At 38.9% G+C, this 281466-nt stretch overlaps 3 protein-coding genes and 1 long non-coding RNA gene across 5 annotated transcripts; 2 read left to right on the top strand and 2 right to left on the bottom strand.

Annotated features, from left to right (window-relative positions):
* Window positions 1–479: 479 nt before the first annotated feature.
* mylipa (myosin regulatory light chain interacting protein a) lies at window positions 480–20107 on the bottom strand. Its single transcript, XM_056741791.1, has 7 exons — window positions 19883–20107; window positions 18285–18475; window positions 7871–8056; window positions 6307–6504; window positions 6029–6193; window positions 4253–4664; window positions 480–1759 (listed from the first exon to the last, which is right to left on the bottom strand). Exons 1-7 carry the CDS (start codon window positions 19967–19969, stop codon window positions 1577–1579), a joined length of 1422 nt encoding a protein of 473 aa, XP_056597769.1. The 5' UTR covers window positions 19970–20107; the 3' UTR covers window positions 480–1576.
* A 47991-nt stretch (window positions 20108–68098) lies between these two features.
* Window positions 68099–96084, top strand: dtnbp1b (dystrobrevin binding protein 1b). 2 transcript variants are annotated; one of them, XM_056741559.1, is made up of 4 exons: window positions 68099–68396; window positions 88519–88677; window positions 92430–92573; window positions 95293–96084. In XM_056741559.1, exons 1-4 carry the CDS (start codon window positions 68354–68356, stop codon window positions 95574–95576), a joined length of 630 nt encoding a protein of 209 aa, XP_056597537.1. In that variant the 5' UTR covers window positions 68099–68353; the 3' UTR covers window positions 95577–96084. The 2 variants fall into 2 exon arrangements, with proteins under 2 accessions (XP_056597537.1, XP_056597538.1); XM_056741560.1 differs by having other exon boundaries at window positions 92439–92573.
* Window positions 96085–98712: 2628 nt separating this feature from the next.
* On the bottom strand, window positions 98713–198817 carry jarid2b (jumonji, AT rich interactive domain 2b). The gene is made up of 18 exons (XM_056741216.1): window positions 198271–198817; window positions 151632–151764; window positions 146294–146417; window positions 128783–128952; window positions 120470–120637; window positions 115797–115987; window positions 109410–110625; window positions 107738–108249; window positions 105734–105826; window positions 104998–105116; window positions 104823–104893; window positions 104584–104698; window positions 103433–103538; window positions 103146–103328; window positions 102876–103006; window positions 102528–102711; window positions 101052–101159; window positions 98713–100730 (listed from the first exon to the last, which is right to left on the bottom strand). Exons 1-18 carry the CDS (start codon window positions 198313–198315, stop codon window positions 100539–100541), a joined length of 3861 nt encoding a protein of 1286 aa, XP_056597194.1. The 5' UTR covers window positions 198316–198817; the 3' UTR covers window positions 98713–100538.
* LOC130415476 (uncharacterized) lies at window positions 196864–204431 on the top strand. The gene is made up of 3 exons (XR_008905932.1): window positions 196864–197061; window positions 203118–203273; window positions 203891–204431. It is a non-coding gene; the product is annotated as an uncharacterized LOC130415476 (long non-coding RNA).
* Window positions 204432–281466: the final 77035 nt, after the last annotated feature.

Here is a 281466-nt window from a genome sequence, read left to right on the forward strand (position 1 = left end):
AACTTCTAATTTTATTTTGTTTAGCTTCATTGTTACATTGGGCTTACACAAAGAACAGCAACATAATGGAGTACCTAGTATTGAGAAAATTGCAATATCATCATGTTTTCAGCCTTCTATTTCTCATAATTACATCTCTTTAAATCTATCTATACGACAATGTGGAAAGCACTTTAGAAATACATTTGAATGGAATATTTAACTATTTGAAGAATAAAGACAATAAAAGGCAGTACTACAGCATGTACCTTGTAGTTTTCCTTTTCAAACACAAGCAGGTGTAAACAGGGCTGTTACGGTCTTGCAGTGCCAGTGGTCACATACCAACCTGTGTTTTTTTACTTTCATGAGGTTCATAACCTAAACCATCCATTACCAGTAATGTGAATCCATTCTTCCTACTTATACAAGCAGTAGAAAAAAAATGTAATGACAAAAACATGATCGCACATAGCTAAAAACAAACACAGGACACAAGGTAAGATAAAAAAACAGCTTTATTAATACCTCGCATTCAAAGAAATATAAAACGTTATTTCTCTATTTACAGAGCATAGTTTTTGCTTCAAACAAACAGAAACAAATCCTACAAATTGAAAAAATATCCCCTACTGTGACCATTTCATTTTGTGTCAGCAGTAACGAAAATATTCCTCTTCATCTCTCCATAATAATCTGTGCAAAGAAAGGATGCATATCAAACACACAGTGTCGCTGCTACATTAAGGCAAACCCCTACAGGAACAATACACTTGGGAAACTCCTTAGTAAAGTGACAGTGGCAATAACATATATAACTTTAATTTTCCTATAGATAACATTCCCATCTCTCCCACACAACAAAAAAAACTCTTAAAAAATAAAGTTCAAAATCTCCTAAAATGGTTAGGATTGCACTGACAGGCAATTCAATACCCTTCAAAAGCAAATCGATAATAGTGAAATTGTAAAAGCTTTAGAAGCACAAACCTTCGGTCAACACAATCCAATAATTTAGATTCATTGAATATTTATGGAACGTCCGCTCAGGATTTGGAGTGCTGGTTATAGATGCTGTGAATCTACATGTGAATAGATCAGAAGTTTGACAAAGTCCTCTCTATTCAAAGTGCTGCAAGATTTTGTGCCCCTCACAATAAATACCTCTTCATTGGCATGGACACAATGAAGACCTCAACACAACTTAAAACTTAAATTCACTGCAAAGGGAACATACTGAAAGTGGATATTGCATGTTAAAAGCACAACATAAAATTCAGTTAAATTAGGAAAAATGTATAGCTCCTCATCACAGGGCAGATTTGTGTGAGGTATGAGACGAACATAAATGTCTGTGCTCACTGTTTGCTACGGAGATCAAAAATCGATAACAATAATAAAACTTTTCAAAAGTAGAAACAATCGTTTATCAGATCAACTGATAGAATTAATTTAAGAGACAAATATCCATGATAAATGAACATCAAATAGGGTCTCAATGGTTTTAAAAACGACATTTGTCAGGAGTGACCCAACCAATACGTGGAGACTGCAAGTCAAATGTAATAAAAGTCTTGTGGAAGACCGGTAGGCTAGCTTAGTTTTGGTAGATCTTCTCACTGGTGGAGTAGTCATCAGTAGTGCAGGTGTGGGTGGACATTCCTCGGTGGATGGGTTCAGGGCTGTTGCCACCTGCGATGGTCAGGTTGAGCAGACTGGTACATGTGGGCAAGTACACATGCTGGATGTGTTCTACCTCTGAGCGACACACTGGACATGACTGCAAACACAAAATCATTTCAAAGAAGTTAATTGCTGTAATGTATGCATTTCACCTCACTATGTTCAGTTTATTACAGTAAAATGTAGTAAAATTCCTAGATATCATATTTTGGCATCACTAGGTACAATAAGGTTGTACTTGTAAACATTAGTAAATGCTCTAGGTGACATTACAATGAGCAGCATAGGCTTTCAGCGTTTATTATTCTGTTTATGTAACAGACACAACATTTGTTTTAAAATATATTTTAGTACTCAACTCAACTTTATTTATAAATGTTTTTAGAATTTTCATAGTTACGAAGCAGCTGTACATGAAACAATGACAAAAAGCAAAACGTTAAAGTTACACAATTAAAATAGAGCAGTAAAAATGCTCAAATTAGCATGAACTAAGAGTAATAAATGATATTTTTAGTTCATTTTAGCTAATGCATTCACTAAATGTTATTAAATACAACCTTATAGTAATGTGTTACCGCTATAGTCAAAACTACAGAATACTATAGTAATTATACTTTTCTGTAGGATATTTACTATACCACTACGTGGTCCACTGCAGTTATTACCTATAAAGCCCTACATGGTCTAGCGCCGCAGTATTTGAATGAACTTCTATTGTATTACAGACCTCCACGTACATTACGCTCTAAGGGGTCCTGTCAGTTGGTAATACCTAGAATTTCAAAATCAAGTGCAGGTGGTAGATCCTTTTCTTATCTAGCGCCTAAACTTTGGAATATTCTTCCCTGCACGGTCCGGGAGGCAGACACACTCTGTCAGTTTAAATCTAGACTAAAGACTCATCTTTTTAATCTTGCATACACTACACCTCCATAATATTAATCCTCAGAGGATATAGGCTGCATTATTTAGATCAACCGGAACCAGGAACACATCCAACAACAAATGATGTACTTGTTGCATCAAAGAGTGCAGAACAGTACTCTACTCTCAGCCAGTCTTGTCTCTTTGTTCCAAGGTTACCGCAGGATGCAGTTCATGCCCAGACCTGATGGCAGAGCTGAGAATGGGAAGCGGTGACCTGACAAGTGCTAAGAGGATAGAGCTGGATAAAGGACGCGAAAACTTTGTTTTTCCTACAACATTTCAAATGCTATTAGATTGTTAATGATAATCTTTAATTTTTATATTTTTATTAAGCCTTGTTGTGCAAGCACTGATGAGCTTGTGCAGAGGCAGCAGCTTTTTCCAGAGGGGAACTGGAATCCCCTGGTTGGGCCTGGGTTCCCCTGAGGTTTTTTTTCTCGATGGGAGTTTTGGGTTCCTCACCACCGTTTGCATTTTGTTTTGCACTATCTGCCTGGCCGGGGGGGCTGCTTTAGAATTCATACTTGTATTCAATGTGTCTCATGTACAGCTGCTTTGTAACAATGAAAATTGTAAAAAGCGCTATATAAATAAAGTTGAGTTGAGTTGAGAGTTGAGTTGACTAAAGTTAATTATAATAAATTGTATACATCAGTACTTTTTTATTTAATCGACTTAATATAATTAATACTATAGTATACTGAAGTATATATTGGGCTGGGCAAAAAAAAATCTATTAATGGTTTTTAAAAATGCGGTCGATTCAATATCGATTCTTATCATTTATTCATTGCTTAATTAACATGTTGGTGTGTTGTCGATTTTAACATTACCTTCACATAAAAGGCAGCAGTTCATATGATTGCGGCCTCTCTTAAGAGCTAATTTTGTGAAATTTTGAGGTTTGTGGCTCTTGATTTGTAATGATATTTACTGATATTTTTTTCGAAATATCTATAATTTGTATTGAATCTATAATCATCGACTCGAATCGAGAGCTTGTGAATCCGAATCGAATCGGAACATCAATATCGCAACCCAGCCCTAGTAGATATACTTTCCTGTAGTATAACATTGACTATACTATTAAACATCACACTACAATTCACAAGCCAAGTTAACTATAATCAATACGTCAGTATTTTCTCCATTCCATCTATTTACTACAGTAAACAATACAGTATGCTATAGCATTCTGTGGTAATATACTACATGGTACACTACAATTTACTGAAGTTATCTATTATAAATAGATAGAATATTAAAATTATACTCTTCACTATAGTTAATGCTACAGAATACTACAACTACTGGAGTGTTTATACTTTTCTGTATTATACTATAATACGACATGGTATACTGACATTTACTGAACTTAACTATAATAAATAGTAGGCTATAGTATCTTCTATACTTTCAGTCTTTACAATATTTAATTCTATAGAATTTTATAGTATAATACAGTATACTTTAATAGACTACACAAATAGTATACTATAGTATTTTTATGGTTTATCAATATGCTATAGATAAAACTACAGTATACCACAGTATAATATAGTAACTTTACTTCAGTACAATTGTCTACATTATACTAAAATTCTCTATAATAACAGACGTCGCAGACCCCTAATCTAAAGGGACATGCACGTTATCTCACCTGCAGCTGTGCAGCACAGTTCTGACAGCAGACCATGTGTCCGCAGGGGCAGAAGGCAGCGTCGATCTCCTCCTCGCAGCACAGCATGCACAGCAGCGCCTCCCGCAGTTTCTGAAGCTTCTCCTGCAGCAAACGACTCTGCTGACAGCCCCCGCAGTCCAGCGTCTCCTCCTGGTCACGAGAAGGCGAACGGGACGACGGGGTACGCTCCCCCGGCCTCGACATCATGTCCACGATACCTGCGTTGTACAGCGCACGCCTGGCATAGTCGTACACTTCCTTGGAGGTGCGCCGGATGTCGAACACGTACTTCTTGCCCATGTTGATGTTCTCATTGAGGAAAAGCGAAGCCAGGTGACCCTTGAAATCTCGGCTGTACTGCATCATGACGGCGTTTGTCACGGTGTCACATCTGTTTGACAAAAAGACAAACGTTTTTGCCTGTTAGTATGATGGGTTTAGCGCAATAGCTGCTCTGTGACAGCGACAAAAGCAGCGATTATCCAGCAGCATCCTTTATTAGAGATAATGGGTTACTGGAAAGGTGCCGTAGTCGTGGCAACCAATGATGGTGACGCTTGTTAGATATCAAGAACAGAGCACTCAGAGTCCTCAAATGACTTGCCAATTAAAGTTTATATCTGGGGTAGTAGAAAGATAAAACGGCACCAGCCATCACGAACTGATATGAGTTTTAAGGTGAAATGTAAAAGAGCCAAGCATGCGGTTTTATTACAGGACTTATGAAACACTGCTGCTCCGTTTCAGCTCAGTTTATGGGAACATATGTCACTACTGTACACTGACTATCTCTGGTATCTATTTGTTCTATTAGTGTCTCTCAGGTTGGACACAGACTGTGCGTAAACAAATGTCACAATGCCACACAATGTTAATAGACCAAGATATCATATCTACTTGCTTACTGTGGCCATAAAAATTTGTGGTGGTAATATTATCACTTCGTCTAATGAAACAGAAAGTAAAACATTGTCAGTCAAATTCTTCTTAAATTATTTAGCTTATTTGACCAATATATTTTTGATTTCTGGTATCAAATATGGCATGTTTTCCTCTGCGTTCTCACATCTAGCAGAGTAAGCTGAAGTTGCTCTCCAACTCCTATGAAAACTATTATCAGAGAAAGTCTAAAACAAAAGATAATCCTGTCCTTTTGTGAGAACCAAACAAACAAGGACAAAACCTCTGCTTTTGTGGCTCAATTCAACTGAACAATTCAAACTGCTGAACCGGGTCATTTCCACGAAAAAAAGGCACAACAGCAAAAGAACATTAACAATAATCAGGACAAGAGGAGTTTACTTTCTCTGTGATGAGGTCTACAGATTGTTTTTGAGAAGGTCAGACAATGACAAGTGCCTGTCACATAAGCTAAAGCAGGCTAGGTAATTGGGCTCCGTTCCGAAACCGACCGAACTGTAGCATCTCCAGTACACTGGCAGCTGCCTGCCCAGACATCATCCTATGGATGAGAGTCAGAGGGGCTGTTGGACACGGGCGCCGCTTATTTGCACACGATGAAAGTGTTCAACACTGTTCAGTATTGAATTGAACCGAAACTTTCTCTTTGTCTGTCATGTTGGATTTGTATTACGCTCATCAGAGTGCATTATGGCTAGTCTTGTATTGAGTTCATAAGGAATGAGTGACAAAGAGTGACGAAGCTTGTAACTGAGGCGGAACAAACAGCACTATAAGAGACATTTGAGAAATGAAATGCATCACTGTGAATACATGCAAAATAATTAATCTCACCTGTAGAAGGCGTGAGTCTCTGTGATGGACCGGTACAGCCCACTGGCTGCCCGATTACTGATCAGCTTGAACAGAAGGACCACGCTATCACTGGTTTCCTTGGTAACAGTTAAGTACACACTCTTTCCTGATTGCGTGGCAATTTGTATTATGGGATAAGATATCCTGCAATGAGGGAAAAAAGCAAACATTATGTAATGGTAGCAATATCCCCATTCATTGACTATCTTTTAAAATAGGACGTATTTGGTGAAACATTTAACTTTCAATGTTCTGACCTGTTAACCATGGTGAAGTCTTCTTGACAAATGGCGATGCCCTCTGGTCCCACTCCGATAGCCAACCTCTGTCCTTCCGCGTCCCGCGCCCAGTGCCACTCCACCCCGTAATGCTCCAACAAGGACACCAGCTGCAGGCCCTGGTATTCAACAGAGCCCTGACTCAAACCCTCCAGAGCCTTGTGCTTGGATATAATACTGCCAAAAAACATAACAGAGATAGGTTGAGTCTTAGAGGAAAATGAACGCTGGATGCATTGGAAGGCTGTTCCTCTTCACTGACTTCTTTATAATTATACTACTATTTATTATGACAACAATAAACCTATCCTATCCTATCTTTTTATATTTCTATTCATTATATTTTTCCAGTGGAGAATTTTCTCTCACATAAACAATTCTGAATTTTGTCTTAATTATTTAATTGAGACAGTCCAGTTGTGTTTTTTTGTGGATTCTGTTATGTTTGGTACCTTTTGTGAGTTTATGTTTGTTAATATAATTTCAAAAATATAAGTAAAATATACCAAAAATAAGTAACAAAATTAATTCAATTTTTTATAATAATAATTATAGTGATGTTAATGATTGTTATTATTATTAGTGTTGTTTTAGTAATAATAATAATAATAATAATGACAATACAAAATAATTTATTATTATTATCATGATGATGACAATTATTATTGTTATTAATAATAATATTAATTTAGAAATAAATGTATTTATAATAATTGTGATGCTTTCAAATAAAACTGCTATGATTAGATGATAGAGAATAAAAAGCAATAAATAAGCAAATTTTGAGGAATACTAATGGGAAACAAATCAAGAAAAGGAAAAAAATACATGCTTCACAATTTAGGTTACATGGATAAAAAAAAACAAATAAAAAAAAAGACTACACTAATAGCTAGGTAAATATTGCCCACAACTAACAAACACATTATGTAAGATTGTGAACAGTATGTCTTGAATCATTGAAGTATAATGCTCTATGATTGTGTTTTGATTACCTCACCCATTATCTAACCTCAACAAGCTGAACAGATGTACAAAAGCAGCATTGTAGATAGCCAAACACCATTATGTATACTTTAAACATCTAATCCAGAGGTGTGTGATGTAAACAGAGCGAGTAAAGATTCCTGTACAAACAAGCTTCATGAGTAAGACATAATGCTAAATCTGCAAAGTCGGTTTTATTGTTCAATGACATTCTTAAATGTACTTTGAGACTCCCCGGGTGAACATCAAATGGCTACTTGGAAAAAATGTAAGTGTTTTAAAGTCAGTAGCTCTCCATTGAAAGGAAAACGCAGGTATCAAGAGTGAGACAATATGCATTTTGCCACCCCATGCCCCAGACCTCCCTAAATTACATGCCCATATCCCTACCCATTTATCTTCTTATCAAACAATAGATAAACAGATAAACCATTTTAAACCAGACTACCTCCCTTTCCTTTATGAATATATAATATGAAATCACAAGATCTTCAATTTACTGCAAAAACATTAGTCAAAGACGAGGCACAAAGAGATAAATAAGATGTTGATTTACCTGTTGATGGATGCTTGGTTGGGATCGATGCCACACAGTTCAGTGTACCAGTACTTGGCTGTGTTCTGGTTATAGTCACCGAACTCTGCCTGCGCGAGGAGGGCGCTGAGCTCTTCAGCTTGTTCCGAGCACATCCGCAGATGTCCGCGATGCAGATCCTCTTTCACGTGCATAAAAAACAGGTGTCTGGAAAGCAGAGAAAGCGAGAAGGTTAGTTATGGATGAAAGCAGGTGGCTGTTGGAAAGTGAGGGTTCGGTATATGAGCATGTCGACAGGTGGTTCAACACAAAATGTAAGGGCACAAAGACTGAAGCAGGTGATGGAGAACTTGAATTTCACAGACGCTCAAAAACGTCTTTCATGCATTTACACATGCGACCAACAACTGTTACCAACCACGGAAAACGGGTCACGAAAGCGAGACTTAAATAAAAGGGAAGAATACAAAATATCTACCCAACGATCAATTGAAAACAACAATGGCTAAAGGAAAAGCAGAAATGATGGTTTCCAATTCAATCATGGTCACTTTCACTTAAAAAAACAACACAGAAGAATGTCAAACACGCTTGGTAGGTAGACATTTGCGCCTGTCCCTGTGACTAATGTCTCTTATCTGTGTATGAAAGACCTCATGTGGCCTTTAACAAGCAGGCGTGTTGCAGAACAATAAGCCTGCCGGCTTCTACACCACATATCAGTATTTGCCAGCTAGACAGCATTGTTGATATGTGAACTCAAGTCAGTTGATCTCAACCTTTTGCCAAGTTTTGCAATTAGAAAGTTGTATATTTGCAAGTACAAAGAAATGTTGATATATTGTTTAGTCTTCGTTTCATCATTTGAAATCATCTTCAGGCCCCCTGGTTCAAAACTACTAAATTGAAGGATTACTTGCTAGCCTATAGGGACTTCAATAAAAAAATTGTAAGATTGATTTGATATAAACCATCCTTTTCCTAGCAGAGCTGGTAGTCACAAAGCTAATTTATTTTACATATAGTCATTGATTCAAGAAGGAAATGTTTTTCGCTTTTTATTCTTTTTCTAATGCGTTCAACCGAACACACAGCCTTGCAAGTATCCTGCTTTCGACCGGTACGCGTACACACGGGTATTGACGCATGCACATTGCAATATCTTTCCGGGCCTACAGGGTTCAGGTTTTCTTGTACTACCTTGAATCAATGCTCCCGGTAAACTGTTGTCACTTGTTGGTCAAACTAATTACTGAAACAAATGGAAGTATATACTTTGTACGTGAGGTAACAAAATTCCGGCACTGTCCCTCGAGTTTGATGTGGACTGACAATTTAAAGGTATATCAAAGTTGTCATCGTTTTGCATTTAGTTCAATTAGGGATTAGGGATAGTTTCCCCAAAAATGGTCATGAATTACACACTCTAGTTGTTCCAAACCTCTGTAAAATTTCTTTGTTTGGTTGAACACAGAGGAAAAAATTTGGACGAAATGCTTGTCACCAATCAGTTCTTGGACCCCATTGACTACAATAGTAGAAAAAAAAAATGACCATCAAAGTCAAAAGTGCCCCAAAACTGTCCTACATTCTTCAAAATACCTTTTGTCATTTCTCCAAGTTTGGTTATAAGCATTTTTCCAAATATCTTTCCCTGTGTTTATCAGAACAAAATACAGATTTGAAACTCAAGGGTGAGGAAATGTTAAAAGTGATATTTCATCCAAAAAAATTACAATTCCATTTAAAGTTAGCTTTTAGTTTTCATGTCAATTTAGTTACATATTACATTAATTTATTTTTATTTGTCATTGCGTGCCTTTGAGACGGGGTCAGAATCAGACACATAATCGAGACTGAGCTTGTTAAACTATAAACCCTTAGGTTGTTCAACCACAGATCACACAACATCAACTTTTACATGTCCTCCGTATTGAGGTTTTGAGAGCAAACAGAAATGATGTTTACCCCCGGAATGCTTCTGTTCCCCCAGCCAACAGAGGATCATGAGAACACCACACACTAGCTGGGAGACATTCCCGCTCAGCGACCGCACACATGCCATGAATGTCAATAAATAAACAAACAGCAGCGTATCAGTTCGCACAGTGCTCCCCAAGACCGATAAACATTTACTTTGGCTGCTTTATCCCCCAGCGCACTCCTTTAATCCAGAGGGGAAAAAGAGAAGGAGGTGGATTCACGGACTAGACAAATAAACAAGACCTGCAGTCTGACAAAGGGAGTCTCGCCCGGCCTGACTAGGCACTTCCTGGGATGACATCATATTCATGTGATGAATTACCTGGCAGGCAAAACAAAGGCAGCTGATGGGAGTGGGGAGGCAGAGTAGGGTTACTGGCGGTCAAACACTCCAGGACTGGTGCGGCACCAGTTCAGTCAAGCTTGTTCGGCGACTAATCTTAGAAACACGCAGCTGTGATGATGTAGCCAACTGGCATCAACAAGCCGTGACACACAATGCGCTCTTTCACTGCGATTGCACCAGTATTAAAAAAGAATATTACTTTTTCATTATGGCTCATTTGTCTTACCATGTTGCTCCGTGTATGTGCAACCAGAACTCATGAGAAAGGTTTCAAAGGGTGGTCATTGCATGTAAATAAAAAAATATATATGACTTTTACAAAATAGATCCACCCCAATCCTATTTGGATTGACATAAAACATAGAATGAGGTTCATACGAATTAGCCATCTTGTAAAATCGTTATGTGTATATACATGTGCTGCTAGGAAAAGAAATCCACACCCATATTTCTCTATGAAATCATTGCATTGAGGTGTGACAAAACTCCTTGAATAAAAAAAGTACTTCACAACAAAACAACAAAATAAACAACAAACAAAATAGAACTGAAAGAGTGAAACTATCCTAATTCAATGCTAGGCTAATAAAGTAGCAAATTAAAATAACCGACTGCACAAATATTCACCTCTTTGCTCGGACAACACCAAAAATTCTTTCACAAGTGAATCAGAATAAAAGATTTCAGAATAAAATCCCTACTTGAACTTTCAAACAAAAAGAAAGACAATTTAACACTTAAATATTCAACACTTAATAATGCAACAAAAGTTCAACTGGAATTGTCTGTACCGTAAACTGACAAGTAGGTCAGTTGAGTTTTGTGAAGTAGGCGTTTGTGTGGTTGTGGTTTGGGCTACACATGCAAGCCTTTCTGCAGAATTTTCTCGGATGTTTGGCTGCTAAATGAATCTCATGACAGGACAATCTTCTAAATTACTAAAGAGTTCACAAAGTTTATGGCCCGTCTGACTTTTGTTCATGGGGGCCAAGCAAAGTTTCACATCATAAACAGCTGCTAGGTTTATCAGATATTTAAGGACTGAAAGATGAAAAACAACTAAATTAAGTCTGAGAAGTTTATTTACACGTATAAAACTGTCAAGATTACTTTAAACCAATTAGAAGATAATTGCCGTGAGATTTCCTTCTCTCTTTGCACTTTACACTAAAGGACTTGCATGCTATTTTTGTTCGAGCTAATTGTTTCCATACTAATTGATTCATCTTAGTTACAGGCAGAGTCATTGTGCCGGACCCCCAAACATCTGGCCCCGACAAAGAATAAAACATCCCACTGAAATGAAATGTGAGGCTTCTGCCTGGAGATTATAACAAAGAGGCCAATGCGCACAGGACTTTCATTCTTGTCAGGCGCCATTTAAAACAATGTGGTTTCAGAGTTAGTCAAATAACATTGCTCTGAGGCGTGCGGCGAGGGTTACTCCAAGTCAACAAACTCTAGTAAACCCTGCCACCAGCTCCGTGCACAACAGGTAAACGCTTCTTGCTAAACCAGAATGACATTATTTGACTAAACTCACTCCCTAAACATTTTTATTGACATATTTAAATTTGTTGAGCAAACGTCTCTACTAAGGTACGTGTTATGCTTCATATTTGCATATTTTGGTGTGGTACACAAACCAAGATGATGTGGGTAGCCCCCCCCCCCCCGGAAACAAATGTAAAATTGTATACACAGTCAAGCCAGCCTCATTACTCAGTTCATGAGAAGCGTAGGTTACTATAGTTCACTTGCTCAGGTGGTTAAACCTGTTTTGATGTTATTAGCGTGCACGTCAACCAGTAAACACGGTACAACAGATTTAACTCAATGTTAAATGCCTAGTTCACTTAAATTCTGTCATAATTTACTCAATCTCAGGTTGTTTCAAACCTGAATTTATTTATTTGTTCTGTTAAACACAATAACAGATATTTGTAAGAATGTTAGCAATGCTTAGTTCTTTGATCCACTAAGTTGGTAGGAAAAAAATATTGTATCTTTTTTTATTTCTGTTAAACACAGTGAGATATTTTGAAGAATTATGGAAAACAAACAGTTCTGGGCCCTTTTTACCATTTAATTTGACCTACAATGGCAGTAAATGATGTCACAGAATTGAATAATTAATAAAAGGTATGAAATGACACGAGGCCGAGTAAATGATGACAGAATTTTCATTTTCGGCTAAACGATCACTATAAGTAAGCTGTTAAATAGAGAGAAAAGTTGGTTGCAGAGCTATGCATTTAAATGCCTTTAAATCATTTACATTTACTTTTGCATGAAATTTGCAAATGATCTTAAAAATAGAGAGACGACATCTCATTTATATTCATACTTATGTAGACATATTTATTCTTGATCTTTTATTTTAGGTTGTTGTAAAGTCTTATGATTATATAATCATATTGTTTTGTTGCAATTCTGATGTATATTATTAATTATATTATTCAATATTTTAAGATTTCATACTTTTTACTTTAATTGTATTGTATTCTGTGGGCAGGGAATTTCACTACATATCATACTGTGTATGACCAATAAAACTAGTAATAAACCTTATTATCCTGACCCATGAATATTTTATTTGAGACCTTATGTTCACCCAAGATTCAATTGACAAATGCATGCAAGTCATGTTAGAATTACAACTGTGTTTGTGTAACCAATGATGCAACTGGTTGGCAGAGGCTTTTGTTTGGTTTAAAAGCCATTAATGTTATGCAGTCACACACAATGTTTGTCTTCACACAGCAGACAAGTAAAATGTTTTACATTTTCTATGGATTATATTGGAAGGCGAGTAAAGAGAAAACTAGATATTGCACCAAATAAAGAGATCGAGACTTGGCAACATAGATTCAAACTTGCGTTAGTACCAAAGCTTAAAGGGATAGTTCACCCAAAAATAACTATTTGTTCATAACTAGTTGTGCATGAATCTTCAATAGCACACCAAATTCCAATTTGGATTTGAAGTCAATGGAGGCCAATGTTGTTTTGTTCTTCATTCACATTCACAAAAGGTTCTTCGATGCCATAGAAGAACCTTTTGGTTCCATAAAGAACCTTTAACATCTGATGAACCTTTCTGTCTTACAGTAAGAAAGAGATGGTTCTTTAAAGAACCGATTGGTCCTTTGTGGAACAAAGGTGAGTAAAGGATTTTCATTTTTAGTTGAACTATCCCTTTAATGTTTCGAAGCAAGTGCACAAACTGCAAAGCCAAAAAAAGTTGTTTGTGTATTACAATAGTACATGTAAATATCCTCCTGTGGTAAGGTGATCAGCAGCTTAAGGGGACTACTGGTGACCTCGTTGTTGGGATTTGAAGTGGGGTGAGAGTGACGAGAGGTTTGTCTCTATTCACGCCGACCATGAATAACACCCAAGCGCCAATTCTAGCTGACAACACCCAGGGCTCTGAATGTGAAGATAACAAGAGCTGAGATCACGGTGGAGTACTTTGCATATTTGGAGGCAGAAAGAAAACCAGCGGTTGCTTATGTAAGAGTTGTGTGGATATTTTCACAACATTTGAATAAGAACCAAGAAGCCAGGTTGAAAGTAAAAGTGCACGATTTAATCTTTCAATTATTATTTGTGGCTCTTCCCAAGGACCAGAGTCGAATCTGCGGAGAGATTAATGTTTAAAAGAGCCCTACTCTTTTATTTAAAGTGTGCTGTGCTAATGGCGCTGGGCTCTATGGATCAAGGGGATCATTGAGTGCTGATGAGAATGTTAAACACTTAAACCCTGGAAAACAATACAGCGGTCTTAATGGCATGTTGTTCATGCCAGAATTGTGTAAGGACTAACAAGAGCATAATCTAGAACTTGCAGCAATTTATAGGGCGGACTACCAACAGACTATTTTAGCTTCCTCAAAATAACAAGCGTACACAATGAAAGCCAATAGTTTTACACCATACACACGTATTCAATTCAGCCGATATGACAGCATGAAAGGAACAGTTTAGCTTTTATAATTTATAAAAAAATAGTTATAAATAATGACAGAAATTTAATGTTTGGGTGAACTATGCCTTTAAAAGGAATCTTACACAATACTATCTGTCAAAATCCTGACCTTCCTAGCTAGCAAAAGCCCTTAAAAGGAAAGATTGCTCCCATCACATTAATCTTGGGATCAGAAAGATAGCATGCTACACTGCCAAGAGTTTTAAAAGTGTCGGATAAGACTTGGCTTAATGCAAGTGTAAACGTGTCTGATTTTGTATGCTATTAATAGAGCAGTGCAGATTAAAAAACAAAAAAAATGTCCTGGTCCCCAAGCTAACACATGGTAAGAGCAGGCTTATGAGTGTTTGTGATCTGAAGAAGGGGGGTGGGGTTGCTGTGATCCTCAAAAGAGCTAGAAATGCTCTAAGAAAGATTAGGGCCTCAAGGCTGGTGGTTATCTTTAAACTTTGCCTCGTTTAAGGATGTTCCAGCCTGTAATTAAAACAGAGACATGAATGTCCAGGCATTGGAATTAGGCTCTGTTTGCCATGTAAATATTGCTTCTTACTGGCAATAAACCATGAGCGCTCTGCTTGGAGAAAAAATGAACATCTATTTTTGAAGGATGCATTAATGAACTTGAGAAGCTGTCATAACAACTGACGATAGAAGCTAGGTTTCATTCAGTGTGCTCTGGGTCTTATATAAGCAGCGCTCCGGTATTTAGAGGACTGTACAGAGTTTAGGGCATCTTACAAAATGAAAGGGACATGGACAGAAATTATGCAGAGAGTGTGAAAGGGTGACGAGAGTAGCAGCCGTGGAAAGGAGCTGAATACAGTAGGGGTCACTGCTTAGCCCCCTCTCGTTTATGAATTTGGAAGGAACATTTGATTTATTTTTATAATGGGCTAAGAGAGAGTACTGTATATTCATTATATTCAACCCAAAATATTTAAACTAAAAGGATCTATGTTATAACCACAATAACATTGTGTAAAAACCATAGCTTTGAGACCACTTTATATGTTTCAAATATATTATATCATTAAAACTGACCCACTTACTTTAATGTTCTCAGACTTTATGGCTCGGTTTCAAAGACACAGATTATTTTAAGGCACGACTATGCCTTGGGTAAATTAGGATATGTATGTCGCTTTTAAAAAAATATATTTGTATGCTTTTTGAGACAAAACAATGGCACAGATATATTTTAAGATATTTCTGGGCAAGTTAAGACAGGTCACACTTTCATTTTAGTCTAGGACTAGCCTTAAGCCGCGTCTGTAAAACCGGGCATATGTGTAAGAAATAACACAATATGCACAGAATATATAAAAAATCCCTAAACCGTGCCACTGCCACCATTATTTCTAATAAGTGATAGCCTAGGCCAAATAAGCCCCTCTCAAGCTTAGAACAGTCTGTTCCTGAGAGGCGTGTGTGCACACTCATGAGCTCTCTTTTAGTCATAAATCAACGCTTTGGTCCTTTGGAGCAGTACGTGGACACTTGTTCCCCCAAGGCTACAAAATACTTTTTTCACATAAAACATCAAACTGAGTACAAGTTCCAGGCGCAAAATGAAGAAAGAACGACAGGCTTGATATGCATGCACCACTCCACTTAAAACATTTTCGTTGGAGAATCCAAGAAATTTCAGGATGCATTTCTATGAGCTTGTGGTGAACACGTGCCAGAACTCACTAGCGGTCCATGCAATGCGCAGTGGCAAACAGTGTCGAAGTAGGGGAAAGGTCATCTCACAAAGAAGGTTAGAGAACATGACCCTTGTGGCTGTAGGCTGGCACTCATCACGCATGCATGTGCGTGCACACACACAAGAATCCACAACAGTGCCAAAGATTGAACAAAGGTCTGTTTTCATTCGACGGCAGACTGCAATGATCTCAGAAATGCTAGGCAGACGATCTGCCACTCGTATCATTTCTGCATTTACTCAAACATCACACTTGAATTGTTCACAATGAGAAAGAGAAAGTATGTGAGTTTAATTTATGTAAAATCATTTCTGATTCCAGGACATTAAGTATGCAGTATTTGGAGTACACTCTGCAGTATGCACTATGCCGTTCTGATCTTTGTCATTGTGCCCCATGCTGCCGAAGTAAGAAGTCGGTCGGATTGATCAAAGTTTTGTTTCTCAGCACCAACACAAGAGCGAAATTCCATCCCTCACTATATCAGATTTTACTATCACGTCAGCTCTCACACTGTAATCTGTTTTTATGCCCTTTTGGTTCTCCATTTAGGGTGCCTGGCATTATATTACATGTGGCGGCTCTAGGGGTGTGATGTCCCTCCACCCTGCATCAAGAAGTCTTGTGGAAGTGAAGTAAAGCACAACACGTGCAACATTCAATTATCAACCCGGGATTTTCCCCAACATCCCTCAATAGCCCCCTCCATCTCCCAGTGACCCCACTAATCTCCCTCAGATCACCGGAAGACCAAGCAAACCGCCCACTGTACCAAATACAGCCTCACAAATCTTCACAAAAGCACACTGTCCAGTAACTGAGAAACGGAAGCGAACGTACTCGCACATGCCACCCTGCAGAAGGGGCAGGCGACTGTGGGAATGCCCGCAGGAGCTGGCAAACCAACGCATTTCACTCTAATGAAAAGAACCCAGCCGAGCTTGGAGTGAATTAAATGTCCGGGCTCCAAAAGGGAGCTGATGATTAAATAACAGCAACAGATACTGGTGGGGGGAAAGGGTTCGATGTGGGGTCAAAAGCAGTTGCAGGTATAACCACTTTGCTGGATAGCAAATAATTATGCTAATGCAGGAGGAACAGGCATGTGACATCAAAGTAATAGAGAAAGTCAGAAAAAGAAGCTTGTTAACACCTGTGCCAGCCTGTTTTTACAGAAAACACATTTCCTGGTATCAGCGTTCTGACAGAAAACTGGTGTAATTTCCTCAACACACTGAAACTTATTGTTCAAATGATCTCCAGGAGGAATCTTTTGAGACATCAGCATCAGAAAGAAACCTATGATGTGCTTAAAAAAAATTGACACACCTTATTTCCTTGAAATTCCCGTTTAGAAAGGAAAGCAAAACTTTTCTTGTTCAGCCATTATTAAAAGGGAATGTTACTGGTTAAAGACAGGTAAAACTCTATCGTCTGCATTTGTGGCATACCGACTACAGACATAATTAACTTCACTGTAATCCAGTTACAATGACTTATTTACACCTGAAGTATAATGGAAACGTGTGCTATCCGAGCTGTAAATCTGAATTCAAATTCTTACTACAGTTACAGATGAATGAACAAGCAAAGTTAGCCAGTAATTCTATCTCCCAAGGTTCATGTTAACCCATATGATGTTTCAGTCCGTATCGATAGCTTGTTTGTTACAAAAATCAAATGGCCCAAAATTAATTTGTGGTCATTAACATTCAAGGACTTGGCACCAATAATCACTTACTGTGATACTGAATAAAAGAGCAATAGGGGTGTTGACTGCCAGCTGGAGATCCCATTACATGCTGCCGTTCGCAGCACAACGACCTACAGTAACCCTCAGGGAGCGAGGTTACTATAGGACAAACCACTGTACTGGGGTAAAAAAAAACTTTACAGGCTACCGTGCACAGTATTGTGGTTTCTTTCTCTCTCGCTCTCGCTCTCTCTCCACCAAGACACATGACTTCAGTTGATGTTTATCTAAAATAAATTATAAAACCTGTATTGCAAAATAAATATTTAATCTAAAACATGCCCCAGATTTCTCCTTTTATATCTTATCACAGTCGCGTTCCCAAAAACGGGCCATGGCTTAAAGCCGGGGATGTAAGATTTCTCTTAGCCGTTGTTGAAGTTCAAATCACCAAAACAGGCACACCCCTTACCCCATCTTTCGCATTTGTCAGTGCTCAATGTTTTTTCCTTTATCTAATCTCACATAAAATATTCAAACACGCACATACTCTCTCTTCCGGCCTCTTTTTGTCGAACATCACATTTTTATTGTACCTAAACGGAAGTGTGTGTTTTTTGGCTACCCGTTAACAAATCTCTCATTGTTTCCTCAAACAACGATTATTTGTTTCTCCGTAGTGCGCATGTAACCCACATGTGTTTGTTTGTTCGTACCTCGTCTGCTCCTGCAGAATAAGATGAGGCTCCACGAAAAACTTCACCCGCAGCCTTAGTCTGCAGGGCGTGATGTTGTCCATCTGCTGCGAGATTCTGTTCCTCAGGTTCAGCCACAGGTTTTCTCCTTTGCTGCCCGAAAACTGCAGCCCGAAGTAATCCACTTCTATTATTCCCAACTTCCGACATACCTGTCACCATTGAGAAATAATGGTTCACTTATAACATCATGCAACATGGCAAGGTTACCAAGTACACGTTCATAAATCCTATTATTTATTGGGATGTATTAATATTGGTCTCGTTTTAAGGATATTTTTTCCAGAGAAAGAAGAAAAATTCACCAAAAATTGAAAATGGAAGGTATTAAGACCCCTTTTAAGAGAGTGTCTTGACAGTGTTCAGTCTACTTCAGTTCAGTTTATTTCACCTATTTTACAGGTATAATGTAAAAAACTGTAATTGATTTACTAGCACTCCAAACACATTTCTTTCATGAAGTCTGAATGAAATGCAAACTGTATATAATATAGAGCATACTATATAACTACATAAATAGTGATCAATATGCAAACGAAACTAGCAAACAAGTGATTACTTTCCTTTTCTTATAACAAAACCATGTTCTAAGGTCAAGACCTGACAATGCATCTAAAGTCATAACTTTTAGTGTGACTATGACTTTTTTTATATTCCAACAGTTTTATTTAAGGGAATATGCATGAGTGTACGCCATCCTCAATAGTCTCACAGTCATTACGTAACCTAAGGCAGTGAGCCACAAAAAATCCCTCGTAAAAGGGCATATATTTGTGCATGCAAGTACTCTGTGAAACTAACGGAAATAGTCTGCGGATAAAAAAGATAAACCGTTTCATCTGATTACATTATGGTTCGTTTGCAATGACTACGCAAACATATTTTTTTTATTATTTTATAAATCCCAATTTAGATTTCAGTTAAACATTTTCAAAAACCCCTGACTTCGGTTATTTAGGTGTGATGAAGGTGTTATACACCTCCATGCATGCATGAGTCAACCAAATGAGCTGAAGAGCAAATGAACTTTAGTAACCTCGATCGAGCTCGCACGCCGTCAGTCAGATTTCACATGCAAAGAGCCCGCTATTGTTTTGACTACCCAAAATATCATCCTTTTCTCTTACGTAACCTGCAAGTTTAAACTACAACACTTTGTGCGTCTTACCCATCATAGCACGTTATTTACTTGGTTTTAAAAACAACACTTTCATGTGGCCAGAAATGTTTTAATTTAAGTCTGACTGACTCACCAAACATCGTCAAGCAAAACCAGCCGTGCATGCAACAACTCTCAAAAAAGGATGTGAAATATCAACGCAGTTCTTCACCTAAACAATCTCACGCCATCAAACATATAAATAGACGATGACAGCATAGATCTCCATTGCGCCTCGTACAAACTCATTCATTCAGCCTCCACACTACAGGTTTTTATCTTCTCAGCTTATGTTTACAAACAGAATTGCGCGAGCATTAACCGAACACTATGTACATTTATAAACAAAAATAAGAACAGACACATCTCATTCACGCTGAGACTTTAAAAACGATGTTACCTTATTCAGACAGTCCTCTCCGTTTGCCTTCGCGTCCACTTCTATCTCCATAACCACCGAATCCGGTCGAGTTACATGGCAAAGCATTTTTGGTCTTTGTTATGCCTGTCCTTTCTGAAAAAAACTAAAAACAGCTCGCACTGTTGTCTTTCTAGACACCCTACATCAGCCCTCAATCACTTTCCTCGAGCCTTCTTTTAATCTCTGTCGCTCGGCGCTTCGCTGCTCTATATTAAACGATCCAAATTTACACCCCGCCCACTTTCCGCACCAACCAATCATTGGCCATTATAAGAGGCTACAGCGTACGCTCTGACAGCAACAGAAGTCTTGACATTTTCACTTAGCAGTGAATACCCCAGTCGACACTAGCGTCCCCTAGCGATGCTTTATGATAAATAGGAACATTGATGTTTCGGTTTAGAGCTTAATTTTACCTTAATATATAAGTATCTGATTGCTTGATTACGTTAAACCACATTTGTATCTAATTTAATTCACTTCTTTTGTTATTTATCAGTTATTTTTTTCATAGTGCCTTAAAATTTCTTTATTTACCTTCTTTTACTCCATGAGTGTTTTTTTATGTTATATTATTTGTAACACAAACACTGTACTGTGAACAATAAGTGCTTATGATTTTAGGACATATTAATACTTTTTACTTTATACATGAGTCACCCCTGGCCAATATTTCTTAAGTGAGAATACGGCCGTGCGCCAAAGCCTGTCATCTTGCCCAGCGCTAGAGGACGACTAGAGTAAGTGCCAGTATGATCCGTTCGGAGATTATACTACGCATGTATGAATGTTTGCATGTCCCCATTGACAAGTGTGTTGACACTGACCGTAAGACGTCGCCTAAAAAGCCTCTCATAATGAATATTGAATGAATAAATAAAAGTCACTGGAAGAAAAATGTGAAAAACAGACGTTGCTATTTTTAGCAATAGCATTTACATACACCTTCCAATCTGGTTCTGGATGCCATGACGGACCTGACACAGCCCACAGCGATGTGAGTTGATTTTATGGTCCTCAGAATGACCTTTGAAGCGTGAGATGGCCCAGAGACAGGTGCCCGGTGGTCCTGCACCTGTTTCCAGACTCACAGTTCCAGTGAAACATCAACAGGAAAGTGCTTGAGGCTGCTTGAAGAGGAAAGAAACAAATGTGAGTTGCCAACATGGATCTTTCTGCTCACCGTAGCCTGCCCACACACTGTCAGTTTAGAATTTACTATCCACAAGCATTCACAGCTAAAGATGACAACAGTCTGACTAAAGCTGGCTGCACAAACAACAAAGAGAGTGTAAGCGTACACGTGGCTGTAGAAGTCAAAATGCAGCTAGACTGGACTATTTTTTACGAAATAAGTGCATTTTAAACACATCAGTGCAATAAAAACATGTGTTAAAACAACACATTTTGTATTCAGTCAAAGGGGTACTTCACCCCAAAATGTAAATTCTGTCATCATTCACTCACCCCCGAGTTGTTACAAATTTCCTGCTAAGTTTGTTGTTCTGCTTAACACGGAGAAATATATTTGGAAGAATGTTGGAAACCAAACCGATCTGGGGCCCAATTGACTAAAAAACACAAATGAAGTAAATAGTGCCCCAGAGGTGTTTTTTTACAAACATTCTACCAAAGTTTTATTTTGTGTTCAACAGAATAGAAATTATTGAAGGTTTGGAACAACTTGAGGGTGAGTAAATGATTTCTGAGTGAACTATATCTTTAAGGACAAAATCAAATAGCAAATAACGTTTTAAATAGCATATCACAAACAATGTGATAAAGGTCTAATGTGTAATTTTTTTGGAGGATCTATTGACAGAAGTTAGCTTTTTCTATCTACATAAATCCCTTGCAATTTGCCGTGTTGTTTCTACAGTAGCCCTAAATGGACAAACTGCTCTATTATGTCATTGATTGATAAGAATGTTTTCTAATTTGAACCACACTTTTAAATGCCTGTATTTAGGCCATTCTGTGTGTATATAAAAAGTTACAAATATCCAACAACAGTTTATGTGTTGTCCCTTCTCTGGGGTTGAGCTATAGGAGCATCATATTATTTTTGCAACCAAATAAATCACTCGGTGTTAGATCTCTTTTAAGAAGGACATTTAATCAATAACAAATTATAATGTGAGAAAACATAAAATCTAAACATTTTTTTTTGAAAAGTGCACAAAAAATGAAAATAATGAAGTGTAGGTGAACAGCTGAAGTAAGACACACACGCAGCTACAGATTCTACCGGCTTGAGTATCTGATGTATCTGCTTTGAGTTGAGGTGTGACAGTAAGTGATTTCTACACATTGCTTCAAAAGCCCCAAAGGCCCTGTGAGATATTGCAGCCCCCATGCACACAGACAGAGGTGCAATCTGATTCTTATCACTCAGCGTTATTTTGACAGCCGGATGAGGCTCACCCTGACACAGCATCATATTTATGTGAAGGAAACACACTTGTATAAAAAAAGCCTGGGATCTGTCCCCACATTTATAAATTAGGAACCATTACTACCCCCTTACATCAACTTGAAGCGCAGAGGAACTCAGATGGTTTGCAAATTTTCCTCTGGCTCCACTCTTTTACTTGATGAAAACTAATACATCCACTCCGTGTGAATGGAATTTCAATGACAAACTCTCCTCTTTGTCATGAAAAAATGTTGTTTCTCATTTAACAAAGTACTATGTAATGCATTACAACACAGGTCAGAATAATCACAAAATTACGCCTTTTATGTTTATCTGGCTAGCAGATTATTTGAATTGATGTATTCCTGGCATCTCCTGTCTCTGTGTTTGAACTAGAACATATCGCCTGCCGTAAGCATTTTTTTAAATAACACATTTCTATCATATAGTAAAATGTTGCAGGAAATGACAGCAATCTCTTAATCAGCCTTAAAGTCTATAATCCTCAAATAGAAGTCCTACTATGGCTTGTTTGCAACCTATCATTCACTTTTGCTTATATGTATAGTGGGGTTTAGAGGTCTAGAGTGAGATTTATAGCGGCCACTAGCGGTCAGATTGAGAATTTATAATCTCTCAGTCCAAACACGACGGTGGCCATCACAGTACAAAATGATTTCGTCAGCTGAGACACCGTGTCTTCTTGTGTTGATTTAGGGCATTGATCATGCAGGCATTAGAAAGACTGTAGAAAGAGCAATGTTTTATTTATTACATGAAATAAAGGGTCTGTGTATAAAAAAAAGATTACAAGAAGATTATCCACCTTATTTTAAATGGTTGGAACCCCTTTTATTCGCTGTGCGGAAGGTCCCACAAGCCGGGGGGCTATCTATGTAAAATTTGTTACAGGCTCAGGACAAGCAAAGCCAGCTGTATAACGGGAACCAATTTACGAAAGTTTACACCGAGAGAAAAAGTGCTTGTAATACTCGCAACTTCGAGTTCCAAATTACTTGCAAAATGGCAAGGATCATATGAGGTCACATGGCAAGTTGGAGTTCTCGATTATGAGGTTGTACGGACAGATAGGAGGGGAGCATGTCAAATTTACCACCTCAAACTCCTTAAAAAATAGAACGAGGTGGAGTCAGTGATGCTGGCGACGGTAGTGAATGGAGAGAAGGATATAGGGCCTGAAGCGAATACCAAGACACAATCACTCGTTCTGACACTGGGGGGAGATCAGCTCTCACGCTCCCAGCTCACTGACGTAGCCAGGTTACAAGCGGAATTTGTGGACGTGTTGTCCCCCCTACCTGGCCGAATGAATCTAATTCAGCACCATATCGAGACTGAGCCAGGCGTAGTAGTGCTCAGTAGGTCAAATCGTTTACTTGAACAAAAGAAAAATTTGACGAAATGTTGAAGATGGGGGTAATAGAAGAATTCAACAGCAAAATTAAATAAATAGTGCTGTCGTTTAAATCCGAAGAAGTGTGCGATTGGGCGGGTAGAGGTCAGGTATCTGGGCTTCCACTTGGGTCACGGACATCCCCAAATTAATAAGACTGCAACGGTTGCAACCTGTCCGAGACCTAAGACCAAAAAGGAAGTGAGACAGTTCCTAGGGCTGGCAAGATATTATAGAAGGGGGCCTGCAGACCGGATGGGTCCCCAGCCTGAGTCGGGTGGTGGGGGTATTTGGCAAGGGGGTTGTGGTTCAGCGAGGTCTACAGCGGGAGAAAGAGCTGGGAGATGAGCGGTGAGTAAATGGGGCAAGAGCAAATGACAAACACCTATGTCTCATTTCAGTAAGTGGCGTTGGGGAGCAAAAAGCCTGCGGGGAAGCTGAGCAGCTAGATGATAGAGAGAGACAGGTCTACTACTGGTTCCACAAGAACACTGGACTGTTCGAGAAAGAGACTGAAAGATTCTTTCCTAAGACTGTGGAATATATGTTTGATTCTTTTGTTGTTAGCGCGAGTGGCGCAACACCTTGTGAGACGCAAGTAATACAAATCTAATAAAAGAGCCAGTGGTGGTGATGCCGACCTCGTCCTCTTCCTTCCTTGTCTTGAACTTGTAACATATTGTTTTTTCTTTTTTTTGGGTTTTGTTTGTGTGTCCTTTCCCAGGCTCATATTGTCATCCGACTATCGTACCCTTTACACTACATTGACGCTTACAGCACATGGACTAATCCTTTTGCATGATTTGTTGTGGCATTGATTTTGGTTTGAAGTATGTGTTTTGGCTTTCTGTTTGAAGTGTATTATGAGTTTGGGGGCTTTTATATGATTTACTTTGTTTTTTTAATTGTTCTGTGCATAGGCCTGTGGACTTAACTGATCATCCCAACTCACCCCAGGCAATCCCCATCAACATTCTAGAGCAAAGATGGACCCTTGTTTTAATTCTAATGCTAACTTTTGTTTAGTTTGGTCTTTCTTCCTGTAAAGCTGCTTTGCAACAAAGAACAATGGGAAAAGCGATTTATAAATGAAACCAAATTGAACAATGACCTCATCCTTTGTGAGACAACACTAATACAACTAAACATAGAGTTTGAGGTATCTGACACATAATTTCCAGAAGAGATGTCTCTTTATTATCATTAAGAACGCTGTCATCCCGTGGTGCCCATCCTACTTTATAGCCAGCTTTTACCTTTTTGACTTTAGGCAAATTTACATTTACATTTAGTCATACAGCAGATGCTTTTGTCCAAAGGGACTCAGAGAGCAACACGCGATATGTCATACAGGAGCAATAATACAATATGTGCTAATGCAAAGTTTCAACAAAAGCTAGAACATTACCAGTTGAGAGAAAAAGAAAGAATGTGTTAGTGTTAGGAAGAATGTTCCACCAGGAAGAAGTTGTGAAGGAGAAATTATGGACCTGACTGCAAAAAGACAACCCAAGCCAAACAGAAACTGTAGGACACCAATAGAGTCTGAAGAATGTATATTGGAGGAAGAATGCTCAGATGTCATAGAGCCTACACTATCTGCTCTAAGATCATGAGTCCCTCTTCATGTTTGTGTCTATATTTCAGCTCTAAATGGAATGGGAGGAGTACACAGAGGACACTCCAGACTCAAGGGACTCTTGCTCTCCCACCAACTCTTTGTCTGTTGTTGGAAGCACTGTGAGCTTGGAATCCCCCAGTGACATACATACTGTCAGAGATAAAGAATGGCTCTGCTGCCCCTTTGCTGAGACACACAAACAGGAAGTGGGACAGGAAATGGCTTTTCTCATGTCCCCTCTGGTCTGTTGTGATGTGACCGATGGAGGAGACCATGGATTTGCCCACTAGTGAGGTGTATAAAGTGCTGAAAGTGCAACTGTGGAATATGGAAAAGTGCCAGCTGTCAGAGGGAAGTACCCTGCTGGCAGAGGACGTATGGCTGTCTGGTGTGAGGGTATCGACAAATATTGTAAGATAAGAGACATGTATCGTTAGTTCAGTATTGTAAATTTATATATGAAGAGTTTGGTTCCAAAATGAGATAACACTTTTTTTCATTTAAAATAAAACATTTATTATTGTGCATTCCAATTAATATCAGTCAAACTGCAGTTGGTTTGTTTTGATTTAAGCAATGATAGCAAAAAATACAGCTAACTGACACAATAAGAACATGATAACATAATAAAACCATGATTTTTGAAATTCACATTTTAAAACAAAACTCTTCAAATTTTGATTGCATTTGCGACGTGTAAGGTAGTACGGTTTATTATGTTTTGTTACTCATAAGTTACTCCAAACAAGAATTTAGTTTTTTTCATGTTCACTGTACGTTTGCTATTACTTTACAAAGTAATCTGACTAATGATCAGTAGGGGGGCGTACTGTATATCTATTCTTAATGTATTTTTACTCTAAACTTCCTATACGTAGGTTGAAAATTGCGCAACACATACAATTTGAGATTAAAATATTCACACGTTAATTTCCACCACATATCAGGATTTAAAGGGATAGTTCACACCAAAATTAAAATTCTTTCATCATTTACTCACCCTCAGATTTTTCCAAACCTGTATACATTTCTTTGTTCGGATAAACACAAAGGAATCTTTTTTTAAGAATGTCAGTAATCAAACAGATCTCATTCACCATTGATTCCAATAGCATTTACGTTCCCTAGTATGGCAGTAAATGGGGGATGAGATCTGTTTGGTTACTGACATTCTTTCAAATATCCTCCTGTTTCATTTCAACGGAAATGATAGAGTATTTTTTTATCAATCAGAATCCGGTGTTTCTTTGTCATAGTGCAGGAGACCTAAAATGAGTCATGAATTAAGACATTAATTTTAAACTGAGCTTTTTTTATACTGTTAAAGAGGGAATCGTATTCAAGCAAACATCTTGTAAGTGTCAGAACAGAAAACACCCTTTTCTCGGAAATTACATCTGTTATTGACACCAGGTCCAGCGAACGGCAGGTCCTGGAATGCACAGAAGAATATCAACAACTATTTTTCTAGCCCCGCCCACTGGTTCCCCTTAACAATACTGAAGTTAAACAAGTTGCAAGGAACCAGATAAAGAGAGCAAGCAATAAACATGCCATTAAAGATCGCTGCAAAACCTTCCTTCGGATTCCGACAAAAGTAATGTATGGTTGAAGTTTATTTTTAAAGAGGTTCCAGCTCACGTTGGTAAAACAAAACGTTTGTTCGCTTCATTTCACCGTGGATTCCTGTGTTAACAAGGCACAGATCAAAGCTGGATTTGCGCAGAAACAAAAATGAAAAAGCACTGCTGTGCCGTCAATATTGAATCCGATAGAAATGGCGCAGCAATCTTATATAAGTAAAACATATTTGTACTATGTGTCACGATTACTTTGTTAGAGATCGCTTGATATGCCCTGATAGCCCCATTCGCATGGGATTAGTATAACTGGGGACCTCTAATCATTTGTAATAACTGCAGAGGTTGTCTGTGATCTTAATCCCGTGCAAATCGGCTATGTCTGTAATTTGTAAAGTAAAAATTACCCCACGAATTACCTACCATATTTTGACGAACACTGAGGTCTTGTGATTATATTATTCCCGTGCAAATCAGCATCTCTGTGATTCGGTGGGCTCATATATCATGTTCATGGTTTTAACCATCATTTGTGAATAATTGAGTCTGTTTTGAAGTGCTTTGATATTATTTCGGGTGCTGGGTCACATCCATACCTGCCAACACTGTTGTTTTGGCCGGGAGTCTGCCACTGTTTATTTATCATGGACACTCTCCTTTTGAGACCCGCTCTTGCAGTGATCTTTTTGGGAGAAATGCAGCCAAATGAAACAATTTGATGAGAAATCCTATTCATACCCCGAAGTAGGCCTATACGATGACGTGTTGTGTTTTTTATGTAAGCTGCAGTGAAGTTGATGTCACGCTGTAGCCTACCATACAGCTGGGTAAACACTATGAGGTGATTAAATATTAAATATATATTGTTCTTATCTGCTGGTGTTACACGTCACTTCAGACTGTAACAGAGTCCAATGCGGGCACAATTTCCATTTCAGTTGTCGAAGCAAGATCTCGCCTGCTTTAATTTTTTGGAGCGTTATTTGTGCAGAGAAATTCAAGCAAACACATGAGTTGAAAACTTTGACAATGAATCATGTGCTTACTTCCCAGTAAGCAATCATGCGCTTAAACAATAAACTTTTACAAAGGTGATAAATGAACCTTGCAAGTGACCCTACAAATGAAGAATGCTCAGATTAACTTTCGGTTTGTTTATCTTTAACAACTTTCAGTGATTACTGAATTTGTCCAAAAAGATTAGAGATATAAGCAATCTGTCTCACTACTGTTCACTGGTAATTGGACAGCGCTGTTTGTACTTCACACTCCAGCATGATGCCTTAGTTCGGTTTCACCACGGTACATTGATATGCCAATGTATCATCTCAAGGTGAGGTGGGTGCTTCATCTGTCTTTCTAAATGTCTTTGATCCTCCTCCTAGGTTTCTCACGATTGCTTTCCCCCTCCTCTGTCTCTTTCTCTCTCTGTGATGGGTAATAGCACAGAAAATCAGGTTTAAAATCCTTCACAGCAGTTTATCAGTCATACTTTAAAGATGGACTTGAACATCAGAGGAAGCACATTGACCTAAATAATCAGGCAAGCAGAACAACATATCAAATCTCAGTACATCTCACATTTCACATGTACAGTATATTGAACCAGTGACATAATATTATGATAATGTCATCATATTTTCTGCTTTACAAATGTATTTCAAAACTTTTACTTTATATTAAAGTGTTTCATGACAACTGAAAATGTGTCTAAAGAAACGCTCCATAAGCATGTGTATGATGTAACCACCGTCACAGTTTTCTAAGCTTTTTAGTCCCCTGAAATGCCACTGAACAGATAAAACCAACCTGAAATCACAGGAAGTCGTAACTCATTTATTCGGTGGCTAATTCGTATGAACCCATATAATCTGAATTGTAACGTACAATTACTAGAAAGAACCAATACTGAAGCCCCGCCTCTAACCCTAACGTCATTGGTGCGAAAGCAAATCGTACTCAAACGGTGTGTGAAGTGAGACAGGTGAGACACTAGTCAGTTCCTAGCATGGAGATGCAGTTCAGTTTTATTTTCTAACCAGTGGGGAAACTGACAGAATTTAAAGGTGAACAATTATGTAAATGAGCTGCAGTGATGCAAACAGCCATTAATCAATCACTCCATTAACCAAGACACTCACAGGCTCGGGAGAGAAAGAAGAAACAAAGCAGTTATTATTGAATCCATGTTATACGATGCATATTTTGTAAGACACGGAATTGACACTGCACTCTTATTTTGTTTTGTGTCGTTGTGTTCTCATGAAAATATAATACCACCCTTTGGACATACTACCACAGTATTATGTGACATATCGTAAAGTTGTGTCTAAAAACAAAAGTATATTTATTCAATAATCCCCACTACATCACCATATTACTCTTTTGTAAATAATATTGACCAGTGTTTTAAAATTAAATGATCTTTAAAATGATTGGCATTCATTGAATTACTTCTATTGTGTAATGCCTTATGTTGGATATCAACTGATCGCAACGGCAAAATTATTTTTTTCTGGCAAATATAAAATCAACCAGACATTTGTTATTTCCTTTTTGTTGTGGTGATACAGTAAGTGTAATTGTTTGCTAGGAAGGTGTTTTCCTATTTTCCTATTTAGGCATGCTGAGATAATTATTTTATCTACTTTATATGGATTTCCCTCCAATATGCAAACACAGTTATGCTATCAGAACATTGTTCTGTTTGTATGAGCTCCTAAACCAGCTCAACACATCCATATTGGCTTATCAAGCAATGATTGTAAGGGAGGGACAGTGTGTTTGACTGGCCAATGGCAGAATGTAAAATTCAGAAGAGAATCAGATCAAAAAAATCATGTAATGACAAAATACACATAAAACGGTTTCTTTCTCCTACTCCAATTCTCAACTGAAAGCTTGAAATAATGACTTATATTTTGAGCTGTGAGGTTACATTTCATAAGAAATGTCAGGTTGACATCATTTGACTTATCAAAAAGGAAACCCGGTATTTCCATTCGTTATTCTTTATCAAAATTTAGTTATTCACATATATTCTGTTACAACATTTTTACATTATGTGATGTTTCATGTTTCAAAGCTCATTCACTCAAAACTGCTCAGAATGCAGATGAAACCTTATCATTCCAGGGAGACAATAAAAATAACTTGCAATTTTGTGTTAATTTGAGATGGCGATAGAGAGGCAAAAGTTACGGAGTGCAGTTTAATAAATGGTTTCAAATTTTCTAAATCAAAATAAATTAACGTAAACAAACCACTTTTGGAGATCTTTGAGAAGTAGCTAAGTAATGTATCTGAGAAACAATGATCAGCCTTGTGGCAGAATAAAGCAGAATTTAAGCATGACTTGGGGACTTTAAGGCGTGGTTGATTCCAGCCGCTGAAGCATCAGGAAGTCTCTTAATTAGCCTGTTTATCAGCTGATTTGCATGAGAGAGACTAAAGCTGTTTGACATAAGAGCCAGCCGTTAAACTGCATCACAAAAGAAGGCACACAGCACACACTGTGCTGTCTTGACATACAGACAGAAAAGCAGGTAACAACTCAGATGGTCTACAATTATTTCATAAAATAAATAATACACCGTTTTCGTTTGTATAGATCATATATAGCCCAAGTTTCAGAAGACAGACAAACCATCACAGAGAGGAAAAAGTGAAAAAAAACCTATGAGACCTTCTGAAAAGAAAACGCAAAATGTGGTAGACACTAGACAGTAATAGAAGTATAGAAGTAGAAGTAATAAAGTATTATTAAGTGACAGTATTGAGGTAAGTGTGTTGTTTTCTCTGAGGCTAACAAATACTAATCATTATCTCATTAACCTAGTAACCTCTAAAAGCAGGAGACATAAACACACATACTGCATTCTCAACAGCAACTAGGTTTCAATACATTAGTGACGCTAATGTCAAAATGTGACATGCAAATGCAATCCCTGAGAAGTGAATGCAACATTAATAATGCTTATCCCAAAAACGTGAAATCACATGAGGTGAATTTTATTATTTGATAGGGTGACATGAGAAACTACAATGGAAACAGATTTACCAAATACATATGTCAGAGCGCTATCAAGGGACTAGAACGTTATGAAGTATCTGGGATGTGCAAGTTTTGCATATGCAGAAAATGGCTCTGGTTTGTGATGCTAGTATAGTGCAGATTGCACACTTCACATTTAAGGCTGTAAACAAACTAAAATAAGGTGTTAAAGACAGAAGTGAAATGGCTTGTTAAAAGGATTTATGGATGAAGGCTTTTGAAATCCTTTTGGCCGTGGGAAATATGATGAGCTTGTTTGATCTGTTAACTTTTAATGGAACAATAATTGGATGCATGTGTTTACAGTTGATGGCTCGCGCTAACCGAGTCGAGTCCAAATGGCTTTCTGTTGTGAAGGTGTGCATGCTATTTATCCTGGCCACATTAGTGAACTCAGTTTGATGAAATATGCAAAACTTTTAATTTTTCTTGGGACAACTCCCGTAGGGTTGGTACAAAAGTCATTCAATTGAATCTCAGGGAAAAGTGTTACATAGCCAGAGATTATAGGAAAGTCAATGTCTAAACTCTTATAGAAAAGTGGCGGTGGTTCTACAATAGTTGTAGTGTTTGCTGAATGATTATAGTTATGTACTGTTGTAATAAAATTCTTGTAGAAAATTTATGCACATATACAATCAACACATTTACACTATGAAATCCCCCCAAACATAAAAAATCCCCCCAAATGGTTGTATCTGTCTCCTGTAATTTTTTTTACCGTATTTTAAAAATAGACTGTTCAAAGATACACAGAAAACTGTGGGGCCAGAAATATAGGGTACTGTAAAAATAACACAGCAGTTTTACCAGTAACTTACTGTACTTTGATTACTGATAGTATTTTCCTATAAGTACTTTTTACTGTTTGAGTTAAACTTTACTTTAATAACAATAAAAAAGACTAGAAGAGACTGGTCTCATTACTGGGATTACACTGCAAAAAAGGAAATTCTTTCTGAGCATCTTTGTTTTGTTTTCTAGTAAAAATATTTCAATCTTAAAAAAATATAGTGGATTTATTATTTATATATTATTCTTGAACCTTGTTTATTTATTTATTAATAGGAATTATTTGTTTGAATTCTTGTTTTGTAATAGTTTTCCCCATTTATTAAAGTTCAGTGTTTTTTGCATCGCTGCCTGCGCTTGGGTTCTTTCCCTGAAATTCATGACATAATGAACGAGCCCTCACAGAACCCAGCAGGCAGCAAAATGGACAGTACACCGACCACCAGATGGCCTTGTACCTCAAAGCCGTACTGTGGGAGCAAATGGCCTCCCAGTCACATGCTGGAGGTGGCCTGTTCCTGGTCCAGCGCCATCATCCTCTGCGGGACTATGCTCAGGAAGTTGAGGCCATGAAGGCTTCCGTTCCCGAGGTACTGGTCCGTGCCTACCTAGTGGCCAGGATGGATGACCCTCAACCTTTTCCGGAGCGGAAGGAGATGGTCTGTCAGCCGTTCCCACAGTTGGTGGAGCTGCTGCAGCTTCGAGAGGAGGCAGTCAAAGGCTACTCTCCCAGCTGCAATCAGGTCTCCTCTCGTAACGGTCTGGTGTCTGTCCCGGAGGACTTCGTTGTGGATACCCTCACCTTAGGGGACTCAATACCTTCTGCCTCTGGCTCCACTGGTCCGGTTCCTTCTGCCGGTCCCCGTGGCAAGCGAGGGAGGAGGGCGTCATGGGGGACGTCTTCGGACTCCTCCGGAGCGGAGCTAGTCAGGCCCCCCATCATCCCTTCACAGTCAGCAACTAGCCCTGTGGTCCGGCTGAAGAAAAAGAGGCAACGGAGGGGTCGCGGAATCCACCCCAGCCGGCAGTCCAGCCACAGGCATCCAGCCCGGTGCAGCCGGCGTCCCAGCCGGTGATTCAGCCGGTGATTAAGCCGGCGTCACAACCGGTGATTAAGCTGCCATCAAGTCACAGGCATCCAGTCCAGTGCAGCCGGCATCCAGTCCGGTGCAGCAGGCATCCATTCCTGTGCAGCTGGCATCCAGTCCAGTGCAGCCGGCATCCAGTCCGGTGCAGCAGGCATCCAGTCTGGTTCAGCAGCGGGCAATCCAGCCGGTGATTCAGCCGGCAGGCCACCAGGTGATTCAGCCGGTGATTCAAGCGGCTCTGGGCCAGCCGGCAGCCAAGCCTGCCCCTTCCCTTGTTTAGTCTCCCTGGACTCCGCGCCTCCCCGGACTAAGACTTGTTTTGTTATAGTTTTTAAAGCACATTTCTGGGTGTTGTATTTTATTATTAAAGTTTAGTGTATCGCTGCCTGTGCTTTCTTTCACAGTACCATGTCAATTTTTTTATACATTTTTATCTTTGAAGAAACAAAGCAAACTTTATTTAGATAATGTGTGTCATGATATTATTTATCTTACCATTTTCTTCACCTTGGCCTTTTTTTTGACCTTGTGGTGAAGAAGCAGGATCATTTCTGTCAAATAAAAACAGCTAAAGTCAAAGACAGAACCCAGGATTTAGAATTGTCCTGTTACAAGCACAAAGCTGCTCATAAATAAGAAATTCCCTCCGCTGTGTCTAACAGACAATAAACAGCTACAACACAGGCACACAAACATAAATAATCAACAATTTCAATCATGCAAAACTGTTTCATCCCTCTGAATTTACATATGTTACATTACAATCAAAGCTCATAAATAACACAGGCCTGATTCTCCTCTCCAGAAGGTCAGAGATGACTCATGCTTCAGCTGATATCTAGAAGGCAGATTGATTAAAGACTTGTTCATTGTTATGGGGGCGAATGCACCCATGCTCATCATTTGATTACAGCTAATAAGATTAAATTAAATTTTAATTTCAGATCAGCATCAGATGCTAAACTTGTGAGAGCGAAACAAATGTCTGTTGCCATTTTCTTTCTACAGCCATTTAATTTGTTTAAAGCATTTAACAATGTTACATAGTCACTTAACAGTAAATACTTAAACATGCTACACAATATGGTAATAAGTATATGAACAAAGACATCAGTTTCACTCACCACATTTAGCGCTAGGACGGGTCCATTTATCAGTTTCAAACGATCTCCAAATCCAGCATTATTTCCACAGTTTATTTATCATTCATCACCCAAATGCAGTGAACAAACAAACACCTGAACTTCGCGAACACATGCTCGCTCTCTCCTCCACTCAAGTGAAAGTGACATCTGCGCATGCTCCTTCTCCTGCCCTGGGCGTGCTGCCTGAATTTCCAGGAGAATTGTTGTGAGAATCTGGATTTCGTCCTGTCCTCCACAAATACTGCATCTGTGTTTATTCCAATATTCATCATATGTATTCATTCCTTTATCTTATTATTCACTTCTATTCATATAAGATGTGCCTTACTTTCTTGTTGTTTAACCTCGTTGAAAGTTGTATCGGATCTTATGCTGTCTTATGTTGATATAAGCATCTGTTGTTCTCCATCTCAAGGCTCCTAATGAACCCTAGGGACAATTGTTTTATTATTGTAATATTAAATATGTAATCATATCTGATTGTTCAGGAGGAAAGACTAAACAGAAAGTCTGGTGATTTTCCACTGTTTTGGTGGTTTTATATGACCCCTCCTGATGCAAGCTTATAAGTATTAGTCCTTAACAATAAACTTTGGACTCTGATTGAACAAGCACTTCTGTCTGTGTCAAACTTTGTCTCCAGGCCTGAAACTCTGTGTGTTCAGTCGACTAGACTCTTTAACTGTAGAATATTGTTTAGACAAGGGGACATAAGAAGTTTACATTCTTTCAATTGTCCAATGTGGGACTCAGAAAAGTTGTTACAGAACAGTTTTATATGTTCGAAATAAACTTTCCGAAACCCATACGATCGCTGGGGGAGTGTGCAGAAATACTACATAATACGCCCAACTCGTTTTTTGACAAGTTGATCATGTTAAGCATGAGAAGACAGCACGTTTAACATTGTAAAGAAGTCAGAATGCATGAAACATCGTGGCACAGCCGCTTTAAGGTCTATGTTTTATCCCTGTCTGGGATGCATTGTAGAGAGCCACCATCACCACATACCTAGACATTTTGGGGATTTTTGTCTTCATGGAAAATATGTCCTTTTTGATTTGGCCAAATATGCACTTTTTAAGAAAGCATACTGTGCAGAATACTGTAACAATGCAATGCTCTCAATCTATGCCACCATTTGGAGTGTGATGAACGAACCAAAATACAATATCAGCCACGTATTTTAAAGTTTATGTTATGTCATTTTAAATGATATGTTGTCCAACAACAGGTTTATGTGCATACACTTTAAAAAAACTTCTAATTAAAAGGCAGTTATTATCACTTTACTGCTTGGCTGACTCTCAAAAGATTCATACGATGATTCATCTGTCGAATCCCCTCTTTTCGGTCAGCCTACTCTGATCAGATTGGTTGGATGGTCTTTTGCTGTGATTGGTCTACCGCATGCAGTGTCGCAAATAGAAACGTAGGCGGGCATTTCACGGATTGACCCATATCCGACCCGGGATAGAAATTTGAACGACAGAAGACTCGTTCACATGATTCAGAGTCGACTTCTTATTTTCTTTGTTATTTGTTCACTTTCGGCTTTACAACTTGGCAGACTGCTTACATTCACACACAGCAACATTATACACTGCATGAAACGTAATTTTAAGTACTTTGTAATAGTTAATCTTTAACATCTCTTTCAAGACTCATCTAATTGTACTTCTGATAATTGAGATATATTTGTAAAAAAGGATAAAAAAAAAAACAAATCTGAATTGCAGGATGACAACTAGAAGCTATTCACTGAATGTGCAATTTAATGAGGTAATGTGACAACAATATTGCATATAAAATGATTATTTTTGTTGGCTATTGTATGGTTTCAAACAAAACAAATATAAAAAATAAAAGCCATAATGAATATTATACAATATGTGGTGAGCAGAACACCAATTGGGCAATTTTAGCGTTATGTGTCATGAAAGTCAGAGGGGAGAACCCTGTCATGATTCCGCTATCATGTCATGTTTATTCTTATTAGTGCAGCGGAGTCATGACTAAGTCTAGGGTTTTGTGTGAGAAGGACATGGCATGGCTTAGAGTTTGGCTGTCATGCGCCTTCTCGTGTCTCGTCTATGGCCCCGCCCCTCTCGTCTCCTCGTTAGCTTCCCTTGAGTGTTTCATTACCCACACCTGCCTATTGTTAATTATCCTTTGTTCGTCTCCCTATTTAATGCCCTTGTATTCTCTGTCCTGTGCTCGTTTGTTCTTATACATACTTGTAACTTTGCTTGTCTGAACTGCTGTACCCAGGATTTATTCCATACGCTGTGTCCCAGCGTTTCTGCTCCAGCACTCTGTTCCTGAGTGTTTTTGTTACAGTTTGTTACCCTATGTGAGTTTTTCGTTCCTGTTTTGGCTGTCTTTGTTAATCCCCTGTATTTTACCCCATTGTGGGTTTTTGTTTTGTGTTTTATAAAGATATTTTGTTACCCCGTACCGCTGCCTGCATTTGGGTTCTTCTCTATCACCACACGCTTCGTGACAGAACAAACGAGCCATTACTGAACCCAACAAGCAGCCATGAACACTGGCCGTTGTGGTGTTGCCCGTCGCCTCTGCAGCCTTCGCCAGGGGAGGGAGACGGTGCATGAGTTTGGGGAGAGGTTCCTCGACATCGCCGGGCAAGGTGTCTTCGGGGAGGAGGAGCTGGCGGTGCGGTTCAACACCGGTCTCAGAGACCCACTCTCCCGATCAGAGATGAGAGCGATGAGGCCGTTGGACTTCGAAGCCGTGTGGCTAGCCGCCGCGGCTCGTGCGGAGTCCACGAACACATCCCCGTCCGACTCCTCCTGCACGGAGCTAGCCGTGCCTCCCACCGCCTCTCTTCTGTCGACCGCAGTCCCTGTGGGCCGCTCCCGGAAGAGGAAGCCCAAGAGGGGAGATCGTTTCAGTACTGCCCAGCATCCGGTGTTCCCGAGGCTGGCTTTCAAGCCGGCACCAAGCGCTGCCCAGCCACCGGAGAGCGCTGCCCAGCCGCCATTCCAGCCGGTCCCGTCCGGCACTCCCGGGCCTCTCCAGCCGGTCCCGTCCGGCACACTCCCGGGCCTCTCCAGCCGGTCCCGTCCGGCACTCCCGGGCCTCTCCAGCCGGTCCCGTCCGGCACTCCCGGGCCTCTCCAGCCGGTCCCGTCCGGCACTCCCGGGCCTCTCCAGCCGGTCCCGTCCGGCACTCCCGGGCCTCTCCAGCCGGTCCCGTCCGGCACTCCCGGGCCTCTCCAGCCTGTCCCGTCCGGCACTCCCGGGCCTCTCCAGCCGGTCCCGTCCGGCACTCCCGGGCCTCTCCAGCCGGTCCCGTCCGGCACTCCCGGGCCTCTCCAGCCGGTCCCGTCCGGCACTCCCGGGCCTCTCCAGCCGGTCCCGTCCGGCACTCCCGGGCCTCTCCAGCCGGTCCCGTCCGGCACTCCCGGGCCTCTCCAGCCGGTCCCGTCCGGCACTCCCGGGCCTCTCCAGCCGGTCCCGTCCGGCACTCCCGGGCCTCTCCAGCCGGTCCCGTCCGGCACTCCCGGGCCTCTCCAGCCGGTCCCGTCCGGCACTCCCGGGCCTCTCCAGCCGGTCCCGTCCGGCACTCCCGGGCCTCTCCAGCCGGTCCCGTCCGGCACTCCCGGGCCTCTCCAGCCAGAGAGCGCTGCCCAGCCGGCAATCCAGTCAGTGTTCCTGCCGGTCTTCCAGCCGGTGTCAACCCCCGCCCAGCCAGCCTTACACCCGGAAGTCAAGCCTGCCCCTGTTCCCCACTGGACTTCCCCAGTCAATCCCCCTGGGGCTTCACGCTCCAGAGCGCCACCCCGGACCGTGACTCCCCCTAAGACTGTCCCACCCTACCCATACCCTGTTGGACTGCCCCCTGGGAACTCTTGTTTTGCCCCACCACCCCTCCCATGTCTGTTATTTTTATTATGCCATCCTAACCCTAGTGTCATATTTGCCTGTCTGCCCTTAATCATGTTTACAATGTTCTGTTGGTTTTTGTCTGTTACCCAGTCTGTCTTGTCTTGTTAGTTACCCCTTGGTGAACACCTGGAGGTGTTCATTTGAGGGGGGGCTTATGTCATGATTCCGCTATCATGTCATGTTTATTCTTATTCTTGCAGCGGAGTCATGACTAAGTCTAGGGTTTTGTGTGAGAAGGACATGGCATGGCTTAGAGTTTGGCTGTCATGCGCCTTCTCGTGTCTCGTCTATGGCCCTGCCCCTCTCGTCTCCTCGTTAGCTTCCCTTGAGTGTTTCATTACCCACAACTGCCTATTGTTAATTATCCTTTGTTCGTCTCCCTATTTAATGCCCTTGTATTCTCTGTCCTGTGCTCGTTTGTTCTTATACATACTTGTAACTTTGCTTGTCTGAACTGCTGTACCCAGGATTTATTCCATACGCTGTGTCCCAGCGTTTCTGCTCCAGCACTCTGTTCCTGAGTGTTTTTGTTACAGTTTGTTACCCTATGTGAGTTTTTCGTTCCTGTTTTGGCTGTCTTTGTTAATCCCCTGTATTTTACCCCATTGTGGGTTTTTGTTTTGTGTTTTATAAAGATATTTTGTTACCCCGTACCGCTGCCTGCATTTGGGTTCTTCTCTATCACCACACGCTTCGTGACAAACCCAATTGCAGGCAGAGACGTGACAGATATGGGGTTATGGATATTTAATATATAAAAAGACACAACAAAAGGACAAAACAAAACCCACAAAGGAGGGAAAACAGGACTGGAAAAACTATTAACTAATACAAGGACACAGACTGACTAAACTAAGAAAACAAACACTTAGGCTAATACAAACACTAAACTACACTTAATAGACATGGGGGTAACAGGAACTGAGCAAGACAAGGCATCCACATTCAGAAACAACAGTCACAACTTTTACAGATCTTATAGGGAACAATGTACAGACAGCATACAATGAACCAGCACAGGACAATGAACACGAGGATTATTTAAAGGGGGACAAACACAGGATAATTAACAAGAGGCAGGTGTGGGTAATGAAACACTGATGGGAAGGTAACAAGGAAACGAGATGGCGGGAAACATGGAAGAGACACGAGAAAGAGCATGCCAAGCCAAAATATAAACAAAGACATGGCTTTCTCACACAAAACCCTAAGGCTATGCCATGACTCCGCTCCAAGAACAAGAATAAACATGACATGATAGCGGAATCATGACAGTTATGGACATGACATAAAAATGCTCAGAGAATGAATTTGTTACGATTATATTGATCCATCTGTTTATATTATACTGAACGCTTGTTGATAGTCTAAACATAAGAAATGTCCGTTTATGAAAAACATTTCTATTTAAAAAAAGGGAAATAAGCATGCATTATGGATGTGACAAAAAAAGGACGCTGTTTTTGGGAGACTATAAACTTTGTAGGATTTCTGTAAAATAAAATGCACAATCCTGAAGCAATAATACCCAGTGAATGAAGGGATGCCTCTTTATAGAACATTTTCATGTGTCCATTTATGAGGAATATATAGTGTTATGGATGTGACAATCCTGAAGATGACACTTACCTGCCAATGGAACATTCCATTCCATGCCATTTTCTACCGCTTATCCGAACTACCTCGGGTCACGGGGAGCCTGTGCCTATCTCAGGAGTCATTGGGCATCAAGGCAGGATACACCCTGGATGGAGTCCTATGGAACATCATGCACTAAAATTAAAACAAATGCAGATCTCAGATGGGTATTTGAACCACCAAATGTTAAATTCTGTGCTGTTACCATAGTAAAAACCGCTGGTGATAAGGTTGGTGGTAAGGTTGATATTTTCACGGAATTGCCCAATTACATTTCAAAGCTCTTATGAGAGTTGTGGGAGTTTCTAACAACGCATGTATCATAATCTGATTTGTCAATAAAATAAATGCAATATTGAGCCACAAAGATGGTAAACATTTCTATATATCAACTGTGACAAAATATATACTTTATGACCATGACTTAATAATGCAACAAATATCTATAATTTTGAGAAATTTAATTGAATGTCTTGCATGTGGAACCAGTATGAATACTGTTAAAATCTGACAGCTGGTGCATAATGGTATGTTTTTAAAGGGATCGTTCAGCTCAAAATCAAAAGTCTGTGATCATTTACGGAAATAACCTTCTTGTCATTTCAAACCTTGTAGACTTTCTTTCCTCTGTAAAAGACAAAATATTATATGTATATAATGTTTGAAGAACAAAAAGTGTTGGTCCCCATTCACTTCTATTGTATGGGCACAAAAGCAATGCAAGTCAATGGGGACCAATGGTTTTCTGGTGTTTCTGCAGAATGAAGAAAGTGATACAAGTTTAAAATCGTGTGAGGGTGTTATTTTACACTTAACTTGTACATTTGCTGCCTATTTCTATAAATTACATTTTACCGCATTTCAAAAATACAGTTTATGGAAATTCCTTCAGTTCCTTAAATTTTTTTAAATTAATGAAAACGGTGCTTATTTATTTTCTGAAGTTTCTATCTTTCTGAGCACAATAAATCACAACCTGTTTTCCTCAATGTTTATATTGAAGCATTTTTGTTCCTATTCGGGTGATGTTTCCAACATGTTTTGACTTGTGTGAGTTTGCCTAAATGTGCCAAGTGCTTCCTGCAGTGGATCTTCCTGTTTTCTGTGTATGAACACAGCAAAACCGAAAGCAAGTTTGTGTGTGCTTGCAGGTGCAGTCACTTGTCTATGTATGAAGGTTCATGTGCTCATGGGACTCTGCACAGATCTGGTCCTGTCAACATATGTTTTGATCTGTTCCAACACGGTTGTGTTTGTTCTTCTGCACTACACACGCACACACACACACACACACACACACACGCACACACACACACACACACATGTTTCTCTGTGTCTAATTTGACCTCATTGTCTTATTGCCACCTTGAAACCTTCGGGACATCGTTCGTCTCTTAAAGATCCCAAAGCCATAAAGAAGCGTGACTTGTCAAGATCGTGTAGTTAACTGGAGCTCTTGACTTAATATTTTCAACCTTTTCCTCAAATAACCAATTCTCAGGGTATTTCCAAAGGTTGGCCGGTGAAACACAGACAGGGGGTTTATGTAGCTGACATCATAAATAATTAAAATGGCAAGTGGCTAAAACACCTGTCCTCTTCTTATTATGTAAGAGTGACCAATGACATGTCACAGCTTGTGATTTTGACATTTAGCAGAATGTCCAGAAGCCAGATTTATTTTTAAGGCCATTACATAATCATTGTCCTATAATAAACACTCAAGGTGAGGAAGGATGTGCCGTTCTTTCCAAAATTTAGGTAAGCTATTGATGAGCAAAAGACTAATGCACTTCTGTGCATTATTATGATCTAATTGTCTTGTATGTTTGTACATATTCAGTATGTCTGTATACACTAATGTTCAAAAGAGTCACTAACTCTCTCTCTTGCTACGTTTTTCGCATTTTCTTTTACACATAATAATATTAGTAAACACATCAACAACATCACTTAAACAATGGAACAATATTCCATTCCATTCCGTTTTCTACCACTTATCCGAACTACCTCGGGTCACGGGGAGCCTGTGCCTATCTCAGGAGTCACCGGGCATCAAGGCAGGATACACCCTGGATGGAGTGCCAACCCATCGCAGGGCACTCACACACTCACTCATTCACTCACGCACTACGGACAATTTATGGAACAATATAAACATTTCAAATAATTTTGTGACCCAAAAAGTATTTGAAATGTTTATCAACCTTGAGGTCTTACCCTGGGATTCTTTTTAAACTTGTTCTTCATTACTTTGTGTTGCATTTCAAAACCTTTCTCATTTTGTAAAGAAAATGAATAAATGATGTTGGGACAAATGTATTTTTTTCACAAAATAAACATTTAAGCATATGCCTTAAGATGAAATAAGATAAAGATAAGGGACATTTCATATTTTTTGCGAGAGAATTTGTTATTTAGCATTTATAATGTAACCCAGTTATGACATTATACTGTACTGTATATAGATGTATACATTTTATTGGAACTCTGCCATGATCCTCTTTTGGATGCTTGATGGTGAATTATCTGAGATCCATCAACATTAATCCCTCTTGTCTTTGTTCTCAACTGCTTTTGCACTCAGCAGAAAACTTTGCTGCACATTCAGGGTTTTCACACTGTCCATGTGCAGTTGGGTCTTTGTGCTAAGACACACAACACAACACTGCAAAAGTGATGATGTGGCTTAATAAAGTGCTGAGTATGGCCACTAAATATAGCACACAAATCATAAAAACTAACTTTTGTCTGGGACATATGAGTACTGTAGCCTTATAATATATGAAACATCTATTACAACAGCATCTCTTAAAGAGCGAGTCAAACATGGACAAAAACAGTCTATTACTTCAAAATTATAATGTTTTGTATGTTCAAATTTTGAAAACAAGAAACATTATACTATAAAAATGCAACTGATGACATCTTTAAAATATGGCTTTTACAAAAGCCACTGAAAAAAAAACATTTACAGTATTACATGCATTAAATAGCTGTGGATAAAAGCGTTTCTGACAACTACTGTTTTTCAGTGTGCCATCTGAGTTTAACAGTCTTTTTTTCCAAAATAAATCAATAAAAACACTGCCAACAAAGTATATCTCTTTCTAGCTAAGGTTAAAAATTACATTTCCAGAGGCAGACGGTTCATGAGCAACCTAATTACATTTCTGAATCATAATGCTTTATGAACTGTTTGCGGTTTCGGAGACTGGCTGCTACATTAGTTTAATTATTTTCACAATTGCCGTTCAATTTTCAAACAGACAACCGGACTACTCATCAGAGAAAAACAACTTCATCAAACCGAGCGTTGGAAGGTGATAGCAGTCATTTCAATGCTGATGTTGGACAGTGCCCGTGATTTCCAAATAAACTGGATGGCAAAAACGGACGTGACCTTAAATCAGCATAAACTGTTGCATTCTACATTCGCGATGGCAAATATTTTACAACAGATGAAATCAACTTTTAATAGCAATTAATCATGTTTGTAGGTTAGTATTCTGTAGTGTAAACACAACTTATGTGCACTGTAAAATGTTTAAATTTTTTAAATAAATATATACTTAACCTATTTAAAGAATGACCCAGCTGTTTATGAGATCTGTAGTTGGATATCTGCATGTATTTACAGAAACAAATAATAATGTTTCCGTTGATCTCATAGATCACCAAGCTAAAGAATACGAATTCTTTAAATAGAAATCAGTTTTGCACGTTAAATCAGGTGCACACTCTTAAAAAATAAAGGTGCTACAAAGGTTCTTTCACAGCGATGCCATGAAAGAACCATTTTTGGTTCCACAAAGAACCATTTAGTCAAAGGTTCTTTATAGAGGACGTTTTTTGGTTCCACAAAGAACCATTTAGTCAAAGGTTCTTTATAGAGGATGTTTTTTGGCCACAAAGAACCTTTTATGAGACAGATGTTAAAGGTTCTTTGTGGAACCAAAAGGTTCTTCTATGACATCGAATAACCTTTTGAAGCACCTTTTTTTAAGAGTGTAGAAATGAAAGCATATGCTCAACTTCTGCAAGGGAGACTTTAATGCTATGTTACTCATTACCTAGCCTTCACCATCTAACACTTAGAGTATATAAGATCTGTATTTACCCAACATGTGCCTTTGCAGATACTGACTCCAAAATTAAATGCGCATAGTGTTTGGAAGATATTACACGGATTAAGGATTACATGTTGAACCTTTGAAACATACTCTCATCCCCTCCATTCCAACCCTCAGTAAGGATCTCATGACTCAAACTGGAATTAATAATTAATACAATTTTGAACAATATTATGTAAACAATGTAAGAAAAGCCTTGGTGATTTTCTTCTCAGTGAGAATTTATAAGAATCAGATGACCTACTTACACAATGTTGTGAATCAGTAAAGTGAAGTAGTTGAATATTAGTTACTGGTTGTTCTTTGTGTTTTTCCTTTGAGCTACTGAATAGTGTAAACAATCAGGGTTGAGTGTTTGATTTCACATAACTTATTGATAGAAGTGAACTCTTTCCATTCATTCACATTTAATGATGTTCAGTGTTAGTTGATCCTGAATGCATTTCTTCCTTTTCAACTTATTATACTTACGCTTATGAGCTGAAATAAATGCTTGTATGTTGTTCTGTTTATTTTCATCATTAGACAGATCAAAAAAGTTATTTAGTAAACCAAGCAATTCATTTACTAATATTGTCTTGTGCATTCATTCACATGATTCACATGATGCAAGATTTTCGCCTCTTCATTTACAAGCAGTTTCAGAAAAAACAAAACTGCTCGGACAGTTGCCATGCAATAATCCAACTGGCTCTTGTTTGTGTGGGGATTCAAAACCAACACCTGAGTCATGGAAAGTTTAATGAACTGGTCTTACTCACCAGTTAACACAAATCGGTGTTTGGTAAATAGTAAACCTGACATTAAACACAGATGTGTTACAAAAAGTGTAATCAGAAGTGAAATATCTGTTACCCCCAACAGGTGGCAGAGTGAGTGCCAAGGTGTCTCAAAAACCTTCTTTTGGCTATACTCTTGGTTAAAAAAATAAAATTAAACCAGATAGCCATCCAAACACCATCTGGTACTAATGGTACTGCAACAGTGTTTATGTGTATAGCATCATTTGAGTAAGTAAGCATTTGCCAAGAAAATACATTTCAAACATCTGCTTTATTGCTCTGCACAACGTATAGCAACGTATTGTAAAAACAAGGACAATTTTTCTCTCCACCAATGACAAAGTTTTTTTTTTTTCATAATTTTCAGTGGTGCTCCTAAAATGCCAGAGTGGCAGTGCCACGCTGGTACTGTCCAAAAACATTACTTCATATCTAATTCAGCTAGGCACGGTGCCTGCTCTCCCCAACTGTGCCTGAGGGAACCATACATGTGTTTGATCTCTATTTAATGAACTGGAATTCTCCCTCGCTCTCTTATGTCAACGTTATAAAAGTCATAAAATTATATATTCCACATATTGGATATAATTGTACTATAAGGAATAATAAAAAAATGTATACAGTGACCGGGCTTGATGATGCACACAGGCAGTTGTGGGAGGGACTTTGGTAGGGTCTCTGTTTGTGGGGTTCCGACAGACTGCGGAGGTATAGATGTCTCCACTTCTGTCTCACCGCTCCAGCAGGTGTCTACCAGACTTGGATATCTGTGTGACAACTCTGCAGTTTAAGATTTATTTTTAGTCTCACCAGTAGCAACAAGTATCTTCATTATTGCTTCATACTGCTTAAATTGTATGTTGATTTCTTCTGTGGAATACAAAAGGAGAAGAGTTGCAAAAAAAAGCATTGCTCCTTTATCATATGAAATTTAAGCAGATTGAGATCATTTTTTACATTGAAAAGGTGTCAAAATATGTACGATGACTAATCACTTTTAGTGTGATAAGCATAATACTAAAGATTCTTACTTTGATAAAAATATGTTTTGTTAAGATATGCAGACCAAACAATAAACAACTCTCAATCATATTAATATTTGTGCTTGAAACATGTTTTTGTTTCTAGGTCAGTGAAACAAATGTCCATTCAAGCTGAACAAAATCCTAATGTTTGCCAGCCTGGCTGAGCAGGGTCACATATTCTTAATCTTAATTTCACAGACTTTGTATCTACCTAAAACAAATCTATTCAAATTCCCATAATTTCTCATTCATCACAATTATAATGCCAATAGCTGGCAGACAGCTAAATTATGTTCCCTTAACATGAGAGTGTACATTCAAATATTGCATGAGGAAATATGCTGGTCATTATTTTTAAGACAAAAACAGATTCAGAGCTCAGGGAACAGACTGCTGAGAAATGATTTGAGCAGATGGTGTAATTTACACTTTAATTAACTGTCTTTAAAAATCCTGTCTGTGGCATTGAGCTATAATTGAATTTGCTCTCACAGTGCATTGACCTGTAATTGTATCATGCATATGAAAAGTTATTTAAGCACAAAATCATTTTAAGGTTGCCCATTCAAAAAGGCAAATTTATACATTTTTCTTTAAAATAATTCTCTTTATTATCTTTGAAAGAAAAAGGTACAAACCAGCAGGAGACTTTTGTCACAATTTGGCTTTTTTATGTCTGAACTGTGCAAATTGTGGTTTTATATTATAATTGTTACAGAATCAAACTAATTGTTGTTATTATTAAATAGCCTGCAGGTGCAGTATACAGCCTACAAGAGTATTAGGTATTTGAATGTAGTGGCCCCTTTTAGGAACATCTTTGCAAATTCACAATTTGAACAAGTAACTAGGGATTTGGAGAAATCTCACTGTACGATAACATCTCAGTACAACGTCTATGGTACGGTATTTATTGCAATATTTAGTGTGACAAATGATGACTTGGAAGCACCCTCTTCTCATTATCATCTAATCATAACTGTTGCTTAGAGGTATGAGTTAGATGGGTCAAATGGCCTAAAAATCCCTTTTATAAAATAGAATAATTGCACCAGATGGACGCAAAAGGTAACATATAATAATTTTCTATGTTAGGCCGGAAAGACCAATCGTTTCATGCAGGCATGTGACAATGATATTATTGAGACAAATTTGCTATTGCGATAACACAATATCGATAATATTGCTACATCCCTACAAGTTACCCGTAAAAACTTTTATTCTTTGTAAACATGTTTGTTTATAAAAATCAGTGCAGGGACACATGAGTCTATGCTGCCCTCATCTGGTAAACAATGTGAGAACAATTATATTTTCAAAAAATATTTTCATGCATTAAGACTTCAAAAAATAGATGGATAGGCAAAGTAAGGTGATTGTACCCACACTGAATTTGGCTACAATAGATTCTCATTATGTTCAAATATAATTTGCCTTTTGCAATGCCATTATAATAAAGTGATGGGATTTATACGAGTCAGACTTTATGAAATTGCATTAAATAAATTCCAATACTCCCATTATTCTCTTTATTCTGAATTTCCATGACCAATTTCTGACCATCTCAGCAGACTACAGATCCATTAGGAAAAAGTTGCATCTGGATTTCAACAGGACCTTTGGAGAGAGCTCAAATGTGTCAAACCTCTGAATGTTTTGCTCTGTTAAGAATAATGATGTTTTTTATAGATCGTATGAACTTCATTACAGACCTTCATTGTGTCTTTTAATTCATCAATATAAATTGGTGACTTTTATTAGTTTAACGCTCAGAAGTTCCAGTTTGTGTGTATTACACACTAGCATTCAGTGAGGTGCACTTCTGTTCAGAGTCACCTCACAGACATGTTTCTTATGATCTTACCCAGCACAGGTAATTGATTTAATGTTGCATTGATTTAACATTTAATCAGTTATCTTTGCTATCTGGGAACCTTCTGATCTGAAACTCTGGATGTATATAATATGGTTGATATTAGTGAGAAAAATATGAAAAAAAAATACTTTCAAAGCGTATTGTATTGTAATGTTAGAAAAGGATCGCTTAAAACAATTGTAATGACATATATCAGCTAATAAAAGCCAAGTGTAGAGTGTTCATTTCAATTTTTATCTAGCATCTTGCAATCAGTCCACTTTACTCATTTGACCTCTAGATGTCGCAGAAGGCATAAAAATGTCATGATATTCTCTGCAGGCGTCTTAAACATCAGACTGAGTGAAACTGTACCGCATACCTCGTTGTTCACACTCGATTGTCTTTCATTTTTGGTCTTGTCATGTGCTGCTGACAGTCATAAAGTCTCCCAAACAGATCCAGCTGTGTGTGAGTACATAATGATGTCTTCTTATTCTAAACAACGTTTCTCAGTGTTATCTAATCAGGCCCATAATAAAAAACACTACAAGTGAGGGCTTTGTTGGTAATGCCACATTCAATTCTGAGCGTCAGATCTAATAATACAGTTGAAGAGATTAAAAGTGAACGAACTGTTTTTATTTACTTATTTACTCTGGCCATGATACTTAATAGTTAGAGCATTGCATTAGAAACGCAAAGGTTGTGCATTTAATCGAGGTAACACATGTATCCCTTAAATGCACAGTAAGCAGCTTTGGATAAAAGCATCAGCCAAATCAAATGTGTAGTGCATTTAATTAAGTGAGTGTTTTTGTAGAAATATTGCATTCAGATGTGTTCTGGATGTGTTTCTATGTAGTGGGTGGAATCTGCAAAGAGATCAAAACCAGACATGATAACAAGAAACCTTCATTTATTTTCCACTATGGATGGATCTCTCTATATATATCTCTCTGTGAAATAAGAAACCGAAACAGTAAATATTATTACAGGACAAACGCCTTTGGTGTGCTTGTGTGCCTTTGAGAAAAGAACTTTATCTGCAGTTGTGGCAAATTTATATCCCATCTCTGAAAGATTTGACTGCATGAGAAAACAAGAAAAAAAATAATGCGGCGGGGTACTGTGGGGAAACCATCACTTATTGTAATGTATTGTTCATAAAAATGTTTTAGACATGGACATCCCATGTATTTTGTACTTTTATTCAGTATGTATATTATACTACCTTGATGCATCTCTTAAATGGTAAATGAAGGGTGTATATCAAAGTTATGTCATCACTAAGGTGATAACATCACTAAAATGAAATTTAGTTTTACAGGTCCAAACATTGGTGTAACATTTGTGTGGGCAATATAAATTGTCTATTACAGGTCAGAAGTGTCCATGTTCGGTGGGCATTGTGTTCTTGTTTATGAAGTATGTGTTTGCAGGGGCAGAGATAATCTGCATCTAATCCTCTAACTGAGTCATTTCAGCTTTAGACCTTCAATAAGGGGATGGGAGTTGTAGTTTTGACCTCCACTGCCGACAGAAATGTATCTGACAGGACTCAAAGATCCCGTTCGGAGGGATGACACAATTGATTAAAATTGTGAATTTCGGGCGTTTTAAACATTTTTAGAAACTTTTGAGTTAACATAAATACACAGGTTGAACAAAATATATAGGCTAACGCTAGTCTCATGTAGTTTCATACTGAAGGTCTAGGAACTTTCGCCGCAATCTTTGGCCGAGGCCGCCCATGAGGCCATGTGACCAACCATGTTTCATTTTGTGCCTTGTCATGTTTAGAGGCGTGGAAATGTCTCCACAGTAACAGAACGGTATTCACGAACGTGTCAAAAGTTAACAGCCACATCAATGATTCTAAGTTTAAGCGGTGATCCTTGCATACTTTTAGGATTTAAGCGTTTAGTCGATCGTTATTAATTCTTATTGCAACTATTGTAAACACTACAGATTACTTCTTCGATCAGAACGCTTCGTGTTGTTTCCAGGTGGGCCATTAAAGAACACGGCATGCACGTCACTCGGAAATTATTTAAAATTCAACCAATCGGATGATGACTTTGAATGTGCTGAAGTGATTCCAGAAAAGTGTGTCTTCTCAGATGTTTAGCCAACGGTGCTTGGGCCTGATGTCTGAGACTATGCTAACACTAGGGGATTTTTTATATTTGAATGTAAATATTGTACATATTGTACCTTTTTAATTTGATTAAAACAGCGGGAACCAATGACAATGAAACAAATAAGAGCTTTATTGAGATTTATACGCATCTGATAGCTGAATAAATAAGCTTGATGTATGGTTTGTTAGAATAGGAAAATACTTCGTCGAGATACAGCTATTTGAAAATCTGAAATCAGTGGGTGCAAAAAATTAAAATAAGAAAAATGCCTTTAAAGTTGTTCATCATAGGCACTGTAGCAGGCTGTTGCTCAGTAGAAAGAGGTTGTTTTAACTTTCTTTATTGGATTACTGCTGTAATGACGTTGAGGAGCGTAGATGAACCAAAAAGCTGAAATTAGTTTCATTTTTGTTCGCAGTTTGTCCTGCATCCACAAGTTTCGATATGTTTACGGTTGGAAATTTACATCATATCTTCATGTAACATAATCTTTACTTAATATCCTAATGATTTTTGGCATAAAAGAGAGATAGATAATTTTGACCTATACAATGTATTTTTGGCTTTTATTACTAAAAACGTTCCTGTGTTACTAATACTGTAACTGGTTTCGTGGTCCAGGGTCACAAATGTTAATTATTTTTGGTAAGCTACTCCTTAAAGCATGACTTTATCTTTTTTCAGCATCATCTTTGTTGTTCTTCTTTACAACTCTTGTTGCCATGGTGATTCATCAAGGAGCTTGATGCCAGTCATCGTTCATTGATATTACAGTTAAGGTTCCATTCTGTGTGATGCAGGTGAGCCGCTTCTGATGTATGATAGCTGCGTTGTGATCTCTGCTCTGGCAATCCAGTTACAGGCTGCGATTTGATCATGTCCGAACATCAAAGGTGTTCTGAGATCTTGGAGCTGTCAGGCTGAAAATCAAGTCTGTTGATGTGGATCTATATCTGCTTCATCATCACTGCATGCATCTTCACTCTACTGTCAAATAAATTACGCTTTGTTGTTTATGACTGTGCACGTGCACATAACAACTGTGATGTTTAACTATACACATTTGCTTCTGGGTAACTGTCATCCGAGCATTCACACGAGAGTTGAATTTGGACTTCATGGTGACCTGTTACCTAACCAAAATCTCCTCACTGTAAAGATTAAACTGTCGGCACGGGCAGAATGGGGTTTAACAGAGACTAAGATAAACCATAGACCTTGCAGAAGTTCTAGACATGTTATGAATATTTAATTTCAAAGTATGAGGCTGCAGCTGTATTTGAAGTAGCAATTAGGGCGTTGGCACACTGCAGCGTTTGATCACCCTTATGTCCGCCGTTGGCTTAATGAGACAATCTTCATGGTGAATGAAAGTTCTTTCGGGTAGACAGCTTTGCTTTCTGTGTAACTCCAGTTTATATGTACAAATTAAAAGATCTAAAATGTGCAAAGTTGGTGCTTATTTCAATTCTTGTGGCTTAAATGTGTTTCATAAGTGTTCATTACCAGCACAATGAATTGTGGGTAACCAGAGTGAATGTTAAACATTCATGAAGCCTGTAGCCTACTGAGACTGACTGCAATTTAAATTTTGTAACTGCATTTCACATGTTGGGTAATTTGCTCAGTTTCATAACACCTGAACAAATGTTTCATGAAACAAGCTCTTTTATTTCCCCTGTTTGTGGGTTTTATTGCCCCCTCATTGACCTGTTCTCCTACATATTATTAATATTCTCATGTTGCTTCTGTCAGGCAAACAGTGTTTGTTCCTGCAGAGCAATATTGAAAATTGCAGGCTGTCGCGCCACAGAGCCATTAGCGTTTATAATTTCCACCAAATAAATGAGATGAATCTAATAAAAGACACCGTGTGCTGGTATGTTAGCAGAATGTTTATTGCTTTGCTTTATTCCTGTAATGTAGTGTATTTCCTTACTGAAGAGATTATTTACATTTGCTCATTTGGCAGACGTGTTTTTCCAAAGTGACTGACATTGCATTATCCTATTCATTTGTTTCTAAGTTTATGCAATACCCTGGGATCGAACCCACGACCTTGGCGTTGTTGGTGCCATGCTCTACCCACAGAGCTACAGGAAAGCTATCCAATACAGCTAATAGCAGCTGACAGTGTGTCTTATGTTGTCGTCTGTGTTGTTACACAAAGATATTAATTGCCTTGCCCTGCCAAGCTTGACTATCTGACATCAAGAGCACCTCTACCGTGGCCAACCTGGAAGTCCTCTGCTCCCAAGTCAAAGTACTACAATTCATACAAGCCTCTGACGTGAGGCCTTGCCGCAAATATTCTAACTCCAAGCATGACGGCCAGCAGTTGTATCCATCATTCTCCTGTAAGGTGATGCTGCACATTGTGATTATTGTAGTACTATTTTCCATATTGATCAACATTCAATAAATTCAGAGCAAGAACACTCCGGATGCTGTTAGCAGTAATATTAATAAATACCGATCGAGATCTGTCTGGATTCTGTTTCAATAGAATATAATAGATTCCAAACAAAAAAAGGCCCCAGAAGAGAAGAAAATAACTAAAGGGAATGTGAAGACGCTTAGGACAAAAGGGAAGCTTACAAACCTTTACTAGGAAATAAGAAACTTTTACATGTGTTTTGAATGAAACACCATCCAGCACATAACAGATTTAATGCACGCTGCCGCGGATGGAATTAAAAAACAAAATGTCTTCAATAGAAGAATCTTATTTAGTCCACCGCAACCTCTAGAGGACAACAACGCGCTGCTCCAACAATTAAACGGTTAAGAGGATGTAAGACGAAGCCAGTGGAATTTAATGAATGAAAGTTTTCTACGACCTAAGTCTTTGCACGTATCCGAGAAGATTATAGAGGCAGTTTGCCGGATGTGACAGGATGTATGACGTTGTTGCTATTAGACACTATTATTCTATCAGAGAGATAAAATCCAGTCTGAATCACTTCCTCTGGCGGTCAGTAAGAACGAAATAGAACCGGCATTTTGGGAGCCTGAAACCGCTATTTCTTTTAACCGGGTCCCAGAGTGGATCAATATGAAAATGCAACCATTTTCAGCTCTGGATGGCGTAATCTCTAGTTGGGGATGGGCGTATGACGTTCATCTGGGCCTGGTGGAATCATTCCCTATCCGGATGGGCATCCCGAGGCGGAGGCAGAAAGAGAATAATTAGTGTAGCTGCTGTTCATTAACTATGCATTAAGTGAAAGCTTGGCTGAAGAGATGTGTCTTTAGTCTAGATTTAAATTGGGAGACTGTGTCTGACCCTCGAATTGTCGGGAAGGCTATTCCAGAGTTTAGGTGCTACGTATGAGAAAGCTCTACCCCCTCTGGATGATTTAGTTATTCTAGGTGTTATCAAAAGTCCTGAGTTTTGAGATCTTAGAGAGCGTGATGGGTTGCAATGTGATAGAAGCTCTGGTAAGTATGTAGGGCCTAAACCGTTTAAGGCTTTATAACTAATAAAAAGAACTTTAAAATCAATACGATATCTAATGGGTAGCCAGTGAAGCAATGATAAATCTTAGGTTATATGATCGTATTTTCTTGACCTGGTTAGAACTCTAGGAGCAGCATTCTGAACTAACTGTAGTTTGTTTATTGATGATACAGGACAACCACTAAGTAGAGCCATTACAGTAGTCAACCGTGTACAGTGTACGCAGATATTTCTTGAGACGACAATCTGAAAAGGAAAAAAAATATAGGGCTTTGTGTGGATGTGGCCTTAGAAACATACTCTTGCCTTGTATATAAACATAAAGACTTATTTTTATAAACAACACTTAAAAGGTTTCTGCTTACTGTTATTATCTTCACAATGACCACTCTAAATCTCCCTAAAAGTAATTTGGAAACTGTGAACTGTGAAAGATTGAAGTCCAATCCAATTACATTGAGTTCAGAATGATGCATATCTGAGTCTAGAGACACAGAGAGCAAGAGTTGTGTTACAGACCATTCACAGATCATTTAAAGTAGGGTAATTCTCCTCAATGTTGTCCCTTATATTTGAGGTCCTTTAAAATGTTATAAATTAATTGATAATTGAATGCATAATTAGCCCTATGAGCACATTTTAAGCAACATTTTACAGGTGATAGTCAATTTGATGAATTCAAATTAATGTTGATGTGGGTAATTGTTTCCATGTTAAAATACTTTTGACTATCCCAGCTTCATATGCAAATGTCAGCAAGTCATATATCCAAAATAGATTAATTCCCTAAAATGTTTATTTTAAGTCTGTGTAAAATAAGTGTTGTGTTAAACATGGTGGTTTAATATAAAATAACATAAAATAACAGTTTTGTTTAGGGATGTAATGATTCACCGTGAGCTGGTTGAAGATCAATGATAATATCTGACTTTTCAAGTCGGTTGAGATAAAATGAATCGTAATACATGTTTTGAACAGCAGGGGCCGCTGTGTTTACTGCAAACTTGGAAAATGTGGATATGCTGATATTTTTAAATGTACTGTGGATATAATATAGATTGTATGTAGATGTATATTATAAATGAAGATTTAGATATAATAAGAAAAGAACAAACAAAGTCTTATTTTGTTTATATTAAAGAGAGTAATCATTAATAATTTTTCATTTGATTTGGAATTTATTTTAAAATTGCATCTCAATCTTGTGTAATATGAAATATATTTATATTTTACAAAGAAATGTGCAGCATTTGAGAAATAATACAATGGCAGTGTTCATTTTTAATTTGTATCATCTCATTTTGTGGTGAATCTCATCCCGAGCTGACATAATCGTTACATCCCTAGTTTTGTTACATACAATTACATGTTTTCTTTGCAGTCTTTTTCTGTAATTTAACATTTTATCGCATTTCAAAAATCGATTGTAAAAAATCTGGTATGCCATTAGAATACTGTAAAATAGCAGGGTTTTTTTATGCAAAATTACATGGTTTAGGTATTTGTCTTGTACATTTTCAGTTTTATTTTTTATTTTTATTTTTATTTTTTCAGTATTTCAAAAATCTAGCAGTTTTTTTAGCAGTGAAAAATGTATGTTAGCATTAATAACTGGCAAAATTACAGGCTCAACTAATAGTGTGAGATCTGTTTGTCTGATGATATCACAGGTGCTGTGAACATAGCGTATCAATAAAGTATAGATCCCAGAACATTCTTCAGTACGGTTAAAATATCCTGTCACTCTCATGGTAATATGCAAGATTTGAAAAAGAAGGGACACAATTCTGGCTTCTATAACTCTGACACAGGCTTTTTGGATGAGATAAGTCCCCCTGAATTTTTCCGATCTCATTTCCATCTGAAAGATTGAACTACTGTGATACATGTAGGTGGCATATTGCATCTCTGAAAATAAGAAACCTGTCTCTTCAAGACTGAAGAATGAACAGATGGCTTGCAAGACATACTGCAACAATGATGTGTGTGTATGTATGCATGTGTCCTGTTTCATGTAACAGAGCACCTGCTGAGGCCTGTTTGACACAGGTATGAACTAACTCCACCACCTGCTTTTGCGGACACGTAGATGTTTTCTGTATGTATTCTAGACAACGGTTATTTAACAGATGGGTCACAAAAAACATTGACCGCTCCTGCAAGAGTGACAGAGCACTTGCCAAAATGATTCAGAACTTACATATGCACCACCTCCTACACATCTATCATTCTGTACGTACTTAAAAATGAAATTGTTAAAATCTTACAAACAGCCGTTAAATAGTTCCCTTTCTGTCGGTCTCTCGACGTTGTGTCGAGAACGACAGATGGGGTTCGCCCTTGAGAACCAATCAACTCTGACTACTATAGAAAAGGCCAATGAAATTTGGCGAATGCAATTTGCATGCCGGGCTCCGCCCCCGGAAATCCGGTATAAAAGGAGGCCGGCGTGCAGCATTCACTTACCTTTTGTTCTTCAGAGCCATCGCTCATGAGTACAACTCAGGATTCAATCCTCTACAACTACACGCTGGTGCTACGACGTGTTACAGCGGATCGTCCCTTTCTGCAGCGACCTTCCCCTGGGCGTCTCGGCGGTTCCGGAGGTGTTAGAGATTTTTTCTAAAAGTCCTTTTCAGGACTGACTGAGCATTCTCCAGCGCGGCATGTCCCGCTGTTCTCTTGGGTGCGGCACCCTCATCGAGGAGGGGGATGGACACGATCGCTGCATTAGGTGTCTGGGCGTCCAGCACACTGAAGCAGCGTTCGTTGACACATCTGCCTGCACTGCGGGCAGATTGTCATTCAGAAGTTGCGGTCACGGGTGGCTGTCTTCCTACGGGAACCAGCCACCATTTCGTCTGCTACCCGGGCTGTGACATCTGTGGCTACGGCCCCGATGACCACCCACGTTAGCAGCGTTAGTGATACGGGGAACTCTGCGAACGTAAACCCGCCAGCCAAGTGCTCACGGGCCGATCGCACCCCGATTCGCTCTTCTGAACGTTCCCCAACCGGCGGTGGCATACCGTCCGGATCCTCACGCACACACTCGGAAACGATGTGTGACGTAGATGAGATGTCGCTCGCAGCATCGGAGGGAGACTGGCATCCGACTCTGCCGAATCCAAACTCCACCCCCAGCGGTCGAGTTCAGGAGGAAGCAGAAGTGATGTCATCCGTGCTAACCCGGGGATACGTGGTTCCCGAGGTCGGTGCGCGGTGCAAACCGCGCCCACCCCGGGTGCCATGTTTTTCCCGGAGGTGCATGAGGAGCTGTGTAAAACTTGGAACGCTCCTCTCACGGACCGTTCCAGTGAAACCAGCTCCGGCTCCCTTACTTCCCTCGATGGTGAGGCAGCCAAGGACTGCGTCGAGATCCCCCGGGTGGAACGTCCGCCTGCGGTGCACCTGTGCCGCGGACGGCTACCACCTGGGGGGGGATCGACCACTCCTACCGTCCAAAGCACGTAAGACTTCGGCATCACTGGTGTCGAAAGCTTGCGATGTTGCGGGCCAGGCTGCCTCCTCTCTCTATGCCTTGGCCATCCTGCAGGTCCGCCAGGCCAGGGCGTTGAGAGGGCTCCACGAGGGTAAGGCCGACCCGGGTATAATGCAGGATCTCCGTGCCACCGCTGACAGCGCTCTACGGGCGACTAAGGCGGCGGCACGGGCCCTGGGTCGGACGATGTCCACGGTAGTGGTCCAGGAGAGACACCCCCGGCTATACCTTGTGCAGAAGAGTGACAGCAAGGAAGTCCGCTTTCTTGATGCACTCATCTCGCAGGGTGGGTTGTTGGTAACACCGTCGGGGACTGCGCTCAGCAGTTTTTTGACGGCGAAGCAGACAGTGGCAATTAACCACACTTTTTTCACGCCGCGACTCGGCCGCCTACAGGCCTCCGAGATCTCACGTGACGTCTGCTTCCCTGCAACCCAGGACCCTTTCGACATCGGCTCCGGTTCCTGTGCCCCCACAGGCGGCACCCCGGAAGCAGAGGTCGAGGGGGAAACCTCCACCCCGTCAGCAACCTCCTCGCGAGAAGGGACACTGACGGGAAGACCCCAGGGAGAACAACATCGGGCCCGAACCTTCACAGCCACGGCTCTGATCGGTCGGTACGGGACGACTCCTGCCTCGTCACCAAAGCCGGGCCCTTGTTAGGGCTTGGCGCCCACTTACTCACTGAGTTTTCTGTTCTCCCCGGGTTTACTTGCAGCCGATCGCACACTCCACTGGACTGTGCTCGGCGAACCGACCTCACACCCTGGCGAGGCGTGAGGTCGTACACATATACGACAGCCGTCACCACTCTCAAACCGACAGTGCGTGCCGTTGTCCCGCCAGGCAGGTAAGCAGGCGGAGCAAAAACCTTCCCTCCGGGGACTCCCCGCGACATGGTTAGCTCCGCCAGCCGACGAACCACCCCCCGTGGGAATGATGAAGCAGACCGTCCCCTTGGTCACCCTGTCACAGTCCCTGGGAGCTCGAGAGCTGCCCACACTGTCTCGCTGGCTAATGAGGGCGGTCCGTCTTGGTTACTCGATCCAGTTCGCCAGAGACTCACCCAAGTTTCGGGGCATCATCTCTCCCTCTGTCAGAGGCAGGGACGCCTCCGTACTTCGGGTAGAGGTCACCACCCTTCTGGCAAAACAGGCATCGAGTTCGTCCCTCAAAACCAAGATGTTCAGTGGGTCACCACCCGCACTTCATCGTTCCCAAGAAAGACGGCGGGTTGCCCCCAAAGGCTGCGTACCCTGAACAGAGCACCTTCACAAGCTGCCATTCAGGGTGCTCACACAGAGGCGCGTCCTGACATCTATGAGGTGTCAGGATTGGTTCGTGGCAATCGACCTGAAGGACGCTTACTTTCATGTCTCGATCCTCCTCGACACCGGCCGTTCCCACGGTTCGCGTGCGAGAGGCGGGCATATCAGTACAGAGTCCTCCCTTTCGGTCTGTCCCTGACCGCCCTTTCTCCCTGAGAGGAGGAAGGCGAGCGGGTACTAAACTATCTCAGCGACTGGCCTATCTTGGCACACTCGCGAGATCTGTTATGTACACAAAGGGACCTGGTGCTCCGGCACCTAGGTCGATTGGGACTCCAGGTCAACCAAGAGAGGGGCAAGCTCTCCCCAGTGCAGAGCATCCTCTTTCTCGGTATGGAACTCAGCTCTGTCACCATGTCGGCACACCTGTCCGCAGTTGTGCCCAACCAGTGTTGAACTGTCTGAAATGAACATTTTAGGCAGACAGCGGTCCCCCTGAAACAATTCAGAGGCTCCTGGGACACATGGCGTCCTCGCGGGCTAATACCCCTCGAGTTGATGCACATGACACCGCTCCAACACTGGTTTCAGAGTCGAGTTCCGAGGAGAGCGTGGCACACCGGCAGCAGGCGCATGGTGATGCCGCCCTGCTGCCGACGCACCATAACCCCTAGTCTTTATGACTTTTTCGACGGACTCAGGTCCCTCTGAGCAGGTTATGAGGCAGGTCGTGGTGACGACTGAAGTCTCCCTGCAGGGGTGCGGTGTAGTGTGCAACGGGCACGCAGGTGGGGTGTTGGACGAACCCCCGCCTGCGCTGGCATATCAATTGCCAAGAGTTGTGGGCTATGCTACTTGCACTGAGCAGGCTACGGCCTCTCGTGCGAGACATGCACGTGCTGTTCCGAGGACAGCACTATAGCTGTAGCGAATACAGATCGTCAGGGTGGCGTTCGCACACAGCAGCTAAACACAACTTGCTCGACGCCTCCTCCGGTGGAGTCAACAGGTGACTCGTTCCCTGCAGGCCACACACCCCGGGCAAACTGAACTAGACAGCCGACGTGCTTTCTCGCCAGTTTATGCCTCGTGGAGAGTGGCGACTCCACCCCCGTGCAGTCCAGCTCATTTGGAGGCTGTTCGGGTAGGCCCAGGTAAAACCTGTTCACCTCCCGTAACACCACCATTTGCCCGCTTGATAGTCCCTGCCCTCGGCACGGATATCCTTGCGCACAGCTGGCCGCGGGATGGGCGGAAGCACACCTTCCCCCCCCAGGAGCCTTCTTGTACAGACTCTGTGCAAGGTCAGGGAGCAGGAGCACCAAGTGTTATTGGTTACACCACACCGGTCTAACCGCACTTGGCCTCAGAGCCGATGCTCTGGACAGCGACTCCCCCTGAACCATTCCCCTGACAGAGGACCTGCTCTCTCAGGGGAAGGACACGTTCTGGCATCCCAGATCAGACCTCTGGAACACCCATGTCTGGTCTCTAGACGGGACGAGAAGATCCTAAGATGGCTACTCCCCCTATACGGCTGAGACCATCACCCAGGCTAGGGCCCCATCTACTAGGCGGTTACACGCCTCTAGACGGTGCCTCTTCTCGTCCTGGTGTCTTTCTCAACGAGAAAGACCCACTGAGGTGCTTGATCAGGATTGTGTTCCCCTCCTCACGAGACTGGAGACTAACATCTCCCTTCCACACTGAAAGTGTATGTAGTCGCTATTGCCACTCATCACGACTCAGTCGGTGGAAAGTTTCTAGGGCAACACGACCTGGTCACCAGGTTCCTAAGCAGCGAGAGGGCGGAATCCGCCTCATCTCCGCTCCATACCCTCTTGGGACCCTAAGTGGTCCTGGGGAGCTTCAGGGCCCCCCAAAGAGCCCCTCGGAGGTTCCGATCTTCCTCATAGAGTAAGACGGCCCTCCTGACGGCGCTCACTTCTTTCAAGAGGGTAGGGGACCACCGAGCATCCTCCGTGTCCCTGGATTGCCTTAAACTCGGCCCTGGAAACTCTCACGTTATCTTGAGACCCAGGCCCGGATGCGTGCCCAAGAAGTTCCCACTACTCCCTCCGGGGCCAAGTGGTGAACTTGCAGGCGCTCCCCATAGGGGAGGAAGACCCAACCCGATTAGTGTTGTGTCCAGTACGTACTGGACCGCACGCAGAGCTCTGAAGCTCTGACCAGCTCCGTGTCTGTTGGAGGACAGCAGAAGGGGAAGGCTGTCTCCAAACAGAGGCTGGCGCACTGGGTCGTGGACGCCGTTACGACGGCATTCCGATCTCAGAATCTCCCATGCCCATTGGCAGTGAGGGCTCACTCCACACGGAGTTTAGCCACCTCCTGGACACTGGCAGAAGCGCTTCTCTAGCAGACATCTGTAGAGCTGCGGGTTGGGCTATGCCCAAACACCTTCGCAAGGGTTAACAACCTTCGCGTAAACCCGGTGTCAGCCCACGTCCTGCGTGGCGACATGTAGGACTGGCATCCGGGGGGGCGTATGCCTGCGAAAGCACCTTTCCACCCTCTAACAGGTTGGGTCAGTGTGCTATTTACCTTTTCTTCTTACCCGAACACATCGCTAAGAAACTGGTACCTCACCAGCCTCCCTTCTTACCCAGACACTGGTTAAGAATAGGCATTCCATCCATCACCAAACAAGCACCCCCTGGGGGCTGGCTGGGCAGAGCAGCCTTCCCCCTTAGGCCGGGATACCATGTGAGCTATCACAGATAGCTCTAACCGGACCTAGTGCTACCGGACGTCTGTAACACCCCCTCCGTGGGCTGTTCCGTCTGATGTATCCTCATGAGAATGGTTCCCACTCCTGGTAACCCATGAGCTTCCCCAGGTGGGCCTCCACCTCGCGGTTAACTACTCAGTCCGCACGTTCCATGCGTTCTCCTCCAAGGACGAGACCATACCTATATCCACCATATTCCTCCCCACGGGTAGGAGGTGGCCTCGGTAGCGCTTCTCTGATTAAGAGTCGCGCTTACCCGGTGTAAACTGATCTGGATGGCCTCTCGCCTATAGAGAGCTAAGGCCCCGTCCGTGAAAGTTACCGGTCAGGGCTGTACCCATCTTTCTCCAAGAAAGCTCTGGAACCCCCCGACCACCACACTGGAAGGTTACAGTCTCACGAAAGCTTCGAGATGACACGCCCAGGCTTGTTACCGTCGCTTCGCTAGAGATTGTGACGCGATACAGCGTTGTGGCGTTTTCCATAGGCAACCCCATCTGTCGTTCTCGACACAACGTCGAGAGACCGACAGAAAGGGAACGTCTTGGTTACGTATGTAACCTCAGTTCCCTGATGGAGGGAACGAGACGTTGTGTCCCTTATGCCACGAACACGTATCGTATTCTGCTGCAGTTTGAGAGGTCTCAGGCTCTTCAGAACAAAGGTAAGTGAATGCTGCACGCCGGCCTCCTTTTATACCGGATTTCCGGGGGCGGAGCCCGGCATGCAAATTGCATTCGCCAAATTTCATTGGCCTTTTCTATAGTAGTCAGAGTTGATTGGTTCTCAAGGGCGAACCCCATCTGTCGTTCTCGACACAACGTCTCGTTCCCTCCATCAGGGAACTGAGGTTACATACGTAACCAAGACGTTTTCTTTTGATTTAATTCTGTTTTATTTTGTCCAGCATCTTGTTTTCAGAGCAAGTCTTTCTGTTACAGATATATTTCTGCTTCCACAGTGTGATGTACTTAAATATATCTGTTTCTCCTCTGGCGTTGAGCCTGTACACACAATTGCTTTCCTCTGATTCTTAGGAGGGGCCAAAGTGAGCTCTGATTCAAAATTTGAGAATTGCCCCGAGCATACTGTCGCCTAGCAACGGCCTCCCACATTCACAGTCATGTAGCCAGTAGCAGGCTTCCGATTAGTTAACTCCAGTCCTGGACACTTGTGAAATCAGTTGGGACACTCATGTCTCAGTGCTTTATTATTTCACGAAGCATTCTCCATTTTCTTTTGTTTCCTGCTTGAGCTACAAATATCATATGAAAAAAACCTTTTGGACTTTCTGTCTTCTGCAGAACACAAAGGAAGATATTTTGAAGAATGCTGGTAAACAACATTGGCCCCCATCGCCTTCCATTATTTCTCAAAATATCCTCTTTTGTTTTCCACAAAAGAGAGAGCCATAAGCCTTTTTTGAATGACATGAGGGTGAATAGGTTATGACAGAATTTATTTTTTCGTGGGAACTCTCCACTTTAAGGTTTTTTTATGATTTTAAATTTGTATGAATTAATTTTTCTGGGCGGTCTCCGCCCAACAAGTATCTCCATGCATATTACACAATGACCATGCATGTTTACACATACCACACATACCACAAAGAGCATGTCCTTAAAGACCATCCATCTGTAATCAAATATTAAGGTAAAGTCATGTTGTATAAATGTTCAGTTGACAGTTTTTGGGGAGACTGTGGGTGGTGCATGCCTGTGCAAAGAAAGATGGTTTGTGGCTGGTTGCCAGGGTGGAGCTATGCGGTACGCTTGGTGAAGCACCACTAATTACACAAATATTACACAAAGAACAGTAATGTCGAGTAATTCAGTTTGTGAGATCATGTGACAATTCATGTGTTTTAGCCAGTGGCCCATGTTGAAATAATTACTGCTTTAATAAAACAACTGCCTCAGGCTTTAAAGCTAAATTATGAGTGTGGCCCCTCAACTAAAACATTTAGACGTTAAACAAATCCAAAGGTCTGTGATGTTAAACTATAGCCCTTAAATTCACAATTTAAATGTCAAGAACAAGGCTTTTCGGTAACGCTTTAGATTTTAGCATGCAATCCACCTCATAATTAAACATGATTTATAGCGTAACTAGTTGTAACAATAATGTACCTCTAGAGTTCATATCTATAGGTAAATGGGAACAATATGCAAAGTCTGGGGAATAAAGGGATGCAAAGGATCAATATAGACTTAGCACATTTTACACATTAAACTCATCATTATCACTCATAATTAAAAAATAATTGTCACCAACAAATCAAATAAAAACTCAAATTTACAGTTGACAGTCTACGTGCTTATTCGTACTGTTTTGCTTGGGCAAAAACTGAATGCATCATATCCCCTTATTTCATGTTTGCCATAATAATAAAATTAATATCCGCAGTAGCTTAAATATGGCTACATGTTCACGCTTAGAGTGTTCTATAACATACTGCAGGTCATGCATACCATGTCTATAGTCTACCCCTTAGTCTTAAATTACTTATATAAATATATTTTTAAATTTCCTGACTTTGCATATTGTTCCCCTTTGCCCTTTTACTGATATGTACTGTAGAGGTACATTATTTTTACAATAAGTTGCGCTTTAAATTCTGTTAAAATATGCGGTACATTGATATTTTGATATATATTGATATTGCTAGTAGAGGAATAAAGAAGATCGGCTCCATTGATGTACTGTATGCGAACTGAGGACACAGGCTGAGTAAATGGATGGATTATAATGGATACTCGGACGCTCAGAGTTTTTTGTGTATACATGTGTGTACTGTAGGTATCATGTAAATGAAATGGGGAAACTGAAGTTAATTATTGGCTAACAGTCAGCTTATGTTCAGCCGAGGGCTCTGTGGTTCATTCCCCTTGGTGAAACAGTATTATGCCTCATTAGGTACAGAATGTACACTTGTCAGCCTTCATTTTAATGGGAAAAGGGAAAATGTAATCCAGTTTGTTGATCCGGCACATGTGTAGACCTGCAAAATGAATCTTTTTGAAAAGACACAGCAACTCTGTGATGAGATTTAAATTTGCTCTAATCCGTGTATTATTAGGAAGCAAATCAAACATGATTCATATACTGTACTGCCATACAGGTTGAGTTGTTTTTGATGTTTCAGTTTACATGCAGTGTAACTACCATCATTGAGGGAACACTGACAGACTTGTGCTACATGTTTACTCTTTCTTAAACAATTGAAAACGTAATAGACATATAGACAGTTTCAGTGGCAACAATATAAACAAATGTTGTGCAGCATATACTTAACCTCCGGTAGACCTCTGTAACTGTTGAGTAGTTTTAATCTCATTTAATACAATACAATATAAATGAATAATAATATAAATTAAATTCTGTATGAAATCAATTGTATTATTATAACCAAACAGAGACTGGAAATTAACTTCGGGCCAGGTGTGTGCGTCCGTTAAAACCGTTTGAGGCTGTATTCATGATAAATATACAGCAATCTATTTGTTTTGATGATTTAATAAATCTTTGATTCATATGTCATATCATTTTCTATTATTCCATTTGTTTGTTAATTTGTTATTTTAATGTCGAAATTATTGGTAAATTGGATTATTAATCACTTTCAGTAATATCTTATTGCTCATACAATTATGGCAATAGTGGATTTTGTTTTTGAACCTTTTATTTTTTGTTTAATCCTTTTTGCATCTAGATGTAATTCAAAATCCACTGTTGCCTTACCTCCGTGAATTTATGAGTACGAGCAATATTACTGAATATGATTAATAATAGATTTAGACATAATGTATAAGCTACACATAAGGGTGAAGTTTATTCAGTAGTTGACTCAGAGGTAAGATTCAGGCCAAAAATGTTTGTCCATCCTGAGGCCTAATGTCTATAAACTTGAAACTTGCCAGCTCCTCTGTCTCCAGTGTGTCTAACTCTTGGCTCTCTAAAGAATCAAAAGCAATATAAAATAATGAAAATCCAGTTATTCTGTGAGAGATGGCTGTTTGGAGCAGGCCTGTGATTCGAAAGCGCGGTGAAATAAAGATGGGTGACAAATGATTAGACATTCATAACATCTGACTGAATCAAAATGCAATTTGTTCATTTCAGAGAGCAGCACTTGCCCGGAAATGTTTAATTACATTTGCAATGTGAACAACAGGTTTGCAAACTAAGCAGTTTGTCAACACAATCATCTTGATCTAATGTATACACTAAATCAAGTTGACGCAGAAAAATGGCTGTTTTACACTGTATGACGTTACCCTCAGCTTTGTTAAAATAGACTAATTACCTTACGACTTACAAAGGTATCAAGTGTTCTTGGACACTCAAATGTTGCTTGGAATTGAGTTTCCTGATATTGTTACCATTTATTTTTCCACTCAAGCGGCCGCGTTCCGGCGTGTTCACAAGGGAAAGTGATGACATGTGCATCCCTCTATTCTCAGTATTTCTAACACAACTATTGAAAAAGGCTATTGGTCGATATTGACATTATGGTGATTGAGAGCCGTTGGATGGCCTGAAGTACCGCATTGCTGCAGACGTGGTCATTTTCACAGCTGCAGGGATTACATTGAGTGGATTTGTTATTTACTGTTTTAATAAAAAATGATTTCGACCTATGATCCTGAATGAGCTGTTATGGATGTATATGGATGCGCATTTTTTAAGTTCATCCAAAATTGAAAAATCTGTCATCATTTACTACTCACCCTCAGGTTATTTCAAACCTGTAAATATGACTTTTTTCCTAATGAGCACAGAGAAAGATATTTGGAAGAATAGCAATTTTCGGTTCTGGGACATCACTACCATAGTCGGAATTTTTTTTAGTATGAGAATAATGAGATATTTTAAAGACTTTAGGAAAACAAAGATCACCTTTGACTTCCATTTAATTCTTCCTACTATGCCAGTCAATGATTTCCTGGAACCTAAGTTGACTAACATTCTTCCAAATATCATTCTTTGTGTTCCTTGGAAGAAATAATTTATACATTTTTGGATGAAGCATCCCTTTAAAAATGTTTGTTTGTTATTAAGAAGGGATTTTAAATACATATACATTTTACAAACTTTCTGTTATTAAAATTGACTATAAAAATATATCCAAGACTGGATTCAACAACAGTTGCCATGATGCTGTAAATTTTGTGACTAGTGGCCGAGATGTTGCTTTGTTCTTTATCACTAGTGTGCATCACATACAGGGCAGACTTGTATTTGGCTGTGCAAATCTACTGCAATCTGCTTCTTGAGATCTGAAATGATGCATGCTGGGATGATGCCTCTGCTCCATCTAATCACTTGGTGAAGCAATGAAGATAAGTAGCTCCCTGCCTCTCAAACCAATTACATGCCTTCCTTATGATATCTAATTAGCTTTTTATTGACTGCCAAGGTGTATCATTCATGTCAGCTGAAAAATAATAGCCAATCCATCTACTGTAGCACTGGCAGCTGTCATTATTCATAAAGTGATTCTGTTGTTAATCACCAGATGAAGCGGGAGTCTTTTGTTCCCTTGACAAATTAATTCAACAGCTGAAGATGTGCACAGGTGATTGACAGGCGACAGGTGATTTATGAATACAAATTTGAAAGGTTGTGTAAAAAAGCAATGAAAAAGTTGGTGCTTATTATATTATTATGATTATATTTTACTATCATGGAATTATGCAATTTAGTATAATTGGGCAGAAATGGTAATGGTATAATTTATACACAATATAATAATATACAGGACAGATTTGGACAGATTATTTATTCAGTGGAATCACTTTAAAAGTTAAGCAAAAATATGAAAATGTTGTTCAGAGACCGTTCATTTACACGACAACGATTAACTAAAAGGAAGAACTAAATGGAAATGTTTTTCTGTGTTTCACAAACGCAAAAATGTGCTTTTACATGGATCTTCGAAAATTTGTAAAAAAAATAAAATTATTTGTCTAATAATTTGTCTCAGGATCGTTAGATTTTGTTTATTCACACTGCCCGTGATATCATCGAATCTGTGCGTGCGTTCACACACATCCCCTACAGATCCCGTAAAGAGACGTGACATGATCTTGACGTGACTTATAATATGCGCGTCAGAAAAGAAAGCGGTAGTGACGCACTACAACAGCGGAAGTGTTTACATTTTGTCAAACTTTGTATATTGAAGTGCTTTCTGGCTTTTAACCCCCCCCCCGCTCAAACAGTTGCATAATAGCTACATCATTCTAATGACGCATGCGTCAGCACTACGACAAACCTCCTAAGCCATTGCTCCTGCCTTTCGTTCACACATGGGGCTTTCCGGGACTGATCCCGTTAATGTTACTAGGTCCCTTGACCAGAATCATTTTTCGGATCTATCCGGGATGCGTTTGCCTTCATACAGAAGGCAGTCTGGCAATTTTTGGGCAATTTTCCTGGATCAACGGGCTGTGTGAATGGGGTTATATACACATACACAGTTTGAACACATAAGTGGTTTTTAAAACCTTTGTTGGTGTATATGTGTGTTTAGAGACTGGCAAATGTAAATAATGTGTCTCTATTTGCCGTAGTGGTTCAGTAAATCCATTTTTTGCTGAGAAACGTTAAAAGTAAGTTGCGTACCAAACAATCATTATTGTTTTGGGAATACTCGCATATGCCTACATCCTGAACACGTAATCAAATGTGCATGACGTGTCAGTGTTTTCACAGGTTATAGAGAGATGACAACTGCATAGTTTTCCAAATCTTGCACTTTGAAACCAATTTTTGTTAGCATTTTCAGTTCCGCAAAATGCCATTGTCGTGTAAACGAACAGCCAAAACGCATTAAAAGTTTCTCATAACAGTTGTCTAAGAATTCCATGACATCCAAGAAAGAAGTAAACATAAAAACAACAAAGAGAATTTGATGGAACAGAAAAAGCCCAGGCATTTATTCAGGGATTGTGATCAAGGATTCGACATGTAAAACCATAAACGTGCAACAAATAGTTTACAAAACTAAAACAAACAGAAGTATTTCCACCTTACAAGCTTCATCTACACTAAATGGATTCAAAGAATTGAAGGATTCAACAAGGATTCAAGAAGGATTTGAATATCAAAAGATTCCTCCTTCTCAAAAGACCAACGGCTATTCACTTATACATATTATGTATGAAATGAATAAAAACATATATACAATATACATATTAATACAATTTTTTTTATCACATATTATATATAAACATACAAACATATATGTATACACATACACACACATACAGTATATATATAAATATATATTTATTAATAATTGGTATTCATGGCATGTTCTAAACAAATGGGATTCCCTTACCACGCCCCCTTCAGTTCAGATTTAATAATCTACAATATGCATGCAAACTCAAAATTGATGTTGTCTCTTAACCATCACAGGTCATTCCAAAGATTTTGATTACTAGGCACAAAAATGTGACCCTCATTAATAATTCTGTTTCCTCTACCCATCAATGCATATCCCTCCTTCAATCTTTTTCTCTGAGTGGTTCCCCTCCTTAGATATTGAGTGGTACATTCCTATGTACTACTCACTGCTGCTCTGCCTCCAGCCCGTCAGACAGCCGAGCGATTCGTGCATGCACCATCACCTCCGTACATCACATTGAAACGTAATTGGCCGCGTGTAGCTGTGTGAACACCAGATTCCCTGTGGCTGACAGTGAGACTTTGTCTGTAACTCTGACTCTCCAACGTTATCCGTCTGGTCGTTCAGGATGCGTGTAGGGTGGTCTTTGCTGTGAACGGACCACTCCACCCAATTTCAACAGCACCCCCTGCTCTCTCCGGCACTCCTACTGTAAGACCTCCGGTCAGACCCAGCTCCGGGATGTCTTCCCCGGGATCCTCTAGTGGCAGTAAAAGGAATTCCTGTAAGTAATGACGGTCTCAATATTTTTTATTGATTGTGGTTGAAGTGTGTGTGATCAGCGCTGACCCGCAGTGCTTCTGTGCCTCTGCATGAGTTGTTTACAGATGAGTGCTGGAACAGGGCAGCTGTTGATCCGGATTTCAGACAACAGATGTGTACTGGACTTCACTGGTTCTATTTCAGTTTAGAGGGTCTGGATGGAGTGCTGGGTTGTCTTATCTTTCTGTTTGAATGACAGAATGCTTTGATAAATATGATAATTTCTGATGTATTATTCAAGGAGAGAGGAGAAGATAAAAGCGAGCGAGATCTAGGGGAGGATACTATCTTTTGTTATATTTTCTGAACATCATTATTTTTGACTATAAAACACTTTTCGTGCTGCTTCTGAACCACAGATTTTATGGCTATGTCCAGGTTTGTATTTCACAAGAACTTTCGTTAATATTTCATGTGTGTGATGATTTTGGTGTGTAAGTAAATAGAGTGATAGAACCATCCATGATGTGTGAAAGAGAGAGAGAAACCTCAGAGAGTGAAACCTTAGGGGACAAACTAAAATACCGAGCATTGATGGAGCCCTGAGACACATCACACACATAACGTAAACAAAACCTTGTATGTCTACACACAAACATGAACTTGCCGGTTTTTCTTTGTATTTGTTAGGTTTTTCATGTTGATCAGTTGTGCTAGAGCTCTATATTGTGTTTGTAAGAACCTCACCCATCCCCCAGTCTTTACTCGGGATGTGATTTACAGTCAGGACTCACTTACACCCAGGAAACCTCATCCCAGAATACCTTTAATTACCCATCTAACCTGCTCTCAGTGACCCTCAACCCATTTCACTTTCAAAACACAATCACAGTAACCGATTGCTATTTTGTCACAGCTATGTTCGGAAAAGTAAGTGGGTTTGCTGTTATCTGAGGATGTTCATTCAATTAATTTCTTGTAGAATTTGTCTTTACAGTCTGTGAAAATCTTGGATCTTTGAATAGAATATATTTTTTTTAATGAAAGTTTTTTGTAGAATTGTGATTTCTAGTTTAGTTTACATCATAGCCGTACAAAATCAAAATACGCTAATTGGTGTGGCTAGTCTGTAACATGTGGAATGTTTCATTTAAAGGTACAGCTCACCCAAAAATTACAATGCTGTCATCATTTACTCACTTTCTCTCTCAAACCTGCATGACTTTCTGCAGAACGCAAAAGAAGATATTTCGGTTAACCAATGGTGGTACCTATTGACTTGTATTGGTTTTGTATCCAAATACAGTAGATGTGAATGGGTTCCGCCGTTGTTCGAAATGTTTCAAATGACAATGGTAAATGATGACAGAATTAAAAAATTTGGGTGAACTACGTAAAGGGACAACTTGATCTTATGGGAAATATAACTATTTTATAAAGTGTTGATTTTTTTATAAATTAGCATGAAGATCCACTCCAAACCTGAACACTAATTTCGGCACAGATTCGCTTAACTGTAAATAGTTACGAAATGCAATGAGATTGTGTTGGAAGAGATGTTATCATTCTTGAGAACATTTCATTGTTAAGACCATTTGTATACGTCCCTGTGAACAAAACGATTCGTCATGTCTTATTTTTACAACTTTATTTTACGTTAATAAAGTTGTCATTTTATCCAATGTATGGCCATACATAAAAAAATCAAAGAATAGATCTGATTTTATCATTTGCGAATCAACTGAATAGTAAAGAAGTGGTCAAAGGTCAATTTTTTCTTTGATATAACATCTGCTGATGAATTAGTACTAATAGGACCTAAAACATGTATTAAAATGATAGTTCGCCAAAAATAAAAATGGATACCGCTGAGGTTCCGTTACCAACGTTTTTCGAAATATCATATTTTGTGTCCTGCGGAAGAAAGAAAGTCATACATGTTTAAATGATGAGAGAGTGAGTAAATCATTCATTTGGGCATGCTAACTATCCCTTTTAGGTAAACGGGATTTGTTTTAATTTCATGTTGATTTTAAATGTGTTTGTTATAGCATAACAAAAGGCTTTATATTGATGGGTCATGAGTCACAGGCTAAATTTCAGTGTTTAATGAATATACTCTGTAAAAGGCTATTTTTGTTGCTGTGAGAGTACTTGGATAATCTTGTGTTGAATTTGGTGACAGCTCAAGTCCAGTGAGTCAGTGGGACGACAGAGGAGCTCATTAAAGACTTTTGAACAGAATTCAACAGTGAGCTCACATCTCTGTGTTTACGCCTCACACTTCACACAGCCTCTCATTTACATCCGTGTGTGTGTGTGTCAGGACTACTTTCTTTTACATTTAATATTAGTTTAATTTAAATCAGCCTGTGTTAGACGATTAGTGTCTTTGTATCAGGTTAACGTGGCACAGTGCTGTACAGCCATTTCTCCTCTCTCTCTCTCTCTCTCTCTCTCTCTCTGTCTCTCTCTCCCTCCCCCCTCAATCTCTCTCTCTCTCTTGCTCAGACTTTGCAATTATTTCATAAGGTTGACAGTTGGAGACATGGATTGAATTTGGAAGCCTTGTGGGGTTGACTGAAGACGGTGAGGCAGAGTCATGTTTTCATCATTTGAAAATGTTAGGAAGATGAAATATGCAGGTCAGAATGTAAAAAGATATTATTTTATGTATGCATTGTTTATTACAGTCTACTGTATGCCTTTGGGATATGTGACTAAATAAATCTAGACATTTCACATCTAAGGCTGAATGGCATATCCAGTGCACATCTGTGGCTATATCTTCTTTATCCAGAGCAAATATCCTCTTTAGGCTCCTGTATAATTTTCTGAGTCACACACTGTGTAGTGTGTTCTGTAAGTGATTGTCTGTAAATCACATAGGTCACAAAGCAGAGCTGACTCAGGTTGGCGGGTTGCCAGACCTCCACTGCTATAATCCCTCTTATTGTGGCGTAGAGTGGTGGAAGAGTATGTGATGCTGTTGTTATAACCAGTGAAGCTTTCTAGACTGAAAGCATGCTACACAAATGTATTCATCCATTGCGATAAACAGCAGTTAGTGTACATGTTGGCTTTATTTAGAATGAAACGCTTGCGTGATTACAGCATGTTGTATAATGCTGCATATTTTCCAGACTTGTGCTAGTATTTAGTGATGTGGTTTATCATTATAAATAATTTGCATAATATTGTTACCGGGAGTAAATCAAAATATCATTAATAAAGAAATTGATGGCGTCACATGGCATCCCGTTATCATCTCTTTTGTTTTGCATTTCAATTAGATTTGGTGTAAAATGTCTTTACAGTCGGATAATGAGTATGGACTACATGCTCAACTGCATGCTTTAGTAAATAAGGTAAATAAGTCGAATCTGGGTATTCAATGTATACCGGGTATTCTGTGGACCACACACACTGCAAAAATAGCATAGCAATGTAACATGCTCATCTTGTAAATAAATAAAGTGACAAGGCCAGAATGCTCGTTCGTGTTCAAGAAAGCTTTATACCTCAAGCGAGCTACATAACAAAAGGGGACGGCACAGGAAAGATGTCTTAATTGGTTCACATGTTGCCCTTTATTCTCGACATGAAGGCAGGCGACGTTTCTGTTCAACATTGCAAGAGACCGGAATCGTGAGGGGAATTCAGCGCCCTGTGCCATGCTGCATTACAAGTGTACGGTAAGCGGTCCAGGGAGGCTGGCACAGCAGCTCGCTCACATTCGGAGAGCACCTGGTTGAACAGGTGCAGGAACGGAAAACAAGCTTGTGATGCTCAAAACACTTAACCTCAGTGTGAACAGTGAAATGTGGTGATGGTTATGGAGGTTGAAGGGTGTGTAAACAGTTGAGGATAATAGGCATGGATGCTCTGAACAAGAGCTGGAAATAAAGAAGGAAAACTTTAATGGGGACAGTGTGTCTAGAGGACGTAAAAAAAATGCATGGGGTTTATAAAAGGGATTCAAATACTACAATGCGCTATGATGCATCGTAGTAGCTCATCATTTGCATAAAGTCGAGTTGCTAGACATAAGGGCTGGGGACGTTTATCACGATTCACACTAATTATACCTGTCTATAATCGATTCTATATCGCAAAGGCTTCTGTTCTGTGTTTATGCACAGCTCTTCCTTGAACTAAGGCTCTTTGATCAGTAGGAAATACTTCTCGATCTATAATCACCACAAGATTGAATTGTTTATAACGTGCATTTGAAAAAGGAACACTCGTCAGAAATCATCATTATAAATATACTTTATTATCATGAAAATATCTGAAAACGTTTGAAGAACAGCGATAGAATATGACTAGTGGCATTTCCTGGAACTACAGCTGTCTGAAACCACTCCCTATCTCCTAGGCTGTATAGTGCACTATATCAGGTGTCCACCATTTAGTGGTGTCCGAAACCTGAGTGAATTTCTTCATTCTCTACATTCGTTCTCTCTTTTTTTACCCACAATGCACTCTGATTTTGAGTACATTCGATGTACTCACTATTTCCGATGATAAAACACAAGATGACTGCTTGATTAGAATGAGCTGGAGGACCGTTAATGACAAGAATGAAGGTTTATACAAACTGTTTGTTCTTGTTGACAGTTATTTTCCACTTATAAAGAATAAGCAGATTAAATGAATGTGATTAACAGTAGTGTTTCATTTTAAATATATCAAATAATTGTATTAAACGTAAGCATGCCTGCAAATAAATGTGACAGGTGTTTTGTTTATCTTTACTAATAAACACGTGACAAATACAGTGAAAATGAATTCAGTATTTTATAAAACAATCCACAAAGCCACACTGGTTTAATATAAGCTAATCGTTATGAAAATGGAAATGGAACGATTCAATAATTAGCTTCTTACTGCGATAAGAACAGCATTCAGTGTTTCACAGTTACCTGTTATTGTGGGAAGCAAATCTGTTTTTAATGTCACTATCAATCAGGTCCAGACACTATTCTTACACAGAAACTCTATACATGGCCAAATGTTTTGTTATAAATAACATATCAGACTGATTGAATTCTTTTGTCTCTGCAAGCATGTGATGCTTTCCCATCAAATCACTGCACATCGCCGGTCTGAACTAACCCAGCCGCTGGGCTGTCAGGAAATGACTTAATTCAACTTATTATCTGCAGTCAAGTCAACTTAGATAATAAGTTAAAATCTGAAGTTTATGGCAAGTCATGTTGTCCTCAGAAATACGTCTCGATTCAAGTCCAGGCATATGAAAGAGCCAGAGACACCTTTACAGAGGTTCAAAGGAGAGACATTTGTGAATTCTCTTGAGTAATTTCCATTTTCTCTCTTGACCTTGTTCTGTTTGGAGTCTAAGAGGCCCTAAGGCCTCAAGACAAACCAAACATTGCTTCTGTTGTAGTCTCAGCCTTGAAAATATGATGAATAATAGATGAGTCATCTGGAAACATGAATAAATAAAAGAGTTTTTACATATTCTCTGATTGGTGTATACAGCCTTATATGATTTGTCTTTTACAAATGTCAAATTGACTTGAACTTGAATTACAATTAGTTTCTAATGCAACAGCGTGTTGAAAATGAGTTTGGGTTAACTCTGAAAAACTTGAAAATTTCCCAGTCCTCTATTACAAAGCTCCAAATGATGCAAAATGCTGCAGCCAGATTTCTAACTGGAGTCAGCAAACGTCAGCAGACAGTCTAGGTCAGCAATTTGTATGTTTTATTTGTACTATGTCTTATTGCTCCTTTTCTTCCCCCTTTTTTTGTAAGAGTTGTTTTATACTTTGTAAAGCACATTCATCAACTTCTGTTGTGTTTATTTGTGCTTTATAAATAAAATGAAATGAAAGGTGTTGAACTGATAAGAAATACGTCTCCTAGCAGCAACACATAGCAGAGAAAAAAATTATTAAAAAAAAATATTACACGACTCGTTGGAATGGTTGATTGTGATTGGCCAGTAGAGACATTTGCAGGTTTGTTATTCCCAGTAACAACCTCTCAAAACGAATAACACATGGTTATAAGAGAGAAGTCTCCTAGCAACACATTTCAGAGAAAAAAAAATGATTAATTGAATAAAAAAATATTATTACACGGCTTGTTGGAATGCTTGATTCTGATTGGCTAGAACACTCTCTCTCAAAGGCTCTGAATTTTCCCAGATAACAACCTCTCAAAACTAATAACACATGGTAAACCGGATGCAGCAAATCATTTTGACAGGTTTTAAATTTTTTTATATGTAAATATATATTTTAATAACACATATGACATTATATTTACAAATTATTAAACCATATTGCCTGATCATGACATCGGAACGTCGTTTCTTACCTTAAAACCGAATGTAAACGTTTTTTCCTCACAGAAGGTCTGCATTCTGTAAAAATTGGCTGATCAAATAATTCAAAATCACATGATGTAATAAGCGGGATAATGTACAAGCAGACAACTGTAGCAGCCTCTGCTTCGCTTCGGGTCCTGATCATACTGTCAGGGCTTATTTCTGTAAGCAACCGTCTGCTTGTACATTATCCCTTACTTATTTACTGTACTTTTTATTATGTAATGTGGAGGCTTGAGACATAAGTTTCATCATAAGTTTTATAGAACAATAACATTTTCAAGTAGGCTTCAAAAGATTCCACTTTGTTGCAAAAGGGGCAATCCTGTGGGTGCTCGGATGCTTGGAAGGTGTTATTTAGGGTGGATACCCACAGATGAGAACATAAAATGCTGACTATGTTTTGTTGAATATAATGCAACATCAATTTCACTGCAAACTTTTTAACATACAGTTTTGGGATTAACATAATCTGTTTTAGTTAACAATAATGCAGAGACTTTGTTCTATAGTCTCCACTCGTGAGTTAATCGAGAGATAATCAAACACACACACACAAAAGATAAAGAGAGTGGGAGGGAGCCATGGAAAGCAAGCTGTTGTAAACAGACTTTTAAGCAACTGAGATGAGTTGTTTGAATTGAACGCTGAACAGATGATAGCAAGGTTATTGTCCCTTTTGCAGGTTTCTGTATCGTGATGACAACTTTACATTGTTGAGCTAATGACTGAGCTTATGTTTGCTGTTCCTGTAATAACATCAACAAAATAAACCCTATAAAGGATTCATACGAGTGTAACACATATACTCACTTTTCACTCTATACGTCTTCTGTAAATCTTATCTTTGTGAGATCATACAGTCCTAGTAAAGCATCCCAGAGTAATCCCATGTAAATTTGTATCTTTGTGTGCTTTGAGAGAAAGTTTTTACTCTTCATGCACTCTAGAGAGTAGCAGACCTTCACTGTCAGTACAGCATTTCTGGAGGATTACAATTTATTAACCTGTAAAAATGAAATAAGAGTTTGAATATGACGTTCTTTCTGCAGCGTGTTATGGTGTGATAGCACCTCAGTCCATTCAGCCCATATCATAGGGAACACAAAGACCCTGACAGCCAGAAGGAACAGCAAGTGTATTCCAAAGGTGCGCAATAAAAGGAAATGTCAATAAAGGGGGATGGTACAGTAAGATAGCTGAGCCCTGCTTTTCACAGTCAGCGGATGAGCAACAATCAAATTCCCTAGGCTTGAAAAGACCTAGAGATCCCCAGTCTGCTTAACCGTATCAGTGTCTTTTAATAATTTAACTAAGACTCACATTTAAGCACACCGCTGTGAATGCTGTCTGGGACACACAGAGAGCACAATGAGTCCCATACTAAAAAAATGATGAGGGAGCCATGAAGCCTCTTAAAATAAAACATTTAGGATTCCTGCAGCTTTTAAACCTCACAAATGACAGAACTGCTTTATATTAATGGTAAAAAAAAGGAAAAAGCAATAAAGAAGTACAGACTCTTTAGTACTGAAGGGTGTGTGTGTATTTATGTAAGACGCCTTGTATTTGTATATAGAGTGATATTTTACCATTCTGTTAAGGGTCTACAGATGAAATTTTGGCTAATTCTGGCACATTTAAAGTCACGTTTATAATGTACACTGCCCTGTCAACAAATAAACCTAATTTTTTTTTATTTGTGACTAGATTTATATATAAGATCATATTACACTGAACATGTTGGGTTATTCAACCCATCGTTGGGTTTGTCCATTTTTGACCCAACGATTGATTGAAATAACCTAACATTGTTTTAGACTGTACCTAGACTGTCTGCCTATAATACAAACCTCCTCAGTCGAATCCTCTTACACTTCAGCACATACCTTCTTACTATCACTGATGTGAGAAGGGATTATAGGTTCAGCTGGTTATGCTTTTCCAATTAGAGATGGTCAAATTGGTCTGTGTCACACTGAATCTCTCCATGTTTTGGCCCCTCCAGAAGCAATGCAAGCTCTGTCAGCCCATTCACAAATCCAAACTGACAACCAGGTTGTCAACAGCCCTGAGCCCTTCGCTCTCTTTCAGACATGCTACTCTTTTCATTTCTGACATGTTGCCCTGTCATCCAGCCCGCTAATGTTACGGCTAATAGGACATGTTAGGATCACGTTTTCAGGACAGCAAGAAGCTGTTTACTGTGGAATAAAACAATTTTTTGATGTACGTACAGTATAAAACTTTGCTGTAGTTTTGCTGCAGGTTTCCCAATAACTTAGATTTAATTATTTTAGATTTAATTATTAGTAGTGTTTTCAATTTGAGTTTAATTTTACTTTTACCTAAATTAAAACACTTGGCAAACCTGTCAAAACTAAACTACAGCAAAGTGTTACTGTATTATTCCTTAATGTTATATAAGCTAAGGCCTCAAGGTCATTTTGATTTAGTAGCAAGAAAGAAATTTCATAGTGAGTCTCATTCAACCTGGCAATTCTTTCATTTGTGTGCACAAATGTATTGCTCTTTCTATACTTACAGCCTCATAAATAAAGCAGTAATGGGTTCAAATGCCCAGCACTGTCACTTTATTTAACATTGTGTATTACGCTGGTCATTCTCGTTCTTTACTCCATTGTTTCCATTTAAACTGCAGTTTTTGACTGAGTGAGCCGTTTAATGGATTTCCGCTGGCTGTGCTATTTGTTATCTGACAGGCACATTTTTTATTATGGCCTTGGACTTTATAGGTTTAATGAACGGTCCATTTGCACAGTAGCTTTTTGCATTCTGAATCTGTAGAGAACAACAGCCTAATAAGAAAATCAAAGATAATCCATTCGTACACTTTCTACAATATCATTAAATGAACAGTTAACCTTCAAATTAACATTCAATACGAGCTCATATCTTTTTACAGCTTGTACACACTCCGCAAGGGTTTACTGTGATACAAAGAATTCACAATATTGATATTACTGTTACATCTATTGGAATGTTTTTTTATGTGGTGGCCAAATGTTATGTATAATATTAGCATTTAAAGGGATACTCCACCCCAAAATAAAATTCTGACTTTAATTACTTCCTCCCCAACCAAGTTGTTCCAAACCTATGTAAAAAAAAAAATCTGTTGAACACAAAGAAATATATTTTGTAGAATGTTAGAACTTAGGTTTCTGGGACTTTTAAATGGTAGTCAAATGTGCCCTAGAATGTTTGGCTTTATTAAAATCTATAAAATATTTATTTTTGTGTTCAACAGAACAAAAAAATCTATAATAATTTATGTTTGTAACCCTTCTGGAACTTGAGACAATATGTTGAATGGTTACAAAACCACCACCCCAAATGCTGGAGTGTGAACCAGTATAATCAACGGGTAAAAATACACAACTCAGGAACACTCAGACCTGCAGAGGAGTGACAAAAAAAGAGACATTTAATCAAATGAAGGGAACAGTCTATGTTTAGAGACCTCCTTTAACTAGTAATCTTCTTGTCAGGGTGCCTAGTCCTTTAAGACAGGCTATCATTGTACCGTGACTACTTTAGGTACTATCCTATCATATTACGGAGTTAAAGTAGTATTTATAGTTTTAGTGATACTAAGATACATGACTTAGTATCTTAGAAAACATGAGAATGCAGATAATAGTAAGTGATATTCTGCCCATGCATGTGCTTTTGGCACTGCTAGCCTTGTTCCAGTACCACATCTTTAATTTTGACCTGAAAGCATGTACCAGCTTTGTTGGTTTCGAATTTCGTACAAAATGGTGCACCAGTCCTTGAGTCTGACATTTTTAAATAATTCGCTAATTAAAATTTGCATAGGAAGCCCAACAGCATAAGTGCATCCTCTTGTACAATCCCCATGTCTTTATTACAGCCTTAATTTGCATCAGCTCATTTGCTTAGGGTGACCTTGATACGTTGGTAGACTTGCAGTTTCCTCCAAAACACATCTCGCAATCACACTGGGAAATGTGTGGGTTGGCATGAGGATGGCACACATTTGCCATAGCAACATTTGCCTCTATCAAAGGGAAAAACCCCTCTATAAGCCCATTGAGTCAACTTAAATCAACCTTGACATAAGATGCACAAATCTGGAGGGGTTAGAAAACGCGACCCGGGGCAGACACTGACATAAACACATCTATCTATTTTTGTCCAAGTGTCTTCCATCAGCCTCACTAACTCGTGCCTCATTCTTGTAGCCAAAGGCACATCTTCGTATGCATAGTGGTGGCATTTATTCACAATCTATAGTTTGTAGCTCAGAGCAGAAAAAACATTGCAAAAGAAACACTTGTACCCATATACAGAATGCATACTGGACAGTGCAAACAAATGAATAATTACCTATAATGAAAAAATGTTCAGATTACTGTAGTGTCATTAAATTCATTAATCTGAGGTTTATGGGCAAAACTGATGTCTCTCAGCTTTAAATAAAGCTAATCTCGTTGCTAGCTAATGCTGTGCTTTGCACAACCTTTACCAAAATTATCTGCTATGCTAATTTTTTTTTATAAAATACTGTGCAATTCGTTATCGGTGTTAAAATACTCTATTATGTGTTTTCTGTGTGGTGTCTGTGCTGAAATACTGTGCTATGTGTTTTCTGTGCTAAAATAATTTGATAAAATAATACTATGCACATGCCCGATGACTCCTGAGATATGCGCAGGCTCCCCGTGACCCGAGGTAGTTCGGATAAGCGGTAGAAAATGGAATGGAAAAAAAAATACTATGCACAATGTTTGCTAAAATAATGTGCAGAAATTCTGTGTTACGTGTTATTTGTGTATAAATATTCTAAAATAATGTGCTTTGTGCTATCTGTGCTAAAATAATTCTTTGAAATACTGTGCTATGAGTTATCTTTGTTATAATTCTATAATTGTTAAGCTCTATCTATTAAAATACTGTGCCATGGGTTATCTGTAATATATGTGCTAATATATTGTGCTTTGCGCAAACTGTGCCACAATACTGTGCTTTGCAGTATCTGTGATTAAATACTGTGATATGTGCTGTCTCTGTTAATTTTTTTTTCTAAAATATGGTGCTATGTGTTTACTGTACCAGAATAATGTGCTTTGCAGTATATGTGCTATAACACTCTGCTACTTGCAAGTGTAGCCATCATTTTAGAAATAAGGGAGACAGACAACACACTTCCCCAATAAAGTATAGGGGATTGGTTTTCATTTTATAAAAAATGAACATTTTTTGCAAAGCTATATATATTACCTCCATATTACAGATAGTATGATCTAATCCTCTTGGGCTTCCTAGAGCTACCTCTGTACTGCTACCTTTCCCATGTGCGTGGTGGATTAAAACCTTAACTGGTCATCACTTGAATGATTGATTGACAATGTAATGTCATTATCACAATATTACACATTTGATCCTGTCACTGGATTTTCACAGAGTATGAAGAGAAAATCCATACTCGTCACTTTTTCAAATCAAATCGATCATGCTTAACATTATTTAATTAACACATTTTAGGGAAACACTCACTATTACCCCTTTACAGGGCACTTATTTAAATACTTAGATATTAAAAATTTCAACCCTGGAGTGTTATTACAAGACTTTTGAACTGTTTTGAAAAAAAAAATCATGTTGAAAATCAAGGTCAATGAAGTTACCATATACGGTTTGGTTCCCTGTCGGTCTAGTCATTTTATCCCAAAAAGTATATATATATTTAAAATATAAGACGCATGTATAAAATATAAATAGATGCATAAAACATATATAACCTTCATAGAATATTTATTTTGAAATATGTTACCTTTATTTAAGAACCTTTTTCTTTTATTTAGGACAATCTTTCTTTTGTTTAGGAACATTTAGAAAGAATATTGACATATACATTGTGAATATAGAATAAGAAGTGAAAATTTTCAGCAACAATGTTCACTAAACTAAGAAATCCTATGCAAATAACATCTATCTCAACATTTAACACAAGTAATCAACCATATAATGAGTGAGTTTATTAACTTATTTTTGTTCTTTACAATGCTATTTACATATTTGTGGGAGTAGGTAGGAGCCACTGATCTACAGTATATAAATGACTGAATTGTGCTTAGAACGCTAAACCAACGATAGGAGGAGAAGCCACTGGAAGAGATTGCGTCGCCATCTTGGTATGCCCAACTGGCAGTGCCATTGATTTACAGTCAAAATGACGATCTAAAATAACCTGTTTTTCAGCTTATTAGGTACGAGATATTTTAAACGAGATGCATGTGTGTTTAAATACATTTTTACTTCTGATGTTTTTTACAATGTTTATGTTTATTTTGGGCAGAACAGAGACGTATTTACATTTACATTTATCAAATGCTTTCATCCAAAGCGACTTACAAGTAGGGCACAGTGGGCAGCTATTACTGCAGAGCAAACAGGGGTAAGGTGCCTTGCTCAAGTGCAATTCAGTCATTTCCTGGTGACACTGGGATTTGAACCAGTGACCTTCTGGCTACGAGTTCAACTCTCTAAATACTAGACCACAACTGACCTACTAATAGACATCAAAGAATAGAAGGTGTGTATTGCACACTGTTGTAATGGCACATGTTTAAATGTTTAGAAATAAAGCTTAATGACTTAAAGAGCAGCCTGTATTTATCTATATTTAGATTTCAGAATAAGCATTTTTGTCATATGTTGAGGTGTCTTGATCTCCATTGATTGACTGGACACAACCATGCGCTTACACAAATTCACGGACAGGCATGGAAATGTCATTGTGATTGGTCGATTATGTTACCAAATATGTTTTTTCCCGATAAAGGGTCCGAAAAAATATCCAATGTCAAATCAAGCTAAACCACGGAATGGAGTCTCATTTATTAGGCATTCCTCAAGTAGAATGGATTTGACTTAAAGTACTCTGATGTGTGAACAACACATGTTATAAAATAGGTACAGTAAAAGTGAGCGGGTCAAATATCATTGGTCTTAAAAAGTGGGTGGGTCCTGTCTAACCCACTTACAATGGTTCCGAAGCCCACGTAAGGATCACAAACTGACCCCTATTGCAGAATACTTCTTTACAATCCCACTCACTCTTTAAGGTCACCGTATCCTTTCTAAGACTTTAAACGCCCAACGCATGTCACTCTGCTCTAAAATCACACAGCTAAATGTTCTAAGAGAGAAGCATTCTGTGATCTCCATGTGCTTGAGTTTTCACCCATTTGTGTGCATAAAACATGCAGTGCTGGTCTAATAAGCTCATGGGGATGTGATGAAGTGGGCGAGAGTAGAGTGCAGCTCGTGTTTACAGCATTTTGTTGTTTGCTCGTTGCTTGGTTGCCTGTTGAACATTGTGCGGCTTCATTGGGTTTACCTTTCTCCCACTCAAACCTACAGAATACTCCTCGCCAGCCTTGAAAACAAACAAAAGAAAAATATAATCTTAAGTCAAGGCAGCCAACATATTGCGCTTGAGAAATGTCAATTAGTAAAAATGTTGCTTTAGCAAAATTCACAATGGGTAAGTACCTTAATTAAACATGACTCAGCTCAGGGCTTCAATGCATCTGTTACTGCAAGTGTCATGCGGCGGTTTGACCTCCAAATCTAAAGGCAGATTTCACAAGGTTGTTAGGTAGCAAGATAGGAGAAAAGTGTATACAGAGAAATGTATACATACTCGCTCATTTACATCTCACTTAAATATTTACTAAATGTTTGAAATTTTGAATCGAAGTCAATAGAATGAGTAATAAAGAGAACAAGGAGGCTAAATTGACCAAAATAACATTATCGTATGAATCATTGAAATCATTTCACCTAATAATCAAAAACTCCTTGAATACACCCCATAAAGTTGGTGTATGACATCACTGATTGTGGGCAGGGTCATGTCTCATGGTTCACGAAGGGAGATGAGGTTTTCAGTTGAACTCTGCCTTCGATGTTGTGTTATACAACTCAGTGTATTTATTTTTTCTCCGGACCACTCTTCAGGCAGGGACTCTTTGCTAAGAGAAAATGAAATAAAACCATAGTTCATGTAACTATTTTGGTATTTGCGGTATTTTGTTTTTCCAGTATTGTTAGCACTGCTAAAACTGGGAGACGAATTGGTGGGAGCTTCCTCACCTGGGTCCAGTATGCCTTGGTCATTCCTATCAGCTGCCGTAGGCGAAGCAGTGGGACTGTCATTTTTGTGGAGGATGAATTGCAAATTTGTTTATTTTTTCCCCTGGTCAGCCAGGGGATCATGGATGAAGTAAGCTGATGTAATATGATCGTTCTCCTTAATGCTCACAGTTCAACACTTTTTTTAAGCTCTGGGCTGTTAAAGTTTTATACTCGCTGACTGAAGTAAGGGGAGAAAGGGTTTAACTGTTGGTTAAGATGTCATAAGATGCTAATTTTTGTCTTATTAACCCTGCAGTTCAAAGAGAGATTGGAGGGCCTTCTTGGCCCAAGTCTATATGGCGCAGAATGACGTCATTCTGTAACGCAGGTGCTTCTTGCTATGAAAGATTGATTTCGAGCGACGTTGCTTAACAAAATGTGTCAAGACATGTTTGTAGATTGTTCTTAGAAGCCTGTAGGGTCCATAATATCTGACATTGTTTGATAGACAGAAATACTGTTGCTTTAGCGGTTATTTTGATTGATTTATTGACGGACCAACCTGACATAAACAACTCATTTAGCTTTATGCATTTGACCTTAATTAATATATACATTCTTTTTGCTCGTTCTGGTTTTATTGCAAATGTGCAAATGTTTAAAGTTTCCTGTAGTGACAATAATTGTTTTTTTTTAACCATGTTTACTGATATAACTAACCAAGTGTCAGTAATTGTAATATTACGAATCGTGATGACTAATATCATTTTTCAGTTCTTGATACGGATTGATCAACAAAATATAAAAACACAGCTATGACCGCTTCACCTAAAGATTCTTCCTGCTGTGATATTATTAATCATGATTAAAGATATCATTTAAATTGTAAATTGCACATTATAATATTGCAAAAGTGACCATATAACTAAGGATGAATACTGACATTGGGTTATTACTGTGCATTCTGTAATACTGCAAATAAACAATTCTACACAGTATTTATTTCAGTTCGTACAATACACATTTTTAAGATTTATGTTGCACATGGTGTGTACATCATTTTCATCAATAATCAATCATTTAACAGCCGTAAATTGTGTTTTTTGTTCTGTGATAAGTCGAGCTCTTTATCCAAAAAGAAGCTAAGAAAGCTTTATAAAGTGGATTGATATAACCTATTTCTAAGCAGTGGATGGATAGCGGTCCAGACAAGAGCAGCGTGACTCGTTCGCTCGGAGGTTCACACTCCTACGCTCCCATGCTGAAGTGTGTTGGCATGCAGGAATGCTGGGACACAAGAACACACTTAGCAGGCAACGTGAATATAGCAGGATGATATAACACAGCCTGTGGACTCTCTCCTATGTGGATCTAATAAAACCCATCCCATTTTGCTGGCCCTTCATTTGTGAAAACATTCTCACTTTGTGACACAGCAGAAAAACATGGCTTGTGAAAGTCGCTGCTGGCTTTAGATGAAATGTGGTTTATTGATTCGTTAAAGAATCCAGTCACGATGTTAATATAGCGTACTGGGCAACTACAGACAGAAAATCAGTACGGTTCCGCAGATCTCAGGGGAACACTTCAGTCAAATTCTCTCTGCAAAGCTTTCATTTAGTAGCATCTTCTACCTCCGTCTGGAACCATTCATAATGACAAGAGTAACTCTGGTAGGACTCATGACTAACATGCATTTCTTTTTTCTTAATAAGCGTTCATCAGTTTTCTTCTAGAATTTGTAATAATTCACTATATGCCATCAGTTAATGTCATACACAGGTCGAATCACAAAGAATGTAAAATCAAGCAAGAACTATCATCCAGAGGCCAGAAGAGAACGAAATGCAAGACCCACCGAAAAATAAATATCTTAAACTAACACAAGTGACCAAGTATTTGCTAACTGATATAGTTGCGCAAGGACAAACCTTGAGAGATTCTGCCCAAGACATTACTAACAACAACTCCTTGAAAAATGTATCCCATATTCACAAAATAGCTCAAACGCTGCCGACATGATTTACACTTTCACAGCATACGCGTCTTATTTAATCGAACGTCTTTCATGAATTCGCTACCTCACCCTCATCAATCCTGACCACTTCACACTCCAAACCACTCATGCGATTTCACAGCGAGACGATACGGAGAACTGATTGAGACTGAATTGGCGTGCACCGTCATCATAGACGCAGGTGTCGCCACACAACAGAGTGAGATGTGAACTAAAGCCGGTATGAATGAGTCTTTACAACAGCCAATATGGCAAAGCAAGCACGTCATCTTCCCCTCAATACCGTCTGTGAGCCCGCTGCACGCGTCTCTGTTGTTGCTAAAGTCCTACAATCTGTCAATCCAATTACATACAAATGAAGCCATCACAAGAACACAAACCAAGATAGATGAAGTGTGTGTCGGGTATTCTGCAGGCCATCATTCATTCGCTCATTGTGGGATGACGCAGTCAATAAGTGGATACAATTAATCGCCATTAAACCACAGAGCCAGATGAATGTAATCATAGCGACGCTTATTAAGCATCTTTTCTCTTCAATCTCTCTCGGGATCATTTTATTAAGTGCCTTCAGCTCAGCAGACTCAGCACCTGCTCTCCAGTGTCTATGTCCCACCACTAGGGCTTAACCAAACGTCCAAACAAGCCAATAAACAGACAAGCGATGGTACAGAATTTCTGGGTACAAGATGGTATAGTAATGATGCAAAGCGAGATATTGTCTTGAACAGAATTTGTTTTCAAGGACTACAGAGAACAGCTGGAATCGGACTACAGCCCTCTACTTTCAAACTGAATTTTGTCAAAAACAGAATTTTACTGTTTTTTTATATATTTTTCATGTACTGTATTTTTGAAATACATTTAAAAAAAACACGAAACAACAAAAAAGACTTTAAAATGACAAGAAAAACTGTGAAAATGTGTCAATTTTGCAGGTCCCCCATAGGATTTTTTTCCTGTCATTTTTTTTAATATGGTCAAAAAATGTAACATTAAAATGGCTGCGAATTTACAACAAATATCCTACAATTTTACAAGAAAAAATATTTAACGGTACATTTCTGTTACTCCAGCTGTATACTTTGTATGCATTTACAAGGTTCTGAGTGTGTATGTACAGTATGTGTGAGAGTGGACGTTTAACTAATGAAATATTCTAAATTGAATTAAGAGAGCAAGAAGGATAGAAATGCACACATCATCTTGTCAAGCTCCCAGCCGTTTCTGTATAAGAAAGATCTACAGATCAACTTATTTAAAACTTTTGAAGTCAAGTTAAATAATTCAGAGTTCTTAGAAAGGATCATTTACTAAACCAGTAAACCTTTGTCCGATATTAAAATTCCTATCAAACATATGAATGGATCACCTTAACAACCGGGAGCCATTTTGCATCAATACCATTTTAGTTTTGACATTCTCTAGTCTTAAAAAAACTATTTAGATCTATATTCTTTTGTCCTTGACAGTGTGTATGGAAGCTTGAGAAAAGCATGAGGTTCATTTGCGGAGGTCTCAGGGCAGTGCATCTGAACAGCAGTAGGGAAAGAGGATCCTCTCAAGAGAAAGAACAGTCTGGAGGAAATCTAGACCATGACGCAATGTGAACTGTCTAAACAGTGAAGGCTCAGACGTAACTCTCCCAGACAACACTTTAGGAGCAGAATCTTTCTGGACAGGGAGAGAACACACAGTACATGAATAACAGCACGTGTCTCTGTGCTGCACTGTCACATGCTGGCTCATCCACGTCTCTTAGTCATAATCAAATAATGACATTATCCAATACATGAGCATACGGCAGGCATTCATATAATAATAATGTGCATTACTGTGCGTTGTGTGTGGCTAGGCTCTTGCTTCGAGCTCGCTAGCTTTAGTTGCTCTACATTTATAAACAAGCCATGCAGTAACTGACGAGAGGTCCCGAATGTCACCCATCTCTTCATTGAAATGTATGTAATCATGTCGCTGTGTGTCGCTGGTGGTCTGAACGGGTCGGTCTGTATAGTTATTAAAAAATCTGAAACAAGGAACATTGGTGGATGGTCATGTAAGATAGTATGTGGATGACACTGTTAAAGTCCCATTGAAACAAAAAAATACAATGCCTATTTTTCATGAAATAGTGCAGCTTCCATTGTTAATAGTTTATCAATGTGGATCAAAAACAAAGTGTATACTCATGTCCCCTCATAACCTTTAGTTACAATCTGAAAATGCACTTCCGCCCTTGTAATGACTATCCATCTTACATTTACATTTAGTCATTTGGGAGACACTTTTATCCAAAGCGACTTACAGTGCACTTATTACAGGGACAATCCCCTGCATCGGCTGTTTTTACACATCCAATCAAAATCACAAAGAATGATGAAAACCACAGTCGCTATCTTTCTAATTTCACTCTGAAATTTGTCAAAATATGGAAGTAAAAACGTTTGCAACTTCTGGTTCACAGAAGGGTGTTCGATATAGTGCGAGGAAAACAGTGAGCCTAAATTGTTTAAAGTCCCCCTGTGGTCGATAATTGTATACTTTAAAAGTAATTGCTAACCATCAAAATTACTTGTTTAATTTTTTTTTACTGTGAAAATAATTGTTTCTGCCGTAAAATAGCTTGAATGTAACTCTACACATCAGATTAATTAAGTGTACGCAGAAACATTAATATGCAAATTAGCTTTTGTTTGGATTATTCAAGGCTGAGGTTGTCCAGCAGCTCTGGACTTTCATCAAAGAGTCTAGCTCCAGTTCACATGTGTCCTCCCTTCAACTCAACAAAACCCTGCTCACAACATTTGTTTATGTGGTCTTGTTAATGTGCTTTAAGACAAGCCATGGGTAAAGTAATCTAATTAAACCAGCGATTCCCAAACTTTTTCATTCCAGGACCCACCTAGACAGGTAAATCTAATTTGAGATCCACCAAAATATTTTTAAATGGAAATATGGGGAGAAAATATACATTCATCCTTTACAAGTAGAAGAGTTTTTATTTACCCTAAAAAGAATAATTGAAATTTAAGCTGCAATACCAAACTATCTAATGATAAAATATAATTCAAAAGCCAAGGGACTTTCCACGACCCACCTCATGCCACTGTGCGACCCACAAGTGGGAACCGACCCACAGTTTGAAAACCCCTGTTTAAACCATTGCTGAGTATTTTCTCAAAAACATATCTCAGTCTGAAAAATATTTGACCGAATTATGAACTTTTTTATTTAATGAGGACCAGCAAAATGTCCTCACAATATCGTTTCTAATGATTATTCAGTGTATTACTGAGGACATTTGGCCCTCGCAAATATAAATAAACCTGTACATACACGTCTTTATATGTGCTTCCTTCAAATACAAATATAACAAGATTTAAAGGGTGTCCACACAATAACTGATAACTAATTACTATGTAGATTAGAGAAAGGATGATAATACTGTTCAGCACTGTTACAGTCACAAAAATGGATGTATGACCTACTGCTGATTTACGTTTTTATTGCCTAATGTCTTTCCTCTAAAAAAGGTCATTCTATGGCATTGAAGAACCATTTGAAGCACCTTTATTTTTAGGAGTAGGAGATAAACTTTCAACAAACTTTTTCTTCTGTCTTTTTCTTATCCAATCACAGCGGAGCTGGAGCTGGAGCATGCTCAAAGAGTACCGGAGGTGGAGACTGTCCAGCCGCAGGTAAAACTAAAGGAAAGGCAGAAGTTTTTCGAGGAGGCTTTTCAGCAGGACATGGAGCACTACCTGACCACAGGATACCTCCAGATCGCAGAGAGGAGAGGTGAGCTATGTTCACAACCCCTGCTTACAAGTCAGCCAGACCAAAATAATACTGTACCTAATTTCGGTTTATAAATAGAATAAAAAATATATATATATATATATTTCTGTGCCAAATAAACACTTTTACATTTCAGAGAAATGCTTAAAGTAGACTTTTATAATTACGAAAGAGAGTGCCTGGTCTACAGCAACACATCTAATAGCCTTGACATTAAGAGGGTGTGACAATGATCAGCAAGTACTCTAGGTGTGTTCGACCCAATTCGGCGCTCTGCAGACAAGGGAGGAGTTGAAAAAGTCAGAGACCTGGAAAAAAAGTTGGACACCTGCTGCTTGCCGTAGTGACATTCACACCGTGTTTCTTTTTCAAAGTGCGAATGAAGTGGATTTATTTTGTGGATTTGTCCAATAAACAAACGTTTAAATTAAAAAGTAGCACCCATAAACATATGCGTATGTTATGTGCTGTTTAACACAGTGTGCCAAAAAATCACGGTAAACACATGCATATATTAATAAATTACCTACAGAGTTGAATCGGTATCGTTTCATTTTTATTTCATTAAATGACACAAAATAGCATATTATGATTATACAAACCGAGTTTGAGCTGTTTTACAAACAATAATTAATAAGGTGTTTACTGGAGGTGTAAGAATACACCCGAAACGCACATGATTGTTGTCATGCGGTGTATCTAGCCAATCATGACAACCTGTGTCGGTACCACAGCCTGGTGCAGCCACTCCTGAGATGCTGAGCTAGCCGGTACTTTGACTGCTTGACATCAAGAAGTTGCTCCACATGAAAGTGCATAGCAGGCACTGCTTCAAATCAGCCGCCGATCGGTCTGAAGTCGAACACACCTTTTGATTTCATGCAACGCACCGCAGAGTGATCTGCAGCTGACTTTAAGCAGTGTTGGGCAGGTTTGAAATGTTGTCCGATTTAAGCGTCAATTTAGCCAGGATTGGCTAAATTGGGAGGACCTGGAAGATTCCCGGTGGGCCGTTCTGCTTTTTGGCCACGAGGGCCGGTATTGTTAAGCCACTGCAGGGGCGGACTGGCCATCTGGCATATCGGAACAAAACACAAACGCATGGGCCGAAACACAAATGCAAATGAGACAGACGGACGGATTAGAAACACGAATGAAGGGCCGCTTGCTTGTCCTAAGCCAACCCTTGCCAGTTTTCTGCTGTTCAATTTTAATTTAACGTAATTTAATAGAACATATAAGGCTCTTCATCTGCAACTAAAAGAACAAATACGATACAAACGTGACTATGGCTAGTAGCAAGTGTCCAACATTACATATGAAACAATACATGAATAAATACTTTAATGGAAAGAAGAGCTGTATTTTGATGTGAGTTACAGTTAATGGCCACTATGTTGTCCATGCAACAACGGCCACTTCCGTTTCCTCTTAGTATGTCCAAGTCCGTGCATATTGTTTTGCTACACAAAAAAATGTATATACTTTTTCATAGTATAAGTATGCGAATTGAAACGCAGCACTACTGTTCATTTAAAGGTTGCAGCTAGGATCAGCCAATAGATCATACAAAGGCGTGTCTTGTCATTAAGAGTGTTTTTTTCGGACCAATCAACAGACCAAAGACTGTTTCATTGGACGCGTGTGCGCCTTACCCCAGTATACTTACGGTTTGTGTTTGGCTACTGACTAATAATATAACTATTTATATTTTATTTTTGTTTATATTAATTTGTATTATTATTTTACTGTATAATTATTAAAATGTTATGATTTGTTGAATTTTGGCAATTTAGTGACAATTAAGAGTGATGGGCTAGGATCAGCCAACAGATATGTCATTAAGAGGGTGGAGCAAAATTAGCCTGTAGCAGAGCCATTGGGAGAGAGAGAGTTCTGCCAACGGAAGTCCAAAACGCCAGAGCATTACGTGATTCATGGAGCCTTCAGATAGTTCCAGGAAGTTTTGCTTTCTCTTTAAATGCTTTATTTTTTTCATTACTTTGTGATTGCCGGGATTTGGGCACACAATTCCGATACCATTATCTTTGCATGGATTCATAAACAAAAGGACATTACTATTTTGGTTTGGTTTAAGATCTTTTATTTTGTCATTGTACTGAGTCAGTGCACGGGCTTAGTTATGTGGCTTAAGATAAAAACATTAAAACCAGTTAAAATTTCTCTGTTGCTAGAATGTGATTTATAAAAACATAGCTCAAATTGTTAAAGTTCAATTTATAGTTAAGATGACTTGATATGTTTAATACCTGGTGTGTTGTCGGAATGGACCAGCCTAGAGACAAAGAGATTCAAACAGGAAGTTGATCTGTTTTATGGGAATTCTAAGGAAATGAGACTGTACTAACTGTTAAGTATTAGAGGAAAATGTGATGTCTTGTTCAATGTGTTTTAGTTTAATATAATTACTTTTGCATTGACTAAAGTTTATCCATGGCTCTAAATTTAGTCAAATGTATTGTTCAATTCAGTGCTTGTGTTGTTACTGTTGTGAAATTGTGTATTGTTTTGTCTCCCCTTTTTGTTTTCATGGTGCTGGCCACCTCTTATAAATTCAGTGTATGTTTTGTCTTTCGGGAGTTACTTGTTACTTGTTGTACCCTGAGAAAGGTGATGCTGGATTTTTGTCCTCTGTTAGTGAGAGGCTAAAGCATAACGAGTCCTTTTTGTGAACCAGATCTTTCCTATGATCTACTTTGAATGGAATACAATTTTTGCATCTATTTCCTCTCTGATGAGGCTTGATCACCTTTTATCTTGCGTGAGCAGGATTTAATAAAAACTGTCACACTTGAAGACTACTTTGCTCCCTGTTTTTGTGGCAATGAAATCAATATTTTGGATGTGATTTGCAAAGGCATGGCAGATCCTTCACATACTTAAATATCTTTCGTCTTTAAATGGGTTAAAAATTCACCTCAGTTGGTCTGTTTAGTTATAGCTCCATGCTTAACTAGTAACCTCCGGGAACTATTAAGAGTCCGTGTCACATGATTCATGGAGCCTTCAGATAGTTCCAGGAAGTTCTGTTTTCTCTTTAAACGCTATATTTCTTTCATTTTTATATTTAAATGGCTTTCATCTTCAAACGGAAAAGAAGTTAACCTCCGTTGGTCTGTTTAGTTTCAGATCCATGCGTTACTAGTTACTTCCCAGAACTATCGAAACTGTGAAATAACTATTCCATTGGAGAAGATGCGACTCTCTCTCTCAATGGCTCGGGCCACCTCAAAATGGTTTGGAGCATGGATTGGCCTTAAAACAGTATTTTGATGTCATTTTTTTCAAAAATGTGACCTACAGACTGTGTGTGTAGTTGTTTTTACTGTATCTCAGCTCTGTGAATGGGGAGCTAACATGTCTCTCTCTCTGCTGTCCACCTCCCTGTGCCGCTGCCCTTTACGCAACCTTGAGGTACGCAGTTCACCGCTCTGCTTACTGATGTCACGCTCACACACGCACACGACGGGCATGTCTCACGCCGCAGTTTGTGTTTGTGAAGCATGCGCTTAAGAGATCTCAGAGCCAACATGACAGCAAGGTGACGAATCCAGGAAATAGCTAGTAGAACAAATCATTATATCTGACAAATAAATTTGATTGTTTTGTGTTCACAGAGATGGGAACTCCATGTGTTAACATTCATCCTGGACTCAAATCCTTGATATAGCCCGGTGGTTGGGGTGTGAGGTTACAGAAAGTGATGTTGTTGCTCTTCCTTTGTTCCGCAGAGACAATAGGAAGCATGTCTTCAATGGAGGTGAATGTAGACATGCTGGAACAAATGGACCTGATGGACATGTCTGACCACGAGGCTTTGGACGTCTTCCTCAACTCTGGCGGGGAGGACAACAGCGTGGCTTCACCATTGTTGGGTATGCATGCACATATTGATATTTCCCATCCTGAGTTCTTGCCACTCTTTAAATGTGGTTTTCAAGTGGAGCTCAATTGATTTTTATAGACCACTCTCCGCTAATGACGAAAGTGGCTTCCTAGTGTGTTTCCCCTCCTTGTGTTAAAAGAACTCTTTAGCTCCACTAATGCCGAGATGCCTTTAAATTAGCGCTGACATTTACCGCTAAGCAGGCTGAGATTATGTCTGTGCTCTTTGGCTGGATCCAGAGAAGAACAAACAGGTTTTACAATTATCACTAATTACATTGAGCTGGAGTGAAAGCTGATGTCTCTGGATTATACAGGCAAACAGGACACATCAGGACACTGAACTCCCAGTTTCAAAACCTAGTAGGGTTGCACGGTGCACCGGTGCTATGGTAGCATCGCGATGCTAAAGCTTCAAAATACCTGTGACACCACTCAATTTTGCAAACGGTAGCATCGTAGTGCCGTAAGGAATGTTACATGCACATTAACATTCATATGAACACTTACATATTCCTTTTGATGTGTTTCTCTCAGAAATTAATCCGCATTTAGAACGAATCGGGGAAGATAATGATTCAGTGAGTTATTCATCAAGCTTCGTTCTTGAATAAACCAGCAGCAACCTACTGGCCATTTTAGTTCAGATTTAAAGCCTTCCTAACATTTCCCTTTATAAACGTTGCTTATAAATTACATTTCTCGCACATTGGCATTAGTTCCCACGTAAAATACGTTCTAGTGTACTTAAGTATTTAGTAGTAAACTTTAGGAAAATTCCTAGACACTAGCGTTTTTTAGTCTTACCCAAATTAATATTACCATAGTAACTTACACTTCAGTATTTGCTAACTTATCCCATTTCTATAGTTAATAATACAAATCATCGTAATGTACAGCATACTATAGTTCAATATAGTAAATACAAACATTTTCATTTAAATCTGTGTATTTAGGAAATTTGAGTTATTTTGAAGATTTCAATCATGAACATGACACAGCACCAGGATACTACTTGGTACTGTGATACTTCGGCTGGTATAGTATCGTAAGATGTGTTTATGGGACCGTGACAAACCTAACACCTAGTGACTGGTCTCTCTGTCTGCTGTTTAAAAAAGCTGCTACTGTACATTTAAAAGCAGCACCCCAATACTGTAAACAACCCTCATGAATTGCTTTATGTACACCGCAAAAAATTGGGCAAACTGTGCAAAAAACAGACACACAAACATGTTGTCTTTATCTTAAATGATCGATTAGTGATTTTCATTTATTTTAAGTTTAGCAAGTCCAATATAAAGTCCGATAAATTAATTTTAAAATATTAATAATTAAATTAAATAAATTGTCACCCTTACACAAGAATGCTGGTTATTGCAGCGCATGGAAATATGGACAGACCTACTGTAACTGCTGGTTGACATTTTTATTTTGTGTCTGGATTATTCAAAAAGAAGAAACTTTAGTTTGGATGTTTGTAGGCCTATACAGGATAGCAGTGTAGGTAGAGGTTTTACTTATAGATTATTATTTTGTTTCATTTTTCAGATTTACGTTTTAATGATTTTGATTGTAATAATAAACTAAATAATTGACTTTTGAGTCTGGTCATTTATCCTTCTTTAAAATGTTGTTTATAGAAAAGCTTTAATATATTTTTTTAAATCTGTAATAGATAATTCATTATTATTAGATTATTAGATGTTATCTATGGTTTACTATAAGAAGTATTGTAACTGTTCTTACAGTATTCGGTATAAAGTAGTGCACTAGTATTATTTACAAACAATTATCGTAATTAGTTTTCCTGTGTAGAAACTTTGCAGTATTTAAAAATACAATTATTTATTTTTTAATACAAATATAAAGGTTTTTATACAGTATGCTGTAAACCACTGTAGTTATTTTAACAGTACTGTGGTTTAAAATACAGAAGCTATTTTGTTTGTTTGTTTTAATGTAATTTTACATTGTTTTCTTACAGTGTTGTTGTGACTGAAGCCGTTTCACCCAAAAATGAAATTCTGTCAAACCTACTGTCATTTCAAACCTGTATGACTTTCTTTTTTCTGCAGAATACAAAAGAAAATATTTTGAAGAATATTGTTAACTGGCCCCCATTCACTTGCATTGGTTTTGCGTCCATACAATAGAAGTGAATGGGGTCCAGTGTTGTGCGGTTGCCAACCTACTTCAAAATATCTTCTTGTGTTCTCCAGAAGAAAGAAAGTCATACAGATTTGAAATGAAAAGAGAGTTAGTAAATGATGAGCAAATGACATTTTTATTTCCAAAGTTTCCATAGTTTATAATGGTAATATTAACAAATAGATGTCTTGTATTTTTAATCTTTGATGTGGCTGAGGTTTGTTTCTTGCTTCTGGCCCTTCTGCAGTATTCGTAACCTTTGATTTTTACTGACACATATACAGTGAGGGAAAATTTAAAAGGTCAGACATTCTGCTCTCTGAAAATAAAGACCAGAAAGATAGAACAGAATTGTTTTGTTCAGTTCTGTAATTTAAAATATTGTTTTTAAACAAGTATGTAACCAACCAACCAAGTTATCAAGTATAACCTGACTCATGCATAACCTGCTTATACTGTACATATTCAATTAAATGTCCAACTCTCAAGACTTGTCATTTTTTAAGAAATTAGCATTCATGAATCACTGTTTCTTTTCTTGTCTTGAATCTGTTTCAGGGCCAGATGTAGAGTCATTCACTTCTGAGATCACACTTCAGGTGCCCTCGCAGGTAGATCTGAGACACAAACTCGCCTCTCTGTCCTCCACATGCACAGACTCAGTAAGCCAGGACACAGAAGCAGGGGAAGAGGAAGACGAGGATGAAGAAGATGAAAGGAAACAAACAGGAACCCACTGCTCTCTGCTTGTCCAACCAGATCAGGAAGAAGTTGAAGTGGATTCCACGTTACCCGAACTAAACAAGAAAATAAAGAATTTTGAGAGCAACAGCTCATCCTGAACATGTGGAGGATTAGCAACAGACTGTAACAGGATGTGATGTAATTAGGAGTGTGCTATGCACTTTTGTCCAAAGGAAGAGTGTGTGATTGTCAGTGGTCACGCTAGACTTTTCATTTGACTGACTTCCATTCATACGCATGTGAACGCGACCTGCGCATCAATGGAAGATTAAATTGCTAATAATGATGAAATTTTACAATCCAATTTTGTACAATAGAGCCTTAAAATAATGAAAATCAATAACAGTGCATATACATCAGAATCCATAATGTGTAAATAAAAATCTAATGTTTATTGTGTGTTGTTGCTGCCCATACGCAGGGCTCGGTGTAGAACTTTTGAGTGAGTCCAGTGTTTTTTTTTTTCGTTTTCGTGCTGTGAAGTATACACCCGATCTTGTGCCTGCCCTTTAAATCAATAAATATCTTTTTTCTGTTTGAAATTCATTGACTGCACCTCATAGCTATACTGTTGTACAGATACATTGATTATGAATTTGGGGTTGTGTTTTCTCCCTCGGCACCATTGTTGTCATGAACAAATGCATAAAAATACAATTTATTTGTCATGAATTTTGCTTTGTTTTTATTCAGTGTGATTAGTAACTTGTATACAAGCTATGGAGAACTCACTAACTTCAGAAAATAAAACGCATTTTTGTTATTTTGAAATAAGATTAAAGGCGTTGATAAAATCAATGTGGATGTGGAGCTCGTGTGGATAAAATCAATATTGTTTCACTGGCTTCTGGCTTACAAGAGTAAAGTTATGATAATTATGATCAATACATTAGGCTTTGGGCAATGTTTTAATAATTAACAACAGATTCAATATAACACAAAATATACAGCAGTCCCAAAAACTATTGACAAGTCAGCCACAATGAGTGCGTTTACATGAACGAAATAAACGGATATCTATCAAAAATCTGCTTGAAAAGAAACCTGTTTTCACGTGTATACATGGATAGTAATAAACCGGCTCCATAGAAAACCGCGTCTACACGGAAGTTGGCGGGTTTGTCGCGTGCAGTGACGTCATCGTCGATAGCCTGTTAACTAATCGAAAAATGCAGCGGTCAGAAGCTGTATGTTTATATATCTTCTCATGTCCGCAGTAACTGCATATGTAACCATAGTTCTTCATTTTAAAGTTTCAACATCAACTGCACGATTCCAGAGCGGACTTTTATACGTTATTGTACTACTTCCGTCTGGGACTTTAACTATTTCGCTGTCAGACATGCGTACATGAATAAAGCTGAGAGAAAACCGGTGAAGTCGTTCACGTGCAGCGCGAATTTGGAGTAATGGGCAAAATACTTCCAGATCGGTTTTTGCTTAAGCCGTTATATGAATTTTGCCCGATAAAAGAAAACGTTTTACGCGTGTACATGACCTTACATATATCAGCATATTAAGCATAATCGGCGTAAGACTGCATGTAAACGAGCTCAATGTCTGATTAGTCAAGTTCAGACTAAGCATTGAGATCTATAAACAAATGATTCTTGTTCTCATAATTAATTTAACTTCTTTTGGAACTACTATCAGCTTTGTAAAGCATTGTTCATCACAGTGAATATGAATTGTGTTGCTATCTGATGGCCAAAAAAACGTTCAAATTTATTGCAACTTTTTTTAACAGCCACATTTATTTCAGAACAGAATCTAAAATTTGTTTAGCATTTAAACCTAACAAATCTATTTTTTGATGTGCTTTTGCTATTTTACTTGCTCAAATTTTAAACCCAATAATGAATATCCTGTCATCATTTACTCACCTCCAAATCTGTATAAATTTCTTTGTCCTGTTGAACACCGAGAAATATATTTGAAAGATTGCTATAACCCCCCCATTGACTCCCATAGTAGGAAAAATATAACGGTAGTCAAAAGTGCCACAAAACTGTTTGTTGTCCTACATCATTCAACATTTCTTATTTTGTGTTCAACAGAACAAAAAAATTATAGAGTAATTTTTCCTACTATGGGAGTCAATGGGGGGGGGCAACATCTTTCTGGTTATAAGCATTCTACCAAATATCTTTCTCCGTTTTCATCAGAACAAAGACATTTATGCAGATTTGGAACAACTCGAAGGTTAGTAAATGATGACAGATTTTTCACTTTTGGGTGAAGTATCACTTTAATGCATTCCTCTGAATATGGCCGTTGTATTATAACCGCATGTTTGTGCAAAAAATGGAGACAAAAAAGTCATTTGATCAGCATTTAGTTGAACTAATTGGCAAATTGTGGTAAAAAAAGACAAATATATGACCTGTGCATCTGTTAACATGCTATTAAGAAATCCCCTGGGAGTCCATGAACGTACTGCTAGGGGTCTCCAGACTGATGTGTAGAATATAATTTATTTTAATATTTATTTTAAACGTGGCTAATATTGTTCTTTCTGTAATGCGTTATTTTAAACCTTGTTTTATTTATAATCGTAAGTCAACCTCACACAGTATCTTGTTTGTTGAATCAGTTACTTGTATACAACCATACCATTAAACAAATTGTCTATCTCCCTGTCAGAGAATACAGTAGAAATCAGTATATGACAAAGGATGAAGTTAGTTAAATGAGGGACCTCATTTATACAATGTTGCGTAGAAAGCGTCCTAGATGTGATTTTATGATCATTTCTCAAAGTGCATATGTGTGAATCATAGAACGAACGTACGCACAGAAAACACGTGTATGCAATGTGAAATCTATGAATCCCAAATGATTGTGAAATTATGCGCAACAGTTTCAGACCTCCACCTTTAAACAATGTCTAAATATGTCATTGATATATGAAAGAGCATCTAACATCCAAATCCTATACAAGTGGCAAGACTGAATTATATTTCCAAAAAACGCACTTGGGCAAGCAAAAGTGATTACCGTCTGCTCAGACCCAAAGCATTTATCCACGTCAAAAAAGTTTTTATGCATAAGAACTTTGCCGTGGGTTTTTGCATATACAGCCTTTACGATCAAATCTGTGCGTATGCACGTTTTGTAAATGAGGCCCCAGCAATTTAAATAAATCGTTATATTTCTATATTAGGAAGCCTGAAAATGTTGCGAAGACAACTTTATAGCCGAAGAAAGAGCAGTAACAAACGCACAGTCGGACAGTGAACTGTTCATGAGTTTTTATTAAACCTTAAGTACAAATTGAAAAAGTAAAAAATAAAATTAAACTGGCATTATAACCAACATGAACTCTTTCCTCATGGGAGGAAAAGCTGAGACGCAGTGCTAATAAATTAACTTCGCCTGACAGTGAGCATATCTCTCTCATATTGTAGAAAAAAGGAACCAAAGAACAGAAACACCAAAATATTCTGAATAAAATACATCGTAAGGCCATAAAAACTTGACAACCACCGTTGTTGTTGAAAACACCCGACTCTGTTTTCATTAAATACTCCTAAAACAGTTCAGTCTTCTGTTAAGAACATCAAACAACAAACTGGATTATAGTTTTTTCCTTGACAGTCCCCACTGGCAAGCTCAGTGCAACATGAGTAGCTACTACAATGTTGAATTTTCAGTAATGAAAATGTAGAAACCATTTTTTTGTGAAAGCATTTTCCCTTTTCTTTAAAAAAGTAAACCTAAAAAAAAACTAGGGGGAATTTGCGACTCCGTATCGTAGTCCTCAGTGATGTAAGCAGCACTTCAAATTTATACACATTACCAGAGCAACCCTGTACGCCTCCCACAGCTGAAGAAACTGAAAATGTAAGGCTTTTCTTCATCTGCCATCACTCCATCCATCAATCTGCTTCTTCTGTCACTCCAACAAAGGCTCAAGTATTAAAGACATTTACAGGATTATGTACACAAAAGGAGATTTTCTTTCTCTAAATCAACTCATGATACTTCTCCAAAAAGGAAACCCCCCCAAAAAACTCGGACTTGTATTTCACATTTTACACCCTCTGAATAGTGGCTCTAACTTGATATTGTATCGGATTAAGAAAAAAAAGTCAAAACACAAAATAGAATAATTACAATAATATAATATAATAATTAATGTTAACTGGTACAGATGAATCAATAAGTCTGGAAGTGGAATGTTGACACGATTGCACATCTAAAAGCGGAAAACCTCCGGGCTTTTCCACCATGTGGGATAAGAAGGCTATAGCATATAGCGCTTCTGTTTTTATTACCTTTTTGTACTGATATACATAAAAAAACAGCACCAAAAATAAAAGAAAGATCTCCCCGCTAAACATCAGGCACAGTTATCGCTCGTAATCGTCAACGTGGGAGGAGCCCCTCTCACTACGGGGACGGGACCCACACCCTTTCATTCTGTAACCCGCCCACTTCCTCAAGTATATCCCTGACCCGCTGCCATGGAAACCAGTGTTCCCCAAATCCCCAGAGGAAAGCTTGATATGAAAACCGAACTAAAACAATACTTCCTCTTAAAAACAAGCTAAATTTCAAGTGTTTACCTTCTTTAGAGCTGCGTTTTTTTCCGCAGAGGAGCTGCATGGGGACTGAATGAAATCAAATCATAAAACAATTGTGACGTCATAAAACAACAAGTTCTCGGCAGCTCCGCCAACATTCAAATGAAGGGGGCTGTAAAAACGAGGAGAGAAGCACCCATATGTCCCAGGTTTCACAGTTCAGCCGAGCGTGTGCAGTCAAATGGGCCGGAGATGACGCTGGAGGACGATCCAGGATGAAGTCATACTCGCACATGCCAGTGAAATGCACACCTGGGACCGTATCTCTTAATGCTATCAAACATCTGGAGAATAAAACAAACAAATAAAAAGATAAACTAGTGCACTAGTGCAAAAAAGGCAGCCTGTTTTCAACACAGGAAATTCTGCTCTGCTATGAGGGCGGGGTTGATACGACACAGAAATTACATGGAGGGAAATGGATTGGTTGAACTAGGTGAGGAAGGCGCCGCCCCCAAACCCGTTCCCCCCTCCTCATGAGACTGCAGCAGTGGCACTTTTGGACAGGTGGTTGGGCAGGTGGGCGAGAGACCCCTCTACCGCGGAGCTCTTGCGAGGGCGGCGCTTGGCTGGGGATTTTGTGGGGCTGGAGCCGTTGCAGACGTCTGATGCGTTTCTCAGCAGGGCTTTACCGCACACCTGACTCACCAAACTGTTGATCTGCTCCTAAGGGATCAGAGGGAGAAAGACAATGAGAAGATCTTCAGACGAGAAGATTTTCCGAATAGTAAATAATAACAGGCGGAGAAAAACACGTGCTTTATCACAAGCAAATCTATTTGTTATTATCTTTAAAGCATGTGTTTTCGTGCCATGTTTGGTGATTGTTTACCACTAGGGTTCGCTGAAACACACTGAATTTCTGAGGGATTGTATTAGTACAATATTGTTAAAGATCAAGAATCCTAGAAAGCTGTGCAAGCAAAGGCATCTCAACAGCCCCCCCTGCAGGTGTGTTTTCGATCATGTTTTGAGCCAGCATCTTACCTCATCATAGCGGTACATCATCTTGAGTCCCCGACAGCTTTTGTTTTTCTCCACGTATTTCAGCGCGCACTCCAGACAGAAGACAACGTTTTCATTCTCCTGCACCACCTGCCAAACATACAACAGCTCAATTGAGATCATAAACACTCTGGTAATCATTCTTATGTTTATGATGAATCCAAGTAAATCATTTGGTTAAAAATGTAAGTAATTCTTTGGCAAATTTATATTTATTTATTTATGTATGTTTTGTTTTTGATGTTAATTAAGTTGAGGCTCTAAGCCTTTTAGGGTTTTTGGCTCTTCTTGAACAGTAAATAAATTGTATTTATTTATTATCTGTATTCAATATAAATTCTGCAAAATAGAAAAGTACATACAAATAAATCTGTCTCCTTATTTTACCCCAATTTGCAACAGTATGCTTTGATTTGTAATTTGAGGTGCCTGGTACGATTTTTCTGGAAATGTCAGTTTGACAATTTCACTACAATCCTTGCAAAAAGATGCACATAAACTAACAGAAACGTAAAGAATATTTCTCCATTTCAAACATTGATGGAAATAAAAAGGCAATTTGCAATACAGTGAGAAGCAAAATTACTTATTTTCTGAAAAAATTAAGCTTTTGCTTAAAACTTGAAAAAATATATCTGCCAGTAAGGTAAGAAGGAACTTCATGGGGGAAACAATATATGTGACTCTGGACAACAAAACAGTCTTATGGGTCAATTTTTTGAAATGGAAAAGTTTAAATAACATGTAAACTGAATAAATAAGCTTTCTATTGATTTATGAGTTGTTAAAATAGGACAATAATTGGCTGACATACAACCGTTTAAAACTCTGGAATCTGAGAGCGCAAAAAACATTTTTTCGAGAAAATTGCCTTTGAAGTTAATCAGGGGCACTGTGGCAGGCCATCCACTCACAAAAATAAAGTTTTCATATATTTAAGGTAGAAAATATACAAAATATCATCATGGAACATGATCTTTACTTAATATCCTAATGATTTTTATCATAAAAGAAAAATCGATAATTTTGACCCATACAATGTATTTTTGTCTTTTACTAAAAATGTTCCCGTGCTACTTAAGACTGGTTTTATGATCCAGGGCCACATATTATTTTATTGACGCCACTGACCAATGTTTTCCCCTGTTTTCAGCATAAGCTAAAAATATTTATTTTTCGCCTTTATTTGTAGAGTTCAGTGAAAGAGGGGACAGGAAGCGAAGTGGGAGAGAGAAGGAGGCGGGATCAGAAAGCCTCATGAGACCGGAATGGAACCTGGGTCGACCGATGCACAAGCGTGTCAAATGTCAGAGCACCGCAACGAGGCTAACAGCACCGACAAGCATCTATTTTTCATTTGACTTTTAAACAAGTGTGTCCTGATATAAGGATGTTACTGTCATATGTTGTACACGTTAGTGAATGCTGTATTGTATAATAATAAAATTGGAATCTCACCATAGACAAGTAACAGAGATGCTGGCACGTTTGGCAACGTCTCTCCGATGACTCCAGCGCCAGCCACTTGCGCGGTTTCTTCCGGGCGTCTGCAGGTGATTGGTTGTTGTCGTGAGTGCAGTATCGTGCAGAAGAAAGCAGCCCTGCTTCGTACAGCTCCTGCCTTTGCTTCATTTCTATGTTCCTGTAGGAGACCATCACACCCGTTCAGTCCTCTTGAAAAAACGCTTTACTAGTGTTTGTAATGTTTTCCATCCACAGCAGTGACTTTATTTAAATGATTCAATGACCACCTCTTATGCATCCTCATAGACAAATCCAACATTACAAACTTTCTGCAGTGCTCACCTGAGATCTTTAAGAAGAGAAGAGATTGTACTGAGCACAAGTCTGTTTTCTCGTTTGGCCTCGGCGGTGGCGATCTGGTAGAGGAGCTTCTCCATGGAGAAGGGTTTGGCTATGCGCCTGCATTTCAGGTCCTACGGAGGAAATAACAGGTGGAGTTTATTTTATATTTAAATAGCATTACCTGTTAGCCACTATCTTTGAAGTGTCCTCTCTTCTATGCTTCAAACAGACACAAGACAGTCTTTTGTAAAAATGAACGTGATCGCTTACCTTCGCAGCCTCGTAGCCAAGGTTCATCCAATGCGGGGTGGCAAAGTGGACAGTCTCAGATACACTGTAGCCACAGCACACCCTGGACACGAACGCTCCGGGAAAGACCACCACAAACTGCCCGCTCTGCTGGACTGTACGGTAGACCTTTATCCCCTCGCGACGCAGCACCTCTGGAGAAATCTGGATTGTAGAGACATCTCTTTTAGTTCTAAGAATTAGTCCATCACATCCACATCGTATGCTTATGCATTAAAAGAAATTATAATATTGCAACAGTGTCGTACCATAATATTCTTCTCCAGCATTTCCAGTCCTGGTGTACCATTGGCCTGTAGCAGCGTGTGCACCACTTTATCAAGCTTCGTCTTTTCCTCAGCAGGAATAGAATACCTGTAACAGCACGGGATGAGCTGCATGTCAGTGTTTGTTTATATGATGTAAGACAATAGTGCTGTCTGCCTGCATCTTTACCAGCTGTGTTGCCATGGCAACAGGATTTGGCTTTATTATGATGAGTCACGCACATAAAACACAAACAAACAAACAGCTGATGCTTGCATGAGCAAACTGCAAACTAATGAAATGTGTTTCACAGAGAACTACGCCATCTAGAGGTAAAGCCCGATAATGCAGTAACATTATTATAGAAATGTACATTATTGAGTTATATGACTCATATAATGTTATTGTGATCTGAATGACAATTCCAAATGCAAACAAATAAAAAAATTGAGTGTATAAGAATAATTATATTAATGTACATATCATGTTACATGATTTACATATCCAAATATTCTGTAGCAGGTACATACAAATAAACTATGTAGAAATACGTTATGTAAAAATCAATATAATATTATTAAAATATACAAATATTATTTTAATATATGTAAAACAAACCTTATAATAAATTTGTAATAAAATATTGATAATAAGTAGGGCTGTCAAACTAATCGCGATTAATCACATTCAGAATAAAAGTGTGTGTCTGTGGACAGTGCATATTCATTTTGTATTTACAAACACATAAACGTATACATATTTAGTAATTATCTACATGCATTTTTTATATTAACCAATCATTTAAATTATACATAAATAATACATTTATTCAAGCAGATACGCTTGTATGTTTTTATAAATGACAAATTAATATGCACAGTACACAGACATATTATGTAAACACAAACTTTTACTTGTGCTCGATTAATCGCGATTAATCGTTTGACAGCCCTAATAATGACATTAAATATCTTATAATAACTTATAATTTAATGTTTACATATTATTAGCCATTTAAACATCTAAATGACTAAAAAAAAAAAACTTATTCGACACACAAAACGAAACCATACTAAATTAGGTAAATCCCTACTACATCATTATTATGAAATATCTATAACAATGAATGAAAAAAAGTCAAATGAATACTCACCAAATGCAATCAGCACCAGTGTGTAAGTAATCAATGTATGGAAGGCGGTTTTGGTCTTGTGACCAGCATGAGGTAGAAAAGACCATGCCAATGTTCAGCCAGGGAATAGTCACCCCTGTGTATAGGAGAACAAGAGAAAGAGAGAGAGAAAGAGAAATTATGACATATTCAACAAAGAAACTTTACAGTCAAGAGAGGAATGTCTTTTCTGCCGCTGAGGACAACAATAGCCGACTCACCGGGCACAGCACCAAGATGGCGCAGAATGGATCCAGAGTTATTGGGAAGGACAGTGAGGTTCCATCCATGCCTGCAGAGAGTGACACAGAGACAAAACAAACACATGTTTGTATCATCATTCATCGCTGGCAATAAGTCTTCCTATCATGCTTTTATTTGAGAAGAAGCAATTACTTGGAGAAGGGTTCAGTCTTGGCCACAGGGAAGCCACTTCCATGTGTGTTTGTGTCTACCTTCCCATAATGCACTGCTACATGGCAGTCCCTCTGCTCCACTTTTCGCCAGTAATCTTGCTGTAAAGTAAAAGAAGTAGGAGAGATGGCGATACACACAAAAACGTTAGAGACATACAGTCATAAAATATGCAACACAGAACAACCATGCAACTACATGAACTTTCTACTACTGTGTGCATAAAAAAAAACATGTACAGCTACTTAAATACTAACTTTGTAGTAGACTGCATTTATTGTTAGCTGAAATCTCTGTCTGGATGAATGAATATGCTTAAAGAATACACTACAAAAAGTGCATTTCCTACAAAGCCTCGTTTTCTAGTACAAGTAAAAAATTGTATAATCTTACATCAATTTATATGTTTATATTTGCTTCGTTCTTTTTTACCGTAAACATACTTAATTCATATATTTTTATTTATAAAACAAGACTAAATATTTTGGGTCAGTTGAAAAGTAAATGTATCTTATATTAAGCATTTTTAGATATTTGTACTACAATAAGAAGACAAAACTGCATCAATTTCTTTTTGCAGTGTAAATGTAAATACAATATTTAACAGCACACTACAATACAGTTTTTCAAGTACAGTATGATACCATATTTTTAGCATTGCACATATTGGTCACTAGAGGGATCATTGCGTAAAATACATGAAGTGGTGAATGTGTACCTCAATTTCGGCAGTCCCAGGGTCCTTGTTGAAGCACATTGTCATAGAATTTCTTGCTATTCTGTAAAAGGTGGTCAAAGATACCGATCTCCCCTGAAAAAAAAATCAAACAAAGAAAATGACAAAGCAATCCAAACAAACTTTACAGTGACAGATGTACAGTCGAATTGTTGAATTAGCAAAAAGAAAGTGTTTAAGAAACTTTTACATTTCAATGGTATCAAACATACTGTGGCTCTTTAGCTCAAAACCACCAACATCGTTCTCATTTCGGCCCAGCTATTGTGCATTTAAATGCTAGAATACACACCGTTGTGATCAACTGTTCAATGAGTCAAAGGGCAAGAAAAACATACAATTTGTTATTCCTACAGTGTTCAAGGTGCTAGATCTCCCTTTTATTTTGGCTTGTATCGTCTACACACTCTTAAAAATAAAGCTGTTTAAAAGATTCTTTTGATGCCACAGAGGAACCATTTTAGGTTCCAATAAGAACCATTTAATCAACTGTTCTTTAAAGGACCATCACTTTCTTACCTTTATAATATCTGAAGCACAACAAAACAGAAAGGTTCTTCTTATGTTAAATGTTTTTTATGGAACCATTTTGACATTTAATGGCATTGTTAAGCACCCTTATTTTTAAGAGTGTACCATTGGTTGTCAAAAGGGGGGCCGTGGCTCACAAGGAGGCCTAATAATGACTGATAAATTAGACAAAATGACCACTGAAAACAATCTAAAAACTACAATGTTTCTTATTATTTGGCCATTTTTTATAAATAAAAATTTATATGACAAGCTCTAAAAAAAATTACTGGGTAGAAATTGTGAATTTTTGTGAGGGGGCATTGAATATTGTTGAATATAATGGGGGCCTTCGTGGAGTAAATTTAGAACCCCCTACTGCACCCATTATATTCAACAAAATTCAATGCCCCCAAACTCACAAAATGTCCTTTTTAACTCCTTCTCTGAGTGGTTTTGTTTAGTGCATGTAGGTTTAAGTCCGGTCTTCAACAGCGTGACAGCATAGATTGCAATAGACTGGCAGCAGGCAGATTTTGTGCTGGTGTTGAGAATGTGAGCAGCTGAGCTGAGACATGACCATTATTTAGGCACCACTCAGCGAGAAGGCTCAATCTCAAACACACAGATCAGGAGAGAGTTGCTTCAGACTACAACACACACACAGAGAAAGACGGGTTCTATAAGAGCCTGTGCTGTATTTTTATGAGCCTGGTAAAGGAGACGGAGTCATCTTACCTAGACTATAGCTAAGAGCCAGCCTCACGTACATGAGCAGCCTAGGGCCTGGGAACAAGCCCTTTAACATAACAGCCTCTCTTTCTCTACTCGCCCACCTCTACACACCCACTGACCCACCCACATTCACAGGTCACACAATTCCCTCTACACCCTTCCTTCTCTTGAAGGACCACATCACACAAGCTCTGTTCATTCTTTAGGTGAGGTTCTCTTATGTCATGAGTGACTGAAAGAGAAACTAAACGCATATTGTACCGAAGAGCTACTGTATGATCTGCCTGAAGAATAAATAGATTCTTATCCCAGAAACATAGCAAGTCAAGAGAATACAGAGCAGCGATATGGAAGCTCAGATGCGTAACACAGCATATAAAGACGCATCCATCAAGCACCGCAGAGCGAACCCCATCAGCACGGAAAGCCAAAACACATCCCGATTAAGCATTTCTTCCCCGAGCAGCACAGCTCCGTCCCCAGCTGTGTGGCTCTGTGTTCAGCGTGAAGGGGAACACAGTCATCTTGCTTGATATTCTGGCAAGCGGTTTGGCAGCACAGTGGTGAGCCCTCCCCACGTTCCCTAAACACTTCATTACCTGAGGAAACGACACATCTGCCAGGCCGACTGACTGAATGAAGTCAGTGAAACTAGTTTGACACATAATACTTGCATTGCAGAAAAGAATCCCCAAAAACATTGGCTAAGCTGAACCCCAGCGTTTTAAAATCATTCCTAACCTTGTATATACATTTGTGCTGGTCGCTGAGAACACCATCTACTGCCTCATCTGCCTCTTCACCGACCGCCACCACCGTCCCTTTCTTTTCCTGAGCAAACAGTCTGCGGCGGCCAACCTGCCGCTGGGTGTCTGGCTCTTTGCCGTGGTTCCGGAAGCCGTTGCGGTGGTTGAGGCCGGTGAGCCCGTTCTTGGGCTCGTAGCGGGGCAAAGAGAGGGACTGCTGGCAGCTATCCGTGTGACCCTCCAGGGGCCCCCACTTGCGTTCCACAGCCTCTTTTTCGGCCAAAACCTCCTGCTCTAGTTCCCGATGCTCCTCGGGAGAGAGAAGGTCGTAGGAAAGCAGGTATTGCAGGTAGGCTTCCTGGAGCTTGGCCAAACGGTCCTGTGCTGATTTGGGAATGCGGAGCATGTCGGCCAGCCGGCTCCACTTTTTCAGGTCCATAACCTGCTGCATTCCGCCCATTTCGCTGACCAGCTCGGAAAAGCGAGCCAGGTCTAGTTCACAGCCACCTGGAAGGACAAACGGTAGTCGTGTTAAATGCACAAATTTCAGAGTCAAGTATGCCATTTTTGCCCCATTAGCATTGTTAAAATAAACAGTATAACCTCAAGCTTTTTATTGGCCACTCAAACAGATTCACACCTTTATAGAAAACCTACATTCAAATGGTTTACTTGCAGCCATCCTAAAACTTTATAACATCACCATTAATCATCATTTTTTATGTTCCAAACATAACTCTCCTAAACCATTACAACAGCAAAGCTTTGCGCCATCTGCCGCAGAATAAGTATTGACAGGTCCAGAATTGAAATTCATTACATTTCACACCTCATTAATTCTCTAAATATGGGAGTTGTAAATGTTGTGGCATCTTTATTTGTCTGTTGAAACATAACGGTTGAAGTGTTGCTGGAGAAACTGAGCAGAGGAACAGAGAGACAGAGCACCAACAAAGGTCAATGACCAGGAGTTTTAATCTCCCGCAGGAATCACTCCAGCACACCAGCGGCTTTCTACAAGGCTCAATAAACATTTATTTCAACCATATATCCTGACTGGACTCTTAAGTGTGCACAGCTTTCTAGCCCAAAGCAACGGTTCCATCTGCGTTATGAACCCGTAATGCTGTTGGGGGAAATCTAAAAGATGTGCAGGAGGTGAGAATAGTTTCCAAACCTCGGCAGACAACCAACATGACAACATGCGGCAAATCGGCATTTGTGAACTGCCCTCGCTGGACTGTGAAGTGGTTTGTTGGTCAGTTTATAGACCGATTCTTTCATTTCCCTTTACGACTGACTCAAGAGAATGTTAAAATGCTCAAACTGATCCTTAATTATGCATAGGGCAAAACTGCCACCATTCCTGTGATTCAACCAATTCAATACACTATTGCTAGTGTCTAGTACAAAACACAATGCTTATACAAGTTTTCAACTCAAGAAGGATGTAAGCCATTTTTTTCACCATTTTCATTGTACGCAAAAATCAGCGGCAACATCTTACCCAACACTGCCGGGTTTCTTTGGAAGCTTGGAATGCAATCAAGGTGCATAACCGATGACATACTTTTGAATCTTTTGGGCAAAACTTGACATCTGAGATACCAGCAACTGGTTTAGCACCAAAATTGATTTCTATAGCATGTTTTTTTATCAAAACTCACCTATAAGTGGCGGCTCATCCATTGAGATGCCCTGAGATTTGAGGTGCTTCTTTATACAGGCCAGTTTCTGAACATTCGGACCCCAGCGCCGACCCAGTTTGTGGATGCGCTGAACCTGCGTCACAAAACGCATCTCGTCATTCAGTTTGCACTCCGGCCTCCAGTCAGAAGGCGGCAGCACTCTGCACATTCCACACGTCTCTGCCCGTTCCCGAACTGAATCCAGGTAGACCAAAGGGTCCTGAAACTCCCTTGAGTTGGGCTTCAAAATGGGCACATTGCCCAGGGCTGCCCACCCCGCCCTGCTCCTCTCCCTTTCCAGCCTCGGCGGGGGCGTGGCTGTGAGCTCTGCTGGTTTGAAGGACTTGCTTGCTGAGGTAGTGGATGTGGTCCGGTTGAGGGTGGGGTTAGTATAGGCCCTCTGCTGTGCTTGCCTAATGAACATCAGCTTTCCAGCAGAGGCTCGTCTGGGCCGCTGACATGCCGGCTCATGGGTTGCAGAATTTTGGGGCATGGTGGGGGAGGCCGGAGCAGCGGGGGGAGAGGGAGGAGGTGCGGGACCCGTTTTCTGCATGGGGGAAGCGGCCATTTCAGTGATACTGTGTGCAATAGTAATGTTGCTAGAAGCTTTGAACTGGCTAAGGGCTTTCTTGCTGCGTGTTTCCAAAGGACTAGACTGCAATTTGGGTTTCTTAGCGTCAGTAAGAGGCTGTTTGGATTTAGCCTCATCACACTCCATGACAATCTCGATGGCCGCCTCACTCCTGCGTTTGGAGTTCCGCAGACCCTGTCGCCCCTTTCGGACAACGTCCTCCTCTTCCCTGGCACTATGGCGTCCGTTAATTCTGCCATTAACGCGGCCCCTGTTAGTAACCTTATGCATCCCGTTCGACAATAGCACCTGTTGGCGGGTTTTTGCATTGATACTTTGGGCTTTTCCTGAGTGAGAGAGCTGGGGCCGGCCGTGGCCATTGCTGGTTGGATGATAAGAATGATGGTGGTGGTTGTTGCTGTAAGCACGTAGGCCAGTGGACCCAGCATGCTTGCTGTGGTTGAGTTTGGCTTTCTTCACCAGTTCTCGTTTTGCTTTGGTGTAGGTGACGTGGCCCTTGGTCACGGTGGCTGTGTAGTTCACAGTTTTGGACGGCAGGCGGAAGTCTTTCGACTTTTTGGCACCGACTGATGATGCCCGTGTGATTCCGTTTACTTTCGGGACCTGTGGAGGAAAGAGAAAGGAGATGTCATGTGATGTTGTCATGTTACAGTTCAGATTGTGACTGATCATTTTTTATATCTGACAGTGTCTATATTTTTACAGTAATTAAAAAATGGCAACAGATTGTGATTATGAATGGACAACATGCATTACTCGAACTGGCAGTTTGTTGAAAAGATCTGCCTATTTTAGAGCTCAACCAATTATCATTTGTATTGTTGAAGAGCCTTATATCCAAAAAAACGATCATTTGGTGATTCGCAGTGACGTATTTCATCAGGACACGGCCCAAAATGACATATATATTGTCTACTACACAATTAAAATCAATCTTTTGTCCAGTACAGTCATAGACTGTCACTGGGTTACAACTGTTGTCGGATTCTATCACCACTGTGCAAGACCTTTCAATATGAATGTTAATAAGCCCATAATATCTACTTGCATGCTTCCTGTAGACAGTTACAATGCACATATTCCTCACACAACAACACGGACCACAACAGAGCTCCAAAAACCCAAAACCAGAGAAAAAAGGAGGAATGGAGGAGGGAAAATAAATGCACCAGAGAGGAGAATCATTTTCATTTGGTGCCAACAGCTGCAAAATATCCTTAAAAGTGTAGCTTAATCATAAAACCCATTCAAGAACCAATTCATAGGCTGTTTTATGCTGCACACTACACTAAAGTTCTGCAAATTTGGCTTTAATGCCCCAAATAAAAAGGAGTCATTTTTTCAGCTGATCTGAGGCCCCGTATACTTCAAGCAGAGCAGATGCAGCTTGGGTTACGCCCGGCCTCTCATTGTTTAACAGCCGCTACGGGAATTAAGACTATGCCAGGCTACAAACAAAGTCAGACCCGACTTCTCTCCTCACACTGTTTTCTTTGGCTCAAATTATTTGGCATCACATAAAGGATTTGATTTCTTATTTGTGTGTCCTCACAGAGCCAAGAAAATAAGCAGCCGGGGGGACTAAAACTTCAGGTGAAATAAAAAGCACTTTTGAGGAATCTCGGTGGACTGGAGGGATGAGTGCTAACATTTGGTTTAAAGGCGCCTACAAGCTATTATTGGGAACAATGGAGGTGGATGTGATCAGGCTTTCGAAAGTATAATAGAGACCACACATGGAGAGAATATCTGGTTCATCCATTCAGGATCTACCCAACCTCATGTCATGTCCCGCTAAAGTTTTTTAAATCAAAATATCAAAGGGGTTTATTTTCATTCAAGAAAAATGCACATCACTGGCTGTCGAGGTAAGCTGTGTTTTTCCTTGATTAAAAAAACCTGGTAAATCAGGTAGAGAATTCAAACGTGTTTTTGCTTTGAGAATGTGCTTGAATACTAGTCCTGTCCAAGAATAACAAAAAAATATTAATAACAAAAATATTATTATTGTTGTAATTAACAACAATAATACAACAACAGCTACTACTACTGTTATTATTTATATATACTACTATATATACACTACAAGACAAGAACGATTTCAAAGACCATGCAAGAAAAGTTGCCTTGTCACAAGGGCATGCCTGGGAATTAAAGGGTCAATTCAAATACATTATTTAAACGTTTTGACACATTCTTAAACCTCCACTCCCAAGCCTTCTTTCACACCGAAAGTCACCAGACGTTGTCAATGCAAAGCAAACTGTGTGCAGACTGCGGTGATCTTTGGACCACAAGCGAGGAGATTGCCGAGTGTCTTTGAAGTGAGACGTTGGCTGCATTGTATTCCTATCAGGTGCAGCCCAACAACAAAGAGAGGCTATTAAAAGATAAGGGGAGTGAAATGTGACCTCTTTCATCAATCGTTTCCCCTTGTCGGCGGTGAAAAAACCAGCAGGAGGGAAAAATATAAAAGAAAGAGACAGACTCCAGCCCCAGAGGCAGGCATGATGGATGCTCTCTGCAGGTAGAGTAAGCAAATGTAGAATGATGTCAGTGCCTTTGTAGCCCCCCCACCCCAGTCGTCTCCGGCACGCCCCTACCCATCTGCGCAGCTCTGAGAGCGCAGAATGTGATTGTAATCCCAGTCAGCAAAACAGCATAGTGTGGCGGATGCTGAATAGAGCTCATGAGGCAGAAATCACATATCCGTCTCCGCCTGTATTGAGCGCTGCTGCCACTAGAGGGCTCAATGAATCCAGAACACAGCCTGAGGCTGCACGGCTCGCTGCCAGCTATTATGTAGACTGCCTGAAGCTCAGTAGGCGAGGAATGCAGGTCACTGGCCTGGCCCCAGCGGGCAACCCCTTTAACACCGACAGAAACACAGAGCGAGCTGAAGGAAATAAGGGAGGAAGCAGAGAAAGGGAAGGATGAGGGAGAGAAAGAAGGGATAGTTAACGGCTGGCTGGCCAGACATGAGATTAAACCTGTTCAACAGCCGGAGCGACGGAAACGGGAAGGAAAGCAAAACAAGAGCAAAGAACACACACAGACACAACCAGGACAGCTCTCTGAAGTGGATTCTGGTCGCACGTGAGCGCAAGGGAAGAGAAATGACATCATGTGTTGCTATAGGGAAGCTGCAGCATGGTAGGAAGATTTAACCGAGAACATCTGCAGCACTGCAGCTCATACCAAAAACACACACGACTGTCCATCTATCTGTTATGATCTTAACCCTTACACCGACACATCTGTCCAGACACCCTGTAATTTTACAGAATTTTACTGTTTTGACATATTTTTACGTATTTTTTAAATACTCACATTAGAGAAAGATTGCAAATTTACAAGAAAAATATGAAAATATAATTATACATCAAAAATATTATTTTACGATTTTTTCTGATGCCACTGCTGCAGGAAAATTTCTGTTTTTTTTAAGATGCATTATGAAGTGATTGGTGTTAACAAAATAGTTTAACACAACACACAGTTTTTGGAGAAGCACTTAACTTGGCTTAAAAAGTTCAGAACAAAAAATGTAAACCGGTTCAATACAGCTGCTTAACTCCATCTTGTGCTTGGTAAGAAAATGTGAATGTTTTACTTCAACACCAAGTATACACAATGAATAAACAGTTACTGACATACTTTACAAACAATGTACATAATTCACAAATAAACAGTTTGTATGATCTCAGCTTATGACATCAAGCAATGTTACCAGTGTCTTACATTCTACAGCACATGTCCAATATTTTACATGCTATTTAAAGATTTATCAGGGGCTTTCATCAGGTGCGACTTGCACTGAATTGAAGATAAAGATCTTGTCATATCTAGCCTAATGCTTTAGTATGCTTGATATTAATTTGTTAATTATTATATACAACGCTTTTGTGGCCTTATGAATTGAATGTTATGAATATTTGAGTTTTTTTGACACCTGCTCATTTTAGTTATTTAAATTACACCGTTCTTAAAAGGACAGTCCATCAAATGATGAAAAATCAGTCATGAATTACTCGTCCTCAAATTGTTGCAAACCTAATTAATTTCTTTGTTCTGTTGAACACAAAGAAAGATATTTGGATGGATGCTTTCAACTGAGATATCTGGGGCACAATTGACTACCATAGAACAAATAAATATACAAACATTTTGTTCTACTGTTAGACACAAATAAAGATATTTTGAAGAATTTAATAAAACAATTAGTTCTGGGGCACCTTTTTTGGATACCAAGTTGCTAACATTTTTTACAAACTTCTTTGTGTCCAACAAAACAAAGAAATGTATACAGGTTTGGAACAACTTGAGGATGAGTAATTCAGAATAAAATTTTTTGGGTGCAGTACCCTTTTAATGCAGCACAAACATTACTCACTCATTCATATTTGAAACATTTTAGAATATTACTAAACTCGCCAAAATTATGACTTGAATTTAAGGGAACTAGTAGAATTCCTGTACGTTGTAACTAAAAAGAAATTAAAAACATATCAATTAAATTTCAGCATCTTTAGTGTAGTCACCTTTTGCATAGTCATTTTATGAAGCACCTCCTTGTATTGAGATACTTTTCAAACTAGTTCCCATCTTTTATATCCTTATACTGACAGTTATTTCTTCATTCTTCATTATTGCATTTCAAAAACATTATTTTAGTAAAAACACGAACAGTAGCTTGGCATAAACACATCATCTGACCATGCACAAACAGTCTCCTCTGATCTGCAGTAAAAAAACACCACACGTTGACCGAAGCCTGTGAAACAGCAGAACGTACAGTGATAAACATTCAGTGAGTGTGTGCTGGGTCACGCTCACACCATAGCTCTTCAGAACACGAACGCTCTTCAGCAAATTGGCTTTTAAAGAGTGCCCAAGCGAGCAAGAGAGAGATGGCTGTCTGATAGATTCCCACAGTATTCTGACCCCTGCTGCATCTCTCAGCGCTGTTTATTGTTTTGAGTACAGACGACGAGTGGTCCTGTGTCTGTTTGATAACATGCTTTTATCTGACTCGAGGGTTTAACGTTTAGTCAGTCATCGTGGTAAACGTCTAACTCTCTTACAGTTACAAAATGATAACGGGTCACGTGAGGTCACCAGAGATGCATCACACTGTAAGAAGTTTTATTACATGGAGCAACAGCCATAGGTCAGACCTATAAATAAAATGCGCAGCTTCTCTTGGAAATAAAATGCGTACTACAAAGGGTTAATATGCTGTATCACCGATTTATTTGTGTGAGCAGGAATTGCATTGAGTGCAAACATCGATCCAAGATAGACATAACAGATGCGATAATCGCTTCTGGATGTAAGTGGCTGTTGACACATGATGCATTCATGTATTCAAAACAGCTGGTCGAGGTGCAAAAGGATGAATTAAATTGCAATGTTTTGGACTGAAATCGGTTTCCAGAAGAGATCAGATGTTCACAAACAGTAGCTACTTTTAAATCCGGATTAAAAACATACTTGTCAACCTGAGAACTGTGCTGGTTTACATCAACTGCATTTCTATTTCTAATTTCTTTTGTTCTTATTCTTTTTATATATATACACTCACATTTTTATTACATTTTACTGCTGTTATTGGTTCTTAAAATCTAAAGTTGTATTTGTGATCTTAAATCATTTGCATTTTAAAGATAGATCTTATTTCTCTTTGTCAATCATTTTACGTAAAGCCCTTTGAATTGTCCTTGTGTATGAAATCTGCTATATAAATAAGCGCGCCTAACAAAGAGGGGCCGTACCTGCTTGCGTAGTTCATCTCTTCTGTAGTGGCCATTGGTGTTGTGCCTCTTGGTCATGGCTTCTGTGTGCTTATGGGAGATCACAGCTGATGTGTCACACGTCCCGCCGCGATCTCTGCTCACTGATGACTCTCTGCCTCTGGATCTGGTTGCAAACTCTTTCTCCTTGTGTACCTTATGACCATTCAACACTGGGGAAAGAAAACACAAGTTATTGAAAGGGAAACATTATTCTTTTTTTCATTTTCAAAAGACATTAAATAAAACCAAATAAACAGTAGCAGGCTGCCACTGCGCTTTACTTAGTACTTAAAAGTGACGCGTTTACTTTAACATTGCCAGCACAGTGTGTACTTATTGTTCTTGGAAGTAGGCAAATTGGCATTCAGCTTTTGTGTATGCATGGCGTTGCCTCAAGCTAAGCCTTAATGTTTATTCTGATCTTAAACTTCTCTAGAGTTGTTTATGATCCATAAGACATGAAAAACTGCATATAAAGACACCCCAGAGACACACAAAGCTTGAAAGTCATAAAATGTGCAAGGAGAAAGTAAAAACTCATGCTATGTTAAGACAGGCAGTATAAGTCAGGTATTAATGCAAGTCAAATCTGTTGGGTTAAAACACTTATTGTGATGTTTAAAACCCGATACAAATTATTTTCTCATGCAATTTGAAATTAAAATATTTATATATAAAAAACAATTTTTTTAACATCTCTGATTCTTACGTAATTCTAGACCAGTGGTTCTCAGACTGAGGGCCATGGCCCCCTGGGGAGCTCCAAGATGGATCAAGGGCTCACAGACTTTGTAGTATTTTATAAAACGTATCATTCATTTTATGCAATAAAACATCAGAAAAATAAGATTGCCAACAAAAAGAATCTAGCATTGTGTAACTGAATATGTTTTTGATGGAATTTAAATTCCAAGTTTCATTAAGTAAATCTTCATTTTGGGGGGGGGCTGCAAAGTAATGCACCATACACAAAGAGCGCCTTACAACGAAAAAGTTACAGAACTACTGTTCTAGACTATGCAGGGCGTCTGTTTCATCATACAAAGAGACCCATATTGTCCGGATCCAGACATATTGTCCGGATTTTGAGCAAGTCAGTGCTTTAGAACAAGGTGCATGCAAGACTGCATTAAATGTCTGTCGCTTATATTCTCCTGTGTGCATTGCGAGTTGAGAACTGTGACGAGATCTCGTGATAGCTTTCGAAAGCAGGTCTCGTGAGTGGAGAAAAGCTTTGCATTTTTCCGTCCTTTCTTTCCACACTGACAGGTACTCTCAGTTGTCTGAGAAAGTCTCCTGACCAGTCCAAAACACTGAATTTGAAAAGCAAATCAGATTTGTAAAAAGATAAAGCGCAGCGAAAGAAAACAAGAGACTGCCCTTTCATCGACACGTTGCATGTTCTGAGCATGTTAATCACGCATGGACACTTGCAGTACTCCAAGTCCAAACGATGATTTCAATGAGTTTTCATTAACCTTCTCTGGAGATAACGCAGTAAAATTTTAGCACAATCCAGTAAAAGCAGCCATTTCTCTGTCTCTTATCGAGTGTCTAGATGGCTCTAATTAACACGTTTTAAAACTGCTCTCTGTATTTATGACCATGCACATTATTTTTACTGCGTTCGAATATATACAGGCAACGGTGCGTGTGAGAGGGAAAGGGACGCTGTAAGCGGAGCGCTTGAAACTGCTACCGACAGCTGAACTCAATAAAAGGTGTTTAATTTAGAAATGTAAACATGCCTCTGGGTAACTGAGGTTCAGCGAATGAAAGCTGAGCAGTGTGGGTTTTTATCTCTCGAAAAGTAGAGGGGGGGGACATGGAGAGATACAAGGTGGGACAAGAGGGTTTCAGGTACATGACTATTTGGTCAATGGTTTTCATCTACTATCATCCGAATGTAGACCATTTTTCTAAGCAGGAAAGTTCAGAATCTGTATAGTTGGCAACCTTTATTTGTAACCTGGAAAGTAACTCATTCACATCTGCATACTTAGAGTGTGTGTTTCTGGTCTTACATACACAAGAACAAGAAACGCATTCCTGAACATGAGCCAACCTGGATGAATCGGGTTCGATTAAAGGTGACTGAGCACTGGCTAGGAAATAAAATGGAGCTAATTCATGCAGTGCTGATTGAACAAGAATATACAACTAGACTGCTGTTTGCAGGAGGTAGTGATGCGGCATCGTATGTTTCTATTGTACTGTAAAACTACAGAAGGAAATCCAGCCCTGCTTTTATAGGTGAACGTCTGGCCCTTTAAACAAAAGTTACACCATTAATGAACCGTTCTATGATGTGAGGATGGGCAACATACCAAAAATAATAAACTGGTAGAAACGCGCTGTTGCTACTCTGTCACGCTGTTCTTTTACATTGTAACATCCTCAGCGACCGAAATGCAACTTGATGCCCCACCACAGAACCATTGCAAATCAATTTTGGTGGGAGCAAGGAATTGTGGGTAGTAGTAGAAAAAAAGCACGCATGGAAAATCCACCAAAAATAATAAGGCACTTTAGACATCATTTTCAACATACTATGAAAGGGAAGGCACAAATACTAATCTGGAATGCTACAGTAGACACCAAAAGTGATGTTTGGCTTTGAAAAATTGATGTCCTTTCATTTTAATATCTATATATTGTAATAAGTACATGTTAATAAAAATGTATAAAGAAATCGTGATAAGAGTGTAAACTGAAGCTCAGATTTGAATTAAGGGAGGATTGGCAAATAGTCTATGTATGCTTTGTTTTTCTATGCATCATTAGTTTGAAACCCATGTTATCTGTTGCTCTGTATTTTTACAATATACTGTATTAAAGGGGAGCTGCAACGATGTGTCATGCATTCTGACTTCTTTACAATGTTAAACATGCTGTCTTCTCATACGAGTTGGGCGTATTATGTAATATTTCTGTGCTCGATACACTCCCCCAGCGATCGTACCGGTTTCTGAAAGTTTTTTTTCCGAACATGTTTTCTTTTCGTAACTATGGCAGAAACCACGTGTGTTAGGGCCGCTTTAATTGACCAAAAATAGTGTTTTATCTATTTTGTACAATATATAACTCTTGATATGGTTTAAACAAACCTAATGGGGTCATTAAGAGCAACAATTGTGCAAATATGCCATCCAGACATCACTTGGTCACTGCTGAATATAGCATGAACTGTTTATGACCTAACCAGATGTCTACAGACCTTGGAAACACAGCGAGAAAAGGCAGGGGACCCACAGCTAAAGATCCCATCGTGCTTCTTTGAATGCAGTTAAAAGACACTTCACAATGACAGCCACATCCCTGAAAGCTAAATTACACGCTTTTAATTACAGCTGACAGACTATTTTGTTTTTAACGTGACATGTTTCATTAAAAGATAATCTCCCACAATATCTTGCTCCCCTCTTATCAAACACGCACAGCGTCCTTAAATGTTCTCCCTCTCATTTGTCTGGAGAGAGCGCGTGTGAGTCTGTGTGTAGCGTACAGAGACGTGTTGCCCACCGCTACCTCGCACAGCTGTGAGCTGAATGCCTGAACACCTTGTTACCGTCTTTCCCTCTAAAGTGATAATTGGAGGGGAAAGATGTAAGCGTCGTGTGCCATTCAAACAAAAGACTCCCATTTCAACGGTGAAAGCTGTCCTTTTGTACATCTATCTTTTCACATGATGTGTTAACACGCATACATACTGAGGTGGACTGGTAAATCAATATATCAGACAAGACAATCAATTGGTTTATAGATGAAATTTTGAGATTACTGACAACAAGAATGGCCAGTCAGACAAATAAACAGAGGCCTAAAGATCTCATTGCACATGTTCAGGGTTCTTTAAATACGATTTACATAGGAAAAACTGTGATTTAAAGGAACTGTTTTCTTTTACAGAACTTCACATATTTTTTAAATGGAAACAATTACAGGAACTGACTGTAATTTACATGACGGTTATAACACGACATAAAAAACAAGTACATCATATTATTTATTATAGATTCTGGACAAACCTACTTATTGATTATCACCATTTCATACATTTTTTTTTCACATTTAACAAAACTATAACGAAACGCAAAACCTTGTATCTCCATATTTTGAGATTACATTTTTGGGTCATAATAAACTATTATTAGACACCCTTATGTTTGTCACTGGGTTTTGCAAAAAAGTTTACTAATAAAAAGTATTAAAAAGTGCTTGTCAACTTTGATGACAACACTACATTCCTTAAAATAACGGTGTTTAGAAGGTTCTTCACAGCAATGCCATAAAACAACCATTTTTTGTTCCACAAAGAACCATTCTATCAAAGGTTCTTTAAAGACCTATTTCTTTCTTTATTCTTTATAATCTGAAGAACCTTTTTTCACCTCAAAAACGTTTTGTGATGCAGAAAGGTTCTTCAGTTGTTAAAGGTTTTTTATAGAAACAAAAGGTTCATCTATGGCATCGAAGAACCTTCTGAAGCACCTTTATTAAGAGGGTATATAATCATTGAATTTGGACATACAAGGTCAGCGACGTTATAAGAGTGATTCAAATCAACTCCCTTTTATTTTATAACTACAATATATTCCGTTTCTTCCTCAAAGCTGCCACCCTTCGCATTCAATTGACTTGAAGGCTCTTACCGAATCCATTGATCTTGCCGGTCAGTTTGCCCTTCTTGGGTGTAGACTGACATGATGTGGATGCCACACTGGATGGTTTCTCCTCCTCAATCTCATCTTCGTCATCCAGATCCGCCTCGTCCTGGGAACTCCCAAAGCAGGCCATGTTACCGGGTAATGCCGCCGAGCCTTAAAAAAAAAAAAAGAATTTTAAATCAAGTCACATGCCTAGTTCATTCAAAACGGAGAAGAAAATGGGATAAAACTGCCACAACTCTGTAATCTGTGTTTCTATTGTAGCTGCAATCCTCTCAAAATCAACAGCTTCCAAACTGTGGATGAGATTAGGGATCGTCCCTGCTGTTGGATTGCTCCTTGGGAGCCAGAGGACATTACAGTCTTCTCCTTCTGGGCACTGATGGAGGTTTGTCGCCACAACAGACTGCATGACTGACTGAAGGGCTGGATCTCCTTTAGGGAAGCTTTGATTTAAAACACTCAAGCTGATAACCCGCAACATTCTGCAAGATTGCAGCCTCATGTGAAGAACCACATAATGCACTCGCATCAAGCAGATCCACGCGAGGATTAGTTGGAGGTAAAGCGTGGTCGCTACTGGGCAAAACTTTAAGTCTGAGTAAACTATTAACAAGCGCTTAGTGTCACATTGCTATTGCAACAGATTTATAAATGCAATTCAAGTCCACACGTATAGCGAATTTACCTCAATATAACGTATTCTAGGTGCACATCGCGCTAAAAAGCCAAAAATGTATGACGCACTAAACCTAAGGTAGCGATGTTGATTTTCTCTTACACATAGCACAGGTGACGCATGTCAAACACCAGTTGCCCATTAGCTGCTGAAGATGCCCCTCCAGGCCTCTCAGCTCCATAAACGTAACTACCGTTCGCCCGCCGTACTCTCATACTACACTACACTGCGCAACAATTATCATTATCTAGTGTAGTGCTCTGCCAGACTCATGAATGAAACATGAGCGAGTCGACCCTGCAAATGTGCCCTCATTAGATCTCTATTAACATGGAGCTGTTGCGGCGGTGATGTCACTGCATGCCCGCTCCGCACACACAAAGCATTCGACATCATGCCACATTAAAGCTGGCGGGCCATGTGTTTGAGGGACACGTATAATAACTGAATGAACTACAGAACTTAACGAGGTGCAATCAAACGGACTTCCTAAAAGGCACGAGAGATGCCTGCATGCGTCACTAGTTACGTTCTGCAGAGCTGTGCAAGACTTGCATTCTTGTTTGAGAACATTTTCATCTGGCATTTAGAGGTTGGAGAGAGAAATACGTTAGGGAATGAGTTATAGGGTCATATTGTGAGGTTAAATGAGATAGTAGGGTTGACTTGAGCTCAAATGGATTTAACAAAAAACTATAGTAGGGGTGTACGACGATGCATCCAGAATAAAAGTTTGTGTTTACATAATATATGTTTGTGTACTATGCATATTCATTTTGTATTTATAAACATGCATGAACACATGCATATATGCAAATTTAGGATTTTTAATATTATATTTACATACAATTTGAATTATTTATAACGATTTAATGGTTTTTTATATATTTTTTTCCCAAAAATATCCATATTTATGTATTTATTAATACAAAATTTTACGATAATAAACCAAATAATCGTATAACAGCCCTACTTTATAAAAAAGAGAGTTATCTGGTACTGTACTGTTTACTTAGAAATGAACTTATTTAACTTTGAAAAAAATGAGTAATTCATGAAATTTTCTTTTTTGGGTGAGCTATCCCTTTATAAGGAGTAGTTCACCTTCAAAATGAAAATTCTGTTATCATTTAAACTCTTGCATTTCAAAATAAATAATTTTCTTTCTTTCTGCAGAACACAAAAGAAGATATTTAAAAAAATGTTGGTAACAGAAAAGCACAGCCCCCCTTCACTTCTATTGTATGGACACTAAAACAATTCAAGTAAACGGGGGAATGTTGTCAACAGAATTCTTCAAAATATCTTCATATGTGTTCAGCGGAAAGAGGAAAGAATGTCATACATTTTGAAATGACAAGATGGTGAGTAGATGATGACAGAATATTTATTTTGAAGGTGAACTACTCAGTCAAACGAATAAACAAACAAAACGATGAATCAATGTCACCTTAGCCAATTAAGAAAATTGCCACTATTATCATTATTTTGCACTTGTAAACTTGCGCAGGAAAAAGTCAGAGAGCCAATCACTCACAGACCTACAGGTCAGCAGGGGTCAAGTATGGGGGATGGAAATTGATGGCACGGTAAGTTAACAATCTTTCTTCCAGCCATAAGGTCTGCAGAAACAGGATGCTGTAGTCTCAATCAGTTTCAGATGCCTCCCTAGTTTGGGCTCTCCCTGCTACGGTGTTTACTAAGCTACCCCAGGGAATGCTGGGTAGGGAGCAGCACAGCTATAGCAATATAGCCAGAGAAGCACAAACTGGATTTATGATCAAAATCATGCACCATCTATCTCGCCTTCTGGCCCTCTCAGCTTCTTTCTCTGGAACCGAATCTAAATCTGTCATCTCCCAGAGAAATAAGGAAAATAAAAAACAGACCTTTCCCAGTTCCCAATTACGTGAGCTCTCAAAGTATTTACAGGCTGACACAAATCATAATTAAGGATGAAGGCGTCCATTACAATTGTCATTTTTAATTCAAGCGTAGACATTATTAAGTTTGTGTGAAGTGAAGTTCTTCTTTTTTCAAGGTCAAGTGAAACTCTGGGAGAACCAGCAAAGATGCAGTGTATAATCTGATTGGACGGCTGGTTGCCGTGCGGACTGTTATAAGAAGACAGATGGTTAAAGTAGAAGTTACGTAGAATGCTAAAAATGTATGCAAGTCACATTCACAAGTCTTCGAAAGAGACACCTCTTTTACAGTATAGTACTTTTCTAAATGTATTGATTTTTTTATTTGGTGTCTCCTTCGCTCCAAAGGCCTGATTGGACAGAATAGTGTCCACCCAAATCATAATGTTAAATCCCATCAGCTACTGCATAGTTTTTTTGGCATACTAAGATTTCAAACTTATAAATCAATAAGCATACCCTGCGAAGTGATCATCCCTAAGCCCTGCTCCCTTTGAGGAGTAAAGCTTGATGTGTCAACTCTATAGGGAAAAACGCAATTGAATCTCTTATTGTGTCATTTTAAAATTCACTTGGCAAAAGGAGCAATAAAAACAATGTAATTTACTCTCTATTTGGAGCGACATCACGAAGGGCCCTTCGGAGGGGAATATATTTAGAACGCACCGAAAGTGATTTTTGCATATTATGGAAGTAGGAGCCCGAAACGATTTTATAAACCGTTTCATCGAACACAAATGCCTGGCCCAAAGTTAACTTCCGGACTGTGTTTGGTTATTGGTCTGGCTAACTCCTTGTTGAAAAACTAACCAGCTAAGGACCAGTACATGACCAGCATAAACCAGCACGTGACCAGTAGTGGTAGTATTATAATATATAGAACATAATACATTTTTTATGTAACTTATATGAATAGTAATTTATATTAATATTATATTGTAGGCTATATTTATTGTATTAAATATACAATATGTGCAGCATGTAAGCTATCAAATTACCCGACTAGCATTTAAATAGCTGACTTGCTTGCTAATTTAGCATAAACCCTATACAGAAACCTTAAATTACTCTTAAAAGCTATAGTGCGATATCAAGACTCAAATGTTAGAAGTAGGCATTACAAAACCCAGGTCGGACTGGAATAACTCGTTGCCGGGGTTCAGAATCCAGTCAGGGTAACAGGCTTTCAAACACTTCGAGATGCATGGCAGTTGAGTAGAGAAATGTTAGGCAGTTATAAGTGTCAGTATATATCAGCCCCTGCCCTAACATCATGTCCCTTCTATCTGACGGCATATGTTCATCAGAGCACAATACATAGCGTTGTTCAGTGAGGGGGGCATTAATAAACACGGTCTCTGGGCTGTAGCAAGAATACGAGAGGATTATGGATTATATCTCCTCTAATTTACATTCCTGAATGTCCGCAAATCCATTAACCCCGTTTGGCCTCTGCTTGAGGAGTCGCTGGAAGAATTTAATCAGGCTGTCGGCCCACCGCCACGTCAGGGTACTTAATTGAATTGAAATCTGCTATCTCTGTGCTTTCATAGCGTGGCATGCGGGCAACACGCACAGGTTAGCACGTTGCTGTAGTCATGTGCCATAAACTTTGAGATACTTTGAAGCGATCAATAGTTAAAGTCGCAGCACAGGACACAGTACAAAAATAATTATAACAGTCTGTTATGTAACACAGGGGTAATAGAGCAGGTTATTCATTCACTGTTATCTCATCACCTTCTAGAGTTTACTTTATGAGGTGTGCGTTTGTATGTTTGGGCAGTACAAGGATATTAATGTACTTTTCAGCGACCACTTCTACAGATGGTTAAATCGGTCTACCCCAGTGTTTCACAACATGCAGGTCAAGACCCAAAGATACCTTGCAGGTCTGTTCTGGTCAGGTCAGGTCACGGAGGGTAGGGAAAAACAATCGTGAATGAAAAGATTAAAATGCAGCTGAATTTAGATGGTGGGTTGATGCCAAAGGCTGTGACTGAAATCAAACTCTATGGTACTTTGGCAGAAATTTATCAGTCACTTGATAAAAGCTAGTCAAATAAGACGGATTGCAACAAGGAGTTTGCATAGTACACCCAAATCCCTTAAGACAGGCGCCGCACTAGACAAGGTCAAAGAAAACAAAAGTCAGACATTAAGGTTGTTTACTTATTCTTATGTCATTCAAAACCTGTATTCATTCTTTGGCAAAACACAAAAGAAGATATTTTCAAGAACGTTGGTAACTAAACAGCCTTGGCCACCATTGACTTTCATTGTATGGTTTGACCATCTTAAACCAGCTTAAAACAGCATAAACCAGCATCAAAACATACCCAACCAGCACATGCTGCGTTTTTTCAACAGGGAGAACTCTCCAAATATCTTCTTTTGTGTTTGAAGGAAAAAAATGACTATATACAGGTTTTGAACCACAGGATGGTCAATAAATGCTGACAGAATTTTTGGATGAACGGTCTCTTTAAATACAGACTGCAATTAGGTTGAACATGGTTTGGAAAGGTACATTATTGGCACACGAAACCAAACAGAATCTAAAAAATAAACCAAGGAACATAGCCAATGATTTTTGATGTTAAAGATTTAAAAATTGTAATTTAGCATGATAAAAACGTGTCAAATGTGTCCCAAAACCAGACTTGAAACACAGATCTAAGCGTTCATACGTGTCTGTATAATATATTCGACACTTATATTATGAAAAGGATCTTATATTGTGAAAAGCATTTCTCCACATATTTAAACACTCATGTACCGAGAAAAGCAGCCTTATGTCTCAGCGTGTTTCCTGTTTTGTCTCATGAGAATGTTACTTTATATTGCATCAGAATATGCATCTAACGCAACACGGGTGCTAAAAATCCATGTTAAGACAAAAAAACCTCTTAATTGTGCTGTTGAGATCTGAGAAGGCTAAACCCCAGAGATTACAGTTTGTTCAAGACAAAGACGAAACACTTCTATTGAGAAGACTGTCAGAGATATTAAGAGTCACATTTATCATCGCCTGCATTTTACTGCACAGTAACACACGGTGGTTAAATACTTTCCATGTTAGATAAGAGTGACATCCCGTTGGCAGTCAGCCATATCTGAGCTATTGTAAGACTGGCCATTTGACCTGGGCTATATTTACCCAGATTTTATTGATTTAGTATTTACACGCCCGTCCTCTCTGTACTGCCCCTCCTCAGAAAGATCAACATTCACAAATTGCATTTGTTGAACAGACACGCCAAAGTAAAGAGGAAGGTATTGAATATCAGTGCTTCTTTAAAAGACAAAGCAACACACACAGCATGATGACAACTTTACATTTTTCAACACCTGTGTACTTTATGCTAATTTGTTTATATTATGCCATACACACATAAACACACATACACCCTTGTTAAAACTCAATATGGCTGCACTGAAAAAGAACTAAGTAAAATGTCCTGCTTTAATTTCAAGTAATACTAACTAACCAGAATAATGTCAATTCTACATATTAAATGCATTTAGTATTTGTTAAAATGTAAAGTAAATATTACTTAAAGTAAACTAAAAAGATGTTCACAACTCAGATTTCACAGTTATAACTGTCATATTAAAATACTGTATACTATTTTTACAACATCGATGGTCAAGTGAGAAGAGACTGGCTTTCTCTGTGCTGAGGCATATGCATATGACTAATATTGTGCCTCCCTTAGCCTAGGCACAAGCATGGCACAACTTTAAAAAAAAATTAAATAATACTTAAACTCCCCCAAATCGCAAAGATAAATCAACAAAAAACCAGGCAAGTCTTACTTTGTACTGAAAAGCACCCAAAATGACAGTTAATCTGAAAAATTATTCTCCTAATGAAGTCAGATGCAAAGCATGCTGGGAACTACGGATCAACTAGTTACATCTACAAAAATGATTTATGAAGTCTCAACACAAAATAAAGAAGTAAATTTAATTTTACCCATTTAAATGGGTTTAACATTATACAATTTAGCTGTATTTACTTCATAATTTTATCAAATAAAATGACTAAAAACTAAATAATTGAAATCTTAACAACCAAAAGTAGTAGATTTTATTCCCAAGATTTTAACTCATAATTTAAAAAGACTTTTGTTAAAAACAGGAAGATAATTATATTAATTATTTTAATAGTTTCTTTTCAGAAAATCTACTCTAGGCACATAATATATATTTCAATGTGGATCATCTATAAATAATAGCATGTTGATGTACAGAGCGACCCATCATCTAATTCCCCCGGTGGCAAAAGGTGCTAAACATGTCAATGAAAGACGAGCCTGACATGCAACACCCTCGATGCATGGAGACCACACATTTGGCCTCTCCGTAACCTCACACGCGAGGCCAAGTTTAGGTAAGTCCAAAAACGAGAAGACTATGTTTGGACTGACCCCACAACCAGCTAACTATTAAATAACATCATGAATGTGGATTGTAAGTGCGCATGTATGCCCTTCTTTTAATTCCTTTTTATATAGGCAGTAAGGGATTCATAACAACAATGTTGTCATAAAAGCAGTCATGGTTTTCAGAGAGCACGTTTGTGACTGGATCTTTCTGGGCTGCTTTTCTGAAATCCTGGTAAGGAAGTACAGTTTATACTGACATCGGGCAGTCAAAACTCTCTCCCGCAAGGTTTAAGTATTATGTTGTAAAAATTCAAGCCAAAGAAGGAATTCAAAGTCCAAGAACAGCCGTTTTAAAACCATTCAAATAGGCATATTCAGCTTCCACCCAACCTTCGGGTTTTACACATCTCGGCACATGCATGAAACAGGGGAGAACTTAAATCTCCAGATGACACTTCTGTTTCTAGTAAATGAAACTGAATAGAAAAATATATAATCATGTAGAATAAAAACGGGCACACTTGAACTCTAAATATACAGTATACAGGCAAATGTCAGTTTTGAGCTCGACCATTTTGAACTGTAGACCTAATGTTAATCACTCTGATTCTGTGAAAATCAGCGCCGGGTGTGGGGGGGCAAGGACCCCCCAGAATTTTTCATGGGCCACTCCAAAAATATAAAGTCGACGACTAAAATTTGAAAATAATGTCTATTATTCAATACTAACTAAATAAGTTGTATTTGTATTATCTATTACATACTTATCTATCAATTTAATAAATGATGTCAAATTAATATATCTGCCCAACAAGATGTCGAGCCAGCCTAGTGAAAATCTTCATAGACTTCTGTGAACACATTCTGATAGGGCTGGCTGTGGAGCTCTATGGTATGCACAAGCTTCAAGTTTGACCGGTTCCGTGGTTAAATATTTGATTTACTCTATAGGAACTATGTTTACTGACCTTGAATGCAGGAGGTACCCACAACCCCGTGTGAAAGGCTGGTTCACAGAGATGTGGGATGTAGTGTGTATTTGTAAATGTGATAAGTCATGCTGATAACAAAACATGAAAAGGTCGGTGCGATATCTCCTAGCTCAATGGTTTTCTGTTTGAACAGCAAGTGCACCAAGGTTTGGGTGCCATGTAGGCCCGCCTCCCCAGTGTCACGAGATATCCGTGAAACGAGCCGGCTTATTTACCAGGCCAGCAGGTGAGCTGCATACCCCGTGTTAGGGTTGCCGAATCAAGAAAACCACAAGTGGAGTATACGCAGTTATTAAAAGATGAGGCACTACCTCGAAGGCATATGAAGGTGAGGAAATCCTCCGTCTTGGGCCTGCGTCTGGAGAGGAAAGTGATATGCGTGAGCGGCGTGGGCAGAGAGGGGTCAGCCATCTTCACTGGGGTGGTGCTGGGAGAGTTGGGTTGAGACTGGGCGAACTTCCTCTGCGCATGCAGTCTGGGCCTGAAGACAATGAAAACAATAGCTGTTTAATACACTTGCTTTCTAACATATGAGAGCCCTAATGGACACATTATAAAAACTTTTTCTTCTGAAAATCCCCACTTGGCACTGGGCCTCGGATAATGTTGCCCAAAGCAATAAATTCCTCTTAACGCATTTGCTGTTGTGATGGTAAAGCTCCTCTTGGGTCTACGTTGTTGCCATGATTAATTCAGTCAATCTGGATCTCATTCAGACACGTTTTTGGTCCGATTAGCTCACAAGAGCTGCTATTTCTGATAGTAATCCAAACATTCTTGGAGAGAAATGACCTGACGAGGCAGAAACTATGCTAGCGGACACAGCGAGAGGTCGTTTAACTCGACTCCCGAATGCTGATTCACATCAAGGTTTCGGAAACTAATTAAGTTTGCTACTTCATTCAGTCAAAACCGACTGATAAATAGTACTAAGGATACATCAAATTGCCAAATGTCAAGGCAACAAAATCATCTGTCATGCTCACTACAGCTTTTCCCTTTCAAGACGTGAAAGCCACGGAGTCTGCATTTCAACTCTCTCCGCAGGAAGGCTATCAGCACAGAATACGAAAAACAGTGAAAACCCATCTTAATAGTTCTTCCACCCTCCCCGGACCGCCAGAAGAGACTCACGTGCCGCACTTTCCATTTCAGCAGCGTTTTCATTATTTTACCCACATTTACTCCCCTCGGCTTCGCCTGATGTTTGCTGCCAAACATGTTCTCCTGCATAGATCGACGGGGTGGGTGGTTAGGGGTTTGATGACAAACATCATTCTCTCCTGTTCAAATTAATCTCATATTCAATCAGAGGCCTGTTCCTGAGACTTCTCGCCACCCTCCGGCAGCTTTGTTGAAAGCATCGCTAATCAATTCTCGCCTGCAGACAAATTTTCTCTTTTCCACATTTCTCATGGCTGTGACTGATGGAGTGGCACCTTTGTCATGCCACAAAAAAGGAGGAAAACTTCAGCATGGTGATGAATGTACACTACACAAAACCGAATTAGTCTGGAATGACAGTCACGGCAAAATCGCGCCATGTGAAAATTATACAATGAGTTTCAAGGTGAGAAGTCAATGTTTATTATAAAAACTCCTTTTTTGTGTCACTGGGCTCTCAGGGCCTTTAGAAGACAAACTGGCTTGTGAAGATGAATGGTAAACTATTTAAAAGCCTGTTTAATCAAATAAATCTATGGGATTTAGTGAGTACTAATGGCTAATCAATACTATTAAACAGCTTTCTGTTGCAATGTTTGCATTTCTGAGGCCATCTGAAGTTCACAAGCAAATTTTGATATTTTGTGCCCGATGAAAATATTTATGACGAATAACATAAAACTTTAGAGATATGGACACACATAATTCTGCAGTTATATACATACATATATATATATATATATATATTTTTTTTTTAGGGCTGTCAAACGATTAATTGCGATTAATCCCATCCAGAATAATTGTTTGGGTTTACGTTATATTTGTCTGTGGACTCTGCAAATTTTGTATTTATAAACACATACACATACATGAATATATTTAAGAAAAATATTAAAATTAATAAACATACAAATAGTTCAATTATTGGTAAATATAAAAAATACATATACATTTCCTAAATATATACATGTACTGTATGTGTATGTATAGACAATATATGTCTGTGTACTGTACATATAATTTTCTGTAAACACAAACATTTATTCTAGATGCAAATAATCGTTTGACAGACCTAATTATAAGTGAATTGATGTAAATAACTGCTTAAAAGGGCTAAACTTAAAAAAAAAAATCAGTCATTTGTTCACCATCATGTCACTCAAAACCTGTATGTGATATGAATATAATTAGAGAAATGTCTTAGCGTTTTTTTGACCCTACAATGGAAGTCAATGGAGGCCAGTGTTGTTTGGTTACCACCGTAAAATATCTCCTTTGTGTTCTGAAAACAGTTACACTCGTTTAGAATGAAGCAAGGTTGAATTAAATGGTTAAACAATTGTCATTTGTGGGTGATCCATGCCTTTAAATTGCACACAAAGCTACCACGTGGCTCCAGAATACATAGTTGCCATGCACTACAATGTCCAAATCCAAATATGGGTGAGTGATCCAGTACAATTCTTCAAAATCCTCAATCCTTTTACATTCTGGAAAACAAAACACTGAGGAAACGGAACTCCTCACAGATGAGGAAAAAACAAGATAAAAACCATTACATTTTTCAAAATGAATTATATTCACCCTCTAACCCTGCACAATCTTTTTAAATGGGGCCTGTAGCTCCACACCCAAACACTGACATGAATCAGTGGATATTACACAGGCAAAAAGTTCATGCTTAAGTAGATCGCCAGGGGACCTACTCGTAGCCGAGTGGAGAATTCAGCCAATAAACACAAAAAACTACCCTTACAAAATTGCTGCTAGAAATACAACAAGGTGCCTACAAGCTATCCAGCTGCCCTCTTATTTATTGATTGCTAAAGTGTTTCAGGCAGCGGTTTAACCTCATTTAGACTGTCCAGGGGAGGATTCGTACTTTATAAAATAAATATAGAAAATTATTTTCCTTGTCGTGGTAGTCATAACAAACCTAAACATTAATAGGAACTGAGAATTGCTACTTTTAAATGTGTTAGCACAGCTAAATGAGAGTAATTTTGCTGCAGCTGCGCGAATAAAGGATCCAGTAAAACAAAGAGGGATCTCACGGTTCATAGAGTCAGTCTAGACTGCTCTGAATCTCAAAGACTTTTATTGGACCATATATTCTATCTGTTCCGTATTAGAAACCATAATGCCCAACTGTTTGACATGCACATATCCAGCAGCTTAGATATAGAGGTGCATTCTGGGAAAGCCTGCACAACACATTAACAATAACTAAACAAATAAATTTTAACATTGCACTCAAAATCAAGTTGTCTATAAATAAAATTCAAACTAAGCTTCCAACATCAACCAAGGAAGTTGGGTGCATTTCATACTTTCTGCATTTCTCTAGAAGTCTGCAAACAGTAACATGAGTGATGGAGATTGCAAATGGGATCCAACCACATCCTTCCAGACCGGATGGGTAAAGAGGAGCCATGAGATTGACTAATCCAGGCATTCCAGTCCTGTTGGTCTTGCTATACCTCTATGGGCGAGAGACGTTGCAATACTCTAGCCCCACGGAGCATCCCAAGCTGTGCACTTCTTAATGGGACAGATATGGGTTCTTTTACAATGCCAGTCTTTTAACAAGAAGCTCATGAATAATTTACAGCTGATAAATATCACAATGGGGTAAGGTCATTTCAGGAACTAGGACTCTGATCCGGTTACCATTCCGCTAACGCTTGCCATAAAAGTGATGAGCAGTGACTAAGGTCAAGTTTAAAAGGTACACCTTGGATTGATTTCTTTTAAACCTCAGAGATCAAAGTAGAAGTCATCAACAAGTTTCTGTCTTTGGTGTCAATGGATCTTCTCAAGTTTCTTCAATGTCTCTATCTCCAGATTGCAATGAATCTGCATCTGCCTCCAGTTTATTTCTCTCTGTCTCCATCTACCCTCCACCACTGTAACTGTTGAGGGACAAGAGGAGGTCAAAGAGTGAATTAGGCTTTCTGGAGATCGGCCCAGGTGGCCAAGATCTAGAGAGAGTGAAAAAGTGAAGGGGCATTAAATGAAAAAGAAAACTGTGAGCGTCTAGCACCTGCTGGGGAGGCACGGAGGTTGGGATTATAGCAGGATGTCCTGATTTATCCTTTTCTAATCCTTCTGTCTCACCCTTCAAAGAACACCACTCTCTGATGTTACGTATACTCTGGTCATTGATGAGCTTTTGGGACATGAGCAAGAGTAAGGGAGTGTAGACACCCCATGGAAAGGAAACAGCAGCTGGATCCCGGGGGCTTGCTGTGGGGTTTCAGAAGAGATGAAGACTAAATGCTTTAGTAACCTTTGTTTTACCTTGCTTTACAAGCAACAGCTGTTGGAAGCAGGAGTAAACCAGACCTTGTATAGTGTATGTCACTGGAACACATCCATGAAGTCTAATGTGATGGAGGCATGTGCAAACACACATATGCACGCTAATGCTTGGAAGTTAGGTTTGCTTGCTTGGATAAAGCAACTTTAAACAACCAAAGCTGTCTCAACTACATAACTCATATTCACAGTCTGTGAGCGCCCAGTCATGTTCTGTGATCTCTGTTGGTGTGAAGTGAAATCTTCGGTAACCAGATGCCTTTCCACATCCACTGGAGACCAGCGTTGAGATGAATCAACGTATGTACCACAAGCTTCGGGTCTCCACTGAGTGCTTCAACCTTATCTAGCGTGTGTGTGATTGTTTTGAAAGATGGCTGATGTTCCTCTAAGAGCACTAAATCGTGCCGAACAGGAGGAGGAGTCAGAGGGCTTCCGCAAACAAAAGCACATTGCCGGCGCCAGAAGTAAACGGGGCGACCCCTTTGGAGTCGGCACCTCCCCCTCAGCGCCCAGAGCATCAAAGCATTCCACAGCGGCTGGAGTCACTCCTAATCTCAGCAGCAGACTGTGGCCCTCTCCGGATCAGATGAGCGAAGCAGAGAAGATGCTCGCGGGGAGGGAGAGAGAGATGAATGATCTCAGGAGTGAGATAGATGGAGCCGTGAGGAGAGGGCAGGCACTGATAGACCTCAAGGGCAGAGATGTTTGAGTTTCAAGAGGGAAGAAAAGGGAGGTGGCATATGAAAAACCTTTGTGTTCAATGCTGATTCAAAGGGACCTGTTTTCTGTCACATGTAGGGCTGCAACAACGAATCGATAAAATCGATAAAAATCGATTAGTAAAAAAGTTGTCAACGAATTTCATTATCGATTCGTTGTGTCGCGCGACGCGGAGACGTTTGGTTATTAAAAAAAAAAACTTTATTTGAGCGCGGAGCGAAGTAAACACACTCGGTCTCTCTCGCGCACTGATGCTAGCAGAGTTCGGCGCCTCATATACAGGGCGGAGCAAAAATAAAAAAACGAGCGGAGGAAAGATACATGACGGAGGCAGAGAAATCAGCGCGACCCAAGTCATCATAGGTGCGGGAGCATTTCACACTAAATAAACAGAAAAACTGTGTTAACTACAAAATATGCAAACGCGACATGGCGGGAGCAACGCGGCAATGATCCAGCACCTGAAACTCAAACATGTTTGAGTCTGTGATGAGGAGGAAGGGAGTTCAACAGCAGGTTAAGTCATTACAGAATCCTACTTTTGTTCCGTTTCGAAGTGAAGAACGTAATGTCCCTGGTGCGGATGTTTACTCGTTATCCAGATTGACAAGCATCACAAGTTAGCATTAGCTCGTTAATAACAGTATAATCAGGGGTGGTATAGTTACTTTGCGCTTTGCATTGTAAGACTAAAGACACGTTTTTATTCACTCGCCTTTTTTGGACCATTCATTTATCAATCTGTTGTCATGTATAGCTACACTGCAAAACTTCCTTAGTAATTTTGTCTAATTTCCAGTCCAAATATGTAAAAAATCTTACATCAAGATTACTAGACAAGAAAATTGATTGATGCTTAAAACTTCTGTTTGAAATTATATCTCATTAAGATTATTTTTGTACCCCATTGGCAGATAATTTTTCTTGCTTTAAGCAAACAATCACTTAATTTGAGGTGTTTTTTCAGAAAACAAGACATAATTTCTTATGCTTTTTCATGTGTCTAGTACATTCCATTCCATTCCATTTTCTACCGCTTATCCGAACTACCTCGGGTCACGGGGAGCCTGCGCCTATCTCAGGAGTCATCGGGCATCAAGGCAGGATACACCCTGGATGGAGTGCCAACCCATCGCAGGGCACACACACTCACTCATTCACTCACGCACTCACACCCTACGGACAATTTTTTCCAGAGATGCCAATCAACCTACCATGCATGTCTTTGGACCAGGGGAGGAAACCGGAGTACCCGGAGGAAACCCCCGAGGCACGGGGAGAACATGCAAACTCCACACACACAAGTCGGAAGCGGGAATCGAACCCCCAACCCTTGGAGGTGTGAGGCGAACGTGCTAACCACTAAGCCACCGTGCCCCCCTCTGTCTAGTACATGTTTCTTGATATAAGATTTTTTTTTTAATTTGGACTGACAACAGGACAAAACTACTAAGTTAGAAAAGCAATTTTTGCAGTGTATATTCTGTGCTTTCTCCCATATAGGTTATTATTGACAAATATATTTGTGTGTGTTGTACTTTTTAATTTAATTTTAAAGTTCTTTTATAGCTCTTGGTCATCTTAAGCTTTGTTAAAATGTGGTGTATAAATGAAGCTTGCACTTACTACAATGATGGTAGTAATTGAATGAATAAGCTTCAAGTGAATTTGAGATAGAGAGTGTGTGTGTGTGTCAGTGTGTGCGTCTGCAAAAGTGTGTGCGTCTGCGAGTGTGTGCATCTGCGAGTGTCTGTCTGCAGTGTAGTGTAGAGAACAAGTTCTTACATTCAAACCTAATCCTGTTAAGTTTTCTGATTTGTATTGTTCTTTAGTTTTTATAAATTATTTATTGTTCTGGCAGCTCAGGTGGCACTTTTATTTAAAAAAAGTCTATATATTTGGCAGATGTAAAGCATACATGTGTATGTTTTTTGTGTTAGTCCATTTTTATTTGATTTTATTATTTTTATAACAGCTCAGGGATGTTCAAGGAGCAACATGCTTGTGCACTTTCTAAAGATTTTAGTTCTGTTTTTGAATAAAGGGTTGGAAATGAATGCTTTTCTTGGTTTTTGTTTTTATCCGATTCATGGATTAATCGAAAAAATTACTTACAGATTAATCGATTATTAAAATAATCGTTAGTTGCAGCCCTAGTCACATGCAGATCTAAGGAGGCAACTCTAGGATAACAGGCTCGCTTGTGAGGGGTGAGCAACCAATATACAGCAAACCACTCTGAAACTGTAAAACACAATAGATCTCTATGTTGGAAACAAAGAGGCCATAACAGTTTTCCTCACCAAAACTATTCAGACTAAGCGAGTTGATTTTAACAGCAGAGAAAACACAAGCGTGGTTCCATTTAAACATTGTGCTGTGTGTAATATTTTGCACTTAAAATTTGGACCTGGCCTTAAACGTTTATGAATTGACAAATCCTGCACTCTTTAAAATTCTAATCTCGTGTCAACAGTACCATGATGTAATGGCCGTACTGTGATACGGCCGCAGAACATAGCTTCATAATGCTCAGCATACGCCGAGCTGCCTCGCTCTGATTGTGTAGCATGCCATCTATTTGATTTGTGTTTTCAGAGCTAAACAAGCTCTGGAGATTGACTGTAATCTCTAATGTAGTTTACTTTGAGTCTGCTCGCTAAAGTCTGCTCAGTACACATTTTGTAATCAGTAAATCCATCTTCCGTCACATGCAGCTGCTCTGAGCTAGAAGCTTTACCAAAACTGTTAGGACAGGAACACAAATCACCTATCAATCAAAAACATGAAGAAATATTAAAGCGCAGATAAAAGCATGCCATAAATAAATCCAAGCCTCTGATGGACAGCAACTCCTGGATTAAATTCAACTAATCAATTAACTCCAATCACTTTTGAACAATTCTTATTCTGTTCCCAGACAATGATGATTAATAAAAAAAGAATAGCCTGTTCTTTAGTAAAGTCAACCGTCAACTGTTGTTGGCTTGCTGTGTTTCTCGTACACATGCCGACTCCCTCACTTCTCTTTCTCCGCTAAAGCTAACCAGCTCCAGATGGGCCACATGGTCCTGATAAACTCTCCCAGCAGCCCCTGCCAGCGCGGAGCAGTTGGCTCCGAGAGGACCGTGAGGAGCCAGCCGCACATGTGCCGAGCAGCTAACAGCAGCCAAAACAGCTCAGGGAGAAGCCTGACTCTGGGTCATTCATGACAATGATCTAATAAACAGTTCTGAAATGATAATCGCTAAAAATGGTGACAAGGCAAAAAGCATGGTGCCTTACTTTGGTTAGAACGTCAATAAATAAGCAGGGAAAAGTTCAACGAATATTTCAACTTAAACATAAAAGATTAAACAAGGCACAATAAGAATTACTGATGCTCAATATTGTCCAACAGTGGTTCTCAAACTGGGGGTCGTCGCCCCCCTGGGGGGCCCCAAGAGGATCCAGGGGGGCCACAGATTTTGTGGCATTATATGAAATATAGAAATTTATTATAAATATTCTACAATCAAACATCAGATATATAAGATAAATAAGACCACCAAGCAAAAGTTGATGTTCCAGCATTGTATAATAAAATTTATTTTTTGTTATTCTATGTTTTGCAAAGTGATGCACTCGACACAAAGGGGGGACTTACAACAAAAACGTTTGTACAACACAAATTTAGTTTGGCAAATTTAAATTGAGCAAATTTACAAATAACACATGTTAAAAAAAGCCCTTTCCAGGTAAATACAAGTACACAACTCATAAGGTAAACGATTAAAAAAATTATAAGTTGAGTATTAATTCAAGCACATCCAACAAATTTAATAAGACTCAACACCACGATCGATGCTATTAAAAACTAAAAGGATTGATAAATTGTTTTATATGCAGTATAATTTTAAATCTAAAACAATAGAATTGTTTAAAATTGTTCTAATAGCCAGAACTTAAAGGACTCCATTTAACATCTTCACAATGCATTTAACTTCTGTTGTAAACATCCTTTTCAGTTAATATTAAGCAAAACCTAAATACATAAGCAGAAATTTTAACATGAGATCTTAACATCCCTTTCATTTCAGAGGCACAGAAAGTTATTAAATTTTAATGGTTTATGAAACAAACATTTTTATTTAAAACAATCTGCTCCTATAAATAAGTCCAGGCACATTTATTAAAAAATAGTTTCTGATTTGATGCCATGTTTCTTTCAGCATTAGCTAAATCAGATCCAGTTTCTAAACTGTTTGTCTGTTGAGTCTTCGGGGAGATTACAGAGAGCAAAGACACTCTGATTCAGTAAACACTGTTGAGAGAAACTATCGGACCCTGATTTGAAGAATAAATGAATGGGATTTCAACATCCCTCCCCAAGGAGAGCTTTTCTTCAGATATTTGGAATCAACTTTTGGCCTACAAATTCACTGCAGCTAATTTCTTATTGCTTCTATGTCTGTTTGAGTTAAAGTCTCTGGGCAGGATGTAAGGAAGACGGTTCGATACTATACTGACCTTTAACCCTTTTGCCCAACCACTCGGCACTTGTATATAAGATCATTAGTCAGGTGAACTCAGGGCTGCGAGGTTAATCAGCTTAAATACAATCCTGAAGTCTCTGTATTCACCTACTAATGCCAAACGTAACACACAGCCTTTAGAAAATACACACAGAAACATACATATATTTATTAAGTGGCTAACACACACAAGGTCTGAAATTCTTTGTTTTTGTTTAGGTGACAGGGCTATGAAAAAAAACAGTGTGATTCACAAAAACACCAAATAAAAATTATATTGTAAAATTCATCAATTTCCCCCTCAAGGATGTTATAGTTTAACAATGAAAACTGTTAAAACATGTCTACTAATTCAAATTAAATAAAATGTATGCCTAAATATTATTTGAAGAAATTTAACTAAACAAAAACTATCATCTGCCAAAAAAAAAAAAAATTACAAAAGCTAATTATATAAGCTCATTTAAATTATTAAATTGCTAAAACTAAAATATTAAGAGCTAATTTTAATGATCGATACTGATTATTTACTACAATAACTCAAAAAATACATGTTTTCTTGTTGTACATCAGTTTCACTTTATAATAGCATCACATTTTAAACTGTGAATAAACGAGAGCTGAATGTTACGATAACAGTAATGAATTCTGTCATTCATACCAGAAAACGGCAAAAACCAAAACTAAAGAATTTTCATTTCTGCTGTAAACTCGTATTTACAGGCTCTTGTTTGGCTCGCCATAGCTTGAAATCTAACCTTGAGTGTGTTTAAATGACTTTGGGGGTCCAGAAAATACTTATAAACTATGCTGCCTTCACATTTACTCTGGGAGTTTTGACTCTAAGTTCCAGCAGGATGACGGCTATCCAGAACCCAAACGATACCAACGTGGCAGTCTACACGCTTAATCCAATTTGGACCTGATTTCATTAAAGGCAACCAAAGGCTTTTCGTTACGTAATGGAAAGCTTGTGCTGCGGAGACTGTAGAGGTCTGATAGAAAGCGAGAGCAGCACTCCTATAAAAAAAATCCCTTTCCAAATCCCATGTCTCTACTTAAGACGTCTGTCACTCTTTATAAAGGACTGCAACTTAACCCAGCCGGTGTGGTTTAACAATAGAGCAGCCAGGCTGAGCTCAGACAGGTGGTCTATACTGGCACTGAGCCAGATGCTGAGAACCCACGCCATCCTCCCGTCTGTCTTGACACATAAGTCTGCTGCTCAAGCGCGAGAATAAACAAACCTAAAGACAAGAAAGACTCGCAACACACTAACAGTGCGCATCTAGTAGAGAGCATTCACAGGCTTCCAATCTCATATTAATCTTGAGTGCCTTTACAGAAGTATTTAGAGTATTTAGTTTGATCAAATTTATGAGGGATAAATCTTAAAGAGAGAAACAGCTATATGATTATTTGCGGATAATCATGAGCTGCTAGAGGTAGGACTAGTGGGGAGAGTCCTGTGGTTTTTTTCTCGATTGGAGTTTTGGGTTCCTCGCCACCTTTTGCATATTTGCATATTTGCCTGGCCGGGGGGGTTGCTTTAGAATTTAAAAGTTAAACATAATTTATATTGCATATAAGAATTTATAGTCCGTTTAATATTTGACCTGTGGTTCTCTCTCCTTTATCCCAAATGTGTGCGAGTGTGTTTGCGTGCGTGCGTCTATGTCAATGTGTGTAAGTATGTATGCATATTGTGTGTGTGGAGAATTTGTATGTCTTTCTTTTGTTGTTTTCAACTTTTTCTTGTTTTTACAGGTATATTTCTTTAGTTGTTTTTCTTGTATTCAATGTGTCTCATGTACAGCTGCTTTGTAACAATGAAAATTGTAAAAAAGCGCTATATAAATAAAGTTGGGAGTGGGACAGAACTACAGCATGAGCAAGCAACACACCATTATATTAATCCATTCGAGACTTGTACATTATGCACGGACACGCCGATTGACAACAAAACAAAGATATATGACTAAGTTTGCTATTCTAAGTTTCAAACGCCATCTATCAGTTTCAAACAATCTCCAAATACAGCGTTATATTCACCGTAGAGAAAGAAATAGGATCCCTTTAACGACACAAGGATCAAGAATTATAAAAAAAAAACTTACAGAAACAAGTTGGAGTTCTCTGGGAGTGTATCAAGTACAGAAATACTAGGTCGTATGTCCAACTCGTTTCTTTTTTATCAATTTGACCATGTTAAGCATGAGAACCCAGCACGTTTAATAGTGTAAAGAATGCATGACATAGCATGATACTCGATCTTTAAGACTTACAGAACAGACCCCATGAACACCGGTTTATAACATACGTACTCTCATCGTTTGTGCATATATCTTCATACTGATCTCTCTTCCCACTTTATACATATAATATAGCCTAGAAGATTGTATAAATACATCTGATTATCAGATCTTAATCTGGTATCTTCAGTGCATTTTCAATTTTTGCCTACATTTTAACTTAGGTGAACATTTAAATGAATCGTAATAAATAACCTAAATTAAATCAATTTAAGAAAGATGAGGTATAAGACATAATTATAATGGGAGATTGTTACCGTGAAATAAATTGTTACAGAGAAATAAAATTATTCATTCCGCCCACCCCTAGGGGCAGGTGAATCTAAAATGGATGACATTAAAGAAGCCAGCACGAAACAACAATGTATCAAAACCAACCACTGTATTTAATATGGATAAGCCTTAAAGTAAATATTATATATAGTATAGGAGATGAAAAGACATTGACATCTACTTCTAGCGCTCATTTTAGCATCCTGGTACCAGACTGACCCGTGTCTTCTGTAAACTTCATAAAGCCAGCCAATCAGACAGCAGCTTGTAATAAAAAGCTTTTTGCCATGTGTGAAGTTAACGTTCATCATAAGGTTCAATGGCAGTCTGAGGATTGGATTGGAATGCTGTGACTGTCATTTGATTCTGTACAAAACTTAAAACAAGAAGACTGTCTCTTTTGCCCTTTGCCGTTTCTTACAGGGAACTTAAGTCTGTAAACACCCACAGCCTATAGTTGAGGATACACTTGGTGTTGGCATGAGTTAAAAAAATAGAATATGATGTGTCAAGGCCATAAGCAAACTTCCTCTTCAACATACCCACAAACACAAAGACAGATTTATGACAGTGTAAAGAATTGAAGTCTATATCATTGAACATCAGTGGCCTACAGTCAACAGCAATCAGTCTCTAGAAGACAAATGTCTACTTATCCATGCATAGACAACAGTATTTCGTCAACATCTTGAAATCCTAAAATGGTGCGTCTTCAAGAAGCTGAGTCAAGTAGTTCAATAGTAAAAAGCATCCATCAAGATCTTATATTTGGGTTTGTTTCATTTTCAACGGATACTATGCGAATGAACAGAAGCTTGTTTGTTCCATGCAGTCTGCTCTCTATATGTCATCATGCATCATCAAAACAACTTTTATGGAATTTACATACAAGTCGGGGGCATAAAAAATTCTACTAATTAATGTGCTAAACTGACAAGCCTGATAAAAGGGGTTAACAGCACCAGACATAACTCAGAGGCCAAAACTGAGCTAATGGGTCATGCCTGCCATTCAACACCGCTGTTGGCAAAGAGTTTAAGAGCGATAAAAGTGTATTAGAGCATAAACAAAACAAGCATTAAAGGGATAATGCGTATACACGGATGTATACACACTGAGGTGAACTTACTTATCAAGTTTTATCGGTAACAAATATGACGTGTCCAAACATACCTGGGCACAACTGCCGAGATTACAACCCACTGTTCCAACTCATCCAGGCACAACCAATCGGCAGCCATGATTGTGCGGTGAGCAAATACCTCAGCCCATGTCCTCAATCACAGGACATTCCTGCCCTGTGAATCAGACAGAGAATGGAGCCAAGCGGCCTACCTGAGAACCCTCTTCTCACGCTACACCTCTGCGCACGGCTCCAATCATGTTAAATCTGCGACGTGGATCTGCAGTAACATCAAAGTGGATTGTGCGGTATGTAGGGCTGCCAGCATATAAAGAGGAAAATCAATATGACTGTTATATAGCCATATGCATAGATGTTGCAATCGTCATGGGTCTTTATGAATAGGGCGTATTTTAAAGCAGACAGAAGAGAGAGACTTTATTAAAGGCATAGTTCACCCAAAAATGAAACTTCTCATCTCATTCCAAATCTGTAGGCCTTTCTCGCTTCAGCAAGACACAAAAGACGATATTTTGAAGAATGTTCTCATCAAAAAACACAGGCCCCCATTGACTACTGTATAGACACAACACCTCCGAAGACATTTCTCAAAATATTGTTCTCTCTTATGTTCCACAGAAGTGTAATGACAGAAGGGTGAATAAATGATGAACATTTTTATTTTTGGGTGAACTAGTCCTTTAAAGTAGGATTGATAAAACTAAATACACAACAGAATGTGTACCCGTAATGTGACATATGTTGAATTCTACCGAAATAAAAATAGCAAATTATTTTTAAGTAGTTTGCAGTCTGTGTATAACGTGATATTATGCAAACAATGTATCCCATAATGTAATAATTTCAACTTGACATTAAAAAAAATATTCCTATTTCATTAAGATCGCATCCCAACAGATGCGTTATGACACGTAAATGCAGCATTGGCCATACACAAAAAACCTAGCAGTAACTGCGCAGTCACTATAGACAAACAATTCCAATGATGTTCTCTGTAAGAGTGGATCTCAACCAAGTAAACACACAAACACATAAAGAAAGCCCTTGTCAGGGTCTGCCACATTTGGTGCCTCCTTGTGTTCTCTGGGTGTATTTAGGGAGCCTAGCAGCTGCGTTTCTAAATGAGGGGTGGGATGTTACCAGGCTGACATTTGGCACTCAGAAACCCGGAGCAGGCCCTTTCTGCATCCCGATCCTGGGAATGCAAACAGCAGTCTACTCCCAAACGGCTTTCCACATCCCTCCCCCTGCAACCTGTCCAGCCCCCGCACCTGTGTCCTGTGTTTTTCTCTTTGCATCTTTTCTTCCTGAGTGTATTGAAGGCCAGGTGTGAGAGATGTTGGCAACGCCTCAATCAGACTCGCTTTTACAGTCGATTGAGTGTGGGTACCAGATGCCCAAAAAGTTGCCCGGCACTATCCTTTTAAGACCAGGCCTCTCCCGTGCGGTGGCAATGCTTCGCTTTAGTTAAATCTTTTATTCTCAGCTTTTCTTTACTTTCCTTCACACTTCCGTCTCTAAATGCAGAGTTGTTTTGAAGATGATTAATTCACAATTAAAGCAGGGTTTTAAATGACAGGTAAACCAATTCCAAAATAATTTTTAACAACAGAAAGATGTTTCGTTGAAGCCATTAAGCTGCGTTAAAGGAATAGTTCACCCAAAAATGAAAATTCTGTATAATCTGTATAAAATTCTTTATTCTGATGAAAACAAAATAAGGTATTTTGAAGAATGTGGGAAACTAAACAGTTCTGGGACACAATTGAATTTTTCATTACAATGGAAGTCAATAGTGCCCCAGAACTGTTTGGTTACAAACATTCTTCTAAATATCGATCTTTGTGTTTAGCAGATCAATTTACACAGGATTATTACAACTTGAGGGTGTGAAAATGATGATGACAGTATTTTCTTTTTTCGTGAACTGTACCAAAATGAACGGACATGTTTTCTAATAAACAACAACCTGAAATGACACAAACTATTCTAATCAATAGTGCAAACTTTACAAATTTGCATTATCATGTATTTAAAAGATAATCAAAAAATATTGCCAGGCGGCTAAAATAAATAAAAAGGAATATTCAGCAGATTTTGCAATAAGACCTCTCCTGAACGGGGGAAACTGCCCACAATGCTTTGCGGCTGCAATGCTTCTGTTTACTTAAATCATTTCTTCTCAGTTTCTCTTAATTTTCCTTCAAAAGTTTTAAGCATCTTTTTGTCTCATTCCATCTCTAAATGCAAAGCTGTTTCAAATATAATTGATTCACAATTATAACAGGGTATTAAATGACAGGTAGACCAGAGGCAGGTGCTGCACATCATATCTTTCACAACTCAATGCACAGAAGGACTCTGGCTGAATAGTTTTTCATGAGGGGGTTGAAACGGACATCTGCTGGGGTCTGGTCGCAGCGGTGAGGCATTCCCGCGTTGTGCGGCACTTGGTGGGCGCTGGGCAGCGTAGCCTTTGAAGCGGCGTCTGTGCTCAGAGGTGTTTTGTTTCCCTGAAGCCGGTGGTGGGCTTAATTCAGAGGAAGAAAAGCCTCTTCAGAGGGCCTACGCAAGTGTGCTCGTGAGGGGGTTTATGGCACGCCATGAAAGTTGTGTCATTAAACATTGAGCCTGATGAATAGGTGTTCCATAGTGGCGATGCCGGCCATCTTTGTGAATACGGTGGAATTGAACATTGAGTGCAACCATACATGCAGATCAAAGTCAAAGCCTGTTGAGAGATGATGGGGGACTTAAGAATTTGTAACCTACGGCAAAGGAATAGGCTCAAACATTGGGACGTGTAGGGATTAAGGCTTCAACAATAATACATCAGGACTCTTCCAAAACCTAGCGAGCTGCCGCAGTTGTCCACTGCCTATAAAAGCATCAATTCAATTCTATAGCCTACTCTTTACATTGGGTGCATCCCTTTGATGTCTTAACATTGCACAGAGCTCTCGGATGTGTCTGTGAAACAGCTAACATGGCAAAGTTCCCCAGAAAAGATCCTGCAATGCATTTTAAGATGCTCAAGAGTCTTTTTGCAAGCTTGCAGCTTAATGCACCATAGCTTTAATGTATACATGCCGATCCTTATCAAGACTAGTTCTATCACAGTGCCGTTCATCTTAATCATTAAATAAATAAACATTCATTTTCAGTACATAGCCCCAGCCCCAGACCCTAACTAAGTTTGAAGTATATAGTAGGAACATTTTCAAAGGCATTCGATACAAGCAATCTGACCATTGATTTAACAATAGAAAGGAATAGCACAGTCAAGTCTAAAGACAGTGATTTTTTCCCTTTGTGTTTGAAATACTAAAAATGAAAATTGTGTGTGAACTTTTCACTGAAAACGTCATGTTAAGCCCGTTTTATAAATAACAGATGGCCTTCAGAAGACTTGGATTGCGTTGTCAATTACAGGGAATCCCTTTATAATGCATTTGTAGTATTTCTACATCCCTTTGGAAGCTTGAAAGTCTCCATTGATTAATCGCATGATAAAGAACAAGCAACTTTTCAAAGCATTTACATGAAATGTAAGCATGTCACACAAGGTCGAAAAACCATGAAGGTAAGTAAACAGATTGCAATTTTTAGGCAAGCTATTCCTATTCCTTACCACTTACGTCTTCCATCTTCAATAGATATTATGCAAAACACACGATTATTTGCTTCACTTGCATTCAATTCAATTCAAGGTCAATTGGAGGCCCTAAAAATGCCCCATGTGGCCTCAATACACCACATATTTTTGAGGATCTTATTTTTACAGATCCACTTCCTCTTTCTCATACCATCTTCAGGTCTTAAAGGTACGGCCGGAGAAAAGATACTTTTACCCTCGATCCATTATGATTTTTCTTCAGAGCTATTACAATTACAATACAAAATCTGAAACGTCAAGTGCTAATTGTGTACTGTATGTTGTCTTAATAGCACTCATTTTTCTTCAAATTTATAAGAAAATGTTTCTGCGCGTCTTAAAGTGACTTATTAAATAACAACCGTGACAGAACATTTCTGAAAGAATTACCACTTGTAAAAAGGTCTTCAGACTCCTTTAAATAAAGCTACATTTTTCTTACTACAGATATCGGCATATGTAAGTTTCTGCTAAATAAAGCCAGAAACGAGAGGAAACAAGTTAAGTCAAAAACATCTGACATCTCCACGAGACAGACACAACTTTCTCCGAAAAATGCCGTCCTGTTTCATACTCACTTTTTCAGCATGAGAAAAGTATTACCTCAGCATTCTCAGCTTGAGTTATCCACCATGGAACCAACCAAATCTTTAACACTGACCTCTGAGAGAGGGAGAGAGAGAAAGAGAGGGGAAAAGAGGAAAGGAGAGATCACTCACCTCTTTTTGGCCGGGTTGTCCTCAGAATACTCACTGCCTCCATCTGTACTCTGAGAGTGTGACCCGTCCTGCTTATGTCCTCCTTTAGACCCACATCCATTCAGCTGCCCGTTTGACAAGGAAGCTGTCGGACAGAGAGAGAAACGGCAGAAACTGAGAAGGAGCAACAGTCTCCAGATGCGACGCGTCAAGTAATCGAATTTAGCGTGAAATATCATCACTAGGGTGCACTTTCAATGTAATAATGCACCATGCAGAACTGTAATGGATCACTTGTGTGAAATGGAAAGGGAGGAGGGGGGTTCATCTGAAGTTTAGTACGCAGAGTAAAACCAAAGGAAAATATCTTAAGGCCTAAGTGGGAATTTTTGGACAAGTGATGAAAATCACTTTAGGCAAGTAGAAGTGAAACAAACTTTGGTGGAACCAACAACTTCTAAACTCACTTAACTCACTCATTAGGATCAATATTTTTTTACTAATAGGCTGAGAGTAGAAAACCTCTAAAGAATTACTTCAAAAAAACTGACACTTTTCACATTCATTGATCTTGATTGTGTAGCTCTGTGTGTGTATCTGCTCAACAACGCTTGCATTAACTTTTATAAAACGCTTTTAGACGATGAGAGAGAAAGTGGGTGGTAGATGTGGTCGATATCAAAAGCAGCTCTATTTAAATTAATAACAGCCCTAATAAAAAAGGAGGCGAGAAGGGAAACAAGCCTGGACAGCCAGCTGTGAGCGAGATAAACCGCAGTATGTCGTAGCGAATCTTCAAATGAACTCTGCAGGTTTGCGGTAGGTTAAACTTTGCTTCTTCTTCTAAGACTTTAAAGTCAAAAACTGTCATTATTCATTTTATTTACCAAAGTTTGTCACCATTGTTGTTATTCACATAACTTTTGTAGTACATTTCATGACATCATCTGAAGGTAAGATTATCAGTAAAAAACAACTTAAAGGTGCAATGTGTAAGATTAAGCTGTATTTATTGACATAAATGAAATATATAATATACATAACTATGTCTTCAGAGGTGTAAAAAGACCTTACACCGCGGGTCCCCTTGCATGGAATTCACCATGTTGTTTCAACAGAAGCCCTAAACGGACAAACTGCTTTGCAGAGCGTGTTTGTTAAGTATGTTGTCTCCTTCGGCAAAGATGCGAAAACATGGCTGTAACACATCTCAACAAAATCGAAGGAAGGAGGCGGGAACCGGCAAACATTTAAACATTTAATAAAGTAATATAACAGCCGGCGGCCCCTCACGGACGACCGCCGGCGAACAAAACATAATATAAATACAAACATAACATAAGTTCGGGCCCGGTCCTCTCTCCTCGACCGTCCGGTCGCTCGTTCCTTTTATGCTCCCATCTCCTACGTGATTCGAGCCCGGTGTGCGCACAGCTGGCGCTAATTCACAATTACTCACCGGACTCGAACCACGGTCTCGCCCCGCCTACTCTACTACAATGGCGACAGCTTAAACATGTGTCAGCCACCGTAGTTCTTTGAAAGGGAGGGGTTAGCGTTGGAGTGAGCGTAGGTTGCAACCTCACCACTAGACGGCGCTAAATTTCATACACTGGGCCGTTACATTTTAGTGGTTGGCCTCCAGAAGAGGTCCAATGTAGTTATAATTACTTTTAAAGAACTAGTTTCTATAAACTGTTGTTGTATGAACAACGTGATGAGAAAAATATAAAGCCTGATGTAAGGGTGATTAGAACATTTGGCTAGTCCCAGTCTCTAAAGTAAACAGCTCAGTCCAGCACTGGCTCTTACTGTTACAGTACTCACAATCCAACAAATCTTAATTTTTAAGGCTCAGCTGAAATAATTTTAATTTTTAGCAACCATTGTTAAATGAGCATCCGGAATCGACAAACATTTCCAGAGCTCCGGCTCAAATCTCTAAACAGCTGGAGAACAAAGTAACTACAATGAAGTCGCTCTCCAACGCATACACGAAAAGCTATAAAGTGTGTTTTTCCACGTGCGCAGGCCACCGTGGCTGGACTTCAAAGAGTGCGAGTCGAGTATTAAGTGTTTCGTTCTCGTGGGACCAAACACTGCACTTGAGAATGCCGAAAATTGGGACGGTTTAAGAATTTGCAAAAAATGACACCCGTGTCCTAGATTTTGAACGACTCGCGAACAGTCGCCATCCTCCAGCCAAAACTCCAGAGAGACGGCCAAGCTGAGTCGTCGTGGGCGTAGAGGGATCAGATGTAAACAGCTTAACGCGAGCTGCTCGCTTTCTTCGTTGTGTTTTACATATGTTGGTCTCACTTGAGTGCCTGTGTGAAAGACAGTCGGAGTCTTGCGGAGCCAAACATCCCGTATCTCTCTCACGCTTGTGATGAGAGCACAATGGTTTATCCACCGTCTGTCCTAATCATATTTATGTGTGTTTAACTAAGCCAATCGCATTCCCCTCCTGGTTTCCAGAGAGAAGGATGATGTGTGTGCGCATGTGTGTGAACAGTGCCGTACGAGGTTATGGTGCGAGACCCATTAGTTAATGTTGTGTAATGACGGAGTCGAACGAATGGCAAACTGCAGTGAGGGAGCATCATGTCACGGGCCTGATGCTCGGAGCATAATTACAACACCAAACACACATCTAGACTGATCACGCCGACATTTTCAATGGAACATCAGTTTATCGGCTCTAGGTCGGAGTATCCAACCGAATCTTAAACCGATGGAATGATGAGCTTTAGGAACACAACAGCCGGCCAGCATCTATCTAGATCTGTCATCGCTAGGGTTGGGAACCGAGAACCGGTTCTTATCCAGAACCGGGTCTGTAAAAAGAACTGAAACCGTGAGCAATTTTTAAGTTTCGGTTCCAAAAACGGTTCTGGTGTGCAGTTAATCTGAGAAACAGAAATAGCTTGCAAAAAGTTGCAATAAAACGTGGCAAGTGTAACAGTTAGGCAGGAAGTTCAGAGTGATAGGCTAACAGTGAAAAGTCACATAAAGTGGACAGAAATGTTGGCCACAGGAAGCACAGTAACAGAGATGTGATGATTGACAGTTGGTATGGCAGCACTCCAATCTGCTTTTCTCTGATGCAAAAACTAAAAGCGTAAAGGTCAAAACTGGAACATTTTAAGACAAAATATATATATATATCTTAGGGTCTTTAAAACCACAGACTGTTTTGTTGCATATTGTTTGTATGTCCATGCACTGTAAAGGTTAGAATTGAATAAATCTGGTTTATCAAAATATCATTAAAGGGATAGTTGTTTTACAAAAATGAAAATTCTGTCATCATTTAATCACCTTCGAGCTGTCCTAAATGTTTATACATTTCTTTGTTCTGACTAACATAGAGAAAGATATTTGGAAGAATGCTTATAACCAAACAGTTCTTGGACCCCATTGACTACCATAGTAGGATTTTTTTTATCTAGGACAGCAAACAGGACAGCAAACAGTTCTGGGGCACGTTTGACTACCATTGTAACGTTTTCTACTATGGTAGTCAATGGGGTCAAAGAACTGTTTGGTTACAAGCATTCTTCCAAATTTCTTTCACTGTGTTCAACCAAACAAAGACATTTATTAAGGTTATACAGGTACAGAATTTTCATTTTTGGGTGAACTGGTAATTTAGATAATCTCAATGCTATCGTACATCAGTTGGATTGAATTTTGTTTGGCCATATTTGTTTATGTTACATATCTGGCTATACCACACTAAAAGACAACCAAACTCGCTGTATCAGATGTGAACATGCAAGTCTTCCATATCAACATGCATTATTAAAGGAACTCCAAGAAATCTAGCGGCGAGGTTGCGAATTAAAACCAATGGCTCACTCCGCCCCTCCCTTTGGAAGCAGTACGTCGGCTGATACAACATGGCAAATTACATGTAACGTATATGTAGATAGAAATAGGTCATTCTAAGGTAATCAAAACATAACGCTTTTCTATGTAACGTCTTTATACATCTCTGAAGATATAGTTAGGCCTATTATATTGCATTTCTGTCAATAGATCATCCAAAAAAATGACATATTTGGTGCTTTAAACACTCGCTGCATACAGAAGGATTACCACTACATTATTGTGGTTATACAACAACAAGAAAACAAGATTAAGAGCTATTTTGTTAAGAGTGTTTGGCGAGTTTATTCAGTAACCCCTCAGCATGAGGCTCGTTCTGCATGTTTATATTTGAAGTGTTCGGTTTGTCTTTAAACTGCTGTGGTTAGTCTCGCCGGGCAGAACTGTGGACTACAACGAAAAGTTTTATCCGTCAACAAATTTATTACAACTTTGCCGAATATTATAAACTATTGTTAGAGTAGACTACACAAACAAGACCGACACAAGGATTAAGAGGTCTGTACAGCATGCTGTATGTTTGTTTGAAATGTATTACTTCCATTATCAGGAATAATTAAGATCACAAACGTGGGTATCACATAGAGGAACACACCAGGTGGATCGAGGGAAAAGGAAAAATGGGCTCAGTGAAATCACCTTAATTAAAAGCCTATATACTATGAAAACAGTTCACAATGATTCACGGACAACACCACCAGCAGCACATATTAAGTAAACCTCTTTGTTTGGATCACATCAATACTGTGCCTAACGTCCATAAGAACAGTCAACTGACACAAGCTAGCACCTTATAAAAGGGAATACAGTACGGCTTCGATTTTTTATCCTTTTTTTATTTCAGAGATAAAAAGGGTTAGCCCCCGCATCAAGAGAACTCCCCCCCCCCCCCCCGTCTCCATCTCGCTGTTCAAACTTATACGTATGAGGTCTGTTCTTTGTTCCCTTCCGAGCCTCTGAGCTCTTTCTAGTGAAAGCTCTGGCTTTCTGAGGCCCGTGTGAAGTGAAGTCCCAGAGTGCCGAGCTGTAACGTCAGACACGCTGCTATCAGACAACTTCCAAAGCTCTAAAGTTAACTGGATCACATGACACTTTTACTCTCTGACACATACACTCACTGGAAATTTCCAAAAGAGATTTCTTTAAACAGATACGGAGAGATCATGACTCATCACAGCTTTATCTTTAACCAAAACTCAAAGCCTTTAAGAACCCATTAAGTAATTAATTTAGATTTATCATAATATAAAAACGGATTATTTATTACATAAAACATCCATTTATCAAAGCAATACGCAACTCTTTTTAACAAACTTCTGAGCAGATGCCATTTGCCTGCTGGCTGCTTACATCCTAAGCCAAAAGATTGAAAGACCTTAAAGTTTTTATAATATTTTGAATATTGCTTTTTTAATAAAAGCCTGGAATTTTTGTCCAATGAAAATGTGGCTGTGAAGTCGTGGCTCACCGTTGGGGCTTTTTCCATTGCTGAGGTCGTCACAGATCTGCCGCTTCTGTGCACTCTTAAACTCCTTCAGCGAGAGATAAAGCACCTTCCGCACCACCCGCTCCTCCGACCAGGGCATCCCATCATTATCATCCTGCGAAAAGAGAGAAAGAGAGGGAAGATCAGCACAACACCAGCGTAACCATACAAGGAATGGACAAATATTAGTGTCAATAAAACCATTTAACAATAATCAATGATGTTCTATTATAAACAAAGAACACTCAAATACACAAACTATTTGATGCTACATTAGTGTATTTGTGCTACAGAAATGGTCTAATCCCTTGAGTAATGTAAATTAATAAGAGCAACTGTAATCCATTGCAAATGGCTTTGTTACAAAGCTACATGTCAGAAATGATGACCTGGCACAAAACGAAATGTGAATGAATTAATGTAAATGTAAAAGGTAACTGAATTAAGACAACAGGACCTGAATAAATTGGCTCCGTTTTAATATTAATTATGCAAATTACTGGAAGACCATTCACAAGACAAATCATATAATAACAAGAATCCTACAAATAACTAGAAGTATTTTCTAGGGCTGTCAAACGATTAATCGCATCTAGAATAATAGTTTACATACATCCGTGTACTGCACATGTTTTTACATATATATATTTGTATCTGTATATATATATTTGTATCTGGGTATATATATATATACAATATTATACATTTGTATTTATATACACATACTGACAATATTTTCATGCGTTTATTAATAAATGCATGTATCTGTAAATACGAAATACGAAATTAACATGCGCAGTACACAGACATATATTATGTATTTAACTTTTATTGTGTATGTGATTCATCGCGCTTCATTGTTTGACAGCCCTAGTATTTTCTGAAAGAAATATCAGTATTTAAAGGCAAATTGGTCATTTTTAAGATGAATTTAGGTTTTAGGCTACCATTAGAGCCATTTAGATATCGTGGAACTGTCATCTTAACACAAGAATAAAGACAAGTCACCTTTATTGTTGTATAAAAAAAATTCAGCGTCCGAATAAATACCAGAAAGCAACCAAATGCAATTCTCTACGCATACACATTGCAATGACATCATTGCTGTCACTTGACATCATTGCTTTCATCTATTAAAGGCCCAAACAAAAAGCCCCAAACAGATGCAAGTTATACAATTCAAATAAATTGAGGTAGTAAACAATAAAATGTTACGACTCTCATAGACAACGACTGCATTTTCCTCTATTCTAGCAGTCATCTTGAGAGGAAGACTGTTGACATTCCTGTGTCATGAAGGTGGGGGAAATACAGTACTTACAGTAACGGTACAAAACTGAGGGGAAATGCGTCAGCTAAAAATCTTATCAGACAGACGGTTGAAGCAACATGCAAGGAGGTGTAAGAATCCAGTTAAGCAACCACAAACAGGCAGTGTTATGACCTAGTGTCCCACCTTGGTTGTCCCACCTTGGTTAATCCTTTAAAGAGCTGTGTGTAAAGATTTGTTAAACTATCGAAACTACACATTTTACAAATCCACAAGAAAATGTGAATGATGCTTGGCTGTCGTCAACACTGGAATGCCAGTATATTAGCCGTGGCTGCTTACTGGTACAGTTCACTCCCCTTATAACCGTGATATGATGAGTATAATGAATTACTGAAAGTTATCTCATTACACATATGAGGTGCATAGCACAATGACTTTGAATTTGCTCCTCTGAATCATTCAATTCACAAGGAAATTCCGACAACTGGACGAATTTGTAGAAAAGGCCCAATTAAAAGTGTTAGTTTCGAGCGGTGCCATTGATTCCTGTGGGGTTAAGCTGAAGGCGGTGCCGAGGGAAACAAAAGGCATACGAGTGTGTGTGTAGGTTGCTGTGCGGGGGCTGACACTGACAGGTGAACATCACATCTCCCAGCAGACACGTAAACAAACACATACACACACACACACACATCTCGAGACTGCTCCACGCACTGATGCACTGCAGAAGGCTGACAGCAGCTGATTGGGCGTGTGGTCTGTGAAACCACCAGAGCACCTCGTTAGTGCGCACACACACTTTTACACACCTGCAGACACGCAACACACACACATGTATATGCAGACAGAGCTCAACTGAAAATAGACTGCATACAAAGCCGCGGCTCAACCACACTGCTGCTCTCTCAGACACCAGAATTAGCAAACGATACGAAGTGTCACTTTCTAGAATTAACTACATGTTATTGCTCTAATATGCCACGGCAGGGTCCTTTGCCAAGAGACGCAATAATATTCATGCGTGTGTGTTTGTAAAGACACTCCACACAGACGGCGTGTTGGGCTGAAGTGCGCGTTGCTGTCACTGGATCCCAGGAGCACAATCCAGCTGGCTGCTGGGTAGGCAGCAATTACCCTACGCTTGCTATCACCTCGCGGTCTGGCGCCGAGCCAGCGCTACTCTCTCAATAGTATTACTGCTCCGTGCGCACACACCTCACCCTTCTGAAAAACTCTTTTCTAAACTTCGACCGCGATCGCTTAGACTTCGAGTCTGTGTTTTCTTTTTCATTTCCACCCTCCTCTCTGTCCCCCTTCCCTTAAAACTTGGCAAGCCGCCATGCTTATTTCCTACTCGCGCTACATATTGCATTCCTTCTCGGGAAAATGCTGAGCTGGATATCGACGTTTACAGAGTCACAGAAGATCAGCGTGGCTTGCTACTCTGAAAAGGGAGAATGAGGACCGGTCCTGTTTGAGCGAGGAAACTTACGTCAAGTCCCAGAGGCTGTGCGTAAATGCACATTTTCAGCATTAGTTTGCGATTTTGGGACGATTAACTGGCAGAAGGCTTTCTGGAGTTAGCATGACAGTTATTGCACAATTCAAATGTGGAGAAGATTTAATACACCATTCCTCTAAACTCAATAACAACAAACTGAACTGAACAGACACGTCTTAGGAATGTTACATATATGAGAAAATACGACTATTGAAGAGTTGGCGACAGCAGTTTCACGTCTAATTGTGCAAAAAATGACGGTTGGAGATCCATTAAAATATATTTAAATTGCTTTAATAATATGCATAAATTAAGAATAATGTTATAGTAATAATTATCATTTCAAACAAGGCAATAATGTTGCCGTGTTTGAAAGTAAGCAGTGTGCCAAGTTGTGAATCGGAAGATGACTGAATAAAGTTATTTGCTTGGAAAAAAACGAGTCTTCCCTAGTCAGATTCGCGAACCGCCGTGGATTAACGTCACTACATATAGTCCCGCCTACGTTTTGCTAGGACTGTCCACAAAAACTTCACTCTTACACTGTAGCTCTTGAGCCTTATTCGTGGTAGACCAATCACAGCAGACTAGACCATCTGACCAATCACATCAGACTAGCGGAAAGGAGGGGATTAGACCAATGAATTGCGGAACGATTCATTTGAGACTCAGTCAAGAAGTAAGATAAGAATAACTGCCTATTATAATGAAATAATTGAGTTTTTACACCTTCTTTGTACATAAACTTGTTGTTTGACCCTCCATAAACCAAAGTAGGACCTTAAAAATCTCTAGTTATGTACTTTTTTTTACTGTTGACATGTTTTATGTTACTAGTTATTAACAACACATCTAGTTGTTTAACGGTGCACTGTGTCATATTTTAGACGATCTAATGACGGTTATGCAATATAATATACATAACTATGTCTTCACTGACATAGTGAAGCTATGCGCAAGTACAATGTACTGCGCATAGCTGCGCAAGTACAATGTGTTGGCCAAACATCAGCGTTTATGTATCCGTGTAAAGTATGTTTTTTGTTTTATGGTCACTATATATACAGAATGAGAGTAGGCCTCCAGTACGAGCACACGTCTGTCAAACAAAACCTGTCACGAAGACAGGTCCTGGCAGTTGCCGTGACGTTCCCAGGCTCATTCACAGACTGGCAGTGTTGGTTGGCAGGGCCAGGGAGACGGAGATCTGGCACTTGCTAAGAGACGCCACTTACCCACGGAGCACGTATGAGCACCAACCCAGCTTCCCAAAAAAACCTGCCCCATCCCAGAGGAGCTCGGAGCCTTGTTAATGAGTGCCAGGGTGTGCGACAGAGCGAGAAGTGTCTCTCATTCACACACACCCCATCAGGCAGACGACCCAAGCGAAGCTCAGAACTCCCGGCATGCTTAGCTTCAATAAGTGCATATGCAATGACGACTCCAGAACCTGTGAGACAAATCATGTGACATCGCGACTGCATTTTAACAGGCAACCATAAGTAACCATACTGGGGCTGCACGATTAATCGTTAAGAAACCGCATGCGATTTGGAGAGGGCGCTCTCGCGCAAAAACGCTGATGCTCCACTGAAGAACCACTTCGCATATAACCAGGTGATTTCTTCTTCCTATCTGCATCTGGCATATTTCTATCACTATTTTTCAAGCCTCCATGATAATAAAAAGGATATTTATAATAACGATGATTGACAGGTGTGGCTTTTTTTTCCACGTTATTAGAGACTCAAATGCGTAGTGCTTTCAGATGGAGCAGCATTTCCTGCTCATCACAGAGCCGTGGTTCACGAACAAGCCCTGTATAAAACATAATCACAGTCTTTGCGATTTTACGATTTTTTGCGATTTGAAAGGGACTTGCGATTAATCGTTCAGCCCTAAACCATACCTTTTCAAAAGGTTAAAGAAACATGTATTTAAAAGCAACAGATATGAACTGAACAAAGCATTTGTTTGTAACCGCCATTGAGCATGCATTTCCTGAACAGCCTGAGAAACTTCCCTTTTAATAGCAATCGCTCTGCAAACATCCCCTCCAGAATGCCTGTTCAGAGGCGTTAGCGGACCATGTGTTTGAATGAACCAAGCAAGACACACACACATACTCAAACCCCACACAATGAATAAAGTTGATCTCTGAAATCTCAAGTTGATCAGCAAGTTGTCCAATAGCCAACTGGTTGGACTAGACTATTCTAGTGAAATCATCTAGATAGGCAATTTAATGCAATGCAAATGTCAACCTTAAGATGAAAAAGGTAGCTCATATGTTAATATTGGGTAGATTCAATGCCCATGTTGTCAAGGAGGGCCGGGGGTCATAAAATCTGATGAGGGGCTGCTTTAAAACAGACTGAAAGCCTGTTCATGTGAACCCTGCTAAATATAGCAGCAAGGACCTGGATCTCATCAACAAAGAATGTGGGCCAAGTGCCAACCGAGATCGCTCTTTAAACATGCAGAAATTTGTTATAACATGAATGACTTAAAAGACAAAAAGAGGGAGAGAGAGGAAAAAAACAAGGCGAGCATTAAAGGACAAAATATTAAAACTCCTCGTTCCTCTATCCACACATGTACTCCAGATGCTCAAGAACCAGCGGAGGAGAAATAGAAACAAGCGCACTGCGATATTTGCTTGACATTTGGGTTTGGGTCAGTAGTATGCATATCTGTGCTTATAGGGACTACTTTAAACTGATCCAAGGTGATAAGTTGATGACAAACAATTAAGCCATAACCAAAAAAAACCTAAGATCTATAGTTCAAAGCTGCATGATGATGTTTCTTTATGCTCAAAGCAAAAGCCACAGGGGCTGAAGACTCAAAGAGAGTTTGTGATGAACCTTGACACCTCATTAAAACCCCTACCTCACTGCACTTGAATGTCCTCAAAACACACAGACATTGAGGGTCCTTAAGGTGCTTAAAAAACAGTAGAACTCTTAGCTGTGATCTTCTTTACAATTTTCCACAAATAGGAATCGAAAGACGGACCCTACATCGCACCTTTAAACCTGCTGATCTCAAATTAAAAACCACTAATATTTTAGGCTTGTTGTTGTGACAATGTCCCTAGCCAGCATAGCCAGCAGGCTAGTTAGCGGATCCAAACAAGCACCAGAGCCACTGCAGCGCAAATGAGCCCATGTTACCAGACGCTCCTATCTGCTCAAATTCCCTTGGCTTCCGACGGGACATGATTTTCCTGTTCTCCGGGTGCGCTTGCAGGAGCCCTGTGGGTTGGCGAAAGCGAGTCAGTGTCAAGGGACAGAAGCACGGTCATCATTTCGTCTCCGCTCTGATAATCAGCTCAGTTCTGGCTCTGAGCCGTCGGGCAGCCTGTTAACGGCCGAAACCAGACACGCTTGAGTGACAAACCGCCAACGCGAGGCAACGGCCGACACGGGGCGTCTTTAAGAGAGATGTTTGGTTTTTACGAAAATAAATAAACGTCAGGCTGAGTTACAGGTTTATGGGAGAGCGCAGCTACCTTTAGAGTTACAGCTGGCCTAATAAAGAGAGGATTTGTCAACAAAAGCTCCATGCACAACAACGGACCCTGAGTGGGGCCCCACAGTCACTTCTGCTAGAGATCAAGAGATAGAGGCTGGCCAGCTTTATGCGGACACATAAACAAAACAGATCTGTAACTCGGCAGTCTTTGAAAAAGCAAGCGAGACAAACAAGACGTTGTGACCCACAATGAGAGAAGGATTACAGTGGTGGTTCAGAAGCCATGTCAGTCATAGAAAGTTCCCCAAAAAACGAAAATTTTGATTGATCAAAATCAAGTAATTTCCTGCTTAGACAGGAATTTGAAAAACAAAGACATCCACATTTCTCAGAGACTGAGCTCTCTCATATGTTTTTGACCTGAATGCTATTTTCGTATTCTAAAGGGAGTTTTATTTTTAAGACAAATGTCACGACACATATCATACCAAAGACCACTAGCTCAAAAAACACTGTAATTACAGACAAATGAAGAACAAGCCCAGTTGACTTTTCCACACAGGCATGTTTTAAGAACCTCTAAATCCACCCCAAAGGTCCCAAGAACCCAGACCACGTTAACTTGATCCATTTAAATAGCTCATGATCTTTTAAGACACTTAACATCCTGTAGCCTGGCCAGAGGAAAGCAGTGTTAAAAAAACAGACATGATTTTCCACACTCACGTCGGGAGGATAAGAAATGTATGATATTGTGAACACATAGACTGGGCTCGGTCTACAAGCCATGCATCATTTACATTTAAGGCCGAGTACCGAGAAGATTTGACTAATCTATCTGACCACGAGGACAATGCGACTGGCCCTGTTGAGCTTCCTTTTCGATACAGCAGATATAGGTCATGCTCGCACAAACCACACGGTGTATATGTGGCCTAGTGTGCTTAAAGCGTTAGAAGAAACCATGAGAGTGTGTGACACACATTTACACAACAGATGATTGGAGGAAGAGTGTGGGAGCTCCAGACAGAGGCAGTGATGTGTGACTGGGCGGAAACCACACACACGCATGCTAGGACACACACACGCACGTTAGGACACAAACATGCACATACAGCATGAGAGCTCTCCTGAGAACGGTCCTACTGGATCAGGGCTTCCAACCCTCATGTATTGGTTGTGAGACTAACGCAATTGACTGTTTTCTCAAACATGCCTTTTCTCACACAGGATCACACCCCCCATGTGTGGTGTTTAATAAAATTTGTGATAGAATTGCCTAAAAGCCTATCTATAGGTTTTGGTGATGCAAACTGTTTTCCTGAATGGTCAAGCCGTGATCCTCAATGTTAAAATAAGGTGGCCATTGGCCAATCAAATGTAAGTAGGCAGGAGTTACTGTTTCTAGACCCGGTGTGGTGACCAATCAAATCAAAGAAGACAGCTATGGTGCAACTTGTGCAAGCAGTGCAACCCACAACGTTAGAGGCTAAACATTTAATATTTTACCATTTTTTTAACAATAGAAATGTATAGCGGTAGTATCCACTGATGCAAATTACAAAACGCTGTTTTAAATGGAAAATATATCATTTACACGATTCATGTAATGTACACAAACGTCATGTACACACATGCGTCATTTCACAGGCAACCGTTATATTTCAAGGTAAGAATGAAACAACGATAACGTTTTAAGAGAAATACATTTTCATTTTTTAATGTTTTGTATGCTGTAGCCAAATTAAACCTCCAGAGGGCCCAGCTCTTGTCTGGTCTTTTAAAATTTAAAGGGACAGCTCACGTAAAATGAATAAAAGTGATGAAATAGTTATCACAATACTTCTAATGAAAGGTTTTTGTGTTTTTTATACAACTTTCCGCCATCCCATGTCCTCTTCAGTTCCTCCACAACTTACACTAACCACCCCGCGGGCCTAAAAATCTCAATCAAAGCTGATCTCAAAACACAACACCAACGGATTAAAAGTACGTTATCATTTAGCATTCACTAATAATTTTAACAAACACAATTCTATTCTTTAGTCTAGAGACATATAATTACGCATTGCAGATGTAAATTCTTAGTTAGGTCATTGCAAACATTCCATTAAACAGAAACCTCTGTACCTCGGTTTCCTCATGTGGAGTTAAAGTGTGTGTGTAATGACATTTGGAGAGAACGTCCTGTGGAGTCAAGTCTTGTGAAACCTTAGAGTTCCGGCCGGCTCTGTGTGAAGTCCCAACACTGCACTGCTGAACAGGTTTACAGCACTACGATGTAACCAAGCACTCCAAGAGCCCCACCTCCCCATTACTTTAACGCTCTTCCAGAAATGACAAAAGCCCTCTCCACATATCTTTTCGTTTGGTGACAAATTCTCCAATGCATCTGACAGATCCCCCCACAGCTTTAAAGAAATAAATGAAGATATTTCTCCAGAGCAGCAACGGTTGGGGAGAAAGAGAAGAACAAAGCTAAAATCAAAGACTGTAATCACCACGGAGGGATTTAAGAGGAAATGCAGAAGTCTTGCTTCTCATGGGTGGCACAGGAAGATCTGTACAAACCCACAACAGCCATGCCACCCACCCCTACACAAACACACACAGATGGAGGCTAAGCAGAGACTGACGTGGCTACGATTCGTGACGGAGATGCTAGAGACAGGGCTTATTTGAATGGTCACCGTCACTTTTGGTGGACAAAAGACTTGTTTCTTAATGGACAACCACTCAAAAGTAGCCAATTATTTTGAAATGAAGAAAGAAATTAGCAAGAATGTGCATTAGACGTACCCATTTTCAGAACATTTACTACTAAGGGTTGTTTGCATTTATGTTCTGCAATGGTGGTTGGGACATCATTTTTAATCACATTTAAGACTACCTTGAATAACCAATAATACTGTTCCAAGAAACTAACTAGCATTTCTAAACATCACTACTTCCAACGCTGTCAGATGCATTCTCCCTTACCACCTCATATCCAGGAACTCCTTGTTTAGTATGGCCCAGTTAGCTTTCTTGTGGAAGCCCAAACACACACTCACAGACAAACATGACCCCCACAGCGCACAAGTTTGAGTCATATGTAAGAGTTTAAGCTGGCGGTTGTGGGTTTAGAGAATCTGTGTATGGAAAATACCTGGTTTGGCTAACATGAGGGGAGAGATGAGGAGTCCAAACAAATAAACACGGCACGCTCATTACCACTCAGCAAAAGTCAGCTGTTTAAACACATCTCCACTCACGTAATGTATCAACCAACCATTTTATATCCACATAAAGAAAATCCTAAATCCACCTCAAAGCACTTAAACAACACTGTATTCCGACATGGTAGTGAGAAATATTTTCAAGAAACTGAACTGTCGCCTTCTCAAACAACTGTGTCTTAACGACAAGAAATGCAGCCAGACAATTGGACAAAAAGGCTCAGTGAAAACATTGGCTCAACTCGGGCACCCAACGGACTCTTGGCACTCCAAAAAAATCCATATAACGTACAATCAATACATTCATGCTGGACGGCATATGTTATGCTAAGTGCAGCCATAACGTGCACCAGACGACAAATAACGTTCAGTTAAAGTGGACAACGGGGAGCGCTATCGGTTAAAAGCGATATAAGGGGCTTCCCTCGTAGCACACGAATATGGCAAAGACGTCTAGTTGAAGTGTGTTTTATCTGAAAGGCTAATTTGCGCCTTTTAAGAGTTCTCTGACAGAACGGCATTCTGCAGATATTTTTGCAACGCAGTGTACACAAGTCAGCTTATAAGACACGTATATCAAACAAAGCTTTCCAGACAACAAATACAATTCTTCCACATTGATGCTAAATATAGACTGTTTTTGTACTTTGCGAAAACTTTGGTGCATTAATATGGAATTCAGCTGATGTGCAGCCACAGGTGTGCATATATCCGACATTTTACATTCAGACATGGAACTTTGTTAAAAATGAAATTTTGAACAAGACAAAGTTACAATTTCTGGAACAAAAAATATATTTAAACATTTATTATACAATTACCGAACATCTATCCAAGCAGACGGACGGGAGATGAGTCACACACTGTTATAAATACACACTACAATGAAATATTAGTTTGCATGCTGTGCTGTACAGGACAGCAGACTGCATGCCGAGATTTGGCTTAGGGATGCGTCATGTAGATATCAATTTTTGAGAAATTCTTCATACATTCTTGCTCTTTTCTTTGTTACATTATCTTTGTTCTGCAGCTCTTAGGCATAGAGTCTTGCAATATACCATTTTGGACCACACATGTTAAGAGAGCAAGAAATTAAAACAGGAAAAAGTATAAATATTCAATTTCCTCCCGATTTGAAATGACATCTCCGCTGGATAAGTAATTGAGCAGCCAGTGTCCTGCTGAAAGCAGCATGTGTCTTACATGTGCGTCTCCGTGGCCCTGACCTCTCCTTCCCTCCATCTCCACAACCCTCCCTCACATTTGCTCTTTGTGACTCTGGTGTAATTGACCAAGGTTAGCCTGTTACCTCAGTACTAGCGGCTGCCAACTGGAGGAGGGCCAAGAGCTATGTGCAGCGCGCGTGTGTGTGTGTTAGCGTAAGGACGTGAGAGGACAGTAAAGCAGGTTTCCACTGACGCTGGGAAATAATGACAAAGGCAGTCAGAACTCGACATCTCACTCTTACAGAGTCATGACAAAGAGAACTGGACCTTTCAGTCTAAAACCACATAAATATGAAAAATACTCAATGCATAACAACCTCAAATCCACAGCACTGGTTATCGTTTCTAACAGTTAAAATACCATAGTTCCTCTTTAAAATGAATGAAATGAAGGAAGTACAACCCCATCAATGACTGTGTTAGCAAGATCGGAAGTACACAAGAAAACAAAAATCTCTAGATACTCATAATTCTTGTCAAGCTCTTGCAATAGCGCCCCTCCATAACCACAACTTTTCTGAGAAAATTGAGGGTGAAAGCAATGGGCACAGTGTCTAGTCAGGATATACAACATGTTTAAAGGCTGCTCACTTGGCGAGTGCGCTAAACACAAAAGCCATTGACACATCCTTCTCACATCTGAGCCAAGCCTGAGAGATATTGTACACAACATCGCCACTTTTCCTTCCATCTTTCTATCTTCCTCTCTTTTAATTGATTTCCTTTGTGGCATCTCTTTAAATTGAAATGTATCGGTTGCTGCCGCCCCGCGTCTCTTTGTTAGCGTTAAAATTAGCTTTCATGGAGTCTCGTCGCTTTGTAGGAGTGTATAAGTATAGTAGCCATGGATAAGATTTCTATTGGCAATATTTGGTTATTTATTTGCAAAGACGACACTTTAACTAATCCAATTATCGTCAACAGCATGCGTACAGCAACCTAACATAAAAAAATATATTTTGCAGTCAGCGCATGAATACAACGCTACAAAACACCAGCCTCCGCTTGCTAGCTTGAGTCGCTCAGGGTAACAACGTGCCAGCTGGCATATCTCAGGCCATAACTTACACTACAGAAAACAAACAGCTTCATCTGACAAACAGACAAGGAACTTACAATAAGTCAAACTATTAGCAAAGCTGTTTTATATCTGATTGGAGAAAGCAAACTTCTGTTTTACTAAAAAGGAGTCACAAACAGAGGACAATGTGAGCCCTGTATGAAGCTGAGAGACTCTTGCGAGCGTGGCAAGGTGTTAAAGAATTAGCTCCTCATCTCACAGCTGCTGTAAATATTTCCCAAAGCATTGGCAAGAAAACAGCAACTGCAGCGAGCGAGGGAGATCTAACTAACACCACGACGTCGTCCAGTGAGGGCTTTAGTGCACTGAGGCAAACAAAGCTTGCGTCCTGGGATGCCCTCATGAGGTTGGCACGATCTCGCGAAACTTCTCACATGGAGACACATGGAGGTGTTTATGCCAGGCCACACTCCTGACTCATGCGCTGGGGAGACAGATTGGACAGCTGGGTACTGAATGTTGAGAGATGTTAAGCTCGCAAGCCTGTAGGTTAAGGCAATGAATAGGACCGAACTGAGATTTTGAACATGCAACAAAACAGAACATAAGTAAACAGACCATAAGAGACAGTTCACCCGAAAATGAAAATTCTTTCATCATTTCCTCGCCGTCTTGTCATTTCAAACCTGTATGACTCTCTTTATCCTGCAGAACACAAAAGAAGATATTTGAAAGTATGTTGTCAGGGTTTTTCCTACATAGAGAAATTAGAGGCGGCCGCCTCCGTCAAATGTCGTGCCGTCTCAGGCTCTCTGCAAAATTATGTAGGGAGTCTTCCCAAGACATGCTGCGCGCATTTAATAGACCGTCACTTGTAACTGCAGTTGCGACATTACGCCACAAAGGAGGTCCCGTTTCGTTATCAGCACACTGATGCACTTAAAAGAGTTGCAGAACAAGAGCCAGGCTGAGTTCAACGGTTCAAGTACGATTCATTTCTTAATTTTCTTAAACTAACATGACCAGCATCATTGTATTGTCTTTAGCTGTGCAGTTGGATAGTTGAATCAGCGTATACTGTACACAGCGAGTTCGCCAGAATGAACGCACATTGTGTTCAGTTCGCACGAGAATGACTCATTTGAACAGATTCATTTGAAATATTGAACTTTACAGTCACTAGCGTATAAAAGGGATCATTGAATCATTCAAAGTGAACTAGATTCACATTTTGATTCAGTTGGCTATTGTAGGGTTAATAGTTAGTTAAAAATGTTAAAAAAAGCTTTATTTGATAAAAAAACATATCTATTTGGTTGAATAAAAGTAATGTTTTATACAACTTAATATTTGTCACTTTTATGTCAAACTCAAAGTCACATGGGTTAATCCACTTAAAAGGTACAGTAGGCCTACATGTGTGTGTGTGTGTGTACAAGATCAGGATGGCACCACCTCCGCCTCATTTTGAGCCAGGAAAAACCTTGGTTGTTAATTGCTGTTCGGTTACCAGCTTTCTTCAAAATATCTTTTGTGTTTTGCAGAATAAAGAAAGAAAGTCATACAAACGACATTAGGATGAGTAAATGAAGACAGAGTTTTCAGTTAGGGGCATGACCTTATGATATTATTTTTATTTTCCCCACAAACAGAACTGTGATTACATCAAGGAAAAAGAATAGCTATTAAAATGATTATACACAACAAAACAATATTTATCAAATATTGACTTTGTATTACAAACCATTGTTGATGGATGCTGTGCAAGTGAATAAAATTGTGATTCACAAATGAGGTTGAAAAGAGCAGCGGGTCTATTTGCTCAACCATAAACATAAAAGATGCACTATAAAGTCCTGGCCAACCCCAGAGAAACATTACGCCTGCCTTCCAACCGCTCTCTCGCTCCACCATTTTCTCTCTCACTCCACCTCTAACAAGCTTCATAAATATACATCAGCTCTGTTATTTGGACACCTTGGCAGAACGAGTGGTTCTTTAACTGTCAGGGAGTAACAAGCGCTCCCTTCAGGAGTGTTTCCCCGCTTCATTACCTACACGCCTGGCACGCCGCATCACACCGGGCCACATGTCAATCACAGGACAAAGAAGATGGTGACTCGGGCCGGCGTCAGAACTCGGAGCATGCACCCGACTGTTTATGGAGGAAACCATTAAGCATCGGAGGGACATGGCAATCATCCAGGAGACTTGTAAATGAATGAAATGAGAGCTGCGTTTCAAATGATGAACTGTATGCTGTGCACTAGATGGATGTGTACATAGTGTGGGCGGTGAATGTTCGATTGATACTACGGTCCCAAATGGAACACTAATGTTTTTGTAATACGTAAACAATACTGGTCGAGAAGCAATTCCTGTTTATGTTCAGTTATAAATGTTTTGTTGGTTGTACTGGTGTGTATTGAAATTTAAACAAATCTTTAAGAGCACTAAATATGTATATGTGGACATATTGCTAACTTTAAATCTCATTGGTTCGGGAACAACCATTCTTCAAAATGTCTTCTTTTGTGTACTGCAAAAGAAAGAAATTCAAACTGGTTTGAAATGACAAGAGGGAGAGTAAATGATGACAGAATTTTCATTTACTGGTTTACTTTCCCTTTAAAGTCCCTGTGAACCTGAAGTTGCGATTGTTTTTACTTCTGTATTTTGATGCATTTCTGAGTGAAAGGGAATTTTTATTAGAAAAAAAATGTTGTCCTTCTCTGCGATTTGATGTATAAAACAGTCGTTTGATGGTATGAAATTTCAATAGGGACTGGCAGGAGACTGACAGTTGAAATGGAGGAGTTAACGGATGCTCCGCCCAAGCCGTCTAACATACATCATTTAAGATGAATAGTCATTACAGGAAGGAAGTGCATTTTCAGATTTTAACTAAAGATTATGAGGGCACACAAATGTTAAAAAGAGAATGACCCACATTAATAAACTATTCCCATAAACGCTGCAATATTTCATGAAAAAATAGGGGTTGTATTTTTTTATTTCACTGGGACTTTAGGAAAAACTTTTATTTTTAGTGAACCATTCTTTTAAAAAGCAAGTGTAAATACAACAGTTTTCAGTGTTTACCAAAGAAAGAATGGTTATTACGCCATAATAAAAAGAGGATAGATGCTATGTGCAAAATTACCTCGCTGACATGCTAATTACTCGATTAGCCTTACCAATAATTACCTCAGGATTGTCTCCGCTCTATGACCCCTGTTTTTAAATGCTAATGAGCCGATTTTATGTACTGGGGGTAATAGTTACAAATGTCACAGACAGGTTATGGTGTCGTTGAACACAGCAAATGGCACACAGAGCGTTCACCGACTGTTGTGATGAGTTCTTATAAATACCAGTCATTTAGACAACTGAAGACCAATGACCTTGTTCCGTTTATTTAACCTGGCAGAGTAAAGTTATTGAATCCATCGCGCTCACACTCCATTACTAACACCTATGCGTTCCATTCTATCCGTATGAGTGATATGATTCAATTCTCTCATATCCCATCGACCCTATGCAGGTCAAAACGAAAGACACGCCGACCAGATCCCGCAGAGTTCATGTATGCAGAACATGCACAGATGTGAAGCATTTCCTGACTAAAACACGCTAGCAGCTTCTATTATCTACACTGGATACATATGCGCTAGCATTAATTGAGAGCAATGGGGGTCGAGGTAAACATATGTCGACCGCAAAACGCACACACCCAACCACACGCTAACAAAAAAACTTTGCTAATAGGCATTTTATATAAAACAAACAATCTTAGGAAAAATAAAGCTGTACACATTAAAATCAGTTGTAAAGCCATTCCTATCAATAAGCACACGTTCGAACACACGTTTTGGTATTTATATCAGGAATGCAAATTTAAATCTAGTGATTGCACATGCAGAAGATCAGCTATGATGCTAATGTTTGCCTTGTGAGTAGTCGTTCCAGTAAGATTTTCTAGTGCATCGCTTTGTTGTTGCCGTTTCAGGTGTTATGATGTTCATACAACGTTGTTGTGCACTTGGTTGTATTTGTAAAAACCTTCGCTAATCTGCACAGATTAAGGTAACATACGTGTTTATGGCTCGAATGTGGAGTAAGAAATACCTCAACTCAAGTAATGCATTGCTAATAGTAATGCTTGCCTTAAACGAAAATACATTTTACAGACAATTAAATAAAAAAAAAATTGGGCAACTGAACAAAGAAACATTCAAACATAAAAAGGCTGACATGGGTGACTGAGGACATATAACAGCAGCAGCTGCGCGGTTTATATTGCCGTTGTGGCCACTTTATTATCACGAACCAAAAGATGGCTTTATTCTGTCTGACATAACAACCCAATTTCAGCCCAATAGGAAATGAAATCTGCCTCTACAGTATTGCTGCTTTTTCCTTCATCTATTAAATTGTCACAGTAAGCGGCCAGTTACAAGACGTGACAAAACAAATTCACAGCACGCCAAGGGGCAGAAGATATTACTGTACGCTGTTAGGAAATACGTGAGGAGAGATTGTTTCTTTCCCATCCCTTGTTTTTAAAACTGACACAGAGGGCAGTCGTCAGTAAGACGAAAATTACAGTTAAGCTATGGTACCTGTTAAAACTTGTGACATATTTCTGACAGACACGAAATATTTAGCGGAAACTAATGTGGTTGAACGGTTACATATGGTCATATTTGCTTTCGTGTTGCTTTTAAGAGCATGAGAGGGTTAATACTGGGTGTTTCCTGCTCAATCATTCACTTGAAAACATATCAGTGCATTTACATAAGCAAATGTCTTCTGTAACAAAGCATTATAAAGGGGAGAGGAAGCAGCAGTAGCGCTCGTGTTGGGGTGTCCAGGGGTCCGTGCGTGGGTGTGAGGGGTCAGGGTGACCAGGTGGCCCTGGTGTTATAGGTCACGCCCACCAGACAGCTTGCAGCGAATGGCTAAGCTTTACTGCTCAAAAGGCCTGTCAATCAAGATTGATTATTAGGAGTGGGTGAATTTGTCCCTCCCTCAGGGCTGATCCCACCCCCCACAAACAAAAAGAGCCTTTGCATGACAAAGTAGCACAGATTTCACGAAGAAAGTGATAATCAAATAAGCAATCCCTTTGCCTCCCAGAACGCATCACACATCTCCAAAGGAAAGACTTTGGAAATAAAGTAACATTTTGAAAAGGTTATCCCACTGTGACCTTTATTCTATGATAATAATTAATAATAATAATTCATTACATTTATATAGCGCTTTTCTGCCTGGGCACTCAAAGCGCTTTTACATGTTAAGGGGGCATCTCCTCAACCACCACCTATGCCCATCCTTTAAAACATTTATATTATGCATTGCATGGATTCATTCAGCTTTAAAAAAAGTCAAATCACTATTTTCTAATGATTACAAAAACGTTGTATGTTTAATTCCAGTTGTAAAACAGACCCAACAGTCTCAGTGGTGGTGAGATCAGCGGCACTGTGGGTGTAAAGTTTTGTAAGTACACGGTGAAGGAGGAAATCGGCACCTTAAATAAAACAACTAAGTTGACAAATTGTGGTACAAACGTGTGATTAGCATATGACAAATCCACACACACATTACTGGGCCCCATCACACTCTACTACTGATCCAATTACAAAGTGTCTGTGAAATGACAGATTTAGCGCCATGCCAAAGTCTCCCGACAAGAGCGATTACGCTCACCTTGTTTAAACAACGCATCTTAATTAAAACCAAAGTGCGAGGGCAAGCCAGGCCTGTCTTATATTCCATTATCCTCTTCACTGCTAGCAAAAGAAATAACCAACTGGGAAAGTTTTCTTTAAGACGCATTCAGTTCAACATGTTTTCAGTAAAGACTCGTCATTGTACATACTCTTGTGAAAACACATTTTTAGTCGTGCAAAATCACAAACATGACAGTGGTTTTGCGGGTTGTTGCCATGCTGTTGCTAGGTCATGACTAAGTGTTTACTTCAACGTTTAAATACTGTTAATCATTATAGGTGCCTTTTAACTCCTTCAATCCGTGATAGCACACATACTTCTGGGAGACGTCTATTTGATGCAAGCATTTACTTGTGCAAGACGTATTTTTTGGTTGTTTGCTCTTCTGCACTACATCGCTGGGGTGTCTACTGTCAGATGTCATATAGACATCTAGAAGATGTCTGCAAGATGTCTATTCTCCCTTTCAGAGACGTTTATCAGATGTTTTTATACAGCTTTTTCTAGATGTACTGGGCTGCGTTTCCCAAAATCATTGAATCCTTAAGTTGATTTTAGAACCATTGTCACCAATCGAGCTAGGATCAACGTTTTTGATGGCTTATGATGCTTTAGGGAAATGCAGCCCTGATCTTTGGCAGAGGTCTTACTGATGTACCTGTGCAATTTGGGATGATTCTTTGGGATACCTATTGAAAAAAACTGAATATGCTGGGTTAGGCACGTTTTGAAGCTGGTTCGACCAGCATAAACCAGCTATGGACCAGCACATGACCAGCTAAAGACCAGGTTAAACCAGCTATGGACAAGCACATGACCAGCTAAGGACCAGCTTAAACCAGCTATGGCCAGCATATGATCAGCTTAAACCAGTACAAACCATTTATGTCCTCAAGTGTAGTTTTAGCAATAAAAATCACTTTTGAAAATATATATATATATTTCTCTAAAACACCATTTCATTTTCCAACATGTGACACAACAGGCCATTGACCACAAAAGTGAAATGTCAGCAATGAGTAAAATATCTCAGACAGTTCTTTCATTACATTTTTAATGTGTTTTCTCTCTCTCTATCGTTAAGAGTGTAAGAGGAGACGTTTCCCGTGTCACCCTAGCTCGGACGACCTTTGACCCTTCTTATCGCGGGCTGAGTGTTGAGTGATGATGCATGTCAGAGCTTAAATATTCCACATTAAAACAGCTTACACATACTATGTGTGTGTTTGTTAAATAATTGATTAAAAAAGTGATTAAAGCATTGCATTGTAGCTGTCAGAAGTGGAACTAACCTCTCCGTAACCACATCAAATCTCCTCAGGGAGAGACTATATGACACGCCGTCTCTTACGACGTCATACACTTACATCACGTGCATTTGGCAGATGGTTTTATATAAAGCGACTTACATTGCATTGTACGGTACAATTGTTTCTAAGTCTGTGCTATCCCTGGGATCGTTCCCTGACGTTGCTAGCCCATGCTCCAACCACGGAGCTACAGGAAATACGACACTTTACATTTTAAAATCTTTGAAAGTGGAATTTTTTTCCAGCATTCACAGTTATTACTATGATTTGGCTGACAGATCCGCCAAAAACAACCTGGCAACCACCTAACAATAACCAAGAAAACACCGTAGCAACCAAACAGTCACACACTAGCAACAACATAACACCCTGGCAATCCCTCACAACACCCAAGCATCAAGTTGTAAACAGGCAAACTATCAGTCTGTCTATCAGCCTGTGTATCAGTCGGTGCAAGTCTCTCTCTCTCTCTCTCTCTCTCTCTCTCTCTCTTTGCGTCTTTGTCCCTTTTTCTCAGTTTCACACTGGCACTGTTCCACAGCAGCGGCTGTTGGCAGCAGGTCAGAGCCAGCAGTAAGATAATCAGTCCACAGTCGTACCAGTGTGCTTCCCACTAGCTCACAGGTGCCCAGCACGGCTGCCATCTTTTTCACCATGGGGGGTTGAAGGGGCCGCGGTGTTCCGTGGTTTTAAGGGAAAATGAGACCTTCAATATCTGGACCGGAGTTCTGTCACATGTCCAGGTCTCCACTGAGCCTTGCAGACTCCAATGAGAATGTTTATTTAGACTTGTCTGCTTTGATTCACATGCTAAATTACTATAATGATTTCTCAGAGAACCCTTAAAGGAACCAGCCCTCTAGGGAAAGTGCAATTTGATTCTTTTGATTTCGTTCCCATTAAGCTTAACGGAGTCGCCTAATAAACTCTGGACATATTAATGTCTGTATACACAGTAACAACATCAGTATGTATAACATCAAGGTTGTCACTTCTTTCCGATTTAGCAACAAGGCATAGTCCGGCAGAGAATGTGTGCGCATTTGGCTGGCCCGGACCGAACCGGGCCTTGCTGAGCAGGCAGAACTTCAAAGCACCGGGCCGCGTGTTTGCGCAGCTGCTGATTCTTCGGCTTTAACTTAAAACCAAAGTATTAGATCCTGCCAAACTCCAACAGCAGGACCTCAAAAGAACACCATATCTGCCAAACACTGTGGAAATCTAGAAGCAGGTGACTGAAAAGAAAACACAACCGGGACCTGTACTGATTTTAATAGGTACAGATGAAGACTTTTAAGTTTAGCGTTTCATATCGGAGGTGATCTTGAATACAACGTTACACAGGTTCAGCTGGAGTGATGAGACCAGCAGATAAGTATCACACCACCATCATTGTTGTTTTAACAACCTGCCAAACCAGTCCACACACAGGCTCGATGCCTGAAACTAGGAAAACGGAGTTTGTGGAATGTCTAGCATTTCCTGATAATCTAAATTACTAATAACTAAGGATTCAAAAGTGTGATCGGATTTTATCAAGAAACAAAAGAGTAACGGATTAGTCTTGTGTAACTTTTATGTCCTCCTCTGTTTAGGTTTGACATTTCTTGCACTTCAGATCATTTGACTGTCAACAGATTAATCTGCTGGCATAACAAAATCACCCTCTATAAATACACGTAAACACACATCAGTGAGTTATATAACTGCACTATGACTTAAACTGGCCAAACCAGTACAGCTTTTTCCAATGTAGTAAAACTGTCCTTTATTACAACAAGTGTGCATCATCAAAAACCGCAAACCAGTGGCAAAGGAGTACGTGTCATTCTCATTAAATTCACACAAAGCAAAAAACGCATTCTCAACTCACAACAACAAAGCTAATTTTATCAGTAAAGCACTAGCAGACGATAATAGAAACGTTGTATAATTTAAGCTCACACGCTACATTGTTCTCAATCTCTAAAATTATTGTAGATGATACTGCTGATGCTTTCAATTTTATTCCCGGACATCTTTTTCCCAAAATATGACATCAAAGCAAGACTGGATGCTCTCTCGGAAGGTGCGCTGACATCCAAATACTCAAAAAAGGTTTTTTGTGCTGGATGCAATTTCACATATAAAAGACCAATCAGCCTTAGCTTTTAATGGCTCAGTCACAGTCCTGGTTAACCACAGTCTAACCATAACTAACAAGCAAATGAATTAAATTTGTGTACGTGTGCAAGCTCCTCCCCTTCCAACAATGCTCCTATGTGCCAGACATCCCACTGGGATCATGTGGGACACTTGACTCCCAGATTTCCTGTCCACAATTAAGGCAGCCAATAATGTGGCCGGCGCCTGACTGGACCGAAGTCTCTCCCTCTCTTCTGCCAGTCTTGACTGAGTGCTGTTATGCTGATGGTGCATTGGGGTGAGGGGAGGGTGCTTTGGAAAAACAGCCATCCATTCAGCCCAGCCAGGAGACAAGGTCTAATGGGTTTACAGAGACCAGGAGAAACACACATAACTCAGCATCGGCATCTCCTCTGAACAGGAAGTGGCAGACGGGCAGGCAGTGACGGGGGTTAGAGACAAAATGCTGTTATAGGGAGGAAAGCTGCCCGCTGCCTAGTATGACATGGCATATTTCAGCCTCACATGCTCCGCTGTGCCATATTCTCTGTTAGAAATGACAGGGGCAGTAAATCCCGAAAGACAATACATTCGTCAAGTGGAGAAACTGTCTCTTAGGTTTTGAGAGTTAGACAAATGACTGAATGAGGTAACAAAAAATACACACTCACCATAACACCTCAATCAATGTCAATACATATCTCATTCCCAGATTGCACCACTCTAAATGAGGCTTGTGCAGACGTACATTTCATGTTAACATTCAAGACACGTTACAAATACAGAGGTATTCACCATGTGCACAGGTGAGCTACAAGTAAAGTTGGAACAGCTTGTGCAGATTAATACAGGTGAGGAAAAGAGTTCTGAATTTGAGAACTTGCCATCCTTATGCATTGAGTGGAGCGAGTAAATGTGCAATGTGTATTTTTTTTTTTTAAGTTTTCCAATCCCGACTTAATATGCAGAGATAACAGTAAGTATGCCATTTGATATTGTCTCATGATAGATTGCGATGACACTAAATATTGCGTAAATCGACCTGTAAATCGACTATGATATTGCAATGTAAAATGCAAAAACAGAGAACACATTAAAGTACCTGGATGTGTTCTTGATATCAAGGACGCATTGAATACAAACTTGCGCGTACAAAACCCGCTTGAAGTCCCATAAGTCATTGCGGTGCATCCATCAGAGTTCATCCTTCCGAGGGTGCCCCGCAAGACCGGTCTCCGTGAGAACACAAGTCCGTTCTTTGCGTTCTTTGAATTGGAAAATGCTGTGTGTTATGGTACTACTTCTGCAGCGTTTATTTGGAGTTTCAGCATGAGAGCGCCCTCTGGCTTTCAGATGCAGCAGCATTTAACTGTCCTTCACTGACAAACTGCACAAAAAAATTGTGTGTGAAAACATGCTTAGTCGATAAAGCCGTTCAATCGACCAATGAAAGACAGGAAGATTTCAGAGAACCTGAAAACAGTCGTTGATCTTGATATTTCCTTTGCGTAGGTTAACGGTGCAGAAATTGCACACTTCACCTTTGAATGGAAGACGCAGGGTGTCCCTGAGCTTCAAATGGAAAGTCAACACAGAGTCAGACAGCAGGTTTAGAGACCGAAGCGCTTCATACGAACTGCATCCAAACCATCACACACATACATATACAAATGCCGTCTTTAAAATTCCTCTTTTAATTTAAACTAGGGATGACAGCACATCAGTCTTCAAGACAGGCTGAAGAAAAAGAGAGACAACAGCAGGTCAAGAGGAACGGGTCCCGTTAATGACACTATGATATGATGGAAAAGGAAATTGAGGGTAGACATTTGGAGAGCATAGGCTGAGAGAAAGAGAGAGAATTTAGGTAAACATGTTGGGAGACACTGAGGGAAAAAAATTGAGGTAATCAAAAAGAAATACTTGGATGTCAGGAAGAAACAGAGTCCAGAAAACAATGCTTAAATGGAGATAACACAAGAAAAAACTGAGAATAAAGGACAACGGAGAGAAGGTCAGACTGTAACACATCATCTCCAATACACTCAGTCATGTAGCCTAATCAAAGCCACTTTAAATAGCTTCCGTTATTTTAGAGGAAGAGTCTGGTATCCATTTTCATCCACACGCATTATAAACAAACCCTTAAAATGACAAGCATTTGCATGCAGTACTGGAGAAGCACACACTGACGGGCTAGCTGATCAATGGCGCTGATATGCGAACAGGATTAAAGTCTGTCTCTTAAACCCAAAGGTCAACGCGAATAATCTACCATCGATTATTCTTCTTGTCCTGGCTGAGCCGATGGCAACAGTAGTGCTAATGTCAGCTGATTGAGGTGCAGCGACATGTTCCGCCCCGCGCCACTCGATATGCAATCGGCATGAATCAACAACCTGCATCTCGTGCAGATCTTCACTCAGCTCCACTTGCATGAGAGTGTAAGACATACAAGATTGAGTGAGATTGTGATATAACATAAATGAATGCTGGCAAGAGAATCAGATGTGTCGACGATTAAACCTGCGCTGCTTGTGCAGACATAACTTATGTCTTAACACAGCAAAATTAAATGGACAGCTTTGAGGAAGGCTTCAAGCGCTCTTTCATATCCCAGATGTTTCCAATAGTGTTTAAATCCACTGAAATGTGCATTTATTCCCAGTACATCGGCCCTCGTCATGCATCCCCTCATTGTTGGGCTATGTTCAATTTCCGCTTTTGGCGGCGCTATGTGGACCGCTGGCATATAAATTGATGAATCATAAGCTTTGATATTGATTTGCCACCTCTAGGGGCATAAATACCATGTGCCTACAATTAGCTTTACAAAGAAATCAACTTATATTTTAATGCAATGCTTCAAAAGATCCTACAGCCCTACAAATCCATTCATTTCAAAAACTTTATTTTTGACGTCATTTGGTGCCAGTTGACATTGGTTCGTAGGCGCATCGCAGTTAAAGCTGCAATCTGTCCTTTTTGAGACTACATTGGCATCTTCGTTTTAAAAATTAAAATTGCAGGTTATTTATCTTTATGCGAGTTTAAGCACAATGACAATACGGTTTGTTATGTACTTTCCCAATAACCAATTCATTTGACCAGTTGCATCTTTAATGTGAACGGCCAAAATCTATAATATTTGCGTAAACTATTCCCTCAACGTTCACACTGTACGCAAACATACAAATACCCCCATACACACAGACAGGCACAGATCCTTTTCTTTTCAGTGTTTTAATAACCAGTGTTCGAGATCGTCTTCACAACACAAACACTATCAGATAAACCTGCTGTCACTCAATACGCCCCTTCTTATCTTACAGAAATCCTGCATATGCATAACCCATTGAAAACGTAGAGCTACAATGTTTGTAAAGGTGAATCGAAAGCATGTAATTACGATCTCTGCTTCTGTTTGGACTATCTGCTTTGATTAAACTCAAATATATGGGAGGGTGTGTTCCCAATTACACAAACGTACACAGACACACTTCTTCCACTCAAACACAGCCTGGCATGAGCTTGCCAGTATGGGTGCTTTAAGACACTTGCATCTATGTGTGTGTGAGTGAGAGAGATCTTTCAGACATGCCGATACAGGCAGCGATGTGTTCTTGATGCTCAGCCAGGAGGCTCACAAATACACACAGACACACACACAAAGTAGCATAATGAATAATGGAAGCGTCTGATGGCTCCACCATTGTAAGATTGAATGATGCTAGCTGGCATCGACCACTTCCTCTCCCCCTGACCTACATTACACAAACACACACTGCCAAGTGTCTCTCACACCCGCTCTTACCTGGGACCCATAAAGCACCACTTCAAAATCTGCCAATCAGGCTTAAAATATTAACCACTTCCCGTGTGTCGCACAGTCAATCCCCATGCAGGGATAAAAGCGTGCAGAATGATGCTCCATTTCGCCCATGAGTGGCTGTTGTAAGGACCAAACTACTGATCTCAGAGCAGTCCGAGCACTGAACTCAACCAATAATGCACGCCGACTCCAAATCAGCCCTTGGAGAAAATATCTGGCTCCAGCACTAAAAGGCAGATGCTCTGGAAACTGCAATTCACTGAGCGTCTAATGGAGGGAGAAATCTCCTTTGAGAGGGCGAGTACTGGCCTAATGCATTATAACCATTTGCCATTACACACAAAAAGGACTTACAAGTACATTGTTTCTGTGGCTATGAGCTTGAAAGAATATGTTGCATAATAATGAGAAATACAGAGGGATTATAAAAATGTGTTTGCGACTATAAATGTATTTGTGTAACCAGTTAAATTCCAATAGCTCAAGTCACCCCAGTTTATTATGTTGTTATGTTGTAAATCTGTTTCAACTCCTCATGACAAGTGTTAATACACTGAAGGTCTGTTTGCTATTCCTCTCACACACAGACACATTTGAAACCGTGCCATGATGTCCTTCAGCTCAAGCGACTGCAACAAGAGTTGTGTGCAAGTGGTCAGAGTCGTTTTTTATGTAGTTATAATAGCTCAAATGGGACTCTCTGTCAAGAATCTCTCATCTTCAGAAGTTTGAGATAAAGACAACTGGTGAGGTTTGAGGTTTAACCACACAAAGAAATATTGTAGAGAACGCATAACACTCTCACGTTATCCAGCAGTTTGTGGTCTTCAGCTGGACCATACAAATGGGCCTAGAAGAAAATAAGAAACATCAAGAAAGCAGAAAATGGAGAAGGAAGAACAAAGAATTGGGAGAATTAAGGAGAGCACTTAGTAGAGCTGGTCCTTAACCTCAAACTTGCACACCAATTTGTAGATCCAGTCTGAGCATTAGAACATCCTCCTCATTTCTATAAACATATGAAGCTGCTCTGCTCATGAAGGTAAGCCCTTGGACAAGCTCCCAAAGATGCACATTCTAAAATACCCATTTCTGAAACAATCTCTGTTCGCTTTTCACTGAACTTGAACCCACGAGTCGGCCAAACTGCACCACTACTGTTTGGGGTTGGCAAAGAGAAAGCACTGTGTGTGCATAAAGTCACTCTTCCCAGGGGGCTTTTTTCCTGTCTGGTAGGTAAATAAATGACTGTTATTAAGGGGAGCGACGTCTCCAGGTGGCCGTGGGGGACTCGCCTGTTCATGGTGCTCATGATAAGTACAGTGTTAGCATGACATTTCACCATTCAAGACTTGTCAGCCTTTGTTTCTAATTAATCCAATGTCTGACTAAATCTTCGAGTGAGATGACCACCATTAAAGAGTTTGGACAACCACAGCTCCATTAGAACCTGAGACCAAGCCACCCAGGGACGGCGTATGGGAGGTCTCTCCGGGTACTCCGTGAAGAGTTCCCCCTTATAAACAACTGGAGACACTAGCAGTAATGACATCGTAGCCTCAAACCCCGAAACCACATCATAAAACTAATTTCTGTTCTACTAATTAGTCATATTAGTAAAGCAGACATTAAAGAAACATGTTTTGAGATGAGTCAAAGAATGGTAGCGAGAATCCAGGTCTGTTTGCACAGTAAACATCCTCCACTTTATGATGTCACAGAGCAGTAAATGACATCAGAAAGAACGGAATCTGGAAAGAGTGACAATTTCCAGTTTTTGCGAATGGGTAGACACACAGGAATCAACTCACAATTATTCGAGAGGAGTCTCTGAGAGCTGTGTTTGAGAGAGGCTTAATAATTGAGTATGAAAAGAAAGTCGGAAATGATTCAGAATGACTAATATAATAGCTGAAAGAAGTTATAGAGGCTTATTGCATCTGATTCACAACCACTCATGTACAATTCTGCCTCATAATCTAAGCCAATTGCTCAGTGTGCACACAACTGTACAGCCATGCGCCAAGAACATCAGATCCAATTATATGATCTTAAAGTCTTAAAAATAAAATCTTAAAATTGAAAAATTTGTCATTTTATGCCCTTTTGTGGCCCCTGCACTGGTGTGGACTTTACAACCGACAACTACCCAACATTCTATCCCAAAATAACTTCAAAGGATGGCACTAAAGAAAAGATCATTAAGGCTTCAATTCTATCCTTTAGTGTGTTTTTTTGGAGATGGCTCACATATAAAACTCTCTGAAAATAATCAAAATGCAGATCAGTTACTGTATATGAATTCAAGGAAGTTTTATGAACTCAAGCATCCATAAATCACTGTTCTGCAAAATATCCATTGCACTAAATATCCAGTGTTCATGCTCTCCGAGACAGATTTAGAGTCTCCACTTGATAGACATGCTTCAGTTTTCATGCTTCAAAGGTTTGATGTTTGTTTGGATCCAGTTATTCCAATGCTCCAGTAAAGTCCAAACATCAGCCTCATCTCCAAACATGAGGAGCAGCAGTAAAGATCTGTTGTCAGAACTACATCCCTGCAGGTTCACAGTCTCCATGCCTACAGAAAGTTGTAAGACTTGTGGTCAAAGCTGGACTGATGCACCACCGTAGCTCTTTGTGTCTTTCAAACTGTCTCTGAAAAAAAATCATCAAAGTAGTTTTACATTGAGTTTAAAACCTTGCTCTGGCCACTAAAACATGATCCAACCCTTTCAGACTATCGGAACAATAAAAGCAGCCTATTAAGAGGCTTGTACAGTCTAGTAAGTGATATGGTTTGTGTTGACTTATTACTCTGCTAAAAATGAGCCAAGTACCACTGAAGGGGTTCCAGCAATCTATTTGTAAAATCATTCATGAGGTCATGGGTAAAGTTGTGAGGTATTCTTAAGTATCGCTGGCACACTTAGGGCTCTCATTCCAGACATTCCTGTATCCTTTGAACAAGCATCAAATACCAAAGAGTGAAAAGAACGCAGAACAACAAGAGACACATTCAGCGCAACTTACGCTGACACAATGACGCTGGAGGTGCGAAAAGATTCAGTTGAGGAAATGACACAAACACTGTAGTGTCTCGACTAATTGGATTATTTTCCCACAAGCTCTATTCTCACTCTCTCCTTCCCCCACACATTTATAAGAACCAGACAGTCTTCTGTTGGGGCAAACTAAGCACGAGAGCTCTATTACATATCGAATAAAGAAACAGGAGCAGTTCTTTGCTTCAAACATCATTTTCCACAATGTGATGGATCCTGAACTGCTTTCTTGAACGGGGTCTGTATATTTCAACGCTATATAATCCAACAACAGAGAGGTTCACTATAGCAGAATCCAGCCTATGGCTAGACTCTGTCCAGACTTGTTATTTTAAGAGCGTTCATTGATCTCTGCCACTGTTTTACAGGAACAAGAGAACACTGCATGAGATTTCAGACATCAAGATATGCTGTTCATATGCGATGCATGCACACAAAACACTCTTATATTAATAGTACTGGCTGTCTGCTTCCAAGTCCCAGAAATCCTCAAGGTAGCATTATAAGTGAGAAAAGATTAAGATTTAGAAAGACATTCCTCATCAACAAGTCACGACGCGTGACTTATGGCTCAATTTTCAGGGAGCAGACATGAGCTGCATTAGTCTTGGAAGAGAATAGGTCTGTTGTCACTTTCGTGCACTGAAACGCAACTCAAAATCCTGAAACGGTGAGCCGGCCCAGCTTTCTCACCACAGACACTGCGCTATTCAGAGGGCCGAGCCACGGGAGGAACGTATCACACATATCAGCAAAGCCTTCCCACCCAAGTCTCTCCCTCCTCCAGCGGCAGGAACCGCTGACTTCTCTGCTAGGAAACAAGCCTACAGTGCTCCCATTGTAATAGCCTGACTCCCACACGTGATCAAGGGAGAAACTCAACACAAATGATCCCATTCTACAAGGACGTGGAAAGAAAAGAATGATGGGGATAGGGATGAGAAAGGGGGTAGACGGATGCGGGTTGAACCTCTGAACCCTGACTTGCAGAGAGCTGGCCAAGGTATGAGTGGGATTGTAGTAAAAAAATGCGGCAAGGGGATCCGGCAAAGCAGCTGGAATGGTCAGAGCATGATAACATCACCTCTGATCACCCTGTGGTGGAAGAAATGTCATGGAATAGCACAGAAAACTTGGGACAGAGACGGGAAAATTGCTCAAGTGGGACATCCTATTTCCACGAAAAAGGTTACAGCCCTTGGCATTTAAAACCAGAAGTTTAACCAACCTCGGTTGGAAACTGCATTACGCATCAGGAGATCCATTTAGATATTCCCCCCAACGCAGGGCTCCAAGAAATCAATGAAACTCCAGGAAGCAAAGCTGATTAGATTCAGCGATTCAGCTGCGTGCATTGAGCCTTTCATCATGTTTACTCCTACTCGCTTCCATCTAAACATGTGTAACTGTACTTTTTAATAAGCTAATACACAGCGGGCTTCAGCGCAGCAATAAAAGCTTCCATGAGACTTTCTGAAACCTTCACAAGCCACTTACAATTATACAAAGCAAACAAGAGACAAAAGATTATGCAAAGTAAAAAATAATACAAACTGTGTGACTTGACAGTTAATATGCTGCTTTCTGGTTTATGCCAAAATTTTATTAGATTCAATGAGAACAGATTTCTTCATTCACTAGATGCACATATTTCTTTCGCCTTTGTCAACTTGTGTTTCTGAGCTACAGCCAGTTAAAATCTCTGAATCTCGCCAAAAAAATTTTCCTTTAATGCTTCACCTTGTGTATATTTACAGTCCCTACGCAACAAGTCAACCTGAAACTGATCGACCTGAAACAGAAGTCACATTTGATTTCCTCTCACACGCCAGGGAAACACAGAGGGAAACCCCATTTCCCTAGCATCACTGACTTAAATATCACCAAAATACAGTTCACACACTCACAATTTCTTGTAAAAATGTACAATCCAGACTAATTTTAACCAAGTCAACCATACCAAATATCTTCCCTTCCACCCTAAAGCACAGTTGTTTGCATTTCTATAAAACAGAGATGACTTGGTTTACATGAGACAATCCACTAGCTCTTGTTCACAACATCCATTATTATTACAATGAAGTGATGGCACATTTCAATAGAACATGGAGAAAAGGTGGGGGTTTTGCATGCCATTCCTCCCATTCAACAGGCAATCGCTGATTCTGATGTACATTTACAAGAGCTTTCGTTCCGGCACGACTCCGACACTTTCACTAAGAGGAAATGATGACTGTACTACAAAACAGAAAAAAACTGAAAAACAGAGGGAGGGGAAAACACAGTTTGAGAAAGCTCAAAGAGAGGAGGATGTCCAATGTGTGAATTCTCTTTCACAATAGTGTTGGGTCATGACACAGACCAAATGACTTTGGTTTTAACATTGTTTAGGAAGGTTTGAACAGCGCTAGACAAAACAAGAAAAAGGAGCTTACGTCAATGTGGAATCAAAATGACTAGTTTACACTTCTAGTCTTCTTGTGAAGGGTTTGTCTTTGTTATCTTTCAATATAAATGGCTTGCAAACCCTGTTTTATAACCAATTTAGGCATGCAGCAAGCGAATTCTGAGCAACACTGTTGATATTTGAAATTGATATTTGAAATCCCGACGAAACATACCTTACATAAAAGCAAGACCCATGGCTTCATTGCTCCGCCCACAAAATAACAAATGCCTGGTCACTCTCTCTCATCCCACATCATGAGTGTATTGCCCCGTATAACTGATTGGCTATGAACGTTTTAAACCATGTCCACATTAAAAAAATTTCATAAAAAAAAAATGCTCCTCGTCCACATTTTTGGTATCAAGCGTTTCCAAGTGCTGCCTTTCCACACTGAAGCGTCCTGAAAACGCTTACATCCATAAACTGCGCATGAGTAAATCGCAAGACACTTCAACCCGTGTAATTTCTGTCAGGCATTTATTTACTTTATGCCTAATTATGTCTCGGCAATGTAGAGCATTTTTTGTAACTGGACAACAAAGAGGTAGGGATGTTGTAGCAGGTAACAAGACTGTATAGTTATAAAAGCGAAAAAGAAACCATCCTGCTTCGGCTGCTTTTGTAGGGTCTATTAACACTTCATTAAGAAAACTATTCTAAGCGGAGACAAACTAACTGAATGAACTGTGTTGATGGCTGTGTGAAGTAAATTTCAACGATGACAGATGGCTTGGCACTGGGTAATAAAAAGTGTCGCTTGTCCAAATAAGAAAAATAGATTTTTTAAGGTTCTAACAGTGAAAGAAATACACAGGCTTTTTAAATATAATAATTTGTTATTTATACTTACAAAACTGCATCAGTTTACAGAAACACTTATGGTACACAAGCATTATTAACATCATCTGTGTTTGTCTTGATGAGCACAAGTACCACAGGAGTGCCATGTCCAGCCTCTTAGCAGACAGTTAAAGGCAGGACAATTCCCCCCTCCGAGCCCCATTAGACCTAGGGATGTGCAGGCCAGGGTACTCGTCATAAGCACTTTGTTCTCCTACCGCAGTGCCAGCCAATCAGAGGCCATCGAGAGACGGCAAGCGAGCGTAGACTCGGCCGGCAGCTTCATTGCTCCGCCCACCTCTCCCTGTCCCACTCCCTGACAACAGCAGCATGCTGCTCTCTTTCACAGCCACTCATATGCTCACTCACATGCTCTCTCTCGCTCTCCGCTGTGCGAGCGGTTAACCCTTTCCCTGCACAGGTCGAGCATGTAGGGCCAGGGGAGACTGCTTTCTTTTAACCTCTCTGAGCTTTCAGTTTACTTACAAGGTCATCAGCTGCGAGTGGCAACAGAGCTACACAAACTTAGTAACGTCTGAATATGAGCCTGAGGGACTGGTGAATGAATAGCCCTGAACGCACACAAGCTCGCACAAAACACACATACGCTCACATGCACAGCCTCCGGGGCCTCTGGGTAACGTGGCGGCAACAGTGGAAGGTCAGGCTCCTTTATAACACGCCGTTTCTTTTAACGACTGAACAAGCCCTGAATTGCTCTTATGACTCTCAAAAATACTGAACGGCAGCAAAAAAGTGTGTAAATATTCTGTGCACATCAGGCATGTCAAAAGTAGCCATTTTTAAAAGGTCAGGACAAAATAAAAAAACTATACCAGTCACGTAACCAAGTTTATGTTTGGTACCTTTCGCTTCATGGATTAGGGTTAGCGACCGATGTTAAAACCTGGCTACGCATGCGAATGGATTAACGGAGGTCATTAGGCATCGCAGATGTTGTGCAAATTGTCGTATTCTATGACTATATGGGATGAAATGATCACACTTTGCATCCCAACACCCCAAGTCAAATTACTACAACACTCAAATCAGGCCAAAATCGGGCTGAATTAGGTTTGCATTGTTAATAGAGTCTAGATGCCTCTTCACACCAAAAACAATAACTAGTTTTAAAAATCATTCTTAACCATTTTTGAATAAATCACAACGGAAATATTTTATTTTAATGGTATTGGTTTAAACCATTGAATTTGTTGTTATCGTGACAACCCTCTTATATAAACATATGGGGCAAAAAGAGGAAAAAATGATTACTTCCACCATGTTGGACATGAGCCGATGGATCATTCTGTAGAAGTGCAGGTTTGGTTGGATTGATGGGCCCGTCAACACGGCTGTTAACGCTTTGGGCTCCGTATTCTCCTTCCTCTATTTCTCCTTCTCATGGTGAGCATCAACAAAGACAGCCACCCCCCCACAAACACACCCCGTAAGCAGGGGAGAAGATTTAACAATAGCTTGACAGGAAGACAGCCTTCAGAGGCCAACCTTAAACCTTCCTCTCATAAAAGGAAGGCTACACAACTATCTGTTTATGACTGTGGGTAAATTGTTCCTTCATTACATCCATTCTTGCATTTATCTTCAATAACAATATTGTCTCTCTTTCCATTTTTGTGTAATGCAACACTCCAACCCCACGCATTTCTGGTCAGGAATATGTTTATGGCAAAGCTGCGCAACAGCTTCTGATATTTTCGGACTTAAACAGACCTCTAAGAGCATGAACTTATCGTTCAAGAAGAAGATCAAGAACACGTCACAGTCAGGGGAAAAAACTAGCCACGTAAAACTCCAACCATCCAGAAACTTATCCATTTATTTTCAAGACGCGTAACGAAATTGAATTTCACACCAACGGCTAGAAAATTCAAGGTACTCTCCATCCCGAGAACATGATCTGTCTAGGGAACAAATTCCTTGTCAATACCCATGTCGCCGGCAAACTGATAGTCGTTAACATCCATGATGTTAAGCACGGTAATTTCCACCAGGACAGACAGGTGAAGATATCCAATGCTAACTGTGGATGTTAGCGGTTAATGCGTTGTAGAATGTCTCTACACAGTCAAAGTTCACCTGACATTTGAATCCGATCCACCTGCAATCCCAGAGACCAACATTTCCACTTTCAACCGAACAACAATGAAGACAAAGGGGCTAAACAGAAACAACCCTAGAGATGCTTTAGAAAATGTGCTTCATTGGACAAGTCATGAGAAAGTTTCATGAATTAAAGCAACATGTCATATCGATCCCTTAGAGGCAAAAAATAAATAAATAAAAAGCAAATGGGCCCTGAAAGTGTGCCAGTGATCTCCCAAAAGAGTCAATCAACCAAAACCTCAAAACCTCCACACTCTTTTTCCTTCAGCAGTAAGCCTCAATTTAGCCATTAGTAAAAATACACGAAAGGAAAAGATGTTCTAACTAATGAAAATAGACATTCAGCCTGTCATCCTATCATTTTTGATCTGGTGTTGCCAAGTTAAGGCAATTGTTGATAAATATAGAATAGGGAATCTGTTCAAATTCACAGAGCTCTTAAAAATGTATTAAGTCCGCCTTTATATATTAAAGAATATTAAGGAAATATTCAGTCAAATTATAAATAGTACGGTTTGTCAATGCAATCAACACTTTTACTATTGTTTATACTCAGTGTTAGGGGGTTTGCCAAGAACCCTACCCCAAAACTTTGGTGTACAAACCACAGCCAGTAAGTAGGACAGTTGCATGCCTCTATCTTATCTGCTTGTTCTCAAAAGATTAAAATGATAGTTCACCAGAAAACGAAAAAAATCTTTATTTACTCATTATCGTGTCATTTAAACATGTATTACTTTATTCTGTGGAACACAAAAGAAGATATTTTGAGTAATGTGGTTTTGTGTCTGTCAATACAATAGTGGTCAATGGAGCTTGTTGTTTGGTAACCAACCTTCTTCAAAACATCTTTTGTGTTCTACAGGTTTTCAATGACATGAGGGTATATGCAAATGACAGAACTTGTATTTTTGGGTGAGCTATGCCTTGTACCGGTTAAAAGGCTCTTAACCCGTTGCTTTTCCAGGAACATGAACGCTCGGCACAAATTCGATTTACTCTTTACAGGCAATTCGTCAAGCATGAAACATCGAGTCATTGTGACCATCGTGTCACCATTGTGTCACCAAAGTGCCTAGTTGATTTACGGTCTTTTCCCCACGAGAGGGGTTGACAGTTAACGCACTGCGCACGTAACACAACATCAAGGGAACGCCTCGTGACAACAGAAGCTGCACGCATGAGCAAACTGCATTTGCCATATAATCACAGTCATTCCCCCAAAAACCAGGCATGGTTACTTAACCGGTCTCACAGAGACAACATTATTACGTTACATCATATTACAGTGCATTAGCTAGAGGAAGAGGACAATCTGGCAGTATAATACAGAGCCAAAAAGAGTAAGGGCTGAAAACCGATCCCAGGATTGGACGGCCTGCTCCTATGGGAGTCTATGGTATTTCAACAGCACGGGTCTGTGGCTGACAAACCACCAGACATCAGCTTGCATGCTATTAGCTGACCAACTTTATTTAAAAGATGGTAAAAATACATACCGCCAATTGAAAAAGAAATAGCCACAAACGGAATGTTTAACTCCAGAAATAATATTATATTAGGTTTTTTATTCTGGCTGATAAATATAAGCAGTTGTTAAAAGATTTGTTCTTGTGAGGGCAAACTTGGAGGGTTAACATCATAGTAAAGTGGTGGCAACTATAAGCTTAACATGCTTACTTTGTGTCTAACGCTACTCCTTTAATAAGCAGCATCACATGCGCACAAGGACTACTGTTCAGTCCAGCTAGACTTAACCATATATGGTCTATCAAAGAAAAACAAGGTAAGATCAGAGAGTTCAGCATACGTTCACATTGTCAAGGACAGCTCTTAACACCGCAGCTACACTGGACGCGACCGCATCCAATGTGGACAAAATGATAAATTAATGTGTTCCATTGCGTTTCTAATGTCTTGTGTCGCTGTCTTGTCGCGCTGGTCCGGTCACGTCTGGTATAGACACGGTGTGAGACTGAGTTTGGGGTCCGAGGGGTTAACAGGAACCCAGGAGGCAGGTAGAGTGTAAGACAAACTGACAGGGAGATAACATTACCAGTTACCGTGGTGGTGAATGATGCAACCACAGCAGAAAGTGACGGTTGACAGGAGCACAGCGGCCAGCTGACCACAGACAGGCACTGCGCAAGAACCGCTGTCTTTCCATTAACCAAAATAGAAATCGAGCAGCAAGCAAATAAAAAAGAGCTTTAACTTTGTGTATTAGGCTTGCCCAATTCAATTACTACACATTTCATGATCTTTAAGCATGTGCTCACACAGACGCTGCTGCTGTCCAAAAAAAAGCCAATTAGAAAAAAATAAGACGCATGGAAAAAACGTGAATACAAACGTATAATAAGGTAGTTAGTACGTGTAACAAGCTCACTGCAGGTTGCTTTTTTGACGGCAACACAAATACAAAAGCACGTTCTAAAAACATCAAGATTTTTTTAAGGTTTTACGACTATAGTGATAAAATCTTCACAAAAGGTTATTATGTGACTTCAGAAGAGATGGAATATAGCACGTGCTTTCTGCATTTTTCTGAGTTTCCTTTCATTAGTATTATATAGAGAAAGCTTCACATGATTCTCCATAATATATTTTTTGGAAAAACCGGTTTGAAATGGCACGAGGGCAAGTAAACAATGAAAAAAAAAATCCTTTCTAGGAGAATTCTCCTTTTGAGAGAAGATAAATTATTGAGAAAAAATGGGACTTCTTCACATTGGTCATAAATTATCACACCGCAGATTAAAAATCCATATTTGTCTGAAAGGAAAACTGATTTTAATGGGTGAGCCCCGTTTTCATGCACACACACACTACCGCCAAACAAAGCATGCGCTGTTACCCCCCTACCAAATTCTTTGTAGCTTTTGCCAGCCACTTTAGGCCCACGAGGGCCTCGGACAGATAGCCAGGTGTTAGAAGCTCACTCGGGGCATTTTACAGATCAAACTAAACCCATTCTCACAAGCAGGTCACTGCCCAAATCGTAGCAATTAAGAAATGATTTTCACCTCACGAATTGCCGTTACTTCCTCACAGATGATTCTCTTCCCAGCTTGTCAGCAGGGAGGCACTGAAAAGCAGCTACAACCCGAGGAAATGAAAAAAGACAAGAACAATAAAAGGGGAAAAATTGACAAGAGCAGTAAAATAGGCCAGTGGAGCAATCCGAGCATTACTGAAGGAAAATAAATGATAGTTGGGGGGAAAAAATGAAAATAAATTCATAGTGGTGGGAGGGGGACTTCTTGTATGGTACGGCATGGCACTACAAAAATTTAATTGAATAAAAATGGCATTTTAAACAGAAAACAAATAGCAGCTGACTCAAAAAAAAAACAGGTGATTCCCCACATGTTTGCATGAATGAGGAGGCATAAAAGCAGATGTTGTTTTTTTTCTCCTCACGCTTGTCTGTCACAGAGACTTTCCACAGGAAGAAGCCAGCGGAGAATCTCTGGTCCTTCGCAGACACTAAATATGAGACTATGACTAATTTGATGCTTCAGCAAAATATTCGCTAGAAAATGTGACACCGTTCGTTCCGGCTAAATTACAGGATTCGAAATAATAGGCTGACTAAATCTGTAAAATCTACCCTGTGTGTGTACATTAGAACTCGCATAGTGGAAACATAACGCTGTCACTGTAATTCTCATGTAAGGAGTGACATTCAATAATATGCGTTTGCTCATACATCTGTCAGCACACTGACTTTTAAGGCTTTTCACCTTCTTCTCGGAATCTCTATGGGTTATTTCTGTGTATGCAATCTATTGAGGTGCATCTCACGCAACCAAAATTGTTTTTGGCATGAATGTCGTTTATTTACATTTATGCATTTGTCAGACGCTTTTATCCAAAGAGACTTACATTGCCTTTTACTATAAATTTGTTTCTAGTTGTGTTGTTATAAAAGTGTTTCTCATGATTTAAAAATATTTTACGGTATCTTTCTCAATTTTAAAAAAAGTTCTTCTAGACAAAAGTAATTGTGCCAATATATTAATTTCTTTCATAAGAAAATGGATCAATCAAATAATAAGAAAGCAGCCAATAAGAGTCCAGCATATATTAAAGGTTTAAATAGTAATAAAGGAATTTCCAATGGTGAGACCTCAAGAAGCTGGATGATGAAATTCCAAGTGAATGATTTTGTACATTTCTTTGGAGATGCTACCTATATCGGGGTTCATTTTTGGAGATGCTACCTATAACAGGGTTCATTTTTGGATGCTTTTAGTCACAACATAATCCCCACAGTTACAATTGGGTCATTCCATAGTTTACCATTATTCTAAAATGTGAAAAACTATAAAGAAAGAATGAGTAAGTCCTTCTAAATTTTTGAGGGGTAGTGTACTATTCTTTCATTTTTAAAATCACCGTAATTTGCAACCTTACTGTCAGGTAGCTACCGAAGTGCTTCATTTATCATTGCAGTGTGCAAGTCGCCTCGGCATGTACATGAAAATCCAATCATAGCCTGCCTAAGGACACATCCACCGAAACCCTTCCTTTCAAGTGATGCTCAGAGGCCAGTAGAGCGAAAGATGATGAAGACTAGACAGAAAGAGAAAATGTGCTTGCAGAATGTAGCGTCTGCACACAGACAGACCGAAAAACGAACAGATGCTGCCATTAAAACTAACAGACTGAACATCGGCATGACTTATCAACAAACCGGGTAAATATGAGCCCATTCGTTCTGTTGAGTACCTGCATAAACACATAACGCCATTATGCACTCTAACCCTGCTGATTTAGTGTGAGCGATGTGCACGATTGGCTTGCGTAAAAATGAACGTCCGACAGTCGGGTACAGACTCGGGTCAGCTGTACGCTCAGGCTTTGAGACTCCGATTGTTCTTTAAAAGCCTGGTTATGAGCTTTTTGCTTCGTTTGTGTTTTCCTAAAAAAGCACTTGTGGATTTGTTGAGAATATCTGATTCACGAGTGAGCAGTTAAGAAGCCTGCTCAGCCTCAGTGGAGCAGCCGGAGCTCATTATGAGCTCTCAACGTCCACCGGGCACTGCTACTTTCAGACACTCAAGTGGCGATTCAAAAAAGGCAAAGAGACGTTGTGTTCTGGCACCAGGGTGGTTACTATGGAAACATAGTGGCTAGACCCCTGTGATGGCATAGTGCATGCGTGTTCCAATGTTCTTCTAACACGAAGACAGTTTTGTAGTCACTATGGTTACGTTAAATCCAACTTAAAATTAAATTAACTCCTGAAATAATTGCTTGCTATGCATTAATTAATTTGAAACTTCTGTCTTAAATTAACGTTAAATGGCTTGTTTAGAAAAGCTTGCTTCCAACTTGACAGTAAATGTGAGAAATGGGCTAGTCGCTCGTAAACGATGTTTACAGGGCCGCGTGCCAAGAGGACCGTAGCCGGTGACTTTGACGGGCTTGTTGTAGTGTAAAAAGTGATTTAAATTCAGATCACTTTACATAGCTAACAGCACCATTAGCCAACACGGCTGACACTGAATCTGGTATAGGATTTAATGATATTATCAGGATCTTGTAGAATTTGTCCTTGAATGTCAGAAGGTTGTTGGGGTTAAACAAGAGACTGTCATACGATCCATGAGGCAGGTTGCGTTTCATTGAGCAAAACCGTGTTAAACAGAAATACGATCCCTCGCCATGAGGGTTAGCTTCTGCTTAAAGATCATTTCAACACATGACACACAAATGTGGAAACGTTACGTAAATATTAAACATATGAAACTATGACGCGGGTATTATTCAATAGTAAAATTGATTTCCGAGACTAAACAAACTTTCCAGTTGGACATTTCACAACAATTGAAAATTACACAAATTACCCCAATAGGTTCCTAGGTAAGTCTGTAAGATGTCTGTTACAGATCTGGAGATCTGGAAAACATCTGCTGTGCAAAAGCATCTGTTAAACATCTTAGAAATGTTGTACATATGGGCACTTGCACATACATTGTAAATAATAAACATCTATCTGACAGAAGACTTCTCCGAGACGTATTGCAGATCAACAATACAAAAATTATAATATTAATATTATGTGTAAACATCAAATAGACATCTCCCAAATGTGTGTGTGTTGTCAGGGATTTACCATCATTCTTTGTAACAAAACAACCAAACTATAAAAACTGTCAGAATCCGCTGGAGTCCAATGAGCCGCCAAACAAATGATTAATGCTGTATACAGAGACTAAGACACATATTTCAGCGACAAAGATCCTCTGCTGAACAACGACTTTGGTCTCTTACAGCATTTACTAAAATAAAACCGCATTCACTAATAAACAACACAGCTATCATAGCAGGTCAAACCCTACAAGAGTGCATGTCATGCTATGGCCCTCAAAGCTAAACAAAACAACTAACCCCAGTGTCAGGCCCATGACAGGCTCCAATGGCCTCTGCTCAGTCAGCTCAACATGCACAAAAGCGGCCGCATGGCTCCCAGCAGCACGCATCTCGCCCACTAATTAGAGATGCAGCAGTGAATTACAAATCTTCTTGCGCACCACACTTCCATTACATCGCTCTAAGGAGGAGGTCTTCCATCTAAAAACAATCTCTCTCAAATGCTCACTTGCATGAAAACCACAGAGAATGATTTTAAGAAGCCTGAAACGATAACGGTATAAGCCACTTCCTCATTACAGTAAATGTTCGCAGTATGGCTGTTTTCACAATGTACGGTTGATTTCAACTACACATGATCATTTCAGTATTCATGCATTTCCCAAGTCTGGTCCTGTAGTACAAATAATGCACATCTATTTGGATGTCTCCCTAATCTAACACACCAGATTTGATTCAGTAGTTTGTTAGCAGAGACCAAAATTGGGTGTTGAGAAAAGGAAGACACGAAAAATGTGCAGTGTTGCGGGCACTCCAGGAATTGGCAAACACTGCTAAATTTTCATACAGTAGGACAGTAGTTTCAGGCTCCACATGTAAAAGGTGTTCCAAAAGGTAGGCAACCTAATTCTGCTACTCTCTAAAATTTGGCCAAAAGGTAATGTTGGGCAGCTTAACAAAAATAAATAAAAAAAAAGGATGAACAATGTTAAAATTATTGAAATATTGCAAGTGTGCATATCACAATAGTTCGCTAAAACAGTGTTTTTATGTTTTATGTAGTGCAACAATAAAACAAGCCTGTTAACCACAAAAAATATGTTGGTTTACATTTTTTAAGAAATCGCATTATTTAGTAACTTATCACTTATAGCATTTTTCTTAAATATCTTGCAGACCTAAGGAAAATTTAAGATGGCAGAAGCGGAAGAAATGCAGATTATAAACACAATTCATTCCACACCGAGACAAAAAAGAATATTGTGAGAATTGTGTCAGTTTTCAGTTCATGCAATGGAAGTCAATAGGGTCCAATGTTGTGTGCTAACCATTGTTCTTCAAAACATCTCAAGTGTTATTCAAAAAGTCATACAGCTTTGGAATGACATGATGGTTAGTAATATATTTTTTTGAGTGTCATGTATGTTTGCGTCTTTCCTGTATCAAGATTAACTGTCTCACAAGAAGCGCCAATTTGCTGCCTCAACTCACATTTCAAATCACGAATTACGATGCCGTTATAAGACAGTAGGCCATGAGGCAGCTCTCTACATTTTAGAATGGAGCTCGCATGTCCTTAGAATCTCAGAGGACGTTCTGCAATTTTGAAGACTTATGGCACAATGATTCATAAAAGCAGACAGCGGAAGAGACGCGAGCACCACCAGAGAACAGAACACTCTGTCAGACTCACAGAGAGGAACACAGTTGTGAAAGGGAAGTAAGCTGCCAAAAGTTCTGCCTGTTGCTGCCACGTCTTGGCCACATGTCAGCATTCACGACAAAATCAGTGAGGTTACCCAGCCTTGAGCCAAGTGCATGCAACACAAAAGGAACAGAGAAAGCATGTCTGGAAATACAACTCAAAGAGGAACAAATTTATGTGCATCTAGATGTACCAATTCTGGCATCAACAAGTTATAAGTATGGAATGAAGCCCAATACTTAAGAATTCACTATTAAAACTCCCTCTGTGGCTACGTTAGGTTATTTAAGGGATGTAGTTATCACCTAACAACTGTGGTATTCCGAAACTAGATGTCTACAAGAAATTCAACTTACAAAAAGCAAATTGTACGCTTATGAAGTAAAAATGTAATTGGTTCACTTCACCCCCACCATCCATGACAGAAATCAGCCATCTAATGTAGAACTAATCCGGACAGTTGATTCGGCTTGCAGCGATAAAGTGCAGCCCTTCGGTCCACACCACAGGAACATAATTTAATGAGAGGTAGAGTAAGGACCAGACCTTAAAACACCAGGAAAACCCAAACCACTTGAGGTCAACAGGCAGGCTAAGACCTTAACCTTAGGACACGGAGCATGACCAAGTCCAAGAACCAGACTGTCCATTAAAGTAAACTGAAAAGAAGAAAACAACAGGGAATTGAAAGCTCTGCAAGAGCTTTAGTCTTAAATAAGATCGTTGAAATTGGTTGTGGTCATGTCTAAGATCCTAAATTTAGATCTAACTGTTGACCAAGACAGGCTTTGACTCTCAGACCAACTCAAAGTAATGAGACCCTGACCAGAACAACATTTGTGTGGTCTTGAGGTCTCAAGATCAGGATGACATAATAATAACTCTCATTCTGATTCATACATTGGCCTAACAGCTCCATGCCCACAGGTTTGTCTACCACTACCATAGCTTTCTTACCACACAGAGAAACTATCTTAATTTGATACTCTGTTCTCTTATATCAACATGATCCAAAGTACAAGATAGAGGAATGGTGGCAGGGAGGGAGAACATTCCTTTTGAGGGCAACACTTATGCCGTAACACTTCTCAAAGCATTACTGCACCTGTTTTTATGTCAGCGGACCAAATTCCTCGCGTGACGTAGGTGCGTCCATGTATATAGCCAGCTGTGCATGTTTGTCTTTGTGGGAGTGTGTCCTTTGCAAGCATTCACACATCGACCAAGGGCCCTGGTGTTTATGCATGTCAAATCGCTTAGGCAGCAAAGCCCAATAAGCAAAATGTCAACTTGCATAATGTGCCAAACCTGTGATGCAACGGCCATAAAGGAAAATAAAAAGATCAGCAGACCCAACTACAACTGCACCAGGCCAAAATAACACATTGGTGTTGTGAGGCCGCGCTTTGTCTTGACTGCAGCAACTGCTTCAAGAAATCCTCCACGAGAGAAACAAAGTGAGATTAAAAACTGAATAAAGTGCCACTACTACCAGCATCTTGCTGTCCAAGTGATTTGGCATTTTATATTCAGAGTACATAAAGAAGCCATCGATAAAACTACATTTGGTTTCGCGAAAATAACTGTGCTTATATTTTGAAAGTATATTACAGTACATTATATTCATGAAACTATCAATTCTGAGTAAATATGACATTTGTGTTTCTTTATAAAAGCATAAAATCAAACCATTTTCCAGATTGTGGTGAACATTTAAGTTAACTATGATAAGACAATGGCTATATTCACAAAACAGGTCTATTGGTTCAGTACAATTATTTGCTTTGACTGTTCAAACTCAGGTTTGTCATCAATGTAAACAGACTGCCACCCTAAAACACCCACATGCACCAGACATAAACAAACATAACACATAACAAAGGAAAAGCATATTAATCACAACGTACAAAGCAACTGTATTGCTAAAAATAAATATACGCGATTCAGATTTTGGCAAAAACTGTTTGACAGAACAGATTTGTTTGCATTGTTTCGTTTACTTTTTTATTCCAATATAATAGCGTAATTTTCACAATTTAGAAGAATTTAAATTTCTCTGATGATAACATGTAGTGTAAGGCCAATAGAGATCTCATTTAACTTCCGTTTCATGTTGAAAATGCAGTCTCTTCTAGATGTTAGCTCAATACAACCCCTCACTACCTCACCAAATTAAATCAGACCTGTTACAACAGCTGGCATCCTGAGGTCTGCTCCATGAATTTTGCAATGTCACACGCTTGAAAATAAAAGAACATTATGAAAAAACATTTGCATTAAAACACAGAGTTAAATGAAGCGCAGTGGCGCTAACGGCAGTCGTTAAAACACAAACATTCAATCTCACACGTGCGCGCACACACACAGCCTCATGGCTTTCTCCTCACAAATGGACGCGGCGCCCACATTTACATTGTAAAGCTGGAGGACTCGGAGCGGGGGAAGGGGTCATAGGGAGGGCTCGGTGAGCCTTGGCCCTGCTCTCTATTTTTGTTTCCAGGGTTTTTTGTGCGCCACACACTGCAGTGGATTTTTCAAACTTGGTCCTCATCAGTTGTACGCCTGATGAAACAAACACTGACAGCTTCTTTACATTTGTAAAGGCCCCTACAGCAGCTGTGCCTATCCCACCACACGTCTATGAATCAGGGCCCGACCCCAGCTGGGCCAGCAGTGAGTGAATGGTGAATGGGTGAGTGAGAGAGAGAGAGAGAGAGAGAGAGAGAGAGAGAGAGAGAGAAGAGAGAGAGAGAGAGAGAGAGAGAGAGAGAGAGAGAGAGAGAGAGAGAGAGAGAGAGAGAGAGAGAGAGAGAGAGAGAGAGAGAGAGAGAGAGAGAGAGAGAGAGAGAGAGAGAGAGAGGGAGTTAAGGAAAACTAGGGAGAAAGAATAGCCAAAGCCAACCCCCTGTCCCCCCCCGCACCATGTGCCATGTTCACTTCAACAGAACATGCAACACAAATGAGAGCAATGACTGCATTCATTAGCCAAAGTTCAACAACAAACTGGCATAACTATTTAATTTAAAAAACAGGCCTCAAAAATAATGATATAGAGAAGTTTTCACATCTTGTCAGAACCATCTTGTTGAGAGTTTGTCTGCCAAAAAAGTAACTACTTCACACACGTCTATCAATCAGGGGTCTAATTGCATTCTCTTATTTGCTCTTATTAACATGTATTATCATCTTTTTTTTCTCCCACTCAATTTCAACTAAATGAATTTGAATAATATTCACAATCACATGTGAAGGAGAATGAAGAGGAAAAAAAGACAAAAGGCAAATGAATATCCCTTGCACTTCCTCATGTTCCAGGGGATATGGTTAAGCCAAGCATGTATAATTGTTTTACGCTAATTAAGGGTAGCCTGAATCCAAAGGGCCAAGAGTTGTGCAGGCCTGGGGGACGGATCCTTCAGGTTGTTTTTGTTGTTTGCCTGAACAGATTTACCACAGCCGCCCCCCACAGCACAGATGTGACATGAACAGTCATGTTTGGGTTCAGTTCAGGTCCACTTCACACACCTTAGAAACTTGAACTCAAATACTAAAAGCATACAAAGGGGTGATCACGACACTATGAAACAGTACCATACACAATCCAAATTGAACATTTTCTCGTGTTCCCTTGCGGTAGATAAATGCGTATTCTGATTTCGAACAAATAAGATCAAAGCATACAGGGTTCCCTTACAAAAGGCAAAACTTCAGTGCTGAACGCAGAATAAGAATTGTAAAAAACAAATTTTGATATAGAAATCTATAAAGAGCATAACTTATAAACAATTTGACTTTTTAAGCAAAGCATAGCTAAAATTGTGTATTGTTCTAACAATTTCTACTACTCTAGATGTGTTACTTTCCAGGAGTTTTGTTAAAGAAGATGAACATCGATGACAAAATACAAATAAAACATTGTATCACTGCTCATCGAGACGTTACAACGTAGGAACCACAGACCAAATGCAAAGATAGACAATTTCCAAAACCCTGTGCGGAAAACGGCATGTAAAGGAGCTCGAGCACTGCAGATAATGCGCGTGGAAACTGACCCCGTATTGCGTCATCATAACCTATGCCCTCACAGCTTAGTTTCACTTATTTTAACATGTTACTGACGAGCTATAAGACAACCACATAGATTTAACCGTACATTTACAATGAAACACGGATCATCCTAGAAGGAACACTTCTCAAATGTGGCTCTTGGAAAAAGTTAAATATGGAGGCACGTGACGAGGCTGCTTCACGCTGCACTCGGCAGACAAAATTGGCTGCAGGAGCTAACCCTTTCGCTCACCAGCGGCGGGAAATCATTTCTCAGGGATGGCTTTTTTTGAGAAGACACGATATTAAGATCACGATTGGTCAAAGAAACAACAACAGAAGTGTGGAGTAAGGTAAAAACTCCGCGTCAATCACAAGTAAAGACCCTGGCAAAGTCGCGTTAAGAGTCAGTCAGTTCTTGAGGGGTTAAACTGATACCAGGTTCGTATCCTCTCTCTGAGGAGACTCTGGGATTTGTTATGCTAGCCTTGCTTAATTCAACTCCCGAGGAGAGTAAATCAACAGCCAGAAAAGTTCAAGATGTGCTGTCCCTCATCTCCGCTATATAACAAGTTCGCCGGTTCAGCGACATATCGTAGTGGAGACAGTAAAATGGTCGCTTTATTTCGCAGGCGAACCTCTGCAATGCGACTGGATATATAGGGCCCTTTAAAACGACATCCAATGCGCTTAATCTAATTTGTCATGCAATATTGTAAGTGGTTCAAATGCAGGGTTTTTAGTCTGTTCAGGAAATAAACGCTCAGATCCTCCTCAAGGTGAAGAAAGGTAAAAAGAGAAACGAGTTAAATACAAGCATAGCATAACGCCAATGCAAAAGGGTTTCCTTCGCGTAGAGTCGACACAAATATGTAAACAAAGGAATGACAATCTACTTTCTTTAAAGTAAACGAACTTAACATGTGCTAGTAATATAAAGCCTTTCAGTCGTCATTGGCAAGGAAATGCTTTGCATATCCAGTTGATTTGAAAACATAAGAGTCCTGTGCTCACACTTGCTTTACGCCACAAGAAATAAACGAATAAACAAATCAAATATGTCAAAAGAGTTTGGATAGTTGCGATAAATCACCCGTATTCCTGCAGCAGTACGTTTGAAAAACGAAATGCCGGAATAAAATAAAGGACGATATCGCTGTCCTCGAGTCTCTGGGACAGAAAGCACATAAGAGCAAACAAAGCCATTCTAAATCACAATATTATTTTACCACTTTCAGTTTGCCAAAACAACAGTTCACACAACACACGTCCAGTGTTACGATGTAAAAGATTTCGTCGAGTTCTATCAGCCAACATCTGTACACTACCTTTAATAAGTAAACTAAGAAAATAAATAAATGTAATGTACATGGAACTATATAGAAAATCATTTAAGACCGCATAAGAGGCATTTGGGTCTAACACAGTGCAACTAAGCGATGTTTTTAAACACTAGTGTACAGACAACACGAGCCATTCGCGATCAAAGTTTACGCATTTACATCGACACAAGCGCAGACATTAAACAAACTTAAGGTCACCTGCAAACGAACAATACTCACGTATTTCTTCTGAATGATATTCCTCTTAGGTCTTTGCTTGCTCATTCTGCAATCCAAAATGTTTTAATGTTAAGGAGAGAATCGCAACATGAATTTTCTTCCTGCTTCTCTTCTTCTCCCGGAGCAAAGCGATTTAAATCCCCTGTAGTTTGCTTTGCCGTGCAAAATTCCCTCTTAGATCGTCGCCGATTCCTTCAAAACCTTGGAATTGCCGATATTCCATAAATCATCGATCCATAACTAAGGGTAAAGGATAAAATAAAAGATCACATCGGCATACCATAGTTAAAACCATTCGCCACAATAACTTCCATCAGTAAAACAGCCATCTGGTGTTCATCCCGGCTCTTTAAAACATGAAGGCTTATTGAAGTAAGGGTGATAATGTAACGTTCGGCGATGAGTTACATCTTGTTTTGAAGAATGTTTATCCGATGATTGGATGAAATAAATAAAATTCAAAAAAATGAAAAGGTTCGTGGTCCGTTTTGGCTGGAGCTTGCAAGCGATGAGTGAACTCTCCAGCAGCACCACGGGCACATCTGAACACAAGGCGAAGCTTCTTTCTTTAAACAGCCTATCGCACCCGACAGCACGCTCAGCGGTAACTTTAAAAGGACTGCCGCTTTAAGGGACCGTCTCAAAATGACCATCTATCCAAGGATACGAAACACACTACTGTAAAGTTACGGAAGCAAAAAAAGATCAATTTGACCATGTCTATTCCACCGTGAGATAGCAATGACGTCTATTGTGCCAGTTTTGAGGAATATGAGATGGCTCACAAATTCAGTTGTTTCGAGCCGTTTTAAATAGTTTTCTGAGTTCTCACTGCACCCCTTGTAAAGATACTCATCTGCTCTCTAGAAATGTTTGTGTTCATCGTGGGGGAAAAGGCACGCGGTACGATTTTTTCCTCCACTGGCAGGCCTATTTTCCAACAAACTAGCACAGCTTTTACTATTTGTTACGAGAATTATCTTTTTGATTCGGATGGTCTGTTAACTAACTAATAAGGTCAAAACTACAGTTTGACTTTTAAACTCCTGTTAAACCAGTGCATGTCAAGTTTTGGAAGCATACTTGCCATTTACTTTTTATCCTTTATTTTACTTTAAACAATTTGTTGACATATTTTACTTGAAACTTGTAAGTCTTTTTAGTTTACAATATATTCATTTATGTAAGGTGGGGGCGAATTTCTTGCTGTGAACTATTATTGTTTTCATACGCATTTCTTTTTCAAATACATAGAATTTATAAGAGTTTATAAAAAACTTAAAATAGGAATTTAAAAAGGTTAATCACAGTTTCAGCTGGCTTAGTTTGTTTTAAAAGAATTGACACATTCTGCCTCTGCTTGACATTTTTACCTATATATCTACTATACTCTTGAAGTCACTTCTGGTAATGGGACCAACATGAACTGAATCTCTTGAAATGAGTCACAATCAGATCTTGAAACAATGACAGGAATATGTAAGGGTTGTTTAAGCGATTCACAAAAACAGTTTGAGACACCAAACAGACTATTCTTCTTTTTCATCAGAATGGATGATTTTGGAAAAATCCAGTGCCAGGGAACAGGGAGTTTTTTAATGCAAGACACAAGCCTGCATCCTTAAAAGTACACCCTTAAACTGAATTGTGATAGAACAGTTTAGTTTTGAACTGATACTTTTTTTTGGCCTGACTGAGCCTTGCTGAATGTGTTGCCGGATGGTTGAATTTTTCTTAACATACTAATGTACATAATATTTCTGCATTAGTATAGTTCTCTCTTCCGTCTGTCAACACTAAAATCATTTGTTTTACGAATGTCATGATCAAGCAGCAGCTTGCTCATGAATTGCAGGAACAGGAATCATGGTGGATCAATATATTAAAGATGAATAATTTAATTGCAGCCTGTTGTTCGCAGGTACAGTATCACATTACATTTTCTGGCCACTACAGGGGGTCTTTAATGGTGTCGGCAACACACTGGTATGTTAGATCAATAAAGAATTGAAGGAACATAAAAAAAGGAAATTAATTATAGAAGATTCAGGAAGTGAGAAAAAGTAGTTTGTTTTTTCAGCGGCTGCATTTATATTATTCAGTTTCTACTTAATAGGTTTGTATAATTTTTTATCTGTATATCCATAGGATATAAAATATATCAAATACATCGAGGGTTAGAGGGCAAGACCACATTTTGCTGACAGTTTTAATTCAAGCAAGGTTGTTCTTAATATGATAAAAGTTTTAATGTAGCTAAATAAATAAATAATAAATAATTGAATTAAACCTTAAGTTTCAATAGTTGTTTGCATCCTCAATGGTGATGACCTTTTTAGAGAAGAGTATACAAATCTTTTAACATGTTGTGAGTTGAAGAGCTCGTCTTTTGTCCAGCTATGCACAAAATATGGCAAAATCGCTCAAGGGTAGGCTCTCCTGAACATATGATACTTGCTGACTACAGGCACTCAACTGTGACACTCAACTGGATTTATTTACTACAAAGGTAAAATCCTGTTGCTTAATGTTATATGATTATAATTCTGCCAATTTAAATGCAATAAAAACAAGTTTCTATAAAAACAGTAACTTGTTTTGAAGACAGTTTTATGAGATTTAATTTGGTATGGGTAGCATTAGTTGCGTAACTTGTAGGACTATTTACTATTTTTTACTATACTTATGATCTAAATCTATTTAACAATACAACCTAATTTTATAAATATTTATTTATTTATTTTTACATGTAGTCAGCCCTTAAAGTAAAATTCAGCCATTTTAGAGAGCAAAAATAAAAAACCTGGGATAAAATTCCTTCATAAATTCATCTGACATCTAGGTCTCTTTTAAAAATAGATGCTTGGGAGTTTGTTGGCCAAATGTTACAGTTTAATGAAAATGCACTTCAATGGCTACAGGTAATCCATTGACAACGGCTGTGAAGCAAAAAATATGATTTATAATGATTAATCAATTATTTAAATTAAAGTATTAGGTTGTGAATAGCTGCATATTACATGCTTTGATCAAACAGAAAATTAGAATACAACAATTTAGCTAATTGTACAGAACTACCAAAATTCCCCTGAGATAGTAAACATTAAATTTAATTTGTGAATGATGACCACATTTGAGCATAATTCAGTTTGATAGCTGGGAATGTGTGTTATTAATTAAAAGGCATGTAGGGTTATTGACAAACTGTAAAGTTTTCATTTTGATTTCATTTTTGATTGTGTGCAATCTTCTAAGCATACATATTTAAACTCAAGCCTTTAGACACTTCTGTTGACGGCTCATAAATACATTGTATAGGCTAATTTATGTTGGATTACAACATAAAGTGAATTGATTTTCAAACATATTCTGCTCTACTCCCCTCTTTGTAACAGCAGAGTGAACGGTTGTTTTCGAGAAACACCAATGTCATTTTCCTCCCCTATTGTTGCTTGGAGTTTGCGGCGGTCTCTAGGGCTGCCAAGAGTCTGTTGTGAGTGACATTTAAGCCCAACTGAATCAATGAGACAGACTGCTTTGGGGCTCCCAGGTACTGCTATGACAGAGGCAGCCACACACACACATACGCTACAGTCACGCCCAGAGGAGTTGGCTACCAGCTTTCTGTTTGCAGCACATTGCACATTGGCCCCTGTGTTTTTTGTCTTATCAAAAGTTGCCACTTGGATAATGCGCAGGCCTGTTTAGCCGCCCTTAAAGAATGGTGTTACATCCAACTGCATATGCGCACATTCATGTTGGCCGTCTTAGCTGTAGCCACAGGGCTCTGTGAACGACAAGCCAGCCATTGATTAAAGCTTTCATTCTTGATAGAACTAATTGTGCGGTGAGACTGAGCAGACTGGCTAATTCAGGTTGATGTTCGCAGACCAGTTGCAGGGCGGATTACGGCGACTGAATCAAGATTGATTTATGAGCCAAGCATTAAATCCATATTCATGTTAAGAGATGAAATTGAAATAAATAGTGACATAAATCAGGCTCACTTCGAAGCACAACTTTTCGGAGGGAAATTCACCATCAGTTATTGTTAGAAAGGCAAAATCTGACAGCATGTAATTAGACAGTGATTTCTGATTTTGGAAAATGTCAAATTCTAAGGCTTTGACAAACAATTTCAACATCCGGTAAAGTGGAGAATGATAAGGCTCATTTAAGTGTGACTCTGAGGTAACTACTCCAGCAGACTGCAATTACGCTGGTTTCATAGGGGGCTGTTTGTTACTATTTAAAGTCAACATGAATTTGTGCTCGCTACCAAAGACAAACTCACTTTTCTTCAATTATGTGAATCAAAACCACAAGATGTTGTTTTGACAGGAAATAAACTGCAAGTGTCTCAAAAGATGAAAGTTGTGACTATCCAGTGCTAAGACTGAAGTCTCATGGCCTTTTATTAAAGTGGTGTTACCCCTTCCCCCTTTCCCGGCCCCTTAACTCTACCCAGACCAGTCAAGATCACAAACATGCTGGGTTTTTACGACAGCCCCTCCTGCACGAGGGACTCCGTCACACTCTCTCATAATTGGATACGTTGAGTAAGAATTCCCCCCTGGAAATAAGCTCACCTTGGGTATTGCATCAGGTAAATGAAATGTAAACATTTGTAATGGTGAGATGAGGTAGCACAGCCAAACAAAAGTGTCTTTATGGGGATGTGTGCACATTGTCAATAGTTAAAAACATGACATGCGATATTAAATGTACATGTGCTGCTTAAAGTTATCTAGAAATTAGGGCTTGTTATGGTTGCTGTAGTGCTGCTAGTTCATTTGGTGTGCAAGAACATTATTGACAGAAGCTTAAATCACTCTTTTCATTTGCAGATTTAATGCATGATGGCTTTGACGTGTCATATCAGTAGAGCAGGGAACAGTACCATTAATGTCTCCATCTAGACCCTTTGAGAAAACGCACCTTGAACTGCTTGTCCTGTCCCCTAGAAACATGACACACCTTTTGTGAAAATAGTTCTTCGGAAGGTATGATAGCAGCGCAATTGTCATATTCTTTTAATTTTTCAGTTAATTGCATTTATCAAATTAGGGATGTCAAACCATTCAGAATAAAAGTTTGTGTTTGCGTAATACGTGTGTACTGTGCATATTAGTATCAACACATACATGCCTAAGAAAAATATAAAAATGAATTAATGTTTGTATATCATTTTAATTATTGGTAAATATAATTATACACATCGAAATATTTCTGAAATACATTATATTCATGTATGTATGTGTTTGTGTTTGTAAATATACAATTAGTTACTGGAAGCGAATAATCACGATTAATCATTTGACATCCCTAAATCAAATACATAGGGGAATCTGTTGAGTGAAGACATCTATGTATCTTATTTTGTGATGCCACACATTTCCAAGGGACTAGTACAATTTATGTCAAAAATGAAGCTAGAATAGCTACACAAACAATTTTGGATTTTGGAGATTTCTCAGTTTGTGAGGCTACCCAGATCAACGCTGCTGATTTACTGTATCATATAATATGCCTGGTTGACATGCTGTTAGAACCAAGAATGAAGTTGTAATACTTCAGAACCATCTGTGACCTTTTAACTTGGGCCACTCTTCTACAACAGAAGCCCCACCAATTCATCCCGCCAGCTAAATGAACGCATTCCACCCTCACAAGCATCATCAATGAAACCAGCTGACAGCCAGAAAGCGTTTATAAACTCATGCGAGTGACTCATCTGGGTCAGGCTTCTACTACAGGTGGGTGTTTGGGTGAATGGACCCCTCTCCCAGCCTGGGTCCTTTCATGGCCCTGGACACCTGCATCAGGCACAAAGGCCATCTTGAGCCTTTGTTGGAGAGTTACTGGAGAGAGTTAGAGAGAGAGAACAGGGAAAAGGAGAGAGAAGAAGAAGGGGGTTGGGGTATTTCTGACCTCAGCCACAAAGAAACAAAGTAACACAAATGGGCAGGCCACAGCTGGAGAGAAGAGTGATAGACAGCATGGTGGGTGGTCTAAGAGAAAGGCAGAGAGAGGGTAAAGAGAGGACTAATGACTGGAACAGCCAGAAAAACCTTAAAGTACCTGATTCAACCTTTAATGCTTGGTTCAGAGTACACAGTATTTTTGTGTCTTTTGATTGTCTGTGTGTCCATATTGTGTCAAATTTTTGTGGTGTCATGGATGTGAAACATGTCAGAATACACATTGCTTCCTGGCCAATCCAGTCGTCGTTAATGACATGTATGATGTCATTGAGAAGGGTGGAACTATTGGGACTGACTTCTGGAAAACAAGAGCATTAAAACCTTTTTAGTGAATAGAATTGCTCAAGGAGGAGTGTTGTTTTCTACTAGCTGTCTTGTCAAAAATTGATTTGCTATCGTAATGCTGATTCCATTACCCTCTTGGTTGCTAAAGTCAAGTGCCTTCACTATTGTTCACTAGCCTTTATATTTTTTCATGCTAGTTCCTCAAGGAAACATAAATGCAGGAGTATTATAGCCATAGTTCCACAAGCCTTTCCTGGATTGCTAAATTCCTCCCAACGGCATAAATACCACCACTGTTGTTTTGCCATGTTTGTAATATTGCTTTTATTGTAATTCTGTACTTCTAGGTAATGTCACAGAAAGCACTTTGAATTACCTTGTGTATGAAATGTGCTACATAAATAATCATGCCCTGCCTTGCCTAAATGTAGTTGCAATGCTTAGGTGTTGCGGTGCGCCCGTTTTATACAGGCGTGTCTACACCGCAAGATAATTGCCCAAAAATGGAGGAATAGCTGACTCTAGGATAAACAAATCTAGTAGCATAGCTATTGCAATAGAATTTTGGTACTGGAGATGTTTTACTTTTTTGATGAAATCTCGTCATGCTGGAGAACATGGCTCTTGGTTTGCTTAGCAATGGAAGGCGGCACTGCACGAAAGTAAAGCTCTGGATTGCTTTGGAATGAAAGAGAAAGCGGTGCGATCCGCGATTTCCGTGCATTTTGTGGATGCAACTGCATTGACAAATCCAAATAAAGCAGAATAGTATTTCCTACCTTTCAGTGTGGATGAAAAAAAGAATAATGAATTAGCATTTGTTTGCATAGAAGATCGAATTTATATAAAAATATATATATATCGGAGTAGCCAAGATGCAGCATGGTCAAGTGTAAATTGAACAGTTTCCACAAATTGGATAGCTATCCAATCAGAAAAAACGCATGGAGTGGCTAGGTGTAAAAAAACACTGTGACAAAAATTGATTGAGCTAAAATCAGGCTGAAATTGTGTATTCTGAATCTGGCAAAACAGCGTTCAGCTCAAAGGAAACTTGGGCAAAATAGACTTCAGTTACAACATGCTACATATCAGAGGTAAGGGCAATACAAATTTCATGCTTTCAAAATACTTCACTCTGCTCAGACAAAACCAGCTGACTCTGCATTTAAATGTTAGCCAATGGTAGAAACTTGCATAGTTTTTTGTGTTTCTTTAGTACTAAACATAGCACTTAATACTCAGTCAAGCTGCATCATGTGTGGGATTGCCATTAACGGTAAAATCAGATTAGATTTCAAGGTTTGACTGGCGAGCAAGGTAAGACTAGCGCACACCTCTCCTGTTCCGAGTGGACCATTTAAAAACATGTTTGAATTCAACTGTTGTCTTCAAGCATTGGAAGGAGCCATGTTAATTAATCCTCCAGGATTATTAATGGTGGGTCAATTGAGTGCGTTCTCCGAGAAGAATACTTTATAACTCTACAGGGGAATAGGGGCATTGACACGCAGGTCAATCTTCCCGGTGTTTCTTCCACACAGAGCTTATCTGAGCAGCATGGTTTGCATAAGAAAAAGGTGATTCTTGTGGGAGGTCCATCTCATTTGCATATCCTCAGGGTCCTTGTAATTTAGCTACATATGTCCTTTTTCTTATAAACTGTTTTTCCCCCTCTTTCTTTCACTACAGTAACACTTGCCTTTTTTTATATGCGCTCTGTTTGTCTCGTGCACGGCTGTACCATGCTGATTTGCAATTGAAAAGGCCTGATTGTACTTGAACTAACTGAATAAGCACAGGGCTGGTTTGAAGAGAGGACAGCAGAGAGGAAAGGTGGTTTTGTGTGTCTGCCTGAAGCTTGTCAGCACTGAGAGCTGTCTGTGCTGTTGGGTTTGGGATTCTTGGGTCTCGTTGTGACTGTCGCCAGGCATTCGCTGAGCAAAATGGGGGAATTTGTGCCTCAGGTGTCGGCTCTGATTGGCTGTTCCCTGCAGACTTCACACTGTCCATATTCATTTGAGCTTGACTTTTATGAGCATCTGTTTTGGGACTTTGTTAATGGTGCTGTAAAAATAATTCATGTATTGGATCAATGCCATTTATTTAGTGAAATAAATGTATAACTGATTAATGTGGGGACAATCTGTGGAATAGATATAAAAACCGTGACATGTATAAAAGGGTTAGTTCACCTAAAACCAAAGATTCAACAAATTTTAACAATCATGTGAAACACAAGGAGACATTTTGAAGAACCTTGACGATGTTAGGACACATCTCGCATCTCCTTTAGTGTCCTATAAATGAAAGAATTGAAAGAAGGTTCGTCACGATATCAGATTTTCATGGACATAATTATCATTTACGCATTTGGCAGACGCTTTTATCCAAAGCGACTTACATTGCAGTAACCTATACATTTATACTTCGGTATGTGCAATCCCCTGGGATCAAACCCGTTAACGCAATGCTCTTACCACTGAGCTACAGGTAAGTTAAGTTAACAAAACAATTTAAAGCAGTCCAAAAAGTGCGAGAGTTTGTAACCATTGTGGCTCTTATGGGAAAATGTCAAAAGGATGAAAAACCACCAGTATGTCAACTAGACACTGGCGCTGAATTATTTACGATATCATATGTGCAGTTAACACTAATCATGTTTATTCATTTTAATATTGATAATTTTGAAACATCCGCTTTTGGAAAGTGAATCAGTTTTTCACTTCATCGTTATCGCAGCAAAAATAATTTACTGTAACGATATTAGCATGATTTCTATTTAAATGTTTTTTTTAATTAACAATCAACTCAATCAGTTCAATTCATCTTAAATGTTGTTTATTTTGTGTTTTATCTTTTTTTAGGCCAACAAATCACACTTAAAAAACTTTAAACAGGTGCTAAGTTATTCGATTATGCGATATTATCAAATGTGACTCTGGACAACAAAACCAGTCTTAAGGGTCCATTTTTTGAAATAGAGATTTTTACATCATCTAAAAGCTGAATAAATGAGCTGTTCTATCTTTGTCAGGATAGTAAAATATTTGACAAAAATATATAACTATTTAACTCTGGAGTCTGAGGTGCGAGAAAATTGCCTTTAAAGTTGTCCATCAGCAGGCCACCCACCCACACAAATACATGTTTTGTTTCATATATTTACAGTAGGAAATTTACTAAATATCTTCATGGAATATTACCTGTACTTGATATCCTAATGATTTTTGGCATAAAAGAAAAACAGATTATTTTGACCCATACATTGTATTTTTGGCTATGACTAAAAATGTACTTGTGCAATTTAAGACTGGTTTTGTGATCCAGGGTCACATACAGTTGAAAGAAAAAGTATGTGAACCCTTTGGGCTTACTTGGATTTCTTCATAAATTGGTCATAAAATGTGTTCTGATCTTTATCTAAGTCACAACAATAGAGAAACACAGTCTGCTTAAACTAATACCGCACAAACATTATACGTTTTCATGTTTTTATTGAACACAACATGTAAACATTCATAGTGCAGGGTGGAAAAAGTATGTGAACCTTTGGGTTTAATAACTGGTTGACCCTCCTTTGGCAGCAATAACCTCAACCAAACGTTTCCTATAGTTGCAGATCAGACCTGCACAACGGTCAGGAGAAATTTTGGACCATTCCTCTTTACAAAAGTGTTTCAGTTCAGCAATATTCTTGGGATGTCTGGTGTGAATTGCTCGCTTGAGGTCATGCCACAGCATCTCAATCGGGTTGAGGTCAGGACTCTGACTGGGCCACTCCAGAAGGCGTATTTTCTTCTGTTGAAGCCATTCTGTTGTTGATTTACTTCTATGCTTTGGGTCGTTGTCCTGTTGCATCGTCCATCCTCTGTTAAGCATCAGTTGGCGGACAGATGGTCTTAAGTTTTCCTGCAAAATGTCTTGATAAACTTTGGAATTCATTTTTCCATCGATGACAGTAATCCGTCCAGGGCCTGTGGCAGCAAAGCAGCCCCAAACCATGATGCCCCCTCCACCATATTTCACAGTCGGGATGAGGTTTTCATGTTGGTGTGCTGTGCCTTTTGTTCTCCACACATAGCGTTGTGTGTTCTTTCCAAACAACTCAATTTTGGTTTCATCTGTCCACAGAATGTTTTGCCAGTGCTAGAACATCCAGGTGCTCTTTTGCAAACTACAAACGTGCTGCAATGTTTTTTTTGGACAGCAGTGGCTTCCTCCGTGGTGTCCTCCCATGAAGTCCATGCTTGTTTAATGTTTTCTTTATTGTAGATTTGTCAACAAAAATGTTAGCATGTGCCAGAGATTTCTGTAAGTGTTTAGCTGACACTCTAGGATTCTAGATTCTGCGCTGTGCTCTTGCAGTCATCTTTACAGGACGATCAAGCCTAGGGAGTGTAGCAACAGTGCTGAACTTTCTCCATTTGTAGACAATCTGTCTTACCGTGGACACATGGACATCAAGGCTTTTAGATATACTTTTGTAGCCCTTTCCAGCTTTATGTAAGTCAACAATTCTTGATCGTAGGTCTTCTGAGAGCTCTTTTGTGCGAGGCATGGTTCAAATCAGACAACGCTTCTTCAGAACAGCAAACTCAAAACTGGTGTGTGTTTTTTATTGGACAGGCCAGCTTTAATCAACACATCCAATCTCATCACATTGATTGGACCCCAGGTTGGCTGACTCCTGGCTCCAATTAGCTCTTGGAGAAGTCATTAGCCCTAGGGTTTCACATACTTTTTCCACCCTGCACTATGAATGTTTACATGTTGTGTTCAATAAAAACATGAAAACTTATAATGTTTGTGCTGTATTAGTTTAAGCAGACTGTGTTTCTCTATTGTTGTGACTTAGATGAAGATCAGAACACATTTTATGACCAATTTATGAAGAAATCCAAGTAAGCCCAAAGGGTTCACATACTTTTTCTTTCAACTGTATGTGTAGAAGTAACCTGGTATCATATAATCATGGCTTTATTGTCAATACCAGTATCTTGTGACACCCCTAATTCTAGCACTATCAATATATTTATTTCAAAATAAGGTGCATAACCCATTAACCCTGTTTAATATTCAACATGAGCCTACATCTCTAGCAAGTTTAACAGAGGTCATAGCTATAGCTCTCTTAAGGTCTGACTCTCTGTAACACTTCCTATCAGTTACAAGTGGAACATGAGGGTGATTTGCCTGTCAAATGCAGTTTTGACATGCCATCAATCCTCATGAGCGCATGTTCAGGGATGTCACCTCCATGTTTTCAGAGCATATTTTAATTCAGGCTCATTAAAGTGGATATTAACCACAATTTATCAGGATTTATATTTGTCACACCACCCAAAGAGACGGCGCTGAATGCAAATTACCACCTTACACTTTACTCACAGAACAGCTAGTGTGAGATAGTTTCTTTGCTAACCACCAGATTTTAAATGCTTATGATGTAAGCTAAAAGGTTAACAAGAGCCATTTTATAAAGTGCTTCCTTATTTTTCTGCCACAAAAAGCCCATAAACATCCTCAACAACAAACTGTGATTATGATGATATTAATTATCATTACTTTCAATTAGTATGTGGCGAGCAAACCCATTCATTCTGAGGCGATGCTCCCTGTGGAGAAGAAAGGTCTGCGGAGCGTTATTAGGCATGGCGTGATTGCACAGAGCTCCACCTCACACACATTTACAACTTATCAGAATCTCAAGTCCATTACTGCCAGCAACACTAAATATAAAGTCTAGCAGAGCACTTCTCAACATGGGGAGTGTAGTTTTTGGATGTGTTGTTTGGCCAGGGTTTGTGAATGCAGGAAGGCTTAGAAAAAGTTCCTACATGTAAATTTATAATTTAATTATGTCACAATGTGCATTCAAAAGACATTGAGAGAACTGGAACTGGTTTTGATTAATTTAATATTTCTCTCCATTCCCTTTTGAAAAGAGAGGATGCAGTTTCCAAGCCAACAACAATTTTAAGATAGATTTTAGATTTTTAAAATTAGTTGATGTTTCAAGGATGTTCAACGTTCTACCAATAATGTAAGAATTATGTTTTTTGTTTAGCAAATAAATAAAATGTTGATGAAATGCTTTTATTGGCTCTACTACCGCAAGCCTTATATCAGCAAGTCTTTTGCTGTTTTTGAGGCTTCGATTGTGTTTTTTGGGTGTATTACAATGGATGTTCATGTGCTATGGCGTTGGTTATCTTAGAATGTGTGTAGCTGAATTCTTATTACCCACTGTAGGACTGTGATGAATGTAAAAGTACTTTAGCGCGTAGCTCAGTCAAATGTTTGCAATCTCTGATAACCAAACACTACTCCAGCGACTCTTCCTCTTCTCTTAGGAAGACCTCGCCCCTTTTTGGTGTAGAATAGTGACATCATGTACCCGGGAAGTAGAGGGCTGAAGTCTGATTTCAGCAGTTATCTGTAGTCCTTGAAAAGCAAATTCTGTTAACACAATATCTCGCTTGGCACTGAACTTTGATCTTCATCATTTCTAGGTATTATTTATGCTCAGCAACATTACACTCTTACTAAAGGTTAAAAAATGGCATTGCAGGGAATGGGATCTCTAAAAGGATAGGATTATTTACTCACCCTTAGATTGTTCCAAACCTGTATACATTTATTTGTTCTGATGAACACAAAGAAAGATATTTGGAAAAATGTCTATAACCGAGCAGATCCCATCCACCATTAACACCCATAGTATTTATTTACTATGGCAGTAAATGGGGGATGAGATCTGCTCGGTTACTGACATTCTTTCAATTATCTTTCTCTGTGTTTATTAGAACAATTTAATTTATTATGAACGATCACTTTAATGTGCAATGTGAATGTAGCCATTGTTACTGCAAGAACATTTTTTGATAACTTTTAGAGAACGTTAGCCAAAGTTCTAAGAATGATCCTTATGCTGGGTCTGTTTGCAAGATTGTATTGTTCTTTGTTAAAGCATCAATCTGCGATAATTTTGGGGTAAAATAATCAGAAATCAATTATTGAGTACATACATAGACAGATTAGTTTTCAAAACGATTCAGAACATGATTCACAATGGTAAGCTTATAATAATGATTTATAATTTGAGCTGTCAGGTCACCACATCCAGGAAATTTGAATATGGGGGAGTACCTCTTTGCGTCATTACATCATGTCCGTAAACACAAACGAGAGGAACAGTCTAGTTTATCACGCATGTGTGGATGGCGCTGCAGCGGGTGACAGAATTTTGTTAATTCTTATAACAATCATCATCTAGATGTTTGTGTTTAAAAGCGATCATCTAGGGAATGTTATGTAAACATTTTAATTTATTAAGTTATGACTCTGACTACATCTGGAGAATCATCTGTTGTTATTAACAAAGTAACTTTGCGGTCCGGAGAGCTAAAGTGAGAGCTTTGTGTTAAAGAAAAAGCGGCAGATAATGACAGTATGTGTTCAGACGACATTGTTCAGACATAATACTTCTCAGGTATAGGACGTATGGTGGGTAATATTTTCCATGTTATTTCGAGTCTACATCAGACGTAATGCGATAGCAAACACTACAATTCATCTATTTCAGTGATGTTTTTAAATGTTTCGCATTGTATCTGATGTTAGATGTATCTGATGTCAGATGTTGTCTGATGTGGTGTGAGCACTCAGTCATTTAGCACAGAGCTTGGATTCATCCAGGTAGAGTGGAGGTGCCGAAGGACAACCCACTTAAAGAGAATAACTCCCTATATAACTGACATTTTATGTTTCAAACTGAGAGGGCGACAAAGAGGCCAAAGTTAAGGACTGCATCTTTAACATTAGGCCTATACATAATTTGCATACAAGCTAAATTGAAAAGTTAACCATCACAATTGTAACTCTTGGTTAAAGGTATTTACCCACAAAATAAAAATCCTGCTATTTTGTATAAAACAAAAAAGGAGAGTTAAAATTTTAGATTATAGGCTAATTCTAGAAAACTTTCCCTTCACAGCATCTCTCTTTGCATTTCAGAAATTAAAACTGGCAAATCACATTTGCTTACAATGCTGTCAGGGGACTCAGAACACAGTGCAGAGGTCACAAGGACCAGTTTTTGTGTTTTTTTGCATGGAGAAATGCTGCATAGAGTTTTAGCATACAGACTTGAAATTGACATAAGTGAATTGAATGGGGACAGACTTTTTTATTTTTATTAGTATTCCTTTTAAACAAATTAGCCTTATTGATTATTTAATGGACATGCCCCCAACTTGAATAGGTGGATTTAAAGTGCCCATTAGGTTCTATTTTAAAGTGTCCTAACATTGTATTTGAGGCCTCAACAACAGGTTTTAATGCATCCAAGTTCAAAAAACGCTGTCATTTTCCTCAAAATATGCATTAAACGTCACCCCATTTCTCAAAGATGTTGAATAGTTCCCTCCAAGATCGAAGTTCGAAGATTTAGTCTCTCTAAACCCCTCCCTTCCACAAGCCCACTGCCCTCCGATTGGTCGGCTACCCAGTCTGCTGTAATTTGACTTTCCGCATACTAAGGTTAAAAAAATGGCATAGATTTGTGTTATAAAGATAATGACACTTATATAAGCGAAAGGCCCCAGAGCTAAACAGTAAACACAGCACAGTAAAGCAACGTTAATGCGTTAGCCGCAATACTAACGTGACTGACTTGAAACATCACGACATAAAAACGAAATCTATCCACATCCTTTATCATGAATCCAAGTAATACAAATGTCAGACACTCTACATTAAACGACACATTTTTACACTTATGGAAGCTAACTGGAGCCACAGCTAAACAGAAAAAATATTCTAACGGTTATATGCGTTAGCCGCAATGCTAACGTGACTGACATATGAAACATTACAGCATAAAACGTTAAACGAAACGACTCGTTAGGGCAGTTCTGAGTCGACTACTTATTTTCGGAGACAAAGGGTCACGTTTACTAATAATTGCGTACATTTTTCGTCTTTATACGCACATTTTAACCTCCCATGAAAACGTTCCGCCTAATACACAACACGTGCGTACGCGCATTAATTTGTTCTTAACCTCGTCCTACTGTTAGTGAAATAAGAGTATTCAAAATGAGCGGCCGCGTGCACGAGTTTAGTCATTTGCATAAAACAAAACCAGTCCATCTCCATATTAGTGCTTTCCGCCTAACCTTTCCTTTACCATCAGCTCTAGTCTAATGCAGCTTTTCTTATTCTTCCACTTTATTTGATGACGTCAATTTAAAATGAAAAATAACTGTATGCGTAGTTATATATATTATTCAAAATATATAACTATTATTCTAAGATGAAACGTGCATTTCGTCATGTTGTCTTAGAGAGAGAGATAGAGAGGGAGAGAGAGGGAAGGAAAGATAAAGACAGTTGATTTTGGAGCATTTGTGCTTTCAAATGTTCCTATCTTTTCTCTTGTATTTAGAATACATTTTAGTACAAAGCTTTTGTGCTTCGTGATTTGTTTGTGAAAGCGTTCGTACGCAGGTTTCGCGCACAAATTTGTGCATATGCATGCTTAGTGAATGAGACCAAATATCTTTATTTATCATGGACTGCTTTGATGAACTTTGCATACACACTGAAATACAATCTATTTAAGGACATCCAGGTTATGTGCTCTGTAAGAACATCTTAAGTTCTGTCACTGTGGTGCAGTTCATCTTCACTCATCTCAAGTCATCATTTCAACATGACCTGAAGGTCTCTCTCTCTCTCTCTCTCTCTCTCTCTCGCTCTCTCTCCCTCCTTCTCTTTCGTTTGCTTTGTCACTGATTTTATTTGTTCCACTGGAATATTCAAAGCTGATTATGTGCCCCTCTCTCTCCCGCTCCTTCTCTCCGTCCGTCTGTCTCGTTCTCTTTGCATCGTATCCTGCCCCTACATGAAACATCCATCTCTGCACATGAAAAATGGAGGGCTCATGAATAGTTTACAGGTTTGTGGTGGGGTTTGTGTCAGTGGGTTCAGCTGTGAGCACTCCAGCAGGTAGCTGCTCTTAAGCTCGACACAAAGAGAGGTGAGAGGAAACGTTAATCTCAAAGCTGCCTTTAACACAGCTGAGCATTAATGGGCACACACATCGCTCGCCGTCTGCCTCATTACGAACCAGCGAGAGCAGAATTGAAGAAAGCCACGCTGTACTGAAATACTGAATTTGAGGATTGACACAGCAGGACTTGCTGTACTTTTTCGGCGTCCACTGAGAATTTAGCATCCATGGTTGATCGAAGCATCACGGTTGTAGGCTGAATCGGTACAATGTGGAGGATTTTCATCCTCTTGACACAAAACCAGGGAGAGGTAGGCTTTGACGAATGATGAGCATTTTTAAGTTTCTTAGTACCATTTCTGTGAAAGGCTCAGTGAAGGCGGATAAAATGTGTGAGAGGATCAGGATCTGAGTCACAACTGTCTGCGTGTAGCGTAAGCTCTTGCCCACTGCAGTGTGTGGCGCACTGCATGACTTGTTCATGAAAAAGCTCCCACCTGCTTGATCTGATCAATATTCTGCTCAAGAAGCCGGAACGCCCACTTACCAGAACACTCGCTAACACACTGATGGTACATTTGCCTGCACTTTAAAAGTTCTGAGCTGAAACAATCATTTGACTCATGACATTTGATTTAAATGGTTTTCCTTATAAGAATAACGGATGAGATATCTTCAATATCTCAAATATGTTTATAGACCAAATGAGAGTATGATTAATTGGTCTCCTGTATCTGAGATAATTTATGAGAAAAAGACACAGAAATCTCATACATGTATTTCACAGTTTCAGAACAGATCTCAACATTGTCACGGACTCAGCATGTGTGCAATTGAAGGCCAATATTATCGATAATTTCATCATTAACTCAAACATGAAGCATAATCAAATCTGGATTATTTTACATATCGCTGGTGTTCTTCTGAAACCTCCTGCTTATTTTTTTTTAATAATAAATCCTTATGCTTAGTCATCCTTTATGTTTGTCACTGTGTTTTACAAATATTCAACAAATAAAAAGTATTTTAAAATTGCTTGTCAACTTTGATAACACAGCATTTAGGTATTTAAAAAGTACAGTGTTATTTATTTTCCCTTAATACAGCACAATTGAACATCCGAGGTTTCTGTGACGAAGTGACAATAAACAATAATCAACTCCATATAATTTTAGAAACAACATCTGAGACTAAGTTGATACTTTAATTATATGAAAATGAGAACTGCATCCTGTATAACCTAATTTTACATAATTTTATTGTAATTATTTTACTGATTTTTTATGTACAATATTTTTTTATGTAATTTTACATATTGTCAAAATCCATCAAACTAGTGCAAACTCACAAGAATAATGTAATTTTACTGGAAGAATGTGCTATTCTACGGTATTTTTTTTACACCCCAGCTGCAAGAAATGTTTGTTTTTTTCTACAGGATTTTTTTACGGTTTACTTTTGGAATACAGTCAAAAGACCACAAATTTACTGTGTATAGAATCTTCTGAGCTATGAAAGAGCATCTCCAAGCAATACAGTCTACCCCTAAATTGGACGAAATAAATTCATACTAGTTCCTTTTTTGCAAAGTGGCTCAACAGACCTGAACATGCTTTTCCAGGCATTCCCAATGTTATCCATCATATATGTTTGATAAAAACTTTAACATAAACCTTACTTCTTTGACAAATCCTGCAAGTTATTTTCTTGAATCCTATTGAATTGAAAGAGTAAATCTTTCTCCAGTTATTTATCTTATGAGTCCTTTTGAAGTGCACTCATGGCAGGATATACAGTGATCTTCACTCGCAGGCCACTTCCGGTCATATTGAACAAATGTCTGAACGGAATAAGAGAAACTTGCAAAATGTGCAGAGCGGGGGGTCGCGAGGACCAAAGTTAAGAACCGCTGGTCTATAGGCTTGCTGTCTGAAGCTAAAACTATTTCAGCCATTAAGGTGCATATAAACACAAGGAGTCTTCCTTAAAGCATATATTTTCTCTTGGTTGGTAATTTTTACTGTGTATTTGATTTTCTTAATTTTAAATGGTTATGGTGTATGTTTTCTTCATTTGCTTCATACTGTTTATAGGTCTATGTTTTATCATTTTTGTTTCACTCGGCAAACTACTAACAACATTTCTACCAAAATTACAAATACATTTTTTTCCTCTTTTTATTTCCATTGGAAACCAGAGAAACATGGCAAAATAACAGAATAGATGCTCTTTTTTTCCAGACTTAATTTTTTTTTAAAACCCTGGAATTTATAAGTTAAAATAAAAACATAGTTTTTTTTCACATTTCTAATGTGTCTTGTCATGCTGACGGTCCCATCTCCCATCACGTTCATGTTTTTTCAAGATTTTGGTCAGAAGTGCATTTCAACCCTATCCACATATTTCATCATTGCAGCAGGCCCTCATTAGTATTCAACACTGTCCGCCTGAATGTGTCTGACTCGTCAGTCTTTTGGCAGGCAGGCTCAGAACCGTTTGCGTTCTGGATGAGTCAGATTATCTAACACTACTCATCTGTTTTTCAGGCCTAATGTGAGTTGGCAGTGTTTGCTGATATTCACTGTTGGTAGAACATCAGTGGTGAATGAAAGGCTCGGTTTGGAGCAATAGCTGTTGTGAATGGTCTGAATCATGCTGTTGTCAACAATGTTCTAAATTCTGACAATGCTGTGAGACCATTCCAAGAGATATGAATCATGTCATTACTGACTCAGCAATGCGTCCATGAACAGCAGTTATGCCAAACAGTTATTCAAAAGTGTGCGTATTCACTGACCCATCACTGTTTCGCACCTACAGGCCTGAGAAATCCTCATTAATGACTCATTATGTCCTTCTTATATCCTATGGAACAAGTGTACATATTTTCATGACCATAATAACTATAGTATATACAGTTGTTCACATAAGAAAAAAATCACAAATGACATCTCTATAATATCTCCATTATTTTAACTGAACATCAATGTGATTAAATGGAGACTGGACACTTTTAATTAAAAAGTCTATTGTGTGTCAAATGTCTTTCCTGAGAAAGAGACCCAGAAATCCCACAAATGTTTCCATTAGAGTTTCGTAGGAGATCTCAACGATGTCTCAAGCTGAGTGCTCAGATTTAATATGTCTGTGATTAAAAGTCAACATTTTTGAAGATCTCAACAAAACATTTCTCCTGAAATTTACCCAAACCAGATTATATCACTATACACACATAATTGTATACCTGCACACAATTGTCTCATTTGTTCTTGTTTTTATTTATCCTAAGCAACTTTAGGAGAAACAACTAGGGCTAAAATGAAACATAGCTGAGAAATGTAAATTTAAATGAGATCCATCTGAAAACATTTGAAATTGTAGAAAAGCATAGTCTCATGTATGGATAGAAGGCCAAAACTGGGAGAAAAAGTATTTGCATTATTGTATTTGTAAACAATAAAATAATGAGTTAAAAAAGTTCAAGAAAATTAGCTAATATTAATCCTAGTTCATGTTAAAGGAGTAGTTCACCTTCAAAATTAAAAGTCTTTCATCATTTACACGCCCTAAACCTTTATGACTTTCTTCTGCAGAACACAAAAGAAGATATTTTGAAAAATGTTGGTAACAGACCAGCACAGCCCCCATTCACTTCTATTGTAGCCAATGAAAGTGAATGGGAAGCTGTTTAAAACATTCTTCAAAATATCATTTTTTTCGTTCTGCGGAAGAAGAAAGTCTTACAGGTTTGAAATGAAAAGGGGGCGTGTAAATTATGAGAGACTTTTCATTTAAAAGGTGAAACCACTCCTTTAATTTCAGCATTTACTAATACATTTTTAAAACAACTTTTTTTTTACATTCACTGTTAAAGTTTACTTTAACAAAGATTAATAATTGCTGAAAAGCACTGTAGTTCATGTTAGTTGATGCATTTACTAACGTTAACAAATACCACCTTATTGTAAAGTGTTACCTATGCATTGCATACCTATGCATACGAAAACGTATAGGTTTGAACGGGATCTGAGATCGTTTTCCAGGAGTAGCATGCAGTGTTTTTCAAAACAGAAACTGGGTGTACAATAATTGCAACAGACACTCCCAGTCTAGACAACTATATAGGTACTTGAGGTTATAATGGTAGTTTTGCAACCTTTATATAGACAGGAGCTGTGTCTAAAATCCCTACATATTTCATGTATAGCGCAATATTGGGCACACACAAAAGGCTAAAAGAGTAAACTAGTGAAAGCGAGGAGTCACACACGCACATAACCCCACACAGGCCTGTTTTTTCATCACCTAGGCTACAAAAGTGTTTACATTAATTTTAGGCCTGTATTAGGCCAAGTGGAAAAATATTCACGTTAGACTACTGTGTAACAAACTAGAGGATATCATTGAAGGCCAAACCAAATGTATAAATGTATTTTTTGGCCATATTGTCGGATAAACAATTAACACTTGAGGGGAAATATTACACTTTTTCATAGCCTGACTATAACCTAGAAGTTTGAGATCCCTTTAAATGAAGTAATGGCAATACAAATGTATGTTCCTAAACTTTACTTCACATGGAAGAATCGATTATTATTAAACCTATGAATACAGCTCGGAAGAATGCATGGGAAAAAGATGTGAGAATCAAGGGAAGAGTTGTCTTTTCAGAGTGACTTTTTTGAAACATGGAAAATGGTTGTCATTGAGTAAAGTGGCATGTACACTGACAGTGATTTGCAGCGACACGGTGACTGGTAGCCACATTTTCAATCTCAAATGATTAAAGGTGACATGAAAGACATTGACAGGTGATGTTTAAGCACAGGATAATGTTGTACAGATTTCAAGGGGCAATATGCGTGTCTCCCGATGAGTCAATGTGAACATATTTGCAGATTTTCATGATTTAGATGTGCCGAGCTGACATGTTTGGATGCAGTGTTAGGAATAATGTTCTTGATGTCTGGAATTATAAAGTGTTTTCTTCTCTGCGTGTGTTTTGGGTGATGTGTGGTGTTTTGGGGTATCCGGTGTGGCTGGACGGGTGTTAGCCCGTAACATCCCAAACCTCCACCCAACATAGCTGCTGCCCGGAGATTAACTCCACCACATGGTGTGAATCCACATGGCTCGACACACACACACATGCACACACACATCCTGTCCTGCCATAACTCGTGCATTCATTTATCTGTGACATGCAGACCAAACGTTCCTTAACATTCTGAAAGCGTTGTGCTTAAGCCTGAAAGCCAGCTCATTGTTTTGTGACCACAAAGGGATTTTTATAAGAACAATTGTCACTCTACAGGTCCACTGATAAAATCAGACCAGAAAACACTGCCTTAATGTGGTTAAGTCTGTGATAACAATAATTCATCAATTTCCTTTGACAATTCACAGTTATCCATTGTTTTGCTCTATAGAGATCTCGAGGGTTGTGATCACATCTGGATTTACAAGCTTTTTGAGGGTCTTAGTTCTACTCTTTATTTCTTTTCGTCTTTCTCTCTCTGGAAGCGATTAAACCCGAGGGGCAGCCTGAAACGATTACAGATAGCATTGATGAAGTCCTGGCGTTTGAAGTGCAGCGTTTTTCCTGGGTCTCATATACTCGCACAAATGTTTCCTCTCTCTCCTCTGGCTACGTTCGCTCAAATTCTCAATAGTGCACGGTAAGGAACTCAAAATAAATGGGCTTTGAAGATGGTCGTGTTTTAGCTCAAGCCATGAGGGTCATAGAATGTACGAATGTCATCAACAACGACTATAAAAGACTTCCTTTCACAGATATTTGGCATTGGTGTAAACTCTCACGCTTTGACATGATATTTTTCTTGTCCCTGACATATTTTTGCTCAGAATGTCAGACAGTTAGACTTCTTACTTCTCTGTGAGATTTGACTACGATTTTATGACACAACCGGCCAAGACCGTAAGCCATGTCTGGTTTCTGAATAATATACAGAATCAGGGTTGGGCTTTGACAACACATTCCTTAATATTATATTATTTAAGAGAAACAGGTGCATTGCGATTTGTATTTGTTTGTACCACTAACATTTAAAAATAAATAAATACTTAGTAAAACTAGTTTTAATGTAATTCTTAAATAAATTGCTACAAACACAATTTAGTATGCTGCAAATGTTATCCTAATTTAAAAAAATCTCAAAACAGTGTCTCATTACTGCAGATTAAAAATGTTCTGCTTTAATTTTTTAAGTACAATCAAACTGGCTTTTAAATCTATGATTTTAATGATTTTTGACCAGTAGTGAGTTGCTGTAACTTTTAAAAATAAGCTATTAAATTTTAAAACTTTAACTTGAAACAACCTGTATAGCCAGGTTGTGGATAATTCATCTTCTAACAAGGGGAATAAAAGAGAGAGAGAAATAGAGAGGTTATTAAAAATCGAGCAAAGAACTTCCAGCGAATTACCGCCACTATCTCAGCCTACTCTTCTGCTCTATTTAAACATGGGCTCTTCTGTTTGCGAGACTTCCTGTCTTGACACCAGAGGTTTTCTTGTTATTTTAAGAAGCATTCATCCTAACTCGCAGCGCCTGTCACGCATGGCCTTAACTACAGTAATTTAAGATAGTGCTGCTACCAAATGAGCACTGAAAATAAAAGTAACACTACAAATGCCTTGACCCCAGTGAATCATTTCTGATGCCACTGAGATCTGTCTGTATACTCACATGAGCTTATGAAATAATGGGCAATGTTCTTACATATATATTTGATATTAAGTTTGAGAGGGATCATTGTAGAAAAAGCATTACTGTGAACCTCGCTTGAGTTTATAAGCGTGGGACGGTGGCAACCGCTGTATTGAGTCATCTCTCACATTGTAAAGGTGACAGGGTCAGCGTGCACTTTGGCTTCACATTTTTGCGGCAACTCTTTAAGATTAAAGTTAACTGCTTAGGAGAAACTAAGAAATGAAATACACCTTGTTTCTCGCAGAGAGAAGATTAAATGGAAAGCCATTGGAGACTTGCTTAACTCTGCCGCTCAGATGTTTTTCTTGGGAAAAGAAACCCTGTGGTTTCTTTCGATAAAAATTCTGCCACACATTCTGTGCTGACTATTTCATTGGTCTCTTGTTGGGAATGATGGGACATCTTAGTTTGCAGTGATGCATCTATACGCTGATGTGATGATGTACCCCAGCACGCGAGAACAGTCATTTTGTGTTCGTCCAAAGCCTTTCCAAAAAACCCACAACAAACCTCCACAATAAATCCTGTGACTCGTCTGGCCCAGAAGACGTGGTGTGATTTGCAAATGATAGCTTGCCACACAGCCCAGGGTAAATCAAGCTTGCTGTTTAAACCAAGTAAAAGCTGCCACTTAACCCCCTTCCCACCTCCCGCTGCTAGCCTCAAGATTGCCTGCATTTTTATGCTAATCACAGGGTCCGTCACGTATCCCAGGAGCCTCCTGTGCGTCGGCCTTAAACGCCTGTCCGCGGTCCCCACCGCCCCCTCCTTTTAAATCTCTCTTTGTCAAAATCCCTCCCCCTTCATCTCTTTGCTCCCTCTCTTTGGATTGAATAGCAGTGACTCCACTGGGCTCACTGAATTATTTGCAGCATATAAGATAAGTCCTGGCCAGGTCAGTGGCCTTACAGGGCTGTAAAAGGCCCTGAATTTGTTGGCTGCGTCATTAAACAAGTCCATTTGTCTGCGGTGACCCAGTAAGAGTCACTCATCCACAGGCGGCACATTACTTTACCTCCTGTCCTCTCATTTCCAAGGTCTTTGTGAAGTTGAAGATTACCTCAAGGCCTGTAAACCAAGAGGCTTACAAACGCACTGAAGCTAATGTCATTGACACCCATGCTGGGTTATGAAAGCAGTCAAGGTTTTTAAAGGAACGAGTGATACAAGTAACACTATTAAAATTGAGCAAATACAGTAACAGTGAAACCACTAACTTGTTTTTTTATCCTCTTTGTTTTTGTCATCAAGTTTTGAAATACACTAATGTCTCAGATGATGTCTCGAGGCACCTAAACGTTTACACAAGGTTTGGAAGTGGCCTCCCACATAGCCGCAGGGCCTGGGTGGGTCCACCTTCCACCTATCTTTCTATTCACGATCTCTCAAGGGGAACACGTGTTGAGTTTTCCCAAGCTTTGGATAATCTTACCTAACCTCTCCCCATATTCCATCTCTTGTTGTAGTTCTGTGTCTGTGTGGAGGCATGCAAAGATCCAAAATTCATAAAAGTTCCTTTAAAGCTTGACAGCAAGCATGTGCAGGGTTGACAAGGATTGATTAATGGGCGTTGCCGGACACAGGTGAGCAAGGCTGAGGAAATAGGGTGAAGTGAATGGATCGACATGCAGCAAGAGTGGGGTGAGATTGAGTTACAAGTACAATTACAGTTTAAACTTCGTATTCATTTAAGAGATGCAAGTTTGAATTTACAAGTCTCAATTCTGCTCTACTTCCTTAGATAGATATTAGTAGAAGATTATAAAAGTTATAAATTATTTTAGTTATAAAACTATTAAGTAAATAATAGTTAGATAGGTATTGGTTAGGTTTAGGTATTTGGTAGGATTAGGGATGTTGAATATGGTCATGCAGAATAAGCGCGTCCTAAGTACTAGTAAACAGCTAATAATATGCATGCTAATAAGCAACTAGTTAATATTGAGAATTGGTCCCTACACTGAAATGTTACCAATGGTTCTTCTATGGCACCGTGAAGCACCTTTACTTTTAAGAATGTAGGTAGGAACCACAGTTTAAAACATGTGCAAATGCACAACAATACAATGGCAGTCACCATCGACACCTTAGCGTCGTGGCAGTGGGTTTGGGCTTGGTTTAGGTAACAAAGAATCTCCCAATATCCCAGTTTGAATATACAATAGTGTCGGCGATGCAGCTGTTAAAATCATCTTACTTTGATTTGTTCCAAAGTGTGATCAAAATAGCTATTAAAGGTTAAACCCTTCCATTTCCTTGGCTTGTCTTGATCATTAACGTGCCACAGTTCCCTTTAATCAGTGGCAGACAGCAGGGCATTGGGCCCATATTAATGACTCCAAAACATAAACATTACATTTTCCAAGATGTCAGTTTCCTGTTTTCCCAGGCACACAGGTCATGGAGTGAGCACAGGGAGTCACCGCAAGGTCAGCCTTCCTCTCAGATAACTCTTTCCCCCCTCCAGGCACAGAGAGAGAGACAGGTACACTAAATCACGTTCTATTGCCACCAAACTCTCATTGTTCAAAACAACACAGATACCTTTATAAGGAGTCACCAACGCCGGAAATGTGATTTATACCAGAGGTGCCAAAGGTGTAAAAAGCGTACAACTACGCTTGTGAACACCCCCACACATACAATTTCCTGTGTAAGTATCACAATAGCACATACTTCAATGCACAAAAGAAACTAGTGTCAGTGCGCCCGCTGAAGTTCTTATAGTCATTCATTACAACACACAAATGTTCGTAGAATACATTGACTTGGGCCAGACCTTGTAACCATACTAGCAAAGCTCTACCAACTACCCAGAATGACCTGACTACCACTTAGTCAAGGTACATTCACAGCAGAGAAACACCCTGACAACCACCCACAACACCATAGCATCACGAGGTGACTTTGGCACGGGCAACTACATTTTTCTTTGTTTAGCAAATGTAAATACATGCAAATGTTTACTGTCTCATGGGTTTCCATACCTGTGACGGAGCACAGGAGAACGCGTGGTTGTCTTTCAAGGAATAGTTCATCCAAAAATAAAAAGTCTGGCATCATTTGTAGATCCTCATGTCGTTCATCACCTGTATATGTTGAACACAAAATAAGCTATTTTGAGAAATGCCTCAGTGGTTTTATGTGCATACAATAGCAGGAGGGGGAAACAATGTCTTCTTTTGCATTCTAATGAGGTTTGGAACGAAGTGACGGTGAGTAAATGATATATATATATATATATATATATATATATTTAACATGATCACATCTCCCGTTCTTAATTGTATGTCTCGGCGTGACATTTAAATGCGTGTTGGGACTGTCAGAGATCTCCATGCACTTTAAAATAAGTATTCCTTGTTTTTAAATAGAAAAGCACTTTTTCTTGGCACGTTCCTGAACTCTGATTGGTCTTTTCTTCTCTTTCCTGGCTTTTGGAGTTGTCATGGAGATGCAACCTTTGCCAAAGAAAGTCCATGTGATCCCATGGAAGTCAGATCAGTATCATTGCACACTTTTGGAAAATTACAATATGGCCTCTAAAAGGATTCATTTGTTATTCAAATTAAAAATAAATTTGCACCAGGGTACTTTGCATTAGCTGCAAATATATTCAATTTTGAGTTTGATTAGCAAGAAGAAATGGATTGGACAACCTGTGAGTGCCTGGCTTCATGTGCTGTAGGCATGAATTGAGGAGATGACTCTTCAAGTATGTTTTGCTTTAAGGTGATATTTACTGTGTATAGATAACACATTTGCACACATGTGTATGACTTTTAGTGAGTGACATTTCCTCTTCTTCTGTCTTCTTGTTGGTTTCATAGAAAGCCGCCTCTACCTGACACTTGTCTCCATTACTCACTGCTTGTCTCTCTCGATTCTCTTTCTCTTCAGCGTTTGTTCACAGCTGTCACTCTCTTTTTTGTCACACGTCAAACAGTTTGCCACTGTAAAGGTAGAAAGCAGAAGGCAAAATATCCAGACAGGAAAGTATATTTTGCCAAATAAAATAATGTAGAGGGAGGATAAATAATGTATGGGAAACAGGACATACCTGAACACAATCCTATGAAGGTAATGGCTTGTTACAAACACATGCACAAACCACCGCACCTCAGTTTTGGCAAATTCGTTTATACATTTTTAAATAATTATAATATACTGTAATTAGATATGAAGTTAATATACTTAAATAAAAAAGTGAGCTACAGAAAATCCCAATGTTCAGCATTTTACAAGCAGTAATAGTAACCCTGTTAGTTTAAGGAATAGTTCTCAAACAATTGCTTGCCCTCGTGTCCTTTTACATTTCTCTTTTCAAGATGTTTTGTGCCAGTTTTGATGAGAGTGCCTTTGGTTCTTTTGTGTGTCATTAGCAATTACACTGTGCTAAGTTTAAACTGGAAGTGAAATGAGATTTGAGGTCTGCAGAGGAGGTAAAATATAGGTTTAGAATGAGAAAGGTTATAAACGATTTACACCTATTTATTTCAACTTTTAGGAGTATGATTTTAAAGAAGACATGGACTAAACACCAGAAAACTCAAATTTTGATTCAATAGGGTGTTTAAATGCTGCCCTAACACACAAGGTTTCTGCCAATCTCATATTAATCTTGAGGTCCTATAGAGTAGTATTGCATATCAAGTGAAAGTGACGTCTGCGCATGCTCCTCCATGCTCTCTATGCAGCTGCTTGGCTGTGCCACATGCTTTTTGGGGAGAATTGTCCAATAAGGGACTAAGAAAAACTGTTAAAAATCCGTTTTATATGTTTGAAAAAACTTTCCGAAACCTGTACGATCGCTGGGGGAGTGTCTTACTACGTAATACGCCCAACTCGTTTTTTGACAAGTTGACCATGTTAAGCATGAGAAGACATCACGTTTAACATTATAAAGAAGTCAGAATGTATGACATATCGTTGCAGCACCCCTTTATGAATTTAATTTGTATATAACTCGCACAAACACTGTATGCTAGTATGCTATGCTAGTTGCCTGCACTATGTTGAAAACCAAAAAATCTAATTAAACTGAGAGAAGAACAACGTGAGTTTGGTTGTAAGGAATTTGTTGTATTTATGTAGAGAAACAGAGAGGTGCAAAGGACAAGTTTTTCCCCCCGTCTCTCTCTTTCTCTGTTTACAGTCTGTCATTTTAGGCTGTAATGGACAGGAAGCTGCAGGAGTTGGCCTGGTGACAACCACCACAAGAGCACTGACCCCCCCAAACACACACACACCCTTCTGTCAGGCCAGGCCAGGAAGAAAAGCACTTCACAGAAAACAAGAAGAAGGAAGATACAGAAAGAGTGAGTAAGATAAAGCAAGCCCAGCTGTAAGAACACAATGCCAACAAGGGCTTGGCTGAAGCTCAAGGCTGCTCCAAACGAGTGCCTCCATTCCCCCCCTCTTTCTCTTTTTTTCTTCCACGAAATTGAAAGCGGGTTGCACGGCGGAGGTGAGGGGGGCACGCAGAGGGAGATTAGACATTAATACATTTCTTCACCGGCTTAATCCTTATGATTACACCACAAATAAATACAATTTAGGCCTATATTATCTTCTCAATTTATTTCAGCGAGCACTTGTCAGCAAGGTTGCGTGGAAACGAGGGTGTAAATACTAGCAAATATTTACAACAAACATGCAAGTTTGTCCCTGTCATGCATGTACAGTGTAAAAAAATCCCGTCCCTCGTACTGCGGTCCTTAGAAGCATTAATGTCAAGATGAATTTTCAGCATTGCTATGGAGCTTTTGTATGTGATGTTGAGGACTTATGTGTGATTAGACAGAGAAGATCAGAACATGAGGGGCTGGACTTGATTGATATGTTTGGAAAAGAATACTACTATGTATACTGTAGCATACTTTTTCTTTATTGTCTATGCGTCAAATGAGAACGGCTTTTACCAAATGTTTCATTGTAAACCAATGTACACTGTGCTAAATGCAGGAAACATATGCGTTGACCTGACGTTCCATTTTGGGTCAAAAATAACCCACAAGACTTTCAGATTATATTAAACAAGCTTTTAACATATTAAATGCTTACTGTTAAATACGAGAATTTGTAATACAAAATTGAATAGAAAACTCAGAAAAACGTGTTTGTTCCATACTACTGTTTGAGCTTTTATTGTACGACAGTATTTTATTCCAAACACAGCTACGGTGGCCAGTCCTATGAGCACTAAATTGTGTGTCGCAGAGAGTTCTGGGTAATAAAAACTACTGGATTGTTTATTATAAGGTAAGAAAGTTTATAGAAGATAAATGCAGCCAAACATGTTGCAATGAGCACTATTAAGATCAGGGTACACTATTAAGTCCACTGCTACCTCTGACAGACTGAGCAATTGATTTAAAGACTACCAGTGCATATCTTTTGCTGTCTTTATATTATTAATTTATGATGTTTCTTCCCTTCCCTTCTGGCTCCGCAGAGCCATAAATTGTCGGGGGTGGGGTTTCGGTGAGTTGCCGACAAGTGTACAAAAGCGTGAAGTCTCAATCGATTTCTGCTTTGTAGTTGTTGTTATTTGTGACGCTCGCAGCCGTCTGATAGTAATCATGGCTTTATTAGAGCAGTCAGAGCATTCCCTCAGCCCCAAGGAGAATACGGATTCTCCACGCACACGCCTGCCTGTCTGAAGCCCCCACGTAAACATGCTTGGTGTTTACAGAATTATTCATCGCGTCTCCCGTAACTCTTTACATACACTCCTCCGTGTACACAAGACTTTCAGATTGATTTGCGTGGCAGGAGCCCTTTGTTAGTCCTGGTGGGTTATTCGCCGAGACAGTTTCACCGCGGAAAGAAATGCTGAACAACAGACTGGATGCGTTCCAGAGGTTGATGTTATTAATAGCATTCCAGTTAAATAGTTTCCTTTCTAACTGGGAAAACATCAACATTCTCTCTTTATGCAGATGTCCTATGTCGTTGGAGAAAACAACAGGCAGCAATGTGTTTCCGTATATTGTGAATTTAAAATGTCTGATAACAGGGGGATCGTGTACGTTGGTGGCAGTGCCGGGACTTTTTGCAGCTCTTGGGTTCAGATCTAACACTGTTCTAACATGAAGACAGATATATGTGATTTTCAAGAAGATATTTGCTAAACGGCTGGTTCTTTTGCAGTTGCTTTTTTAAAAATATGATTTATACTAGTCCGCAAATCATCATTTTCCTTACAATTGATTTACCATGAGCTGGTAGGTGAGGTAGCTGAAACATGAACACTCAAAATACCAAAATAAGTTTTCTTCCTAATAAATGGAACCAGACAATGAAAGAAATCTTCTGTCCTCTGGATTTGCAAGATCATGGAATCAACAGACCTTAAGCTGAAACATATGGATTTTCATTACATGAATTTTGTCATGTTTATGTGTTATTGTTTGATTCAACGTGATAAGTACCATCTGTGAAAAACAACAGAACGAGGGTAAAAATAGCATACTTTAACTTAAATGAATTTAGCTCATTCCCAGGTCTCTTTAAGTTGTCCATCTGCTCTACCTTGTCTCTTCTCATTTGTCCTTTCACCCTATTTTTCTCTCTCTTTCTCATTTAACCTTTTCCTCATCCAGCATGGGCAGTGTAATTGTATATCCGGCTGGCTCATGCAACCAGAGCTGGATTCGTGTCACTGCGTGTGACACGCTGTTTCCTCCTGCCAACACAGTCTAGCGCAGGCCTCAAGTTTCAATGCACGAAACCTTCCTCAGTCGTCATCGAACCTTCCAGCCGCAGGAGATGCTTGTCATTCCAGAACGTTCCTGATTGAACTCCCGGCTCCACTCCTTCCCTCCGTTATAAAGAGCATCTCAGTTGTATAATAGACATCCCTAAGATTCTGATTAAACGAGGCACTCATCTCAGCCACAACTGGCAGAGACTCTTTTGGGGTGGTGTGCACACTGTGTTTTGGGTTTATTTTACCCCTGCAGGTGGTGACTGGTATCCGCTTACCTCTCTGAGCTGTTTTGTCTAGCACACAGAAGGATAAGTGGACATTAGTGACATTGGGGGCTATAGAATATAGACACAATTCCCACAGTGGGTAGAGAAATGCTTGGAGTTCTTTGTCTTATTGAGCTTTTCCTGGCTTCCTCTGTTTAAAGAGATAGTTCACCTATATATAAAAACTTTGTCATAGTTTGCTAACCTTCTTGTGATTTCTTCTGCAGAACATGAAAGAAGATCTTTTAAAGAAAGTTTATCAAACAGCACTGGCTCCATTCCATGTCATTGTATGGACACAAAATCAACGCAATTGAATCGGGCCCAGTTAACAACATTCTTCCAAATATCATGATAATATTATTAAAGCCCCAGCCTCTTATCTAAGCCATACACTAAAATATGATTGGTTGAAAGGAATGTTATTTTAGGACCAACAGGGATGTTGATCCAAGAACATGACCTACTTGTTAAGCGTCAGTTCGCTGAAGAAACCATTGATCTTAAAGAAACACAAGGTCAGAACCAACTGATATGTCATTCCCCCTCAGCAGATCTGTGTTTTCCGATACTAATAAAGAGGATGTGATAATGATAAGCCTTCTCTTGACCCGTTGGGGAGATTGAATTGAGCTTCATTTGCTGCATGTCACCTTGAACAAATCCAGAAGATTAGTGACAACTGTTCCCATAAGCCAGCCTTATTTCCCAAGAAACTCGAGCATCCCGTGCCCTCCAAATTACGAACACGCATTCGAACTGCAGCTGTGGAAATTCCCCTGCCCAGCCCCAATCTCTTTCTTTTAGTCGCTTTAATTGGATTCCTTAATTAGTTCCCATAATAATTGTTAGCGTGATCGACGGCGGTAGTGAGAAATGTTCTCTTGCTTGTCTGGTCTCTGATGCCCACTGTTAAATTGGGTCATTAACGAAATCTTTCCAGCTCCAGCTGTCACTCAGATCAACAATGACGTCGTTATGACTCCCGATCCCAACTCCGCTACCTCACATTCTTCTGCTGAAGAAGAGCCAGAGGAGGGAAGATTCATGTTAAGGCCCTCACAACGAGCAAGAGGAGGAGTATGCAAATGTTAGGGGAACGGAGGCCGACAGTTTTAATTACCTTGTTAAGTATGCCCGTGAAGCCTGCAGCAGTCAGGGGGATTTGGGAGATTTGTTTCAGTAGCTCCGGAAAACAAACTGATATGACATCCCACAAAACAATACGAGCTTAACCACAGCGAGCTCTCTCTTCATTGAGCCGTCATGGTTGCTGTCTACACTGAGTGTGCACCTCCGCATACACACTACAGTTCACTTCCTGCAGTCTGATCATGGTTCATGCGAACAGATCCACACGATCAATAGTCCAGTTGAGTCGTGGTCAATTGGCGCTGCCTACGAACGTTAAACTTCCGCACAAAACTGGTCCCACAGAAAATCTCAAATTATGTGGTTTGCAGGGAAGAGAGATCTGAATTGAGAGATATTTCTTGCCTGGTTGATCCTCAAATGGATGAAAGACCCATAGACGCTGAAGAAGGGAAACCAAGATAGGGACCTATACATCATTTTACGGGATTGGGCTCTGGGCAATTTCATGCAAATGTCAACCTTAAAATAAAAAAAGGTTTTCACCATACTGATAGTTCAGATGTCAATATTTGGTGGTTTAAATACCCATGTGAAGTTCTTAAAGCTTTTGAAAGCAGTTTCTTTATGGCAGCGACTATTTGTACTACAGCAATAGATGTGACTTATAAATAGTGGCAGATAACGTTACTATTGTAGTGTAAATCATTATATTTATAAAAATTATTCAAATGATGGCAACTTATCGAGATATTAAAGCTCTACGCCCCTAACCTTACCTTAAACCTAAACTTTATAAATACAAATGAATTTTAAGTCTTCAATCAATTTAATTGAAAATGAATGCCTTTATGATCTGTAAGGTGATAGAAAAAAGTTTAAAGAGCATTTTCAGCAAGAGGTTTATTAGAACACTGGTCTCCCGAGCTAAACTATGCAGACTTTATCTATGACTAAGACTTGTTGTTTTTACACTTTGTCTATTCCAATCACAAACTGGTGGGCGGAGCTAGTGCAAAAAAGTTTCTGCCAACAAGGCGGGCTATTTGTACTCGGTGTAAATACTCTGTTTTTTTTCACAATCAGGGATAAAAGAAATGTCACATCCATAACCGTCCACATTCCACATAAATGGGAACAGAAGATTAAAATAAAATAATTATTTTTGGTCTGTGAATAGTCTTCTATTGTCCATCTGTTGGGTATTATTGCTTCTGGTTTGTACATTTTAATTCACAGAAGTCCTACAAAGTGTGCCGTCTCTCAAAATCTTTTATTCTTGTCCATCACATCCATAACATCCAGATTTTCTCTCTCTAAAAAGAGAACACTTTATCTGGGGTTTGGGAAAATACAAACAGGTGATTCAATATTTTGGTTATAAATACATTCTCTAAATACATTGAATGAATTAAAGTTTTCACTTAAAACGCTGTAATTGCTGCATAACACCTTACTATTAATATAAGTTCCAATTTGTGCATGGAGACCACTCTAACATTTGTTTTTTTACCCTTTTAAATACCCAATACCAGTAGGTGATGAACAAAAATAAATTGCATTGCATTCTTACAAGTTCAGCAGGCAAGGTTTTCAGCAGATACAATACGATACATGCACTTTTCCTGATATGATTGATGCAAATGGATGCACTTTTGGGACACCTCTGAGGTGCTGTCATATGCCCACGTTCCAAAACGGCTTAACAGAGACACACCGCACTGCCATGAGACTGAAGATTTATGAGCCAATAATGGTCGACAACATGCAACGCTTGCTTGGGCTCACGTTCACTCTAATTCATTTATCATACACTTAGTTGACCACATGAAACGTGTTTATTTCACTTTCTGGAGCCGTGTCCACCACACGGCTCTTAATGTAGTGCTAATATCATTTCTTACTGTGTTGGACCTGTGTAGTGTATTGGGTTTCAGCTGTTTGTGGTGTGGACCATTGCTACTCTGAAAAACCAGGCGCTCTATAAAGAAACATAAAATGTACGGACTTAAATGTCAAGTGGATGATAGGTTGTGTTTTTCAGAGTAAGATCAGGTTGAGGTACAGCATTCCAGAGTCAGATGCCCTTCAGACACCTGCTAATGCATCTAAATGAACTGCATCTGATCTCTTTGAACTACCTTCATTTTTTGCATGCACCTGGAGATTGCACAAAGCCGAGATCTGATCTTTAGAAAGGAAATTGAGAAAGAGAAAAAAGGCAGAGAATGAAAATGCGACCAAGATCTTTGCACTTTGCTCGAAACCTCAACGGCTCATGGAAATATTTCCTTGATCTACAACACTGATTCAAATCAGGGTCTATCATGTCTGTCACACAGATAATGTACTACTTATTTTCTTGCTTTTCATGTGACTGAAATAAACATTTTTGTGTTTTTCAATTTGAAACCGAGATGCTGTGCTGCTGGAAAACAGCTGCCAGTCTGTGCTTGATGATGTCTGTATAGTTGGTCATTGTGGAAGGCATGGACCACGGCCCTTAGCCTCCTGGGGGTGTTTGAGGGCAATGAGTCAGGTCTATCCCCCTGACTGGGCCCCTGCTGGCTGTTATCAATTAGAAAGCTGGCGAGCGGATTCGGCAACAGCAGCTTAGGGCTAACAGAGGGGAAACGGGACAGGATGAGGGTGAAAAGAGACAGACTGCTTAGAATATACCTGGAGACTGCAGTCAGAGTAGCCGCTTGAGGCATCAAGAAACGCTTCAAAGTAAAGAAGAAAACAGATATCTGTCTTTAAAAAGCATTTGGCAAAGGTGATCATGTCCACTTCGGTGTGCGCCTGCTTTCTTTCATATGCCCAGATTTGTGTGTAGTCAGTTGGCACTGATGTGTTTTCTATGGCTAGATTGAAGTGCCACCGTGGATATTACGATGGCAACAAATGATATTTAGGTACTTTTTTATTGATACATCTTTTTCTTCACTGCAACAGGACAGCTTCAGTTCACAGGAGAGTTCACAGCCTGTTGCAAATAGCTGCCATCTGTAGAGCTGTAATTTCAGGCCAACCCGAAATTCAGGGCCAATACATTTGCACTTCTTGTGCAGCTGAGTGTAAATGTGAATTAGCCAAAGATCTCATCTTGGAATCATAAACTTGATTCTGTTTACACAAAAAAATGAGAACATTTCACAGCTGTCAATTTAATGAAATATACTATTTAAATTGTGTTAATGCAAGTTAAAAGTGTATTTAAAAAATAATTGGTTAATTCAATATTTTTTATTTCATTCAATACAGTTTTGTATGTCCCACTGAAAAAATCCCTTAAATAATTTTAAAAGATTTTATCAAGTTAACTGTTTATTTTTAACTGTGATATTAGTCACACAAAAAAATATAGTGTAGAAAATGCAATTATAACTTACTGTATATGTTTTGGCTTGTTTTCCAGTACAAAAATACCTAACAATTCTTAAATTAAGATGTATTTACTTGTGAAGCAAAATGACCTAAAATATTAAGCCTTGTTTTCCAGAAAATTTGGTGCATAAAACAAGAAAAATATCTGCCAATATCAATATCGCAGAAAAATAAATGTGAGTTTAACTTCATTATTAACGACTTGATTCAAGTTTCTTTATTCATCCCATAGCAGATTTTCTCTCTGGTTTTAAACATTAACTTGCTTAATTTTCTTTCTTTTTTTCTTTCAGAAAACAAGACTAATATGTATTTTGCTTCTCAAATAAATTTGTTAAAATGTTACATTTTTTATTGTACTTGCTTACATTTCATTTTTTAACTCTACTTTAGTACTTCTTGTCAAGTGTCCAGATTCATGAAGCTCTAAAGAAATTAAACTTGTAATACAAAACAGGTATTATCTTATTTTGTTATTTTTATAACAAATATAAAATTTTCTAGCTATGCCAAGCTGTAGAATATTTTTGGGGGGAAATTTGAGAGTTAGTGCACAAATAATGTTGTGGACATTAAAGGGCGTTGAAATGAAAGAGTATAAGATAAACTGGTTGAGATGTACAGTACGTTTATGTCATGCAGTTATACACACACACTGACTGGGAATGCCGGCCTTTTCCCATCTCTTTATAGAGCGAGGTGTGAGTGTGTGTGCAGTTGTGTGTATCCTGGCAGGGGATGAGACGAGCGTGGCCAAACCTTTCCCTCACCACAGCTCCATTGAGCTGCATGACAAACCAGGCGGAGCAGCGTGGCCCACTGCCATCATTTTCTGCCTTTTATCTGTCCAGACATTACGGGTGGCTTTGTGTGTGTGAGAGAGAGAAAGAGTCAGTCTGAGTCAGTTCTCCATCGTCGCCGTCCACCCTGTGTTCCGTGTGTAATGTTAAACTGCACTGGGGGGCCTGTGGGATCCGGGCAGACAATGCGGCCGGGCATGTGGCACTTTACTCCGCTCTAGATGACGTCTTTGGGGGAAACATGATGTAGGGCATCTGGCTTCTTGGCATTCAGAGCCCATTTCAGCCTTTGTGTGCTGTAAGGAGAGTAAAAAATGAGGTTAATTTTACAGCTCTTTGTGCTCTTTGTACATAATGAGTGTTTTGTCATGAGGTATGTCAAAGTCCAGACGCGTCACAATGTTGAGAATATTACGGCCAACTAGCGAGCAAATATTATCATCAGATTATCATATAATTAACGAGCAATTAAGACAGAATTAATGAATAGACTGCCAATATCTGCTGGATCGTGGCGGCAGTCATTCATTTAGCATAATGTACGTTTGTGGTACAAATGGGGATTACAGTGTGATGCTTCAAACCTTATAAATAAAGAACGTTTGTGAGTGCGAGGAGTGCCAAGTACTTAAGTTTTTCTTTAATTAGCACCTTCAGCTGAGGCGTGAGAGTTTCATGAAAGAGTGATTCCTTCCTGTTGGAAACCACTCTGACAACATCTGTTCTGTTGGCAAATCTCTCATTTCAAATGGAATGTAAAGTTACAGGATGTTTTTTCCGTTCGTTTTTGATCTTTGAACAGCTTCATTTTAAGGTTCATCTGTTTTCTTAGCTTTGCACTACATATAATCATGACATTGAGCATGCCAATCTCTTGAAATGAAAAGATTGCTTAAGAAAAGAGAGAAATGATCATACTCCTTCCTTTCCATAAAGCATGTTTAACAAAATCTAATCTTTCTCATGAATTAGGATAATGTTTCCCATACAATGCATATGATTATAATCTAAAAACTTCTTTTATTTATTTTGGCACTAATTAGGATATTTTTTTTCACAACAATGGAAACTTTTTTGGTTACATACTTTTAATGTACATACATTATTTTGGACAGACTGCTGTTCAGCATTAGTGCCTTTTAAAAAATCATTTGACTTTTTTTTCTGAAAGCCACAATTAGACATTTAGACATAGCACAATCCAAGCCTATTGTGTTATGAATTTAAAAGCTTAAACTATTTAGCCCTCGTGTTTACAAGAGCTCATTCATGGCAAACGCTGCATCGTGGCACCTAAAGGGCACCCAAAACTTTTCACAATGGCAGTCAATGGTGCCTCAGAATTCTCAGTTGCTCACATTCATCCAAACATTTTCTTGTTGTTCAACCAAACAAAAAAATTGAGAATGAGTAATTCATAAAAGAATTTTCATTTTCGAGTGGACTATTCCTTTAACTGTAAACTAGAGATGCACAGAGACTAAATTTCTCCACTGATACCGGTAGCCAAATATTCACAGTGATATCTGCACAAACCAATTCTTAATGTTATTAATTCATATAATGACTAGTAATATTAAAGATCAAACTGGTGATATACACAGAGCACAACAGGCTGTTTTTAAACATTGTCTTTTTATCAGCTGATAGCCAATAATGTGAAAAAAAAAGCTTTTTAGAGCCGATACTGATTATAAACTAAAATAAGTTTCAACCTGCACTCTACTCACACTTTTGGGGTTTTTTTCCAGCCAGCATTGGGTCGTTTTTTTTTAGAGTGTGAATTATTTAAAATGAGTCCCTCAGTCCCTTTCCCATAGTCACCACGCTCCTTTAAAAAGAGGTTGTTGCACACCCACAGGGAAACTTTAAGCACTCTTAGTGAGGAACAATGTCTTATGCCTTGGCTTATCATTCTGTTTCTTTGCTAATGCCACTTCAATGTAGTTAGCATTCAGGCAGTGTTAGCATGTGACGTTTAGAGATAAAAACAGTCCGTTGTGCTTTGTCTTGTTGTCACGCCCCTTTTCAAACTCACTGGTGCATTAATTCCTGAAAGAGATAGACACAAAGCTGTAGAGAGTTATTTAAAGGTGTTATATAAGCTGTTGGATTATGTTACTATGCGAGCATTTGTTGCATTCGCATGCAAAGCTACCGGATCCATTTTTTGATTAATGTGAGTTGGGTCTTTACCAGACATGTCAGATACATGTATGTTGTGATGAATGATCTCTGACCTTCTAACCTTTTGTTGGAGCCCATGCAGCCAGAGTCTAAAGGACTAAGGGGAAGCTCTGGAGTTCTCCTAAAGACTGGTGTTATCTGATACGCCCTACCCTCATTTGAGTATGAAATGATGGTCTGTAGAGCGTGACCTGAGGGCCAAGCCCCTTTTTCATGGCCCACGGTTTGTACCCTGATCACTCCACTGACCATAATCCCCCGGGCCTGCCCTTTCTGAAGTGAAAAATAAGCTTTTCTTTCAACTCAGTGCTGCTAAATCACACGTGTCAAAAGCGATCAGTTCAGAGGAGACTGTACTGCTCAGTCCATTGATACTTAAGCTGAGATCTCTTCTAGCTGTCCTCTGTGAGGAACTCTTGATAAGATCTCAAACACGTAAGACAAAAGCAAATGGATATCTTAACCTTCACTCAAACAGCTGGAGCTCTGTGTTATCTACAGCCTGTCATCATTTACATACTCTCATGTTGTTCCAATTCCATGGTAGTTTTATTCTTCATAGTCATATGTTATAATCAAAAAGAGTGGCCGTTTTTTGCCAGTGTCAAGTTTGGTTAGTACTTTATATCGGATAAAACTTCCAATTCTGTCAAACTGCATCTAAAACGGTTTCTTAAAAATGGTTAATAACAGCTGTTGTACTGTAAATGATTATATCTTGGCAGGGGTTTGAAGCTTAGCAATTATATCATAAGAAAGCTGAGATTTTTCTCTTTCCTTCACTGTATAATAAAACTCAAAATGTGTTTCTTAAATATTTTGACTTGAAATGATGGAGCAGCTCAGCATATTTTTCTATACAATTACAATGGGGACTAGTAAACAACTTTATAAAGGATGCCAAAAGATCATAAAAGAATCCTAAAGTTGTCTTCTTACAGGTACAGTTTGTAGAAATCGCTGCTAGAGCGTGCAAGATCAGAACAACATTAATCGGTTAGCTTGTGTAGAAGCGTGGAATGATGGGATATGTTGTCTTCAACTCCACTGCTGATGGTACCACTGATAACATCATTCAGACGTGAACGAGAACGAGAATCATTGAGTGGAATAGGTAAAGTAATAAAGATTTATAAATGTTGCGTTTGATGAAATCATTTTAATTAATTATAATGAATAAGACCCGAGTAATGTTAGGTATAAAACTAAGTAATTTAACTAGTAATCGTCCAATTCGATGGTGTGATGACACTGCGCAGTTTTAAGTGTTCAAATCAATCATAGTAAAAGTTATTTTAAACGTACCTAGCTACATTGAAACTACTTTTAGAGTTTCATTGTATATAAAGAATAACTGATTCATTGTTAATGAAAAATATTTTAAGAAAACAATGTAATACAACACAGTTATGATTTCAATGTTATTTTGCGCAGATAATGAGTGGTTTACCGTAAATTCCAGGAACGCTGCTTTTAAAGCTTTATTTTAATGTAGAGGATCCGTGTCTCTTTCAATAACCTATTTTTAATTAGTAGAAAAAACGGATGGTGGGTTTCAGTTGGGGCTGTCCCGCAAAATATGCACACCATATGGATTTTTTTACTGTAGCATTTTGGAGAAATACACAGTTTTCCACTTTAAAAGGCTATAGAAACATTATACATCTTCCGATTATGAATCTGAAATTCAGTCGCCAAAAGCTACACTGTTTTAAAAGTAACTTAACTACCGTCAAGCTACAGAAAAATGTAGTTAAGTTAGTAGCGTCGCTACATGTAGTTAGCTACTCCCCAACACTGCAAATATGACGCCATTGACAGACGACCAAACGGCCCCGGTCCACTGTTTAGAATGGCGATTTTCTCAGGATTCACAAGCAGTTGGAAACATCTGAGATATTGTAAGTAGTCAGTTGAAAAAGATATATAACATTGGCCTAGTGGTTTTCGGATATTTTATTGCCAGATTCTAACAAACTGTACCTTTAAGCATGCTAGCAATATCTTTGTGATAAACAAGGGGAATTTTATATCCTACCTGACAATAAACAGTTAACCTAAAACTGGTTCAACGAATCTGGGAGAGAATCCAAGAACTGAATCACTCCAGAATGAAAGAATCATTCAGACCAGGTTTGGAACGTTAGATGCTACACTGTTAAAATTAGGGATGGGCGATACCACCTTTTTTTGATGCGATACGATACCGATCCTTTATCTTGAAATTTTATTGATACCGATACCAATATCGATACTGATGATGGAGATTATTTTTATATATATATATATATTTTTTTTAAAAAAAATATAATTACAATTAAAGAGAAATTACATACTTGTACTGGCTATTAATAACAAATTTACTAAAAAAGTAATTTAAACAAATAAATACAATGTTTTAACAACCTTCTTACAAAAATATTGATTAAATAACATAAATCTTAATTTAAAAAAAAAATTGCATATTTTCACTGCCGTCTTATTTTTAAACAGGCCGTTTTTCTTAAGCTTTAACAATTTGTTTGTACTGTAATATACTGTATTTTGAAGGAAAAAATATTGATTCACTAACAAAAATCTTAATACAATTAATAAAATTAACTGTATAAACTGTGCATACATTAACTTAACTTTTACGCTTCCTCTAAGCCATCTTGCAATTCTCTCCTCTGTTTAATGCGGAAGTGTGCAATGCATGCGTGATGTGTATGTGTACATTACGTAGCTGAATAGCATGTCCATGTGACCGCGCTGCACAGCCGGAGACCGATCCATGTGTGACGTCAAACTGTCGCGAGAGCTGGTACTTTCATAACATAGTGTTAATGATCAGCATGCACAGAGCTAACAACATTTAGTTACGCTGAAACTATTAATGTAATTAACCAGATAATCGATACTTTTCTGAAAATATCGATGCCTAAATATCATCTTTTGAGTATCGATATATCGATAGTGCAGCATCGATGTGCACATCCCTTGTTAAAATTCTTCGTTGCTTTCACTTAAAAAATTAAGAAACCCGGCTGCCTTAAATTGTTTTGTTGACTTAACTTAAAAAATATTAGTTAACATAACAATTATGTTTCAAATTCTAATGACTAATATTTTTACATTGATTACAACACTTTTTTAAAGTTGAAACAACAAATCATCAGTTCAATGAATTTCAGTAAATAATGACTCAACTTCCAGACTTTTTCTAAATTAAAGTCATCATATGGGATCAAAGAAGTCACGAATAAAAAATATATATAATTCTATGTACAGTATATAAAAATAATATACTTCTTCCCAGTTTTAATGTATGAATACAAACAACCAATATCTTCTTAAAAATATCTCCTTTTATGTTCCATGAAGGAAACAAGCCACACAGGCTTGGAACGACATGAGGGCCGGTAACTACCGAAAGATTTTGTATATTTTTGGGTGAGCTATCTCTCTAAGGAATAGAAATCAGTGTAATCTAATATGCTGCTTCCTAGTGGGAAATTGAGTCGAGTTCTACAGATTAGAGCCCGATGAAGGATACGCTCACTAGACTGTTTCTGTGTCAGACTGCGGTGTTCCCTCTATACGGCCGAGACCATGGCCATTCGTGGAGGCTCCCTTGAATGAGAACAGTTTTAGGTGTAATCCAATCTTCGTTCCCTCCGGGTGAAACTCTCACAACTCGTAACTGAAATGGCCTTGTTTGGATAAGCCCGCCGGAGAATCTCATGAACTCAAAACAAAGTTTGTGATGTCGGTGTGATTTTTTTTTCTCCTCATTTATAGATTGCCGTCACTGCTCCAGGCCGTCCTGCGAAAAGTTGAACTTCTCTGAAAGACTCCAGCTTGAGTTCAACTTGTCACATTCTCTCTTTGTTTATTCATTGCAGCTGCGGGGCTGCATTAAGGTTTGTGGTGAAGTGGATGAGTATTGGTAATGCTGTAGAAGAGGAACATATAGCTTCCAACCCAATGCCATGACCTCAGCTCACCTTCTGTCTCTTCACAACCCATGTGTAAAATAATTTGGGCTGTCAAAATATAAAAAAAATCGAATTGATAACATGATGTGATGTGCTCAGTGGGTGAGCTGCCTGGTGACAAAATTGGGAGGGGCCAGCTGGCAGCAGATAGGGAAGTAAAGCACAGGGAACTGCTCGGACAAAATGACATCACAAGAACAGACACATTCCTTAAAAACTTCCTCGAATGCATGACAGTTTTACCCGCCCTAGGGGACTCTGCAGCCGTATGCGAAGATGTATGTCTCCTATAAACGGTCCAAGGATGCTTGAGTATAGCAGAACTTTTGTTTCCTTCAGAAGTTGGTCTTGTTGCTTTGTATGTATAAATGAAGTTCTCCCACTCAGTGCTGTCTGGCCAGTCCATCCCTGCCTCCCTTAGCACAAGCACTCTTGAAAAAACACACTGAAATTCTGCAAACAGCAATGCATCAATAGATTATTTGATCAGAAAAGAATGAGTAAGCGTTTTGGGGTTGATTCTTTATGCTGAATGTGAATGTTCTGGAGCGGAGCGACACCTTGGGATGTGCTGAGCCGAGGTTCTGTCTGTTTCACCTCAAGCAGTTAGTGTTGTTTTACAGGCTTTTTATAACAGGGCATCATGTTTAATTTATAGCTGCAGAATGTAATTCTGGAATGACGTGTTTTTGTTGGAGAAAAATTCCTGTCGAACAAACTTAGACCAGACCTTTTTCCTAACCTTAACCTTTAAGTACTTCAAGAATAGAGGGCAATGGTAAAGGTAACATTACATTCATGCATTTGGCAGCTGCCTTATTGAAGGCAATTGACATTTAAAAGCTTCAATCCGTAACTTTTGACTTTCTTTTGCCATCTATTTGAAACATACACTACACCTACACATGTTTAAAAACAACTGACATTTATTCCTAACGAATCAACCCATGATCTTGATAGTGCCACCCTCTACCAGTCAAGCTACAGGAAAACTTTATGATAGGCCTAATATTCTGACATCCCTAACCACAACCTTTATCCTAACCATGACAACACCCCTAAATCCGATGCTTGATACGAATTGTACCAGGACCAACAAAGTAGCATGTCCTTCATATCAAAATCCCAGCACACCAGTAGATGAACCACACATTTGTGTAGTAACATTCTGGCGTTGATAAAATTGGCTGTGGTGGCCAGATAAATCACGCTACACTCTTAGAATGGAGCGGACGGTTAGGAAGGTAAATAGCAAGCAAATTGAAAACATGAAGAGTCCCTTCTGAGGGTCAAGTGAGATCCGCACGGCTCTTGTGCTTTGAAAGGTTGAAAAAAAAACCTTTTCTGAAAGGGTTTGAAATAAACAGCTTTGTCTCTGGAGTCAGTCTGTGTTTCATTCTGTCATCGTATGAAGAGACGTCTAGAAGAGAGACTAAGCAGGCCGGGTGCCAATGCCCTAAACGGTTAAGAGCCCAGAGTGCCAATGCGCCTGGCACGGTGACAACTGGCACACGGCGCCAGTCACTGAATTACATTACTGTCAGTGTGAAAATTATAAAACAGAATGCAACGACTCAAATTATGCTTTCATTTGGACATTAGAACAGGGCCACTTCACAATGGACATGATGAATGTGAGGCTCAACCCAGTGGAGACTAGAAATGGTACAGTACCATAAAAGGTAGGCAAAACATGTGTTGGCCTAATAGAATGCATACAAATTATATTCTTAAATATGGTCATACATAAAATATATTATTTGTTGTATGTTTTAACAGTATGTCATGTTCACTGAAAGAATAGGAGGAAACAGGGCAATAATACTTTCTATGATGTTTATATATCTACTGAATTAAAAGGCTTATGTATGGATTTAGACAGTATTTGTAATGCCATTGCACATTGTTATATAATCGCTTTTTTGGAAATAATAGTCAATATATTTTCAAAAAATTCTTAAATCTTTATGACTTGCATTTCAATGCATTATATAACTCATGCCACTTGTTGTTTTAATCAGCTGTTTTTTACTGTTTTACAGTTTTTTACTGTAAAATTGTTTTGGCTTTTCAAGGGCAAAATCTGTGAAAGTCTGCAGAACGGATTTAATCACAATAAATTAGAGCCAAGGTGATTGCATTATCTAGTTGAAAACAGCAAATAAAAGAAAACAAATAAAAATAGGGCTAATAGTAGCTTTCTGTGTATTGTATACATGGAGAAAGAGTCTAAAATGTGATGCTGGAGGCCAATTTGTGCTTTTCATCACATGACGGCAATAATTGGAACAGGGCTTCCGCTACTTCCACATCACACACACACACTCACAGATGTCCAGTTGCGTATCATTAAGCTCAAAGAGCCACACTGCTGGCTCGAGCGGTCAGCTGCGGCCTTTTGGGCATGTGAACATAACCTTATATGTACCAGTTGGTGTGCATTTTTGTCATCTTGTCCCAGTTATACGTGTTTGTTTAATCCACAGGTGCACAGGTCCTGGTCTGAACGGAAAGGGAAAATTAGCCCGAGGCCATGGACGTACAGAAAGTGTGTGTGTGAGAGCTGTTTCAAATGCAAATCACCTGCTCCACTTCAGACAATACAGCCCTCTATCAAAGCAGCTTGTAAAATATCAGCACCCTGTGGATCCATTTATAAAACAGGCACCCCAAACAGGGCCAGAGGAGAGAGGGGCCCCTCTACATAAGTCTGACAGGCCCAGATTCGCAGGACAAGCCTGTGTAAGTGCCCTCTACTAGTCCGCTGTTTAAAACACAGGCCTTAATGAGAAAACCAATCTGCATTACAACACAAAGGTAAATAATGACCACACACCTAAGAGCCACACATCTCACGGAGGACACGTGATGGTTTTTAACTTCCTCTGGCCACTGTCTGATATATGCTGCCACTGAATAGTCAAAACTATTTGAATAAACAAAAAATGCGGAGAGAATTCTCCATTCATGTCCGGTTCTTAATATCTGTGGTTTGAAAAAAACAAGATGTGAATGCTACACTTCGTGTAAAAATTGCCAAAATAAACAAACATGGTTTCCAGTTAAATGCCGTAATACCAAGTTATTTTTACTACAAAACTGGAGTCAATGCAATAGTCACCATCAACAGAAAGAATATATGACAGTATAGACAAACAAGGAAACCTGCTACACATCTAGTGGCAGAAAGCAGCCATCTACAGTAGCAACCACTTAGGAATGCCCTAGCAACCACTTAGTGCACTCACTGCCAGGTGGGTAAAAATCACAGTGCATATTGTTTCAGACCGGAGAGACTGTGAGCGCGTGCTGTCCGTTTTATAATGCTAACAGTGCACTCACACTATAAACACTTACCGGGAAGCCGTTCAGACATTCGTCTCTGTGTTAGGCTCATTGGCGGAGCCAGAAGGCTGAAATGTTATCTTCTTAGTGAAGATGCCCAGCGTACAGACTCCTCTAGATACACATTATGTGTTTTTATGTGTCAGATCCCGTATGAACCCCCACAGCACATTATCAGCCATTAGCGGGAGGATGGGGAGTCTGATCATGTTGACTGATTTTGATTAGGTCATGTTAGAAGCATTAGTCTGAGGGAATGAGAAAATGTGTAGGGAGAGATGGAGGTCTGTGGGGTTATTTATACATCGGGTCTCGTAATGGCAGCTCAGAGACGTCTCGGCGAGAGAGACGACATGCTTTCCCATGCAGGCCTGGGAGAGGAAGTGTCCCGATCTGTTGATGGAGGAAGCATATGCTTTTCATGAAGATCCAGTCTTCTGATCTTAGTAAAGAGCAACTAAATGACTGCTACAAACATGACCTTCACTCCAAATTACAAATGATTTTAAAGTCAACAGGAAATCAAACTTGACGTTATTACCAAATAGCAAATGGATTTCATTTAGTTTAAGCTCAAATACACATTTTACAATAAAAACAACTCAAACGCAATTCATAACGTTTGCCTTTCAATAGCCATCACTATTTGAAACATAAATTGCAGGTTACTTTATGTTCTCATCTTTTCGTGGGTTGAAGTCAAATGACGTCGGACTGACAATTCCCTTCAAATCCACAGTAATTATAAATCAATTTTATAAAATATTTATTTGATGTATTTGTGCAACTTCACTTTAAAAACCCTTTAATTCTGAATTTCACAGTTTTTTTACTGAATTTTTATGTATTTTTATGAAATGATGTCAAAAACTGTAACTTACAAGAAAAATAGGGGAAATTAAAATTTTCAGGGGAAATTTATTTTATTTTTTATCAAAATGTGTTTTTTTACAGTTTATGTGTTAAATATGGTCAAAAACTATACAATTTACAAGAAAAATTGGTAATACAATTTAATGTACTGTATATCCTGTAATTTTACAGGGAAATAATATTTTATGTATAGTATGTATATTGTAATTTAGTTATACAAATATTTTTTGCATATTCAAAATAATAACCAAGGCATGCCCATGTGTAGAAGATTAAAATCATTTAAGAAGAACTCTACAATATTCCATAAAACATTTGAGCTGGCAATTTCCCGGTGACTTTAAGCCTGAGACTTCAAGCAATCCAACAAATAAACTTATATCCACTCTGACTTAACTGCTTCATTAAGTTTGACCAAGCCTGCATAAAAATTCACCACGAGTTGGTGTTTGTGGCCTCCTAACCTATTCAATTTACCGCACAGATAAGCTGCACATGCAAAAAGTATTTGCACAGTGTCACGTCTGCGCTTTAAAGGACCCTACCTCCCAAGTGTTTTCAAGGACAATCTAGCACAAGCAGCAGTTGAATGATATACATGATTTATTGGCTTTCTTATCATCCCTGAAATCACCACCTATGCCTCTCATTATTAGAATACGAAAAGGAAATCTGTTCGAAGAATAAAGCTGGGCTCTCTCTCAGGCTTTAATCCAATAGAGGGTGATTAGATGGGGCTGCTTTCTGCTCTTCTAAGAAGCTCATTGTATGGAGGCTGAAAGGAGTATAGAAGTGTTGCCTGCGAGAGAATCATGGGGCCTTAATGCATTCCTCTATATATTGCTTCTGCTAATTTGTAAGTCATTAAACATGCTGAGAAGCTTCCAGGATGGCCTAGAAAATGATGCCACGTGTAGTCAATCTTATAAAAAATGCCGTATCTTTGCCACATCATTTTCTTGTCACTTTTCGGATTGAAAAGGATACAGATTTAAGGTGCAGATGACAAGTGCACATTTTCAAAGGGATACTCCTCCTAAAGAATCTGTCATGAATTACCCATAAGTTTCATTTTTAGTTGGAGTATCCCTTTAAACGCATTCGTTTCCAGTCTTCAAGATTTGCTATATGAAACATTTTTAAATGTGCCATTAATGGAATAAAAAGTAATATAAATAATTAGCAAATTGCTAATTCAATTCGTTAAAATCTATGAAACCCAATTAAAATGTACATTTACAAAAAAAAACTTTGACTTCACTGATCTTGTACATACATATTTTTAGGTGATTAGTGATCATTTATTTTTTGCGAGTGTCTTTCTTGTAGCAACAGCAGAACATCATGTCTCGGGTCAGTGGGTTAGTAAAGTATAAAACTAATTAGACACATGTTCAGAGCAATGTATATTTTATGACTAATGCACAAGGGGCCAATTTCATAACGTAGTGCTCTTCGACCGTCGATCTGCATGGTTTCCTGACAGTAATGGCCTAATCATGATAGTTAGAAGTGGAGTGATGGTTTTTAGTTGCATGTGCACGTCCACATATTACTTTCTCCAGGCAGTGGGTTTCAGTGGGAGGCTTGAGGAACTATCAAACAGACTGGCAGAAAAAAAACTAAAAGAGAAATAACAGGGTAACCCAGCTGTGTTTGATGCTTTTTTTGTAGATGTTTTCAACTCATGTTTTTCAACATTGAACAAAAATAAATATCCCTGTTGGAAAGACCTGCGTGCTGCTTCAGGCTGGTTTAGTGTTGATCTGTTGCCGGTCAATCTGGTGGACAAGTGCAGCTGTGATATTATTCACCAGCAAATCCAGCTGGTCCATCACCAATGTCAACTGAGCACCACTAATAAGAATCATTGATGAGATCTTTTTCATATCTCATCTATTTCTTGTAGACATCAAAAGAGAACAATTGAAGAGCAACATTTGCTTAAATGGATAGATAATCCAAAAATGAACATTTTGTTATTATGTACTCACATTTTTGTATGGAAACCAAACCAATGCAAGTGAATAAGCACAGTCGTTGTTATTATTTAAGTTTGTTTGATGAAAAGAAAAAAGTATTTACTAGCAAATTATATTTTTTATACATACTTAATATTTTTGGTGAATTCTAATAGGAATTTGAGATACTCCAATTTACTTTATTTTTTAGTACATTTAAACAATATATTTAATTTATTTGAAATTTACAAAAAAAATTATGTAACATTACAATTAACACTTTTTTGAGTGTAAAAATTATTTAAAAAAATTCTTTCATCTGAGACTAAGGAACACAACTGAGATTCAAGTCGCAGGAGCAAAGAGGAACATCTGGACAAATCAACTGAATCTCAGGAATTTGTCACTAATTTACGAGGTTGCTTATACATACGACTTTGTACGTTGTGAATCATGCAATCACATATAATTATTTTTAAAGGGCCGAACTGAAGATCCTCCCCTAACATCACTGATGCGAACGCAAATCGTGCTAAAATATACGAATAAGATTGAACAAATTCATACAAGTCAGCCCTCTTATAAATATGTTACAAACCCTTGTGACATTGTGTTGGGCAAATACAATTTTCTGTAGTTAGCGTCTATTGCTGGTCTTTTAGATGCAAGATCAACCTCTCTGTTAGATGCAAGATCAAGTTCAGAAAACACTGTTGTCGTCCTCACTGGGTAAAAATAGATTTCAGTTCAATACTGTTGTCTGAAACGAACAAAGAAAACAGCCAAGCCTGAGCAAAAGCTCTTTGTTAGTTTCGACATCCCCTGAAATCCGCTTCTGTTTCTAAACCAAACGAAAGAAATGAGATAAGAAGACCAGATACGGAAGAGGTGTCACTAGCTATTCGCAAACCCCCACAGAACGGTTAAGAGACGAGCCCTCTGTGGTTTCTGCAGAGCTAAATTTAAGCACATGGTTTAACATGTTAGCGCCAGCAGCGGTGTGCTTTTCGCTGTTGAGACTGTGGAAATGTTTAGTTCACTGACGAAGACAAGCTTATAAAAAGATGAAAAGTACTGACATTTGGAGAGTTCTTTGCGGTTGCTTGGATTTACAAGGTACAATTGGCATCGTTAGCTTTTATTGGGGTTATGCCTATAAACTTGCACCTGTCAGATGAGTTATGTGGATTGTTTTTAAAGGCAACACCAGCGGTGTGGACATGAACTGTGCGCACTCAGGAATGTGTGTGTAAATGTGCCACGCTGGCAGAAGTACATAAAACTCTGAGAGGCCAAAGAGCACATCCTTTGTCATTCAGCAGTATGTAGTGTGGAAAACATCACTAACAGCATTTGTTGCAAAACACTCTTAAAAGATGAAGGTTCTTCTGTTGTTCTTCACATGTTAGATTCTCCAAACAACCCTTATATCAAAACTATATTTGCTGGTTCTTAAATTGAGCTGGATAGTATTTTCAAACTTTTTTCATAGCTCAACAGGTAGAGCAGGGTTTTTTCAGATCCCCAAAATAACTGTGTCAGGGACTCGAGACCCTCACTATCCTCGGTGCACACTTGCACTTATTACATCTATCCAAACACACGCATAATAACAACACAAAAGAACACATGTCTAAAATATGTCTTTATAGTTATTTACTCACTATTTTACTTGTTGTGATACATAAACCATGTACTATTACTACAAAGGGTCAAATTTCATCAAAATGATTCGAGTGCTGATGCATGTCCTCTTTATGAAACCGCCGGCCTCTTTTCGTACCTGAGGACCATGGCCTCCCTGCATTACCTTTGGTCTTTTTTAACCAATGTTTTATTTCAACGTTTTATTTTCGAATAAAGATTCCTAAACTTAACAAATATTTTTATATTTTGTTACACTTATCGATTAAATACACCATTCCTAATAATTTCTGGAAATCATCTTGCGACCCCATCCTCACCGTCTTGTAACCCAGTTAGGGGTTAGGTTAACCCTACTTTCGGAACCCATGAGGTAAAGCATTATGCTAGCTATACCAAGGTTGTTGGTTTGATTCAACAAACTAATAAAAGCACTTTAAATTCTGTCATTTTGTTGGAGGATTTTTGTGCTTGGAGGTCTCAGGTGAAGTCTGTTCTAAAAGGTATAGTTCACCCAAAAATGAAAAAATATAAGTAATATAAATAATATAATTATAACCTTATAATGAATGATTTTCATTTAATCCTAAAACTTTCTTTAATAAAATAGTCCACGACTATAGAATTTTTTTTTTCTTTTCCAAACCTGTATGACTTTCCTCTCTTCTACACAACACATGATAATATATTTTGAAGAACCAAAACAACCCATTGACTTGGGCAGAAAACCACTGAATTTTCTCAAAAGAATTCTTTTTAAATGTAAAAATTAATAAAAGATCTGTTTTCAATTTGGGGGAGCTATTAATGCAATCTCAGTGTAATGCAATGTTAATGTTTTTAAATACTTTAATTATTTTTTATATTATTTGTTATTACTATTATCTTTATAACATTAAAATAAGCATTTTGTCTGCTAACAATTGGCAAGATTTGAGAAAGTCTCTATGGCTAACTACAGCAGCTTAGAACATGAACACATTTGTGTTGGCTACTGAAGTGCATATCTAAATAACAGTTATATGTGAAAATTGTTTATTTGCTTTATTTTTGCACACCGTTTTTAAAGTGTATGTACTTGTTTTTGTGGCAAGTTTTTGAGCATAGTTTTTATTAGAGTAAATTAACCAAAACAAATTAAGTATATCCTACTAGTTGTTTTTTCATTTAGTGAAAATCAAATGAAATTAAATTGTTAAAATTAGACCTAATATTATTTTATATGTGGAATAAAAAATATTTTTCATTGGCATGAGGGCTATTAAACTGGTTTGTATTGGATTGATCGTGGATGTTCTTAATTCCTGAATTTAATATTATTAGTATTATTAATTATGTGAATAATATAATATACAGTTATATTAATTTAAATGAATTATATTTATATACAAACAGTTATAACTGAATAAAAAACCAAAGAAAATTTGAGGAAAGATATTTAAAAATTCAGTAAAAAAAAGAAACAAATGAAAACATAAATAAATGAAAGTTTACAGGATACTGAAAAGAGGTCATGAGTCAAAGAGAAGCACGCCAACGCGTCTGCAGCTGTAGCCTCTCACACACATACATACATGCGCTTACAATCATGGTATTGTGGTTTTAACAGAACTAACAGTGCTTCTCCTCTTACATTAGCCATCAGCACGAGCGTGTATAGTCATCTGGTACCACTGCCAGCATTATGTGCTGTGATATCACCTTCTGCCCTTCTTTTTTACAGTATTAGTTATTTTGATTCTCTCCAGGCCTCATAGCTAACGGCAAACAAGTCGCTTTTTGTAATTCCATGCACTCAAACAAGCCAAAACGTCACCGAAATCCTTCTTTGCAACTAGCGGCTCGGGGGCTAAATTCCTCACGGTGGCACCTACTGAATAGAGGAGCTTAATTGTTGCCTGATCAATATGTCAGTCTGATTTTATGGAGCGTTCCGGATGCTTCTGAAGGCCTTGTTCTCTGTGCAGATGGAGAAGAAGAACCCGATTAGCGTTAATATCCTCCCCTCCATTCTGTCGTAGACATTCACCGTACATTTTGCTCGAATGTAACCTTAAACGCTTTACTTCCCGCAGGTGGAAGCGATCAAGAGCTCAGCTCGTAGTAGCTGCCCATGTCTGAGCCTTTTTTATCTGAGGCACGTTGTTTATTGTTGTTGAGCCCACCAGAAATAATCCCAATTTAATGGTTGCTTGTCACCCGAGTGATGTATTGATTGCTTTTGTCCCTTGCTCTTCCTGAATGAAACAGATACACTGGCATAGTTGTTTCTGGCAGTCATCTGTTTTTGTGCACAAGTCACTGTTCGAGCGAGTGTGCGAAGCACAATCAACACGGTGTTTATGGTATCACAGTTCACGCCTGTTATGATGCAGCTCACTACACTAGTTTCAGACAAAATTCTAAAATACAATCTTTGTTATTTTGTCGAATAATATTAGAATAAAACCTTAAAGCATATAAGTATAAATGAATGGGATATCATACAGTATTAATGATCATGTTTTGTAGCATTCAAGCCAATGCAAAGGTGCAACCATTTTATTGCTAACGACTAAAACTGATGCAAACTATGTTACCAGGGCAAGTGTGAATTTTTGCACGCATGGGTGTGAATAAGCAAAGATGGGCGTCATGTCCCCACAACACCACTGAAAAAAACGATTCATATTTACATATTTTTTCGTGTTCATTTACTTCATTTTTGCACACAGTTTTAAAAGTATATTTAGATTTCCTGTAGCTCAGTGGTAAGAGCATGGCGTTAACCACGCAAGAATGTGGGTTCGATTCCAGGGGATTGCACATACCTGTGTATAAATGTATAGGATATTACAATGTAAGTCGCTTTGGTGAAAAGCGTCTGCTAAATGCATAAATATAAATGTATTTGTGGCAAATTTTATAGCATAATTTTAACTTTAAAACTGTGTGCAAATTTTTTTGTAAATTAACCCAAATCAATTAAGTAAATCCTACTAGTTGTCTTTTTCATTGAATGAAAATGAACTGAAATGATGAAATGAAATAATGCAATTAAAGGAAATTGTTAATATTGGAACTAAGAATTAAATAAACTTGAAAGTGTTTCTGAGCAAAAAATAACTAAACCGTTAACAAATGAAAATGTATCCATTTAGTAGATATAAATATGTTATCAGTCATTGGTTGCACAAACAGTAAGTCCCTCCCCCAGACTCATTGGTTGTCAGAATGTTGTTGTTTTGCACCAGTTTGAAAACCCAACAAACAGAGCATTATTTTGACAAAGCAAACTTAATGCACATTCAACACAGTTACAAATGAATCTAACAATGTCTTCCATACATTTGTCCCTACATACTAGCTGAAAAAGATTTAAACAGAAAAAAACACTTCACTTTACAGAGGCATAAAAATCAATTATGAATATAAATAAATTGATCTTTTTTGGTTCAAATGATCTTTTGGAGACTTTTCAACTGTCTGATTTTACTAAGTTTTGGGACCTAGGCCTGTGAGCCAGATGCATTTGCACAAATATTATGTCGGGAACTTGAGTCATTGTAATGTCATAATTATATGTGCCACCACACTATGTACATTGTTTCCGTGCAAATATCCACACAACAGTCTGGGAGAATACTGAATGTTTCTGAAGAAACTGAGGTCAAGTGTCATCAGATACTTATGATACATTAAGACTGAGTTTCCATGACAACAATCACACTCTCCATTTTTACACATACAGTTTGAATAAGAACTGTACAATCCATCTTCTATAATCTTGACATGACTTTAAAACCACTCCAGTCAAAATGACAGTTACAGTCAAATGAGCAAGACAATGTCCCTGTACTGACAGAAACTATTCAATCCGGAGAGAGAAATAAATGCTGTAGATTACAGAGTGTCTTTTGTTGAAAGAAGAACGTGCAGTGTGAATTCCCACAGGGCTTGTGAGTGTATTTTTTCACTACAGCTCATGTGCTTTTGTGGGCTTTCTGTCCAATTGTGTTCGTTCAGGATTCATAATATGTGGCCTTACAACCACTAAAAAATACTTGTGGTCTGGTTCAACTGCACAATGGGGATAGTTCATAGATTATGTCTACAGTTTCATGGGAACTTCAAACTATTTAAAATTTTAACACATTGGTAGCAAATTTGCATGAAAGTACAATCTGCTTTCGCTTCAGTGGTGGTTGTGTACAAGGGCGGACCTTCACACTTGCTGTTTTCTAAAAAACATACGTTCTGTACACTGTAAAAACATAATTTTAGCTAATTTTGCTGTTATTTTTTACAGTATTTTCACCTATGCTGTAAAAAAAAGAAATTTCATGAAATGTTACTGATCTATTAATATTTTTTTATTAAAGTTTGGTTAAATACGATCAAAAAACATGAAATTACAAAAAACACCGCAAATTTACAAGAAAACTGAGAAAACCGTGTCATTTTGCAGGATAAAACTATTTTTTGGTGCCCAGCTGTCAGAAGGTGTTTTTTTCACAGGATTTTTTACACTGTACATTGTAAATTCTGACATCGCCACTTAATAATAAAGTTACGTGTTCCCAAGAAACCAGATTTTTGGATCAGATAATTCCTTGTTGGAACCGGTAACCTTGCTTTAACCACTATAGCTACTATACACTCTCCACTGAAAAAAATAAAATAATAATATCTTACTAATAAATAATATATGTATGAATGAATAAATGATTTAAATGTGAATCCAATTTATATAATACATAAATAATAAAAAGAAGAATATGAAGAATATATTTATAAAATAGGATAAAACAAATGTAGATGTTATGTAGAATTTAATATGTGGAAATATAGATAGTAAAAAATAAAATATTAGAAAGTGTTTATCAGCTTGTAAGATGAATAGTAGCATGAGGATGTGGTGTGGATAAGAAGCAAGAGTTGGTGCCTGCTTTTCTGCCTTATTGTCCTTAAATTACTTATGAAAGTCTTTATGCTTTTAAAAAAAAATTGTTGTTCATTTTTTAAAGCTAAATTTGACTGTAAGAAATGTGACATGTGCATGTTCTCGACAGTGAGACTCACCGATACAGACATTAGACACATACAGACATATACTTGAGTCTGTTTCACAGTCAGTGTGTTGAAGAGATTCACAGATTGCTGTGAAGTTATTGATCCGTTCGCTTTGATCTTTTTCGAAATCTCACCCTTTCTAATGAAGTCCTCATTTATCCACAGCTGAGAGAGTCCAGCAAGAGAGAGCAAAGCGGAGAAAAATAGTTTAAGATGGGTGGGGGTGGTGGGCATCTTTTACGACCACACATCCTGTGGCTGCCCATTAAAGCTGTGGCATTTTAACTGTCTCATTTTGCTTAAACGGTCTCTAATATAAGGAGGCCGACAAACACCCCCTTTATTTCCTCTGTCTGGCTCCACTGCCCCTTTGTAGTTTTTTCACTCACTTTTTTTGTTTGGAGCAGGAAACTCTCTTTCACTCCGCTGGGGGATGATGTGAGAGCAAACCAGGACCACTGAGGTGCATCCTATTCCTATCTCATCGAGCTGAAAGGTGAGCAAATAAAAGTATCCTGTGAGAGACGGAGAAAGATGTGAGAGCTGCATGTACGCCAGGTCCTTTTCCATATTAAAGTTTCCCAGATTCGCCAAGCCCAGAAGAACAATAACCTCTTCCCGGACTTCCAGACACAACTGGATTACACATTAGCTTAACTTGTGTGTTCTGACACTGGTCGTTTTTGTGGCTGTTTACAGGCCCAAGTTAAAAAGAAGTTGAAAGTCTCTATGATATTATCATCCTTCACTGTGGGATTTAGAGATGTTTGCGCTTGAAATTCTGAGCTTGAGATCTGAAGCAAAAGAGATGAAACATTGCTGTTGTTGAGTGTAACACTGATCCAGTGTTTCAGAAACACTCATGATGACATCACTTTCAAGACAGAAGGGAATTTCCTCAGTATCCAGAAACAAAGCTCTCAGGTGCACTGTGGTTCTCCTTCTGATGGAGTCAGGACACATTGAGCCGAGAGAGATTAAGCATATTTCGGCGTCAAACAGACCTTGTAGCCCCAAGGCGATTGTGTTGCACCCCAGGAGGGCAAGAGCTCGGAGAGACAGTGAGAGAAAGAGATCAGGATATTCCGAGACAGACGGTTTTCATGTCCAGTGGTGAGAGAGTCAGGCATTTCATCCGATCTCTCTGGATCACCTCCAGCTCAAACCTGGAGAGGAGGAAAGGCGGAGCGGAGCGGCAGGGTGTTATGGCTTGTTTCTTACACTGTGCTAATTTTACCTACGGTCAGACACAGATGCAGAGACAAAGGCATGTGTGGGGGGTGCCTGGGGTGGGAGTTGGAGGGGTAATGGGGTACTATTGGTTTATTGACTGCCCTCACAGCTGGCAGGCTTCAGATGAAAAAGGATGTTCCTCAAGTGCCGATCCAGCATCAGACGAGAGGCTAAAGGAAACAAAAGAAGTCCGAAGTCCCTCCCAGCACACCCCCCCTCCAACAACACACACACATGCTCCCAAAGGGGCCCTCTAGACTCTCAACAACACTAGCCTCAAGCAGACAACATGTCCATGGAGAAAAAACGGTTTCTTAAAGTTTGAACTGAAATGATTTTCCATAAGTCTGCTTGTGTCATGTGTTACTCTGATGATACAGGGTGCACATTATTTGTTATTTCTTAAATTCCACACTTCCGTCCTAAATTTATTAAAATGTATATAACATTTTAATAAATAATATGAACATCAAAGCACTACAGCAGCTGACACAACATGGCGAATTACATGTAAGGTGACCCACTGTGTATGTATAAAAATAGCTAATTTTCATAAAAACATAACACTTCATCATGTAAGGTCTTCATGTAAGGTCTTCATACACCTCTAACACCTCTAATATATAAGACTTTTTTTATATATTATATTTCATTTTCGTCAATAGAGAATGTGAAGCTGACATCACGCCCCTTTACACATTGCGCCGCCATCTTGGGAGGACAATACTCCACTGCTGTTATTGTTTGGATATTTACCGTTACTTGTTCAGTTTGACATATGGAGAAATCGACAGTGAAAGAACCATGCGTTTTTCCTGAACGACTCTGCGTAATACTATTGCAGTTTTTAACACAGCAAGACCCACCTACTATAATTATATTTCCTAATCAAACAAGAATAACAAAACACTTGCATTGAACGCACTAGCAGCCATCCTCCCAAGATGGGGCAACATTCAACGTGGAGTGACATCGATTAAAGGGCTGGTTATACTCGCACAGTCGCTAGTTTGCCTGGGTGCGCGCGCCAAATATGACGTCATCGCGGAGTTAGCGGAAGTTCGCTTTGTGTCCGCGCGAACTCATTTCGCGTGGCGACCTGAAAGCTTTGAAGAGATTTTGGCTGAACATGTACGCCTGTACAGACATCTTTAATCATCAGTGTGTCTGTTTTATATTGTATTCAGATTAAAACAATATTTATAAACATTGCTCTTTTGAACTGTTGTTATATCTTCTCATGTTATAAAACAAAGACATCCAATAGGTTAATCCTATATAAATGTACATTTAGCAGTCCCTCACCAACAATATGTAGAAATGTGTCTGCATTATGCACAGAAATGAAAGAGTGAACAAAAAGTTTTTGATGTAAAAATGTATTAAATCAACAAACAATAGTTTGAAATGCATTTCCCCGTCCATCACACACATCTGCTTCACAAGAGCGATGTATTCTACATCTCCACGTTTTGTGGCATGCAGTGGGCGAACATTCCACCTCCTTTTTCGCCCTTTTTTTAATAGTCCTAATTTTAACCTAAATATCCTAAATTTCCTTGATGATCTGACGTAATTCCGATAAAATTCCTACTTTTCTTCTACTTCCTGCGGATTTACAGGACGATTTCGTTTGTGCGCCCCCTGTGGTTTCAAAGAATATCTCAACGGCGAACGCGTCAAGTATACTCGTCTCGTCCGTTTGGGGAGTTGCGCGCGCGGACAGCGGAGGCTCGCGAAGCGGAGCCAGGCTCGACTATAAACAGGCCTTAACACGCTCTTTAGATCCTCCAAAAAAACTACACACTGTACCTTTAAGAAACAAATGTTGTTGTGTGTTTCAACAGCTTGCTTTCTATCCCTGATGTATTTGTGAGGACGGATCTCAACAACACGCTGCTCATCTTCAATTGTATAAAAAATGCTCCACTCGCGTCTCTCAGAAGACCCCTCCCGTTGATTTATCGAGTTTACCTTTCCTTCATGAATTTAAATGTGTATATGCCCTTTTTTTCAAAGGGTTGTCATCAATATTTTAACATTGATATAAACTTCACACTCGCAGACAAATTGTGGCGTGATTTGCGCGTTTTTGACACGTTTATTAAAATGTATCAAATAACCGGGCGGGAATCAAACACAAACCCTTCAGCCTCTGGAGCAGCGGTTAAGCGTTTATCTTGAGTGGCTCCCTCTCTATGCTGAGACCCGCTGCTGTTGTTTTTAATGATAGCCGGTCTGATTAGAACTGAGCACCGCGGCACAACAACCGCGTGAATCAGCCCCCCGGTGTGCCGCCTGCCCGTCTGGAGCGATCCGAGGGCCCTCCCGCTCCATAATCAAAGCCGCTGCGCCCTCACCGCGCCTCCGTCCTCTGGGGGAAATCAGTAATCACACAAACTCTCCACAGCGCAGACCATCTCTCCATTTGCTAGTATTGCCACTGGAACACATTTCTGCTGTTTATGCTACAAGATGAATGCAGAAATGTAACATGTAGGCAGAAAGGTATAAAACAAATAGATACTGTAGCTTGTTGTTTTTATAAATCAGATTTTCAGATTTTGGGGTTAATATGAAATCATGAGTTGTTTTAGGATTGTATGTAATGTTTAAGGGCAGTAACACGATATCTGTTATGAACTGGGCCAGGTCTGCCCTTCCATATTTTTCTTGTGCCCCTCCAAAAATATTCAGCTGACAATTAAAATGAAATGCTTAATATTATATTATTTCAAAATAGTTATTTGTATGAATTTTTCAATAATGATCTGTCAATTTTATCACAGAAAAATTTGAAAATTATGCATGGAATGAGTTATCATTATACATCCACCAAACCAGAATAGCCTACATGATTGCCCTCCCCCCAAGTCGAACGAGCCTAGTACCGCCTGGTTATAAATATGGTTAAACATCAAATTCTGATATATGGCGACCTATAAATAATGAAAAATGTACTACTTTATTTAAATAGCACATTATACGAATATAGATACAATATGAATTGCGGATTTCTGATTGGGTTTGTGCCATTTCAGGTTGGTAAACAATTAGCAAACACAAAATAGTGAGTCTGGTTTGGTTTACATGTCACTTTTTAAGTTTACTTTTCTTATTAGTGTTAACAATGTAACAAACTTTGCGCAAATATGACAAGATACCAAAGTCTGTAATCAAATTCAAAAGAGTTTAATACAAATGTAATAATTTCTTATCAAATGCACAGCCACAATTTATTGCTTAGCAATTTATTCTTATTGTACCGTGTGGCCAAGAGAATTAAAGTGATAGCTCCCCCAATATTCTGTATTCATTTACTCACCCTCAAGCATATGTTTTTGTGTTTGAACAATGATGAAGAATAGCACCACAGACTACTTTTTTCTACTATTGAAGTTAGTGGTAACAAAGAACTGGTTACAAACATTCTTCAAAATATCTTCTTTTGTTTTAAGCAGTACAACTAAATTAGGTTTTGATATCTTAATAATTTTCAGTTTTAGGTGTACTTTCCGATTTGTGAAATATTACATTCGTTACTTATTTAATCTTGAAAACAATGAATTGGAAAAAGCATGAATGGAGCATCATTTTGTAGGGCTTCTTTTTTTAGATTCTGCTGCGAACCTTTAAACCACAAATCATTGTTTAGATCTTTTTTCAAAGCTGACAACCAGTGGGTCAAAGGTCATGGGCAATGACCTCCTGCTTTTTAGTGATGTCACATCCCATCATTCCGGAGGGGCAGAGTGGGAGGTTCTTTGTCATTAAGCAGTAGTCCCAGATTAATCACCATTACACACAAACACACTCACAGTTGAAGTCTAACTTAACATTGGCTCAACTTAGTAGTTGAGTTTGGGGAGGGTTATCTGTTTGGTGACAGTAATTACATATGATACGTTTAATGAAATTAAATACTTAAGTAAGTATAATAAGGGCCATTTTCTCACTCTTTAGCTCACATATCCTTTAAAAACTAACAACAACAGTCAGACCACTGCTGCTCAGGCTATAGAGCCCCTTGCTCACAGCAGTAACCTGCTACTGAAAATCTGAAATCCAAGTTAATTAGCCTATGAAACTATCAGGATGTTTAGTTTTAAAGCTCCAGCAGGACGGATGGCTCTCTGCTCGTATAGTTTAACTGGGACTGACGGGGCAGAGACCTCGACACGCTAGGCGTGGATGCAGGACGGGGGGCACGGCTCAGGTATGCACAGGTCAGAACCCCCGTAAGAGAGGGGGATCTTGAGGACCCCCTCCTGGCGCTCATTGTCAATACCATCTGTGCTTCATTAGACAAGAAAGAAGTGAGAGTAGAAAAGCAGAGATTTGTGTTTTTATACAAATGACATCACTTTGGCCATCCCAAAATTAAAATTCTATCATAATTTATTCACTCTTAAAACTTGTGATTGACTCTTTCTTCTGTGAAACACACAAAACAGATATTTCAAAATGTCTTAGTGGTTTTGTGTCAATACCATGGAAATGAATGCAAGCCAGTGTTGGTTGGATCACCAACGTTCTTCAAAATAAATTATTTTGTGTTCTGCGAAGAAAGAAAGTCATACAGGTTTTGAATGACATAAGGTAAGTAAAGGATGACAGAATTTTCCCTTTAGGTCAGAAGTGCCCATGATTTGTTATTTCTTATTTGACATCCTTGTCAATTAAACGAAAGTTGGAGTGTTGACATTACCTCAAACAATGACGAATTACGTTTTTGCGATGGATGAAAATATCCAGATCCTGACCTCTGACCCTGACATCTTTGTAATAAAAAGATTGCCTCCAGCTTTCTCTGTTTTACATTTACCTCTTTGAGTTTACGTCTATTTTGAAATCTACTTGATGTTCAATATGATAAATGTGTTTTATTTTCATATATTAAATTCTACATTAGCTTTAGGAATGCAGGATGGGATTTTCATGCATACGGAGAAGTACAAACAAAACCAAAATTACTCCCTTGCTTCTTTTTTATCCAAGGCTATAAAGGGAAAATATCTCAAGTTATCCGCCAAAGATTTCTATTGAAAAGCAGCCGCTAACATAAAACACAGCATATCCTCTGTAATAATTTCCCCTTTTGTCAGTGGCAGCAGTCAGATGAAAGCCAGATGTGTGTAATGGTGTTAATTTGAAAGAAGTGCTACAGATGTCGGCTAATGCAGCATTTAAGAGGTACTTGGACTTTTAACAGCATTAAATCATATTATCTCATTATCTTTTCCAGTCTGCATGACAAAACCATCATCTGCCTCTCAGGTGAGTCAACCAACAGGTTTAGGTTCTCGTTATTTCTGTCTATAGATATTTTAATACACTTCTGCTGCACAGAAACACATACCATCTTAGCCTTAATTTGCTTTTTTATCACACATTTTATCATTTGTGTTGGCAGATGGATTCCTGTGCGGGCGATGCCAACCTCTCTGCCTGGCAGGGTGGCGGTGTGCCCACTGCAACTTCTGCCCAGTTTGAGGAAAGAAGGTTGAATACCCTTCCCGTTCTCTAAGAACATTGATGCTCATGTCTCGTAGTGACAACACTTGACAATTCACATCAAAGACTGTAAATCCAATTAACGCACGATAATCCTCATTACTTCCACTATATCGCTTATCAATTGCTCTAATTTACCTGACTCTTCAGAAGAAAAGTAGCATTTTCAACCATTTTGAAGTGGTTCTAATAAAATAACGAATGTGCTGCATACTCAAACACTATAAGGAGATTAATAAGACAGAGAGTTGTACGCTGCTTATTTGACTTCGAGAATGAACGGCGTAATTTCATTTTTTCTGTTAGTAAAAATCTATTATTTAATAAGTCCTTGCCTCATCTTTAATTAAAAGACATTCCTCAGCGTTAAGCCACGGGAAGGTACGGCTTAGGGAAAGTATCTGCCTTCATCATCGTAGGTATTAACGGCGGGCTCACTGTGTAACTCGCCGTCTCTCGTTTCTTCAGCCCGGCTCTATTCTTCCGTTCTGTTTGACTGTGGCGTCGCGGGTGGTGTGCTGCATATTATTAGGCGGTTGTGTTCTTGATCCATGTCATTTTAAACTCGTGCCATTTCCTATTGCTCCCAGCTGTCGGCTTTGGCCAATTAGTGGCGAAGATGGAAACAGGAACCCAGAGGAGCATCAGAGAACAGGACCTGCAAGGTTCTCTTTTTATTTCTACTGGACACTATTTCTAATACTCTTATTCCAGCTATTAAGGCCAAACACACACGTTGTGTTTTCTTGTGTTGTGAGGGCTTTCAACAGATATAATGACTGATGATAATAATGAATATGACAGAAAACGTTCTGCATTTTCAGATTGAATGTAAAAAATGGCTGCTGTGCTAGTATTTGTAGTGTTCTCCAAAAAAGAAGTGACCTCATAAGGTGCATTGTGCATATAAGGATCTGTACTCATTGTTAAAAGTTAAGCGCCCTCTAGCTGTCCTTAAAAACGTCTTAAGTTGCATGTTGCATATAATGTCATGATGCTTCACAGGCTTGTACCTTTTCAGACCATATTAACATAAATGAACGTTAATGTGCATGCGCATTTTTGTGACCCCAACTGAACTTCCGGTACACATTCAAAAGGAAGAGAGTGCCTAGATTATTTATGATAACATTCGAAAGAAACCGAGAAGAACTGTTACTTGGCTAAACAAGTCTCTCCAATATTTTAAATTTATACTCCGATACCAAGCTCAACTGCTAGATGTCAGTGTACCTGCCGAAAATTTACCATGGTTTTACTACAGTTAAAATGGAAAATACACATACCCTAAGTATAAAATGCACCAAAAAACTTTTTTTTATAAAATGAACATTTAACAAAATTCATCAAATCGTTTATTTGGTACAAGTATTATACAGTAAGATAATAATATAAATGAATATAAACATTTAAATATTAAATATTTATAATTATAATTAAATATTAATAGTTATAACAAGACACTAGCCGAACACAAACCAGAAGTTAACTGGGCCATTTAACCGGACGTGCGTGCCTGCACTGTAAAATGTGTTTGTATATTGGTCTGGCTAGGGTATAAATATTTATATTTTGTTTAATTTATGTTCATATTAATTAATATTATTGTTTTTGTATACTATTTGTATTAAATAAACGATTTGTTTAATTTTGTTGTATGTTAATTTGATTAAACAAACAATTTGTGGAATAGATCCTGTAGTTTTGTCGCATTGGAAACCGTTTGGTACATTGACATCTAGTGGTTGAGCTTGGTATCGCAGTCTAAATTCAAAATATCGGAGAGTCAAGTCTAGCCAATTAATGGTTCTTCGTGGTTTATTTTGCTTGTTATCAGAAATAATATACAGGCACACAGTTAAGGGCAGTCCACAAACGAGCGCATGCCCAGCAAAGTTTGTTTATGTTGTTGTTTTAAAAACCATGTATATGCAACATGGGGACATTACACCCACAGACCCAATGTGTGTACAATATAAATTTTACATATTTCACAGATGCTTTGGATAAGTGACTTGCAGTGCATTCAAGATACAAATTGTTTAAGTATTTGTGTTTCTGTGGATCAAACCACTGATCTATAATAAAGAACTGGATTGCTCATGACCCCGTTACACTGAAGCCACCGCGCCGGCATGTTGGTATCTACCAATATTCTATTGTAGAAATAGGACGTTGTCACATATAAGTGGTAAAACAGGCCTATCTTACAAATCCCTGTTTTTGTATCTTTAGTCTCAAAGTACATAATCACAATGCAAATGAAATGCTTATTTTCCCTAAAGATAATCTTGGTCGGACACTCATGTTTACCAGAGAAAGAAATTATAATGGGCAGTAAGCTCCCAACTAACATCTTAGCAACAACCCAGATATATCTGACTGCACCTAGCAACCACTCATTGTGGTCTGATCTACTTCAACATGTGACCATCATCCTGTTAGAACAGCTGCTGCTACAAAACAGACACCGATCTTGTTAAATAAAGAAATTATAGTGATGATTTGGGAAGATACTGTCTATGTGTGTGTGTGGTGGGTAGAAGGAAGGAAAGAAAAGAATGAGAGAGCACAGAAGGAAAATTTACTCTTTGACGTCTGAGAATAGACATGCCAGTTTCCATCCTTGACCTGCGGATAATGGATGGATCCTGATGGATAATGTGGGGAGATGACCTCACAGGAAGTGATGCGTGTTCCTCCCATCAGTCTCGGCAGCTGTAGGAACACCTGGCAGTGGGCAGATGGCATATCCTCTGACTGCGGACCAGTTAATAAATCTACTGTACTCACAGCGAATACAAACAACACAAATCAATGTTAAAAGCCTCCCTAGTTACTAATTTCAAGGGAAAACAGGATCATAAATACGACCCACACTCATAAGTCACGCTGCATTTTATTACTCATCACCACTGTAAATAATGTGAGCCATTAGTTTATTTTAGTAATAATGAAAATGTTAAACCATATTTAATCGACCTCACGCTTCTTTTGTGGATTTTAAGGTGCCATAATTACACATTCTGTGAACGCCTTCCATTGCGCCTCATTAAAGTGTCATCATTTCTCAGTCTTTGTATCTCTTACCCCCCTGCGGTAAAATTAAATAATGACGTTTTCCTTTTCAAGACGCTTTCCTGTGATGAAACAGCACAACCTATGAACACAGAGCTTCTATGGAATAAGGATTTATAACTCAAACACGAATCAATATTGGCTTTCACATCGCTGACTCGTTGAAAACTCCGGCCGACTCCTGCCAGGCGTACAGATGAAGCGGAGTGTTGCGACGCACAGCGTTGACAGCTTCCAGTAGGCCTATGAAACAAGCACATCTTTCATTTGTCATTCCGACGGTTGTTGTTGTTTGTCAAACGTTACATCTGTCAGAGATTTCAACAGGACCCTTGAAGCTTGTCGCGATTACTTGATGTTCTGCCCGAAGAGCGTTTTAGATCTCGGCTCGTCTTGTGCCTGCTCGGGATGTTTCTGTGACTCTTGGACTGACATCACTGCAGACGAAACCAAAGAGGGTCAATTTTGTCATCTCACCCCTGTAAACACAGATGGCCTGAAATCAGTCGAACCAGGATAGAGATGACTGTCATGTTCGTATGATGTCGCTCAGCTGTGACTGTCTGAAAAGTTTAATGTTGTGCAGACATTCACATAGACATGTTTTGTTAAGCTCCTTAAAGATTTATTTATATTTGTTTGTCTATATTTTTATTTATTTGTTTGTTTTTTATTCTATATCATTTAGTTTATTATTTGGATTGTATTATTTAGTGTAAACTTTAAACCACAAACCCCACCGCTTGCCCTAAACCAGTGTTTCTCAGCCAGGGGATTGGTCTTAAAGTTTTTTAACTAAGATAAAACAAGCATTAAAATAAACTGTCTAAGAGTTATTTTTTATAACAAATATCTTTTTAGTTAGGCCAAGCTCAAAAATATTTTATTGATTAGGAATATCATAATGTGAAATGAAAATCAAAAACACGTTTTTGACAATCTGGAACAAATTACTTGGCATTGTATCATTTTAGCCCATGTCAAGTTTAAAATCGTAGTTCGGTCCTTAATTACTCACTCTCTAGTTGTTAAAAACCTGTTTAAATTTCTTTGTTTTGGTTGAAAGATATTTGGAAGAATGTCTGTAACAAAACAGTTCTTGGACCCCATTGACTACCATACACTCTTAAAAATAAAGGTGCGATGCCGTGGAAGAACCATTTTTGGTTCCACAAAGAACCATTCAGTCAAAGGTAATTTTAAGAACCATCATTTTTTACCTTTCTATAAAGAACCTTTTGCGAAACAGAGAGGTTAATGGTTCTTTATAGAACCAATTTGACAAAAAAGGTTCTTCTATGGCATCGTGAGTGTAATCTTTGCTGTCCTACATTCTTCAAAATATCTTCTTTTGTGTTCAACAGTAACAACCAACAATTCCCTGCTATCGTAGTCAATAGTTCCAATAACTGTTTGGATGTAAGCATTCTTCCAAATATTTTTCGCTGTGTTGATCAGAATAAAAAAAAGTTATGTTGGGGTGAAGTGTCCCTTTAAATTTGGCCTTAGAGTTCATTAGTTGGCCAGCTGAGGCATAATTCACACAAGAATGGCAAATTGAAATCGTCATTTCCAACCGGACTGGATTGTACCACAACATAATGTATTTAACAATGTTTCGGACAAAAAATAATCATTGAAAACAAGCACTCTGCGACTAGACATTGTGTTCTGGCTTCTGAAATAAAGTTCTCTTGAGGGTTTTGCAATCCATCATGTTATCAACACCACGATAAAGGGAAAACTCTGGAGAGCAAGCAAATAAACACAACAAAAGCTACAAAAATCACTGATACATTTTTGAGTGTTTGATAGCAAAAGCAGTGCATTAAACCTGAGGAGAATGCTTGTCAATCACAGAGGCTTTTTTTCTGCCAAAGCACGAGCAGTTTCATTCAGGCTGGGCTCTTGAAGCAAGGCGAGAAACCTCAGGAATGCTCACGCTAATAATAATCCTGTGCTTTTCACTCACTCTTAACTCAAGTGGGCCACATGTGAGAAGTTTGATTGGTTGTAGGAGGGAAGGCTGTGTGCTTTAAGGAGGACAGGGGGGGGGGGGGTTTGTGTCAAACAGACATTGGGGTCCGGTGGAGGTCTTTGTAGTACTGGAGACCCTGGAAGTCATTATGGTGGAGTAAGATTTAGTTGGAAAGGCATGCCTGCTTTATCGCTACCCAGGGTTAATTAAGCAAGGCTGGAATGTCAGTTCAGATGACCCGCCCCCCCACCATTTAAAGTTGTGGTAGCAACCACAAAAGAGTTTTTTCAATGGTGCAAATGTGCTGATGTGTTGCTTCGCCTGAATAATACCATGCTAATACCATGCATTTTCATTCTTTTCTGCATTTATTTATATTAAATGCATTCATTTATATAAAAAATATTATTTCTGTTCTGTAGAGCTGCTTTGCAACAATGCAGAATTTTGAAAAGCACTATAGAAATTCATTTACTTTGAAGTGAATGTTGGTTAAAATGTTTTCTGTGAGTTCTGAGCATTGTTGATTGTTGCCCGGGGCAACATCAACATACCCAACTTCACAAAAACCCTGTAAATATTTGACTTTCCTTTGAAGGAAAAGTGACAAGTTTTTATGTAACCCAGCCCATGATGTGGCTAATGTACAATAAGCAATTAATGCTACAAAAGATTCAAAGGTCCCACACAAATGTTTGAACACACATCTCAAACTAGATTTTACTTAAGGACACCTACTACATGCATGAATTATTTTAAATAAATAAAAATGTATATGACTATAAAATGATGAATCTGCAACTTGCAACCATTGGCTTTTTATCACCATCTCTGTTTAAAACCTGAAACTGCGGGTAACTTTATGTAATTCGTTATGCCTTTTTTTTGTGAAATTGTACCAGAGTGCTTAGATTAACAATCCTTATTTTAAGAGACATTTTTGAGCAATGATTATCGACATGTTTGTTTAACCTGTTCTTTTTTATTTTTAACTAAAATGTAAAGATTGCAGCTTTAAGATGTTTTTCTATCACAGTAAAGGAAGCACCTACCGTTAAGTTTTTTTTATTTAAATTCTTGTTATGTTTGCAGATGAAGAAGAATCCTCAAAACAATACTGATGCTTCATTTAATAACCCTGTGTCTTACTCCATGATGTAGCATGACATCAATACTAGACGTCTCACAGTCCTGTGTGTCACTTAAACAGTTTTATAAAATTGAATCTGCAGAGTTAATTATTCACTTCCTCTCACTCCACTTTACACATGCTTTGCACTCAATAGAGGAAGTTCTCAAGGCTTTTTTCACCCTGTGCATTAATGAATTGCTGTTGCATGAATTGTGCTGTGTGAGAATAGTAACATTCACGCTAAGTGAAACTTTACCACACAGAAACACTTCACCACACACTTTAGTACAAATACATGGGCTACCCCAGGGATCATTTATATGTACTTAAATGAGAGATGCTGCTCAATTATAGCTGTGGTAAACTTTGATCTTTTAAATGAATATGATGATATATATAATGAATATAAATTGAATATGCACTTAGTTTTGTTAATTATGTACACGGGTCACATTTTTTAGTTATGTATTTGGTTTCACCTGGCTTGCTCAAGATCTAGTTAATCATGTCAAATTATTTGGCAAGAGAAAGTATCACTGTAACTGATGCATTTACAACATATTCAATTTGATTCTATTCTATTCTAATACAAACAAGTTGATTGAATGTTCGATTAGTATTCTAACCAACAATTAAAATACTTTCAGTCTACTTTTTATATAATCTACTTCTTCATAATGCTTTCAGGTATATCTTCATCAAAAGTTTTAAGAGTTTGGCTTGTTGTGTTTAAAGTTTTTCATTCAATAGCCTAATAAATACTTTTTTCCACATATAGGTTTACGTCTTATGAACATATAGCTTGTCTTATAAAATGTTAATAATAAACTATATTAACGGTATAGTATAAATATGATGTTAAGTTTACGTCAAGAACACATGCAGGATAAAAAATGCCAAACTAATGGAGAGTTCATTTCAAAGTGTGCTTTCATGAACTAAAAATATATATTATTGACTAGTATCGAAGTAGTAAACTTTCAGTAATCCTTGTAGTAAGTTCACTCCTAGTAAAGCTGCATTACAGACAAAAAAGAACTTGTGAACTGGTTTATACTGAAAGTTCACAACTGTGCACTTAAATGTACTCTCATAAACTGAAAAGTAGGCCAATTTAGTCCCAAGTAGTGTTGAAACAGTGCACTAGAACGTTGTTATTAGTGATCTTACTACTTAAAAAATTACTAAACATATGATTGAACTTTACCAAAGTATACTTTAAAAATGAATTGTACACTTAATTTTGTAGGGTATACTCTCAGGATTTTAGCCAATGCAACTCATCATGCATTGAGGAACAAACACAGACTGTGTTTCTTCACAACGCAGCACCACCCTAGCAACGGCATGTAAAACAATACGAACAATCACTTAGAATACCTTAACAATGTAACGTCCTGGACCAAAGAGTGTTAAGGCTATTTCAGTCAAGACCATATTGAGCATTGTGTTTCCTCCCCATTCAAAGTAATGTCAGTGGCACGTCTTGTTAATCTCTATTATCTTTGTATCCGCCCTTATATCACGGCATCAATTTTTGCAGGGGCATGCTCAGCTCCAAATCTATTTTTTTCCATTAAAGTACCATTATCATTACTCAAGCACCAGCACATTGAGATGCTAACCTTGTATAAACTGTGCAACATAAATAAAACGTATTGATTATTCATTTACTCAATAGATTCAGCTGCGATTGAACTATATTCTTGAAGCTGTCACCTCTCGTCAGGTTTCTCATGTGTGAAAGGAAGAGGCTACCCGGCTTCCTGCAGCAGCCCAACAAAGGAAATGAGGTCACAGCCCCAGTCCACCGAGGAAGCTCTGCTATATGATTAAAAATGAATATGGCTGCTTCTGGATTTGAACCTGAAACATGTGCGAATTAAACACAAAACCACCACATTCCCTAAGCTCAACCCTTCAAGTCACACACTGTGTGTCAAGTGTTATCAGGAACACAAATAAAGTTGAGTTCACGTGCGAAGCATTGCTCTTCTGTCGCCATGGAGATGATGCTAGTTAGGCAGTCAAAAGGGTCCAGGGATAAGTGACAATACAAGGCGTTAGCGGCTGAGCCTGACTGAATTAATGAGATTCTTCACAGTTATTATAACCAGCCCCTCACAGCCGGTCACAAAACACACGCTACACTCGCTGCTGTTTGATGACAAAATTAGGAACAGTCTTTCCTGCTCACACTCTTCATCTCTCTCGGTCTGTCTGTTTTTCACTGTCTCAGCCACTCGCACAATTTCACACACATATGTTTACTGTGAGAAACTTGTCAGTGCTATAAATGCAGTAACAAACAATAACTTGTGGAAAGAAGAGTGCAAATGACTAAATCTCACAAAATCTTTCAAGAACTGTGAAATATGTCAAATTGCACCTGTACCTCCTCACACACGCACACACAGAGAGAGAAAGGTAAATTAGTAAAAATGTCTATTTGCTTTAGATGAAACCTATTTTGATAAAGATGTGTTAAATAATACCGTATTTTTATGTTATACATTTTTAACACATAACGGCCCGGTTTCACAGATGAGGCTTAAGGGTGGTCCCAGACTAAAATGAATGTGTCTCTTAACTCAATACAACCTAAAGTATATCAGTGCGATTGTTTTGTCTCAAGATGCACACCAGTAATGTTCTTCCCAGGCATTTTTATAAAAGCGACATAAGTGCAGTTTCTTAATTCAACTAAGCCTTAGACCTGGCTTAAGCTAAGCCGTGTCTGTGAAGCCGGGCCATTTGTGTTGATTTTGTGTTAAATAAAAAAGCGAAAAAACAAGGCTGTGTTAAAAATAACACAAAATGTGTTGTCTTTGACTAGACACAGAGATGTGTCTTTAGAAAGTATGGTTTGTTGATTTGAGTTATTATTTTCAACACAGTCTCAGGGTGACCAGAAATGTGAACATGTAAAATTCACATCGTACAAATTCGAAACAGATTTGTTATGAATTCCTGTTAGATCAGGTTGGGTAAATTGTCTCTTAAGTCTGGTATTCTAGAACATTGTCCCTTCTTTGTAAGAATTGGTTGACTGTGATCAGTTAATACCATAGGATAGAGATATTTACTAAAATATATCATGAAAATGTGTAATGAATCAGGAAACATAGATGTAGAGTATAGAGCAAACAGTTCTGGGGCACTTAAGACTTACATAGTTGGAAAAAAATACTATGGTAGTTTCTTCAAAACATAATTTGTGTTCAACAGAAAAATGATTTTAATCATTTTAAGAATTAAAAGAATTAATAAAAGTAATTTGGGTCAACTTTCCCTTTAAAATAACATTTTAATCAGTGTCCAGCTGTGTGAGCTTGCTTGCTTTAAATAACATCATGTTTCATTATTGTACATGTTTCATTACTTACGTCTTCATTAAATGTTTGTATTAAACAATTTCCATTGAATTGGTATAAACTAAAAATTATTCAAAATAATAGTTAAATGATTGAAAACCCTGTCTAATTAACCTACCAAAATAAAATGAACACTAAAGTGGTCAGCGCATGCTGAATACTTAAGAAATACGACGTCACTGTCACATGTTCAAATAATTACATTTTTCACTCTTTTATCACATTTTTCTATCTTCACCTCTCCAGTCCAACCATTTTTCATTTAAAATTACTCTTGACACAAAAAACAGGGGCTCCTTTAGCTCTTGTGATGACCTGAGCTCTCTGGAGGATCTAGAGGTCATAGGGCTCGACCCCGTCGCTGTGGAAACGACACTCTCACAGCAAGCGTTCACAGCCGTGTGAGGTTACGCCGCCTGTGTGCTGAGTTAAGGTGTAGTCTTATTATGCATATATTTGACAATGTGGCTTTATTTAGAGGTTTCTCTCATCGCAAACCATTAATTCTCTTTAATTAGCTCGAGTTGCTCCATCATGACCCGTTTTTTCACTGCAAATAAAGGCACAGTATGAAAGTCATGTGACTGGCCTTCGTGTAGATAGACTGTACCTGAAGTGATATATGACTTTCAATATAACTTTGATCTTGGTTTTTAATAAGACGTATCAGGAAGCCCGGGGCTAGTTGTCACACTCTATTGCGCTGCGCTTTATTCCTTTGAATATGTCTCAGGGTAGGTTTATTTTCAGGTTTTTCTAAGTCTTCTCTTTTCAAAACATTAACATTGAACATTTTTTCTTCAAAGACATTCTCCACACATCTGCATTTTAACACTGTAAGGCCTGTAGTTAGACAGGCTAGCTTTTTATCAACAATAAAACACAAAATGTATTTTATAAAATGATAACACATATGAACATGACGACCTACCCCAACCTGTCCTTTAAGAGAATTAACCTTATCCTGAGAAAACAGGAAATTAGTAAAATCTACCATGGATAGTTTGCCCTTGCCTGAAGAATTATGTCAATTTGATTTATAGGGTTCTTATTTACCCAACAGCTAAGTACAGGTATAATACGAGGATACTAAAATGTTAACAATTTAATGTAAAAATATCAAGTCTATTCCACTCAAAAATATTTTCTTATTTGTTTCATCCGTTTGTTTATTTGCTCAGTTAAAGTTACATAACATTTCACAAGTGGCTGATAAAAAGTCGGTTAGGTTATAAATTAAGTTGTAATTATAAAACATAAACTGTTCATAACTGCTAATAATAATAACAATTATTGTGGAATAATAATAATAATAATGTATTTGTTTAAAGATTGTATATAATACATATAACATACATTTCTTATTTAATTTTTCAGTGAACTGCTCCCTTATATATATAACTGAATATAACCATACAATTTTAATGTCACATTTTAAGATTCAAAAACAAGTTTTTGTGTTGAATATAAATAACATCTTTCATTCAGCGATGCGTGTAACTCCACTGAACCTCACTAAAGGCCGTGAACTTGTTGTGCAGACACCAAGAGTGCATTTCTTCCATCAGATCTGTATTTTTCTGTGAGCCTGTGAGAGACTGATCTCACTGCTCATATCTCGGCTGATTCATGCCGCTTCATTGCGGGGGTTTGGTGGACAGATGGCCGCTGTGGGAGAGAGAGAAAGGCGGATCTGAGCATGATCTGTCCACCTCCCTCTCGCTCCCCGCCAACACCGTCAGTCATGAGCAAACCTTCTTCCCTTCAACCTCACAGTGTCTGGCACGTGCATGTTTTTGCCTTCACTCCCACTTTGCACATTAAAGGATTAAGATGTCGAGTTTCGTTCGTTCTCCAGACGAATGAAAATGATGATTGAACTTGTGATGACCCTTTCGTGGAAACACCACGCTCCTCATTTTAGTGAATTCGGAAATATGGTGACAGAAATGGGACAGAGACCCTTAGATCATCCTGAAACTACACATCGTCAGGCTGTATGGTTCCACAAAAAACCTTCAGCATCCCCAGAACGTTTTTATTTCCAGCGGAATAAGATTCTTCAAACTCTAAATAGGTTAGAATTTAAATCGGTTTGACTGAAAGGTTTAAAGAAACCAAAGATGGTTCCTCCGCAGAACTCGTAAGAAGTTCTTTTTAAGTGCCTTTATTTTGTTGTTTTGGAAGCAATTAGAGAACACTTGGTTCTTTTTGGTGCCTTTTCATTGCATGGGAAGCATAAACATTTTAGTGTTCCAAACAAGAGAGAAAAGCATATTTCAGAACCAAATGAGAGTGAGGAAATGATGACAAAATTCGATAAACTATGACAACATTTCGCAATATACTCTGATTGAAACTGCACATAAACCATTCTATATGAGCAAAAAAATCTTTATGTTGGCACTGTATGTACAGTATGTTATATGTCTGTGGGCATAGAGCCAGAGTTAATCTCTCTCTCCTTCCCGTGCATAAGGGTAACGGGTGCGTTGTGGAAATCCGTTTATGTTGCCCTATCCGGTGAGATCGACTGTGGAGTGATCTGCGGATAACTTAATTGAATAATTCTATTGAAAATGTGCCATCAGGGACTATAAGGTTTCCTTTTAAATCAGTGAATTTTAATCGGGTAAGTGGAGGCACTTCCTGTTTGGCCTGTGAGCTGTGCAGAGGCAGTGATAGGCTCTTCCTCCCACAGGGCCAGAGGGGGCCGCACGTTTCTCACACTGCCACAAACGCAACTACAGTTTCAAGTTCACACACCTCATAATCTACAAGAAATACAGCACTACACACTACATTGTGACTCAACATATTAAAATCCTTGACCATTCACTTTAAGATGTGAAGTCCTACTTTAAAATAATGTATTTAACTGTGCTTTAGTAATGCTTTGCTTGAATGGATTAACCTACCATTAATAATCATTTTCAATTCATATCGAAACATCAAATTATAGTTTTTTTCTTAAAAAGGCCAATATCATTGTTACACTGCATCATCAAGTAGTTTATTTTGTTTTATGGATTCAACTTTTGGGGTATGTTGTTTTGAGGACTTTTATTTCATAATACATGGACTGTGTAAAAACTAAGTTATAAAAATATGTTGAATTTGAGAGAGAGAGGGAGCTAGACAGAGAGAGAGAGAGAGAGAGAGAGAGAGAGAGAGAGAGAGAGAGAGAGAGAGAGAGAGAAAGAGAGCAAAGACTGTTCCTAATTTTTTAGTCAAAAAGTTATAAGTTATATATCACATATATTACATTGTCATAACTGATATAGCTGTGTAAATATGTACAGTAAAAGAGTTTAAAGAAATTCGATAAAAATAGGAAGAATAAAAAAGTAAAAAGTTTATGGAATTAAGTTGAACTTGTAATAATTGTATTTCTTACTGTAAAATGTTGGTTTTACTCATAAAGTGTTACCTGGTTGCCTTAAAATTTCAACTAAAAAATGTTAGTCAACACAACAAGTTTGAATTACATTCATTGAGTTAACTATTTCTAAGCTCAATTAAGTCATTTTGCATTAAAAAAAATTTGGTCAACAAGTGACATATTTTTCAGTTAAATCAACAAAAAGCGGCAAATATTTTTTACAGTCATAACCACTGGGCTGATAATTGAGTAAAGCAAACGTTTTATTATTTTATTTTATTTTTGAAGATTTTTAGACATTCGTCTAAAACAAGAGGATAAAAATCCTAAAAAACTAGCTTTTTACGACGCAAAATGACAGAACGCTTATTATTTCGTTTTTCATCCGATCACGATTGTTCTTGAAAGAGGACATATTTTCCTATTCTTATAAGGATGTTTTTGTATAAGGACGTTTTTGCAGGAAAGTTGGCTTGCAATCTTCAATCTCACACAGTTCACCCCAAAGGCCCTGTCCCAAACGAGGCTCAAAGCTCCTGAGTTCTTATTCACTTCACACTTTGGTTGCACAGACTGTCCGGGAGTAGTCCGCAGTGGATTCTGAGGCGTCCATCAGCAAGCGACACTGCTAGTCAGGTGTGCCATTTCCATTTGGGACAGGGCCAAATCGCATTTGTCTGCTGAAGGAAAGCAATAATGCCTCTCCAATGATAAATGGAATGACAGTTCCTTAAAATCCCTAGCTAGCAACTTTCTGCTCTACCTGTTCTGATGCCACCTAGAGAGCAGACTTATTTCAGTACTGATTCAGTTTGCTCCATTCAAAATACCCAACATCCGCGTCACGCGTGTACAGAATTCTTTCGCTCATTTGGATTGATTTGATGATGACAGATTTCTCTGAGACTGTAATTTATCATGTGCCACACAATACGGATATTCTGCTGTATGCGGGATGCGCTAAGCGCGGCAAAGTTATTGCGACCGGCGGCTCTTGTAAATAAAACCATAGAGAGTGAGCTCGCAGTAATTGTGTTCCTGCGAAGATCGAGAGATTATGAGACATTAAAATGTGCCATATTTAAGTACCCTGTGTGTATGTGTGCATTGAAGGTTGATGGATCTCTCCCTGTGAGCTAGCACGAGCTAGCGTGCAGTGGCGGGAAGTGGTGATCAATCGCATGCGGCCGCTTAGAGTGCATTTATTAACATCTCCCTCGCAAACCAAATTAATCCAGCAGTAATGTGGATTAATGGGCCGGAGCACAAAACCAGAGACAGATTGGGCCTCCGGTGAGCGCAGCCACTGCAGCGACACGCATTAACTTCACACACGCCTTCCTTTGTTTCCTGTCTCTGTTGCAGTGTTAATATCCAATTACTCTGTTTGTGAGTGGGGTTGTGGAGACAGGTGTCCTGGGAAGACAGAAACAAAAATACTTCAGACAACTTGACTTCATAGTGGATTTATTGTGGACCATAACACCATTATGATTCTACAGAATTGTTTAGTAGCTACTGCTAGCTAGATGTAGCATTGTGTGTTGGGGTTTACTGACCTATATGAGAAACCGGGGAGTGTATTAATGTATTGCGAGTTGTTACACTATCAGTTCAATAAATAAAAAGATACAGTGGTGATTCGCTGTTGGACATGACCACCACCCTCAAGGTGACAGTGGAAGTTAGTAGACTCAAAGAAACAAAGAATTCATCAAACAGATAGGATATAAAATTATAATATATATATTTATATATATACAATATATATAAGTATGTTTTAAATTTAATGTTTGATTTATTAGCATCATGTTAATGGATGTTAAAGCGTCATGATGAATCAATTGTTTTATTTGAAATAAAAACTACAAACACCAAGGCTGAGAAAGCCATGTCAAAACATTTTTAACTAAAAATGAAAACAAATCTGTAATTGAGCATGTACATAAAAAGCAGTGTTCAAAACTGTTTTGTTTCCATACCCCAATACCCCAATTAACAATGCTTATAATAATTAGTTATAATTTGAGCTGTCTGTTTTTGTATGAGACAGAGATGGGGATATAGAGGCGACATTTTCAGTTTGAAGCTTTGATTTGTAACATAAACACATATTGAAAAATTGTAGAAAGTTCTCTCCAAAGTTATAGTTACTCAGTAAAAAAAAATTTTACAGTGTTTTATTATACAAAATTTTTGTATGCAATAAAAATTTTAAAAACCAGCGTACTTTACAAATGATTAAATACTGTGTTGTCAAAGTGGACAAGCACTTAAAAATACTTTTTATTGGTTAGATATTCACAAAAAAACTAGTAACAAATATAAAAGGTAACTGATAACAATGATTAATGGCAAAAACAAGAATAATCTCGAAATATGGAGATACAAGGTTTTGGAAGGACAGCAGCAGACATATTCTTAAATAAATTCACTGGAACTGCTAATTTAGCTCAAAGATTGAATTGCTTCATTTAAGATCTTAATAAATAACCTTTTTATGGCATTGAATCTCGTTCCAAATAGACATTAAATAAACATATCTATAATTTCCATTCGAGTGCTGTGCGTTTGAGCAAAGCAGATTCTGAAGTGTAAAGACCTACAGCGACCCAAGCAGGGAGGCACGGGTTTCTATGGGACTCGCTCATTAAATGCTCATTAATGCTGCTAAATTGCATCTGCCAAATCCAATGAAACGAGCTCCAGGACGGACTTGCTGTGAAATTGTATTAATCTATTAAGGATAGCTGATACAATCCCTGCTCACTTCTAAAAGTGTTATCTGCTCGTTTATGAAATGGCCTGAAATAATGGAACATGGATTAAAGGATAATTGAGGTGTAATGTAGAGGTTACGTTTATATATACACTACACAGTATGTAAAAATAGCATTGAGGCACACATCGTTAATCTAATTATTATGTGGGTAATGAAAATATGCGAGAAATATGGCTATATTAACAATGTGTGTGCTCGTGTGAGCCTGGAGGAATTTTTACATTGTTCGCAATTTGTTTTGTTTGCAAGGTTGTTCCTTGTCAAGTAAAAAAATTGCTTATTTTAAGTTTGTATGTACAAAAAAACAACAAACAGTTCTTGGCCACCACTGACTATCACAGTAGGAAAAATAACAATGGTAGTCAATAGTGACCCAGAACGTTTTGCTTTCCTACATTCTTCAAATAATCTTCTTTTGTATTTAACAGAACAAATAAATGTATAAAACATTTGTCCTTCTATGGTAGTCAAGGGTGACCAAGAACTGTTTGGTTCCAAGCATTCTTCCAAATATCTCTTTCTCTGTTTATCAGAGCAAAGAAATTTATACAAATTTGAGGGTGAGTAATTGATCACGAAATATTACTTTTTTAGGGGGGAACTGTTCCTTTAAATGCAGACTATTAGGAATTTAGGAAGAAATGTTTGACTTCATATGAGATCTCTTTAAAATCTAGTAGAGACACGTGAGATTCCTTTCCTATGAAGAAAAAACTGAGGAGCGTGAGATTTCAGCAAAAGTCTCATTGTGCTCTTCGCTGTGTCTCATCGGAGAAACAAATGAGAAATCAGGGACATATGGGACTTTTTTTTCATATGAAGTGTAAGTGTGCGTGTGGTACAAGGCGTGATCATGTTGTTAAATTTAAACATGCCTTTTCTTTGTACGAGAGGAAACAGAACTTTGCTTTCCGGTACTCTGCACCCCACAGCCTGAGTCTCTAATTAAAGTGATTTGTGACTCATTTGCAGTATTACATGTTACAGATGGAACCATCTAGAGCTGCCAAAACTCTCCAGCACACAATAATCTAAGTCAGACGAAACCCAATCAGATTTTTACATGTTCTGAAGAAAGCATCGGTGGCACGCAGCCTGTGAAAAATTCTCCACTATCATATGAGGTTTTCTGGGTGGTTGCTAGGGTGTTGTTATGTGATTCCTGAGGGGCTCTTACCATATTTCTATGTGGCTACAGCACTAAGGTGTTTTGAGTGATTGCTAGCACATTCCGACACAGTTGCTAGGGTGTCTGGCAGGTTGCTAGGTGGTTGATTTCTGATGTTTGTGTCAAAGAGCTCGCTTATGCAAAAATGGAAGGTTAGCAAGCATTCACCACTAGCAAAAAAGACCAAAGATATACATGAACGATAAAGAAACATTAAGACATAAAAGCAAATGGTGTTTGAAATGTAAAACAAGAGGCTTTTATTGCATTACATTTTCTCATTGCGTTATTGCACACGCACAGTTCCTCTAACCTGCTACCTGCACCGCATACGTGCAGAGTTGCAGTGAGGTGAAGAGTGGAACTTCACGGGCAGCCACATCCTGAGGAAGAGAAGGCAACATGCTTCAGGCAGCCCATGAGAATGTCAGCCACTGGAAACAACTGGGCTCGAACACGCAAACAATGAGCGAGATGAGCGTGAAGGAAAGAGATGAAGTAGGATGGTTGTGACAAAATGAAAAGGTAACAAACAAAGGCATGCTTCAAAGGCCGGGGAGGAAGGGTGCAGATCACTGCAGGGCACACGGATTATAGCCGCTGAGACCAACCTCTATCTCTCTCTCTCTCTCTCTCTCTCTCTCTCTCTCTCGCTCTCATCTTTTTTTCTGTCATTGTGGTCAATGATCTTGAGCTAAAACAACATAAAATGACAATGAGTTGTTATGCTACATTAACACCATTATATAAACCTTTATACCACGTTCAAAGAATCAATTAGACTGTCCGTAACTAGAACACAACTAAAAGCTGTTTGTATGACAAGGGGTTAGAAACTTGAGCAAACAATGTTTCCTTCTCAAATGGGCTGTAAAGCTGCACGGAAAATGTCTGTGTTTTGAAATACAGCTAAACCCTCAGCCTTACCTTTGGCTGCTCCGGGAATGCTTTAGATTTTATTAACAGCGCAGTATAAGCTAGTGTTTTAATAGTGTTCTGAAGAATAATGGCGGACAGACAGAGTGTTTTCTAGATTCAGTGCTCTGAGGAGTGCTGTAGTGGAGCATGGTATTAGCGAGACTTTGCAGGTTATGAATATTACAAAATCATAAGCCGTCCGAAATTTACTCTTGCCATAACAGAACCTTCACAATTAATCTACTGAACATTGGTAATGCATCATTTTACGTTCCTTGCTTTGTTGTTCGTCTTTTGTCACTATAGAGTTTATCTGAATATATAATGTATTTGCACATACTGTGAATAAAGTTAACATGGTTTATTCTCAAATAAAACAATGCAGCACAATTATGTCAATAAGGTTACTTATTTATGTTATTATGTTGTTGAATTATTTATTGTGTAGTAATAATATAATGTCTAATATGTTACTCTCATAAGAAGATACGTACAAATAATAAGGTTATCTCATTCTCAAATTGTGTTTTGAACTTTCCCTAAATACATGTCCAAATATTACTGTTGTATTGCTTAAAGGTAACTATGAACTTTTCTTTGAAGGACTAAAATATAGAGCATCTTTTCTGTTTTTGTGACCTGTTTTTCCAGTTTTCATTTTCTGAACATGAATGCAAATAGAAACAATACGTTTATTTGCAATTTGTGAGAAATATTGTATTGTAGTTCACAGAATGAAACAAAAACTATCGTTTTACATAAACACATACCTATACACAAAATCTGAAAACAATTTTAAAATGGTCTCTTGTATTTACTGTTGCTACATGCGTGCTTCAATTATGTATTAGTAATTATTACTAATAAGTTAATGAGTTACTCGTACATCTTGTTAAATCTCAACAAAGTGTTTAAAAAAATTCTACTACTCGTGTGATTATACGGGAAAACTATTATTGAACAAAGAAGAAAAATACTTTTATATACATTGAGATAAAATGATCACTGAATATTATTAATTGTATTAATATTAAACTGTCTTTGATATAATCTGGTTTAATTGGTAGAGTTTAGCAACACAGGTTGGGTTTAATCCCAGGGATCACACATGATGATAAAATGTATCCTGAATGCACTATAGTTAATTTTGGATAAAAGTGTCTGCAAAAGGCTTAAATGCAACATAAGATAATAATAATAAACAACAACATATCTGCTGCCTGCTGTCCTTCTAAAACCTTGTATCTCTTTATTTGGTTATTTTTATTTTTTGCCATAAATCATAATTATAAGTCACACTTTATGTTTATCACTTGGTTTCCCAATAGTTTTTTAACCAATAAAAAATATTTGAAGGTGTTCATGTAAAAGTGTACTGAAAAACAGCGAATTTGGACATATAAGGTTTCAGAAGGATCTATGTAGCAATCAGATCTGATCAATGAAAGAGACAATACCAAAAATAATTTTTTTGCCTTATTTCGCCAAATCATAATGGCTCCACAGTTACACTCTGTAGTCTCAAAGTGAGCATTTCAAGCTTTCTGCAAAGAGCTGCTGTACCATTCGAGATCTGGCAGTGCAGCTAATCGAAACCAGACTCTTCTCGTCCATCTTCCACCACTGACACCTTGTAACACTCAAAGACTCTCTAGAGGTGTGTGTGTAAGTTTGTGTGAGTGTGTACGCACACATGCTCACACCCATATGTTTCAGCAGGGGAGCTGTGGTCAGGAGGGTCGACCCATTTTCTGCCTTTCTGCAGATTCTGCAGGCTGTCGGGTGTTTTGGAGGAAGGGTAGACGGGGCCCTCGGCCATATGGGCTGCCCCCGCTTACCCAGTGGACTGCCCCATAGTGTGACAGTGAGATATGGAGCGACTCACTGCTCCGCATCTGCACGGCGAATCAGGGGTCACCCTGGATCTGAATGTAACACTTTAACACTTTAAGCGCTTAGTTGAGCTTTTGATTAGAAAAATCAACATTATTATTGCATATACACAAACGGCATCACTAAGTATTAAAGTTTCTGTGTATGTTCTCCCTTAATTACCTTTTTCTCTTCATGGGCAATAAAACATGTGTTAAAGTTCCAGACTTGCAATGAAGGATGGAATCCGGACCACTACGCAATCACGCAGATCATCCCAGCAAACACCAAGCAACAATTTAGCATAAAATCCAACATTTATTACAGATTTTTATGTAAAATATTCAGAATTTACAAGATTCAAGATAAGAAGAAGTAAGGTCTTAAATAGGAGAAGGATATAAACAAAAACAAGAAAAGGCTCAGACTTGAGGTCTGTGTTTACTTCTCTCCTCTCGGGGCCTCTGCTGTGTGTCGTCTTTGTGGAAGCTGCAGGGATTCAGGAGTAAGAGGGAAAGGCGGGTGGGGTGAAACTGCACGAAACAATGTTCACTCGTCCACAGCCCTCTTTCAGCTGTGCTACCCCTGGCCTGTTTTGTTCTACGGAGGCGACTGTGAAACCCATTAAGAAACGGCAAGTCAGGCCCCAGTGAGACAACAACACAAACCCCTTACCCCCACACCAGTTCCTCCGCACCCCGAAACCCTCAGCAACAAAGACGAGGGCAGGAGGGGAGCGGAGCGAGGCAGAAAGAGGAGGAGCTGCAGAGAAGAGGAGTGCACGCTTCAGTGGGTCCCGCATTCAGGCGCCGTGGCCCCGCGCTGCGTGAATGCGGCAGAGTGTTTTCAGTTCCTCAGCACACTTTCACCTCGGCTTGTCAGAGCGAACCGTACAAATGAGCGTAGGAGAGTGACGGGTGTGAATGAGGGCGAAAGGAAACAACAGCACAGAGAGCATGAAATGGGAAGGAATATTTGGAAAATGGCCATGTTAATATCCAAAAGAACATTGCTCAAACGTTGCTCCAAAAGCCTTGTGAGACTTAATGGAGTTGAAATTGATGTTTTAAAGTATCTCCTTTTTTTATGTCTCAGGAAAAGAAATTAGAGAAACAAATAATGTCACACTGGTAAGAGTATAGAAATATCTAGAAACTAATAGTTAGTGTTATGGGTGTGAAATTTTCGGTCCAAACTTGAAATGTAAATTCTAAGAGAATGTGTTTGTAGTCTATAAACATCTTATATAGAGAGGACAGTGTGAGACAGGAAATTATGGGATGAGAGAGAGGGAATCGGAAGCTGGGAAAGGACCACGAGCCGGAATTCGAACATGAGTCGCCAGAAGTGCTGCTGCTCAACATGCTGGCACACAGTCCACTGGACCACTTGGCACCTATTAGCTTTAATATTTTAAAAGAGAGAAAAATTCATGAGTTGTGGATGAGA

Source organism: Triplophysa dalaica, chromosome 25 (assembly GCF_015846415.1).
Source record: "Triplophysa dalaica isolate WHDGS20190420 chromosome 25, ASM1584641v1, whole genome shotgun sequence".
NCBI lineage: Eukaryota > Metazoa > Chordata > Actinopteri > Cypriniformes > Nemacheilidae > Triplophysa > Triplophysa dalaica.

Excerpts from the sequence above, each read along its gene's own strand:
- mylipa (XM_056741791.1), bottom strand. The coding sequence starts at position 19,969 with ATGCTTTGCCATGTAACTCGACCGGATTCGGTGGTTATGGAGATAGAA. Across the intron at positions 4,665-6,028 it reads GAGACTCACGCCTTCTACAG|ATGTGACACCGTGACAAACG; the intron begins GTGAGATTAATT and ends TTTGTCAAACAG. Across the intron at positions 1,760-4,252 it reads ACTGTGCTGCACAGCTGCAG|TCATGTCCAGTGTGTCGCTC; the intron begins GTGAGATAACGT and ends TTGTGTTTGCAG.
- dtnbp1b (XM_056741559.1), top strand. The coding sequence starts at position 68,354 with ATGTCTTCCCCGGGATCCTCTAGTGGCAGTAAAAGGAATTCCT. Across the intron at positions 88,678-92,429 it reads CCAGATCGCAGAGAGGAGAG|AGACAATAGGAAGCATGTCT; the intron begins GTGAGCTATGTT and ends TTTGTTCCGCAG. Across the intron at positions 92,574-95,292 it reads CGTGGCTTCACCATTGTTGG|GGCCAGATGTAGAGTCATTC; the intron begins GTATGCATGCAC and ends AATCTGTTTCAG.
- jarid2b (XM_056741216.1), bottom strand. The coding sequence starts at position 198,315 with ATGAGCAAGCAAAGACCTAAGAGGAATATCATTCAGAAGAAATAC. Across the intron at positions 151,765-198,270 it reads ATATCATTCAGAAGAAATAC|GATGATAATGATGGGATGCC; the intron begins GTGAGTATTGTT and ends CTCTTTTCGCAG. Across the intron at positions 115,988-120,469 it reads CGGCAAGATCAATGGATTCG|TGTTGAATGGTCATAAGGTA; the intron begins GTAAGAGCCTTC and ends TTCTTTCCCCAG.